The sequence below is a fragment of the Battus philenor genome, unplaced genomic scaffold (assembly GCF_028537555.1).
Source record: "Battus philenor isolate CCGP_79_NKW_IND1 unplaced genomic scaffold, ilBatPhil1.0.hap1 SCAF_11, whole genome shotgun sequence".
NCBI classification, from domain to species: Eukaryota; Metazoa; Arthropoda; class Insecta; order Lepidoptera; family Papilionidae; genus Battus; species Battus philenor.
This window is the reverse complement of record NW_027181673.1, coordinates 13,961,425-14,225,117: the sequence shown is the minus strand read 5'-3', so window position 1 is coordinate 14,225,117 and position 263,693 is coordinate 13,961,425. Positions and strand designations below refer to the sequence as shown.

Sequence of the window (263,693 nt, the reverse complement as noted above, 5' to 3'; positions counted from 1 at the left end):
CAATTAAATCAAAAACACGATCTTTCTTCTAATTAAAAATTGCAATATTTTTTGTAGTATTGTATGTTATATAAATAAGTATAAAATGTAATATCTTCCAATATAACGATTATCTTAAATATTTTTCTTTTAAAAAGAAACTTGTATAACCAATAAAAAAATTAAAAATCGAATATATAAAGCAACACTTCATGTATGTGTTTTGATACTTGTAATTGCAAATAAACTGTCAAGAGTGTCTTCTATGAACTTTTGACAGATGTATATAGAAACTTATTTTTATTTTTCTTTAGGCTTTAGCTAACCAGGTTCTTTCTACCAGGTCCTTTTATTGGCTGTTTAATTGATTTTTCTATAGAGAATTGGCACCAAAGTGTTTTGAATATTTTGTATTGTGAATATAAAGTCCACCATATCGACATCGATGACGGCGAATTCGAAAAATAAAGTGATCCCTTGAGCGTAGCAGAATATACCCATGGATTTGTTGGTGGTTTGCAGAAAGTCCTCCTCAAACATTGGACAAAGAAGATTTAGTTCCGAATTGACGATGTCGATGATACGCAGCGTGTATCCGAACAACACCTAAACTAGTAACTTTAAATGTCAAATAGTTTATGCAAGTTTAATGTATAGTAAAACAAAAATAAATATTAATATGCAGTTTTTATTAACACTATTATATTTAATTACGACTGAAAATAATTTAAATTTTTGTGCTTATAACTTTTATTTAATACAAAAACACAGACAAAAATGCTTTACAATATTTCTGTTAATAACACACTTAAATTGTATACATACGCATATAAGTACTTTTACCTAACCTACCTTTTTATATAAGTGGGATTTTTACCGCTCCGGCATTGAAAATATGTATACTAGATGGCAAAAGGTTGTTGATAACGAAGGTGATTATATTGTTTATTAGAAATAAAAACTTGTTAAAAATGTAGTGTGAGTTTAACTTAAAATAGTGATTAGTACTTTCCGTTACCCCTGATATATTCTCACATTGATAATTTCGTTTTATACAGGGTGCCTGTTTGCAATTGTAAGTTTTAAAACAAGATTATTTAAAAAAGTTATAAACGGTGCGAGTTGGAAGCTGGAGCTTTTGGAAAGCGAGGGTCCAGTCGATCTTAAAAGAATTGAACTGGCTGAAAGCAGATTACGTGTAGATCAACAACTTTAAATAGGCAACAGAAGAGCTTTACGTGAACATCCAAGAGCGATTATTCATGAAACGTCAAGAAAGGGTCTGGAGTTCAATCCTTTTAAAATTCAAATTATTCATGATCTGAAAGATAGTAAGTTTGTGTAATTAAACAATGCTGGAGAGGCATTCCTTCTTCCCAATTCCTCAAATTCACTTAAATGGCCATGTTAACAAGTAAATCTCAACATCATAAACCATTGCATTGCCGTAGCGTAACTCTTTGGTGTGATTTACCCTCGAATGGGATAATTAGACAAATTTCTTTTTCTTAAATACTCCAGGATAGGTGATGAATGTCAATAGTGATAATAATTGACCCATCATTATGGATTTCAACCAAAAAACTGATCAGTAGCTTTTGGGATATCACGTTGCTACAAGGTCATAATGGATTTTTTTATCAAAAAGTTTACAATAACAATCCCCGACCTCTTGTGAATTTAAAAGAAAATGTTCGTCGAGAAATAGGTTTAATTATATCAAGTTTTTAGCAGCGTGTGGCGCTGAAAACAAGGCTCCACATATTGCGAAGAGAAATGTCCGAGATTGTGACGGAAAAAAGAAGACTAAATAAATTTTAAATAGAATTGAAAAAAATTATTGACTTTAAAAAAAACCTGTTCCTCCCAAGATAGGGGTGAAGGAAATAAAAAAAAATAAAAATAGGAAGCAAATCTTTTATTTTAAACTAACTGTGCAATTCTACGGAACCACTTTGATGACATGATTTTTAAAAAATAAAATCTGCGTTTAGATTTAACTATACAACGATTTTGTTTAAGCTACACGTCAACTATTATATTTTTCATTTTAGGTAAAAAAATGTCTGCCAATAAACACCCTTGTACATATCAAGTTTAAGTAACTAATTAAAAGTGTGATTTCTAAGTAATGAAAGATTTTATTGTAAATTTAATTGAATATTCTTTACAACATTTGTTACCATATATATATCAACTACAAAATTATCAATTAAACATTTCAAACATTATTTGTTACTCTGCATTGTTAAGTACAATATTCAGTAAGTTTCATATCATTAAATGAATTACAATATGTTGAATGAGGTAAAAGTATAAGATATTAAAAATATATATATTAAAACACGTAATGGTGGTTTCTTTATTTCATTAAGACATCTTGAAATCAAAAGAATGATTATATTGAAAAATTATCACAAATGTTTCGTATTAAACATATCGAAGCGACTAGTTAGATTCGCGACCCTGAGTAAACTACGAAACCAATGAACACTAAACACTTGGAACCACTTTCATTATTTAGTATTTTTAGTAGATTAATACAAACGTATGGACAAAAATACATTTGTTTCTGTACCCTAATCTAATAACAGTCGTTACAAATAAATTCAGATACGATAATTTCAACAGTCATGTCTAACAAAGTTCATTTTGCTAAATTCACAGGTTATATATATATAATATATTTTCTCTAACATAGTCAGAGCCTTAATATTTATTTACAATTTCTAGACGCAGGGGGGAAATCCTCACTAGGACGCCTAGGAATGGAGGGCCCAGGCAGTGTCAGACTCTTACTGACTAAACCCCCCCCCCCCCCGTCGGAAATTCAAAGGTTGGCAAAGACCACCATAAATTTAATTAGAATATGTGAGGATGTCTTTGTATATTTTGATATAAAATCTTATTATTACTGGTAAGATATCATACAGAAAAAAAACTTTGAATAATGTATTGTAACTAATAAATTTAAAATATATAACAATTGCAGATAAAAAAGGAAGGTAAACAAGTGTTTTTAAACTATATGAAACAATCAAAAGAGAAATGTCCATTATTGCCCGTTTCAATATAATAATTTCTTTACAAAATTTGGTTTGAAATTATGTTTCGTTAATACTTCTAAATTTTTTAAAAGACGAAAGAATTTTTTTCTCAATTACAAATCAAGTCAACACTCTATTACCGAAGAGCTTATTTATTTGATTTCTTTTAGGTCCTAGCAGTGTGTGCGCGTATGTAACGTTAACAAAATAATTTTTGGTTTTATTTCAGTACGGCAACTCAAAAATACTTGCCTAAACCACAAAATAGAATTTTAGATGAAGGCATGCTTTACTTTTTAACGTAGAAGGATGACGTCTGGAGTAAGTCTTGCAACCGGATCGGAGATCTGAAGAGGCATCTGATAAGGCACGCAATCACAAGCACTCTCTACAAAAAACCCAGTGGATGAGAATGGGACCCTGTCCATCCAGTGCCAGGTCTGTCCGGAGAATTACATCAATAAAGCAGACAAGTTCAAAGAGCATTTGCGAAAACACGCGAAACTGACCCTGTACCAATGCACATATTGTAACAATTCCTTTAGCGACTACAGTAATTTTTCCGAATCTAAGGAGATCCACGGCTTCAGATGTTTCCAGTGCGACTTTTGCAAAAGTAAGTTCAACCCGAAGAAGATGATAGTGCTCCATAAGGATTATCATAACAAGAATTCCCCACCGTTTTGCTCCTGAGACAGGAAGTTTCGCTTCAAGTGGATGTTGAAAAATCACTTATAGTACATGCACGCAAATGAAGCGTCCACTCTGTGGCATTACCTGTTCTGCCACGGCTACTACAAGATGCTGAAGTAGAAGTGGTAGTACTAGTGGCTCGTGTACAACGTCAGGAAAATCGTCTGCGACTGCTGCGTGGGCGACTGCAAATTAAGGAAATACTCGGAGAAACACTGTAGCATGTTTTTTTCAAGAGATTTCTTTTATATGAAAATAAATCGACTTTCATTAGTCAGTTTTATTAAATATCTATGATGCGGACATTATTTTGCACGAAGCTATCGGTGATGATTTTCCTGACTTTGTGCACGAGCCACTTGTGGTTCCTCTTCACCTTCAGCATCTTGTAGTTGCCGTGGCAGAACCGGCAACGCACCCGATTTGACGCTTCATTTGCGTGCATGTACTGGAAGTGATTTTTCAACATCCACATGAAGCAGAACTTCCTGTCTCATGAGCAAAACGGTGGGGAATTCTTGTTATGATAATCCTTATGAAGCACGATGATCTTCTTCGGGTCGAACTTACTTTTGCAAAAGTCGTACTGGAAATTTCTGAAGCCGTGGATCTCTTTAGATTCGGAAAAATTACTAGAATCGCTAAAAGATTTGTTATAAAATGCGTATTGGTACAGGGTCAGTTTCGCGTGTTCGCGCAAATGCTCTTTCAACTTGTTTGCTTTATTGAAGTAATTCTCCCGACAGTCCTGGCACTGGATGGATAGGCTCCCACTGTCGTCTACTAGGTTTTAGTAGAGAGTGCTTTTGATTGCGTGCCTTGTCAGATGCCTCTTCAGATCTCCGATCCGGTTGCAAGACTTACTCTAGAAGTCATCCTTCTACGTTAAAAAGTAAAGCATGCCTTTATCTATAATTCTATTTTGTGGTTTAGGGAAGTATTTTTGAGTTGCCATACTGAAATAAAACCAAAAATTATTTTGTTACCATTACAGACGTGCACACACAGCTGAATCTTAAAGAAATTAAATAAAGAAGAACTCTTAATTAGCACAATGGTGACTTTAAACATTTCTAAATAAGAGAAATTTCTTTCTGAAATTGAAATCTGTAAACGTATTACCAAAACATAATTTTTCCCGAAATTTCGTAACGAATATATTATTTTGTAACATGCAATAAATACAATTTCTTTAGAAAAGCTTAAATGTTTCTAAATTCAACATTAAACTTACTAGAAAATATTTTTCTTACCATCATATTTATTAAAAGTTACTTGTGTCGTTTACAAACTATGCAAATCATATATTTGTTAAAACACTTGTTTCTAATGTACATTTCTGACCAAAACTATATCAAAATAGTCTTAGACCAAATAATTCCTGCTTTGATCACGAAGTTAATATTCAAAATGTATTCCATATCGTTTAAGTAACGATAATAAAATTTTAATACCAAAATAGACAAAGATAACAAACAACTTAAAGTCCCTAATTAAATTTCTTTTGTTTTCTAGCTACGTTTGAATTAAGCGGAAAATTTTTGTTTACCATGACGGGCGCCGTCTGTTATTTCTGATATGGTTTCCAATTCTTTATTATCACTCGCGTAGTCTTCGTGGCTGCTCTAGTGAACTTCCAACTATCCGTGATCATTGGCTGTGTATTGGCATATATCACAATTATACACCGAGGGGGTCTTGGCGGCGTGGGCGTTTAATTCTAATGATTTAGAGAATGTCTTTGTGCAATGTTCGCATTGATATTTCCTCATATATATATTGCGGTTTGTGCGTAGCGTGAATTTGGTAGCGATCACTTTGAAACACTTGTCACATTCCAATTCCGGATCTCTGTGTCCGAGGAAGTCCTCCTCGAATTTCTCCCGTGTCTTCATCTTCGTCCCACATTGTGAGCACGTGTATTGTTCATCTTCATCCAAAAGTCACAAAGGCCTTGCTCTTGTGATTTACCGATTGCTGATTGAATGTTGCTTGTTTATTTAATATCAGTGTACATTTCTCGGATTGATATTTTTGGGACATATTTTCGACGGTCTCTATAAAAAGAAATAAATTAAGTAGTATTAACAATGTACCAGTGATTTTGTTCTTTAGTTTTTAGTCAAATTTCGTCTGTAAAAACTATTGGACAGATATTAAAATATCAAACATATGACATATTGTGTATTTGTCTATATTACTAATGTACTGCATGTATCTGACCTATATTTGAAATTGTGAAAAGAATATATTAAACTTACTGAATTAAATGAAATTCTACATAATACGTATTTAACAAATGACAAATTAATTACAAAGTGCACTTCGAAAATTATTGGACATGGCAAACTTTTTATTAAATTATTATTAAAAAAAAATTGCCGTGTCGATATAAGCTAAATTTATTGTGTATTTTATCCAGATTCTATTATAATTAAATGTATAGCTTTACATAAAGAAGGACATACGTGTAGTGGGATGAGAACGCACAAAGAACAAAACAGAGACAGGTAACAAGGAAAACAAAACTACCTACCTCTACTACGATACGACAACTAACGAACGTGTTTTGCGCGTATCATTTAACATATAGTGCAAAAACTCACCAATAGATGTATCAACGTCAGTCACAACCTCCGAGTTGTACTATACCATGGGGTCGTTGATAGCAATCTTCTAAATTTCCTTTCCGACATTGTCTTCTTGGTCTACAAAGAGTATTGACTTCTGCTGTTTATTCGATAACTATATGCCAGATGACATAAGCTGCTTCATTGCGAAATCCCCAGTCTGTAACACCACAGATAGAACTCATTCCATATTCTTTGACCTTTCATTGATCTCTCCAGCCGGTTGGGACAAAACTACCTCACTTTTAAAATCATTATTTTCTTTATATATTTCTGCTGGCTTACCTCATTGCTTTACATGTACTTTTGTAGTTTAATTTCTACTTCATCAAATGTCTCTAAATATATCTTGCACATGTTCGAGGTTTATTATTTTTAGTACATTTATTCATGTTCTGATTATACGTACAGTTTCACTGTATACCATTCTGGTAGGGACATTCTTTCCGGGTCGTAAGGTATGCCGTGAAAGTTCACATTATTTTTAAATAAATCTGAAGATAAGCATTATTATGATATTTAAATTGAATTGTATAAAATAATAGAACATAGGAATACAAAAATTATTAAGTTCACTTACACAAGTAAATCAGATGAGACGATGACCTGGGAACGACGGCTCGCTGAAATGATTTCTGATTTGTGTGTTTGACAGAACTAGCTCTCATCTATTTATATTCATATTCGTACCCTCAGCAGTATTAATGTTGTAATATTTACCCACATTTATCAAACATTTTGCACGTTACCTTTGTCAAATTTGACTAGAACATTAAATAAATATAAGAAAATCAATATTTTTAAACGGTTTGGTCTTCGAATGTATAAATGGCCAGTATTAACTCTGTCAACTTTATACATAATTTATTATTATTATTATAAATAAACGTTTTATTAACTTTGTCGTAGTCTGTTTTTTATTATACATTCGTATATACATTGGTAGTTTATTTATTTTTGCGAACGAATTGAATTTACACTCTGTTTTTCATTTATCTGTCAAATACCGAAGTGTGAAAAAAATTTTGACTACTTAAGAATACTCTTAAAAATATCTAAACACGAGATTTTCACTTGACTGCAACGGAATTAGCACGGTCATTGATACAAAAGACACCACCCTCCCCTCGCACCGTCTATAACTTTATTTGTATTATTAACTTATTAAAGTATTTTAATATATATGTAATGTGTATTGAATTAAATTAACATGCAAACTAAGGCTCCTGAATTTATTTTTATCCAGTTTATATCATCATCATATCAGTCGAGGAGTTCCACTGCAAGCCGTGGACCTCATAGATCATCATCAAGAAGGTCGCCACGAGTACCGGTCTTTCTTGCATCCAGAGATTCCACGCGACTATAACTATATCATCGATGTATTTGCCACGCCAACTGATGCTATTGGAAGTATTTGGGTACTTATATCCAAGAATGGACTAAACCAACAATAGCTGCTTGAAAATCAGGTGCTGCCTTCGGAATGTTCTCCACTTAGGCCTCATTGACAGCATTCTGCTGAATGATCTACCCTGGTAATCATGGTCTAAAAAGATCTAACTGTTAATTCTATAACTGTAAGCCAGAACATAAGCTACTTTCATGCAAAATTCTAAGACTAAGTTCAAAAAAGATACCTCTCCGCATCCTTGAATGTAGTAGTAGTAGTAGGTATCAAAAATATCTCGTTATCAAAAGCATTATTTTACAATAGATTTTCTTTCACGGGAAAACAATTCTGTTATTCTTCCACATTGTTTCACTGATCTCTTGGTCGATCTTCATGTATTCAATGTGCTGTACAGAATAAGGAGTCATGTAGTAAACATAACAAAACAGCAAAACTTATACTCTCAAAAAATTAAATGTGATTGTGTTTTTATTACAATTTTAGTACAAGATCAGAGCATCTATTACTACAGTACAAAAAATATGTTTTATTTACCACCATCACAATCGTCATATTCATCATTTCAGCCGTAGGATGTTCACAGCTGGACATAGGCCTTCCCCATACATTTTTAGTAGGACCCGTTTTTTTTTTTTAATGGCCTCCGCTATTGGGGGGTCTCTCATACCCCCTATCTGTTGTGGGACAGGGTCTTTTTGTGCAAATTTATTTAATCTTTCACAGATTTTTTTTTTTATTTTCGTTCTCTTCTTTCGCACGTCACATTATCTTTGGGTCGTTTCTTTCATTCCACAATTCTACTGTCTTTCCCTTTCGCTCTGTATCGCCTTTCATTCATTCCTCATTTCTTTTAACATTTTCTTAAATTCTATTGTTATTGTATATCACATTTTTACTTAGGTACTATAATTATTCTATATCACAGTATTATTATATTATTTTGCTTTTAGTAGGACCCGTTGGAAGTGGCCTATATCGAATGCCTTTGAATGACCTTGACAAGGTCATCTGTTCGCCTTGTGGTTGAACGTCCTCCGCTTTGCTTGCGTCTTGCGCTTTGTTGCGCTTGGTCCGTGGCTTTTTCTTTTTAACAGCCCAAGGTCGCCCACAAGGCGTAGGTGTCGACCAATGTTTACCATCATGACCGGTCTTACACTGCCTGTATCCTGCAACCTTACCTTTATCGTGTGTCCACCTAATGGGGGATCTACCAAATCGTGGTCGTTCGGCCCCAACGGCTATCTCCCGCCCACCGCCACTTCTTCGAGCTACGTCGATGATCTTGGTTCTTCTGTGAATCATCCATCGTCTCTACTAATTACAAATGTAACAGATATTACAACTTTATACGAAAACCCAAGTAATAGTATCTCTCCGCGAAAAAGATATCTACCCACACATGTACAGACTCTATGCTTTAATAATTAATTTTAGTCATTATTTTAAAATTTTATTGATCCTCAAATGTTGAACTACATAGATAGTAACTAGATTGGTCTGTACGCATTAGTGCACGTGCACCTAATTATCTACCATAAGTCTATATACCAACCAAAAAAAAAAAAAAAAAATCATACGAATTCCACGTGTAATATCAGTATATCTTTAATAAAACCAAACGTGTGGCAGCAAAGCGTGCTCATGTAGTTGAAGGTTCGTGTATTTATGATTGTATTTATGAAGTTCGTGGATTTATGATTATATTTTATATTCCAAGATGGCTATACCGATGTTCCGCAGCGTGTATCCGAATTGCGCCTGAAATAATAACTTTAACTTCGATGGTTTTTAAGTTTCGAACAGAAAGTAAAAAAGAACCTCAATATAATTTGATTATTTAAATGAGTATGAAGCGGTTAATTCAGATCAACAATTTTTTTTTAAATATCTATATACATACATATATAAAACATTTTGTCACTATATATATAAATCAATAATGTAAATACTTACGAGAAATAAAGATAGAGAACAAAATAATTATAATTTTTAATTATAATAGTAATTTAATAAATCATGTACAAGATTATATTGGCTTAACACTGGCCATTTAAACATGCGAAGAATAATCAAGCTATAAAAAAATAAGTATATGTAATATGTTTATTTAAGGCTTTACATATATTTATAAAAGACCACATACAAAAGTTTTGACCAAATGGGGGTATTTATTATAATCGTTATTATATTGTTGCTGCCGAGAGTACAAGAAAAATAACCAGTAGGCGTTTGTTCTGTACAACTAAATCTGCGTTTAATTTTGCGAGCCTTCGACTAAAACATTTGATTTCGGTAAGTAAATCTAACATTCTCTATGTTATGAATATAAAACTATTTGAAAGGAATAATATAATAATCGTTTCTGTTGTAATTTTTAGATTTACTGATAAAAAAATGGAGTATCACGGTAAGCTAAACGAATCGAAAACGGTGTCTCCAGTAAATATAAGCTGCGTACCAAATCGTTGCAATAATTACGATCATGTACAATTGCAAATTAATATAAGTAAAATCGTCGACGAAGGCCACGAGACAGGACTATTCACAGGATGTTGGAAAATTGACTTCATTAATGATAACGCACAACCTCCACCTATTTCCCTGATGAACCAAGATAACATACAAGAGAGGGAGTCATTTTATAATGAAGATAATAAACAAAAAAATGTGTCAACCTGTGAGATAAGACGTAACTATTCGCCTGAAAATAATTTTTATGAGAATGAGGTATTTTTACCTCGGCTAAATGGAGAAATAAATGAAAAAGATTCCAAGGAATCGGAGGGATTTTCTTATATGGGCTTAGACACTGAAAACTCTGCATTAAAACAACTTATGTCGCCTGATGTATACTTAAATAAACAGCAAAGAACTGTACTCTTTGACCATGATAACGGTAGTAGAATGACTATTGAAAAAATTGCCGTCGATGATCCCTTGGTGGAATGCATCCCGGAGGCTGTAACTATCTTTAAAGCATCTTTTGGTGAGTTGAGCACTGTGTTAAAAATATATAAACTGCTTTCATTAGTCTTATTTTAGCAGAGATAGGAAGTTTTGTTTTTTGTTCCTACCCGACTTTCTTTTGTTCTTTACGCGATCTCTTTACACTATACTCTTACGTTTTTCACTACAATAAAAAATCAAACTACAATTTCAACTGTAAAATATATAATATATACATGTACAATATAATAATTTTAATTATAAAAATATCAGTATACATGTTGAATAAATGATGTATAGCTATAAATAGATGCTTATAGGAAAAGTTCACACACACATACAACATTTACAAGAATACTTACAAATTTAATTTATGTCTTACGTTATATATATATATATATATATATATATATATATATATATATATACCTATAATCTTTCCTATAAAAAATTACAAATAAAAGAATTGTAAATAATTTAATAAGTTTGCATTATGTATGTACTAATTTTAAAATTTATTACTTAAATATTTATGAACATTTATTGTTACTATACATTACATATATTATATCACGCAATTTGCATTTTAAAATAGTACACGATAGACAAATGAATAGAATAATTATTATTGAAACACTGAACGGCTTTGTCTTTAATTTGTACACGCATTTTCGTAATGAATATTTTGAAAAGTTATTGGAAATGTTTGCGTCATTTTTATTATGCAAGCAGTCTTAATTTATAACAAAGCCAGCTACTAGTTCTTCACGCGATCCTAAGCAAACGTTCGGTGATAATAGTAACTCAACACCTGGAACCACATTATTCAGTATTTAAATAAATGTATTTTTTTATCTCTATATTTCTAAAATCTCTCTAACTGTTGTTATAAACAAAAGTATTCATTTGACTTTTCCTTGCATGCTTACACTTTTTAACAACCTGTTTATTCTTGTTATAGAGTCCGAAAAAAATTCGACCAGAAAAAAATACCACTGCAATAAATGTGAAAGGATATTTGATCAACTATCAACTTTCAAAAAACACGTGGTGAAACACAAGAGAACGGCGAATGGAGACATCCAATACACGTGCACTCAGTGCGGTAAGAAAATAGCAAAGAGGGAGAAGTTCAAAAAGCACTGCCTCGGACACGGTGATCCGGAATTGGAATGCGACAAGTGTTACAAAGTGTTCGCTTCCAAATTCACGCTTCGCACACACCGCAAGATACATACGAGGAAATATCGATGCGGAAATTGCAAGAAGAGGTTCTCCAAATTATTAGATTTAAAAGCCCACGCCACCAATTGCCACTCGGTGACTTCGGAGGATAATGACTGGAAAGACGCAAACGTAAATGACGCAGATGAAATTATTTCCAAAGCCTTGTCAAACAAAATTTTTCTGCTAAATTCAAAAATGGCCAGGATCCAAACAACTAATAAGGTACATTATTTTGTCAATTTTTAAGTTAAATTTAGATGATCATTACTTGAAAGATAAAACAGAAAATGAATTTTGAATAAGGGCTTCGTTATTGAACGAGTATATATATGGTCGCCGACCAATTTAAAATGTAGTACCCGGCGATAAATATTGTACACCGACCTTTGGAAAGAGACAATCGGCTAATTTCGGCTTCGTAGAGCACTATCTCTGTCCTATGTGACGTTTTATCAGTCGTTGTATTTCGTGCAACAGAGATAACGCTCTACGAAGCCGAAATTAGCCGATTGTCTCTTTCCAAACTTCGATGTCCAATATTCATCTCCGGGTACTGTAATTATGATAAAACAAGCTTTCCAATCAATTAAATGATATGATTATATTTAGAGAGTATTGGTGTAGTTCGGTTCAGTTGGTAAATGCCACTGCAAGATATAGGCCTCCGCATAAGATATTTATGGGGAGATATACCATAATGCCCACGCTTGGGAGGCGAGTTGGCGGTTGTAGTGTGATATTTTAGTACGCAAAATACGCTGTTGCCCACCTTTAAAAACTTATTGGTGAGCAGTGATAATCCTATATAAATAATGCACAAAGTGTATTAAGTAAGATTGTATCCCGGAAATCTATCTATTTACAATAAAGAAACGTAAAGCATCTCTTGAAAATTCATTGAAACAACTTAAGTATTACAGAAAACCATGCAAGTTAGATGTTGTTAAATTTCTCTATATTGAAGTCGCAAGTCTCAGTTTTACCGCTGAACTACCATTGTCGAACGGCAGAAGTGAATCATTATAAAAGTAAACAAATAAGAAATAAGTTTTAATTATTTGAAACATTTCATATAAAATAAAATTTCAATATTTACGATTTGGTTGGTTACAAAATCATTTGTTAGTATTTATTATTTTAATAGGAAAACGATTTTTTAACACGTTCACTGCGGCTTGAGGTCGATTCAGCCTCATGGTAAACTTTGCACTGGTGCGGCGCGTAAAACTCGTCGTTTTTTCTCTCTAGTGCGGCTGCTGTTTACACACAACCGTATGAGGTATGACAAAGACAAATATAGCTTTTTTTATGTCTGCGAAGCATTGACTCAATATTGTAAAAAATATTGATCAACATGAGGCAGAAAAGGCCACAACCGCACTACTAGGAAGTTCAGCTTGAGGCTGATTCGACCTCAGCCGCACCAGCTGAAAGTTCTTCAAAATTGGGCCCGCAGTGAACGTGTTAAGAAACCAGATTATACAAGACTGTAACGTTAACATATTATTTTGGTATCACTTCTGTATAATAAGTTCTTCTTTTGTTTTTCTGCACAGAACTGTGACATCTGCAGCAAGACTTTCAGCCGGATCGGAGATCTGAAGAGGCATCTAGTAAAACACGTAGTAACAAGCACTCTCTCCAAAAATCCAGTCGATAAGAATGGATCCCTATCCATCCGGTGCCAGGTCTGTCTGGTAAAGGTCTTCAACGACACAGACGAGTTCAAAGAGCATTTGCGCGAGCATGCAAAACTAGCCCTGTACCGATGTACATATTGTAACAAATCATTTAGCGACTCCAGTAACTTTTCAAAGCATAAGAAGAAACACGCCTTAAAACATTTCCAGTGCGACATTTGCCAGACGAAGTTCAACTCGTGGAATATGATAATACGACATATGGATGTTCACAACAATAATTTGCCGCTAGATTGCTCCTACTGCGACAGGAATTTCTACTTCAAGTCTATGTTGAACAATCACATCAAGAACGCGCACGCGATGGAAGTGTACAATCGCTTCCGTTGCAACTTCTGCCACGGCCACTATGGTACGCAGAAGGAGAAGTCTGACCACGAGTGGCTGGTGCATAAAGTCAGGAAAACCATCGACTGCGGCATGTGCGACTCAAAGTTCAAGAAATACTCCGAACTGAAGAAACACTACAGCTTATGGCACGACATAGACATACCTACTGCTAAGAATTTTTCAACATAGATATCACGCAAGCACAAACATTATGAGTTGAAGTGAGAATAATACAATACATCTATAAATGCTGACACGATTCCCTTGTTAAATAAAGATATTAAACAACCCACAGATAAAATAAAGATATATAAAACGTATTTATGTTCACAAATTCTTCTTCACCATATTATTTAATTTATTTAATTAATAAAAAATTAATATGAACAAACATTTTCAACAATATGAAGAATACAGGGGTCAATATTACTTGTCAACTGTACTTCGAAACACAAGTGTAACAATTGATTACATTTGATAAATAAATAAATAAATACTGTAAGTGTTGTTATCTTTGCTTTTACTATAATATAAAAATTAATATTAGAACGTGATTAATTAAAATTAAATTGTTGCAGAATTATTCTTATATATTATTGTCTTATCATTTAGTAATGTTTTAATACATAGGAAAAGAATTGCTATTAAAAATTAAGTTTGTCTTTACGTTTGAGAATATTAAAGTTTGTAAATTCGCGATTTGAATCTTCTATGTGAGAACCCCGAAATATATAAAAACCTGTAAAGCGCTGGTCAAACGACTACTACAGTAGTGTTGGCAGCTATCTACTCCTCACTGTGGTGGGGAGTAGATAGTGGGGGTAATATACACTCAAATATTGTTTTTAAAGATGTAATAGTTATATAATCAAAATGAATGTAAACCGACCGCGTGACCAATAAATTCATAGAAAGAATAATTTCGTAAGTTTTATTAAACGGTTTTATTTAGTTCGACCCGTACGGAATTTATTTGAATCAAAATTAGAAATTGTAATTTAAACACCTTCCCGTTGTCAGATTGATCTAAAATTTGGTACACACGTTTAATTTAGATGACAATACAATATAATAAAATCAATAACATTATAAATCTAAGATGGCCGCCGATACAAAATGGCGGATTACGTATTTTTCCTTAACCCCCTCAACATGGGTATCAAATGAAAGGGCTACACTAGTAAAACACGATGATTATGTCAAAATTTAAAATTCAAGATGGACGCCGTTCCAATATGGCGGACTAGGTACATATTTTTTCACAACCACCACAATATGGGTATCAAAAAACCATTTAACTTAAAAGTTTTTTAAATGTATTCATTAAGGTTAAGCATAAATATACTCCCGAATTAGAAGATATAGAATATTGTATAAGATTCTTGAAAATCCTTTCTTTCATATTTCTGACCCCTGCGCTGCTGCATCATCCGTCAACAGACAGTCAAATGTATAATATAGCACACTCTCGTATTACTACACGAAAAAACATAAATAATGAGAAAATAGTACAATTATAATATGCACTGTTATATGGAGAATGTATTATGTTATATCGGCACGCTTGTTGTGACAACGTCCACGCACTGCAGTGGTCTACACCATAATGTGTCCTCCCCACCACCGGCACGCGTTATTCACAGCTCGAAACAGACTGGAACAGTCGTAATTAAATACAATAATGTTAATAAAAACTTCATATTAATATTTGTGTTTGTTTTACTATACATTAAACTTGCATAAACTTGACATTTAAAGTTACTATTTTAGGTGTCGTTCGGATACACGCTGCGTATCATCGACATCGTCAATTCGAAACTAAATCTTCTTTGTCCAATGTTTAAGGAAGACTTTCTGCAAACCACCACCAAATCCATGAGCATATTCTGCTACGCTCAAAGGATCACTTTATTTTTCGAATTCGCCGTCATCGATGTCGATAGGGTGGACTTTATATCCATTATACAAAATATTAAAGACACTTTAGACCTAATTCTCTATAGAAAAATCAATTAAACAACTAATAAAAGGATCTGGTAGGAAGAACCTGGTTAGCTAAAGCCTAAAGCTAAATAAAAATAAGTTTCTATATACATCTGTCAAAAGTTTATAGAAGACACTCTTGACAGTTTGTTTGCAATTACAAGTAAAAAAGAAATCAATAAGTGTTTTTAAATATTCGATTTTCGATATTAATTTGTTTTTATTAGATTTATATTAAGTTCATATCTACAAAAGAAAAAAACTACATTCGAAATTGTTTTAAATAAAAAAATTATAATTAATCAGAGATTACTTTGTATCATCGAAATTTTGAAACATCTTAGAATTTATGCTCACTTATCAAATATACAATACGATAACAAATATTGCAATATTAAATTAGAAGTAAAATTATATTTACGATTAAATTGCTTAACACTGGCCATTGAAACATGCGAAGTGTTATTCCATTTTAAAAATGTTTATTTCGATTGGATCATATTTATTACTTTTTGCGTTAGTTTTTAAAAAATGTAACGAATACAAAATATTAGAGTGATGTGGGTAGTCATGAGAATCATTGTGTCATTATCACAGCCGAGGGTAGAAGAAAATAAGTGGCAATAATTGCGTTTACCCCAATCGGAATTCATTTTCGCGAGCCGTCGTCCGCTGTTGATCAACTCGTCTGATTTCGTTTTGTGAGTAAATTTTATAATTTGGGTATTCCGAGGTTTTAATATCGCATACGAATAGTTTAAAAATACCTTGCTAATGTTTTTTTTTTCAAGATTTATAGATAAGAAATGAATCCCCGGGATATATTTTATCAATCGAAAATGGTTTGTCCAGTGCTGTTTATGCCAAACCGCTGTGCGACGCTTTTGACACCTTGTGATGTATCAGATGATATATTCCTTAACTTGAAAATAAGCGTAATAGACATTGACGACCACGAAGCACGATTGTTCAAAGGTCTTTGTAATGTTAAGTTCATAACTGACAACGCCCAAAATCTTCGACCTCCACCTACTTTAACCACGGACCTTGAAATCACGCAAATGGAAGCACTTACTAAAAAGCCCGATATGTCCTCACCGAAAGACCACAAGGTGCGAACAGATCCCAATCGAAATCCCGACTTAAACAGTAATTATAATACAAATGTTTCAAAAAGGAAATATTCTGTGGACAAAGAAAACAAAAGTATACCTTTTAAACAGTATAAACAAAAAAATGTGCGCAAAAATTGTTCAGAGCCGTTTGATGAAGTGAAAATGAAACTAAAAAAGTACAAGTCAGACAAGGTAAGCGATCAGAACAATTCACCCCTACAAGACAATCTAAATAAAAGCAATGCGTTAGAAAGAGAGATAATTTCGTCTCTGCCGGTCGGAGAGGTAAATGAAAGGAAATCCAATAATCCGGAGGGATTTGCTTTTAAGGAGTTGGAGACTGAAAATTCCGCACTGAAGCAGCTCATGTCGACCGACATACATTTACCTAATAAACAGCAAAAGACTATACTTTTAATAGGTCATCGCAACCAAGATGGAAAGACCATTCAGAAGATTTCTGTCAACCACCCCTTGGTGAAGTGCATCCCGGGAGCTGCAACTGACTGTGAATCAGGTGTCGGTGAGTATATGCTCCATAGAAAACTAATTACACAACAATAGCAACAGCTGGATATAAATAACTTCACAGTTTTTGTTTGCCTCTTGGCCTTTTTTGTATGATTATTTTTGTTCAAACGGGTCAAAACTGTTTTATGTTCATATTTTAGTTCTTTGGTTATGTTGTTACTGATATGGCAGTCTGAATTCACTTAAAAATGCTGTCTGACCAGAGCAAATTATTCGGATTTATAAATTACTAGACAAAAAGAAAACAAATAATGTATGTAACATAGTACGAATCAAAATTCAACCAGTTTGATTTTGAATTTGAGAATATAATGACAACAAAACCAGCCAGACACAAATCGTCCTACCAAAAAGGTTTTATTACGAATTTCCAAATATTGTTTAGAAAAGTACTTTATACCCTACTTAATTTGTTTAAATTATATACATATTTAATTATACATTAGTTATAAATATATTTACATGCACCAATAAGTATATGCCCACAATTTTTACGATTTTTTTTTTATTAATTTTCAAATTTTATAGCTATTGAAAAAATGTTATTGATTACCCCTTTTATATTAATGGCGTGAATAAAAAAGAATTAAATTACGAATACAAGTGACAAATAATTAAATTAAAATTATCAACTAAATAAACATTAATTGTAACTGTGCATTATATGTTATATACTCACGTTATAGTACATTATCAATACATTTAAAAAAAAAAAAACTACTCTAACTTAAAATTTAAATCAATTGCAGCTTATGTAGTGGATAAAATAATAAAAAATATATTATTCAGTGTTTTAAAATAGATCCAATACAAACATAATGTTAGAAATGTTGACAAGAATAATTTTAATATCTAACTTACAGTAATTATTGCAGTCAAAAATTGTTATATTACGAAAAAAGGAAATAAATAGGTACCAGCTAAATCTTTCAGTTTACATTTCTTTATACATTTATTTTTCTTTTTATAGAGACTGAAGAAAATCCTTTGAAAAAAGAATATCAATGCGATAAATGTAAACAGATATTTGATCATCTAGCGACTTTCAAGCAACACATGGTGATCCACTGGATCAAGGCGGCAGAGTGTCGCTCGGATAGAGATGGCTTATTTACGTGCTCGAAATGCGGGAAGAAGATAAAGACGCGGGAGAAATTCGAGAGGCACTGTTACGGACACGGAGATCCAGAATTGGAATGCGACAAGTGTTTTAAAGTGTTCGCTTCCAAATTCACGCTTCGCATACACCGGAAAATACATATGAGAAAATATTCATGTAAACGTTGCACAAAGACATTCTCTACATTATTAGAATTAAAGGCTCACGCTGCCAAGGTCCACTCGGAGTACATTTGTGATGCCTGCGAATACACGGCGAGTGATAACAGAGATCTGGAAGCTCACCAGAGCAGCCACGAAGCCAACGCGAGTGGAGTTAGAGAATTAGAAATCGGATCGGATATTACCATCGGAAATCGATCCCCCGAATACAGTCCTCCCCCGCCGCGTGCGAACGAGGAAATGGCTTCGGAGGATAACGACTGGGAAGATGAAAACAAAACCGATGCAGACGCGGTTATTTCCAAAGTCATCTCAAATGAAATGTTCCTGCTGAATTCGAAGGCGGCTAAAAAACAAAAGAAATATAACAAGGTACGATATGTCGTGTTATCTTTGTATATCTGGTTGTTAAATTTTGATAATCTTTACCTCAATGTTAAGACGGTAAAGAAATATTGGATAATGTGTTTATCATCACATCTATACACCGTGTGGGGCAGACATAGGTCCACTCTTTTTCCTCCCCTGTTTGTGAACTGAACTCTTGTCAGTTTTTAGCGGAAGTGCAGCGGCGTCCTCTGCACACACTTCGGTCGCCAACCCGCCTGCCAAGCGTGGCGATTATGGTTCAACTCTCCATACATACAAATCTGGTGGTGCGGCTACAGTAGTACGGTCAGGGCAACAGCAGGGTGTAACAGGTGTTTTCTCACTAGGCAGACCGACGATAAAAAGATCGCAGGAAGTCGCTGGATGCAGGCGGCGAAAGACCGGACGTCGTGGCGATCTTTTGGGGGAGGCCTGTGCCTTGCAGTGGACATCTACCGGCTGGCACGATGATGATGAATATATATATATATATATATATATATTAATATATATTTGGTCAACATCTAACATGGAATGGTTTTGGTTAAAAAACAAAATGTTCTTCAACAAAATAGTTTCAATTAATTTATGTATGTATTGTCTTACAGCACAAGTAACTTATTATAAAAGTAAAGAGGCAAAAACAATTTTTAACTTTCACAAATAATTTCAGCAAACTTGAAAATTTTCTGGAAAATATCAAAATTGTTAATAACAATATTAAACCATAGTTTCGAAACTGTGGCTAAATTAATTTTTAATGTCTAGAGATTTTGACAAGAAAAAGAAACACAATAGATGGAAATAGTTAGTCTGCGTTCTTCCAACTTAAGGATTATTTGTTTTATTTATTATATATATATAAATATATATATAACAATGTGCTGGCGTGTGACGTTAACAAAGTTAGTTTAGGTATCACTTCTGTACGTAAACACAAAAAATACTTCCCTCAGTGAAAAGATAACAATTGTAATACAAGAATGCTCGGTTTTTATTGCAGAAGTGTGAAGTCTGCAGTAAGTCTTTCGACCGGATCGGAGATCTGAAGAGACATCTAATAGAACACATAGTCACAATAACTCTCTCCAAAAACCCAGTTGATGAGAATGGATCACTATCCATCCAGTGCCAAGTCTGTCAGGCGAAGGTCTTCAACAAAACAGACAAATATAAAGAGCATTTGCGCGAGCACGCAAAGCTGACCCTGTACCAATGCACGAGCTGCAACAAATCCTTTAGCGACTCCAGTAACTTTTCCAAGCATAAGAAGATCCACGGCTCCAAATACTTCCAGTGCGACCTTTGCCAGAGGAAGTTCAACTCGAAAAAGATGATAATACTACATATGGATTATCACAACAAGAATTCCCCTGTAGTTTGTTCCTACTGCGAAAGGATGTTCTTCTTCAAGTCGATGTTGAACAAGCACATTAAGTACGCGCATGTGAAGGAAATGGCAACTCGGTTCCGTTGCCGATTCTGCCACGGCTACTACAAGACGCTGAAAGAGAAGTGGGACCACGAGTGGCAGGTTCACAGAGTGAGGAAAATCGTCGCCGACTGCAGCATGTGCGACTCAAAGTTCAGGAAATACTCCGAACTGAAGAGACACTGTAGTATATTTCACGATCTGCAAATACCGCCCGCGAAGAAATCGCTAAAAAAAATTGATTAATTAATGCTGGTTCATTAAGACTTATATTTTGATGTGTTTTTTTTTTTTTTTAAACCAACAAGTTGACCTATTTTTGATTTTAAAGTGTTATTTAAACAATATTTAACATTACCAGGTCAGTTAGTTTTTTGGTTTTTCATTTTTTTTTATGTTTACGATTTCGTTGTCAGCCATACGTGCTGCTGTTTTTTAAGTTTTATATCTTTCGATATCTCTTTACAACAATTTTATCTTGTTGTGTATAAATAAATTAAAATATATATTTATTTATATAGGCATTTACAATACCCGGCGATAAATATTGCTCATCGACCTTTCGGCTAATTTCGGCGTCGTAGAGCGTTATCTCTGTCGCACGAAATACGACTAACAAAGCGTCACATAGTTAGTGTTAGCCAGAGATAGTGTTCTATGAAGCCGAAATTAGCCGATTATCTCTTTTCAAACGTCGATGTGCAATATTTATCGCCGGGTACTGTACATGCGCTAATGAATCGTCTATTATTTTAATATTTTGTAGTAGGCTTTCGCCGGCTCGGAACGCTTGTTAAAAAGGATCGGTCGGAAATATAAAAAAAATCATATGTAGATACTATATATATATAGTATATACATATGATTTTTTTTATATTATATTTTTTTTTATATTTTATATTTATTTTATTTATAATATAACTTAGAGATGAATTTACCTGTTCATATACTACTTAGGGATAATCTAATATTTATTCAAATACGGTGTTCATATTTTTAGTTTTTAGATGTTTTGTTTTGTAAGCATTTTTAATTAAGTTTTTTTTTTGTTACTGTCTTTGTTTCTCTGTCAAATTTATATATGATTTATATCGTGTTCTGACAAACTACTAATCAGGTTTGTTATATTTTTTACTGGAAATTAATTTATTTAATTTTTATCTTTGATACACTTTGAAAGCATATTTTATGTTGCGTTAAATTAAACTATGTTAATAAAACTTTCTTGATCGTATTTTACTTTTTTATAACCTTATAAAGTTGTCGACGTATGTGTGATATAATCATTTTATAATTTGTTTAGCCTTGCCTACTTAGTGTTGGTTTACAATTTTTTTTTTCATTCAATAAAAGCTATGCTTTTTTAATAATAATGGTATACAACAGTACTCCTCAACCTTTTCTCGTCTAAGGCACACTAAACTCTTTCCAAGAATTTTGCGACACTTTGAAAGACGTGTGCACATGACGCGACACTGTGTTTCAAATACAAAACACATATAATGAAAAATAGTAGAATTTCAATTTATTAATTTTTACCGCGAAGCAATGGTATATAAGAGTAATTGCAGATTACATCATACAGCCTAAGGTATTAAAGTAAAAAAACCTGTAGCGTCCTTTGCGATCGCATCGCTAGTTTTTTTAATGGTACCCGCTATTGGTCGCATCTCGTCCCCATATCTTATTTATAGGACAGGTACGTTTTTATCTTTTAATGATTCACTTTCTTTTCTTTTCTATTTCCATGCTCTTCTGTCATACTTCGCATGATCTATCTTTTTTCCACTTACATTCTACAATTTCTATGTTTCTTTTACTTACTTTCTAACATTCATTCATCGCCTTGTTCCTTACTATCACAGTTTTTGGTTATCACATTAATTTTTACTTTATCTTATCTTTTATTTTACATTTTATAAGTTAGTTATTTTATATTTTATCACAGATTGCATAGTTTTTGTTTTGTTTACTTTATAATTATCTTTTATTTTTTTTAGCTAATACCTGTATTAGTTTTGTTTACATTTATTACATGTTTTGCAATTTTTTTGCAACGATCAAGGAACACTGGTCTGTCGGATTTGTTTTCTATTAATGAGGCGATGGTATCCTATCTTATTTTTTTACTCCTTTTCCTGCTTTCGAAATCGTACCGAAGTCCTCCGAACGCGGGACAGTGGGCTATAAGGTAGACCACGGTCTGATCTACACCCAGTTCACAGAAGCTCGCAAAGCTAGTTGACTCACTAAGTAACCTAACACATTAGACAAATGTTTATAAGAAATAGACACCGTAGAAAGGAAAACGAAACTTAAACACACACACACACAAGTTACTTAAATTAATAACATTGTATATCTTTTAGTATGCAATACTCGATTAAATTATTTAATCGATGATTTACGAACATCGGCGAGTGCCGATTTATAGTCTGTGGTCAATGGTATGTTTGTACTGCACACAGCGCCATCTGTTGTACAAGCAACTTACTGGACATGTTTTAAAATATAGCGTAATTTAAAAAAAAACTAAAATATTAAATGTAGTTAATAAATATTTTATTTACACAGGCCTAAGTTATTATTATATATAACAATTTATTTAGATCGGTAGACACAAAAATATTATACAGTACCCGGCGACATTGCATATCGACCTTTGGAAAGAGACAATCGGCTAACTTCGGATTCGTAGAGCACTATCTCTGTCCCACACTACCTATGTGACGTTCTGTCAGTCGTTGCACATCGTGCGATAGAGGTAACGCTCTACGAAGCCGAAATTAGCCGATTGTCTCTTTCCGAAGATCGAAGTGCAATATTTATCGCCGGGTACTGTAATCAAATATGACTTCTATACAATAATTTCGTCATATAAAACAATGATGACTTAAAGATATATAAATTAAAATTGATTAACTAGTTAAATGTTAGTAATTAAAAAGCTATTGCAGCTAAAAAATTTATCAATCAACATCAACGTAATATAATGAGTAAAATATAAATTCCACCTTCACGTCATGACATCGAAGATGATCAGTTTTTAACAGTTAGTTTATAACATCATCAAAAAGTCTGTTATCATGGCACGACAGCATAGTGGTCAGGTGATGAGGTGATTAATAAGTGAAATACTGTGACATTATGAAACAGCCATGTAGATAGTACCAAGAGTACTATTTATAGACGCTGTCTCTACTAAATTGGCTGAAGAAGAAAAGGCCAGAGATACTTATTTTTGATGGAGCGAATGATCCAAAATATATAAAAACAAAACATACTTAACATTCAAAGCATGATTCGGCAGGTAAATCCAGATAAGGTGAATAACGTTCAAAAATAATGAATCAATAAAATAGGTCATTAATCTATGCAAAAACCAAACAAAAACATTTTAAAGGTAATCCTGACGCGGGACAAGATAATGAATTTCCGATTATAATAGTGATAATGCAACTCATGCGATATTTATGAGGCAAAGATTTACTTTCACCTTATCTAGCTTTTCCATTTCAGCGCAGCATTCAGCCAGTACTCCAGAAAAAAATTACTTCCTCCATCATCGACTCTAACAAAAGAGTCCATTTTAATGTGTTCACGTCCCCCTGTGACTGATACATCTAACAGACGTGACCACTCCACTCTCGTTATCTCACAGAGTTATAATCTTATCAAATTATTAAAACTTTTCCCAATTTAGCTTGCGATTACATTGAAACTCAGGACGTTGAGTAGGAAATTGTAAGACAATAATGTTCAAATTTTGAATTCTTTATTAAAAATCAATAATAACAACACTTAAGCATAAAGTTAAAAATAAATAGTACTATATGTGTTTCGTAATGAAGTCCTGGTAGGCGCTGATCCTGACAAACATGTCCGGCATACCGCGCGCGCAGGGGAATCCCCACGAAACTATTCCGACCTGATGTCCAGTGTTCCGGGACACCAGAGCGCTGCCGGAGTCGCCCTGAAACGAAAAGCGGCATCTTCAATAGAATCCATGAATTAAATTTAAAACTATAACTTTATATTATCAACAAAGATCCACTCTGAGAAAAATTTCGATCAGTGAGTGGCTAGCGGTTGAGTACTGTGCCTTAATCATAGACTACTAGGCAGAAAGCGAAGAAGAATATAATAAGATCAATGATTTGAAACAGCATGGTGGCGGTGGTGGTCATATTCATGTGGGAGGACGTGTACCAGCAATGGAAACATCACAAGGCTTGTACAATGTGAAATACATATACATTTAATTTGATACCTAGATGTATTTTTCCATTCCTTTGGGGTACTTTACAAAAGTTGCGAATATTATTCGACTTCTACAAGTGTACTTAATTGCTTCCGTCTAAAATCTACTCACGTTGCACATGCCGTGTCCGTACGAGTGGAAAGTGCATATCTCCAGCGCAGGATCCATGGGCGGCGCGAAGGGCGCCACCTGCAGCTTGTCGATGCATACCTGAGGATCCACCGTGCTCACATCCAGCAACTGCAGGTTATCGGGTATTCCCCACTGAAACACGTTTAGGTTGTTTATAAAGAGACTATTTATCAAATTCGTCTTTCTAATTAAGATTGTTTCTGACTTGTCATTTATGTTAATCTGTTTCGAGCACAGGCCTCGTATTGTCAAGATATATCTTTTCATAGAATTCCCATTTTGGAGGTTGTGGAAAAAAAACTTGTGATTTTTTTATTGGAAGTCTGTTAAAGAATCCATATGCTTATTCCAGATATTACCAACATCAGTAGAGGAGGGAGGTAGAGTATCAAGTTTTTTCCAATTTATTGGACAATAAAGAGAGCTTATAGTTTGGCAGCGTCATTTTTTCCACACAACTGTATTTGAAAAGACTAACCGTAATCAACTTAAAGATATGAACTTTAGATACGAGATTAACCAATCTAGTGACACAACTGATGTATATATAATTGACAGAGGCTGACTTAAAATAACAACTTGATATAATAAGCTACTTAGTTGTACTACACAAAGTGAAGCCTGAGGGTGAGAAAAGCTATATAAAATTAATTACGTTGGTCATTCCCCATCCGGTGACGAAGCTCTCCTCGCCGCCGCCGACCCACTCGAAGCTCAGCGGCACGGCTTGCACTCTCTCCGTGAACGTCAGGTCTTCAGTGAGGAACAGGACACCGATGTCGTTCTTGATATCGATCCAGTCCCAACCGGGATGGTTGGCGTAGTGACTGAACTTGACAACAATATCATCGGAGTTCCACTGATTTGAGCCGACGACGGCTTCGAACGATCTGAAAAAATAAATAATACAGGCCTTGGCGCTGAAAGGGGCTCTGGGCCTTTGTGAACCGTTCCACGGATGGATTGTAGCATCTTGGGGGTTTTGTCTCGGGGATTTGTGTCCCGAGACTGGAACTGAAATATGGAGTATACAATGGCACTTAGAGTCACTAAAGTTATCTAGAATCGAGCAAAGTTCTTTCGACGAGAAGAGAAGATTAATTTTTCTCTAGATGCAGCTGCTTGCTCGTTCAGCGCGGCCGGATAACACATGCTGGCGAAAGCGTTCCCGTGGCCTTGACAGCGAAGCTAACTATGGTACGAAAGTGCAACATCTTCGTGATTTTAGTCGGTGCAAGTGCGGTGTGACCAAGAATCTTTTTTTCGTTATACAAAAAAATGAAGCTACCCTACAAAAACATAGATTTAAACAATAAAAGGGTCTTACGAGATCAGATCCCCCTCCCAGTCCACCATGGGTTCGATGCAGTGCGCGGCCGTGAGGATGCGGCTCGCGGTCACGATGGAGCCGCCGCACACGAGGCCTCTGAAGGCGCGCCCGACCACCAGCGCCGCCATGTGCGCCGCGTACCCGTCGCTTGCCTCCGCGCCGCCCACGATGCGCGCGGAAGGATACCCTGACACATAGAGCACACACACTCACAAACTTCGGGTAATAATTATATAATAAGAACAAGCTCATCGGAAAATACTGGATGCAGGCAGCTTACAACCGGCCTTTTTGAAAATCTATGTAGGAGGCCCATGTCCATTAGTGGACACCCTTTTGCTGAAATTATGATGGAGTTGAAACAAGTATAAAACACAAAATATCATATTATGTAAATGCAGTTCCAGCCACATTATGGAACCCTCAGACGAGGTCCTCGTAGAGAATTGTTCGTCTTTTGATTCAAGTACCACTAGGTATTGTACCAATGTAAGCTAAGCTTGTTTGGTCTATTATATTTTCACAGCATTTTTTCCTACGGGTTATTTATACGGGATAATCCTACGGAAATTGATATGGCTTTTAGGTACACATAAGTTCACGCAATCTGTATGACTTTTAGTCAAAGTATATAAGAATATATTTAAGAAGTATGTAAACAAAAACTTGTAAAACAATCGTATTATAGTGTACTGGATGTTATACGTGATAAAAGAGCTTAGGAATGAATTGCAATAACTTCAGTGTTAAGAATATTGTAAAAGTGACCACAAATAAGAAATAAGGTAAGAATAAATGAAATATGACAGTGAGTGAAGAATAAAAATGAAAAATCTTAAAAAACTTAATTGTAAACAAAGACTCTGATCCCAACTAATTAGGGGTACGAGAGGCCTCCGATAGCGGGGGTCATAAAAAAAGTGACCACAAAAAAGCCATCGGAATTTGTTATGGGCTCTTCTCAGATCAGGGTGCCTTATGGACCCTCGCAATTTTAAGACAAAGGACTCCTTAAAAGGGAGTTTAATCTGATTCTAGTATCTATCAAAATGGGCTCTTTTTGCATTGTTCCCATATGGTCAATTGAAAAGTTCGTATGTGGATAGTAATGTAAATAAGTATATACCGCTCGCAATGCCGCCCAGCGTCGCCAACACTAGCAGTGCAGAGTACATTGTGACTGTGGAACTGTTAATGAGTCCAGTCGGACGGCGCGTCTCTTTATATGAAGGCAAACACTATCGCGAGCCGTCGCACGTTCGGTTCCGCAGACGCAACGCACCCGCCGCGACTTTGGAGCGGCCGATGTCTGAGATAAGGTGCAGCCGCCCCGAGACTCCCGAGCGAGTCACTTGTTGAACTCGCACATTTCAGCAGCACCTCGACAGTTGATAGTGCTCGCAGATAACAAATAATAACAAGGGATAGTTCAATGTCCTATTTCGTGTGTAAACAGAAATAAAATTCTATTGTTCGATTCGTAATGAGCATTTAAACATGTTTTCTTTTATCGTACGCATTTGCTGCTGTTTGCTGTTTTAATCGATTTATTTATTAAATTTTATTGTCTGTAAAAATAATAGTCAAGTGCTGAATTAATGCTAATTGCAAAGCAAAATATTTTTCATTTTTTTCGGAAGAAACCTCTTAGGATTAAGTAATTAAATATCCTTTATTCTTGTATTATACACGTATTAAAATTAATAAAACAAATGAATATTTTTAATTAACGGTGTTTTATTTTTTTATTTATGACATATTTGTCGTACAAGATGTTAGGTGATACACACAGTGCAGATGTATGGATGTCTATTTTCAAAGTTACTTTTAAAATGAGACCTGTAGAAGACCGTATCACAAACAGATGTATACCAGGACTGAATGAAAGACAATGTGAAGAATACGGGAAACGAGGAAAAGGAAATTGTGAAGAAAGAAAAGAGAAAGATGTAAAAAATTCATACAAAGTTAAAAAATAATATTGAAACCCGAAAACATCCCTGCCACACACAAAGCAGAGGGAATGAGAAGCTCTCAAAACGGGGAGCATATAAAACAGATATTTACCAAGTTAAGACAGTCTCAACAACCTCTTTTAATTGTTTGTATGTTTGAACTACTAGGCTACAAAAATCGGTATTACATTTAGATGAATATGAAGAAATTATTAAGAAAGTTCAAGGTCATCCTGAAACTAAAGGAGAAGGCTATGCTCGGAGTTTCAGAAATAGGAAGGTCCGCTGAAGAATCAAGATCACCAACGTGGCTCATTGCTCGTCTGGAGCAAGTGGGCGTGGCACATAGCATGTGCAATCGATGACCGTTAAGGCCAAAGGTTCTAGAATGACGAACACCGTTAAGATAGTGGTAAGTGAATGCGGGTAGCAAGAAGAAAGTATTTATTTTGTGTATTTTTTCATGACGCGTGAAATTTTTGATTCTCGTTACAGTCAAGCGACTTTAATCTCAAGTACTAGGACATTCGGTTTTGAATTCAAACCTCAAAGGATTTCTTTTAACCTGACTTGCACTGCTTCCAGCATTGCACTGAAATTCTCTAATCTACTTTGACATATTGTATTAAAGAAAAATTACAAAGTCAAGGGTCAAAGGTTTATAAAAAATATACATGAGATAATTAAATAATTAATGTATGTTGTATATATATATATATATATATATATATATATATATATATATATATACAACATACATGTATAAAATTTATGTACCATTATACTTAATACTAGTATACATATATCAAATATTTTAATGATAATATCTTATTTTACTTACCTTCATTTATTATCTCTGTTCTTGTTCATTTGTTAACTGTTAGAAAATACCTCCAATATTAACTATTCCATTACACATAGATTATTTAAGATTTTAAATAAATTATATATTTTAAATAAATGTGTTTCCGCGAAATGTAAAGAAAACTTGAAACACGCACGCAGCTGTATTATTTACTAATTTCACATGCATTAAAACACAAAGGTAATATTACTTAAAAATATATTTAAAAAGATAAACAAAAAAAAAAAGGTTACAGTCGACATAATTTGGATGATTGTTTTTTGCAGAAGTTTTTTTTTTTTTCAAATTTGCATAAACTAATTGTCATTTTAATTTTAGACGCCGTTCGGATACACGCTGCGGAACATCGGCATTGTCGTTTGGAATTTTTTTCTGTCAAATCGGTCCAAATTTAAAAGAGACTTTTTTTAAAAAAAATAGACGCAAACCACCAAAATCATGTGAAGAATTATAAGCTACCCGGAACACTCTACAATCGTGATATTCTGTATTTATGTTTACGTTCGATCTTAGCGAAGCCATAAATATTTTTTTTTTGAAAATCCGTCATCAATATTAGTGGACATAACTTTATATTAATAAATAACATAAGAATTAGTCGAAGCTCTTGTAAAATAAACAGTTGTCTCAATTTATATTAAATATCCTTGTACTAAGCCCTTTGTAATCCGGCTTCAAATTCAAGAAAGAGATCACTCACCGAATGCATGTCAGATAGGTAGCATTCGGGAATCACCGAAATCTCGTCCAAAATACCGCAATGTATGAAGACGAAGGTCAAAGACCAATGTGTGTAGCTGGTGATGACATACGGGTTCGATACGTGGTTGCTTACGACGGGCTTTATAAAAAGTTTCAAGGTCACCCACAGAGCTATGCCCGGAGTTTCGATGCGAGATCGAAACAGAAATGAGATCCGAAGAATCAAGATCATGGACGTAGCTCGAAGAATTGCCCGTCTCAAGTGGCAGTGGGCGGAGCATATTGCTCATTCAACCGAAGGCCGTTAGGTCCGAAAGATTCTCGAGTGGCGACCACGACCAGGTACTCGTTGGATTCGAGCAGCTCAGGATCGGTCACCGTAGTGTTTTTTGAAGTAGGCCTATACGTTGTGGACGTCCATCGGCTGAAAAGAAGACGAAGAATCCAGCTTTATGTTATCACAGCACGGTCACCGATTTTAAATCGTTTAATCGAAGAATCAACGATCGTCAACCGCTATACATTCAAAACATAAGTAGGTACATTGAACTTAAACGTGACGTTTTTAATCCATGAATCAACAAAATAGGTCTTTAACCTATATTGCAAAAATAAATAATTTAAAGTTAATACTGATATGTGACATGATAATGGACTTTTAATAAGACATATAATCCATTATTTTTGAATTGCGAATTATAATTTGAAATTGCGCGGCATATGTGTGTAATCTGCTCTTTTGACTTACCCCTGCGGTTAGTGTAGCGCTAAACTTTAAATTAAGTTGTTACGTCTTCTAGACCGCCCTTGGATATCTTAGATATCACGCCACGATGAAATGTTACCAGCTTAAAAAATTATTGACATTCGTTTTTCAAATAACTTGTTTTGTATAGGGTGGGCCACAAAATTTTTGCAAATAGCAACACTAGATTTCTCCAAAACCGTGAGAGTAAGGAGCCAACGGCGAGACGGAGCACATCTCGACGATGTAATTTTTAAAAAATAAATTTTAATAAATGATAATTACGGTAAATAAATCATAAACAAAATAGCATTTGTACTTTTATTTCTACACATGTTTCAAAAGTGCAAAAATTTATTTGAGACGAGAGATGACGAGAATGTATGTAATAAAAAACAATAAAAAAATTATGTACTAGTTCCAACCATAGATTTAGATAGGGGAACGAAGAGAAAAAAAGGCTGTTATTTTTTTAAGTAATTCTTTCTCATAGAAATGTACCACATAGTACGAAGCTTCGAAATAAACCATCACTAATGATGGATGATAACCACGTCGAACTCTTTAAATGATGTTAAAAGCTTCCATAATTTTTTTTCATCTAAACAGAATGCAACGATGCCTGTTCCTGTCTAATTGTTTAAACAACTCTCTGACTCTTTTCACCATCATTGCTGGATGAGAAGGCGATTTTCTTTTTTTCTGCAAGCCCGCAGTCAACAAAGAACAGAGAAGATTCAACAACTCTAGACAACAATGATGTAAAACAATTACCGCTGTTCGTTTCTTTTCAAGTCCACTCTATAGAAAGTTAACAAAATTATCGAATTTTAGCATTTAAAAATAGAATGCATAGAAATAAATTTCAATTCATCATTAATTTTTTTTTTGTGCCAGTGATAATATTTAACGACCGACATGTATATATTCACATAGCTACCTCTATATGCATTAAATGCATGTATAGAAATATAAAGAACAGATGTGGCTCAAAGAAATGCTCTTTCGAAGTAATAGTGGGCGGGACAAATCGCTGGTGCAACCACGAGCTAGTAAAAGCATCATGAATAGGCCAACTAATTGAACTGAAGACATAGTCAAGATCACGGGAAGTAGCTGGATATCATGACGCATTTTGGGAAGGCCTATGCCTTGCAGTGGCGTCTATCGAACGCTGAGGTGATGATGTTTATGATGATAAAAATATGTCGAATTTCTATACTATATCAAAGTTCAGATACAAGTGCAGACGACGCTGTTCTAGAGTTTGAAATCGCAGGCAGCTTACATCTTGCATATAAAAAAAAAATAACAAAATTTACCGCCATTAAAAAAGAATGCCGGTTGTGTTACGCTATTGTGTTTAAAATCAGAAGCTGTGCCGGGCAAATTATTAATGTATTCGCTAAGATTTTAATTCTAATTCAAATAGCGCTTGTAGGTATTTTGACGTAACCGTCATTTAGAAAAAAAAATTCAAAATTAAAAACACCATAACCAAAGTTTTTACTACAAAATATAGCAAATAAAACCAACTTTAGGTAAAGAATATATTATCGAATACATTTGACAATCGTCTAAATGAAGCAACTGTAATAAAAAAGACACAAATATTCCTTTTTCGAATTTTCAATGTTCGATATAATTTTAAATTAATGAAAGCAAAAAAAGATACATTTACAGTAAAATTCGATTCTTAAAAAAAAACAGCAATCACTTTGGATTAGCAAAAATTTTGATCGATTTTAATAATTATATATAATCTGTATATAGAAAAAAATTTAACAAATGCATAATTTAAAAAAAATACGTGTTAACATATAAATTACGAAAAAATTCTTATATTTTTCTTTAATTATAATTTTATAATAAAAAATAATAAATATATGTTTATTAAATTTTGAGATAAATTAAAAAAAATCACAGACAATATTTTAGATCGAATGTGAATATTTAAAAATGTTACTACAGCCGAAGGTAGAAGAAAAATAAAGGTTATGCTTTTTGTACCGCCCAATCAGAAATCACTTTAACGTTGCATCTTCCATAGTTCAAATCATCTGATTTTGTGTGAGTAAATTTAATTATTTGGGTATTCCAATGTTTATTTATTTGATTTAGACAGTTTAAAAATACCTTGTTTATTTTTTTTAGATTTATTGATAAACAATGGATTCGCACGGTATAGCATTTGAAGCGAAAATAGTGTGTCCAGTGCTTTTTATGCCGAAATGCTGCACAACACTCATGACACCATGTAATATTTCCGATGATATATTCCTGGAAACTAATATAACAATAGTTGATTTCGATGGTCAGGAGGCACGGTTGTTCAAAGGCTTTTGCAATTTCAAGTTCATCGACGACGATGATCAATCTTTATCAACCATGTACACCGATCACAAACAAGCTGAAACGCTTAATCACAAGATTGATTCGTCGCCGTCCAAGGACCCGAAGGTGTGGATAGACCCCAATCGAAATCCTTACTTAAACGGTAACTATTATAAAAATGAATCACAAACCACTAATCCTGAGGAAGATCAGAAAATAAATAAACTTAACAATCAGTATATATATCAAAATGTGCCCGGCAAATCTATCGAGCCATTTGAAGAGTTGGAAAATAAACTTAAGAAATGGATGTCAAGCAATAAGGTATATCAGCAGAGCTATTCCCCGGTGCACGAAAACATAAATGAAAATAATGTTTTTGAGAGTTGTGTGTTTCTGACGCAGCCAGAGCCTGAGACCAAGGATGAGGAGGCACTTTTGGACTCTCAGGCCGAGAATTGCGCATTAAAACAACTTATGTCACCTGAAACGAATGCACTTAATAAACAGCAAAAGACTATACTATTTTTGGACCATGAGAACCATGGTGGAAAGACAATTCAAATGATTACTGTCAACAATCCCTCTGTGGAGTGCATCTCGAAGGCTGTAACTGAGGTTGAAACACCTGTTGGTGAGTTTTATTCTTATTTATTCTAATTTGTGTAGCCAGTGTTTTGTTTATAATATTTTTTCACCGTATACTAAACGCAGACATTTGAGAGACAGTTGCTGCTATTTGACACATCTAACTTCTACCAACTGCGAGTAACGACAGCGTTTTATTATTATTTACAATTTTCTTATAAGAAATACTCAAAATAAACTTAAATATGCATTAATAATGAAAGTTAAAAATAATAAGTTGGCAGCTTTTATTTGCTTGTCATTACTTTAGCAATATAATGACAATAATAAATATTGTAATATTTTAAAGTTATTATTCAATTTTGAAACCTTAAATTAATTCAAAATAATAGTATGTACACGTGGAATGCTATAATAGGTATATATAAATACTAAAATTGTATGAATATTTATGTTTTCAAAATAATACATATACAAAAGCATTTAACAATATATATATAAATATTATGTTTAAAATGTATTTACGTGTAAAATATATATATGCCAGTGATTTTTAATTATCGTTTAATCTGGTAACAAATGAAAAGTATAATATTTTTTTTATAATACTATGTTAATAAGTAGTAAACTAAAATGCGCAGTCAGGTCGCGGATTCGATTTCCGTGAGAAAATTTTATATAATTTACACTTAATATATATATTTTATAAGATTACAACTGATCATAAACAAATTTTTATGTTCATAATTTTTTTTCTTTTACAGAAACCGACCAAGATACTACGAAAAAGAAATATCAATGCGATAAATGTAAACAGATATTTGATCAACTAGCGACTTTCAAACAACACATGGTGAACCACTGGAACAAGGCGGCAGAGCGTCCCTCGGATAGAGATGACCAATACATGTGCTCGCAGTGCGGCAAGAAGCTGAAATCACGGGAGAAATTCGAGAAGCACTGCCTCGGACACGGAGATCCGGAATTGGAATGCGACAAGTGTTTCAAAGTGTTCGCTTCCAAATTCACGTTACGCACACACCGCAAGATACATATGAGGAAATATCCATGTGAGCATTGTACAAAGACATTCTCTAAATTATTAGAATTGAAGGCTCACGCTGCCAAGACCCACTCAGTGTATAATTTTGATACCAGCCAATATACGGCGAGTGATCAAAGGGAGTTGGAAATTAATCAGCTCAGCCAGGAAGAATTCGGGAGTGAGGTTAAAGAGTTGGAAATGGTATCGGGGATTAGCATGAATGATCCAGGCCCCGAGAACAGTGTCATACCTCCACATGTTAAAGAACAAATGTCCTCGGAGGATAATGACAGGGAAGACGCAAACAAAAAGGATGCAGATGCCATCATTTCTAAAGTCATGTCCAACAATATCTTTCTGCTTAATTCAAATATGGCCAGAAAACAAAAGAAATATAATAAGGTACGTGATATCATGTATGATTTCTATCTTCAATATTTAATTGTAAGATTTCAGTACCGTAAAGGATAAAATTCATTTATTCAACATCGGAACTTTTAACATAACTCTTATTGATCGACGACTTATTGTCTATTTATTGTATAATCTCTTTTATTTCTGACTCTGCTTTGCAGGGTGTTTTGGTTGTGGAGAAGAAACAGAAAGAAACTCCATAACATAACATCTTCTAATAAAGTTTAAGACAGATTTAAACACATACACTTTCACAGATATAGCGTAAATCAAATAATCAGGCGACATCATTAGGATTCTTATCATTCAAATATTCGTTCATTGAATGATAAGCTTTTTCCGACGATTTATTTTTAATATGCGCTTCGAACTTTGTCATTGGTAGTCCAATAATGTTTTGCGATATTTTATTTAAAAATCTGATCATTTTTATTACAAATAAGTTAGACTTTTTGCAGTCGAAACTTTGTAACTGTCAGTTTTTCACGGTGCCTTGTAATAACACTATGAATGTTCCCTATTTTTTCGAATAGATTATAATTATTGTAAATGTACATAAGATTATAAATATTTTGTGAAGCCACTGTAAGAATATTGACTTTACACCGATTTCTCAAAGAGAGTTTTAAGCCGTAAATGGCTCTGATGGCTCTCTTTTGCAAAACAAATATTTTTAATATCCGCACCTTTACCCCAAAGCTTCAATCTATATGGCAATATGCTGTGGAAATAACTAAAATACACTATCCCAGCAGTTGTTATTGGAGGCATAAGATGTAGAATAATTTTCAAACAATGGTTATGAAATCGAGGCATTTTTATTACTTTTAATAATTCCAAAAACAAATTTTGTCCCGTTTTTGCATGTTCGTGTTTAAGTATCTTAATCTTTTTAGTAACTTATATCGTAGACTGTTTAAAACCAAGTTGAAGTCAATTAATTATTATGATTTTTTTTTTATCAGTGCCTTGTTTGTTTTTAATGACGCTTTAAGAATTACTATATTTAGAGATTATTCATATTTACGACTATTTCAAAGTGATTATGGTCGAAAATGTAAAGTGTATTTTTGTTTACAACTTATGTTCCATAAAAGGTAAAATAATAAACAAAATTTTATTATGTTTTTAATTGAATAGTTTAAGAAAAATCTTATTAAAAATTTACAATGTTGGAAGTTATAAAATAATACATTTATTACAAAATTTAATTGAAAATTCTCTTTTCTTTTCTTAGCATACATAAAGATTTTAACACGAGAAAAAACCTTTGTTTTTCAGATTTTGAGGTTATGTTTTTAATTACTTCACAGCTTACATATTTTCGCATGTATTGTTAACATATTTATTTATTGGTTTTATTTTTATACGTCAAAACAAAAATCCTCCAGTAAATCAAAAATTTGAATTTTTTAATAAATGCACTCTTTGTTTTTTAATATAGAATTGCGTCGTCTGCAACAAATCTTTCGACCGGATCGGAGATTTAAAGAGACATCTTATAGAACATGTGGTAACAAACACCCTGTCCAAAAACCCAGTCGATGAGAATGGGACCCTATCCATCAAGTGCCAGATCTGTCAGGCGAAGGTCTTCACCAAAACAGATAAGTTCAAAGAACATTTGCGCGAGCACGCAAAACTGACCCTGTACCAATGCACGAGCTGCAACAAATCCTTTAGCGACTCCAGTAACTTTTCCAAGCATAAGAAGATCCACGGCTCCAGATATTTTCAGTGCGACCTTTGCCAGAGGAAGTTCAACTCGAAGAAGATGATAATGCTCCATATGGATTATCACAATAAGAATGCGCCGCTGGATTGTTCATATTGCGACAAGAAATTCTACTTTAAGTCAATGTTGAACAAGCACATCAAGTATACGCACGCGAAGGACACGTCAACTCGGTTCCGTTGCCAGTTCTGCCACGGCTACTACAAGACGCTGAAAGAGAAGTGGGACCACGAGTGGCAGGTGCACAAAGTGAGGAAAAACATTGCCGACTGCTACGTGTGCGATTCAAAGTTCAGGAAATATTCTGAACTGAAGAGACACTGCAGCGTATGGCACAACTTAAATATACCGTCTGCGAATAAATAATTAAAAATATTGTACAACAAAACTGATCAGGGCTGATATTTTAATTTAAGCGCCATCTATTGTTAAAAGTACAAACTAACAATATAAGCATTTTAGAAGAATTACATGCCTATATTGTATAATGTAGAATAAACTAAACATTTTTGTTGAAGTGTAATTGATTGAGAAATAATTACATTATGAGTTCAACATGTTTTGGTTTGTTTATATTTGTAAACAATTATGATAGTGCATAAATATAAAGACGGTTGATATGATTCATCTTTGAAAGTTTTTATATCAGTGATTAAATTAAGCGATAAAACTTTATACTTATCATTTGTTTATTATATTTTTATTTAAATGTTAACGTTATTAGACTTTTAAAGTACAGTTTTGGTTATATGATAGTTTATTTTATATAGATATAGGTCAAAATATAAAGTTTACCTATTAGTGTTGTTTTAGAATTATTTATTTTTGTTGTCAAAAGATATTAAAAGAGTTTTCTATTAAAAAATATCTTTGTGTTTATCTTCAAACTTCTGATAAATATGTTAATTTACATTGTAAACTTGGGATACGATATATCAATGAAGATTTCTTTATAATCTGTCAACAAAAAAAAGCAATCAAGTAAATGTCTTCACGATGTTGTAAATATTTATTGAGCATTGCCATTTTAGCGTAGAGATATTTTGAAGTTGTTATTGTATAACAAGCTATGTATAACGTGTAATTTGAAAAGACCATTTGTTATGGGGAATAGGTTATCTGTCTTATTCTCGCGCGACCTTGCTCGGGCGCGCACGCGCGTGGCGGCACCTGCTTCGGGCGAACATCGGATTTCCACTTTTTCACAGTCCGCGAGAGCGTCTCGCGTTGTTGTGTTCGTTCCTGCAAAGGGCGCGAAATCTTCGCGCGTAGTTTCCTCAACTGTCAAATTGTAATATTAACATTATTGTGAATCGTTTTATCAGTTACTTGGCGGTCGCTGGTCAGTGGTCGGCGCATTGCAGCGGCTAAGGTTAGTAAACCGTTATCTATAAGCCGTCACGTTTTGTCGTTTCGATGTGTTAATAGTTTGAATCCATACAAGATTTGTTTGTCCGGCAGTTTATTGTGGAACGGGCGTGGATCGTTCGCCTTTATAGCCGTCTGTTAATGGTATGATTTAAGTATCGTCCAACTAGACGTATTGAGTGGTATTGCACTTAAAATTCCATTCAAAAGTGAACTATTTCGCTGTTAAAATAGCTTCGTAATGTTGTTTACAATATACAGGAAGTTTTGCATCATATCGAAACGCGTAATAACTAAATCGTCTTTTGCTATAATACATTAAATATGGTCATTAACATATGAAATACTGAAATGTTACGTTCAGATATCTGTAAAAACTTACGAATAAAATAAACAAAATACCTAAACAATTTATATTATCGGTTCGTTGTTCATGATTAATAATTGCGCATGTAAACATGTTAAAATTAATTCCGCATGGACATATATTTGTATCAATATATATACGAATAACTCAGGATATAGTGACGGGCAAATGATACAATATTGAAGTGACTTTTGTAGTGTATATACAAGAATTAATATAAATATAATTAATTATATTTGTATTAATATGAATTAATATAAAAATAACACATGTCTATATTGATAATAGATCAAAGAGAAGTTGTTTTTAGTTAAAAACAACGTATATAAATATTTTCGTGTAAAATATTATCCGTCTTATTGTCCGTCGTTCTGTCTGTTCGGTGATGTTCTATCGACGAAGTTGACATTCTAAATTCAAAGATAGTTCGAGAAAGTTCGAAAAAGTTTTTGGCCTTATCAAATCAATACCTAGTAGGTGCATACAAATAAACATATAAAAACTTATTATAACTTTGTTCGTTAAAAATATGATATCAGAGTTCCCCAAACTTTTTTGTGTCGTAGACCCCTTGCCATGTTTTTCCGTGTTGGGTAGACCCCCTACTTACCAGATATTGATTTCCTGTAAATTTCTAACTGTAGTGAAGTTTAGTGTTAAAAACTTAAAGTAAAATACATGTTAATTTATACATTTATTAATTGAATTTAAATTAAAACTACTCAAAATAAAATTTTGTATGTTATGTAAAATATATGTAACATTAAACAAACATAAAATGAACTATAAATAAAATAACAAGCAATAAGTCAATGTTTTTAGTGAGAAGGATGAACCTGATGCTTTAATAATAAATTATCAACATTGGCGTCAATTTTGTAAGAGTTAATCTTAAATCTCCTCGGCTAATGATGTCCAGTCTGTTTCTTTATATTATTATTTATAAATAATGTTAATGTTTTGATATTATAAGATAGTATGATGTAAGTAAATAGGTACTATCAGTGTACGTGTTGAGATCCACTATCGTGGACCCCCATATTCATATCATGAACCCTAGTGGTCGTTATAGACCACTTTGGGAATCACTGATATACATGCATAAAAAAATATTCAAAGATATACTCTCGAAGATATGATCATCCTCCTGTATATATACAAAATTTAAAAGATATACTTTCTTAACATCATTATTTCAGCTGAATGGCGTCCACTGCTAGATTTCCAATAAGTCCGGTTGGAAGAGCTCTGTATCTTGATGACCACACAAGTAAGCGATAGGCCTCCTGATTGGCTAGTGACATTGGGCAGGCTATAAGTCTCGCTGAAGATATGCCCTGCAACCCTTGAGGTTCTGGATTGGAGACCACAGATTGACTAGCGAAGCGCATTCATTTCTGTGCTCAGTCATATAGTTTGGTTTATTTTTTTTTTCTTTATAAAATACTAGTTGCGCGATAGCAAAAATATGAAAAAAATATCCTAATTAGTTGGGTCGTATAGTTTTTTTGCTTAGCACAATTGTCGGTATTTTATATAGGTCAGTTTCCCAGACTTTTCTGATTTCCCACCGAAACAGAAAATTGTAAAATAGCAATCCATGAGGAACGGTGAATGATGAGAGGCATAGAATGAATGGTAAAGGAATGGATAGGAATGAAAGAAAATGTGACGTCATAAAAGATGAATGAATAGGATGTATACAGACAGACAGAGAGAAAATAAAACCGAATGTGAATGAATGATTTAGCAAAAATTGTCCCTGTGAACATAAGACAAGTTGTAAGAGAAGTAAAAAAAAAGAAAAACCGATAAAGATGAAGATAACAGCAGACAAAAACATTGTCCCGATCAGTGGCAGCCAACAGTCTATTGTTTATTTAACAGAAGTTGTACGTTTATGTCTAGTTTTATTTTGAGACGGATAAAAAGAATCGCAGGGACTCGTAAATGATTTTATAGCAGTCTTTCAGAATAGGCGATCACTTTATTTAAAGTGTCTATTCACAATTCAAATTCTTCAAAATATATTTACTCGAATACCATTTATTCGCACTTTTGAATCTTCAATAATTTTTACGTTGATCCGCTATAAGGAGCCGGAAGCATAGAAACTAGTGCTGTTTTTAAATTAAATTATAAAAAACATATTGATCGATGTCATTTCAAATTAAATGCGGTTACATGATACAGAAGGCCTGGTATTCCTCTAGTTCGGCTCAAAAAATTACGCGTCTATACAACAGTTACAATGTATCATTAAATTCTTTAAAAGAATCAGATATTTTTTTTAAAAAAATCACAAATTTTTAAATATTAAGTGAACTAATAAAAATGTTGAACGTACAAGGGAGAAAGATGGACAGATATTGAAGTTGTCTCACGCCTGGGCCATGTTTAATTCACCGGATATATTACACCTTGTATACCGGTCTAAATTTCGACAAATTTAACACATTTATTTAACATATTTATTTAATTATAAATAATATAATTCAAATGTTTGTTAATCTTGTTAATTTTGGAAACGACAAAAAAAAATGGCGGAAATATAATTTGATATCGAAAACGGGGTCATAAAAGATGACCTAGATAATAATAAAAAACAAAATCAAAATATGTTCACCACGGGGGACTCTCTGAGTGCTTGCATAGGCTTGAGCCTATGCAAGCACTCAGAGTCCAGGAGAGTCCCTCATCTGTGACCCGGAGGTGAACAAGACCATGGAGCACGTTATCGCCGGCTGTCTAGCATACGGAAGACCCAGGATGGGATGTGAACTGGAGATAGAAGACCAACGTTCCTTAAATCTTGCAGGGCGGTAATTGAGGAGAGCATTAAAAGAAACAAAATGTAATAGTATATAGTAACAGGTAGTTAACATTATTACAATTATACAATTTAAAACAAAACTTAATAAGATAGATAAAAATAAATAATGTGTTTCGAAATAATGTGATAAATTGTAAAAATTAAGCACTGATAAATATATCAATAAGTCCCATATCAGCCTGTGAAATTTAGGAAGCGAAGGGAAGAATGAATTAAAAATATGCATGTGAAGTGTGCTAGAAGAACGATTGAAAGATCTTGAGTAGATTTAAAGAAGAATGCAGAAATAAATATTAGAACGGGTGAACTAGGTTCCTCCAAAAGGGGGAAGGGGGTCATATAAAATCACATAACTACTAGCAGTATATATTCTGCAAGGACAGTTAACAATTATTTTAATATGTTATTATTATGTCGATTGATTTTTAGATAGGATGCACCATAAATTGAGGCAGTTGATAACATACGTTCACACCATTAAAGCCTTTTAGTCGTATGCATTCAACGTATGTAGTGTCTAGTAATTGGGACAATGTTTCACGTCGTAATGTTAAGTGAAGAAGAGGACGAAGAAACCTCCTCCTAAGTTATAGTTAGCTGGAAAGAAAGGCGCAGGTAGATGGTTCCATACCTTGGCTGTTCGAAATATAAAGGTATAAGAAAAAGGCTTAGTGTCGCGAATCCTTGCGTCTTGTACGATTGAAGGAGATGGGAGAATTTGGTCTAATTCCGTCTCACACCCTCAAAAATTTTAATAGATGGCCATTCAGACATGACTGACATAGGAACCCACCTGTAACAAATAAGATATAGGCTACATTGTTCAAGCTAATTAGTTTTAGCTTGTATAAACAGAAGCACTAACGGCACATTAGACATATCACGTGGGTCAATACTCGCTAAGTTTATTTCGATCCACCCTTTGTGAGCCACGGCACGGGTCAGAGAGCTTACGGCTTCTCCGTCGCGTGTATTATTAATTATTATATTTAATCTATTTATATTTAATGCTTAACAAATGTTCTGTGGCCTTAAGGTTTTGTAATGGAGACTATGGAACGATAATCTTAAATATATGCGTAGAGTGTGAATTACAGTACCCGACGATAAATATCGGCCTTTGGAAAGAGACAATCGGATAATTTCGGCTTAGTAGAGCACTATCTCTGTCCCACACACTACCTATGTGACGTTTTGTCAGACGTTGTATTTCGTGCATTTAAAATATTTTAGCGTTTAAACTGGATGAATGCTGTTTTCAATCGGCTTTGTTTTTTTAAAAAAGTTTACTTTGCATAACCTATGCGTATAATGTCCCCTATTGACGCGACCGCCAGATAAGCGATACTCTTTGACAAGAAGCCGTCAGGCAAAATGTTTTTGATTATAATCAACATTAACAATATTTAATGGAATCAGGCGTTACCTCGCGGAAGTCCATCCCAAGTAAGAAAAGGACCAATATTTAGCCAGAGTCTGAGAGCACTCTGTGTTTGGCACTAATCGGTGTAACATAACTCCTGAAGATGCCCCGTGGAAGGGTGAAACACGTGTTGAGTGATTTGACGGTGGCGGTTGCGTGATTCGCATTGTTTGCCGCGTGCGCGTTTATCAGCGAGCTGGCGGGCGGTGCATTTCATTGCACGACTACCACTGCATGTGCGGAAGTGGCTAAATATTGGTCCTTTTCTTAATTAACAACATTTCGTCTATAATAGGTTAGATATACCGCAATGAAGACGAAGGTCATTGACCAATGTGTGTTGCCGGTGATGATATGCGCATCCGAGATGTGTTCACTTACGAGTCACATACGAAGGCTCTTTGTCACCCAGAGAGCAATGAAGAAGGCTATGTAATTTCGTTGCGAGATCGAATCAGAAATAAAATCCGATAACTAAGATCACCGACGTTGTGAAGAATTGTTCGTCTGAAATGGCAGTTGGCTCATTGCTCGTGCAACCGAAGGCCTTTGGGACCGATAGGTTCTCGAGTGGAGAAAAAGAGCTGGTAGACGGCGTGGATTGGCCCCCCCACTGGGCAAACCCACATAGTTAAAGTCGTGGGAAGCCGCCGGATGCGAGCAGCGCAGGACCGGTCATTGTAGCGATCTATGGAGGAGGCTTATGTCTTGAACTAAGTATATATATATTTTTTTATTTGCAACCAATGGTATATATATATATATATGTATATATATATATATATTATTGGTTGCAAATCTAATGACGGATATCATATTGATTTTAGGCAATGAGTGTATAAACATGAATAACGTTGTTTTTCATCTAGTTTGGCCTTAAATAAATTATTAGGAAATGCATGGTAGTCGTATAATTAGAAAGAAAATAACATTAAGTATGTAATTGCGCTTTGGCCGCAGCGCGTTATTGTCCACGCAATATTTGCGCAAGAGTTTACATTTGCGTTTAACGTTCAAGAACACGTGGCCCTATTTACCGACCGTGTTTACTCACATGGAGTAGGGTGTCCATATTGTAGGCGCACGAAAGACAAGTCCTGTATTATAGAAAAAATAAAAAAAAATATTATTATTTAATGCGAAACTCGTAAACGGAAGGTCTGACGAGGTTTTTTTTTCATTATTTTATGTTAAGAAACGAATGCATATGGAAAAATTTTAAGCCAAATAAAACAACACTTATTTATTTAAAAATCACAGAATAAAACATCCATCGGATTTTAAAAGCGTGTAAGGATATAATGAAACAAAAAAATAGCGTATTTTATAACTTAACATTTCCCATTACATGATTCATATGTTTACACAAAAAGACGGATGTTTACGATATTTACAATCGCTGTTAATACTATGTTAACAAAACAAGATTATAGCACTCTAATTGGCTACTTATACAATACATTGAATGGATATTTAAATATACATACGTGAAGTGAACAGAAAATATATTCAACACAGAACAGTGATAGCTTAATGGTAAAAGACTGAGATTTGGGATCGTAGGTTGTCAGTGCGATGTTCGGGATAGAATCTGATATAATTCACACTTTGTGCATTAATTATACAGGATTGTTACTTCTCTCATACAAGTTTTCAAAGGCAGCTGCGTCCCCTGCGTACCGTAATACCACACTATAATCGCCAACCCGCCAGGCGTGGCGATTGTGGTATATCCTCCGTAGATATCTTTAGTAGGATCGACGATTTAGCAGTAGTAAAACAATACAACAAAAATTTCCGATATCACTAAAAAGCATAAACTCATTGGATTTGTGATTGCTTTAAATAAAAATATGTATTGATGAATGAAATATGGTTTAGCAACAACAAATTAAACAAGTGTATTTATATACCTACGACGTTTAGTAGTTACATTGAATGCAGTTTCATTAAAGGGAAGCGTGAGAATCGACTTTCGTAATCATTTGTATAAATGCTAAGAATGTTATTCTTATTACTTATACAAACAGATTTTTCTGAAAATATTAAAAAAAATAATACGAAAATATATTCATTAAACATATTTTTTATTTCGAAAATAGATTCATTGATTATTCGCTATTTGAAAATTGGCGTACATCACGTAGTGTTGCGTAGAACGTCCATTCAAAATGTGGACAGCCGACATTGTGAAGCTATGATTGAAATTTGGCATCTATTAGTAGCTATAAGAATAGGGTTAGGTTAGATTAGGTAAAGGGTTAGGTTAGGTTTCTCTAGAGGAGGCGGATCGAATTGATTTTCCATCTCGGAAAGTCTTTCATAGGAAAAGTTCGTGGAATATACTCAATGCTATGATATTAAATTACCTTACACTTGTTATTTTTGTTTTTATGCTGTCAAAATATTGTATACCTTTTCAACGGGCATATAAAAGGGAATTCAAAAGGCATCATCTTCTTTTGTACCTTTGAACATAACAGAAACAAATGACAAGCGTTACAATTGTGCGATGTATCGTAAATACTGAAATAAAACATAGTTGCAAGTGAGATAGACATAGGATCAAGTTTTCTTTTCCATTCAAAATACTTTTTACTCGATCGCTTCTCTGGGTTTTTATTCTATTTGTCGTCTGTCAAGAAAGATATACAACCGTCATATTTTTACACTCTAATATAACTATATTTTTTTTTTATCTCCAAACTTCATTCATCAATTTGAATGCTTCGTTCCTTTATTCTAATACACACACACTTACTATTCATACATATATATGACTAACCGTCTCCCCGTCTGCTTCGTGGCTCGCACTTCCTTTTCTGGTTGTAACTTTAAAAAATAAAGTGAGAAAAAATCTAAAAGAGAATAAAAGAAAGAAAAGAAAAATAATCACCAACATAAAAAACATCTTACACAATTATGTTAATGGCTGCTACTTACTACACCTATATATTAATGGCTACTACTATCTTTAATAATATGTAAATACGTTTGAATATCTACATGCACTATTTATATAAATATAATGAATAAGAAACCAATCATAGTGATGATTTCGTCAGCTTGTCAAGCGACAGCTATCGAACTTTCGCTTTGAATGCGCAACGATACCTGATTATCCTAATATCGAGGGGGGCCGTATTCCAGAGAAGAATAGATTGTATTGCGGAGGAGTGAGTAAAGTCGGTGCTATGAAAGGGACATCTAACACATCTATTTACATATATTAATACAATTTAAACAAAAACACTCAAATTTGGAACAGTCCACTAAAATATTCACATAGTCACCCTAACGAGCACGAAACGTGGGAGCAGGGATCAGCGGCTAAGCCATGTTGGTATTGTTGCAAACGTACTTATTGTTCGCAACTCCAGGATTTCGGGTTTAATTTCCATTTAATAATTTAACACAATTTGATGACGGTTTCTGAAATGAATGGGGACTCCCCGTTCTACATTCCGCTCGTGTATGATATTAATAATTCAATCTCTTCGGTCAAGACCATTGGTGTGCCTGAAATGGTTTATTTCAGGGTATAAATAAAACTATAATAATAAATAAGTTAAAAAATAGTTGAAATATAATATACGCACAGACAAATAAAATAAACTAAAATTTTAATGCAGTATTCGGGAGAAAATGCGACGAAAGAGAGGCGATGTATAATAAGTAAATAAGGTTGGAGAGGCAAGAGAACTTGACGGAGAATAAAGGTAAGAAAAAATGCATTCAGATGGATAAGAGAAGATTGTGATAATTATGTAAAAAAATATATGAATAAAAATGTTTCTGTCCTCCCATGACAGGATAGTATGAAATGCCCCAATAATGGGACCATTTAAAAAAATAACAATGTATATTTTGGTAAAGCTATCGACATAAATGAGCCTCGAAATAGAATTAAAATTCGCATTTACTAATTGTTCTTATTGGAGAACGCCAAAGGTTTTATGGTTTCTTTATTAGTTATTCATATAATTATCTACTTCACTTGTAAAATGATCGCATGTGTACATAAGATCTACTTCAAATCAAAATCCATCACCATACTATGGTTGCCTGCCTCGTGTGATAAGACCGCCCATTGTACCTTTTTATACTACGATAAAGAATAAACATAAATCACCACGAATGTACCAAACGCACCCAAATGTAATTACCTTTATTAGTAGTATTAACTTATTGCAATGCAAAAGAAAGGACTAAGAAAATATAAAATCTACAAGTACAGTCTACTAAGATAAATATAAATTTATTTATTGTTTATAACTTTAGCACATCTACAGCTAGATATAGGCTTCTACCATAAATTTCCAAGGACAGGTTTTTTTTTATTTTTTTTTCATGGCCCTCTCTATTGGGAGCCTCTCGTACCCCCTATCTGGTGGGACAGGGACTTTTTGTTTTAATTTATTTAGTTTTTCACAATCTCTTTTATTTTCTTACTCTTCATTTAAAGGACAGGTTTAAAGCGGCCTGCTTCGAGAATTTTCATTAACAAAATACTCTGTCCAATTTAATGAAGCTTCTCACAATTTCTCACAAAAGTTTCCAGAGGATGGGCAGCTGCGGCCTGTATGTACGTTTATACTACGCTGCAATCCCCAACCCGCCTGCCGAGCTTGGCGATTATAATATATTCCTCAATATATATCTTTGGAGGTAGCCAATGTCTTAAAATGAACGTGTACATGGTTATTTTAATGAAATAGAAATAAATTCAAGGTAAATTTAGAGGAGAGAGAGGCACAACCATAAAATCTCTAAAGCCTTCTGAATGATTTATGTCTGTCAAGAGAGAAAATCAGCTCTTTTCTGGAAATGGCTTCTAAGAAATCGAAGTTCATAAAATTTTGCTTGGTAATGCAACGTCAATACATTGCTAATCGGGTCGTCAGCCCCGAGTACCGTAATCGCCATCTCTCCGTACAACATGAATGTTTCGGCACTCGCACGACAAATACCCGCCAAAATGTACCACACTGTCTACATAAAATTATTTAAAAATAATAAGAACGCTTCGTATAACTGGCCGCTACCGTCCAAATTTTTTTATTTTAAATAATTCTTCCGCGTTCGAATTTAAATTCGAACGCCGATTTGAATTCGGAAGCCGTTAGTAATGTCACTGCTATCATTGCCGCGTTGATTTTTAGGTACAAATATGTTCACAAATTGTATTATATATACTGATGATTTCGCCTTTAAGACTTCCTTATTCTCTTAAGGCTTAAGGCTTTTACAGCTTCATCTGAGCTGAGTCCAGGGAGCGGAAAGGTCCGTATACTTAATGCCTTTAAGAAAGTACAAATACGTGCTCGAATGGTAATTCCCCTCCATCCTCTAGAAGCATATAGATGTATTTTATAATGTCCCTCATTTGTACCCGCAATACTGCTCTGCGTTTTATGTATTCGGTATTTTTATTTGCATTTTTGATTTGAAAAGTCTTTATTATTTTCATGTAAAAAAAATTCAACAGAGGATTTTACACGCCGGCTTATCTACTGCGAATGCAGCTAAAAATGTTTTTACATACCTCCTACAATCAAAAACCATTTTTATTTTATAGAGAATAAGGAAAGATTTCCATCGCTAACGAAGCGGCAGTTCGAAGCGTATCGGATTACAAGAAGTGGGTCAGAATTCGCTAACACCGTCCAATTTCGACTCGCTAACAAGCGCATACCTAAAATTATCCTTTGAAATATCAAATAATTTTACAACGTAACCTAAAACATCGTAATGTTGTTAACGAACTTAAAATTACCACAGCTTTGTTCTGTTAAAAGTTATTGGTCTATTACAATTAAAATAGATATAATAGAAAAATGCATATTTAGAGATGGACGTTGTGTATATTATTTTAATTTCTTTACTTACACACATACACAAGACACAGACATACACCGAAATCATTACAGTAATTATTTTTTTTGTCTAAACAAAAAAAAATATCCTTAATGAATTTAAATATAAAATAAAATATAAATGTAATAAGACTGTAATAACTTAAAAATAAACAATAGAAACTGTTTAATGACTTGTCTTATATTATAGGATTACATATAAAAATAAATTTTGTAAGTGAGGTGTTTTAAGACCCACGTATACGGCGACTTTTTAAAGCAATAGCATGGCTGCTAACGCAACATAGCGCAACAGAAGCGCGACAGTATCGCGTTAGCATAACAACAGAAGCGCGGCAGTATCGCGTTAGCATAACAACAGAAGCGCGACAGTATCGCGTTAGCTTAACAACAGATGTTTGCATCGCAATAGAAGCGCAACAGTTTCGCGTTTGAATCGCAACAGAAGCGCGACAGTATCGCGTTAGCATAACAACAGAAGCGCGGCAGTATCGCGTTAGCATAACAACAGATGTTTGCATCGCAATAGAAGCGCAACAGTTTCGCGTTTGAATCGCAACAGAAGCGCGACAGTATCGCATTAGCATAACAACAGAAGCGCGGCAGTATCGCGTTAGCATAACAACAGATGTTTGCATCGCAATAGAAGCGCAACAGTATCGGGTTTGCATTGCAACAAAAGCGCGACAGTATCGCGTTTGCATCGCAACAGAAGCGCGACAGTATCGCGTTTGCATTGCAACAATGCGCGACAGTGTCGCATTTGCATCGCAACAGAAGCGCGACAGTATCGCGTTTGCATTGCAACAATGCGCGACAGTGTCGCATTTGCATCGCAACAGAAGCGCGACAGTATCGCGTTTGCATTGCAACAATGCGCGACAGTGTCGCATTTGCATCGCAACAGAAGCGCGACAGTATCGCGTTTGCATTGCAACAATGCGCGACAGTGTCGCATTTGCATCACAACAAAAGCGCGACAGTATCGCGTTTGCATCGCAACAGAAGCGCGACAGTATCGCGTTTGCATTGCAACAATGCGCGACAGTGTCGCATTTGCATCGCAACAGAAGCGCGACAGTATCGCGTTTGCATTGCAACAATGCGCGACAGTGTCGCATTTGCATCACAACAGAAGCGCGACAGTATTGCGTTTGCATTGCGATTGAGTCGTGGACGAAAGCGCACAGCTCTAGGGGTCGCGATATCATCACTACTACATCACTAGATGTCACCGTTGGTCTTAACAGTTTGCCGTTCTCGGCTTAAGGCGAGAAGGGAGCGAAGCGGGACACCCGTCTCGTCTTGAGGCGTCGCGGTGTTGCGAGTTCTATGTTATTGTTCGCTATTGTTAATTTTGAATGTTTATTTTATAATAAATAATTTAAAATTATTAGATAACGTCATCTCGCCCCAAGGTGAGAAGGGCACCCAGATTAGAAATTCCATCCCAGACGCCTTTCCCACTATAAGGCGTGAGATTTTTTTTTAATAATTTAAAAAAAAACATACCTTTCCTGCCCTAAGGCGTAAGATTTTTTTTAAATAATTTTAATTTTTTTTTTCATATTTTGTCAAAAGCAGACAAAAATCATCTATCGGCAGCCAAACTGTTAACACTTTGTCGGTAGCACTATTCGTAAAAAAACATTCTCTTGGCGGCGATGTAGCGGCATATTCCAAGTTTTGCTCACAAGCATGCACGTATCGCACACTTTCAATAAAAATAGTGAAATCACCACTGTGGTGTCGCCGGACGGCATAGTGTTTAAACTTAACAGACGTAAGACTCAATTGTCTAAGTGACAAATGTACATGTCATTAGGGGCATAAAGAAAGCCAACCCTGTACTGTTCAATCAATCCTACTTGGCATCACATCCCGCGAGAATTATCAAAGTTAAAACGTTTCAGTGTCGTTTGTGTATATTATTAAAAATGCATCGCAATATACACTAAATACCTTAGATACGTGATTTCCAAAGTGGTCTATATCGACCCCTAGGGGTCTATGACAACTTGCAAGGGGTCTACGTCAGCGAAAAAATTTGGGGGTCCATGAAATGAAAATGGGGGTCCACGATAGTGTATCTCAACACATACACCGATAGTACCTATTTACTTACATCATACTATCTTATAATATCAAAACATTTACATTATTTATAAAAGTACCTATGAAGTAAAAAAATTATTATATATATTTATAAAATTGTGTAAGTTGTAGGATGTTGGTATTCGCTTTGTGGTCGCAATACATTTTTAACGTACACTAATCTTCACTACAGTTAGAAATTTACAGGAAATCAATATGAGGTAAGTAGGGGGCTACCCAACACGGAAAAACATGGCAAGGGGTGTACGACACAAAAAAGTTTGGGGAAATCTGCCTTAGATTATCGTCTATGTAAGTGTTTCCCAGAGTGGGTCACGCGCCCCACAGAAAGGCAATACGAAAGTGGACACGAGTTTAACCCTTCGGTTTTAATGTTAATATTGTTTATGTTATATACGAGTAGGCGTGCGTAAAAAGTTTTAGAGAGTTAAGGGTGGTGTTTAAATCCAATATTAAGGAGCATTATTACATTATTACATTATTATTGGTTTTTGTTATTTGATTCCTAATGCACTGATCTTTATTTAATAATTTATTGTTATATTTCTTGGTTTTTCTCTAATGCTTTGGTTTAGGTATTTGTCCTGATCTTTATTTTTAATAGAACATAGTAAGTGTACATTGAATGTAGTTTCTTCCTGCTTCTTCTCCAACAACCTTGGAAGCGGAGCAGAAATTAAATAGATGAGAAAAAAGCTGACAATCAATTAGAGTTTAATTCAGGCAGGGGGCATACCACAAGGTGGACAGAACAGGTAGCCGCTTGGGTCCTCAAGGGTCTGGAGTGGAGACCACGATGGATAAACGACCTGGTTAACGTCGTTGGGTGATGCTAATTGCTGGTGCCTTTCTACCAGTTACTATTGGAAGTCAATGGAGGAGGCCTTTGTCCAGCGACAGATGTCCTATAGATAATAAAGTCAAGAAACGGAGCGTTATGGAGAAAGCAAGTTGACGGAGTCAAATGAAACCAAGTTCCCCAGTAGTGAAGAAAACGATCAGAGAGATATTTGGTCATTTTGGATGACAAATTTATCAACTTTATCTTGTTTCTATAATAAATTGTTCCAATATCGACGTAAATTTTCGCTGACCCACGAATATATCTCCGTGAAGTTAATATTGTATTAGACGCCAAGATAAAATATATCAGGAACGAATAAGGATTATAGTCCTTGAAGTAGCTTGTTGACCTGGATCTGTTCTAGAACGTTCGAAGATGAATGAGCCTTCGTATACGAAGGACAGTGACTTATTGTGACATCGCGCCAGACAGAAGTTTTTATGAATGAAACGCTGGCCAGTAACAATTTATTATAAATAGATCTTTACAAAGTGAAAACATATTTATTGTAAATATAATTTCTCTGTTATAGAATAATTAATGTGCACAAAGACTCTACTAAATATAAAACTACGATCTTTGTCAGAAGTCTTACTCTTCTATGTGTCTAATCAAATGCCGGTAGTATTTAATGGAATCAGGCGTTACTTCGCGGAGGTCCATCCTAAGTAAGAAAAGGACCAATATTTAGCCACTTCCGCACATGCAGTGGTAGTCGTGCAATGAAATGCACCGCCCGCCAGCCCGATTAGTGGACTCTGTTTTTGGTACTAATCGGTGTAACATAGCTCCTGAAGATGCCCCGTGGAGGGGTGAAACACGACTACCACTGCATGTGCGGAAGTGGCTAAATATTGGTCCTTTTCTTACAAATGCCGGTAGTTAGAGTAGTTCACTACTAGTTTGTATCAAATTGGATTCTCCAATTATTCTTCTTATGATGAAAGTTTCAAGTAATCTCTTTAAGATCTTTTTATTAATTAATAAGAATAAATAACTTGTTACAGCCTTTATACTATATACGCACTGGCTGTATATTTTACCCAACAAAAAATTATAAGTTAACAAAGGCCTCCACCAAAGATGTATGAAATAAGATTAAATAAGAGAAAAAAAATTAAAAACAATGTCCCTGTCCCACAATAGGGGGTACAAGAAGTTCCCATAGCGGAGGCCATAAAAAAATTGGCGAACATCATGGGCGATTCAAGGTAGAATCCGCATGCAGCCTCAGATTACCACGTGGTCAACGCTGCCACCTTCATACGAAAGTCATCTTGCAAATAAAGTACGACTTCCTAGTAAAAAAAATTTTTCAAGTTCATGGACCCTTACGTTCTCTAAACTCATTACCAGTGATATAAAAGCCCCGGTGTTATCACCATTAACATTAAAATAACCAATAATAGATCTCTTCTTCTTCCTTCCCTTTTCCCTTTATTTGGGGTCGGGTCTCCTTATCAATTTGCCGCCAGGCCACTCTATCCTGGGTTGTCTCTGCATCACGTTGAAGGGTTTCCAGTTCCTCTCCGATATTAGACCACCAAGTAGCTTTTGGACGCCCTCTCCCTCTTGGGAATTCTGGAAGGCTAAAGGCAGTTTTTACCACGTGGTAAAATAAACAATAATAGATAATAAGTAATATTTATTTAATACTAGCCTTTACATAAATAAACAATCATCCTGTATATAAACAACTTCCCGCTGTCATTGCAATGTAAATTAAAAATAGCATCATAGTGCGAGTTTAACCAAATGTGTTTCGCGAACACCCTGTACCATTGTAAATCGTGAATCAGACGTATCTAACTTCGTCTTGGACGAAAATAACACACGCGGAGCCAAAATAATATTCACACGTTTAGGCGTTCGTTATTCGATTATCGCGATATGTTATCTGTTCTTTGTATGTCTATGTGTTTATAACTTGCCAGATATTTTGGTTTTTTTTTTTGGTTTATCTTCGAACTCGAGGCCTTTTCGAAATTCAAAATATCATTATAATAGGATTATTTAAACATTATAATTAGTAAGATACCACTGGCTCGAAACGCCGGTCTTCTGAGATTAGTCGGTCTGAAACTTTACGGTTGCTATATTAATTGAAATATTAAATTTTTTTGTAAATCTATCATAAAAGTTAACAAACCCAGTTCCATACATTTCGATGGACTAAAAACTTTTAAATAACCTAATTAGATTTATTCAATTTTAGATTTGAAACTAAGAAACGGAAGGTCTAATATATCTCCTGGAACTTAAATGCGTACATCCATACCAATTAAGAATGAAATTGAAATATACATTTAATAATATAATTAATAAATAAAATATATACAGTTTACTGTCTTGTTATATTAATAATTAAAAAAAAAACATTCTCATATACCGATTATAATAGTGGCAAACGCAGGAAGTGACGGTTTTGTGCTGACTAGGATGGTAATCCTGAATAGCGCTGATATTAGTTCTCTTAACTTTCTACGCCGTATTATGTTCCATATGGAAAAATTTTAAACAGGACCAAGGCAAGGTGGAGATGTCGGTGTGCTGAAGAGTTAATTGAGGCTCTCCCTCTTTCTCGCTGTATGTGCGTGTGCATGTACGTGCATATACGCCAATGCTGTCAAACTATATCTATGCATATCCCCTACTATATCTCTCTCTTTCTTTCACTACCTTTCTTTGTCTGCCTATGTCTATCTCTGTCTCACTCTCTTTTTTCTCCCTTTCTATCTCTCTTTGCGAGATAGATATCTATAAAAAAGTCGTAAAACCCATTTCTTCACAGTTTTTATAGTTCAAATATTGTTTTGTCATTATGTAGTGTTAGTTAACACTAAACCTACCAGCAGCGGTCAAATTGACCGTTTTCAAACTTTTTATCCCATTTACACATTTTTCAATGTTATAATATTGTTATCAAACCATATAACTATAAAATAATATAAATAATATAAACTATAAAACAACAAAAATCTGTTCAAAATGCGAAAAATATGTTTGCGGCAAGTGCACATTTCATACTAAACTAATTTGTAAGCAATGCGAGGAAGCCAAATAGCCATAACATTCTGTATAAAACTTTAAATTTATTTGTTTTTTTTTTATAAAAATTTTAAAAATTATTTAAAAAAAATTGAACGAAACTTTATGAAAATTCTTTATTTTATACACATTTAGCAACAAATCAAGCATTGAATAATGAAATAAATGAAACTTTTTAATTACCAGTCAATTTGACCGCACGCGGTAGAAATAGATATACAAGAATTGTCGGTAGGTTTAGTGTTAAATTCATTGCAAAACGCATACGTTACAGTTATTTGTTTCAGCCGCCAAATATTACTATTTCAGCGGATAGTTTATTGCTCGTGGCCTTGATGTCCACGTGTTCAATACTACCCACATGATAAAGGAATATTGCATCTCTTTCTCTACCACTTCACACCCGTATGTCCAACACGTATCTTCTGTTTCACGTTCCTGATTACTATATCATAGTAATAAACAAAACGGAAGGCCGCCGCTTGTGTAAAAATAAAGCCTTTGAATATTTACAACGACAGGCGATTTCGCGGACCGTAAGTTATTGAGGAAATTCAAAACGCATCACTTCAATAGTATTCTTAGATGCCGTAATTCCCAAATTCTAAATTCAAATTGTTTATTAAAATGAACGTACTAGATATTATTATATATTCATATTAATGTAATACCATTTCCATGTAAAATGTATATACTTATATAACAAAAAGAAATAGATTATTGAGTTTTATTTTCTTAAAGAAGCCTAAGTTACTTCTTATAACATCAGCTACCTGCCAGTATAAGTTCCGTCAAAATCACAGACAAAAAGTACAAATATAAATTTTAAAAAATGTTATTTTGATATAGGGTCCATGTAAATATTCATTTTTTAGTTTTGAAATTAAAATAGAACAATGGAACAATGTCTTTCGTGTTTGAAATACAAAATAAAGATTTTTTTTATCATAGTTCAAATTTGTAAATGCAATATGTATTTTAGCCCGCGACGTTATCCGTGTGAAATTAAAAAAAAATGTCATTTTTTTCGTCTAACAATTTTTTAAAAATAAATGTTGCCTAAGATACTTTTTATTATATCAGCTATCTGCCAGTATAAGTCACGTCAATATCCGTCCAGCCATTTCAGAGATTAGCCGGAACAAACAGACCGACATAAAATAGAAAAAATGTTATTTTTGATACATGTACTATGTATATATTCATGTGCAGTAAATAAAAAAAAGTTATTTTAATAGTACAAACAGACACTAATTTATTTTTTTATATAGATTACTATCTTATAATCGTTGTTTAACATGATGGGTTTCTATAACACATAATCTTAATCACTGATTAATGAACGATCAACAAAAAAATTCCAAAACACATTTTCTTGGCCTAATCTATCAAATGCCATTAGCTAATTAGTGAAATTGGCCGATTAATGATCGTTTTGAAAAAGTAGACTGATCATTTGTCAGCAAGCTTTTACACCTATTTCTATTCACCCTGTGTAATCTCCCTGGAATGTGTTTAATTTATTATAATGCAACAGGCTAAAAACTAGCAGTACAAAATCTGCAGGAAATTAATTTTAATATGTGTTAGTTCTTCAGTTGTTTCGCCCCTATACGCCCACTGGAAGGCACAGCCTCCGCCATAGATATATATATATATATATATATATATATATATATATATATATATGGAACTTTATTAGTCAGGAGTAGTAATCCTATATAATTAATGCATAAAATGTGAATTATATAACATTGTATCCCGGAAATCGAATCCACAACCTAAGTATTCAATTCTCACTTTTTTAATTTTTGAATTGGAAGCACCACATTATTAGTTGACAGCAAATAAGGTATAGATTCACCCATGTTTTGTGCACAATCTAATATATAAAATTCTCGTGTCACGGTGTTCGAACTTGAACTCCTCTGAAACGGCTTGACTGATTTTTACCAAATTTAATATGCGTATTCAGTAGATGTGAGAATCGGCTACTATCTATTTTCTATACCCCTAAGTGAAAAAGGTTGTTCACACTTAAAAAAAAATTTTTTTTGACGAAATTTTTTATTTTTATTTTTTTATGATACAGCATACAAGAATACATACAACCATAAATTTTCACCCCTCTACGATCAACCCTTATGTTTTATTTGTAAATTAAAATATCAATTTTTTTTGCAAAACAACGTTTGCGGGATCAGCTAGTATTTTAATAGAAATTGAAAAATGTTTTCCGCCCGGTGTGCCACAAGCTTTACGTAGAGAATGCATCTCAAAGAATGTTTACAATAGCCGCCCGGGAGCCGTGTTCCTAATGACGTATAAATCATGCGCTAACGCTGTACGCAGAAAGAACTCGCATCGCTTCCTCAATGTTTAGGCCAAGGATACAACGCGATTCATTAGTCGTGTATTTCTTTCGGCGCGAACTATTTATATGCCAGTTTATATTCGTGAGAATGATTTCAATTTTCTAACTCTGCGAACTGACGTGAAATTCGGTGACGTCATTGATCTTCACTAGCCTAATATTCGAAATAAATTACGTAGTTTTTTTATTATTTTATTTATTTTTTACACCTCATAACTCACAGTAAAAAAATAATATTCACTTAAATATTTTTACTATTTATTGTTACCAATATAAATCTTCATACGGTTGGCACTAGACAGAGATAGCTTATTATACCTTTCTCCAAATTTAAAAAAAAACTCCTGTGAGTAACTGCGTTCATTATTACAATACAACACTACAACAATGTTATTTCTCTAGATACAATAAAAATAGCGCATTATTATGGCGTCATAAAAAACAAACAAGACACCAATGTTTTACAAAATCAATATTTTAGTTAGTAAATAGTTTAACAGATTTAATTAACACTTACATGTAAAAACGTGATAAAAAATATTTCGAAAATATCAAATGTTATTGTAAAAATAAATCCATTTTGCATTTGATGTTGATAATGTTATGCTACTAAACCAATTTAGATTTTGTGCAGTTTACTAAAAGAAAAAGAAAAACAAAGGTAAGATCGCAACTTTAATATATCTGCGTTCAACTTACCGGACCTCTTCAAGAAAAAATCTACGGCACAATCTTTTGATGACTGAGAAATATTGTAAATAATGGTAAAACGATGTCGCGACTCGCAGCTGGAAGAAGAAAGATCCGTATTAAATAGTGGCAACCCTCTCCCAACTGTCTGCGTTTAGTAAAAGCGAAAAAAAAAATTGTAAAAAAAACACTAGCGATACCAATTGGAATTTTTAAAAAAATCTCTGTGGAATATAAATTCTAAAAAAAACTTTAGGCCCTATCTCGCCATATTAAAAAAAGTAAGATTTACAAATTTTATGGATCCTAAAGAAATGTAAGACAAACACGGTTTATGTCATTAATTTATTACAAATTACAATTAAACTTCTTAATTGTAAATTACAATAGGCTTTCGTTACGTTATTTGGGCGGAACACATCGCCCGTTCAACCAACGGTCTTGGAGACGAAGGCTTCTCCAGTTCACGAGCAGGTACACGACGTGGCTGCCTTTGTGGGGAGGACTATGCCGTGCAGTGATCTATCCGCTGATGATGATAGATTAATGGAATAACACATTACTATGACAAAAAAAAATGGTGAACCTCTACCATTAAACAGATTATCAATGTTATTAAAAGACTTGAAATAATTATTGTAGCGATTATTACTATGGGTTACGTAAATAATTAAAATTTGGCGTCCATTACGGAGCCAGCAGGCAAGTGTCTTGGAGCATGCGTGGAAGCAACTAGGTCAGGCGGGCAATGGACTCCGGCCTGGGCACATCGTTTTAAACCTTCATTAAAGTTAGCGATATTGACATATATTAATTGTATATTAAATCCCTTTTTAATAATCATTCAACAATTTTTAGGTTATATGTATAAAACTGTAAATATTTTAAAGGAGTCAACGTAGAAAGAGATCATCCTGTATAAATTTACAATCTGATATATGTATTTTTTATATTAAAATGCGAAAAGCCAATAACTTCTGTTCAAAATCTACAGGTATAAACAATATTTGTTTTTATTATATAGTAGTTGAATTTTAAAAACACTTGTCAATACGTTATTTATTACTTCTGAAACCATTGTATTTTAGATAGGCTATACCAGTGATTCCCAAAGTGGTCTATATCGACCCCTAGGGGTCGATGACAACCTGCAAGTGGTCTACGTCAGCGAAAAAAAATTTGGGGGTCCACGATAGTGGATCACAACACATACACTGATAGTACCTGTTTACTTACATCATACTATCTTATAATATCAAAACATTCACATTATTTATAAAAGTGCCTATGAAGTAAAAAATGTATTATATATGTTTATAAAATTATATAAGTTGTAGGATGTCGGTATTCGCTTTGTGATCGCAATACATTTTTAACATACACTAAACTTCACTACAGTTAGAAATTTACAGGAAATCAATATCAGGTAAGTAGGGGGTCTACCCAACACGGAAAAACAAGGTAAGGGGTGTACGACACAAAAAAGTTTGGGGAACTCTGGGCTATACCATATATTGAAAGCAAATGAGTAATACATTTTCAAAACTTTTACACCTATAATTAATCACCCTGTATAGAATATACTAATTATTTTCAAGAATAAATTCGTACACAAGGCATTCATATAAATATCTCAAAACAAGATGTATGAACAGTGGTAGCACGGATTTACAGTCATAGGTCAATGGTTACATTTTCTAGTTACAATCTTATACAATCCAAATTTTGCGTATTAAATATATATGATTGTCACTTCCAGAAGATGGACAGCAGCGTACAGCAGCTAATAACATACGTCGATCTCCACCCCGCCTGCCAACCGTAGCGATTATGGTATATCCCCCCATAGTATCTTTGGGGAAGGGGTATTCCCAGCAATGGGCATAAATGTGCTGAGATAACAATGTTATGTAGTCATATAACATTGATATTTCCTGGCGTAAAAATCAAGGAGGATTCAATAGCCTCCCTGATAAGCTGAAAGGATACCTGGGAAGTATTCCTCTCTTATTGCAAAAGAATCACACAATATGCAATAGAAAGAAATAAAAGTTAGGCATAGACAACAAATAAAAACTAACAAGACAAGTTAAAAAATATAACTGTGATAGAGAATAGATAAAAATGTGATACAATAAAAATAGAAATTAAGAAAATGTAAAATGAAAAGAGGATAAAAGAAAGGTGAACAGAGCAAAAGGGAAAGAAAGCAGAATTGTGGCATAAAAGAATAGAATGAAAGATTATATGAAGTATGAAAGTAGAGAATGAAAATAAAAAATAATTATGTGAATAAATAAAATTGCCCATAAAGTCCCTGTCCCACCAAAGATAGGGGTACGAGAGGCCCCCAATAGCGGGGGTTTGAGTTCTCCCATGCAAATTGATGCGACGCTATATGCTCTAATCAACAATCCATGGTGTATATCAATGGGAGCATTGGAGCAATACTTCCGTGACGAAATACATGAGCTACTTTACATACTTGCCTTTCGTGTTCACGATTGATTACCGATATAATACAATAGGGCGCGTTTCAAATTTCAATTGAACGCTACTATAGAATTTAATGGAATCAGACGTTACCTCGCGGAAGTCCATACTAAGTAAGAAAAGGACCAATATTTAGCCACCTCCGCACTGCAGTGGTAGTCGCATACGCATTTATCAGCGGGCTGGCGAGCAGTGCATTTTATTGCACGACCACCGCTGCATGTGCGGAAGTGGCTAAATATTGGTCCTTTTCTTACTACTATAGTAATCGTATTTTATTAAGTCCTATTACACATGATAATTGCTTTAAAGTGTAAATATTTATAACAGTGAATATATATCTCATTTACTATCAAATAACGATGTTTTTTTGTAATATGCAACGATTTAGGATCCTAGATATAAGTTAGACTTGTAAATATATGCAGGAAAGTAAGAATAAAAATTCGGAAAGTTTAAATGTAATTGTTAAAACAAAGGCAAAAACGCTAATGTCTGTAGAATAAAGATTATATAAAAAAAGTTTGCTTCATCTTTGACCACATCAACGAGTTAGTCAAAGTCAAAGGTAAAACAAGAGACAAGGGTACAAAGCAAAAGGTACCTTACTGAAAATCAGCGTGGTATTTAAATTGTTTATATTCAAATTTATTATTACACATGATCAAACACATGACTTAAAGGGTACGTTGTCAGATAGGGGAGGTTTCGAGCGGCCTTCCGTCACGACCAGTTTATAAGCAGCACTGGACTTCCTCCCCTGAAGTACTGGTAAAGCTGTACTGCAAAACCCAGAGGAGTAAAGGTTCGCAATGTTGGTATTCTTTTCTTTTCTGTGTTAGTTTTAAGTTAATCCAACAATAAACTTAAACTGCAAGCTTAAAGCAAGCAGAAATGGTGAAAGAAAAATGGTTATGTGTATATGTGAAAATGAACGAAAGTAGAACTAGGAAATAAAATTAGAAAGTGAATAATTTATTTGAAAAATTATCTCTGCGTATCCAAGACTGAGGATTGTACGAAAGGCCACCAATAATTTTAAAAATAAATAAAAAAAAACTTTTTCAAAAATTAAATAAACTGTGACACTTATCATCGCAATTTTTGCCATAGGACATTCAATGCTAGATGCCTTCGCCATAAATTTCCAAAAGGTCCGTTTACATTTCGTGACCCGTATCCAACATCTTCTGTCAACTTTAACACTAAACATACCATAACGGTCATTTGACCCGTTTTTAACTCAGCATCAAGAATTTTATTTCTTTACGTTTGTAATAGAACTTGTCAACATACTATTCTCTTTAACTATAATGAATTTTATTTCCCTGTCGTTCCTAATAACTATATTTCATACATTCAAGTAGGAAATGTAAAGTCGAGTCATTTTACCCGTTATGATAGAAATATGTGCCTAATAAGGGTTGGTATGATTAGTGTTAAAGTCATCTGTGTTCCCTGTAAGTGGATGTCTTTCGCCGATTCGCTGTCTTCAGAACCTCAAAGTCCCTGTGGCCATATGAAGTGCGAATTGCCATATCAAATTGCCAATTCGCTAGGCTTTATCAGTAACTTTATTTCTACGGATCTTCTCCTTTCTAATTTGATCTAATAGAGAAATATCGTGCGTAGACCTTTTCATGGCTTGTTAGAAGGTGAGGTACAAACATTTAACTGCCTTTAGTCGTATATCACACATTAGTCTTATACCTTCCTCGTAAAGACAGATAGTTACTGTACGAGTTGATATTTCACACGGCTCAATCGAGTTGGATATATATATATTGACCTATATCTTAAAACGCAATATTGTACACTAAAATTAAGTTTCATTTATCCATTTATAATACTTAGTCGATTTAATATGAGGCTAATTAGATAACAAATGGTATTCTGGTTGCAGTTTGATATATCGGTTGGGCGGTCGGAATTTCTGTTTGTTTTTAGTCTATTAACGTCTTCAAAGGGATCTCGGACGTGGATATATGGCTCTGTATATCGACCTGTTAGTTCTACATCGATAATTACGTTCTTTTGATAAACAATGATTTGTTACCTAGGTTGAATTGAAGTCAAGGACTCTTTGGCCATATTGTTTCAGTTTATTTATTTTCTTCCGCGTGTCAGTTTGGCCAAGATAATTAACGCTAGCTCTTAATTTAAGATGCATTAATCCGATTCTAGGTTACATTTAGGTTTGATCATCATCATCATATCAGCCAATAGGTGATCAAGGCAAGGCATAGATTTATTTTATAAATTTGATTTTATTAATATCATCGAGAAATAGGCAATATATACTTGCCAGTTTAGGGTGCAGCAAAGGATCGAAGACAGGAAGATCATATCACTTACGGACAACGAAGAAAATCGCGGGACCTTTAGTACTGCAAAAGTTTCACAGGAGAGGCCGTTAAAAGGACCAATTAGCCAAATAAACAAGTGTATAAGACTAGTCTAGTAGTAAAAATTAAATCTGCGATAAACATAATATTGAAATAGGAAAGTAAATATTAAATTATAAAGGAATGTAAATATAAAAAAGCTAACAAAGGAATAAAACAGTTGAACAGGACAAAATGTAAACCTGTAGTATAATGGTAAGAAAGCGACGAAAGTGAGGTGATGAATGTAAAGAATGAAAGAATTTGAGAGGAATAAGAGAGTAATGAATTGAATGCATTGAAAAGGTAAAAAGATGAGAACGCAAATAATATAATTAAAAAAAATATGTTTTGTACATATAGTCCCTGTGTACCCAAGGCAAGGGAAGTACGAGACCACAAAAGCAGGGGCTATGATAAAAAATCATACAAGACTTATTTAATTCTAAGTAAGAAAAGGACTAATATACAGCTACTTCCGCTATGTAGCAGTAGTCGTGCAATAAAGTGCCCTGCCCGTTGATAAATGCGAATGCGGCATACAATGCCAATTACACTACTACCGCCGCTAAATCACTCAACACGTGTTTCAGCCCTCCACGAGGCATCCTCAGGAGTAATGTTACACCGATTAGTACCAAACACCGAGTCGGAATGTTGTTGGTGCAGTTGCCTCTTACTTCCGCTATGCAGCAGTAGTCGTGCTATATATTAGTCTCTTTCTTAGTTAAGATAGACTTCCGCAAAGTAACGCCTCCATCTATTAGATATAAATATATATCTACATATATGTAAATATAAATACACACATATATATATATATACACATATATTTATGCTTAGATATATATATATATATACACAGAGTTCAAAATCGTGTACTATTTATATTTTAAACCCAAACAACATGTAGCGACTATATCGCTACTGGCTTCCAAATTCAAACCGGTGTTTGAATTTGAATTCGAACAGCTAATAATAGTTTAACTTTTTTTTAAATATTGTGGTCGTACTGGCCAGTATTATGGAGCGTTCTTTCTACAGAAACATTTTTGTTGTATACATATGTGAATTTTTTAAAAGTTTTAGATATCTTTTTTACTTTCAAATTATCATATAAACCGACACCGTGTATACCAAAATGGAGAAACTTACTGGTGTCTTCTTTGGGATTATATATTTATTTATTGTCATCGATGAACAGAGGTCACCGACATATATCGAAGGATTGCTCATCCGAAGTCGGCAACACGTCGCTCGAGAAACCAAAGATTCTCGAGTGATGACCACAAGTCGCTGGATACGGAAGATCTTGCAATAGGTGTTTGTCGGCTGATGATGATGACGCTCATCAGAACTAGAACTAAAGATCTTTTAAAGAAGTTCTTTTTAACTCTTCAAAGAGAAATGGTTTTTTATTCTCGTAAAGCTTTTTTAACAAAAACTTCGTAATCAAATTCCAAGAGCAAGCATGTTTATAACACGCCATGCATCGCGAAATAGTCTTATTCAACATATATTTTAGTGAAAAATATCAATATTTCTTTATTAAAACATGTGTGTATTACTTCATAATGTAACGTCAGTTGCATTATCGAGCCAGCTACCAAAATATTGTACGGAGGCGTTGGCCGCTGATAACATGCGAAGGACGAAGTGTTGGACTGCGACGTACACTGTGGGAAATTTGACTATCAGCGAAACATCTGATTATTTTTTTTTATTTAACGTAATTTTGTTTTGAAAGAGGGTATTGGTTTATTCCAAGGGTAAGCCACATTTTTAATCAATAGGCCAATTTAGAATTTAAAAATTTTTGCCGGAACGCACGTAATGTAACACTTATTAATCTTTTACAAAACTTTATATATAATAAACATTAGAATAAAAACAATATTAATATTAGTTATTATTAGGTAATAAATTTAATAATAAACATAACATATACAAACCTCAAATCTCATTATTTACATGTAAAAATAGCTTGTAAAGATAGCTTCGTATAGTGCTGTTTCGTGTTACGGTCTATTTTGATGAAACTTATCTTACGTGTTAAGCGGGGTATTATTATATTATAAATCATATTTATAACAAGTATATTATTATATAACATATAATACATAATACATAATTAAATTACAGCATTTATCTCACTTCACACATTTATACGATTACTTTATGGATATATATATTAATATATATGTGTGTGTGTGTGTGTGTGTGTGTGTGTGTGTGTGTGTATATATAAAAATATCCCAACATATTAGCATATTAAAGTGATAATGGGAGTGACCTCATAGCGCGCGAAATAAATGGCTCTTATCTGAGATCCCAGCCCAAAAACTGACCATGATGGCCTCAAAAGGCGCTAGATCTGGGCCGCTGCCTACCCCTCCTACCGGAAGTCAATGTGGAATACCTATGCTACATCCTACGGCTGAAATGGTGATGTTAAGGGTTTACATTTAAAAAAAAATAAGCAGTCATATCTGGACTTTTTTCCTCCTATTCAACCCCTGTTTTTTTTTATTTACACTTTACTTTAACAATACATAAAAACTAAAAAAAAAAGAAACAATTTAATACATGTATAACGCGGTCTTATCGCTCGAGCCCATCTCTACCAGTCAACCTTTGGATGGAGATGTCAGACATGAAAGAGAGGGAAACTTGCGGGTACAAATAAGTACATTACTGTACACACATATATGTATAACGTATTAGGGGTATAAAATATTTTTTTTTTCAGATATTTTTTTCATTTCTGTACTCATGTTTCATCTATCTAAATGTCTTTAATTATTTCCTCTAATATCCTTCATAGTATCTTTTATTCGTCTCCATACTTTCTTTCATACATCTCCTAACTTCCTGGATTTTAACATGTTGTAGAATAAATAAGAATTACGATAATATTTTAAATCTCGTTATGCACCGGCTCGAGGTTGCCATTTCGAGAATCTTTCGGCCCTAATGGACATCGGTTGCAAAAGCGGGCACACCGCTGTCATTTCAGACGAGAAGAATCATACTTCTAGAATCCAGAACACATATAAACTGGTGTTGCCTCAACGCTACACCGAACTTCACAACGCTATCATCACAAAACGGAAAAGTTCAAATGTTACGTAATGAGGTACTCGTAAAATAGTCAGATTGCACAATGCCCTAATTACCACATCGCCCGCAACGCTCGCTAAGCAAAACCAGAGCGCCACGAGCAAACTGACCCCCCGTCCCCCGCACCCGCCCCGCGTAATCCCTCCGGCCGAGCGTGTTTAATCTCACGCCGTGTGTCCATTGCTCCAGTGTGGACGTTTCAGAGAATTACTGGTTTTTCTATTTACACGCAACTATTTTTATACGTAACATATTTTACAAAATGTAATACAACATTGTTCACGTAATTTTCATTTAGAGTGGTTTTTGGTATCATTTTCCATTCAGGCTGCGTGGGGCGTATATGACCCACAATATAAAAATTAAGGAAACTCATTTAAGACGTATGCTTTACATTTTTTCAATACTGCAATATGATACTGCATACGTGATGTGAAGTTATCTATATTCGACCCTACAATTAATTTGTTTAAGAATACTTTGTTTTTCAATGAGATCTGCAAATGGCCAAAACTGAAAGTGCAGCGGGGGTCGTATACGCCCCATGTGGCATGGAGAGTGATATCCGTAGTTTCAGGAAAGACTGAGACGTGCAACGCCCCTTTCTATTTTTTTAATAATAATTATTAGTCCGATTCATCAGATTAAAAAGCCATAATATGTACAGGATGATTCGTTATAGATGTAAAAGGCTTAAAGATATTAATGCTCATTTGCTATCAATCAATATACGAAAATTCCGTAGTTCCAAAAATACAAGGTTTAACAAAGCGTTTTTAAAATTCGTATTACTACATATTAAAATTCATTATTGTTTACTATATATCCCTGCAGACTTTGTATTACCATATATGCGACAAGCCAATAAATTCAGGCATGTCGCATTTCAATATGAAATTAGTTTATTGAAAATAGGTCTAAATTTTTTTTGCTAATGAGCTAAACTCAAATCTAAATATTCTAATTCGAATAGACTATTATAAGCAATGTTGTCTCTAGGAAGCTACCACCAGTTCGGAAGGCAGTTCTGCTGAGAGCCGGCGAAAAACTCAACAGCTGCTTTTTACAAATATACTTTTATAAAGAGTACGCGACAATAATTCGCTTCCTGAGTGAGTAAACATCGACATTTAATTCCACGCATTAACATCAGTATAGCATTCTTGGATAGAATAATATACTTTTTTTCATTAATATTGTTTTTAAATCTATCTATTGTCAGATCTGAAATTAATTATGGAATATTATTGTACATACGTATACCTTGTGCAATAAATGATTTATTAAATTTTTGAAGACGTACACCGACAGCCAATCTTTGTGTAGTATTAATTTTTCTAACTATATTTTATTGTTAAGGTAATTTTCTTGAGTGATTTGCAGCAAACATGGTCACGGAAAGAACTGATTTATTGTTATTGGTCCGATCCATCGACTTGGGAACATTTAATTAATATAAATAAATCAAACAAAACACTGCTTGACATAAATACCAGAAGAGTAATTTGATTTGAATTAGAATGTAATTATCTAATGGATTCAGGCTTTATTTTGCGGAAGTCCATCCTAAGTAAGAAAAGGACCAATATATTGCTACTTCATTCCAATGCAGTAGTAGTCGTGCAATAAAGTGCACCGCCCGCCAGCCCGTTGATAAATGCGCATGCCGCAAACAATGCGAATTACACAACTACCACCGTCAATTCACTTAACAAATGTTTCACCCCTCCACGGGGCATCCTCGGGAGTAATGTTACACCGATTTGTGTCAACTTTATATATATTATTAGTGACTCTGTGTTTGGCATATATTGGTCCTTTTCTTAGAATCTAATTTTGATTTCTTATAATGCCATAATTTATGCTGGTTCGGTGAGAAAAGTCAATAACTAACATTGTGATTTTAGCGTTCCCGCTCTACATTGACCGAATAGAACGCCGATTTGAATTCGAACGTCGAATTAAACTCGAACGCCGGATTGAATTCGAACGCAAACTTGAATTCGAATGCCGATGTGAATTCGAACGCCGATTTGAATTCGAACGTCGAATTAAACTCGAACGCCGGATTGAATTCGAACGCAAACTTGAATTCGAATGCCGATGTGAATTCGAACGCCGATTTGAATTCGAACGCCGATTTGAATTCGAACGCCGATGTGAATTCAAACGCCGGCTTAAATTAGAACGCCGATTTGAATTCGAAGCCCGATTTGAATTCGGACGCCGATTTGAATTAGAACGCCGATTTGAATTCGAACGCCGATTTGAATTCGAACGCCGATTTGAATTCGAACGCCGATTTGAATTCGAACGCCGATTTGAATTCGAATGCCGATGTGAATTCGAACGCCGATTTGAATTCGAACGCCGATTTGAATTCTAACGCCGATTTGAATCTGAACGCCGATGTGAATTCAAACGCCGGCTTAAATTCGAACGCCGATTTGAATTCGGTCGCCGATGTGAATTCAAAACGCCGATTTGAATTCGTACGGCCAAGAATGATTTGACATAAAAATATTGCAGCCGTAGTGGCGAGCAATAAGGAGTATGAACCACACTACATGATTTTTTTTGTAGCTAATTTCACGGCCTTTATTATTGCTTAAAAATTATAAAGTACTAGAATTTTTTCGAGATAATGTTTTTTTTTATTAATTCTAATTTGTATCGCCGGTGTTTTTTAATATTTTTTTCCTGCTTTTACTCAACGCAGACAGTTGGGAGAGGGTTGCTGCTATTTGCTTTGGATCTTTCTTCTCCCAGCTGCGAGTCACACGCTTTAACATGTAATGTTAAAGCGTGTGACTTTAACATGTTAATGTAATTTTTGTTATGTGTAAATAAAGCTAAAATATATACAAATAAACAATACAATTTGGAAGTTTTACTCAATTATACATTAATTGGTGCATTGTATAATTGAGTAAACTTCCAAATTGTTTTTTTTAATATGTACAAATATTAGATTAGATATAGAGAGATATTGTTTATTTAAATTTATTGCGTGATAATTAAAAAAAAAAACAATACACACATGTATTGTAATATCATACATAGTTTTCCCGTGAGGTATTAACTTTATAGAACCCCGGAGAATATATTTTTCTCATTTACGAGATTATTTAATAAGCATTTATAAATACAAACCAAGGCCCACACATTGCGATCTAAAAACTCTTGAATGCTATAATAAGATTTATATAATATTATAATTTTAATTTTCGACTTAAAAATAAGAAACGGATGGTCTACGATATCTTGAACTTTATTTATACTCATAAATAAATGTAAAATCAATTCGCGCATATAGAAGTACATTAATAATTTATATTTCGAATTTCCGGTCAGATGTCCGGACCAAGACATGAACCGAAAAAAATAAGTTAAAATTTATCAAAGGAAATAAATATAATTCATATGTATTTGTATTTCGTTCGAATTTATTTAAGATAGTTACGTATCGATTGTTTTGAATATAATAAATATACAACAACCTTTGGTCACCATGGTAACTAAGTGATTTTAAATTTCGAATACGACCTTTTGTGATTTAAATACCAAATTGAAACAATGGCTTTTTGTTTTGATTTACAGAATTGTCCTCGTGTATAATATCAGAGGTGTCTAAACGTATTGTGATTTTAAATTTTATTAAGCAACTAGCTGATCCCGCAAACGTTGTTTTGCAAAAAAAATTAAAGTTTTTAATTAACAAATGTAATTAGGGTTGATCGTAGAGGAGTGAAAATTTAGGTTTGTATGTATTTTTGTATGCTGTATCGTAATAAAATAAAAACCAAAAAAATTGTCTAAAAAATTAAAAATAAAATTTAGGGGTGGACCACCCTTATCACTTAAGGGTATGGAAAATAGATAGTAGCCGATTCTCAGACATACTGAATACGCATGTAAAATTTGGTAAAAATCGGTCAAGCCGTTTCGGAGGAGTTCAAGTTCGAACACCGTGATACGAGAATTTTATATATTAGATTAATATTTACTTAAAAAATTATTCAGTGACAAAACCTTTCAAGGTGTGAAAGTATAGTCTCTCTCATTGCTCATTTCTCTCTCTCTCTCTCCCTTTTTTTCTCTCTCTTATCTCATTTGTTATCAATTAATCTAGGTACACCCTGTACAAAATTCTGGGGACAGCTGCCCGCCCCCGCCTCCGCGTACAGTGAGGACGATCCGATTCAGGACCCGTATCCTATCTTTGATCGCCGAGTATTTCTCGCTTCATTTCACATTATACATTATACATTCACACGCGTATAGTCTACCTTCTTGCGAATGTCTCCGTTCAACTGGTAAATTCACGCTAGTTTCATTTTGTTAAGTCCCTGGACCCTTCATTTCCGATGAATCTGCAAAACCATCCGGGCTAGCAACATTAACATCTATAGATGTAAGAAATGCAAAAATCAATCGTAATTATGATATAGTAAAAAAAATGTTCCCAAAATTAAGAATACTACATATTAAACTTAATTACTGTTTACCATCTGTACCTGTAGACTGTTTATAGTCAGAAATTATTGGCCTAACAGAATAGAAAAATAAATAAATATAAAATATTTCCGAGCGATAATTTTGTACAGGATGATTGGAAATATATCTGAAAGGTTAAAAGCTTTGTGCTGATATATGAGCGTTACATTCACCCTTTGAAACTTTTACATATATAATGTTCAAATCTAGTATCTAATCTAATATCATACTAAAAGAGAATCTGATATTGTTGATCTAAATACGATTTATTGTCTAAAACCATGAAAGATACCAAAGGACAAAAGGTAGGTACAGCTTTTCGTCTACTATTACTTCGTTGTGAGTGGCTCGGGGCTTGCTCACTGCAACTACAACTTCAAAAGAGGGATGGGTAGCATGTTTTTGAACTTAAGAGTCAATCGAATCACATATAAAATGAAAATCCTCTTTGATTGATTTTCAAATATTACTTTTTCATTTCAATCAATACGAAATCACTCGCATCGGAGAGTATGAAATGAGTTTGTTTTATGTAATTAAATTTAATGAGGTCATTGTGTTAGGTATTGACCTCATAACCTAGATAATAAGCGAGTCCAATTAACCAAGGTATCGGAGTGAGCAGAAACAATGATTTTATGCAAAATAACATATTACCTATAAAAGACATTTGTGGGTAGTTAACAAAAAACAACAAAATTCATGTCCATGTATAAATAATACCTGAGGATAAAAGGGTAAGACAGATGAAATGTACTTCGTACTTTCATTCCATTTTCCCTCTTTTTCGTTGCCTTTCATCCATCACCTCATTCCTCAGGTTTTATTTACATACATGTTACTATTATTTACAATGCTACCTTATATTGTCGATCTATCAACTGGAGGCCCTGCCCATAAAGCGTCTAGAGCAGTGTTTCCCAACGTAAGGCCCACGCGTCATAGAGGGGCGAATTGAGTTTTAACGGGGGGCAATTTGAAAATTAACTCGACACAAGCTTAACTCTATCGCTTTGATATTGAAATGATATATGTTACATGAGGGGCGCAAGTATTTTAGAATGGCTTAGGTGGGACATGGTACAAAAAAGGTTGGGAAACACTGGTCTAGAGGCTTTGGGTCGCAACTCGAAACCTTTAGGCTTCAACGGCCACGGGATGACCGATGGGCCCCGCACAATCACTTCCGATGAGCAATTCTAAGGTCTTCTGCGAATTTACTGTTAACTGAAAGTTTAGTTTACTGTACAATAAAAGAGAGAAAAGAAACTTATCGACTTTTCGAATATATGTCGCTGTGGAAGAACGTTAACGTGGTCACATGCCTTGTAATTATATATCTTTTCTTCCATAGCTTAAGATCAAGTAAGGCCTCGCCGAAATATTTCACTTTCGATTATAAACTATGGCCACGTTTTGTGAAAGATGGATGACTTCGTTGAGAGGCTTGTTATCTAAGGTAGCATAAACGGCTCTAGATCCAAAAGACGCTCTATAGTACTAAGTAGAGAACATACTTTAGTCTACGAGTTGCATTTTACTAGAAAGAGGCGTTGATAGAGATTCTTCTGCTACTTCCCCCAAGTAACCCACCAAGTCGAGGTCTAGCCCTCTCGAGCGCCTTTGTAACAGAATGCTAAGCTGTTATTATCAAGTGACAGCTTAAGCCGAGTTCCCTTCGTAGGACCCTTGAGTCTAGTTTCTTTATGATGTATCAGCCAAAGCGATCTTAAAGCAAGGCGGCCACCATACTCTTGGCCCTAGCCAAGATCTTAGGCTACGCGCCTTCTGCGTCCTGCCACTTTGGACTAACAGAATCTGTAAATGATATTCGCACAGCAGTAAAAGTCCAGTTCACTAAAAATTCGAGAAAAAATGCACTTGTTATGTTACTCAAACAACACCATTTGCTTCTGATCACTTAGAAATGTACAATAAGAATTTTTTTTTTTTTTAATTCCGAGTCAAAAAATCAATTTGACAAAACACCGTCTTTTATGATTACATCATGGTCACCCGAAGTTCGTCTCGCAAGATGTTCGTAATGTGGGTTAACGCGCCACTCTGCCGCACTAAAACACAAACGACATTCCCTCTTTCACTCATTGTGTTCGACGAATTATCCTTTAAGGGTGCGTACACACTACGCTTTCATAAAGTTAATATAAATTTTACGCAAAGTATGGAGTTTGTAGTATGAAGTTTCTAATTCTTGATACAAGATGGCGTTTAGAATGCTGTAACATAGAAAGACACCGACAGATGGCGCTCCGTTTAGTTCAGAGTTCCCCAAACTTTTTTGTGTCGTAGACCCCTTGCCCATGTTATTCCGTGTTGGGTAGACCCCCTACTTACCTGATATTGATTTCCTGTAAATTTATAACTGTAGTGAAGTTTAGTGTATGTTCAAAACATATTGCGACCACAAAGCGAATACCAACATCTTACAACTTACACAATTTTATAAAAATATATATATAAGTTTTTTACTTCATAGGTACTTTTATAAATAATGTAAATGTTTTGATATTATAAGACAGTATGATGTAAGTAAATAGGTACTATCAGTGTATGTGTTGAGATCCACTATCGTGGACCCCCATTTTCATTTCATGGACTCCCAAATTTTATTCGCTGACGTAGACCCCTTGCAGGTTGTCATAGACCCCTAGGGGTCGATATAGACCACTTTGGGAATCACTGGTTTAGTTCAATATTTTTTTAATATCAAAATAATGTCATAAAATATTATGAACACGTAGTAATCAATTAAGCGGAGTGGCGGAGTGAAACCACCTGCCGGCGTCATTGTTTCCATATAATTATAACTTAGGATTCTTCAAGACAATGATGAATAGGTTTCTTCTAGATAAGTATATATCATCGTAGACCTCATCACTTAAGATCAGGCGAGACAGAGGTCAAATGCTTTGCCAATACCTATAAAGCCAAACACACAGAGAGCCCACAAGAAATTTCCACTCGAAAAAAATTTCGAAGAAAAAAATATGTTAACCATAAAAAATAGAATTTGACCACTTATGATCTTTCTTAGTTATTACCCGTGTTCGTCACGAAAAATATTCCAGTGAAATCTAATTTGATAGAGACTAGAATAAAATTAAGCTTGTCTATGATGTATTCCTTCAACTTAAAGCTACTAAGTAAGAAAAGTACCAATATATAGCTACTACCATGCAGCAGTAGTCGTGCAATAAAGTGCACCGCCCGCCAGCCCGCTGATAAATGCGCGTGCGGCAAACAATGCGAATTACACAACCACCATTAAATCACTCAACACGTGTGTCACCTCTTCACGGGGCATCCTCAGGAGTAATGTTATACCGATTAGTGCCAAACACAGAGTCGGCTTGTTGTTGGTGCAGTTGCCTCTTACTTCCGCTATGCAGCAGTAGTCGTGCTATATATTAGTCTCTTTCTTACTTAGGATGGACTCCCGCAAAATAACCTTGAATCCATTAGATATTAAAGCTACTAGTAAGCCCAAATAGTAACCGATAGAAACCGTCATAACACTAAGATGAGAACATACCATCCACATAGTTTTAATTGTGATCACTTTCACAAAGACAATAATATAGTAGATATAAATTATTATATCCGCAGTGTGTCGACAGCCTTACGCCTTTAAAATCTGACCCGGTCATTAACTGAAAGTGATGTTTGAAATTCTGAAAACCGCTTCGTCCCAACTTTAATATTCGAGTTGGAGCTTAACAAGAAAGTTAATTAGGCTAAGGACTTTGTTCTGGATCAATTGTTATACGGATCGGCGCACAAATTTAAGCTATTAGACCGTTACGTTATAATCATTACAAGGACTTACATAGAATGTCCCATAAATCAACGTCAAGTTAAAAGTGCTAACTTATCTCAAAATTACGCGAAAATTTTTACTTGGATGGTTGTTTTATTTGGAGGCAGTTCTAAGTCACTTGTCACTTAATGATGCTTATGACTCCATGGAGGAGTAACTGAACAAAAGGGCCCCTTTGAGAAGATTTTGTCTTGGACTACCATTGGCTCGATACGTTTAATAAGATCAATAATAATACAGTAATCGCGGTTATGGCATGATTGATTAATTCCGCGTTATAGAAAAACGAGTTGTACGAACTCTCCCGTATAACGCGCTTGTATGGCCCCGTATTACATGTCATGTACAAATAACTTGTGTTTATTTGCCCCCGTTAAAATGAGTTTCGGAGGAAATTGAGTTAAAGAAAATAAAGTTATACGTGTGTTTTTAAGGAAGTTAGTGAAGGTGTTCAGAAGAAACTACGACAGTTTGTTGCTTTAATATACGAGGTAGAAATATTCGAATTGGTTAAGATGTTTTCTAGTTTTAAGAGAAACATTTGTCGATTAATTTATACAGATATTCCGTTTTAATTTTAAAGTTTTCTTTATTTGAAAATGAAGACGATCACCATACGCGCCATAAATCCCACTCGTGACGGTTGCTGTTGCAACACTTCGAAAATCACTTTAAATCACGTCGTTTTAGAGTTTAATTCATATTGAATTAAAACTAAGTATAAAAACATGCGATAATAGCATTATTGTGCAGAGAAAAAAGATTCATATTCGTGTGTGTTAATATGTTTCTTTTGTATATTTCGTGTACAATGTGAAGGTAATTTTTACTAGTTTATGTCAAAATTGATTCTCCGGGATTTATCCTTTTCACGTACGTAGTATTTATCAATTGATTTAACATAATTCAAGATAAAAACTAGACTTTTCTGTGAAAGAACATATTTAAGTTTGTCAAAGTGTTATTATATAATTTATTATTTATTGTATTTATCAGAAGGTGATACGCAAAACAACCAAGGTCGATAACGTATATATATATATATATATATATATATATATATATATATATATATATATATATATATATATATATATATTTGTCATTTATGATATTATCTGGTTTTACCGAAACTTTAAACTGCACCGGCCACACGGTGAACTGGTAGAAAATGCCTCCGCCATTAAGTTCGCCGTTATAAATAAACTCTGTAGTTAAATAAATAAGTTATTGGTGGACTAGCATTAGAGAGGGGATGATATATAAATATGTTTATATAGACAGCCGATATCGCGGATCGCTTGTTTTATGAACTGTGACAAATTTTTAAATAACAACTAAAAAAAAACTTGAAAATCAAACGAGTATCAAGTTATGGCAATATACCTGAATATTGAATCTTACGAAATATAGGCATAGTCCCTCGGCACAGAGCTATCTTATACGTTGTAATAATTTGGTTTATAAAAATGTTATAGTTTGAATTGCCGTAGAGACATTGATATTGAAAAGAACCCATATCGATTTTAATTCCGAAATATTTATATATTCAACGTAACAGCAATTTTGTATCCTAATCGTATGTCTCACGACAGCTGCTCATGTTTATCTTACATCTGACGTTAATTAAGTCAAATGTATTCCTCGCTTTCGATGGAATAGTGAATTTTGATACAAGGGGAGGATGTTTATATACATATATTTATATATTCAAGGAATAATACATAATTGAAGCCGATTTAGTGGTTCTCGAATTTCTTTACTTGTAAATATGTTTACGTAAGGCAATGTTATTATTTATTATATGAGTTTCGATGTTGGAACTTAGTCGATTAAAGCACTACAAAAGACTAAGGAACACGAGTATTTAAAAAGGGTAGCGACAAATGATAGAGGGCTAGATAGACCATAGTCTAGTGCAGAGTTCCCCAAACTTTTTTGTGTCGTAGACCCCTTGCCGTGTTTTTCCGTGTTGGGTAGACCCCCTACTTACCTGATATTGATTTCCTGTAAATTTCTAACTGTAGCGAAGATTAGTGTTAAAAACTTAAAGTAAAAACACATGTTTATACATTTATTAATTGAATTTAAATTAAAACTACTCAAAATAAAATTTTGTATCTGTTATGTAAAATATACGTAACATTAAATATTTTTTTTTTTACTTCATAGACACTTTTATAAATAATGTAATTGTTTTTATAATATTGTATGATGTAAGTAAATAGGTACTATCAGTGTGTGTTGAGATCTACTATCGTGGACCCACATTTTCATTTCATGGACCCCCAAATTTTTCTGACGTAGACCCCTTGCAGGTTGTCATAGACCCCTAGGGGTCGATATAGACCACTTTGGAAATCACTGGTTTAGTGTGACGTGGTAGACGTGGTTCGAAAAATTGCTTATCTGAAATGGCAGTGGGCGGAGAAGATCGCTCGTGCAAGCGACGGCTGTTGGGGCCGAGTGGTTCTCGAGTGGCGATGATGAGCCGATAGACGTAGCGTAGGTAGGTTCTATAATAGGTGGAGTGACGTCATAGTTGAGGTCACAGGAATTCACTGGATGCGGGCAGCGCAGGACTGGTCATCGTGACGATGTCTGGGTAAAGTCTATGCCTTGTAGTAGGCGTCCATCGGCTGAAAAGAGTGCTACTAGTGACTCTGTGTTTGACACTAATCGGTGTAACATAACTCCTGAAGATGCCCCGTGGAGGGGTGAAACACGTGTTGAGTGATTTAACGGTGGCGGTTGTGTGATTCGCATTGTTTGCTGCATACGCATTTATCGGCGGGCTGGCGGGCGGTGGATTTGTTGCACGACTACCACTGCATGTGAGGAAGTGGCTAAATATTGGCCCTTTTCTTACTTAGGATGGATTTTCACAAGGTAACGCCTGATTCCATTAAATAAACAAGATATATATATATATATATATATATATATAAAAGTATAAGTGTGTATATATGTACATATACAAATATTTACTTAACCGTATACAGATGCATCCAGGAGAAGGAGTAACAAACTAAACACTTGCTCTTTTTAAAAAGCCAAGAATATTTTATATTATTTTCACCATATTCTGAGAGCCGATAGTCCTAGATTTTTTGCCAAAGTAGATGTCCACCTGAGCGCTGACTCATCACGATATTTCTAAAACCATAAGGCATAGAGACTCCAAATTTTGTAATAATATTCCCTTCGACGAGTGCAGAGCAGCTAAGAGCGGATATTTGCAAGATATAATGATAACCATCACATCGCCAAACCGCCTGCTAGGCTTGGCGATTATGGTGTATCCCCCCATGGATATCTTTTTGGGAGACCTATGCCTTATAGTTCACGTTTATTGGTTGATACGTTGTAAATACACTTATAAGTATAAAACTTGAACAGATATTTTTGGCATGACAGAAATTAATAAAAATATATGTTATGATATTACGCCCACAAAAGGCAGTGCCAGCCACGCGGAGCGGGCGCCAACAGCTGGTATAATATACGAAGGACGAAACAAAGTTTTTAGAATAATAAAAACTAAATTGAATATCAAATAATAAATAATTAATATTTCAAAATGGTCTCCATGACAGTCTTTGCATCGTTGCATCCTGTAAAAAACATAATGAGAAGGATTAGGCCAATTTCTCTTTTTTTTTTAACGGTTTTATTTAGGTCAACCCGTACGGAATTTATTTGTTTATTTATTTGGGTCAAAATTAGAAATTGAAATTAAAGCACCTTCCCGTTGTCAGATTGATCTGAAATTTGGTACACACATTTAATTTAGATAACAATACAATATAATAAAATCAATAACACTATAAATCTAAGATGGCCGCCGATACAAAACGGCGGATTACATATTTTTCCTTAACCCTCTCAATATGGGTATCAAATGAAAGGGCTACACTAGTAAAATACGATGATTATGTCAAAATTTAAAATTCTAATTCCGTTCCAATATGGCGGACTAGGTACATATTTTTCCACAACCACCTCAATATGGGTATCAAAAAACCGTTTAACTTAAAAGTTTTTTAAATTTATTTATTTCACGGCGTTTCTGAACGCACTGCTTTTGTGGCATATTTTAATGATCTTCCATGAAATACTTGTTGTTGAAAGTCGACCACCATTAGGATAATCTGTATGTAATTGGAGTGTTTGTAACGTCAAAATACGGTACATATACCAAAAATATCTTTTTTTTATAAATTTTAGTCTTTCCGTCTGTCTGTTTGTTCCGGCTATTCTCTGCAATAGCTAGACCGATTTTGACAGGACTTACACTGGCAGGTAGATGATGTAATAAGACTTAGGCTACTTTTACATTTGAAAAGTTCTTAAATATAAAAAGTAAATTAAATATTTTTTTCATTATATTTCACGCGGGCATAACTAGAGACAGTTGAATTGGTTAAACCAGTTGTAAATAGAAGCACAAGGAACGAATGAAGTCTCGTTGCGTTCACTCAGACCGCATCGAAAATTATGAAAAAAAAAACATACATTAAAAACTTTTACGTTTAATCTATGACATCGAAACGTTATTTTTAAATTGCCGCCAATTTAAAAAATATTATTTTTAATGTGGCCAGTTCTAAAAAAAAACTTTTAGTGTTAACGTATGTTTTTTTTTTGTTTAGTTGTTAAAAAACAGGAATACGACGTAATGTAAGTATTTTATTACATTAACATGAAATACATGAATACAATGATATATGTATTTATGCAGTGGAAAAATCTTTAATATAAATATTATATTTATCGGTATTACTTATTTATTTTGTTGTTTTATATGTTAAAATTTACTTTTTTTTATTCATAGATGCAGTTTTAATTTTTATAAATATCTATATGTTTTAAATTTTTCCTAATATTTCTTATATGACCTTTCCCGTTTAAATACATCAGTCTGTAGACATGCATGTGATCAAATATTTTTTAAAATAATATATACTATAAATAAATCGCCAGTGACAGTACCAGGAGCGCATGAACATTACATACAGTCATAAAAACCGGTCGACATCTAACAAGACGACATTTTACGATTTTGACTGATGTTTCAGTTTATAAATCAAAGAAAGGCAAACCTGAAGAATGCTGAAATTAATTTTTATATCTACTGCATAAAGCTTTCTTTGTCGATTTCTATTTATTAAAAAAAACTAACTAGGTAATTTTTCAAGTAAGAAAAGGACCAATATATAGCTACTTACAATGCAGCAGTAGTCATGCAATAAAGTGCACCGCCCGCCAGCCCACTGATAAACGCGCATGCAGCAAATCACTCAACACGTGTTTCACCCCTCCACGGGGCATTTTCAAGAGTAATGCTACATCGATTAGTGCCAAACACAGAGTGGAAGTACACTATATATTGGTCCTTTTCTTACTTAGGATGGACTTCCGCAAAATAACGCCTGAATCCATTAGAAATGTTTTCAAGCTTCGCACACAATTTTTGTTCTAGAACATACCAGTTTACGTACAACGTTATCCTACATTTTTGTGCCTAGATACAAACCTGCTACCAACTATCGTAAGTCACTATTAAAGACCTTAAACAATTGACAACTATTGCTCCATATTTTACTTAGGATACCCTTCTTATTCATTTTCTTAGTCATGTTCTTCTGACATCAACTGAGGTGTTCCAACATCCTTCTCCACTTCGTTCGAGTCACTTCATGGCAATTCAAGGCAAACAGAAATTTCGTGAACTACTATTGGTTCCATTGTAAATGTTTTCGACCTCTGGATCTTCAGCTATTGACTCTACCCTGAACTCTCTCTGTCTCTCTTTCATTCGTATAAAGAGGATAGAGTATTTATAAATTTGAAAATAAACGACAGCCGTGAGGTGTAGCTTGATTTTGAGTTGTTTCCGCAACAATCTAAGGCAATGTTTCCAAAAGTGGTTCATATGGACCACTACGAGCATCATCATCGTTCATAATTTATGTCATCAAAAATATAGGGTGGACCATAAATTTTCGCACTTTTGAAACACGTGTAGAAATAAAAGTACAAATGCTATTTTGTTTATGATTTATTTACCGTAATTATCATTTTTTAAAAATTACATCGTCGAAATGTGCTCCGTCTCGCCGGTGGCCCCTTACTCTCACGGTTTTGGAGAAATCAAGTGTTGCTATTTGCAAACATTTTTGGCCTACCCTTTATATGTCCGTTGGATGAAATCCATTTTTTGATTCATAGACTTTGCTTTTGATTTCCAATAGTTTTTAGAAAAATATTTCTGGAAGTCTAATTTCCACAGTTAATAAATCTAATCATCACATTGTCTGAGTTTTGTGAATATGGTTGAAATTTAGATAAAGGAGGTCTATAAAGAACCTGGTAAATGTTGAAATTGCTCTATGAGAAAAACAGTACGAAAACTTCTGTTCTTAGGCATGATTCAAATTAACGTTATTAAAATTTTGTTAAACAAAGTAATTTGTATTTTCCTATATATTCATTTAAATAGCATAAAAAGGTTGAGAACACGGTTTGCGGAGCATTAGGAAGCCCCACGGGACGTATGAAGCCAAAGCCTCCACGGTCGAAGGTTGTTCAGTAATTTACTTTGAATAATTGCATTTAAAAGTTCAAGGAAACTTTAATGGTGATCCAATAAAAGAGTTTAGGGTCATTACAGTTTGTGCCGAGGACTGGAGAGGTTTTATATATCTTTTACGATATAACCTAGTTGTAATAAGTGTTTAAACTATATTATATTCGTGTCATAGAAAAAAAATGGTGAGTATGTCTTTTAATTTTTTAAAAGTTATTATTGTTTCTTCCTTCTCTGTGCAACAATCATTATTGAGGATCATAAATCCTTTTTAAAAAAATTACCGCGCAGTATGTAATGGCATCCGTGCCAGTTTTTGCCATGTTAAGAGGATATTGGACTATATAACAAAGCCCAGCTCTCTTCCTTTTTAGACAGTTTTACTTGGATAACATGCCTGGTATTTGTTAAAATGTACTTCTGAGAAATGTTTATTACAAGTATTTTGAATTGAGCATGGTATATCAATTATCCTTGATAAATATAAAATGTCTATAACACGTGCGTGATCGTATATCTCGTGTCACGTTGAAGTTGCGTAAATAAGGCCGTCGTTTGGAATATGCGTGAGTGACCCTCGTTAATACGGGACGAGTTGCTCCAAGACGTGACACGACCGTGACACGAGCGTGATGCCAATTAGCACGCCATGGGACGCCTTCGACAATACTTCATGTGTAACTTTAATAATGTACACGTAAAAAGATTTTTTCTATCCAATTAGGGTTCAACTACCTTTACTTCATACCTAATATTTAGACCTAGGAAAGGTGGAAAGATTGGCTGGAGCTATCATTCCTAATTCAATCGACTCGTATGTAACCTTATAATTAAGGATTTTGGACGGTGTGCCAATTTAAATGCCGGGTACCGTAAATGATTTATCGGTAACTATTAGTACCTTAGAGATTGAATTAAGGTCGGCGTGAATTTGTGAAAGCCTTAAACAACAAACTCCGCCCAAAGTCTGATAACATTAATGCATAAAGCCGCTAACATAGGTTTAAGAGCTAAAGGCTTTGATTACTTTAATGTCTTCTCTTAATCTAATACATATAAACAACTAAGTACCAGGTCTTCTATATCTTGTAAACGCAATTCATTATTGCCGTATAAAATTTGTTAACACTGAAAATTCAAAAAGCGTAAATGTATACAAACGTTAGTTAGTGCTATTAATAAAGATGCGTTTTTTATTTAAAAAAAATAGGGTTTTTCAAAATCGCAAAAAAAGTATTTCAATTGCTACAAAGACGAAATGTAAACACACAGACAGATGTAAGAAAATACTGACAAAAAATACAGTGTAGGTATATATATGAACTTATTATATAATTATATTTTGAATATACAAAATATATATGATTATTTTATGTATATATATATAAAACACAGTTTATTAAATGGTTATATTCTTTCATTTTTATTTAAGTTTTAGAAGTAGTATTTCTATCAAGTTTTTTTTTTTTTTTGTTACTTTACCATTCGTCTTTGTAGCGTTTGAAATTGTTTTTGTGCGGTCTGGAAATAACAATTTTATCTATTTGTGTAAAATGTATTTAAATAAAACACATCAATATAAATAACCCAAACTAATGTCTATTTACATTGACGCCTTTTTCATGTTTAGTGTAAAAAAAATTATACAACAATGATGAATTGCGTTTACACGATACAAAACGCCTGGTATTTAGATAGTTTGAGGCATCATTATATCGTTAAATTCTATGAAGGAATCGGCTATTTAAAAAAATTGCTGAACGTACACGAGGGTGAAATGCTATTTTTAAATGGTTTTATTTAGTTCGACCCGTACGTAATTTGTTTATTTGGGTCAAAATTAGAAATTGAAATTTAAGCATCTTCCCGTTGTCAGATTGATCTGAAATTTGGTACACACATTTAATTTAGATGACAATACAATATAATAAAATCAACAACATTATAAATCTAAGATAGCCGCCGATACAAAATGGCGGATTACATATTGTATCCTTAACCCCTCAATATGGGTATCAAATGAAAGGGCTACACTCGTAAATCACGATGATTATGTCAAAATTTAAAATTCAAGATGGACGCCGTTCCAATATGGCGGACTAGGTACATATTTTTCCACAACCACCACAATATGGGTATCAAAAAACCGTTTAACTTAAAAGTTTTTTAAAAGTATTTTATCTATAGGTGTTATAACAAAATGTATAGCTGTATAAATAATAATCTAACTTTAGTGTGTAATTCAATAAGCAACAAAGGAGATCAGAGTTCGAGGCGACAATCTATGCGAGCTGCACGAACGGCCTCACAGATATAATTCAAGATTCAAGGTTCGATAACATTTCGCGCTCACTGCCGAAGTCATTGAGTAACGTATGGTGACCATGCTTTATTTATATTTCAGGATATTCATCGCCTATATCTATCATATAAAGAATTCCAAAAGAAGAATGATACTAAAATCAAATTGACGTCTTCTATGTGTCATGAGGGTTCCAAACACACTTTAATTTCGGAATAATTAATTACGAAGCCAATTGAATTTTTTGGTGAAATATATAATAATTTGCATCCATGCTATATAATGAAATAAAGCTTTGTTGTCATTATGTATAAAAAAAGGAAGTTGATATTTGTTCAAATTTAAAATTACGTCCACAAGTCTTTGTAATATAATTTGAAATCGAATTAATTAAATATTTTTATAATAATAATACATAATACGGAATATATATATAAAAAATTATAATTTATTTAATAGTCAAAAGTATAAAATGCTGTCTCTTTTTTTATGGAAAATATATTCGCAGTATTTTTATCTTAAGTACATCAACAGGTATATTACTAAAATCACTAAAGTCTAACATTACTATTTGTTGACACTCTTAAGAATTTTCCTATTTTATTCCGAAATCTTTGTCACCCTAGCGTGATGAAGAGGTCGCGGCGGTCAGGGACCGCGGAGACGTGATCCTTAACCGGGAGGCATCTAATCTGCGGCTCGGTTATTTGGAACGAGATTCAGGGTTCCGTATTATGTTTTTAATGCCTACTCCAGGCTTATACTCCGATCTTGTACAATAATATTCTTTTAGCGCCGCTAAATTTGTATAATATAAATAGGTAAGTAGAAATATATAAGAAATTAGTGTAATAAATATAAAGTTAAGCAAGAAAAACTTAAATCAATTAGAAGTAAATTAATTATGTATATACAAGTGAAGCAAACTGGCTATACTATAATTCTAAATAATCATTAGAAGGTAGAGAGAGTAGAGTTAAGTAATTTGATGGGGTTGTGAGATTCTTCCAAAGACTAGTTGCATCGTAAGGACAGTTCATTCTTCTAGAACTTGAATGTACCATTTTTTTTTGAGATCTTCAGTTTCTTTCAAAATGTTCTTGAACTCGACAGGTCACCAATGTGGAATTATTCCTAGACCCGGTAGGCTTTAGAGGTAATAACAACACGAAGTCCGAAGTACAAATGTTTTTATTCTAACTACTCCCATATTTGTACCGATTTGTATATAGAATTATATTTCTGTGGAATTCCCCTTTTTTATGCGACGATGACGTAATGTAGCTCCTAGTAAGGGAAATCAAGAATGAAAATAACTGGTAAAGAGGTAGTACATTGTCTCTACCGTTTTAGATGTGTATCGCGACTATAAAAAAAAAATTCGTTTTCAGATATTAATATCTTTAACTGAATTAACTACATTTTATATTTCTAAATAAAAACATGACATTTCACATTACTTTTATTCATATTTCGCAACTGTTATATGACTAGAAATAAATATTTGATTAGATAAAATTTTTATCACAAATTGTCTATTAATTATAAAGAATTGCTACTGCCAACAAACAAGTTTCTAGATGATGAGCAGCAGTGTCCTATATGTACCGTAATACCACATGGAAATCGCCATCGCCTGTAAATGTAATGGGCGTATATAGGTTTACCCGTAACCACGTATTAGGTAGCAATGCACAGAAACTCGTGTCGGGGCGATATCTGTAGCCTTATTGGGAGATAGCACCACTCTTAGCTCGCTTTGGTGGACGGTCCACAGTGAACTAGCTTAGGGGCCCAGGGGCGGCTCTAACTCGTGTAGCGCTCGTTTGCAATGAAACCCTGGCGTCCCCTAGACCTGACCCCCCCCCCCGCGGCTATAACTATGAGCTTTGTCTTCGCTTCTAAACTTTAAATACGTGATATAAGGTTTATTTAGAGTTGTAACAAAATGTTCGAAAAAGAAGTCGCCCATAGGGCGCTCGTGTTTGATAACTGCCGTCACCGCGCCGGCTTGCCGCTTCTGTTATGTCATTGTTGTACCATGATGGTCCAAGACGATGCTCTTAGCTGCCTCAGGGGGCGCCACGGCGGCCGTGTGCATTGCACACCCTGCACTATAGGTTAAGCCGCCCCTGAAGGGTCCCCGAAATAGAGCCTACGCCTAAGCCTCCGTTTGAGTTGTCACTCGATATCAGTTTTCCGTTCCATAAAGGCACCCTAAGAAGCATCACCAACGCATTGTTCATTGTCTCTTGTGGTTCACGAGCCTAACTATCCGTCTTCTTCTCTAGCTCCTCTACAACTACTACTCTTCTACTCTAACTTCTTCTCGAATATCAACGAATTTTATGGTGACTGATTTGTTTCAGTTTGGTCATCTGATGAACGTTTATTGGCCTCAAGACGACACGACCTTTGAATGTCCGCGAAAAAATGCTTTTATAGTTAGCCGCATCTATAATTAACTAGTTAATATGGTAGTGGCAGAGCCATAGAAAAGAACTGTTGACCATTGTAAGAACTGGAGTAAATTTGGTTTCAATGTTACCGATTAAGTACAAACGGTATTGCGATGTAAAATGTAACTAGCGACATCTAGTATGTAATATAGAGACTTCATATGTGAGCCGTTCAGAAACCCATGCGGTCAAGTCCATTTTATTATATTTTCTGATTTTTAGAAATTTTGATGAAAATAATAATAATTACTCGTCTGTTACTTTTCTCTAGGTTAGGCGGCCCTTTTTAATAACTTCTGAATATATTGTATGATAATTACAGAAGCCATTGTAAATAAGTCCACCTTTATCGATATTTTTTTCACATAAATTTCTTATCTTTTCTAGGTGCCAAAAGGTACAAGTCCTAAAATGTTTAAGATACTGTCATTATTTCAATAAATATTATAATAATAATTATTAATAATAATTCCGTTTTCATTTGTTTGCAGGACCTGAAGATGGTCAGCTGGTGAAAGATAGAAGTGTCGTGAAGAAGCTAGCGACACCTACACTGCACGATGACTAAGAAATTCGAGTTCAACTGGCAGATACCTGTCCCCGAACCGCTGCTGCAGGTGAGCATCACGTTTATCCATCTTTTACTTTGGTTGGGTCCTTACAAGCGTACCAGGGAGTCGGCGGCATTACCTTCATTATAGGATTTTCCGGTAATTACCTGATATATTTAGGTGACAGTGATAGGTGTCTTGTATAGATCTGAAATGGAGGTAGTTGGGGCATATCACTAGTGCAGCCGACAGCTGTTAGGGCCGAATTTTTGGATATCGTTTCACGTAAACCCCACTCTTCAGTAGTGTTCTTATACCTGTGGAATACCTGCTTGAACACCTGGTGTTCACTCTTAGCCTTTAGCTCAACTACGGAAACTACCTTATGTCTAAGCCTAAATAAGCTGTTTAAAAGCTGGCTAAGTTGACTTTTCCTTGCTCTGAATCATGCACAGGAACATGTGTGGGAGCTACCACCTTGGGGATGGCTTAGCTGAACACCAGCTCGAAGCTCTTGATTCGGTACTGCGTATTATTCGAATTTTTTATTAATGAGTTAGTTTTTAAGAAGCATCACAGATTTGAACACCGCCGGCAATTAGCGTGTTTGGAAATTTTTTACAGGATTTATTTCGAGAAATGCGCCGAGGAACTTCACCACCATATCTCACCTTCCATTTCTCTATAAGATGAGTAGGAGGTCGGCCCACTACTATCCTTATACTATATTTGTCCTTTGAGGCAAGACAATAAGGTATTAATGCACCGAATAAACAAAGTAATTTCCTTCAAAGGTTTTGCATTTGACGAAGTCCTGGTAAATATCCTCTGGCGTAAACTTCCCTTTGACCCAGACAAAGCGTGTTTACACGGCTTCTCGTAACCTCTTGTTTTCTTTCAATTATTTATTTCGAGCGGTGAACATTTTTACCAACTACAATAAAGTAATTTTTTTAAAAGCCGTTATTGGCTTTGAAAATACGCTCTCACATTTAATACATCTTCTCATTCTTGATGAGAAAAATTTTGATTGTACAGAAGTAATAAATAATATTCGGCTATAAGTGGGCAAGATTTTGGCATAAGAAAAAGATGATTTGGCAAAAGCGAGAGAAGAAAACCCTGCGCAAGATGGGGAGACAACGTAATTAAAGTTGCCGGTGCAACTTGGTTCCAAAAAGCCAAATCTAGTGAAGATTGGGCATCCTTGGAGGCCTTCACCTTCAAAGGGCGAATATACGTGAAAATGCCTATCTGCACAGACAATTTTTCTCTTTACTTCTTTCTCCCACTTCACTAACATTAACATCTCAATTTCAGTTCGTAGCCAGTACACACAAAAAAACGCTTCGCTCCTCGAGCAATCGTCTACTTAGGTGCCCCCCCCCCCCCATTACCGACTTTACTCACTTCTTCGCAATACAATCTTTTCTTCTCTGGAACACGCTCCCCCTCGATATTAGGATGACCAGGAATCGTTGCGAATTCAAAGCCAAGGTTGGAAAGCTGTCGCTTGACAAGTTGACCGAATAATCACGATGATTTAATTTTATTATTTATTATATTTATTTAAATAGTATATGTAGATATTTGAATTTATATGTTATGGTATATTAATAGATAATTACTGTTAGTAGTAGACATTAATATATTTATTACCTCCAAGACGCTAGGAAGAATCCCACAAGGCATTTGGAAATAGGTGTAAAAGGTTTTAAGCTAATTATCTAATAGATTCAGGCGAAAGTCCATCTTAAGTAAGAAAAGGATGAATATATAGCTACTTCCGCTATGCAGCAGTAGTCGTGCAATAAAGTGCACCGCCCGTCAGCCCGCTGATAAATGCGCATTTAGCTATATATTAGTCCTTTTCTTACTTAGGTTTTAAGCTTTTACATCTATAACCCATCACAGGATATGATGATGACAAATACAAGATATGATCACGTCCAAGATTTTCGATTTGGTATATCTGGTGCCAAGAGGCATTATTCAAAAGCTGTGTTTGCAGGATTCTGTTCAAAAGCCTTTATTGCTCTTTATCACCTGTTATTCTCTGGACCTTTACGGTGTAAGCCAGGGATGTGCAACACGCGGCCCGCTTGCAGCCTTTTTAACATATCTATGCGGCTCGCATAGCTTTCCAAAAATTGTATATATATGTTGACTTTTTCCCATTAATGTATCATAAACTTAATGATAATACAATGATTGTACATACTCAATCAAAACATTTTATTTGTGACTAGTTACCTGCACGACGCCTTATTCATGCGACGGGTCTGCACGATTTTCCTGTATTTTTTTTATATAAAAACTATTTTTTATTATAAATAAAGTTTTGTAGATTATTAATACGTGTTACATTATGTGCAGCCCGCCAATTAAAATTGTAATTGGTTCGTTAATTACAAAGGTTGTTCACCCCTGGCGTAAGCAAATAAAACACAAAGGGAACTTACGTGGGCGAAGAACAAAATAACTGGTTTAAATATAAACACAGAGTTAGAGATATGATCTTTAACCAACCTCATTAAGGCTTCTGGAACGTTCCACGGTAACAATGACGGAGGCGTCGCCGGGAAAGCCTTTTGTTCTAACGAAACCTCTGGCAATTACGCATTAATGAGTAGTTCCGAAAGAGGCTATATATAGAATTCTATTTTGGGCGTTAGAAAAGGAAATTTCATTTAGCCACGTGATTTTATCATTATCTCTAATTAGTCATGTTTTTAGAAGTCCAAGTAATGGAAACCGTTGCAAGACCTCTCTTTCCCTCCATCTTCCTTTTCCCAAGGTACTACAATTGTACAGATTTCGGAGGAAAATCCGTGAGAGCTTTCACCTGATTTGACTATAGCAAAGCTTGATTCCCTCTGAATCCCATAATAACTATAAACTATGAAAATATTAAATAAAAAATGGTGGGGATACTATATTTTAAGTTAACAGCAAAAAGCAACCCCCTACCTCGTCGCACTCAATCGCTAAGAGTTACCTAATTTTAAATACCACGCATCATAATCTAATATATATATATATATATATATATATATATATATATATATATATATATATATATATATATATATAAAACAACTTTCTCAAAATACACATATTCTATACTTTCTCGTCCTGTTTTATTGACTAAATCCAAACGTCAGAGACTACAATGTTGTTCAATTAGATACAGGATGCTATTTTATGAGACGTGGTCACTTACAACATGCCTTAATGTCACACACAGAGCAATAATAGAGCTATGTTCGTAGTTTCGCTGACAGAATCAAAAATGAGGAGATACCCATAAGAACCGAGATCACCTCATTGAGCGTGTTGGTTTTATATTATAAATGGTTTTACGATAAATCACTAGATGGCGCTGAACGAGAACTGCAAATGGCCTGAACGGAAAGTGCAGCTGAGCTCGTATACGACCCGCATGGCATTGAAAGTATTAAAGATGTTAATTTTTTTTAATCATATTTCGTACGATCACCCTAATTCGATAGTCTATTTTCTATACTTTAATTATAACTATACTTTCAATTTTATCTCAACAAATTTCTAAACTCATTTTACCCTCTTATCTCAAGTCGCCGTGAATATAAAGTGCCTATTCACACCGATATCACGACCCGTACCTGCTACGTCTGTTCGCAGTAACGTAAAAGTAACATATTGTGTATTTTATACTTATTCAACGATGGTTTATATGGAGAGTTTACACTGGTATTATTGATCAAAAGTTAAATTATGGGTCAAAACTGTTTTGCGGTTCATTTTCAAAAGTCATATATATATATATATATGTGTGTGTGTGTGTGTGTGTGTGTGTGTGTGTGTGTGTGTGTGTGTGTGTAACGAAAAGTAAACAGTAAAGCAACTCTCTTGACCCGGTATATAGCTTAAATAAAACAAAAAGGAGTGTGGGATGAACTATGATAATTTTAATGGGCTGAAATAAACTGTGATATGAGTAATAAGGTAATAAAATATTATTAATATTACACTAAGGCATTAATATTTTAAAAATAAGCTAAAATCAATGAAAACTTAAATGCAGAATCCAACAGACAAAGCGATGAAAGTGAAGCGAAATACGAAAGGTACAGTAAAAATGGTATTGCAAGACATTGAGTGACAAAGAAAAATGGGGAATGAAATATATTAAGAAGAATGACGAAGGATTACAACAATAATAATATTCAGTAAAAAAATCATTAGTTGTATAAATATCTTTACCATGGTAGAGAAGATCGAGAGATCACTGAATATCGAGTGTCAACTAACGCTTTCAACAAACCTCGTAACAATGCGCCTTATTCATACTCAATATTTCAATACGTTTAAAATTATATTTGCTACTTTATTTCTAAAGGCGCTTGTTTCATTTTTGTACAGAGTGTACCGAAACCTTTGAAATATTTTTTACAGGAAACATATCTTTTGTAATATTCCTCACTTTATATTTATTATCAACATCCTATTTTTGCATAATTACATTTGCTAGATTCTCCGGGTTTCAAGACTTCTTCCTAACTAAGTTTGAGGTTTCCTAGGGAGCCTTATCTCAGACCGCTACATACTAATATTTTACTAGGTTGGGAGGCCGCTGAGCTCTTAGATTTAAGCTCAGGAAGTCCACAAAAGGACCTTAGCTTGGGCTGTCACTCGTCGATAAAACCCGCATGGCATTCCGACACAGAGAGAAAGTCGAACTTTGACTTTGCAGATTGCTATTGTCTGACTAATATCACTACTAGACTTTGAAATATGGTACAAATATAAATAAAAATGAGTCCAACGGGATCAACAGAATTTTGAATCTGGTCTTTGAGGAAAAAGTCTGGAAACCTCTGATCTAGTGAGAGAGTGAGCGCGCTCCCTGAGACGAGTTCTATGGGCACCGAAACAGAAATTCGATACATTGCGCTTCTATTTCACTGTCCATAAAAGTTAAAAAACAAAACGAAACATGAAGTATCGCGGCTCGCCGCTTAGTTTCGCAACAGAGATGTGTTACAAACATAAAAACAATGAGTGTTATTCTGCCGTCATAAGAAGGAAGGCCGTAACTAATACCATACTGTAAGCTATACCTACTTATAAAATAGCTTGTTGGAATATGAAATAACTTTCTTGTTACGGCGGCAAAGTTAATAGTTATAGCTGCTGGGGAGGGGTTCAGGCCTAGGGGGCGCCAGGGTTTCATTGCACACGGGCGCTACACGAGCTAGAGCCGCCCCTGGATTTCATTACAGACATTAAGAATGCATATTATGTTAAATAATACAAGTCTTATTTAATATTGTAATACTAAAACTTCTATTAATAAACAGTCACATTAATTGTACTTCTATAATTAATAATTATTTTGTTAATTTACGTTTTCTTATTTTAAATCTTACTGCAAAATATAACATTTCTTTTGAGACACAATATGTAAGAAACATCGCTGATGATCCGTTTTGTCGGTAGGGCGCGGTGTTCGACCGGTGGACTGAAGAGAAGGATAACACGGAGCTGGAGCAGAACTGCCTCTTCAAGGTCGATGAGTACGGCTTCTTCATCTACTGGAAGAGCGAGGGAAAGGTAGAGTATATATAACTATATTTTATTTATTTAGAAAAGCACATGTATTAAAATAAACACATACGCGATGTGTACAGTTCGCTTATACGTTTCCTGTTTTTTTAAATGCATCCAAAACACCATGAGAACACCATACAATTACCCATGTGACACTATAGAACAGGGTCCATCATTCATATCTTAGTCTAATAGGGGAAAACAGTTTTAATTGAAGCGATCACATTGATGCTGGCAGCATAAGATTGCGACAGTTGCTTCCAAAATTCTGTCAAATTAAAAAAGTGCCAAATGCACCTAAAAATATATGTGGCATTGGCAGAATGTATATTATATAAAATCACTGGGCGCACATTTAAATCACACCTTCATAGAATATTCATGTCTCAAACTATATTTCTTGAAATAATTATCCTCAAAAATATTAAAAAAAATACAATAAAAATTCCATGATTTTTTTTACATTCTGCATCATTTTACAGTTTCGGCAAAAGAGTTCACGAAATAAAATAGTACAATAATGATGAGGTATAATTAAAAAAAAATATTTGTATAAATTTACACACAAACACACACATACACACATATATATAAATATATATATATATATATATATGTGTGTGTGTGTGTATATGTATACTGTTGGGTCCGGCAAGTTCTCGAGGAACCATCACGAGCAGGGAGACGCATATAGGCGCGCCACTAGGATGAAGGCAGCGTAAAGGTTTTTGTGGCGATTATTGAGGGAAGCCTATATCTTGCAGTATGCGTCCTTGGGCTGACATGAGTCTATGAATCAATATACCTAAATATACACACATTTACATATTTTTGTATGATTTTATTATATTACTTCTTTACATCAAAAAGTTTAAATAAGATATTTTTCAATGCAAATCAGAATCATACGAGTGCTGTTACTCGTAGCAGTGGAAATAAATTATTGAAGCCGGAAGCGATTTCATACATGGCTGTCGGCGTATTTCCCAGGGCGTTGCAAAGTTATTCATGACTTACGAACACGAGGTACTTTCCATCTCTCATGACGCTATGCAAAGGGATTCATATAGCTAAGCAAATTACCAATGGAATTGTATTTTGCTGACTTTTATTACGGAAATAAAAAATAAAACCAGCCATTCCTTTTTAAAATACCTACATACAGATAATATTTCGCCAGTGCCAAAAATTGGCGAATATAAAGCTTAACGAATCCGCTGGCTTGGTCACTTGGAGTGAATGGGATCGGATCGGAGCGTAAAGGTAGCGTACCTGGAAAAACCGAGGGGTCGAAGACCAGTGGGTAGACCCAGGATTCTCCAAATACCTTCACAGGTTTATGCTCAAGAAGAATCCCACGCACATCTGAGATCCAGAAGTGGATCGGACCAGACATAGTCATCAACTGTCCCAGATTAGTCCCAGTGTCGGTTGCTGGTAAGGATATAGAGAAGTAACATCACCTCGTTAGATAGCCAAGAGGGAGGACGCCAGATATTTCTGGAGTACTGTAGAATAATTGGAACAGTAATAAAAACGAATAAGACCCAAGTCAATAGAAGACAGATAAATATTCTGAACAAACTGTGAAAAACAGAAATAACAATTATGAATATAAAAAAATAAATAATTTAAATATAAAAATTGTAAAATAAAGATGCAGAATTGTAACAGTATACCGTATATAAGGAGAAGTTAGTACGAAGGAATAATGACGATGTATGAAAGGAAACAAAGTATTGATGAAAATGATACGGACAACAGAGGAATTTATTAAAGATCTTAATGACAAAAGAAGAGTGTGAAAATGATATAAAATTTTAAAAAAAAGTTTAGTGTTAGTAATTTCTGCTTACACAGGCAGGAGAACCCAAGAGGTCCACAAAAACGGAAGCCATTAAAAAAATGTCCACTGCTTGGCAAAGGTCTCCTAGATTCTTCCAATGGAATCCCAAACAACGTTGTCTGTCCACCTTTTGAGTGTGCGCTCTATGCTGTGCTTGACTCTCCGTGACCTTCTAGCTAGGATCTTATATCCCCAGCTTAGTAACCTGATCGCTGCCACAGTTATGTTATGTAAGAGGAATAAAATATTACAAGTGATAAAATAGATAGTATGGTGCAGATAGTAATAGTATACCGTTATGTTAAAAAGAAGGTTCCGAAAAATCGAAGTAATTACTTAAACTTTTATAAATTTACAAATAACTTTGTACTTATTTCATAGAGGACATTGAACCTTAAATGTACGACTAAGTTATACTCAACTATAGTGGATGGAATTAGCCGAGCAGTCGTTTAGAGTTTTCAGTCGTTTTAATTCCAGTCACGTACCCGCCCTTTAGTCGTTAACAGACGCTCCTGAGAATTGTTTTCGGTCATTTACAGTTTACGACTTGACTACACTTAATGGCTTTTAACCCGTCATATATACCACATGATATACATTTTCAAGGTCTCGGTTATTGATATGATAGTCAAATTCAACAAAAAAAAATTATAATTATAATATACGCAAAATACTTCATGACATAGAACCAATTTCTAACGGAGGTTTATATTAATTTGTAAGTTTACGTATTCGAGTGCTTTGCAACTAATTGATAGATTTGTTGACAAAACGCCAGCGCCAGAACTGGTTGCAAAACTTCAATCCGGCAATTTCGATGTCGAAGATGCACAACGTTCTGGAAGGCCAGTTGAAGCTGATAAAGACGCAACAAAGGCATTAGTTGATGCAAACAGTGAATAACTACACGTGAGATCGGTGAGAGGTTAAATTTATCGAATTTAACTGTTTATGACCATCTTAAAGGCATGGGTTTAACCTCGAAGCTCGATATGTGGGTTCCCCATGCCCTCACGGAGAGAAATTTGTGTCATCGCGATGACGTCTGCGTTGACGTCTTCACTCCTCAAACGTTACAAAAATGATCCATTTTTAAAGCCCATCATCACTGGGAACATAAAATGTATATAACAATGTAAAACGTAAGAGATCATGAAGCAGAAAAAATGAACCGGCTCAAAGCATTTCAAAAGCTGATATCCATCAAAAAAGGTGATGCTGTCTGTTTGGTGGTATTTTAAAGGAGTCACTTTTTTGAGCTTTTACCGGATAACACAACAATTGATTCGGAAGTCTACTGTCATCAGCTGCACAAACTGAATGATACACTTCAACAAGGCCAGAATTAATCAACAGAAGAGGTGCTGTGTTCCACCAAGATAATGCGAGACCTCATACGTGTATGTACTGCCACACCCACAATATTCTCCAGACCTGGCCCCTTCGGATTATTATTTGTTCCGATCACAACAAAATTTTTTGGACAGTTAAACCTTTACCTCAAATGAGGACATCAAAACACACCTTGATCAGTTTTTTGTCAGCAAAGACCAAAAATTATATGAGCGTGGAATCATGCTACCACCAGAAATATGACAAAAGATGTTGGATCAGAGTGGCAAATGTATAATTTAATTAGTATTTATTCGTTATACGAAGATCGTCTTTAATTTTCACAAAAAACGAAATTACTTTCCGAAAAACCCAATATATATATTGATCTGGTTTGCACTGCAGCCCAAATGGTAATTCGAGGGGGCAGAGTGCAAAAAACGCCTAGACTAAGACTTTTAAAATAGTGAAACTGAAGGGTTCCAAGGGTTGCCAGTTCTCTAGCCTACTATTTCAACGGATTGGGAGACTGCCGAGCACTTAGATTATTTCGGCGGAAGCTTCATGTAACATTTTTTTTTATGGCCCCCGTTACTGGGGGCCTCTCGTACCCCTAACTGATTGGGATCAGGGATTTTATTATTAAATATTTTTTTCAGTATTTTCTTTATTAATTACTCTCTTTCACGCGTCACAATATCTTCCATTCTTTACTTTCGTCCTTCACAATATCTTCAGCTTCATATAGCATTACAAGAGCTATATTTCTTGGATAATACCCGCTTAGCATTCCCTACACATAAGCACCCTGGAAGACCAAACCTCGACGTGGTCGATTGCTATTGCCTGTTTAATATCACCACTATCACTTCGGAAAACGTTAGAGAAGTGGCGGAAGAAACTCCAGTAACGCTTCTATCTAATAAAATCAGGAGTTTGACGTTCCCTGTGATATACGGTTCGATCACCTTTCCGACGAGATTAGTTGGTTATTGAATTGCGAGCAGCTATAGTCTTATTCTATTAAGAACATAGGATATTCAGTGTGATGTAAACATTTGAGTGTAGTGTCAATAAATCTCTTACACTTTATTCATCTATTTACATTATTCCCTTTAAATCATTTACAGCGACACGTGAAAAGAATGCCAACAGAGTCCAATAAGTGTAATGTAAATAGTACTCTTAAAATAAGTAGTGTTAAATAAGTATGGCTAAGGGTAAGAATGACTCTTGAAGAACATACCAACAACTTTTTAATTGATTTACGTAACTTAGTTTACTTCAACATCCATTATACCCGTCGTTTTTATCTCCTACATATACATGATAAGCTCTAAAAAGTATGCGATAAAATAAAACACAAAAACCAGGCTTCAAATCGTCGCTGCTCACGGGACTCCCAGGGATGGAGCCCAGTGTTATTGTCTCAGAGCGATTCAATGATTTAAGTACATAATATTTAACTAAAGAAATAGTTTAAGAGACCTAGTAAACACGGACATGTAAAAATCCAAGCGAACAAATTTCGTTAAAAAATGTAATTGTATTTACATAAAGGCACGGACGCTTATTTCTGGAATATAGATTCAATAAAAAAATCGGTTGAAACATATTTAAATTTGATTGTAAATATGCCAAATCAAAAGCCGGACACTATAAGTGATACAAAGTGCAAAATAATATAAACGAATATATCAATAAAAGAACCGTTCATTGATAAAGATTTTTGAGATTGAAATTATTCCCCGTAATTTTTAATTTCTCTATGATTTCTTTTTTGTTCAATAATCAAGCACCCTTGTAGATACTTAACCAAGAGGGCGGCTTACAAAACCCGGAAATTGTCTGCGGTTCGTTACTTGGGTCGCAAGGTCGAGGGCCTGCTTTGAGACTTGAGATTGAGTCGCGGGTTCGATTTCTTCGACACAATCTTTGTAATTTACACTTTGTGTAATAATTATGTACAATTCCTACCGCTCACAAAACAAGTTTCCAGAAGATATGCAACAGCTTTTTAAACAGTTTTATTTAGTTCGACCCGTACGGAATTTATTTGGATCAAAATTAGAAATTGAAATTTAAGCACCTTCCCGTTGTCAGATTGATTTGAAATTTGGTACACACATTTAATTTAGATGACAATACAATATAATAAAATCAATAACATTATAAATCTAAGATGGCCGCCGATACAAAATGGCGGATTACGTATTTTTCCTTAACCCCCTCAATATGGGTATCAAATGAAAGGGCTACACTAATAAAACACTATGATTATGTCAAAATTTAAAATTCAAGATGGACGCCGTTCCAATATGGCGGACTAGGTACATATTTTTCCACAACCACCACAATATGGGTATCAAAAAACTGTTTAACTTAAGTTTTTTAAATGTATTTATTCTGCTTACAATAATACCACACTACGTTCGCTCACTCGCCTGCTAAATGTGACGATTACGGTATATTCCCCCTTACTTATTTTTGCGGGAGGTCTGTGCCTTCTAGTGGACGTGTATCGGCTGAAACGACAATACGGTGTAACATAGCTCCTGAAGATGCCCCGTGGAGGGGTGAAACACGTGTTGAGTGATTTGTTGGTAGCGGTTGTGTGATTCGCATTGTTTGCCGCATGCGCATTTATCAGCGGGCTGGCGGACGGTGCATTTAATTGCACGACTACCACTGCATGTGCGGAAGTGGCTAAATATTGGTCCTTTTCTTACTTAGGATGGACTTCCGCGAAGTGACGCCTGATTCCATTAAATAGACAATATGTTTTACCTACTTCTTATATTATATCAAAGCATGGAACATATCTACCGTGTTAAAATATAGTCGTATTGTATTATTGAGTCTTAAATTGAATCCGATGAAGCTTTAAAAGTCAGAGAGGCTAATAGCGACCCACACCAATTAAATATATTCTAATTACTTCCCTTTTTGCTGCAAATGAAGTTACATTATAATTGAACTTTTGCCTGAAACATGCAAATGAGTTTCAGAAAACCTTTTCACTTTTCGCTACTCTAAACCACAAAGCTGTTGGAATTAACATATTTTCAATCGTCACATGTAAATTTCGAAAAAAATTCTTTTTAAATAATTTCATAGAAAGATATCCTATCAACTAACTATTTTTTCTTAAATTTATTGTATTTGCTATATATAAGAAGTCGTGCATACGTGTCTTAGATGTTTCTGAAACCTCCTATTTCCGCGAGCTCAATTCAGATGAAGCTGCACAAATCCCAAGTCGACTAGCAGCATAACGTCAACTACAAAATGATGGAACATATAATTTCATAACGGTGAATAAAATTAATAATTCTTCATTGCCAATTTTGTACACTGCCTCAGATTTATCATGCAATAAATATAAAAGTTCATTAAACATAAGTTAAATGAGCAAAACTATTGTTTTAAGTTCACGGAACGAAAGGGTCTGAACTCAGTTCCGGTGAAGCTGTAAAAGCCCTGGGCTAACAGCATCAACGTCAACTGAAACCAAGCTAGAATTTATGTAGACATCATACGACACAAAGCGTTTCAACTGAATTTACTGCTCTCTTCACATAACAATACGAGTTTGGAAAAGTGGCTTTATTTTCAGTTAAAGAATTTCAATATAAGAAAGTTCAATTTAAGTAGTGTCCATCGAATTAATTTTCTTGTATTCTACGTTTAATATAGGTGTAGTTTTCGTACCATAGACCTTTTTAAAGTAATTAAGTTTGGGAACTCACTCGAGGTTCTAGGCACGAGCCGTTACATTGTTTCACCCAAACTAGGACACTGCCTAACTAAAGGTATGCTCTATAAATTGACCTTAGTGAACTTAGGATGTCACTCGAACAGAGCTTAGCATCATGAAGGCACCCTAGATGAAACTTCGACGTGGTCGGTTGGTATTGCCTAGGTTACATGACTACCATTTTTGAAAGTGTTAGCGCTGGAAATATGTTAGCCACGCTCTCACAAGGAGTAGAACTTTAACAAAGCCTTGGTAAATTTAGAATGAACTGCTGCAAGAGTGTAACGAAGAAGGTAACCTGCTCTACTCTAAGATAATAAGTGTTAAAGAAAACTATATGGTTTTACCTTACAGAAGTGCGGGGTAACCCTTTGTCCTTGCAACAGAAAGGTATCATATCAAGGTATCATTGCTTGCCGCATATGCATTTATCAGCGGGCTGGTGGGCGGTGCACTTTGTCCCACGACTACCACTGCATGTGCGGAAGGTGCTAAATATTGATTCTTTTCTTACTTAGGATGGACTTCCGCAAGGTAACTCCTGATTCCATTAAATAGAAAAGTATCCTATTATTTCACCCTGAAACAGAGAGAAGAAGTAAAGGAAGAAACTTCTGCGAAGTGTTTTCGATAAAGCTCTTTATTCGTAAGGTATATGTCGCATAGATATAAAGAAACCGTAAATACGGAATGGTGATTTACATGGGATTATAGAATATACATTCCTAGATGACAAAATAAAAAAACATGTGTTTAATATATCTCTTATATTGTAATTTTTTAACATTTTGATTATTTATCTCACGGCAACGAAAGAATTTTGTTATATTCTATTGTTTAGCAGTTTTTAAAAGCTCCTTCAATAAACACTGACACACAGTGATTGCTTTAGCAAGTTGCCTTTTAACAACAATTTCTTACACGGATAAATGTTCATAAAGAAATCGCAAACCACGTTTTCCGTTCGTAAACCTTCACTAAGATTTTTCAAATTAAATGTCACGTTTCCAGTGCTTGTTGAAGCCCCTTCTTTTATAGGCTGTTTTTATTAGTCCATCTGACGGCATTTACAAAGGAAATTGGGTTGGATACCTATTGGAACCTTTTTACTATTACGTATGTACTTATTAGATTCGCGAATGAAGGAAAGACTTCTACAGTATTAAATTGAGGAAAACCTAGATAATTTCTCGGAAACTGGAGATACTAGAGAACTCTAGATCTCTCTTCTTTTTATCAACTGCTAAGATAAATATCGGTAAACATGCACCCTTATACAAGATATGTGACCTCCACAATTCATATATACCTATATTTAGCCACTTTCGCACATGCAGTGGTAGTCCTGCAACAAAGTGCACCGCCCGCCAGCGCATGCGGCAAAAATGCTTTTCTTACTTAGGATGGACTTCCGCAAAATAACGCCTGATTCTATTAAATCATATATTAGTGATATTGATATATTCTCTTGCTGTCTTGTATCTTTCAAAAGACAATTTCATACGAAATAATTGGAAATACACAATACAATTTATACCTCATTGTAATGTGACTGCATGTTGTGACTCGTAATTATTACTGTCTGTTCTACAGAATGGACTGGATTATTGATCCTTGTTTAGTAATGTTTTTGTTTTATTTTATTATTGTTTGACTTAAATTCATTAAATGTTCTTAGATAGTTATAAGGTAACAATTGTAACTAATCTTACATTTCTAAGTTTGTAATTTCTTACTGCCTTTTGTTATTGTTTATCTACAATATAGCAAATAATACTCGAGTATCTAAATGTGTATATCACAAGGTTGATAATATTGTTAAACTGCAGCGACGTTCTTGTTTGAGAAATATCTAACGTTAGAAATATCTCGGTCTGGTATTGTCTGGGTCGACAGACTGAGGCGGATATATCTGAGTCAGTTTTGACGTCGCTTGAATAGAACTATATAGGTTGAATTTCAATGCCATGCATACCTTTATTCTTGTAACTTGATTCATTCAGAACATTTCTAGAATAGATACCATTCACATCACTCGACTAAATTGATTTCAAAGCTTTATTGTGTAGTGTTATAATGGTTTCAGGATGTTGGTAGTACTGCAGTAAGTCTGGCATGTTCGCCCACGTAAATATAAATCATTTAAATTTTGCCCATTGGCATTGCACAGTCTGTATTTTGGAAATTGTGCATCGGAATTACACCAAATACTAACCCATTTTCTTTCTTCCATCGGACAACTAGATGCATGAATTGACTACATCTGTACACGGTTGAAATTCCTTTTATCCGTACTAAGCGTTTTGCTAATACTTTTATAGTGCGAACAATCTATCGGCTTGACTGTTTCCAGCCTATTATAACTGTTTTTATCGTTCCCCCTGTTTGGTGTAGAACAGGGACGTTACAATTTCGAATAATGTTTTTCAGATATTTTTTGCTTATTAACTACTTACTTTATTTCATTTATTATAAACTTTTTCATTCCATAAGCTTTATTTTCGTTCAAGCATCGCCTTGCCAATAATAACTTAGGAGTCTTTAAGACAAGAGTAAAAAAGAGTCATCGCTTAACATCAAGTGAGACAGAGGTCAATTGCTCCGCCTATAAAGAATTTTAGAAAAACTAATGTGGGGCATTACACAAAAAGGTTGTAAAATACTGATTTATAACTATGAATTATAATAAGAGATATTAAAATAAATAGATGGAACACGTTAATAATTATGACTTGTATAAAACGATGTTAAGAGCTAGAGATAAGGTAATTTGATATATTTACCAGAAAATTAAAAATAGGAAATAACCCTCTAAATAAGGAGGTATCAGCCGTTTGCTTTAAGGTATATTTATGACGAATAGTAATAAAAAAAAACTATTAATAAATCTGTCATTGTATCAAGCGAAACATTTTCACAATAAACATTTCGTGTATAGTAATATATTTATTCTACACTCTATTGCATCGATTTAAAAACCGTTGCATTTCAATTCATCCACGCGCTGAAATAATCGTATCGTATTCGATTCGACTAGATACGACAGCTGCAATCGCAAGTGAATTTAAATTGTTATCTTAACAGACAATAAATGTAATGTGCACAGGAAAATTTTACTTGTGTATACTTTATTCGATATAGTATATAATAAAACATAAAATTTATTAATTCAACTTTAATACTTTTAACAGGACTCTTATTGAACCTCATTTTTTTTAAATTAATTTTATTATTGATTTTACTATGTTGACCAAGCTGTTATAATTGTGGAGAAGAAGCAGAGAGAAACACCATAACATTACATCTTGTAAAAAAGGCTCTCTGTTTTTATCTTGAAATTTGGTATAAAATATTCTTTCAACAATGAACAGCTTTTAAAAAATTTAACCCGCAAAGGAGGTGGTGAAAACATTCATTATAGCAATGCATATATATATGTATGTATATTTTATAAATATATAGCATTCAGTGTCGTTAAGCAAAAGACGGGTGTATATTGTAACATGTCCAGATGAGGCTCGAGTTAAAATGCCATTTTTTTTGAAGATGTGTTATTTATTATGTGATTATTGAATATTTGCTCACAATTCCATTACTAAACGAATACTAGACTAGCTCCGCGAACACTGCTTCGACTATCATTTTATTGCTTTGTGTCGCTAAAGAGACGTCAGACGATAAAAACCCCCAACCATCCTCAACCTCCATATATATCCACTAGCAGGCATTTTTACAGTTCGACATGAGGTCAGGAAATTAAGTAAAGAAACAATAAAGCCACCTGAAGGTCGATCTTCTATTGTCCACGTTTCATTTCATTTCACCATCTGCGAGCTGCAATGAAATATGCAATGAAGAACGCACAATAATGCTAGCATAATTTAACTTCACCACATGGGCCGTTTCGATGTCGCGCCGTCAGCCCCGATTGTCTCGTTCGCGGAATTCGTGCTTTATTTCCGGCGATCTTAAGTCAGATATTTGAGCGGTAGTCACAATATCAAAGCGCTTGGAACTCTCGTAACTTTAAAAATTTATTTAAAGGGGATTTTAATGTTATTGTAAAGTCAAATAATATTGTGAACAAAGTTAATCGCTTAGCTGTCAGTTCAAAGAATTGTCTAATTTAGTTCAAACGTTCGCTAATCTAAAGCGACTGAGACAAAGGCTTTCAGAGAACGCCACTACACTTTATTCTTTTATATTTCAAAGGCGAACGACTCTGTGTATATATATATATATATATATATATATATATATATATACGTAGTGGAGAGCGAAATAAAAATAAATAAATCTGATACAGGTCAAGTAAGTAAACACATAAGAGAAAAGAAAAATAAAACCAGAATGAAAAGAACAAGAAAGATATTAAAAAACCCAAAATAATGTTAAGTGAGTAAATTAAAAACTGGAGACTGTGATAAATCGTAATAAATAATCATATTAAATAAGAATGTAAAATAAATACAAACTAAGGTAAAAAAATGTTTTATGGATTAGGATATTTGAGGAACGCGGTGAAGGAATTGAGGCGATGAATGAACTAAAATAAGAATGAAAAATGTATGATAGAAAATTGTAGAATAAAAGAAGAGAAAATATAGATCATAAGAAGAATAATAGAAGAGCACAGAAATAAAAGGAAAAGAAAGTGCGAAAATCGTTAAAGAATATCAACATCGGGAGTACCAGAGGTCCCCATATAAAATATATTTATATATACCTAACATGAATTTAAACTATCTTTATTAACAGAATATATGCTTCCGCGTCTGTTGAATATATCATATGAAAAGCGAGCGCAATGTAGCAAGCTCTAAACGCAATTTCCTCCGAAGAACAAACGTTGGGAAGCGTTCAGGAAATGAGAACGCTTAGGCGGTTGACGGTATTGTTTGTCTTAGACGAAATCTAGGTCACAGACTTGCTGTATGGCCTGCTTATTGAATGCATACAACTGATTTCTTTACAATATTTTATCTCATTTCTTTAATATTGGGTTATACGAGTAAAAAACTATTTAATCTTCTTAATTTCGTAATAAGCTCAAGTGTTGGCCGATTCGACATCATCGGAATGCACGTATCCTTACCGTTGTCTATAGCAGGGCTTCTTAAACTTTTGTCATTCACGACCCCATTTATGATTGCGAGTTTTTTGACGACCCCATACAAATATAAAAGAAAAATATATTAATATTTTTTGATGATTTATTAATTAGGTAACAATATACATAAACATATAGTTTTAGAATTCGTTTTGAAACATACAAAAATCTAAAATTAAAAAATTGCCTAAAAAATTATAAAATTGTATTTATATTAGTTTAAAATGTTCAACAAATGCGCGTGTCTAGACGCTGCAAGTCCACTGTATTCCGCCAACTCTAGTGATTTGATTAAATGGTATATATAAATATTTGACATTAAAATCTCTCGACCCCAGAATTTTGCTACGCGACCCCATTTGGGGTCGCGACCCATAGTTTAAGAAGCCCTGGTCTATAGTATCGTGCTAAAATTTCTCTTACCTTAAATCTAGATTTCTTTTCTTACGTGATCGAAATAAGTTCCTTAGATCATCGGATACCTTGAAATTGACTATGCCTGCTCATTTTACTATATTTATGGAGAAATCTTTCACTATTGTCGCTTTCAGGTGGAATGAATTACCAGAAGCAATAAGACGCGCTTAATCGCTGTCGCGCAAGCCGATTTCAATCGGTCTTATTGAACCATTCACCCATCGTTGGTTTCTTTGCATGTTATTTACTGTATAGTCACGTACTAATATATCGTTTGTTTGCAGGACGGTGACGTCATCGAGCTGTGTCAAGTCAGTGACGTAAGATCGGGTGGTGTGCCAAAGGTAACTATTTTCTTTAGATTTTTCGATAGGAATTCCAGCATAAAGCACACATTGATTACTTATAATATTAGGGAATTCCCGCAGCCCTAAAAGGCTTCGTTTTGTCAAAAGTAATTGGCCTTTCGCAATCGAATAGAATAAATAAAATGTACTTCAGTGAGAACACTTTATTTATTGACTTTAATAAAATTGTAATAATATTTTTGTTACAATGCTTCATAGTACATGATAACATTGATTACAACTCTATGTATTTACATTTCACCTTGCTAAACTATATAAAAACGTATATTTTATAAATTATACTGTTCCTTTCAATAAAACTTGTAACAATATTTTGCACCTTATACTAGTAAGAATTTAATATATAAGAAATACATCATTTCGGGAGATCATACTATGTTATACTGTACATGATTTTGTGTGTGATTGACTATGTGTGTTAAGAGATAGGTTGCGTATATACACTAATTAGAGAAATTCAGGACTCGTTGGATGTTTTTTCGCTACTTCTCCCAGCGTTAACGTTTTCGGATGGCAATTCTGTGATATTAGCTAGGCACATTAAGTCGGAATACTAAACGGGGATCATCGAATCCATACAAAGATTCCCTCGAAAGAACCCTTAATCCTTGTTAGTCGATGGAGGTTCTGCCTAAGCGATCTAAAAACTTGGAGGCTTACCGGCCCGAGGCGAGGCTACCCAGTGAGCTAAAAAGCATCGCAGCCTGCCTTCTCAAACCTAGCCTCCTCTAACCTACATTAGGACATGGATGCATAGACCGCTCGCGGCTCGCCGGTCGAATGCTTGTGGCCCGCCGACAGCAAAAATAGTACTCTCGTACATTCAAAAAATATTGAATTCTATTCCAGAACAAAACCAAAAAAAATAATTACCTATACTTCTGGCGGCCGGCCCGCCATCAGTTCATGATTTGCCCGAGTGGCCCCTAGTCCTAATAAGTCTTAATAAGTGTGCAACCATGCATTAGGAGGATGATCAAGAACATAATCGTGAGGAATTAAACATAAAATCTAAAATTAAATTAGGGTCAAGTAACAATTTAAACAAGAATAAAAACATATAAGATCAATAAAAGTCACAAAATAAGGTAATAAAATAGAAATATTAAAATACAGCAAAACCAAATGATTGTGATATATACATCTTTAATACAAATAAATAACATAAACTCTAATAAAATAAGAATAGACTGTGATACATTGTTACGGATAGGTTTAGTCTGTGATAATTGAGGAGAAGATGAAAGGTGATGCAATGAAGGAAATTTAGAACGAAAGAGAATGTCAGATCATGTTATATGTACGAAGAGTGAATGAACGACTATGTAAAGACTGAAAGAAGAGAGCGAAAGTAAAAGACACTTAAAAATTTAATAATGTAAAAGTGCCTCACAATAAGGCTACAAGAGGCCCCCAAAAATGGGGCCATAAAATATAATATATAAAAATTAATAAAGGCTTTCGTGGATCAAAACCATGTACTATTGAATTCGAAATATGAATAATTTTTGTTAATCTAAAAATTTGCGATCGCCCGACTGCTAAGTAACAACAGTCGCTAGAACGAACAGACCTCACCTGTCACCTTTTATTCCACAAACGTCTAACCGGGCGGACATCAAAGAAATACGCGTGACGTGAAACGATCCCAAACGCAATTGTGAAAATAATGTTACACAATTTCTTAGCCGAAATAGCTTCTAGATTACCTCATTTTCCATAATTGTTTGTACCATAATTATTTATTATATACTTCGTGAATCTATAGTATACTGAAACATTATGTCTCGTCAACCTATATTAGAGTACATATTTATTTTTTAAATATTTTCTTGCAACCAAAACCACAAGAAGTCAATCCATATATCATCCCAGAAACAAAATTCCAAAAAATGGGTGCCGGCGTGCTGGGTGTGGCAATTATGGTATAATCCAGGACTTAACCTATAGTGCAGGGTGAGCGATGCACACGAGCGCCGCTACACTCCCTGAGACCGTTAAGAGCATCTTGGAATCTATCGCGGTTCGCTGCTTAGTTTCGCAACAGAAATGTGTTACAAAAATAAAAACAATAAGTGTTATTATGTCATAAGAACTAAAGTCCTAATACCATACTGTAAGCTATACCTACTTATAAATTAGCTTGTTGGAATATGAAAAAAACTTTCTTGTTACGATGGCAAAGTTAATAGTTACAGCCGCGGATGGGGGGTTCAGGCCAAGGGGCGCCTGGGTTTCATTGCTCACGAGCGCTACACGAACTAAAGCCGCCCCTGGTTATATCCCCCCATATCTTCGAGATAGACCTATGTCTCGCAGTGGGCGTCTATGGGCAAAAACAACGACGTTTTATTAATCATGTCGTTTCTTTCATACAACTAACTAATGGTAACATTAAAAAGAAGCCTCCAAAATGAAATATTTACCAGTTAGGATAATTGATGTAATTAAAATCCTACATAGCTATGGCAATTTATACTATGGTCATGATACTCGAATATATGTCTTATCGTAATAGCTTTCGTTTGAAAGAACTTAGCTATACAGTGTGAGTGGTTAAATATGTAAAAGCTTAAAAGGAGTGAATGTACAGCTTGAATTGTCTTCAAAAGCCTTTCACACGTACTTCCAATTAACCTGTACAAGGTTATCACACTAAATATGTAACATTGATTTATTTTTTTCTATGTAAATGCGCAGGCCAATAGCTTCTGTGAATGTAATCTAAACGTGATAAGTAAAATAAATAAATAAAAATCAAAATTGAAACTCTACTGTATACAAAAGTGTGTGGCGAAGGAAGACAGGCGAGGTGTGAATGTAAATAAATGGTAAGATAATGAAAGTAAGTAAAGTAAGTGAAGAATGGAAAAAGCAGAGTAATAAGAAAACACAAACAAATAAGTGCAATTTAAACTAAAAATATACCAGTCCTCAATATGATAGGGTAGGGATACGAGAGATCCCAAAACGGGTCCATTGAAAAGATAATAGCTTTTGACTGTAGTCTGCATATACAGACGATAAACAATAATTAATATAATAAGTGTATTTTTTGTAATATTCTTTATTGTACACGTTAAGATACATTTAATAAGTTAACAATAATATACAAGCAATAATAGGCAATCTCTTACAAACCAATCATAGTAAGGAAAATGCAAATTAAAAAAAAATAGTTCTTGCTATATTATTATCACGTTATTTATTATTTCTGAAACAATTTGTTTTTTGGTCTAACATACATTAACTGTTGTATCAATTTATGACCTATACATTTATTCCTTTAAAGCTTTTACACTTATAAACAATCACCTTGTATATATTCGTAAAGATTTTTATTTTGAAACTAATAAACAGATTATACCATAAGGTTCAATTCCGCAATATCACAAGGTGTTGTGATTTCTCATGACAAATCTAGTATCCGTGCTTGGACTCGCAAATGTATGTAGCAATTTACTTCAACTGCCATCAACTGCGTATGGACCTCCTAAAGATAATATCGCTATCTTGACGCAGAGCGGTACTTGAATACTATGCATGGAGATTTTATTACATTGTTTTAAAGTAGGGTTGAGCAACCTTTTTAAGACATAAAAATAAAAATAAATTAGCCATAAAAGTAAATAAGTCCTGACTTCCTGGCATTAGTATCCGCCGTATGTTGTTACGCCATAGATCACTCCTGCTGTTTTTAATGGCGTCATATAGGTGCCATATGTAGTGTGTATCTGATAAAACCACCACCTACTTTGATGGTCTTAAATATCTCTAGGATATCAGTCGTTCTCCTACCAATACTAAAGCTATATGAAAACATTTATAAGTCGATTTAATGTTTTTTAAGTTTGATGACGTCACGTATTCAAAATGGCCGCACTCTGCGGCTGCACGTGACGTTGAATAATTACGCATGTTTGCAAATGGATTGAAATAGAATCACTAACGATTTGTTTATTCGTCTACATACATCAAACGCAACATCAATTTAAATATTGAAAAGTTTTGCGTAACGATTTACAGAGATATAAACGAAGTATATGTTAATCCGGCTCTAACTTATTGCATCATATGTTATTAAATTTCGGATACGATTCTCGAGCATTAGATATATACAGGATGAATCGTTTTCGGTGTAAAAAGCTTTAAAAGCATGAACGTATGACAGCATCCACAAAGCGAATAAATTTCCCAAACGATTCAGTTCTGGTCAACATGGGCACTGGGTATTTGTTGAGTACCTCCACAGGTTTAAAGTCAAGGAGAGTCTCTCGTATTCCTTTGACCCTGCGATGGACCAGTCCATGATGCACTTGATGACTGACTGTCCCGTATTTTGAAGACTTACAAAAGGGAGAAGACGTTATACGTAGTAATAAGACTTAGTTACGTGAAGCACTGATGGGTATGACCTCAATCCTGTGATTCATAAATAAAAACTGAGATAAAATTTGTATTTGATGTACTTAGGTGTTTACTAAAAAGAACAAAATGAAGACAAGATATGGACGCAAGTAAACCAGTAACAAAATCTGTGATAGCAAAGTAATGTGATAGTTAAAACAAATCTATGTTATCTTGGAAACGCAAGAGAAGAATGTAAGAGGAAATTTGAACGAAATTCAAGGAATCTAAAGAGTGCCATACATTGAAGAATAAAAGATGATTAATACAATAAAGTATGAAGCACAAGATAAGAAAATTGAATAAATCATTTACCCTTGCAAACAAAGACCCTATCCCACGTGCAGGAGAGAACGAGATAAATAAAAAAGGCAAGAATGGATATCTAAAATCCATAGCATTTGTCAGCAAAAAGGTATCCTTAACATCAGTGTAAAGTTAATAATTTACGCGTAAAACCAAAAAATAAAACAATCATATTTCTAGCATTATTAAATTGACTGGTTTAATTTGCAGCCAGAGTCGAAGCTGAGCACCAACCTGTTTAACAAGCACGGAGAGACGCTGGAGGACAAGTCGCTGACGATATGCAGCGGTACGGATTACATCAACATAAACTACCAGCACGTCGTCTGTCCAGACGCCGCAACTGCCAAGGTTCGTCACCTTTACTTTAGCTCTGCTTATTTACTAGCTTTTTTAAGAGATATTACTCTGAAAAGGAAAGCCAATCCTTTTTTAGGATCTTAAAGTTCTATGCATATTACGTCAATTCCAAAGGAGATTTAAGGTCATCGAAAGACTATACAACTTCCAACTAGTCCTATTTGAAATATATGAAGGCTTATGTTCATCAGGACGACTACAGCTGAAGTGATGGTGTTAAAATGCTTCATTGATACGTATTCTCCTTTTTAAAGTTTGTCTCCATGGCTACGGCCAATTAAATCGTATCGACTTCTTTTGGATACTTTTTGAAGTACTTCTTGTTCCTTTAGTTTCTACTATCATGGAGATGTAGTGATCTTTCATTCAATTTCAATGATAATTGCGTGCAATTTACTGTTTGCTTTAACCTTGATTTCTTTTCTGTTATATATACTATACTATATAATTTCGCACATATTGTGAGTTTCTCCTTAAACTTTGTCTCTGTTAATATTCCATGTCTACAACAATACATAGCAAGTTCATTATTTCTACTTTTATATTCAATATTTTTACTACTATTTCCTGTTCACGCAATTCGATATTAAAGGCTTTATGATGGTAAAGTTCGATATGACTTATCATCATAATATCAGCTGATAGCCCACTGTAAGATATAGGCCTTCCTGGCTTTATGACTGATCCTGCGCTGCTTGTATCAGCGACTTGTTCTTATATTGGACCTGTGAACGATAACAATATTTGAGGTCCCCCTCAGAGATCAGCTCGAATTGTTGATTGAAAAATTACCAAGGTCTAGGGACGTGCTCCAAAGACTGGTAATGGTTCTGAAAAAGGCCTAAGGACAGACACTGGAATTGCGTGTACCATCACGAAGAAATACTGGATATGTAGACGAATGTGTGTTACCAGTGAAGTTTTCACGGCACAGAAACATGATCTGTCACTATGAACCTCATTTTCAATCTTATAGACGCTTAAAGGAGAATAGAGAAGCAATACTCGAGATATCTGTATAAGTCGAATCAGAAAAGAAAATATCTGTCGAATGAAAGTAACCAATGAGCCAAAGTGGCGGTGAGCATGTCATATAACGCAGTATAGAAAGTTGATGGCTCTAAGATTCAAGAATATTGTAGAGTACATGTTACGTCCACCTACAAGATCCCAGCAGTGGACGTCATATAGCTAAAATGATGATGATGATACCAAAGAAGATAGAATTTTCTGGGATTCTTATCCATCAAAATTAGTACGCTTATATTCTAAAAGAATATTACATCGAAGAGACTTAATAGATACGGTAAGTTATTGCTGGAGATTGCTAGAAACATTGTTTTATAAAGTGTTCTAATTTTAAAAATATAATAACTAAATTTCTATTCAGCCAGTTTTGATAAATCATGTTAATTCTTAAATAACCTTGGTATATATAGTTTTTATGTACAAAGATGTGTGTATTTGAAATGTGTTTGTTCACGTAAGGTTTGGCTAGACGGCCTGAGGAAAATCACTCACAATGTGAAAGCGAACAACGTGTGCCCAATGACGTGCCTCAAGAAACAGTAAGTGCATTCGCATGCGGCATGGCTTTCGTTAAAGTAACGCTTCTGTTTACTTCGGTGGCTGTCGCGCTGTTAATTTGTATTCCACTACCTGCTTTAATTTAAGTGGTATGATTTATGATCGGTGATCGAAATATATGGTGTGCTTTCTTACACATATAGAAAAGTTGGTAAAAATATGAATAATGAAAATAATTATCAAAAGCAAGCAAATGATACTTGTTGTAACAGCTCCTTATAGATACCGGACTGTTTGCATTTCGTGCGACAGAGATAACGCTCTACGATGCCGAAATTAGCCGATTGTTTCTTTCCAAAGTGCAATATTTATCGCCGGGTATTGTACGATTTTTTTGTGATTATTCATATTAGTAATCTTTAATCATTTCTGATTGTGTTGTGTCCATTTTAAAACAAAAAATTATTACGTTTTTCCAGTAATAGCACCATATAGTTCGATTACTGTTAATTTGTTTTTTTTTTTTGTGAACAAGTATTTGTTTGCAGATTTTATATCTACCCTAGCACTATGTTAACATTTAAACAATTGTTCTACTGCATGTTTTTTTTTTAATTTTTGACGCAAGGTGTGGAAGGAGTCACTGCGTGAGATAACACATAACAACAAAATCAACAATGTGTGCCCGAGAACTAGTCTGATGAAACAGTATGTACCCTCAACAATCGTGTGACTCCATGACTGTAGAACTACGTGCTAAATAGATTTATATAACCTTTATCTAATTTGCTTCCGCTTCTGCTTATTGGTAATGTAATAAATATTCATCTATTAAATTAATTTTCACTATCAGATAGTAGCTAGTGGTTAAGACATGGGCACACTTATTTAACATCAGCCAATTAACGCTTCTGCTTATTAAAATTGTAAGGTTGATGGGTGACGTAGTAAAGAGACACAAAATTAACAATTAAAGATATATGTACAATCAAGCGATTCCTCCTGCGCGTGACTTCAGAGCGTGGTGATTTATGCCAGGTCCCGAAAGTGAGAGTGACTTAAGCGTCCAAAAGAGAAAGACAGTAGAGAAAAAGATACAGCGTAGAAACGATAGCACGTTATACACCATTCGCGCCATCTAGTGACGTATATACGAAATTAATTAGTAATGTGTTACGTTGACATCTGTTACAATTCAATCATTAGATTCACTCATTATTATCACCGGTAGCCAAACACGATCTTTTTGGATGGACTGATTTAAATCAAACACTCCAACCACATAAAGTAATATAAAAACTGAAATATTTTTAGAAGTACCCACATAAATTTTATACATTATTTTGGCGCCCAAACTAAGCTCGTAGTGTATGTACAACCCGACTACGACAGTCGCGCACCGATCGTGGCCGCGTGCGGACGTGCTCGATGTGCCGTCTGCATTATCATTTATTACAATAGTTAAACTTTGTTTTATTATATATGTATTTTAATAAATATCTGAAAAAAAAACATGTAAAAATTATAATAATAAATTTATATTAAATCTATTACAAATTGGTATTAATTTTACTAATTTATTAAATGTTTTATCATCTACTCTGCAAATGACCTGTTCTATTAAGTTAAAACATCAAAATTGGAGTCAGATATAAAAAGTTTTTTTACCCTAAACGACATAAAAAAATTGAAGGTTGTATATAGACATCCTAAAACCTGTAGATGCAAAATGAGGCAGACATTTAATACATTAAAAACACTAACACCACATTACTGGATTATTCTGAGATGGCAACAAATTGTCTAAGAAAGTCATTTTGACTGCTTTTTTACTTTAATTATAAATTTAAAAAATATATAATTTTTTTAAAGATTTTTTTCTGACAAATGTGTTAGACTTCCAACCTATCAGCCTATAGACGACCATTGTACATATACCATAATCGCCATCCTTGGCAGACGAGTTGGCTATGACAGATGTATGTATTATGATACGCAGGGAACGATACCGCCCATCTTCTGAAAATTTCTTTGTTAGCAGTGGCAATCCTCTATAGTTAGTACACTACTTCTACCGCCGGGCTATCAACCTGTATTGATTGTTAAAAAAAGGCTTTCTTTTCTTGCATTTCGAAAGAAATAAAAACCAGACAGTTTAGTATTCAATTAAATTTGTTTCTATTAGGCGATATATAGTTCATGAAACTGTAATGTCTGAGGTCATTGTCCTCGCTAAAGGTCTGCAGACTCAGCTGTGAGGTACTAGACTGAGTAATAAATAGTGTACCTGTTTCAAACGACCCGTATATCGAATTAATCCACTTGTTATTTGACGCGCACAACGTTTATTTCAATTTGCCTCTAACTGAATTGAAAAGAATAGCTTACACAGCTAATATAATGAAAGTATATATGTTCCTACATCTATTCCCGTATTGTGTTAAAACTTCGTGACTTATAAGTCGGCTTCGTAGAGCACTATCTCTGTCCCACACTACCTGTGTGACGTTTTGTCAGACGTGCGACAGAGATAACGCGATACGAAGCCGAAATTAACCGAGTGTCTCTTTCCGAAAGACGATGTGCAATATTTATTGCCGGGTATTGAAAAATTTAATCCGTATTTGTGTAATATTTCTTTTAAATAAATTATCTTTTTTAAATAGGGTGATAGGTTGTAGGTTTGTAACTTGTTTTCTGTTAATTATTTTATGGTACCCTATAAAATCAATGGTTTCAAAAATAATGAATAACATAATAATAATATAGTAAGAAAATTACGTTTTCAAAATTCAGGTAAAAATAAAATTCATTTATTTAATAAACTTTAACGGAACTATTATTCATCGTCACTTTTTTTAATCTATTTCACTTTTGACTCTACTCTACTTCGCAAGGTGTTATAAATGTAGAGTAGAAGCTGGAAGAAACTCCACAATAACACATCTTTTAATAAATTTTAACACAGATTTATACGTATACACTTTATTAGATATAGCCTAAGTGAATTCAAAATAATTAGGCGAAACATCTTCCAAGGATTCTTGTAAACAAAAATAAAACTCTACTTTTTATTGTCAAATGTTATTGGCCAGTCTATATATAACACAGAATGTAACAAGTTTAAAGCTTTTTGCTGACAAATGAGTTATATATTCACTATTTTAAAGCTATTGCACATATATTTATTCACCCAGTATATCTTTAGTGCTAAACATGTGCAGGTATCCATATTTCTTATATTTATTACTATTTTAGCTATAAATTATGTAAATTTTTGTTGGGGACCAATGAAATACAGGATGATTTCCATGTTTTATTACATTATATCTTAGTAGGTATATTAATTTATTAATTTATTTCATATATATATATATATGAAATAAATTAATAATTTCTCACTTTTTGTAATTACTTTGGATATAATCGTTCTTGTATGTTTAAAACGATACTAAATTTAAAAAATTTTCTTACTTTAATATATTCAGCAAAGTATTTCTTAACTCCATTAATATTCTGTAAAGACTTATTAGCAACTTGATAAATTCATTCTAGAAGAAAGTTCTAGAAGATTTAAAATTATTCATACGCTACAAGTCTAAAAAAAATAACATTATTATTCAATAAGTGAGTCTTAAACATCCAAGAATTATTCATGAATCTATATTTTTCTATCCGGTTCATCTAAAATAAAAAGTACCAGATTGATTATGTTTTTTTTTTCTGTGGAAAGTCTTAACAACATGTTGACGAAAAATTATTTATTTTCATTGTTTTTGTTTACTCTACCTGTACACTAAACATTTTATTTCGTTTATCATTCGTACGGTTACGAATAAATACCTTTACACACACTATACAAATAACGCACGTACAATACCCGGCGATAAATATTGCACATCGACCTTTGGAAAGAGACAATCGGCTAATTTCGGCTTCGTATATCTCTATCGCACGAAATACAGCGACTGACAAAACGTCACATAGTGTAGGACAGAGGTAATGCGAAAAATACGAAGTAGAAATTAGCCTATTGTCTCTTTCCAAAGGTCGATGTGGAATATTCATCGCCGGGTACTGTATTATTGGTACCATGATTTGTTTTTCTAAAATGTTACTTTAATTAAAAATATTTGCTTCGTATTTTAATAATTTAAAATTATTTGCATTAAAATGTAAATGAAAAAAAAAATAACTTGATTTATCTTATCTTTTACCCTGCGAGCCTTTATATTTTCATATATGTAGGTCATTCTTTTAAGACAGTGTCTCCCAACAGGGGCAATTCTAGAAGAAACTCGACACGAGTTCAACACTTTCGCTACAGACCATTTAAAAGCACTTTCGATGATTGCGGTAAATAATTATTAGGTATAATTTCACTTGCCGAGAACCAAATTTTAACAGGGTGTATAGTATTATCAAGTAAGCTGTCGCGGGGAATCCCAGACGTTTTAAAATCTCGTTAAACTTGAACTTTAATAACCCATTGTATCTCCTCTAGTGTTTCATAGCATTCTGTTGGTTTTAATTTGAAATGTATTGATATAAAAATTATATATTATGTTATATAAGAGACGGCAGGAGAGTTCTAACAATTTCAAAAAGATTTAGGTGAGGCATGTCACCAAATCAATGAAGTTGAACGCATCTTTTCAGGATCATGATATATCTATATCTATATATCAATATCTATTTACGACCGATATTCTTAGAGTTTAAGTATTTGTATATATAAATACTCGAAGTTATGTACACTAATGGATTATTCTTATCAAAATATGCTCCGTTCAATATTGTAAATTATAACATCAAATTGACCTTAATTCTGATAAAGAACACAAGCTTATGAACAAAGCTTTTACTTTGATTAAAGACGTCCATTCAAGTCACGGCTTCAGGCTGGGTGCGGCGGGGAAATCCTTAAATTTTCATATTTCTTACGTATAAGTGAGCCGAGAATTCGGGGAGTTCCCTTTTTGTCATTCCTCCTTAATAAGTTCTGTATACCTTGTTTAATCATTTCCATCGGCTTTGTAAAAACACTTGTAATTGCAAAAACAATTCCTACTGTATTTTCGTGTACTTTTATGTAAATACGCGTTTGGAATTCCCTTATAAGTTTATTTTAAGTTGAAAGATGCCATTATATAGTCTCTCAGCTTTCAATTTGATTCTAGTTGCTATCAAATTGGACTCTTCCATTCCTCTCATAAAGTAGACAAGTAATATACTGTGCCGTACGTAGCTGTCGATGATAAGGTAAAGAAAAACAGCAACTCGGCAACAGAAAAAAAATGTATTTAAATCACAAGGGTAGTGGGCAAAAGGCCTCGGTACTCCCCTTATTCTGGTGGTAGCCAGCCGCACGATCTTCCAGGCCTGGTCAGGCGGCAGCAAGTCGAGAGCAGGGAGCGCTGGTAGTTCACAGAATGTGTTCGTTCCGGTGCAAGGTGACATAAATTCAACCTCAATGATAGTAGGTTATTTTTTTGTATAAAACTCGCACATATGAATAAATGTCACATTACTGAATGTTACTGAAAGGCATTCAATAACTTTGGCACTGAACGCGAAATGTATACGAACCTTGAATCTTCAATTATATCTGGAAGTCAACGGCACGACTTACAGAGACTTTGCGACCAGGAGCCAGTAGACGTGGCGCGGGGAAGCCCCCGCTAGGTGAACCAACGACAGAGTTATGGATGCGCCAGCGCAGGATTTTTGGAGGAGACTTATTCCTTGAAGTGAAAGGAAGTTAATATAGGAAAGCTCAATGTTTTTACTGTTCTGAAACTCCGGTTTTAATACCGTCTTTACAACTCTACGTTCGACATTTTAATGATATACTCTTTTAAAAATAAATTCCACATATATACTCCATCGTTGAATGCCTCTATTGAAACTATTCGTAAAATATTACATTATTTATTTAAAATTGTAAACATAAATCAGCCGCCGGACATCCTGTTTATATCAAATTGTACTTTTATTGTATCTATTAAGGTAAAAGTAATTAACATAAGTGAACACATATTGGGGTTATACATAAAAAATAAAATAGTATATAAATGTTAAAAATACACGCTGTGAACGGTAGAAATAAAAAGTACTCTTAGTATGGTAATAAAGTTTCTTGGTGTATATTAGTACATACACAAATTAAATTCTCATTACACACTAGAGCACAAAAGTTTTACACTGCTTGTAGAAAAACCAAGACAGCTGAGCACCTCCTTGCATTCGCACAATACACCTCTTTATTTGGTAACGAAAAGGTAAGGATGAGTTTACACGTCGGCAATATATCTTGTTCTTATGTTTTATTTATTTACCCTACTACTTAGTGTGGTTTTTAAATGATACATATTTAACCTGTGATTGTTGTAAATTATGAAGATCCCAAAACATTGAAATCTATCAGATAAGCAGGATTTTTGAATTTATTGATTTTTTTCTATTCTATTAAATACATAGTTTTATGTGATGATGTCTACCTTCAGTTGGATGCGGCTGTGTTTCCTAACGGATCCGCGCGGTAAAGTCCCGGTAAAAGTGGTGGCCCGTACTTTCGCGTCGGGGAAGACCGAGAAGCTTGTCTACCAATGCCTGTCCGAACTGGGCCTGCCTTCAGGGAAGAACGAAGCTATGGAGAAAGAGGCGTTCACCTTCGACAAGTTCTACGCCCTGTACCACAAAATCTGTCCAAGGAACGACATTGAAGAGTTGTTCAGATCCATGTAAGTATTTGCATAACTTATCTCAAGTTATTTACAAATAGGCGTGCGGATGTATCGTTTCTCGAACAAATTGTATAAAAACACTACAAAATTCAAAATGCATATTAAAAATAAATTGACGGATAAACTTTGTTATTCAATAAACTAATATTAAAATGATAAGAATCTTTGGCCGTGATGTCGCCTGATAATTTTGATTTTATTTAGACCATATCTGATACAAATAGGCATGCGGATGTATCGCATCTCTAACAAATTGTATGAAAACACTACAAAATTCAAAATGCATATTAAAAATAAATTGTCGGATAAACTTTGTTATTCGATAAACTAATATCAAAATGATAAGAATCTTTGGCAGTGATGTCGCTTGATTATTTTGATTTCACTTAGACCATATCTAATAAAGTGTCTTTGTATAAATCTGTGTTAAACTTTATTAAAAGATGTGCTGTTGTGGAGTTATCTGCTTCTTCTCTGCAACTGTAACACCTTGCGCAGTAGAGTAAAAAATAAAATAGATTAAAAATATAAATATATAATAAGTTTACGATCAATAAAGGTTCTGTTAAAAATGCCTTGCTTCTGTCAAGCGCTGGGAATACGTATCTGCAATAAATGTTATCTATTTATGAATATCCTGAAGTATTCATAAGACGAAACCTATATTTAAATCCGTTAGTAAAAAAATATACACAAAGTTATTCTAGCTACCTCGACGGAATTAGGACTGAAATAATTGGCCAATTACATGCCATTACGAAAAATAATTAATATAAAATTATTAAAAGCATATATTTTATTTATTATATCTATATATGTATATGAATGTTTGTCTATATGTCCTTTTGCAAAATAGTAGACTATGCATTTGATCCTGTGATGATCTTTAGCAAAGTTGTTGTGCGTGAGCCTGCGAAGGATTCTAAGTTGTTTGGTTTTTTATTAAACGGTTTTATTTAGTTCAACCCGTACGGAATTTCTTTATTTGGGTAAAAATTAGAAATTGAAATTTAAGTTAATTTCACCTTCCCGTTGTCAGATTGATCTGAAATTTGGTACACACATTTAATTTAGATGACAATACAATATAATAAAATCAATAACATTATAAATCTAAGATGGCCGCCGATACAAAATGGCGGATTAAATATTTTTCCTTAACCCACTCAATATGGGTATCAAATGAAAGGGCTACTAGTAAAACACGATGATTATGTCAAAATTTAAAATTCAAGATGGACGCCGTTCCAATATGGCGGACTAGGTACATATTTTTCCACAAGCGACACAATATGGATATCAAAAAACCGTTTAACTTAAAAGTTTTTTAAATGTATTTATTTACCAACAAAATTACTCAAAATTAATTTAATATTAATATTGTTTTTTATTTAAATTTATTTTAGTTAGTTATGTAGCAAAGCGCGTAGGGTATAACTAGTGAAAAATAAATTAAATTAAAAAAAACTTATTACGTTAGTCATGTCCCTATCATGGATTAAGACAGAGGAACGAGAGGGCCCCAAAAAAAGGGACCATAAATTAAAAAAAAAATGAAAACCTGATCACTGAAAAGCTTTATTTTTCCGAATACATTTCCTAAGTTCGTTTTTTGGTTTACAGCACCCAAGGAAAATCGGACCGAATCAACCTGGACCAGTTCGTGAACTTCCTCAATGAGAAGCAACGCGACCCTCGTCTCAACGAAATCCTCTACCCTCTCTACGACGACAAGCGCGCCTTGGAAATCATTACAGACTACGAGCAGAATGAAGAAGCTAAGAATGCAAGTTAGTACTCGATCTCATTCTAGAACAGAGTTCCCCAAAATTTTTTGTGTCGTAGACCCCTTGACATGTTTTTCCGTGTTGGGTAGACCCCCTACTTACCTAATATTGATTTACTGTAAATTTCTAACTGTAGTGAAGTTTAGTGTTAAAAACTTAAAGTAAAAACACATGTTATGTTATGAAAATGTATTGCGACCACAAAGCGAATACCAACATCCTACAACTTACACAATTTTATAAACATATATAATAATTTTTTTACTTCATAGATACTTTTATAAATAATGTAAATGTTTTGATATTATAAGATAGTATGATGTAGGTAAATAGGTACTATCAGTGTATGTGTTGAGATCCACTATCGTGGACCCCCATTTTCATTTCATGGACCCTTATTTTTTTTTTTCGCTAACGTAGACCTCTTGCAGGTTGTCATAGACCTCTAGGGGCCGATATAGACCACTTTGGGAATCACTTTTCTAGAAGATTCCAGAACCCAGATTATATGTTAAGCAATACTGGAACAAGAATTCAATCAAAGCGTTACAGGTCAAATCTGCTTTAATGTTACATTCATACCATCTCTTGGGTATTTTTTTTTTCATACATTTAGTTATGAGAATCCGTCCAACCGGTCCTTTTGGAAATCAATGGAGGGCTCCTATATTAAACAACGGATGCCCGTCGCTTGAATGCTTAAAATACAATTGTACATTTAATACAAATAACCAAGTAAAGTAATCAAAGAAATAATAATAAATTCGATGTATCCCAGCTCCATAAAGTGTCGCACTCATAGGACGTGGTAAATACTTGCTTACTTATTTACTCCGCTGGCTCAGTGACCCAAAGTGGGTCTTGGCCTCCGAAGCGAGAGACTTCCACTTTCCTCTATCTTGCGCCATCGTCTGCCATTGTTTGACATTCAATTCGCGCAAGTCTGCCTCAACGCGATCGATCCAGCGATACCTGGGTCTACCCACTGGTCTTCGACCCCTCGGTTTTTCCAGGTACGCTACCTTCACGCTCCGATCCGATCCCATATGTAAATACCTCTTCGTAAATCCAAGGAATTTATTTAGCACATGCTCTACCAAAATATATATTACTCTGTTTAAGAGTATGTTCACGATCATATTTGGAAATGAATAAATCTATTTAAAAAAAAAAAACACAAAGAGAGAACCAAACGTAAAAATATTTCAAACAGTTGTTAGTTTTTTTCAATAGATGGCGCGCTACGAACTAATGTAAACTTAATTTTAAATTGCAGATTATAGATTATTGTAAAGATCTCGTATGATAAAACTTTTTTCATTTTTACTTTGCTTATGTGGATCGAAATTAATTAACGTCACGCAAAAAGTAAAAATTGTTCACACAGCACCTGAGACACCTGAGACACAGCATCTGAGCGACTGTCACAGACTAAGTATAGCGCTGGCGATGATATATCAATCTTCCTGGTATACCCGACAATAGATTACGTTGTAACTTAAGGTTGTGATAAATAATGTAAGTTTTATTGTATCCGAATCCATTAAAATAAACTATCATTTCGGTCAAGATTATAAAGTAATTCGTTCTTTTGATAAAGTAAGCATGAAAATTACTTTAGTATATTGTTGCTAATATTTGTTTAATACGACAAATTTTAAAAGAATTTACTAAAAAATATTGTATTTATTACCAATGTAAACTAACGATAAGTTTCATCGCAGAGTGCCTGACGAAAGACGGACTAATCCGCTACCTGATGTCGGATGAAAACGCACCCGTGTTCCTGGACCGGCTGGACACGTACATGGACATGGAACAGCCCCTGGCACATTACTACATCAACTCCTCGCACAACACCTACCTCTCCGGCAGACAGTTCGGTGGCAAGAGTTCCGTGGAGATGTACCGTCAGGTTCTACTGGCTGGCTGCAGGTAACCTTCTCACCCTCTTCTCTCTTCTTCATTGTCGTGATGATATATATATATATATATATATATATATATATATATATATATATATATATATAATATCGTCTGTGTTTATTGTGGGCTCTACAGATCAGAGCGAGTCTGAAACTCTCAAAGCCTAAAACTTGAATAAAAACGGACTAGTATATAATTGAAGACATAAATGTATATGTATATAATCTGGCTAATAGTGATAAACGATGATAATATATAATAAATAAGCATGAAATATAAAATAGCATAAAATAAACATAAACTAAGGTAAACAAATGTGATAATAACGCGGATCTGTGATATTTGAGGAGACGAAGTAAGGGAGGCGATGAATGAACGAAAATAAGTATGAAAAGGAATGATAGAAAATTATAGAATGAAAGAAGAGGAAAGATATATCATATGAGTTATGATAGAAGAGTACGTAAATAAAATGAAAAGAAAGTAAAAATAATAATTAAAGAATGTAAAACTTTGTCCTAGAATAAGATAGGGTCTACGAGAGCTCCCCAATAACGGTGACACAAAATAAAACCCTCTAAGTTTTAAGTTGAAGGATCCCAATACAGAATAGTTCAATCGGCTTTAAGAAAACATAATTTTGTACCAAAATTACATTTACGTTTTCAAATGATCTGAATTCACGCTAGGAGAGTTCAATTTGCTTGCAAACCACTGTAGAAATTTATACATTGTTGTATAGAGGTACATGTACTATGTCGAATTAAGTGTTTTTAAAAATAACCATTTACAGGTGCGTGGAGTTGGACTGCTGGGACGGCAAGGGAGAGGATGAGGAGCCAATCATCACCCACGGCATGGCCATGTGCACGGACATTCTCTTCCGTGACGTCATCTACGCGCTTCGAGACACTGCATTCGTCACCTCCGATTGCCCCGTCATCCTCTCCTTCGAGAACCACTGCTGCAAAGCACAGCAGTACAAGCTGGCCAAGTACTGCGACGAGATCCTGGGAGACCTGCTGCTTAAAGAACCGCTACCTGAACACCCCGTGAGTAGAGTAACCTCTACTTCCCATCCATTTCTAATAAGGTTAAACAACGTTATATGAATATTGATCAGGAATAATAAAATCACAATTCATTTAAAGAAACAAAATAGGTGTTTAATAACATAAACTTTTAATTTTCCATCCCTTTTGGGTTTTTTTTGGATTCTCATTTTTGATTTACTGGAATTTTTATTCCGGGGTCTTTAAGGGTCAGACGCAATAGGCAAAACTAAACCTTATAATCATCATGTACGCCAATAGACACCCACTGCATGGCATAGGCCTCCTATAAATATCCCCCCGATAACTGGTCTTTTGCTGCCCGCGTCCAGCTACTTTTGACCTTAATTATGTTGCCGATACACTTGACTAAACTTAACCCTTTGCATTCGAATAGTAAGGAAACCTAGAATGTAGTGGTTGAGGATGGATGTATGGCTAATGGAATGAAAGAGAAAGACTGGTAAAATTGTAGAATGAAAGAAATAGTACGACAGGTAATACGATACACGAAAGAGAAGAATGATAGTAATAAAAAATATGAATAAATTACTAGAATTAAAAAGTCCCTGTCCCACACGAGATAGGGTAACGAGAGGTCCCCAACAGCGGGGACCATTAAAAAAAAATAAAAAAACCCTTTGCATTCGAGAGGTGAGTCTCACTCACCACGCGATTTTAAGCCGCAACTCAAGAGGTTACTGTCGCTCACCACTTCGTACACTGCGGTAACTTGATGGGCGGCGATAGTTGTATAAATTAGCACCTAGATCGACGAAGTTGTAAAAGTCCCACAAGGCTAACAACGAAAACAACAACCGGAATACAGAAATACAGAAGTTGTTTACATTTAGTTCCTTCGACGCGTGTTCCTACGCTCTTTATATAATCTTATGAATTGTAAAATGATATCAAATGGAGATAAAACTTTCTTATCTGAAATTAGTACGCAGCGGACTGCATTTTTGGTCTCAGTTCGAACCTAACAGCCGTGACAAAGAGTCTAGAAAAGTTAAAGTTTTTGATCCCCATCACCATGAATCGTGATAACGAAGTACACCTGGCAAAAGCAATCAAACAACGTACTATTGTGATATTTGTCCCGATAAACCGGGCATGCATCTTGACAATTGTTACATAAAATATCACACAAAACAAAATTACATAGAATAATGGTAAACAAATTATCCTTGTAAACATGTAAAGATACATTATTAAAATATAAAAGTTTTGTATGTTACTTTGTGTGTAATCATTTTATGTTAGCGCTAGTAAAGTCACGAAAAGCGCTAAAAAATGTCTCAAGCTTTTGGTAGGTCCGCGCGGAAACGGCCTCGAGTGTCAGGTAGCAACTCTAGGTCTACCTCGAGAGCCTTTGCTCGGGTAGCTTCAATTATCTATTTGGAGGTTATTGAGCTCGTATATTGCTTAGGTGGAAGATGAAATGACCTTGTGCAAAGTCCTAGAGACACATTCAATTGAGTCGTATTTGGCATTTAAATTTAAGAGCACTCTAGACAGCTGTACCTTGTCACATGTGTTGACATTTGTTGAGAGAAAGATAGAGGGAGATAGTATCGCCTACCCAATGGCCGTCAACAATCTGCGCCCAACATTCCTTTAATGTTGTAAAAAAGACTTTACCCTAGATCCTAAAGCTCGGTAAGACTCGCAGGAAATTAACAAAACCGTTGATAAAAATCATATTAAAAGCACTACTGGCAAAATAATGACAATTTGAAAATGTACGAAAAAAGATTAGTATTATAAAATAAGGCATAAACATCTGTGATCAACGAATGTAGATGACGGAAGAAATGCTTTGTGAAAGTGTGAAATGGAACATAGAAAGGATAAAAGAAAGATAAAAGATATTGTGAAAGAGAGAAAGACTATGTAAAAAAACCTAAAATTTTAACCCGAAATGTAAAGTCTCTATCCCACACGTGGAATAGGCAACAGGCGGTCTCCATTGTCAATTATAATTAAAAATTAAGAAAATACATTTAAAAGATGAAGAAAAATTATACAGAGGATAGTGTATATATTGACAGTGTGGATATTGTATGTTTCAATCAGATTCCAGTTATACATAGTATAAAGTATACAACATACAGTACCTATTATGTTCAATTTCTTTGTAAATACATTGCTTTATATCTGTCTAGGGGAAGCTCTAAGCCGGGGATTCCCGATTCACTGAAATAAAAGCTTCTTCTTGTTCTTCCTTCCCTTTTCCCTTTATTTGGGATCGGGTCTCCTTATCAATTTGCGCCAGGCCACTCTATCCTGGGTTGTCTCTGCATCAAGTTGAAGGGTTTCCAGTTCCTTTCCGATATTAGACCATCACGTAGCTTTTGGACGCCCTCTCTCTCTTCGGAATTCTGGGAGGCTTAAGGCAATTTTTACCACGTGGTCATCTTGTTTTCGTTGAATGTGGCCATACCATCGCAATCTATTTTCCTGTAATTTTTGAAATGAAAGCTAAGGTATAAAAAAATATTTTAGTTGGAACCCGGCGCCCCTCTGCCTCCGCCTTCGGCCCTCAAGCGGAAGATCATGATCAAGAACAAGCGGCTCAAGCCTGAAGTGGAGAAGCAGGAGTTGGAGCTGTTCCGGCAGGGTCAGTTCGTCATTGAGGACGAGGTGAAAGAAGATGCGTCGGCAGTCGTCGTGCCTGACAAAAAGGTAAATATAGTTATTTCATTGAAAAGTATTTACAGGATGATTGAATATAGTTGTAAGTAATTTGTCAGAAAATTTATAAAATCATACACTTATATCCAATCACCCTGTATAAAGTGCTCACCGTGAAATATCTTACGTTAATTATTATTTTTTTATTGAAATGCTATAGTTCAATAACTTCTGGAAGTACAAAGTCTAAAGGGACATGTAGTAAACAATAATAAATTATAAGAGCAGTGCTAGTCTAGTTGTAGAGCACTGAGACTTCCGATTGTAAATCGCGGATTCGAATCCCGGGATACAATCTTATTAAATTCACATATTATACTTCAATTATATAGGATTGCTCACAAAGAAGTTTTCAGAGGATGAGCAGCAGCGTTCTCTGCGTACCATAATACCACACTGCGATCATTTACCCACCTAACAAGCATGGCGATTATGGTATATCTCCCATAGATATCTTTGGGAAAGACTACACCATTCATATAGTACCCGGCGATAAATATTGCACATCGACCTTTAGAAAGAGACGATCGGCTAATTTCGGCTTTGAAGAGCACTATCTCTGTCCCACACTAACTATGTGACGTTTTCTTAGTCCGTTGTATTTCGTGCGTGTACTGTACGTTTATAAGCTGAAGTGATAACAAAAAACTAATTTTAGTATGAAGTAATCTGAATATTGAGAAAGCTTTTTTACACATTACGTTATTTATTATTTCTGAAACCATTGATTTTAGTATATAGTATATATACAAATTAGCAATAATTTCACTCCTTCAAAGCTATTACACCTATAACCATTCACCCTGTATATATACTAAATAACAATAATTGGTTTACTCTTCAATCTCTTCTCCAGCCGGAGGAGATAGTAGCAGAAGCGGCAACTGGAGGGGATGACGCTCCTCCCCCAGTGCAGTATACTGGGTCTACAACTAACGTGCACCCCTGGCTCTCTTCCATGGTGAACTACGCGCAGCCAATTAAGTTCCAGGGCTTCGAGGAGGCAGAGAGTGAGTTAACAAAGATGCTATGCTAGATTTTTTGACGAAACTAAACATAGGTTTCTCAGTAAAGCAAACACGTTCTTTCGACATCTTTACAATGTTCCCTAAATCACTTAATTTCACTATGATATATTCCAAAATGATTTTGTGGAGTATTTTGTTTTTTTAATGTTACCGCCTCATGCCACCACATTTGAAGTCATATTTTAAACCCATGCTACGCTTTAAACCCATTTTTTCCATCAAAAAACAGTGTAAGTTTAAAACAATTGTTTTATATTCATTGTTATAGAAATAAAAAAATTCATGTTACTAAATTAACTAATATCAGCTGTCTCTTTAAAGTTAGTACTGATAGAAAAAGAGGTTAATACATTAAAACTAGCGCCATCTATGCGTTAGGCCCGGTGGTTTGTAAGCAGTGTTTTTTTTTCTTACATGATTGTTTATGGGGCCTCTAGTACCCCTAATCTTATTCTATCACAGGGACTTTATCTTTCAAAATAGTTTATTCATAATTGGTTATATTAGCATTCTCTCATCCATTGTTTAATATTTTAATAAAAACTTGTTTTTATTTACAAAAAAAAAGTCTTATTGTATTATTACATTTTATTACTTGTCTGTATTTTCCCCTTTCGAATATCACAAGAAGGTGCGAGCCCCATCCCTTCCTCCTAACTGTGTCTCTTTGTCTTCCGTATACGGGACAGCAGGTCATTAGGTGCATCACGGTCTGGTCCATCGCAAAGTCAAAGATGTAGTTTAAACCTATGTAGGTAGTCCGAGATTCCTCCGTGCCATGTGAACAATTGGGATAGACACGGATCCATCTCCACTTTGAGGAGCGTGCGATTAGCTGACGCTGCGTCCGGAGAAGACTTCCGCGATGTTGACTGCCTCACCTTCCACATTCCTCCTAATTCATTCGTCACATTCTCTTACACTCTGATCACCTTTTGTTCTTTAGGGAAGCACCCAGCCCATGTATAACTTGACTAATTTTATTTTTTATCTGTGTATATCTTTTTTACTGATAAGTTCTCTTCTTTTCTACTTTCTACCGCTCCACAGAGAAGAACATCTATCACAACATGTCCTCGTTCGCGGAGACCACCGGCATGAACTACTTGAAGTCTCAAGCCATCGACTTCGTGAACTACAACAAAAGGCAGATGTCTCGGATCTACCCCAAGGGCACTCGAGCCGACTCCTCCAACTATATGCCGCAGGTGATCCACTATTACGAATCTAATTTTTATTTCACAGGTCACCATCAGACTTGGCGCAGTCTACCAGTTCCAGTACAGCACAGGATTCTACCATCTTGTTTACTTTATGTAGAGGAAATGACCTGTCATACTTGCCATTGCTATGACGGGTTATGTTGAACCTGCACTGGATGGCAGCCTACGCAACCCTGTCTTACGTGAGACAAATCCATGGAGAATGGTGTGCCTTCTCTGGTATCCTCGCTGTACTCAAACAACAAGACACTACTTTGCCTTGCATTCCTTTTCAGGTTGGCATTAAATGGACGATGAAGAACTCTAGTCATCGGCGAACCTGATTCCCCATTAGTCGTCCTTTACGACAGGCAGGGGATACGTTAGCCCTATTCTATTAAACCAGGGTTAAAGGATTGGAACGACGAAGCGTCCGGTGCCACGGCTTCGTCGCGACCGTCTATGAGCAGGATTGGCTCTTTCCGGATCCCGTCGAGTACCCAGAACCTAAACTATAACTATAACGATTTTTGACGTGAACAGGTGTTCTGGAACGCCGGCTGCCAGATGGTGTCGCTGAACTTCCAGACGTCGGACCTGCCGATGCAGCTGAACCAGGGCAAGTTCGAGTACAACGGCAACTGCGGCTATCTTCTCAAGCCGGACTTCATGCGACGTGCTGACAGGAGCTTCGATCCGTTTGCAGACGCGCCTGTAGACGGTGTCATCGCGGCTCAGTGTTCTGTGCAGGTGATGATCACCATCATTACCGCCACTATATTACATAGGTGGACCGGCGGCATAATCAAGGTCATGGGGAAATCGCTGGATACAGGCAGACTAAGACCTGTCATCGTGGTGATCTTTGGGAGAGATTTTGTCCTTGCAGTGACCTCTCTCAGTAGGGACTGATGATGAGAGATCCACATTGAGTGAGACGACTGTCTTTTCTATATGATTCGCCCATATATTTATACCGACGTAAATGAATAATTTTGTTTCTGTAGAATACCCCTTTAGATGCCACTGACGTAATATTGCCCCTAAAATTTATATATTTACACGTTCTATCAGATATAACTAACAAAACAAAATATCGAATACCATTGCCAAAATTATTTTCATTTATATATTAGTTTACTGAATAATTTTTTTTTTACTCAAAATTTATTGCATGGTTTAAATTTAATTAATGGTACATTAATAAAGTTTTGCGGAATTTAATTAAAAAAATTAAATTTTGTTAATCAAAAATTAACTGAACATTTTTTGCAGTCAAAATTTTTTGTATTGGTTTATTCACGGTGCCTTGTAAATACACTGTGGACTTCGCCTAATTTTTGTTAATTACGCAATATTAAATCGTAGTGATGGTATAGATTTGCAAGTTTTTAATATCAATTGTAATTGTATTGTTAATTTGTACTACATACAGGTAATAGCGGGACAGTTCTTATCAGACAAGAAGGTGGGGACGTACGTGGAGGTGGACATGTATGGCCTGCCGTCAGACACCATCCGTAAGGAGTTCAGGACTCGTATGGTGCCAGCGAACGGACTGAACCCTGTCTACAATGAGGAACCCTTCCTATTCCGTAAGGTCAGTAACTTTAAAGTCCATATAAGACCTTAATTTTCCATCTTAGACTTGAGAGGTGAGAGGTGATGTAGAAATCTGTTTATTGTTAATAACATACTTATATATAATAAATACATTTAAAAAACTTTTAAGTTAAACAGTTTTTTGATACCCATATTGTGGTGGTTGTGGAAAAATATGTACCTAGTCCGCCATATTGGAACGGCGTCCATCTTGAATTTTAAATTTTGACATAATCGTCGTGTTTTACTAGTGTAGCCCTTTCATTTGATACCCATATTGAGGGGGTTAAGGAAAAATATGTAATCCGCCATTTTGTATCGGCGGCCATCTTAGATTTATAATGTTATTGATTTTATTAAATTGTATTGTCATCTAAATTAAATGTGTGTACCAAATTTAAGATCAATCTGACAACGGGAAGGTGCTTAAATTTCAATTTCTAATTTTGACCCAAATAAATTCCATACGAGTCGAACTAAATAAAACCGTTTAAAAACAATACTTCTACTGGTCATTGTGAACACAGCCTTCTAATTTTACCGAATAGATAAATTTAAGAACATAGTGAAATGAGTTGACTACGCATGTTTATCAGGCTCCATGTTCCAGGTGGTGTTACCTGATTTGGCGGTGCTGCGTTTCGGTGTCTATGATGAGAACGGCAAACTGCTGGGGCAGCGTATTTTGCCCCTGGACGGTCTGCAAGCCGGCTACCGTCATATCTCCCTTCGCACGGAGGCGAACTTCCCCATGTCTCTGCCCATGCTTTTCTGTAACATCGAGCTCAAGATCTACGTGCCCGATGGATTTGAAGGTTTCTTACTTTTTATATACACTAATACCTCGCTTTGCGACGTTACGTTTTGCGTTCTTTTCAAAGTTGCTGCTTAATTAGCACTAATTTTCACTGTGCGTCTTTACATTTTCGAGGTTGCGTTGTTTTGGGTTCGAGTTCCAAAAGATGGCAACACTTGTTTCTAAATGCGCCATGCCATCAAAACTCGGATATTCCCTCTCTAACTAAAAATCAATGCAATTTGAATACAGTTTTATTTTCACTTTGTTTTGGTAATTTTAGAGTTCTGTTTCAATCACGTAGTGTGTTGTGATTTTTTTTAAAGAGAATAATAAATTTATATAAATTTTTACGTGTTGTTTCTGGTTACAAAAAAGGTAAATATAATTCCAATTTATTTATTGGCAGAGTTATATTATTTTGGTTTTTTAAATGTTTACTTTGTTCAATTTTCTTTATAAAAAGTAGTATTTTCGTAACCCTGGAGCCTATCTTCGATCTTTACATGGTTTGCTATAGAAAATCTTAATTCACTTTGCGTCGTTTCGTTGTCACTTGTTGTCGTCGTGTTTTTTTGGAACGTAACCGCGTCGCAAAGTGAGGTATTGGTGTACTTCCTTTTTGCTTTCTATCATCATCATCACCATAGGAGGTCCATAGCTGGATATAGCCCCGTCTCATCGTAGATTTCAAATAGAACCAGTTAGAGGCCTGTATCTAGTCTGCTGGCAGTTCTACGGTACGCTTGCTGATCCATGGTCTTCACTACAGAACCCTAAGGCTTCAGTGGTAATCTTCTGAGCGCTATGTGGCCTGTCCATTCAACTTGCCAATCCGGTGAAGGTTGCTGGATGCTAGCAGCAGATCTTTAAGGAAGGCCTGTGCCTTACAGGAGGCTTCTATCGGTTGAAATGAATTACAAACACCCACCATTTCATATATAAATTAAAAAAGCGCCAATGAATAAACATAATTACACATACATAGTACCCTTATACTAAGTTTAAGTTAAGTTACGTGAAAGAAAATTAATCTATTTATTGTAAAAATATCTAGACTTTGGAAGGTTATCTTATTAGTCAAAACTTCAAAGAATGTATTTGACTTAATACTGTTTTACAGACTTCATGGCAGCGCTGTCTGATCCCCGAGCCTTCATGGGTGCGGCCAAGGAACGCACGGATAACATGAAGGCCATGGGTATTGAAGAGAGCGCGCCGGAGAAGAAGGTCACCATCGAGGAGAAGAAAGAAGGTGAGTTCTTCTCTATCAATTTTTCTCAGAACTTTGGCTTTCCAACGGAAAATTTGTACCTCCCTACTCACTAGAACCCTGTCTGATATCTCTAAGATAAACAACCTGATTAAAATAAAAAAAATAGTCCACTTCAATGAGCAATGTTAGGCCAGAGGTAAAGGACAGAGATTTACGATAGTAGGCCGCGAGTTCAATTTCCGAGAAGCTATTTATATATATATATACACATATATCGGCTCGACCGATTTTCGTGAATCTTAGCGTGCGTATCATATCGGCCAGGGCGGAGAATCGGACAACATATATTCTATTCAAAATTAATTCATGTTATAAACTGTAATTCCGCATTTACACCGAATTACATCAAATGTTATACAGTGTAAATACGGAAGATTGTTTAAATGTTCATTTATATCCATCCGTACCGCCACCACTCTGGCGCCTAAACACGGTCGGATATTTTGGGCGGTTATTGGCCTGTGGTCCAAATTACGAGCGTAAAGCAATTTTTTTTTTTATTTTAAAGGAATTGTCTCCTTTGTCTTATTCAAGAATAAACCTGCTTATGCCTAATTTCAATTCTTAAAACCTAACAATAAACTTTATCGGGTAAAATTGGAGCTCAACAATCCGAAAAGCAAAAATAATTGTCGAAAAATAGTCCATTTTTAGTCCGTAAATGAACATTTTTGGTGACATTTTTATTCATATCGTTAATTCTTTGTTAGCGTTGATATTTCTAGCTAATTATAACTTGGGAGTCGTAGACCTCGTTCGCTTAATATCAGACGAGGCAGAAGTCCAATGCTTAGCATATAGTCGTTAAAAAAAATTCTGTCGCATCCGAATTGACAATAGCTATTATGTATATATATACTGTATGATCTGATATTGTTTTTTTTATATATTTTTGAGAAACCTGTAGTTCATTTTAGAAAATAAAACATTTTTTAAATTAAATGTTTGACAATAAGAAGCTTCCATATGTATATGTGTATATATATATATATATATATATATATAATAAATAAATGAAATAAATAAATGATTAAAGTCCCAATAATAACAGTATTAAATTGAATTAGTTATGTTTACATTCAATTTTGATAATAAATACATACACGTGTACACTCGGATTTGTTACTCTTTGATGTTTGATTTCAATCAATTAATCCATACAAATAAAAAAATTGAGATGGCTTACAACGCTTCTAGTATTTATAAATTTACAAGATGGTTGGTTATAGATGAATAAACTAAAGAGATGAGTGTATAGCGCATTCGCTTCAACTTATATATGCTACATCCTATCCAATTATCTATGGTTTCAGATATAATAATTAGCGTGATAATAATATAGTAGATATATCATTTTTTAAATTCGGATCGCTACATATTAGAATAAATTAGTGTTTACTATGTGTTATATATGTATCTGCCTGTCGCATTACCATAACATATAGATTACTATTATAAATAGGTGTAAAAGCTTAATGTTTTTATATTTAACAGGTGGCGCAAAAATAATGTCCTAATGTGGGCATGCCTTAATTTTTACAAATGGCGCCTAATGGCACTGTACTTTGACGTTTATGATGTTAGATATATAAAAAATTTGCTGTCATTAAGCCATGAAGCAATATACCTTTAGAAAGTGGAATTATTGTTACTACTTATTTGACAAATTTTAAGTCAGTTGTTTTAACGCAGCATGATGTTTGTCGTCGTATTACTCGTTGTCATGCATCATGTGCTCAAACAATTCAGCATTCGGCCGAGTGCCTCGTGCAAAGCCTTGCAAGCCTTGAAAGTTAACATCGAAGAAGATTTTGCCAATTTAGAGTCTTAATGTTTCAAAATGCGATAAAATGAGCGCAATTATTCCTCAAATTGAGAAGTGGACACTTTAGAAATATTTTATTTTCAATTACTCATAAATCTTACACTTTGAAATAAGCTTTTTTTAGGAACTAAACTGTTTTTTTTTAATTTAGATGAAAATGTCTTTCGGATCAAATTATGACATTACTTTTGCTCCACCTTTTATAACCAAACTCAGACTCTGTGTATATATATATATACATATATATATATATATATATATACATATATATATATATATATATATATACATATATATATATATATATATATATTATTTGTCATCGCTTTAGTACATCGCACGTCGCACACGAGAAATACCTAATGATTTCAATTTGATGGAAATTAGAATCAAATTGTGTTACTCTAATATATTTCAACATAATAAAAGTATAATGAATATAAAAGGGTTCTAAACGCATCCCGACCTGTGAAGAATCTTTGTTATTACGATCCAGAATCTCATACCATAGATCTTGTAAAAGTAAACATGTACAACGGTTAATATATACTCTCTAATTTAGATATATCTCGTTTATTTCGGGAGTCTTTTCCAGTAATTATGTAGGCGTTTGACGTCAGAGTGCATTAGTTTACCGGATGCTGATTGGCGGACATGCGTGTGCGCATGTGATCTATTTTCTAACACAAGATAAACGACCTTTCACTGAGACTTTTGTTGTTTTTAAAAGAATTCTTTGCGAATTTTTAACATCACAAAAAACCGTTTATTGTGTCAAATAGATAGAACATATGTACAAACAAATAAAATTAGATTGTCTGTTTGTAATATTAAAATAACTGCTTTTTGCTGCATGCATATATATACGGTGCATATACCAAATTTAGTTTTTTTTTTTTTATTTCTGTCTATCTTTGTTCCGGCTAAAAGGTTTAATAGTTTTAACTAATCACCTTGTATATATATTATTAACCTACATTTAGAGAAGAATTTATAATAAGCTCAAATTAAGCCCCCCCCCCCCTCCCTATAAAGGCATTCTTCAAGTTAAATTAAAATTAGATTTTCCACAGCAAATTCAGTTACGCATTTTTTACAATGCTCTTATCTAAATTCAAATTTCAGTTCGGTATTATGGTAGGCAATGGAAGCTGCTGCCCATCCTCTGGAAACTTATTTCTGAACAGTGGCAATCATGTATAATTAATACATAAAGTATAAAACATTGTATCCCCGGAATGTAACCCGCGACCCATGATCCATGAAGTCTCAGTCCTCTACCGCTGAGCTACCGCTGCTAGATATACGAATTAGAACAAAGATGATAGTCACGTCTTCGTTTTTATCTGGTTAAAAATTCTGGTATTACAGAATCATTTTAATACAGCGTATTTATTGAATTTATTGCCCCGTCATTCTATTGCGTTGATCTTAACCTCACACTGTAATAAGAGTCCCAAAAATAATAAGATCCCACTACTTATTATTTTTGGGACCTTACTGAACCACATATTGGTTGGTCATAGTTTTAGGTTATTTCTCGTCGCCTGAGACGACGTTGGTCTTTCACAGTCTGGTCTCTGCAACTGGCATATCGGCGAAGTTCCTACCATACATTACGCTAAAATTCTTTTCAAAATATCTTGGCTAATTTTATTACGCACGTATATACTATAATTGGTGTTAAGAGCATGTATTAGAACACATAAAAATCATAGGAGTTCAATACCACGTGTTTAGATAGAAAATAGTGCGGATTTTTATTTGATAGCAGAGGAGATATATTAGACCAGTGATAAAAGTGATAAAACGGTTCACGCTGCCTTCGGTGCTATTCCACTTCAAAAATTCAACGCGTCGGAGCGCCGAAACAACAAACAAACAATCAATATTATATTATGACAAAAATAACAGGCAAGGAAGTAATTATATTAGAAAAAAATTCTCCACTAAAAATCATTCTTATAACGCCATGTATGAAAATGTTTGTCTTACATTTTATTTATTTTCTCAAACCCGCTTTATTCTTATACCTTGGGACACACAACAACATTCCGAGTTTCTCATGTTAGTTCGACAGTCTTCCGCGGCAGTCCATTCGAGCATGCCATAGTGTTCTTCGACCTTTCATTTGGACGCGAAAACATAAATATCTAATTGATTTTGTTTCGACAATGGAAGTGAACAAATTTCTCTTCAGTTACATGTTTGTACCGAGGCTTCTAGAAATAAACAGGAGAACCATTAAAGGTTATTTTTATTTTATATTTAACACGGCTTAGCACGGGAATTATGTTTTACTAACCTTTTACAACCATATTTTTCTGCCGAATTTGTTTAAATTATTTATACAAGTTTCCAGAGGATGAACGGCAGCGTCCTCTGCATACCATAATACTACACTGCGATCACCAACCTTGCCAAGGGTGGTGATTATGCTATATCCTCTCATAAATATCTTTCGGAGAGACCTAAATATTGCAATGGTGGTTTATGATTTGAAAATTGTTTTCATTATCCGCTGAGGCAACAATATAAATCCTTTGTAATTCTTTTATGTAATTGCAGCCAATTTCTAGATACATTACTATAACGAATATTTGTGTGACGTAAACAAATCTTTCATTTTGAAATTCGAGCATGCAGATTTAATTACGTCACATTATTTTTTTTTCTAAATTCTGACAGTACAAAGTATGCAAAGACAGATTAACAATATTTAATTTTAATATATAGTTATTCTAATTTTGAAAATGCTTTATTTACTATATTATCATTACGTTATATTATTTTTTTTTAAATCATGTAGTAGACAGGGTGATCATTAATTGAACTATACATTCACCCCATTAAAGCCTTCACGCCTGTAACTAATCACCATGTATATCTTCTTATGGTGATAGAGTTTTATTGGGAGGTATTAATGATGGTGGGTTCTCTTGTCTTTCCGGATCAGACTTTTTGAGTGGATTTAATTCTTATTGTCATTGAATACAGCTTCATTTGCGCTGGATGGCCATGAAGTCTGATAATTTCCATCTATGTCTTTGCGTTCACGTTTTGCAGTTACCATTTGTGAAACGAGAAAAATAGATGAGTCCAATTTCAGAATTTCAGTCCATTAATAGAAAATAGAATAGGATTAAATTTTCCTATAAAGGAATCCTTCAACATAAAATGAGGATTGCAAATGCTCTCAAATCTCAGAAGAGCCCATAGCAAACTTAGATGGATTTTCTCTTTGGTCACTCATACAATAAATCAGAGGTGGCCAAGCTCTTTGCCAGTGCGAGCCATTACTCGAAATTTAAAATATTTTGCCAACCCCAATTGAATACGCGTTTAAAACACGCAAAAGAACGTTTTTTTTTTAATCATATTCATTGAAAATATTTAAACAAAAGTTAAAATTATGTGTATTGAAGTTAGATATAATGGAACACGTATATGACAGCACTTCTAATAATACTTAAAATGCCGGTTAGATATATATGATTAGTGTTTGGATTTCGCTAATTTTATGGTAGAAAAATGTAAATAATAATGACACAGGTGATATAAATGTAAATATTAAAATAAATCTACAATCAATCGGAGCCAAAAATAATCGTTCAAAAAGCTACATTTGGCTCGCGAGCCGCAGTTTGGTCACCCCTGCAATATAACATAATAGAAGAGCAAATAATTCCCAAATTTAATTATCACTTAAAAATGAAAAATATTCCACCTTTTTATTTAAAAAAACTTACATTACTTATGACACCGTACACAATCGCCTACACGAATTATAAATTTTATGAAGCCTAAGTTAATAATTTAATATAATATGAAATATCCCTCCCAACCCTCCAAAAAACAATAGCATTGTTAATAATTGAAACGTAACAAGGTATGGAAGAGTATGTAAGAGAATTGTAGGACAAGAGAGGAATGAATAAGAGTACTTAACAAGGACAAGAATGTGGAAACAAGAAATTTTAGTCAAAAATTTCTTGTAAATAATGTATGGCAAGAGAGCAAGAGAGGTGATCAAAAATGGGGTCGGGGCCATAACCCTTCCTTCTTCTTGACTTGGCAGATCGGCAAAGTCAAAAATATATGGACATTTTTATTTATAAACACAGTGAATATATATGTTATGTATGTGTAATAAACTTATTAGATATTACTTTGTATGTCGGATTGAAAGAAATACGTAATAGTACTACCAGATATTTTTAATATTAATAATTACAGAATAATTCTAAATATTCTGAAGTAGAGAAATTTAAATAAATTGTGCATCATTTAAAATTAATTTTAACGCCATCTATTTCATAAAATTGGCAATAAGTAAGAAATATTTCACAGGCGAAATTATTATGAATTTATTAAATATTAATAAACTCATAAAACAAAAAAAAAATAGTCGGCTTAAAATTTTAAAAATGAAAAAAAATATAACTGTTTCCGCCCGGGATCGAACCGGGGACCTTGTGCGTGTGAAGCACACGTGATAACCGCTACACTACGGAAACTTATTTTAATCGCTCTAAATATTAAGTCGGATTATTTGGAATATCTCAATGAAATGATAACAGATTTTTTTCAATAATAATTTTAATGATTTAATCAGTAATATAAATACAATAACGTTACGTAAGACATGAAGTATCAATCTACACGAAAATCCATTTTTAAAGGATCATATAAAAGATTCATGTGTAAGACCAAGGAAGCACCGAAATGCCTCGCTTGTCTTCAAGAACACCGCTATACTATCGCAATCTTTTATTTATTTCTGTGGGTGTATAAATAGGCTATCAATTTGCTAAACAACTATTGCGTTTACTTCACACATTCATAATTTCGATTGGGGTTGATGCTGTTTACATTTACAACTTTATCAGAACTGATGCATGATGATGTTCGCACGTATTAAACCGCTCTACTCAAGTAGAGCTGTGTAGTGTTTGTTTCAATTAAGATAGAGACGCACTCTACACCTAAATCATAAGGAAGTCTAACTCCTGAGTACTAAAATATTCTATACAAATTGACACCAACAGAGCCGCCCCTTGTGTTCGAGCCTATCACAGTGGAGTCACTCCGGCAGGAGAAAGGTTTCCTAAAAACCGGCCGCAAACAGCAGAAGGAGCTGGAGACCATGCGTAAGCGTCACGCTAAAGAGAAGATGACACTACAGAAGCAACAGTGCGCCGCGCTAGAGAAGATGATTAAAGGAAAGAAGTAAGTACAATTTCCCGCACATATCTGCCATTAAATAACCTAATACTGTGATCAAAAAGTAAAGTGAATTTGTTCACAAATTGTAATTATTCTTCCAAATCAATTTCATTCTCATCCGATAAAATGCAATTTTGCCAACGCTTTTTCTAGTCCTTTAAACAGTTGTAATAGTCTTTTTCTGCTATAGCCGTCAAGACCTTTGACATTCGGTGTTTTATCTCAATCGTATCAAAATGGCGTCCCCGCATTTGCCTTTTGAGTTTGCTGAATATCCTGATGTCGCACGGAGCCAAATCAGGCGAATACGATGGTTGCGGAACAAAATAGGTCGAGGTTTTGGCAAAAAAGTTGCGAAATACCTGTGTAGTATAACATCGACCAATCTTGACGTGTTTGAGACACAAAACATTCTTTAATATGGTTTGAGCTGAGCCAAATGACATTCCAACTATTGACGAACATACGCTTGGCAGATATTCTAGATCATGGTTGCACAGACTTATTAAGACCAGGGGCCACTCGGGCAAATCATGAACTGATGGCGTACCGGCCGCCAGAAGTATAGGTAATTAAATATTTTTTGGTTTAATTCTGGAAAAGAATTCAATATTTTTCGAATGTACGAGAGTATTATTTTTGCTGTCGGCGGGCCACCAGTATTCGACCGGTGGGCCGCGGTCTGTGCATCCATGTTCTATATAGTCCTAGCAACCTAAGAAAAAAAAACACCTACCTTCCTAATGTTATATTGTATTTTTAGGACTCAAATAGATAAAAAGATATCTGGAATATAAATGATATTTTTGGACATCAACATGTCAGCTGATTGAAGCCTATTGCAAAGACTACATCTGTTCCAAAGATCGCCACGACGACCTGTCTTACTCTGCTCGTATCCGGTGATTTCCCGTGACCCTGACTATGCCGTCGGTACACTTAGTGGGTTGTTTACCTTCGCCGCGTTGCGTTAAAGCCACCCGAGAACTTTTCCGCCCCAACGACCATCGGTCGCTTGACACACTGACGTTTTTAATAATCAACAATCCAAGGGTGCATGCCTACTTGAATAAATACATTTTGAATTTGAAGCAAGGAGCAGCTTAGCAACGATGCAGCGTTCCGCAAGCTGGTTGGTGAGCAATCATCAGCTTGGAGCGAGCTAGTGGCCAAGCACCGCGTGGAGGAGTGGTCCAGCGCACGCACGCGCCTCAACGAGCAACGTGACCTCCTCAAGAAGATGATGGAGCAGACTCAGCTCGCTCAGATGAAACAGCTTGAAGCCAAGCAGGATAGGTGACGAGATTTTTATTCCTTCTACATCTGTGACCAAATGATCCAATTCCAATTCTTGTTAACACCACACCTCGTGCACACCTCGCCTTTCTTCCAACGCCACACCCTTTTAGACTATCACAGTACAGTTTTAACTTTGATCTTTATTTATTATATCTTTTATTGTCACATTTTGAATAGTTATAATTACATTTAATTTCAGGATTCTTACACTTTTGTTACATTATTTCTATATTTTCTTTATTCTAATTAACAATTTGTATTGTCCTTACTCTTTGCCGACCTACGTTGCATTTTTACTTATTACCTTCTTTACAATTTTGCGGCAATACCTCAAAAAGATGTGGCGATACCATTTATCTCCAATAAGGGAGGCAATGGTGCCACTCTCCATCCTTCTTCCTCTAACTCTAGCTCAAAGTCTGCTCTGACACTTGCACCAAGGTGTCTCTACCAAAGTTTCAATAACTATAAAAATTCTGATACAGCCACTAAAGAGGTCCAAGTGGAACACTTTAGTGGCTATTAATGGCAGTCCCACGGGAGACTCAACAGTGTCTACGTTGGCATCACATAATATGATTACTAGCTGATTAACCCTTAATTTGGCAAAGTATAAAATGCTATAAAACCTGAATTTTGTCATCAGAAATGTTATTTATACACATAAAACGACTATAGAAAATTACTGATACCAGATGCCTGTTTTATATTTTCTATTAAAAGTTGCAAGGTGATAAAATATAATTTTACGTTATTTATATATTTTCTAATACAAAATATTTTTTAAAGTTGATGTATGTTGGGGCATACATTGTCAAATTAAGGGTTAAGTAAGACCTACAAACGCAGGTCTACGAAGGTTAAGATAAAAAATGGATTCTTTAATGGTACATAGATAATTTAATATTTGTTCCATTACTAGGACATGTCCACCCGCTAAAAATATAAATAGAGCTAACAGAAAGTATGTTATTTTGATAAAACAAATTAACCTCTTCAGAGAGTTGAAGGACATGAATGCCCGCCAAGCGAAAATCAGCATGGAGACCAGCAAGGAAGTCGCCAACGACAAGACGCTGAAAACCAAACAGGAGAAAGACCGGAGACTTCGTGAGAAGAAACAGAACAATACAAAGAAGTTCATGGACGAGAGAAAGGTAAGCTTCTTCTTCTATTGAAATTGTTTAAAAAATTATTTCTTTTAAAATTCTTTTTGCAAAGAGTAAACTAAAAAATGATTAATGTATTGCCATTAATTATCTATGTGATATGTATATCTTAATGCAAAACACAAATTGACCATATAAAACGATTATAAATCAGATTAATTAATTATCTTATGCGTAAAAATTAAAACATTCATATAAGTAATTGACATTGTGGGAGTCTTTTTAGGGTCGGTAGTAATGACAACACAAAGTCCAAAGTAGAAGTGTATAAAATACCCGGCGATAAATATTGCATATCGACCTTTGGACAGAGACAATCGGCTAATTTCGGCTTCATAGAGCGTTATCTCTGTCGCACGAAATACAAACAGTCCGGTATCTATTAGGAGCTGTTACAACAAGTATCATTTGCTTCTTTTGATAATTATTTTTATCCATTGTATAAAATACACCAATTACTTCTTGTATATTAAATCTATTGTACTGTACTGTTTCGATGATGTTTTTACTGTTAGCCCTAAGGCTTTTACAGCTTCATCTGATATGTGTTCACGGAGCGGAGGAGTCCGTGAACTGTACTAAAAATTTAAGTATTCGTGTTTTTGAGTATATATTCATTCAAGCATAGTTCATATTTATACCGATTTTTAAAACTATGAAAACAATATTCAACTAATAAAAACAGTCAGCGAGAAGTATGGTAGAGTTAACTCTTTCGCCCGACTTAAATATATAGCGCTCTGATGTGGGATTCCCCTATTCTAAGCGCCGCAAACGATGGCGTATTGCAGCTCCTACAAACCCATAAATCATACATATCTAACCAGACAGCTCAAAATAAACATGTGACACTGAGAGAAACTTAATAGTTTGTCTGCCAAATGAACTTATTTTTTTGTCTCCAATAATAATAAGTTCAGGAACTCTAAGAAATATTAATATATACCTAAAAACAGTACAACTCTGAATAACGGTCAATAAGTACATGATCTATTGTCGATAGTCAAGTGTATATGGATCCTATTCGATTTTTTTTGCTAAAAAATATTATGAAATGTTCTTTAATTATGCCTTCAAGGATTTTAAAATATAAATTCTACAATCTAGAATAAATAAATTATTCTAAAGATAAATATTGTTACGTACTGTGGGTTCTGACTCGAAATGAAACACCACTGATTCACAAGGAGTCCTTTATTCACAAATCAGATGATCAACCCTACTTTAACACAAACTATACTTTCGCTTAATCCAAACTTCGCTTCCAAATCGCTCAAGAAATCACTGCCCAAATAACTTGCCAAATAGTCACTTTGTATCACTGATCGTAGATATTAATCTTATAACTCAAACAAACTACACTAATTTGTCGATATGGGGAGTACACCTATTTATACTACGGAGAAAGTTCTAGTAAATTTGCGATAGTTCTCGGTTAGAATTTCCGAGAACCGTACACAAAAATCTATAAAAAAAACTTCAAGGTCATGCGTGTTTACGGCACTTTTTGATCTTAGGGTTCCGTGTTTATTGTTTAGAGGGTTCTATAACTCGCGCTTGGTGACAATATTGTGGGCGTCTTAAATTCACTTAATTTTTAAATGCCACGCACACTTGTTTAGTTTTCAACATTACTTTTTTTACAAACCATTGTAAACTTCGGTTTCCAAATTCAAAAGTTGTTTTTTTGTGGCCAGTGTAACGAATATTTGCTTCCAGACCCAGATCATCAAACACACAAGGGAGAAGGAGAAGCTCAAAGGCACGCACGACAAGCAACTTGAAGAACTGTCCAAGGATGTAGACAATGTGAGCACAACCACCAGATGATTTTTTTTTTATATCTCTTACACTCAGCTTCGGCAGACTTCACACTCTTAATATTTAATGGCCTGTTCCATTCCAATTAAAAAATATATAAACAATACGTATTTTAGAGTGATCACTTTATTTATCGATTTAATGCACTTATAAACAATGAGTACTTATAAAAGTAGCAGTGGCGGCTAACCTAATAATTTCATTTATTTATTTAACAATATGGATGACATTTATATATTTTTGTCATAACTCAATGCACTATAATACTATTATATGTCCATTACTGACTATTATAATAAGTGATTTGATAATGTTAACAAAATATTTGTTGAAAGTAACCAGTTATAAAAACCTTCTTTTAATCATTAGACTTTTTATTAAGAAACGCCATTCTTCCATAACTAAAATTATTTTATTTATTCTATAAGATAAAAAAAATTAATGGTATCAGGCGTTACCTTGCGGTAGTCTATCCTAAGTAAGAAAAGGGTCAATATTTAGCCACCTCCGCAAAGAAAAAAAATTGACGGATTGTTCATTAATTTTGAAATTTTAAAATTATGTAAATATCAAATTAATACCATTATTTCCTTTTCCAGTTGATTGAGATGTACAAGATGGAGGAAGCAGAGTTTGACATGGCCAGTAAAACCGAGTTCTTCGCATGAAAGTACCCTGATATAGCTCCGCTGTTGGAACAATTGACTTAGTGAAGTGTGGGTGTGGTGAAATAATTTAGTGGTGGGACAGTGCATTAGTGAAATGTTGGTAGTGGTTAATTAGTGGTGGGCCATCATTAGTGGGTTGGTTGCAGTGGTGGTGTGATGGGGTGATGCTCTAGTGTTTTGGTGCAGTGATCTCTATGTTATGTCACACTTGTATCAAAAATCCTATCAACGCCTGAAAACATCAAATATCATGTAGTTAATTGCGAGGAATATGAAGATGTAAAAATAGAGTCAATATTTCTGAACCAAAATTTTTCAAAATTATTTTTATGAAGAATTTCGATCATTGAAATAAGGTGGTAAGACATTCATTAATCATGTTTTGTTTATATTCCAGCATGGTCTGAAATTAAATCTATTAAGTGAGATAGGGCTATATTCAATCTCTAATAAAGCCCTCTAGTAAACCAGTGATAAAAATTGGTTAGATACAAACATTAACATATATATATATATATATATATATATAAACATTGTAAGACAAATCTTCCTTCATACTAAATTGATCAGCTGATGTCATTTCATATGAAGAGTAAATTAATACAATTTCTATATATCAATATTATATTAATTAGACATTGTAACATGGGAACGGTTCTTCTTATTAAGATACTTACTAAACAACAGTGAAAGGGGTTCCGGGTGCAAATGGTGCAATTGGTGCAATTGTAAATATCCAGGAACAATATACACCCACAATATCTGGCGATAAATAATGCACATCAAACTTTGGAAAGAGACAATCGGCTATTTACGGCTTCGTAGAGCGTTATCTCTGTCGCACGACTGATAAAACGTCATATAGGTAGTGTGGGCCAGAGATAATGGTCTACAAAGCCGAAATTAGCCGATTGTCTCATTCCAGTTCGATGTGCAATATTTATCGCCGGGTACTGTACCTCGTGACAATGTTCTTAAGTATATCAAATTTCTTTATACTAATTCCAACCTTATGTCAAAAGTATAGAGTTCAATATCAATTGCTATACATTTAAAGGTTGAAGAACCTTGATATTAGGTAAACGTACAAGGGTAATGCATTTTGATGTCATAATAATGTATATTCAATAAGAGTTTACAACTGTTCTCGGCTGGATGCTTACAAACACTTATGGCCCTGTAACACATCCTTAGAACATAAAGATGCCTCTACATGGATATTGTGCAACAGCAATATATCCTTATCTCGCTTAGTTACTATTATCTTGAATTTTTAACTAAATTCAAAAGCCAAATCCTCTTATAGATGACTACTATGTGACTCGAAGAGTTCTTCCAACATTATACAAATAACTTGTCACATTCATATTTGAAAAAAAAAAAGGAATTCATTCTCTAAAATTTTAAATCATACGTCAGTAATATTAGACATAGTAGATATCTTATTCATATAGAAATTATCCATAGAAAATCCTATCCATAGTGAGATACATAGACATTTAGTAATATTGTATTATTACTTCTTTAAAACAGGCTACGCAGGTATGGACATAAATGACTAAATAATTTATTTACCCTGATTAAATAATATTGAAATATTTACTATATCACATATGCATGTGTCTATGAGTGGATATATATGTATGACAGCATATTGTGTGTTTATATGTCTGTGTGATTAAGTGCATATATAGTAGTACGAATAATGTCTAACACATTCTAATGTTCTTCGATTTTATTTGACTATATCGCTAAATGATACCAACATATATTATCATATATATTTACAAATAATTACTATATAAAAAAATAAAATCTTTGACTACATAAATGAAACATTTCCATAACAATACATATTAACTTTACACATATAACATGTATGTCCTCAACAACCTAGATGTATGCAGGGGCTACACACAGATATCATAGTTTTCTAGCCAAGTGCCAAATGATCAAATTATATTTAAAAAAAATGTATTCATTATATTATATGTCAAATACTACATTGGCCTTTCAAAGATTGATATAAAATTAAATAATACAACAATGGAATCTAGCATGACTCTTAATTAAAAATTTATTTTTTTACTCTGCTTCGAAAGGTGTTATAATTATGAATAAGCAGGAAAAAGCTTCACAACAACACATCTTTTAATAAGTTTAACAATAATATTAATAAACCAAGAGTCAATTATATGTTTAATATCATATATTTATTTATCAACATATATCTTTTATACTAATACTATAAAATCTGTGTGTAGCCCCTTATTAGAAGTAAGATATAATTATTGTTTTTTTATATAACTTTTAATATAAACCTACTATAGAGTATATCATATATGTGTGCACTTTGTGTTTGTGTTGGTGGGGTTTATGTACAGACACCGGATTGTATATCGAACTATCAAATCCCTCTAATCTCTAGATTACAATTCATATATAATTTTTTACATATATTTATCACAGTTTATTATATATAGCATTATATTATGCAAGTAATGTGTTAAGTGTTTCCGAATATCTAGCCCATACTATACTCCTGGTTTTATAGTCTTTCTCTTTCTCTCTTTGGTCATTTCTGTCACTTACTAAAGTTGTTGCTATTTCTGACTTAAGATCCTACAACATTGAGTTTAACCATTGTTTAAAATAGCGGAATTTTTGTCACCTTCCATTGACTTTCATCATCTCTGTCAGGCATTCCAAGTTATTGTTTATGATGCCAGCATATTGTACACAGATTTTTTTTAAGTATGCTCTCTATTATTAAGTAAATTTTGTAGTATTTTCAACATATCATACCATCAACATAATACAAAGTCATATATTTTCGAACACTCACCTTGATTATCTACTCCATACTATACTTTATAATGTAATTAATCTTAATTACAAATACAATATGAAAATAAGATATTTTAGCAGTACCGAGTGATTCTAAAATTAAGAAATATATACTGAAATCTATTCCAATATACTGAGATAATAATAAATATATTCTAATTACTGTTCTGTTAACTATGCTTCAAATAAACTATAATATAACACATAAATATAAATAATTTTATTATCAGATATCTTTTTTTTCCTTTAAACAAAAAATAAGTGTTTGCTGTGTTTATCTATGATATAGAGTTGTAATATCTATTCAATTTTTACTCTGTGCATTTACAATAATAAATATTTTAGAGCCTATTTTAATTATTCAATAATTTATTAATATAAGGCAGTTTATTTTAAATATATATTTACATAATAGGAACATCAGGTCATTCATAGCATGTCAATAATATATTAGATGGACCGAAAAGTAATGTCGCTTTCTTAAGTTAAATTCACACAACTGCATTTTCAACAAGTTTTTATTAATAATCAACAATATATTCACCTTCGTTATCAACAACCTTTTGCCATCTAATATACAAACCAATGCTAGAGCAGAAAAAAATTTATCAGTTTTTCAAAAAAATATGTAGACAGAAATGACATTACTTTCCAGTCCCTCTAATACATTAATTTATATTTGTAACATCTATACATACATAACATAATATTTTAAATTAATTAAAGTAAATCATGTGTGAAATTTGTTTCATGTGTATTATACATAATCATAAACAAATAGTTATTCTATATCAATTATAAATGAAGCATTAATATTATGTTAATTAAGTATATAATATTGTTTATAACTCAATAATTATTGATAAATTATAATGTTTACACTATCATGAAAACTGCATGGTTATAACCCACATTTAGATACATCCACATTTTAAAACATTTATTATGACTACATTAGTTTTCGTTGTATAGTGTTGGTTTAGTGTGTTAATTCCTTCTTGCAACATTTAAGTACAAAACATTACATTACGAATCTATCAAAAAACATTTTCTCTTTGACAATACCTACATACTTACGGTTATTCAACATAATCTAACATACAGTACCCGGCAATATTTATTGCACATCGATCTTTGGAAAGAGACAATCAAAGCCAAAATTGGCCGATTGTCTCTTTTAAGGTCCATGTGCAATATTTATCGCCGGATACTATATATTAAGATTTAAGTATATCTAGTTAAGGAGAACCATAGTGATCAAAATAATATTTGCAACATTTGAAAAGAATTTTTTTTATTCTTTTACATTTAATACTGTGGCAGGTTGATATATAAGGGAATGTACTATGATTACAAATACATAAATTTATGATGTTTTCTATTTTCGTACATTAAATGTGTAAAGTGCACATTGGCTAAACCACATGTATCACTATGGTTCTTCCTTACACATTTATTATTACTATTATAGATAAGATTTTCTATAGTTATATATAAATATACAGTATAATATTTAGTTTAAGAATCACTGTTCTAACATACTGTACGAGACAAATTTTCTCATCTTCCATTCCAAAGAACAAACCAAAAAAATAAATACCAATTTTAGCCCAGTTCAGCTGACCTGGCCTGCCATATGAACAAATATTGCCAACTAAATTAGCCTTATATACCAGTATTTATTATACGTGAATATTACTATAATGTTAAGTGTTTTATAAATTGAATATATTGGATTATATAATAACAATACATTAAGAATTTTAATCTTTTCTAAAGAATACACTGTGTTGCATTTTGATTTTTCTGCAAAGAAACCAAAAACAAATTATAATAAAAAAATATGAGTTATATTATTTATATAATTAATGCAAATATTATTTCAGAATATAATATTCAAATTATATTTTAATGCAGTTTTGTGATCATTAGAATGTTGTAGGCAACTTTAGATAAATTATCATTTATATTAATTCTATAATTAGCTTTAGATATTAAGTGATATATAATATAGTTGATTCTTGAGTTGAGTTATAACTGAAGTAAATTCATACTTACCTATATAATTAACTTCAAGAGTTCACTTTTAGTTTTCCTGCTTTTACACTTAGTGTATTAGGTAGGTTATATTGAATACAATACTTTAAAATCAGAGTTTATCATTATTTACAGTGTAATATAATTGTTAGAATATTCTGGAAATAAATATATAAATCATTCCATTATACTTACCACACTATCTTGTAAAAGGACCAAATGTCAAGAATTCAATTTACTAAAAATTATTTCTATCTCTTGTATTAATAATCAAATATAATTAAATGAATAAGTTTAAGAAATTCTATCTTTGTTGTATAATTAAATAATGTTTAATTATAAACGATTTATATGTTACATCTCAATGTCAATCCTTAAATATATTTCTTTAATATATAAGTACATATAATTAGTTATGTAATTTTAACTAAAGTAATTTCTATTTTAAACATTTAAGTACATAACTAAACTCTAGTCAATTCTATAAGTTTTTAACATGAACATTTATAAGTTATCTGTATTAGTGTTGCCACCGTATTCTCTTTTCGAAATATCCTTTCAAAATGTTACCAGATCCTCTCTGTATATTATAAGAAATTAAAGATTATATGTTTAATATTGTATTTGTTACTTGTATTAGATGTTTTAATATTAGAATATGAAATAATAGTGAGAATATATTGATAAGTATTTCATTAATAATTATATAATATACAAATAATTCTATTCACATTGTGTTAATCTATTGTGCACATTTGCCGGCTTTTAAATTTTAATTATCATTTTAAATTATTATAATTATATTAAATAATTAATAATATTATTGAATAATCTTGTTGTTTTATCTAAAATAATTATGTTAATATTTTGTGAGCACTTGGTAAAAAAATTCAAGCACTTTAGATTATAATTCAATATTATTTTGCCTGGCAAAAGGCGAAGTAAAGCATATATTCTAAATTTAATATATACTATTATAACAGATTGAGAAATGTACTTAATATATTGGCTAGCAATTCAAAGATATTGTATGCATTCTGTTTATTGTTTTGAAATACGATAAATAAATAAATAAATTTTAATTATTTAATAGTTTATTTTTTTCTACATTACTTACTATATTTTCATTTAGTTTTATAAATTCTATAAATCTATTTTAGGCTTCTGATCTTCTTTCGTTCCTTGTATAAACTCTCATGTTGTACTGAAACAAGATGATAAAATAAGTTATATAGATCAAGTAAAGCGCCAAGTACCTTGGTTGCCAGAAAATATTTTAAAGCTTGTTATGTGATATAATGCAATTGTTTAGACAACTTCAAAAACTTAACCTTAAAGTTTGATAACTTAAATTATTCTAGTCCGATGAAGCAGTTAAAAATTGTTTAGACGTAATAAACATAGGTAATATAGATTTTTAATTTAATCCTATTGTTTTATGGCAATTGACACAAATGCATTGCTCACTAGATATGTAGTTCAACAAGAGAAGCAATGTTAAAGGACTGTATCTGATTACCATAAATCACAGCGTTCAAATCCTGGCTTAGGACCATTCAAATATACTACGGCCACTGCTGAGAAACATGAAAGAAAAAATTGCGACAATCTGGCATATCCTAAGATCAATAAATAGTATATGATTACCAACACCAACCAGGCTATCAGGGTCCATATATAGATTTATAACCTGTGTACTTTCTCTTAGGGGCATTGTCAAAACATTGACAAAAGGACCATCACAAGCAATTGCAACCTACTAGATCCTTTTTTGTTTTTTTTAGGGTTATTTATTTCATAATAATTACTGGCTATGCCTATGAATTCAACATGGAATTTAAGAAAAACAATGTTTATTTAGTTTTATTTTTCATTCGACAATTATTCTAAAGTAAGAGTAGCCAAGTTATTCCATATTACATCATCTACATGCCAGTATAAGCCCTGTCAAATATCAATCCAACCATTCCTAAGATTAGTCGGAATGACACATAGATAAAAATGAAATTTTGTTATATGTTCATTATATATATCCATATGCATATAGCAAAAAGCAGTTATATTAATATATCAATCAGATACTACAATTTTATTTATTGGTATAGATAACAATCTTTATTTCTACATTAAAATATCTCTTACTTTGTTGTGTCTCAGCGCTACAATTATTTTAAGTTTGATAATACCACACAAGAGTAATTGAAGACTATATATTAGAAGGCAGAGGTTTACTGCACAACAGTGAAATACCATTACTTATAAATCATGGTTCAGTGAATCATTCCCAAACTTATTAAGTCTTTATTGATATTATCATTTAGTGGATAGATAGACGCCCACTGCAACACAAAAGCCTCCCTCAAATGTTGCCATGATTGGTCTTGCACTGCCTGCATCTAGCGACATCCTCAACCTTAACATATATAAAATTTTAAAATTAAGATCAACATTAGTACATAAATTAACACTTACTGTATGGATCGAAGCGTATTAACTCAAGTTTGTCAGCTAACCTCTCTCTTATTGCATTAAACTTGTGTCCAGATACAGCGCTTTCCATAACAACCATTATGAATCTGAAAACCATATATATTTTTGTTCAATACAAGTCACTTATGTAATACTAAACATTTTGTTCGTGGTTTTATTGTCATAAATTATTATTTTGTTTTATTATCAAAAAATGCCCTACACATGCTCCCTCGGTGGTGTCAAAGGAATTACAACAGTGAGCTGAAATAACTAGAGATTAGTGACTATTAGGGAACAAATAACCACAACCGCAACAGCAATCTGGGGATCTGGAGTCTTGGCTGAATTGTCTGGGCTGAGAGGAAAGTAGCTTTATAGAATATTCGCCCCAATTCCATGAAGGGATATGTGTCAATGTACTGCATGGCTGATGGGAGATCAGTTACTAGCACCATCCTCAATGGACCTGGCAAACGTTCCTGTAGTTGTGCCCTCCTGGAGGAATGGGAGTTACCCTTTAAGTGACCTTTTCTTATCGACCCATCTCTTGGTAACAGAATGAATGTTACAAACAACGAAAAACAAAAAAAAACGACAATAACCCCCAATACGACACAGCAAATTTTCCATAAAGGGATGTTTATACGAAATAGGAGCAACTCACTGAGGCATTGGCGTTAAAAACAAATATTAAAAGCAATTTCGATGTAGAAATCAACATATTTAGCATAAATGAAGATAATAATGAAGAACTCTGGCAAAATGATCAGATCCCTGCAAAAGGGAAAGCAGTATCAAGTTCTGAAATGTTAAAAAAATAGCAAGCTGACTTAGACAACATATACAAAACCGAATTCAAATCTTAGAAACTGTAAACAATGAAGCACCAGATGAACAAAAAGAACCTAAACCAAGAAAACTTAAACCCATATTTGTTACAGGAGTTATCAACATAAAAAAATTAAGACAACCCCTCTCTACGAACACAAAAGTTGAAAAATTACAACCCTGAGGTCAGGTTGTTAAAATAATGTCTGCTGATGAGGATATGTATAAGACCAAAAAAAAATGTTAGCCACTATACATACAAACTAAAAAGGGAATAAGCATATCAAGTAGTTCTATGCAGGATACATTCCTCCGATGACCCAGCAACAAACAAATAAATTATATAAATAAAAAATCTCCACTTCTGATATTTTATGTGGATCACGAACCTAGGTAGAACAAGGAAGTATTTATGATAAAGCATATCAATTCAATATCTCATTTGAAGCACCATATACAAAAAGCAATATATACTACAATGTAAAAGATGTCAGATATTCTGACACACCAAAACCAAATTTAATAGGCCATTTAGGTAGGTGAAATGTGGACAAATTCACCCAACAAGAAGCTACCAAAAAAGACCTGATATTGCGGTACTGATATTGTGCCAACTGTAATGAAAAACACCCAGCAAGTTTAAAGGTTGTGCTAAATACAAACAGTTTAAAGAACTGCTCATGAAATTCAAAATAAAATCTAGCAATGACATTACAAATAAAGTGTTGCCAAACCATAATGCTAACCATCTAATACAACCTGCACAAAGGAACAATTAATATGCCAACACCAAAATTACCAACTACATTCATACAAAAACCAATGAAACCTATATACAAGCTGCAAAACAAAAAAATGCTCACTAATATAAAACCAACATCGAAGATCCAAAAAATTTCACCAAAGTATTAGATGTCTTGTTGAACAAAATTCCAAACATAATTAATATTATGTTAGACAATATGATGGAAGGTATGATCTAGCTAGTCACAATCCTTAACAAACCATCCTAATCTTAAGAATATTTACATGGAATGTCAACTGAAAGTAGAAACAATTGATATTTTGAAAGTCAAACTATAGCTTTCATAATTAAATAGTGTATACTATAAACTACTTTTATGGTAATTCACATGGAGGAACTTCTTTCATAATTTATTATTAGATTCTCTTTTACGAGAACATTAAACACTTCCTTATTGAAAAATTCAAAACTGTAAAATACCATAGCCATCTCAACCAGAATTCAGAGTACAGAAACAACCATGTCAGCTATCTACTGCCCACCGAGGCACGCTATTACATGTGATGACTTTAGGGCATATATTGGAGTACTAGGAAGTAGATTCATATGCAAAGTGCTACACACGATAATGTACCCACTTAGCGGCAAGAAAATAACAAGTCCCTCGCCCTTAAATGTAATCCTCTCAAGAGTGCAACAGGGCATTATATTGGGTTCTATACTGTACCTGATCTTTACTACAGATCTGCAAACACATCCTGACACATTGATGGTCACATAAGCATATGACACTGTCCTTCAGTCAACACATAATAATCCACATATCGCATCAGTAAAACTACAAGACCATGCATATGAAGTGGAAAAATGGCTCGTTAAATAGCAAATCAAAGCCAATCAGAGTAAACACATTCAAATAACACACGCTTTTATAAAACTGCACAATGAAGATATACTCCAAGCTGAGGATGCAAATACCTGGGAATGTATTTAGTTAGAAGACTGATGCGGAAAAAGCACATTTGGACCAAAAGAAAACAGCTGGGCACAAATCTCAGATCCATGTACTGGCTCTTGGGATTGCAAGTCAAAACTATCACCCGAAAGCAAGTTATTGGTTTTCAGCAGGGTACAGCATGCAATAACAGTTATGAAATACAGGAGAGATTTCAGACTAAAACACTTAGAGTCACACTGGATACAACCAGCTATGTGAGCAAACATTTATAAATGAAGACTTAAAAATCCCTACCATAAAACAGGAGATCACTGCACTTAGCAGAAATTACCAGACGAGAATGCTAACATATGTCAACAAACTGGCATCAAAGCTAGAAGTGTCACACATTCTCGAGTTAAACAGCATAGTGTGCCTACAGTCACTGTACATATATATATATATATATATATATATATATATATATAATTAAAAATTGACACTATCCGAGCCGAATGGCTTATGGTGTATCACAGATCACCATGTCAAAGAAACAAGAACAAAAATATATTATATAGAATAATAATATAAAGAAATTTTAGGATTGCACCTTTTTGATTTATACTTTCTAGTATTAAGCATAGGCATTCATAGAAATAATGATAAATAGCTATATAGCTTCAAAACAACAATATAACAAATAGAACATATATTAGGGGACTGGAAAGTAATGTCGTTTCTTCACATGTCGATATTTGATTGTCATTTGGTAGCTCATTATGTACTTGGAAGATGTTGTACACTAGACGGCAAAAGGTTGATGAAAAAAAAAATTGTTAAAAATGTAGTTGTGTGAATTTAAGTTAAGAAAGTGACATTACTTTCTGGTTCATTTTATATATATATAATATACATATATGTATATATAAATATACATATATGTGTATAATATACATATGTTTTTTTATTTATATTCAGATAAATAGTAAAATACTACGTAAATTTTTAGTTTTATCTGCATATATAAAATAAAGGTTATGTTTTATTAAAATTACTTTATTGGCACTTACTTGCTCTTTGTTTTCTTTAAAAGCACGTTAGTCAGAAACATTTTATTAAAAAAATATCGTTAACGATCCTTTTATCAAATGGTGTATTTTAATAACTCTCTGATAGTGCTTTAAATAACAAATGTCACTAATGTTTTTCTATAATATGTATCAGTATTGCCATAACTTGATGTTCCACAATCAAAAAAAAAGTGCATAGCCACAATGCACAATAACTTTTGGTTAAAGTTTACTCGCCGTTGGAAAAATTCCATTTGCTTTATTTGACTTTAAGGTATACAAATTACCTGTAATATAGAAAAATAAATATTTAACGATAACTGTCAGCTTTGTATTGTAGTGAAAATTAATTGAAACTATTTTGTTAAAAACTGCTAGTTAACTATTAATTTAAATTAAAACGAAGATGAAAGTAAGAAATTATTTTATTTCATATTTGTTATGACATAATTGACCAAATTATTATGCAAAAATGATTACAATTAAAAAAGCTGGAAAATAATGTCAATTTCTTGTTAATTAAACAATATTGTATAATAATAAATTTTATGTAGTTAATATTAGGTAATGGATTAATAAATATATATAACAAGTCATAAATAATACTATATAAGCCATAGACATCGATAATTCTAATTTTGAGGATATCGAATAATGACGTGCCACGTTTTGGGAAAATAATTATTATTTTAATTTGACAATATTCGTAAACGGAGCACGTGTTTTTACAATTTTAGAAATATTATAAATTATTACAAGTGGTTTATGTGTCGATGTGAGCGGTGTCGCTTATGGCTTTGATAGTCTTTGTCTAACAACAATAGAATATTCTGGTAATGGTAACATTTGGAAAACAAACTTGTTCGTGTCGTGTGATGATGGGCCTGTGAGCCGGCGTTGCTGTTGGCGTTTTCGTGCATTTAGATTTTTTTGTGTTAGTTCTTTGTTCATTTTCCATGTCGGAAAATAAAAATCTTCCGCGTGTGTGAGTTTTACTAGTATTTTGTTTTACGTAGTGTAGTTAGAACGACAAAGGAACAATGTTAACAAACAACATGAATGTGGAGAATGGCGGCGGCGACGCCAATTCCAATGTGTCACCTACCAAACTCATGGTCAATTATATACCGGAGCTGATGACTCGAGACATGATGTACGCTTTATTTTCCGCAATGGGCAAAATCGAGAGCTGCAAATTGATAGCAAACAGAGGCTACGGCTTCGTCGAATACGAGAAACACGAGGACGCAGAGAAGGCGCGCGCGGCTTTCAACGGACTACTCATGCAAGGGAAGACTTTAAAAGTTTCATTCGCACTATTGAACCCCGAGAACAAGGTCAGCCACAAACCCGATACAGAATCGAATCTCTATATAAGTAATCTGCCGCCCGATATGACGCTGGAGCGTCTCAACGGGCTGTTCGGACAGTTCGGTAACATCACCAACAGCCGGGTGTCACAGGGTATCGGGTTCGTTTGTTACGAGAGTCGGCAGCAAGCGGAGGATGCCATCCAGCACATGAATGGGCAGACGCCGATTGCGGGCGCAGGGCCCATCGCGGTGAAGTTTGCGAACAAGCCGAACGGCGGCAAGAGCGTACCGCGGGCCGCCGCGCGTGGTCCTACGGGCGGGGCGGGCGGTGCGGGGAGCGGCGGCGGGGCAGCTGCGGGTGCGTTCAACGGGGCAGGTGCCGCATTCAACGGGGGTGCGCTGGGCGCTGCTTTCGGCGCGCGCGCCGGCGCCTACGCGGGTTTCCCGCAGGCTTCGCCGCCACTGCTGCCATCGCCGGGTAAGGCGCTGCCGTTCATCACGAAGGGACAACAGCGCTTCAACCCGATGGCAGCGGGTAACCACGCGCCTCTGCCGTTGCTGGGCGCGCCTGCGCCGGTGCCGCTCCTGGGCGCGCCCGCCGCCCACCAGACGACCGTGTACGTATACAACGTGGGCGAGGACACGGAGGAGCTGGCGCTGTGGCAGCTGTTCGGGCCGTACGGCGCCATCGACTCCATCAAGGTGATCAAGGACCCCGAGACCAAGAAAAACAAAGGTTTCGCTTTCGTTAACATGCGCGAGTGCGACGAGGCGGCCATGGCCATCCAGGCGCTGAACGGCTACACGCTCAACGGGCAGGTGCTGTCCGTAAGCTTTAAGACGCAGAAGCGCACCAACTAGCGGCCGCCTCGCCGCCGCCTGGCCGCCGCCTCGCATTCCAGGCTCCCGGAGCGCGTGCGCCCGCGGGAGCTCCTCCAAGTGCATTTCAGAGTAGCCTAAGTATTTTTGTAAGAGTAAGCTAGCCCGCGGCCGCCTGCCGCCGCTCGCCGCCGCCCGCCGCGTCTGCGTGCAGTATGTCGTACCGTATGCTATTATATCCCCGGACGCGCCCGGCCGTCGCCCTCCAGGTATTCTATTTTGTGTAAGACGAACCATTGTATGTTTTTTTATCTTTAATAAACTACATGTTTAAATAGTGTTTATTGTATATTTCTCTATTTTTTTTTCTATATACTCATCCCCTCTCCTGTCCCTATATACGTATGGTATATGCAGTAATCGATAACCCATAATATAATTATTTGTGGCAGTAGCTTGATGTGTACATACCGGCGACCGCTTGTGCATGTTGTGTAGTTGACTGCGAGAATAGTTTTTATTTGTTTGCGTTAGCTGGACTCGACGGCCGTCGTCATGTCCTCCCTCGTTAATTAATTTTTGTGTTATTTTTGGCGCAGCGGACGGGCGGCGGGGCCCTCGGAGCCGCGGCTTGAAATCGAGACGGCTCGATAGGGCTTCGGTCCCGACCGGGGGTGGACGCGCGCGGGTTTTCTCTAATTACCGAATCGTCAGGGAATGCGCCGGACATCGACCTGCGACTAAGGCTTTCGCGCTAGCTTATCACCACGTAAACGTTAATTTTTATTGCGCTGTTTCCTCGCGATAAGCCGGCCGCCGTCCGAAGGCACCTGCCGCACTGATAACGCTCCGCTGATAACGCGTGGGCACCCGCCGCGGTCGATACGAGCAGACGCTCCTAAATAAAACGTAAAGTTCGCAACTCCGTCTGTCCTTCTCAAGGGCGAGCTCTATAAATACATCTCGTTTCGTTCCGTCTCATCGCGTGCGACTTCGCTCCATATTTCGTTAATGAATTATAGACGCCCGAACAAACCCATTCGTCTCGCATATGTCATATTTTTAATATAGAACCCTAGTTCGAACCAGTGGTTTCCAAAGTTGCAATATAAAAAAAATATTAATTCGAGTATCCTAAGCGGAGTAAACGTAAAATAATAAAATTTTTATGACATTTTCCATAATAAATAAGTTATTAAGTCCATTAAAATATACATTTAATACCGAATGACTGACTTAAATTGATGTATTGTTTATTATAAAAACTTTTACAATTTACCTACATGTTCGTAGACAAGCTTAGACTATAAATTAAAAAAAAGTTTGAGAACCACTGGTTTTTTATCTAATGCTGTAGGTATAAAATAGTAGCACTGCCTTAATCCTTTTAAAAAGGGCGTATAACTATGTCTAATATATATCTACTAATATATATAAATTGATCAGATACTATAGATGTTATATAAAATTAATTATTAGGCTATAGCGATGATACAGAAGTACAACAAGAGGCAATGCACTCGTATGTCCGTTGAACTGAACGCGTGTGAACTCGGTTTTAACTGGCGCATGTCATCCAATGTGGAAAAATAACTAGTTTACATCTTTTACAGATTTATATGTAGTAATAAAATTATTTTTTCGACTTTTTTAACATATTTTCATGTCCAATATTGGCTTGGCAACGATGTAATTGGATAGTAAATGATCGAGGCTTGCGTACTTGAGCGTGTTGACCGGTGAAGGGCATTCACCGTCTTATCAAGCGTGCCAGCGTGTGTGATAACGGCCAGTGACGCGATCCCGGTCTAATCTGGTCTCCGCAGACCGGAGACCCGCGACCGTGACCTTAGAATCCTTTCGATCTATCTACGATACCACGATAGGCTATCTATCAAAAACGCATTGGACTATGACACTAAATTGAAGTATATATACAATGAAATGTTATTTAATGCGCAGTATTGTTATTTTCTACGATAAAATCGCGTAACACGGTACTTCGTGTTTAGATGCCCACGCAGTTTTCAACAATAACACGCGGTTATACCGCATCGGTTCAAACGGATCGATACGTTTTCGTTTATGAACGCGTCAACTAGGAAAATTTTCACCGAATGTTATTTTGCAAAAATCCGCTTCCAAGCGATATTCGTTTTCATAAACGCGTGCGTAACGATTTTGTTAATACGTAAATGCCAAGGTTGGTAGAATTCGGCGTTTGAAACTGGTATTTGATAGAAAAAAAAAAACTTCGGAAATATGATACGGAATTTTTATTTCTGCGTAATTATACCTGATTTTGTACCAGGAAATATTCTAAATTATAATATACGGTATTGATTGTTTTCCTAATCGCAACAATTTCGTGTATATAGGTTTATTTATTTAAATTACCTTATGTATGCCGCTTGGTTTTTGTTGTTACGTACTATACGTATTATTATAAATATACATAACCATTCTCTAATATGTATTATATTACATTATACGTATTCATTATTTCAGTTATCTTTTTAGTAATTAAAATATAATTATTTCAACTCAAACATGACAATTTAATAGACTGAAATTGAATGATTGTATTAAGGTTTAATGATGTTATGGAAACTGGTTGGCATACGGGGTGAACTATTTTGTGATATATGCGTAGAGTTGTCCGAAATGTGTTTGGAATGTTTCTGCTTTTGGATTTGTGATTCATAACTTACTGAAGTACTTAAGTAAGTGACCGGGGCTCTGATTTTTTTTTCATTCCATTTTGATATTTGACTTGTATAGACGGCGGAAGGAAATATAACTTTGTCAATGTAATTGTAACTCTGTTCTTTAGGAGTTTGAGTCTAAATCTGAGTTTATAGATCCAAATGAATCCGTTGCAAAGGCGTTTGCACTAGTCAGTAAACGTTAGTTAGTGATAAGCCTTACGATGTGGACGAAATGATATTGTGATACGTCTGGTGATCCAGTGCATAGATTGTAAGTTGGTTATGAACCAAAAAATGTTTTGTCACCCGCCGCACCCCGAGGACAGAGTCAACTTGTCCTCTCATCACGGTGTGCTGAATTAAACATAAAATGGATTACTAAATCTAGACTTTTCAGAAGATATATGGCTATGTGATAAACACGTATAATTTTCTACTATGGATTTTTTAGCATTGAAAATAAAATATAATTGTAAATAAGTGTCGAGTACACGTTATGTAAGAATATTTTTACACCGCACTAGACTTAGTGTATTAGATTATATCGTGTATGAAAATAAATTGTTCTTTATAAAAATAATGTCGTGATTTTTTAATTCGCCATGCGTCTGTGTAACCGTATGCTGTATGAAATAACCCTTTGTCGGTTTTCCCCCGCGCTCGCGTGCGCCGGCGCACCGCGGCTGAGTCTGGGGTGAGTACTGACTGTGACGGACTGATGGCAAGTCCGTTGTACCGCACACACACTTCATTACCTCATTGTTTACCTCATTCACGAAATCTAAATATACGTTCGCGAAACGAAGGCGAATCGAAGACTTGCCAGAACGGAAGTGGGGCACAGGAGGAAGCAGATGACGTAAGACAATATAAAGTTTGGTTATATATATGTAAAAGTTTCAAAAGGGTGAATGTATTTCCTGTCAATTAATGTATAGTATGCCCTGTGCAAAAATCTAGTTTTAAAAATAATAAATAACATAATGAAAATATATTAAGAGAAAGTGTTGTCTACAGTTTAATTTAATATTTTTAATATCTAATTCCATAGACTTTATGCTACCAAAAGTTACTGGTCTGACATTTGCTTAAAAAAATAATGAAAATTATTTCAGTGTTCACTTAGTTATAAAAAAGTTGTAAAAACTTTAAACATTATGAAACAAATAATTTTTCTGTGATATAAGGAAAGTATATATATTTATAAGTCAATTGCTATAGCTACAGTATTGAGGGCATTATATACATGTATTTTATTACAAAAGTCAAAATATTAGATCAGGGTGCATTTCAAAGCCTGGTCTTTCAAGTTAAAGAAATGTAATATATGGGGCAGCTTTCTTTGGTTCTAGTTTTATCAAATTATTTTCGTGATATATATGTGATCACATGTCACAACAAAGTGTTTTTTTAACAAAAAGGTGTAACAATTTTGGTTTGGTTATGACCATATATGGTCAATATTTTCATAAGGGAGATCATAGTTATCTAAGTGAGATTTGTATTTTCAAAAATTTGCTAATACATTTAAGTTTTATTATACTATGGGTTTACATATATCCTCCCAAAGGGCATATTGAAAATCTATTAAAAGGATTATAATATATTTAACTTTGGTTAATGGGGCCTGAAAGATATTTCTTTTCTGTTGCAACAAATACATTTTAAACAAAATGTCATATCCAATTGTTGTCCAATTATAAATTATTTACTAAGTAATACATGTCTAATGCTAGAATTGAATTTACTTGTAATATCACAAGTGTTTCAAAAAATCAATTTGTTAGATAACCCTACATTTTCAGGCGTCAAATTGCACAATGTTTTCTCTGGCTCTAAAATACAAACTAACGTATCAGTACCATTGTCGCCGGCGCGAGGATAAAAATCTTAACTTCGCATGTTGCTATACAAAAGTTCAATGACCTTTGACCTACACCTTGACCTCTCCCAACGTTGTGTCGGCTGCGCTCGTCGCAAATTAAATTTCTTTAAATTACAACTAACAGGCTTAGTGAAGCGCGAATGCTTGAAATACAGTCGTAGGATTTCTTAGAGGTCTAGACTAGCACCTATTTCTGATGGCAAATTTAGTAATGCAATGTTTTTATTAAAATTATGGAGCTGTCATATGAGTCACTAAAATGGATTGGTGTCCATCAAAATATATTTTTTTAATTCTACTTATGTTCCGCTTGGAATATACAGAGAAACAAAAATATTTCTCAAAGCAATCAAAATGCAAGGTATGTATAACTTCATCATTTTAGCAAGGACTGGATACAAAATATCATTACATACTGATTTTATCTTTTCGAGGCATTATATTAAGCCTAATTGTTTTATAATATCATCTCATGTTTTCATTTGTATATAACAAATCATGTTATGCTTTATGGCAGGTTTAAAAATGTGTGTTTAGTACCCAGCTTTTGATTTGGCACATCGGGTATAGTGACTCGAGGTAAAAATCAGAGTCCAAAATGTTCCAGTTTTTAGAAGTGTCTTTATCACTGTGGTCTGACAGCTTGTTATTTCAGACGTGGCAATTCATTCGCCGAATGCATTTTATTCTCTTCCATAGTTTCACATAAATTCGTTATTGATCCATTTGTCAATCAATGAGTAAGATAAACAGGGGAATGGGTAAGGTAAAATGAAAATACTTTATAAAAAGCTTATTCTAGTTTTATTTGTCGGTTTAACGTACAGACGTAAGGCATCCTCCCATCTCATATATTGGCACACATAACCGTCGCTACTGTACACTCTACCTGAGCATAATATCACTTCGGACCACAAACAATATGGAATGCAACGCTCACAAAGGACAAGGGAATGCCCCGAACATAATTACAGGCGCCCGGGGACTCCCGCCGGGCGCTAAATAAACAAGACTAGAGTTCTTAAGTAAACACGCCGTGAATCCGCCACAACACGATACAAAGCGGCAGAAAGTACATTTGTGACAACTGCATTCAACGGGAGATTCTTATTATAATTTGGTTGGGTTTTGGTTTCTGCTAAAACATGAAATAAACCAAATTGTCATCACCATGTCAGCCGATAGACGCAGCAGCAACTCATAAACCTACCCCCACTGCAATGATGATCAGTCTTTCGCTGCATTCAGCGACCAAGACTAGTGGTAGGTCTACCTACGCCGCGGGTACTAGCGGCTAGTGGGCATCGGTTGCACAATACCCCGCCCACATTCGTATGACAAGACAATACAAATTGGTCACAAATAAATATATTCAAAAGTGAATTAATCTCAAATACTGAACGAAATACTGATTCACGACGATATCAACATAAATTAAAATTGTATATAATAAAAATGGACGCAAATCATTTTACAATTATTGCACAAAACAAAACGTAAAGACGGAGAAAGAAAATAAAAACACATCGCGACACACAGTCGACGCGCTACTGGCCTCGACAACACCTCAACACCCGCCCCAGTCGACGTTTAGGCACTGGTTTCAGCTAATAATATCAAAGCTAATTTCAATATTCAAACTCCACGATATACTTATGCTTATATACTCGTTTGGTACGCCCGGGCGAAGGCCCGGCCGACGTCACATCGCTCACGCTCCGACTAGCTAGTAATTCATCTAAGTTACATTTCACCGCGGGATAATACAAAAGCTTACTTCTACTTCGTCTACTTCACCCGATGCTCTCTGTAAAAAATATCCAACGTTCTCGATCTTTGTACAAAAGCGTTATATATATATATAGATGTGTGTACAATATATTATACGATTGGAACGCGTCGCTGCATGAGAGCCTTAAAAATACATTTGTACTATTTATAATAAAATAAATGCTCGTTAAATAATGGGTAAGCTTTTACATTGGGCTATTTACATTTGTACAGTTGTTTGTGCCGGGTCGCTCCCAACTCCGTCGCATCCTTCGTACTAAAATCCATATGTTTTGAGTTTTACATTTACAAATACAATTTCTTATCACCTCACAATTACAATTTGTGTCAACAGGACTATAAGACATTCGCGTTAATAATGTAGAGAATCATTGTCCGTTGACTTAGCCATCAAATCATTTCTAATTTACGTCAAATGACATATTGACAAGTTGTAGTCACATTTTCACAGTTGTTCGGTTATAAAAGACTAGATCTGCAGACAATTATTATTCAGTGCATTCTTAACGCGAACGAACTGCCACAACGATATACCCTCAAACATATTTTTGTAGTTGATATGGATCACATAGAGGAAAATGTATTAAAAATATTAAAAAAATCGAAAGTCGACTGCGACTTTGTATAACAGTTTCACAACACAAAACTAAATAGTCTATCTCATTAACAAAAAACCAACTTATTAACCTAACAGGACACATCATTCAATGAAATATGTGCATATTAAACATTGAAAAAAAAAAAACAATTTCCAATCTTAGATTAAAAACTTCACACATCAGATAAAACAGGTTTGACGGTACATCACAGGTATTTATGACAATTTTTTCCACAAAAATATACACATTTTAATATATCCATGATATTTTTACACAAAAAATTTCTCCCCTTTCAGCACTTTCTCTAACGTACAAGTAAATTCTACACAACGTCATCTAAATCAAATACATGTGCCAATTCCACACAGCCTATATTATGGCAACAGTAAATAATTGTGTTAAGTATGCTTACATATGCATACATGCGACTATATTGAAGTCAACAATACAATACAATACAAATGAACTTAGTTTGCATGTAAACCTACTCTATATATTACATTTGTTCAGTACTATTTTGGACTCTTATCTAAGGAACTTTTGAATAATGTATGGTGGTTATTAGTCTGTCAGAAGCACCTTTATGCATTAACATTAAACAATTATATTTGGGTCAAAGAAATTGCTGTAAATAACCAATATATATACCCCATGAAAGCCAACGAATAATCGATATTGTCGAAAAAACTAAAAAAAATAAGTAAACTGGATATAGTACTATGTTGTACTTTATAATGAACACAATTTTATAAATAGCTCATTTCTACTTCTACCCTCTCTATGAATTTAATTAACGTAAAAGAAGGTGTAAACTGATACAGTTGCAACCAAAGGTAGAGTAAAAATATGGTATTTTTAAATATGTGTAAGAGAAGCAATAACTTGAGATTATGTGTAAACTATAGATTTGAAATACATATGCAATACTTCTCTAATATACTATCCGGCATTTGATATGACGAATTTAATATTAATTGAAAAATATATTAGAGCTGTGTGCTGTGGTCACGCAAAATTACAACAACACTTAGAAGTATTATTATCGTAATAATAATGATTGTTTTTTGCATTTGATGTTAGTGATACTAATAAAAATTAACAATAAACATATTTAATTCCATCACATATAAGGTAAATATTCAAATTAAATATGTTTATAAAACATTAATCTCATGTCATAGTGTGCCACATCAAATGCCGGGTCAAAATCAAGATGTTTCTGCAGCTTCCTCGGGATATAAACTTTATATTTGCATTGCTATAAATGAACCAATTTTACTTTAACAGTAATATTAACTCCGTTGACAGAATAGATGTGTGTTAAGAATAATGAAAGATAACTTATTTTAAAAAGAAAGGTAATCAGAAATAGTTGAAAGAAAGAGATAACTTTAGAAAATGAGTTGAGATGGATAGACAAAATACCTCCTTTTGACAATGGCAGTGAAATATTAAATGCAACTAAATAGATTATAAGTTTAAACATGGAATGTTATGTAACTAATATTAAATCTGTATTTATTTCATCTGAATTCTGAGTTTTTAGTGTTTTATTTATAGTTTTTTTGATTTGGAAGATTCAACATTTTTGCTACACAAAATATTTTTATATGTCAACCATGATGCCTAATATGAGTGATGGAATAAAACATGAATATTCCACTTTTTGAAATAACATTTGACGGAATACCATAAAATTATTTCTCATGTTAGGCTGGTGTGTTTTAAATCACGCTTATTCCTGTAATAACCTTTAAAGTTAAAAGTTTGACGAAATTATGATATTTAGATATAAACTAAATCTGTACAAAATTTGACATATTTCATACATTTCCCATATGCAGTAGGATATTTCAAATCATGTGATTTTCTTATTTTTTACATAACAATATCATTTGTTATAAAAAAAACAATAAAAAATTTTGACCTTTTTTTAAAATGTTAGACATTTCATAAATTCAAAGCAGATTATGGGATTATCATGTTTTATTCTACCACTCCCTATATAAACGCTTTATATATTATTGAACCACGGTGACTTGGGAGATGCTTGTTTGAAACGGAATATATAATCACATATATACCTATTGATTTAATCTCAGAGACACACGCTTACCTGTAGAACCGACTTCACAGATCCACATTATTTACATTAACGTAAGTTAGTGTATAAACTAGATTTGAACACGAGTTTTATAACTACACAAAATGACTTCACACAAATAATGTCACACGGTTTTAATGGAATGTAAACTCCCACGCGGTTAATTAAAAATTACTTAGATTCAGTCACAAAGGTTTTTAAAGTTGATCTTAAATTAATTTCATATAATTTTCCCAACAAATAGTACAAATATAGTTGTAACTATCATTTCTTTCCTATGCAATTCTGTTGGCAGTTATAATTTATAATGCTGAATATTTTAACATTCGAAATGCAAGAACACAGGCTGGAAAGCCCTGGACAGAACTCATACAAGTAAATGAACACCAACAAAAAAATTCAGGATTTGTCAGGACAATTGCACAACAGCCACAGTCTACACAGTAACTATTAAATTCGTTAACACTTCACAGTCCATCTCCTGATCCGTTATCAGGATGTGAGTGACTTGATGACTCCCAGCCTCACGGTTCCACGCACTACCGCCAGTCCATCATACGAGGTAGTCGTCGAACTTCTTAAGCCTTCGCTACGAGTGTCGCGAGGGTCTGCGTTCCATGGTCCCCTCCATCGTCTCCGGACTGAACCTCACCCTGGACTGCGAGCCGCTGGATGCGTCTCTCGCGGACACGTATGAGCTGTCTGTCTCGCTGGTTAAGCTGTCGGGTGGAGTGGGATTAGTCGGTGTTCCCCCACCAGAACTGCCCCCGGATGCGCTGGATTTCTTATATTTCTTCAAACTGGATCTTAGCTTGGTAGGTGCTAGCTCTAGACCCAGGTTCGCGGGTCTTTCCGGTTCGTTTCTATCTTGTGAGTCCTGTCTGTAGTAATCTCTTGGTAAGGAATAATCATTTGATTTCCTTGGGTATTCAGTTTTCGGAGATCGATACTCCTCTCGCCTTTCTTTCGGGTATTTCTCCATGCGGAGCTGTCGTGAGGGGGAGAACTCCTCCGCGTGTGAATTAGTAGCGGAGGAGTTCGAGGGTGTCCTCCTGTGAGATAGATACGGCGCCGAAGGTCGGTAGTCCGGGGTGGGTTCCCTGTACTCGAAGGAGCATTCATCGTAGCCGTAGTAAGGATGTTTGACGACGTAGTCTGCAGTCCGCTCGTAGGAGTAGGGCTCCGTTCTGTAGTAATAGTCTTGTATTCGATCTTGAGATTGAGGTGAAGGCTGGAAGTTCTCTCTGTAGTTGTGGTAGAGATCCGCGAGGTGGTCTGAAGTAGATGATGAGGTTCTTCTTGGCGAGGGGGTGGGAGGTTGAGTTCCGGTGTAGGCGGTGCCCAGACCGGATGTTGCGGTGTAAGCGGTGCCGAGGCCGGATGTTCCGGTGTAGGCAGTGCCGAGTCCGGATGTCCCGGACAGCGGCGGCGCCGAGAGACCGCAGCCGGACGATGAGGATGCGTGCGCGTAGTGCGTGGGGGAGTCCGTGAAGCGGATCGGCTTCTGTTCCTCTGCTTGTAGACTAGATAACTGAAATATTCCGCAAAATAGATGCTATAATCCAAGTCATACGAACCATATATACTGTAGGTGTCAAACTCAAAAGCTAACTTAGGCCAAATGAACAATGATTGACTTTAGGTGGACCGTAAAAAAAACTAAATACAGAAACTAATATTTTTACTAGTATTTTGTAAGACATAAATAAAGTAAAATTATTGTTTACATGCCGATACCTGACATCATTTGTCTGATTTCCTATTGCAAAAGAAATTTCATTGTCAGAATTAAAAATGATCCTTGCAGGCCGCGAGTTTGATACACCTGCTATACACCTACACGAGTCTCTCTACACGGGAAAGTCAAGAAGGAAGAGCTTCTCTAAATTTTCCGCATCTTCACATTCTGCTATTGTTGATTTAGTATTTGCAGTTGTACATTGAGTGCTTTCAACCGGTTTCCTAGGAAATCTATGGAGAACTGTCTCAGCAGTGGACATTCTACGACTGAAATATTACTACTGAAATCAATTATACATGTCAATATAATAGTTATATTAGAATTATATGGGTCTACCTTGGCACAGCTTCGGGCATGGTCGACCAAACAAACATAAATAATTTCTTTATAATTTTGCACAAAAATACTGACCATTACAGAATCTACTTCTGAATGTAATACTACGTATGATTCTCTTCTTTTATAATTTGCAGAGGTGTATGTCTACCTTACAATTAATACTAAAATAAGTAAAACAGTTGTTTTTAAATTAAATCAAACACAAACCTTTTACTAATAAGTCTTTATGTAAACAATGTTCTTAACTGATATTATATTGACTAAGTTTGAAATAAATTGATTATTATTACATGTCCAGCTGTGGACATCTTATGGCTAGACTCTGTGTTTGGCACTAATCGGTGTAACATAACTCCTGAAGATGCCCCGTGGAGGGGTGAAACACGAGTTGAGTGATTTAACGGTGGCAGTTGTGTATTTCAAATTGTTTGCCGCATGCGCATTTATCAGCGGGCTGGCGTGCAGTGCACTTTGTTGCACGACTACCACTGCATGTGCGGAGTGGCTAAATATTGGTCCTTTTCTTACTTAGGATGGAATTCCGCAAGGTAACGCCTGATTCCATTAAATCTTATGGCTGACATGATAGATACTAGTTTCAGCATTGAGGAATGTATCACCATTCTGCATCTGGTGGTGAAGTGAACTAGATAACCATGATCTGTGTGAAACTCACAGGTGAGCCCGTGATGGCGTTGAGGGGCGCGCGTAGGTGTCTGGTGGGACCGTGGTAAGTGTTGTGAGCGAACCCGTAGCCCTCGTATAGAGACGACGCAAGCGGCTCAGGTTCGATCTCCGGCCTGGAAATTTCAAATTTAAATTGTTAGGTGAGATGGATATATATTAGATAAATTATCGATTTGGTACTAAAGAAAATTGAATTTTGTACATAAATAAAATTCAGTTCATAAATAAAAAAACACAACAATTCTAATTGAAATTAGTAACAGAAATAGATATTGCAAATATTAATCTCTACTTGACAACAAGCGTGCACGTTTATCACAAGTATTAGGGGTACCAGAATGTAATGTTTCAGTCGACATATTTTACAGAAAAACTGATTGATTTTTACCGCTCCAGCATTGATTTGTATAATAGATTGCAAAAGGTTGTTGATAACGAATATGAATATATTATTGATTAGAAATAAAAACTGGTTAAAGATGTAGTCGTGTGAATTTAGCTTAAGAAAGCGACATTACTTTCTGGTCCCCTAATATATATGTATCTATGGGCATAAACTGATCGATAGTTTGTTTACGTTGTCACGTTTAGTACAATTCACTGTAATATAGTTGTTCTTATTGGTGCACCGCATTATTTCAAGTCGTGTAAAAAGGTAGTAAATTGTATGTAAAAATAATTAAATGATAAAATTATGTGACCTATTCTAATAATCCAAACCCCAAAGAGTGTGATGCCATTATGCCAAGAAGGAACAGAGTAAACTTGAGTTTCTGGTCAGCTCTTCTCAGCAGATCAGCATACCGAGCCAGTTACTACTGGCTGAATGAAATGAAGTTGAATGAATGAATGAAGTTACAACTTACTTATATTAAAATACCAATCGATTCGTGTAAATGTCTACTTGGATAAAGATATTTTGAATTTTAGCTGTGTTTCGCATAAGGTTTACCTGTGCGGCTGCAGCGTGGGATGCAGGGGACTGACGTTGGACATGCGCACGTCGTAGCCCGCCGCCACGCCTCCCAGCAGCGCCGCCATGTTGTACAGCACCAGCTCTATGATGCTCGGCTTCTTGAATTTGTAACCTGGAATCATAGCCAAAATCATTTGAACCTCTTCCATCCAGACCTGTTGTAATTCTTTTGGAGAGCTCTATGTCCTACAGTATTTGTTCAGCGACCTTTAATAATCTAACTTTATAAAACACAAAACATTATTAATAGGGCCATGCCTGACAGATTGTTGGATTTAAAAATAGAACTCCAGATATTTAAAATAAAAAAATCACTGCCATCTATTTTTTTGATAGTAAAATGAACTAAATATTTTAAAATTTTAGTATCATCCTAAAATAGATATGAAACTATAGGACTCTATATATTCCAAACATTAATCAAAGCAAATATGGAAATATACAATGCAATATAGTGCTACCGAAACAGCTGTACCGCTCTATAGGTATGTTCGCGGTGAGACGGGAGGGAATATAGGCCTTTCCGTATAGTTCACTGAATTTTCGCGGCGACAGCGCTTACGCAATTTCTTCCTCAGCCCCTGCCTCCCCGCGTTTTCCTTAGGCGCGGTACGGCTATTTCGGTAGCACTATATTTAACAAATTTGAAGTTGGAACTGTGTAATGTGTTAAAATTAAATTTTATTTCTAGAGTTAATATTGGTAAAATGTCTCACCTTCAGTGCTATATAGCGTGGGCATTGGTACTGTATATCTGGAAGACGTGCTTAAAGGAAACTCTGGGCCCCAGTCATCTGGACTGAAGTCTGTATAAGGAAGAAAACAACCTTGAATAGAAAACATATGGAGTGTTAGTCGCTTCAACTGCGTCTCATGTGAGAGTGAGACAGTATTACATGTTTACATAGATTAGAACAGGACGAGATGAACCTGATAAAATTAAAAGGAAATAAATTAAAAAAAAAACAGCTAAAAAGCGTGATTACAACATTGATTAGACATATTAATTTTGTTTACACATTTATGTAAATATTAAACGACGATAAGATGAAAAAATTAATAATTTATTATTTTAAAAAATACAGATTCGTATGGAATGTTTTAGAAACATCAATAAATATTACATTGATTTGTTACATAAATTTTTTTGGACAATTTTGTACAATAACACGTATTGGATAAGGTCGAAAATGACAAGAGATCACTGATTATTTTTTTAAAATGTCGCTATTCTAAATTTAGTAGGTTCTATATCAGGGGTGTCAAACTCAAAGATTAACTCGGGCCGCAAAAAAATAATGTTTATGTTTTGACTGTTTACGTCATAATTCTTGACATCTCTTTTGTGTTATCTTTCCTGGGATAATTATTGTGTAAAATTTATTTAACCCTTAAATGCATGACTTTTATTTATATTTTAAATATGCATATATCTTATAATGATAAGTACACTACAATGCAGGGAAAAATAGAAAAAAATACATACATATAATATTCTTATACTTATTAAAAAAACCTTATGTTGCAGATATACAACACTATGCATTTATTGTTACTTATGACGTTTAGGTACTATGTTGCAGTTTTTCATCATTATGCATTTAAGGATTAACACTAATTATACCAACAATTACTAGATACCTATTTCTACCATAGCGTGTCAAATGACCCGACTTTATGTTTACTGTTTGAATGTATAAAGTATAGTTAATAAGAAAGAAATGAAAATTGAATTTATTATAATTAAACAAAATATTATATTGACCATTTCGTTTACAAACGCAAAACATAAGAAATTTTGATCCATGAGTCATTTGACCCCCTGTGGTATGTTTAGTGTTAAAGTTGATTTATCGGATAAATAGACAGGGCCGCGAGTTTGACGCCCCTGTTCTACACAAATGCATGCAACACATCTGTGTGGCCAATTCTACACATGCCAAACAGTTCATTCGAAGTAAGCAACGTATGAAGCGGTAGTGAATGTATGTTGACTAGTATACTTACGTGTGCAAACTCATGTCGCGTCAGACTCTGATAACGTTGTTAATATATACCGGAGGCCGGCTTGTATCTCCTCCATGTTAGAGTAGCCCCGGGTGAGGTAAGCGCAAGCGGATGCTTTTATTCACATCACTTTAATTCGTTTCACCCGTCACCATGTCTTTTTTAATCTGTATAATTTTTTATAGTCTATCTGTGAACTAAATCACACTGGCTCAACAGTTTAATATATATATCTCTCTGAAATGTTACGGGGGGTTTGTTAGTTTACTGATTAGTACTCCCATGTTAAAAAAAAATACACCGGCATTGATTTTATGGAAAAGGTTTATTTGATATATATAAAAGTTACTAATTATATAATTATAGAGAACCAGATCACCGAAGAGTTTTCGATTATTATTTTTTATTCCGTTATAATTATGAAGGGAAGACGAATTTCGAGCGCGCCGCGACGCCGGTTTTCGACACAAAGAGCCTCTCGCGTATCGCAAGTCCACCACCACAGGAACATTGTTACGGCCATATGTTACAGCGGAAATTCCTTTGTACTAATTAACACTCTCAACTACTGTCTAGTTTTGGAAGCCAGCGTGATCTACTCAAACTTACCAACGATATGTTTTTAAATTAAAAATAAATATGTATATACAAGTGTCCCATAAATCAACGTCAACTCAAAATTGGGGGAGGGGGAACTCATACGCCCCCAAACAAGGTTTAAGCCTCTCCCAAAGATTACCACAATGACCAGGTTTGTAGTAGTGACGACCCCAGAAAATTATTTAATATAAAAATAAATAAAATGAATTAAATCCAACGTTACACGAATTGTAAATAGAATTAATAAATGTCTCTATTATTACTTTTATAACTTTTTAATTTTATTTTACCACAAGTAAATATTCTCAAAATTAAAAACAAAACGTCATACTGCAAGGGCGCGATTTTAAAATAATATAGCAAACTATTACATATCTGCCGCCATCTTTAAAAACAACTAAAATATGTAAAGCAGACTTATTATTATAATTTTCTCATTGACGTTGAATTATGGGACACACTGTTATACGTGTAAAATGCAAAATTAGTTAGTTGCATCACGTGGACTTCCAAATACACGTTATTAGAGTCATTGTAAACATTTGAAAGCGTGCCATATGACATGGTGATAAAGAAACGAAGCGCATCATACAAACTAACCATAAAGTAAGTACGGACAAATACATATATAATAATAATTTCTTATGTTGTACCGTAAATAGCGTAACTATGAACTGCTAAGCATGCATAGCACTTAATTGTAACGTAAAAAAAGTAATAGGCTAAAAGCAAACAAATGCTTACAATTTACAACAAAATTAAAAAAAAAAAACACCTGTCAAATGGATACTTAAAAAATAGGAATATGTTACAATCGACATTTAAAAAAAAAACAATATAAAGCACACACACAAAGTTCTCGGCGCCAACACACGATTACCGATTTAAAATTACCAGTAATAACTAATTACGAAATATTCGACTACTTACAAATATACTATTCCCTAATGCCTGCCACAACTCCTAGGCAAATGAACACGTTTTGCGAACAATTTGTGACGCGAACAATGAGAAATAACGATCTAAACAGATAAAATATCATAATTAAATGTATAGAAAAATAATACTCACAAGGATAAGGAAGATTGTCTTGAGAGGTCCCTTTAGAGCAGCAATCAACAGAACAAAATGGCGGACATTAGAAAAATAGAACTTAATATTCTCGCGCCGAACCGCTCGCGAACAAACCGTTTTTATTTTTTTATATATTTTTTTTATTTTTTCCGAGTTCCCCGTCCAGCGACGGTTCGATCGCAAGTCGTTCGTACAAAATTTGGCAAGATCCTAATTCTCATCAGTCAGTCGATAAAAAAAAAAAACATTATATTTTACGTAAGTCTTTTAAGAAATTCCCGTCTAATGATTCTTATACATCTAAATACGACAACACTACCGCTATAGTCCTAAAACTGGCCACACCGATTACAAAATTACATATAAATTTTTAACAATTAATAATACAAATACGATACAAGTTAATATATTTTTAATTAATATTGGCAGTTTCATTCTGTACTTATGTGTTTTATGACAAACAAACAAAACTATTTTTTGTACTAAATTGACAGCAATCTAAACGGTAAGTTGGTTGTGGCCAGAATTTCGTTAAAACTATAACTATCGACTAAACTAAAAATAAGTCTTTTTGTTTTTTTTTTTTCCATTGAATTGCCTTAGATTCTAACTTTTTAACATCTAGTACCCAATCCAAGGTAATTGGGACACGAAAGCGTATTTACATTACAAAGTAATTGTATTCGCTGATGAATTATACTTTTGACTGCAGTCAAAAAGGGTCCGTTGAAGGTAGATAGACTATCATTGAGAAGTATTTATTGTGAGTTAGATAAAAATGCACAAACGAGGAATGTGTTAGTTGTAATGATATGTTTTCAATATGGCAACACATTTGTACATAAGTAGGTTTGAACTTCTCTGTTTTGTATTTATTTTCTATTTGAACTCCGCTGAGTCTTTTTGAGTCAAGAAGATCATGGAGATCAAAGGTAATATGAAGGCAGGGTTACTCGTCTCTGAGCAATTCGGTGGTCTCTGAGCTGATGCTAGTGGCTACTGCCAGTAGGCCTGCGAGGCTGTTAGAGCGAATGCTTTTAAGGAAGTTTCGTTTGACTTCTCCGTGGCTGCCTTTCCTGCGACCCTTTTCGACTGCGTCAATGTCGAAGACAGTGTCGTAATGGTTCGGGAGGTCCGGGGAGGTGAACATGGGGCAGAGGAGGAATCTGTTCCTCCTCGGCTCCGTGTTCTCGTAGAGCAGGTCGTCGTGGCTGCCGCTGCGTTTCTTCCCCAGCTCGGACTTGGGCGCGCGCACCTGCGACTTGGACTTGCGCGCCTTGCGCTTGCCTTCGTCCGTCGCCCCTACGGACACAGATCCTGCGGCCCGTTTCGCCTTTTATTTACTTTTATACATATTTCTAATAGTCCTCCCGACTTGTTTATATCTTGGCAATTATACTTTGTGCTACTCGGAACCAGAATCGAAATTGGTAATCTATTCATAATATTTTTCGCCATTTTATGGACATACTGTAGAATATAGCAAGTTATTTATATCCCAATTACTCATGTTGACAAGCCTCATTGCTGACTATAAACGTTTTTTTTTACCATCATCATTTTTCTATTTCCGCATATCATTTATAATTTAACTTTATAATGATCACAAGTGTACGTCAAGAGAAGAAAACCATTCGACTTAAAACCAGGGTTTCACTTGCATCTTGATTAAAGACATTACAACTCAATCTTACTATATTTTGTAATCACAAATGTTATTTAACAGTAGCTTTCAGCAATTGTCCTTTGCTAGTTATGGATGATTTTTATTAATTTATTCATATTAATTGTTAGATTACCAAAGAATTTTACTGTAAAAGCATGTAGTATAAACCCTAGAGAAAGGTTTATACTTTTTTCTAGGCTTCAACAGTATGTAAATACTGACTAAACCTACACATTAAACAATTCACAAGTAAAAATTAATTGTCTGTAAGAAATAACTCAAAATTTCTAATTTAAGATTGTATCCAAATCAATAAGTGTTGTTTGAAATGTCTTTCCAAATAAATTTACTTGTTATTAATATTAATAAATCACATAATTTACTTATTAGATATGAGTCAGTGTGCCGTTATTTGCTTTGGAGTGTACATTGTTCGACCGAAGGTACAGTCAGGTGCACATTTAATTTATAGCTACTGTTTGTTCTCAGTTAATGTTTAGTTTGTTTTTATTTGACATTCATGACTAAAATGCCGAAAAAAAGAAGTTCAAATAATTACAAAATTTAAAAATTACATTTTTGTTTCAACCTATTTAAATAATTTGCCTTTACAACAAACTATGAACAAAACAAATTGCGATTTATTGAATTTGTCTTAAAAAATGATTAGTTCTAAACACTATCTCCCCGATTGTACTTCTGCTCTGTTGGTTCAAAGTGGACTGGAAGTTCAGTTCGATGAGTAAAACGTATAGAATGCGTCACTTTTTAAATATTGTGTAGGCACCCTTAAAATTTTATAAGATTAAGAAAATTTTTGTTTTTACAATTTTGCTTATACATTGGTATGATCTAAACGTTGCCTGTCTCTCTGATTGTACTCCTGCTCTACTTGAAAGTGGACTGGTAGTAGTACTTTGAATAACTCCTATATTCTTTGTAAATATATACATAGATACCACACAAGTAAGAATTTTATGAAAAAGCAAAGATTTTTCCGAATTAGACTAGACGTCCAGACATTGTCTTTCTGAATGTACTCTTACTGGAAGGTACTGTAATGTTGTACGCTCCTAATGTTAGTTTGTAAACATGGTTATAGTGTAAGCAGTGGTCGGTGCGGTTCGCTCGGGTGGTGGTGTACCTGGGTGCGTGCGGCGGGCGGGGTGCACGGGGGCGGGCGGCAGGTGCGCGGGGGGCTGCAGGTGCGCGGGGTGCGGCGGCAGGTGCGGCGCGGAGCAGCTGGGCCGCTGCGCGCGCGGCCGCAGTGCAGGCAGCGGCAGGTGGGCGCGCGCCCGCTGGTGCCCCGTCGACGGGCCCCACGTCTTGCCCTTCACTCCGTCCGCGGGCACTGCAGTATTACATCATATATATAAGTAACTGATCTCAATTACACTCCACCTGTTTTTGGATATTTTTAATAAAAATACTAGTTTTTGATTATTCGGAATAAAAATACTGTAAACTGTTTGACTAGAATGTGTTGCCGAGACATCTTATGGATTCAAAACGTGGTCATCTACGATGGAGTTTATAAGGCTCAAAGTCAATTAGAAAACAATGTTATTATACTCGGAACTTCATTGTGAGATAGAAAAAAAATGAAAAGATTTGCAGAAGAACCAAGGACACCGATGTAGCTCAAAAATTTGACTGTCTATAGTGGCAGTGAGCGGAGCGCATCGTGAAACAGACACAGTCCGTTATCAAGTGGCGACCACGAGCCTTCCACCAGGTTCACTGGCAGCAGTCATCGTGGCCATCTTTGGGGGAAGCCTATACCTTGCAGTGGGCATGTACCCCTGAGTTTGACCACTGAGGTCATGATTATGATGATAGATGTACTGACGAGCGATGGCGCGCATGATGGCGGGCGAGCCGGGCGGCGTGTCCTTGGCGACGGCCACCAGCTGCTTCACGCTGGACTCGTCCTCTGACGGCCGCACGGTCAGCGTGTGCCGGAAGTCTAATGGTGACGAGATCGTGTCCTTTTTCAGCAGCTTTATTTTGCTGAATTTGCCTGAAATTTACACACAAATACAATTTTAGTTGGAATAATAATTTATGTAGTAATTTAATACATATAAAAATAATATAAATTCATTAACAAATACTAACAGAATGATTTCAGGTTTAGGGTGGTGAACAATGACTATTCCTAAACAAACTGTGGTATATATAAGGACAATATACAACCAAGTGTTCTATATTTAGATAAAAAAATCTATTTCCATTGTTCACGCCATAAATCGAAGACGGCTCCACCGATTTCAAAAGCGCAATTTATTTACAAAGCCTTATTATTACTAAAATTTCTCACACTGTTATAGGATTTATAACAAATTTTTGTGTTCTCTTTCTCAACTATTTCCGAAAATTATTACAAGATAATTTTGAAGACATTACGTGTGAGTGTGGAGGTTTACAGGTACAATATTCCAGGCTTATACCCATCTGTATTTCTAGCGCTGAGTAGATAGATACATACTTAAATAATATATTAACAATAATTTATACTCACATTTTCTGAAATGGTATTTGAAAATATGGACTAAAAAGACTATTATTACATGGGGATGTATTATAATACAAAGTTGACCAAATCCTATTGGACGTCTTACGACAGAAATTATGTTTGGAATTGGACAGGCTTATATCTTCAGACTTCTGGGAAAGAATATTGTAAGTGTGAGTAGAATATAGAAGATTGTCACCCTTGCGCTTGTTGGGCTGCGGCGGCTGCGTGTGGGACATGTTGCTGGCGAAGATTAGTATATGCAGCTCGCGCTCTGCCAGGTCCTTCTCGCGCATCTGCAGCTCGCGCTCCTTCTGCGCCAGGTTCTGCTCCACCAGCCGCTGCTGCAGCTGCGCGCGCGACAATTCCTCCTCTCGGCACCGAAGCTCCTGTTACACAATCCCACATTAATACAAAACATTCTCTGTGACAAACTGAATACTCCTATAAATAACTTTGACTCTTTTTTACCATTGACAGTTTAACCAGAATAGAGATGGTAGAACGCTGAAGGCGCAAGAAAATAAAGACTATAGAGTTGGCTGGGAGATGATAATATATCCATATAGCCTCGGCCTTGCACCTTCATATTTCTACCCGTTTCAGTCTCGTCAGAATTCCTTGAACGGTGTCAAAGTAATCATGAGAGGACTGCCAAAACTACTTTTCGCGTTAAAAGTCCAAAAGTTTCTACAGCAACAGTGTCATATCACTACACACTAAATGGCAAAAGTTAAAAAGTCATCAAACAAAATGACACCAACATACTTTACTTAAATAAAAAAAAAAATATGTCTCGAATTTTCTTGTAAAAAGCGAAAGAGCTTTCCCCCCTACGTATTAATCGATTAAATACTTGTCTAAATAACTTTCTTTCTTTTGTGCCATTGACAGCTTCACCGGATTTGAGTGAGCAGGGTTTTAAGCCCGAGACATCTATATGGGAACTAAGGAACCTCGTAGGTGGACGCCCTGTGGTGTGACTGGGCACAATAGGGAGAAGATCACAGCTTGAGTTGTCACTCTAGTTGTAAATGCTCAAGATGACTAAACCTTAGCTCGGTCCAGTACATCTTATAATCGTAAAACAACTGCAGATCAGGCTGTTACATCTTGTTAACGAGGTAGCTATAGCTTTTAAAGACCTTAACTTATGTTTCTCTACAATAACAAGGTCCAACAGTTCTTATTGGAACCTCAACTTGAGATGTTGGGTAAACTCTTTCATAGTATTCGAAATTAATTTACAATAAACTTTCAAATAATGAACAAACATGGTCTACTATATTATGGAAACAGATTCAATAAATAAATAATGACATAGACTACAGCGATACCAAAACCGCAGTACCGCCCTTTAGAAAAGCGCGGCGAGGTGGTCGAAGAAGAGTATGAGCGCCGCAGCGAACGTTGACGGCGGACTAACGGAACAGAGCGGTCGATACTCCCCTCGTCTCACCGAGTACATACCATACTTAAGGCGTGGTACAGCGGTTTCGTTTGCACTTCAATAATAATTACGTAAATAATTTAGTGATTCTTGTAAATACATTGAGCTAGTAGACATTGCAAACACAATTTTATTTCTATTAATAAATTCTAAATTGAGTAATTATATTTAACAAGCTAAAATAAATATTTCTCAATTACATTTCGTCTAAATATTTACAGTATAGTATTTAATTAAACAGATGTGGGAACACTAGATGTGTCACTACCAAATGTAATTGAGTTTAATAGAAAGCAATATAAAAGAAAACTAATTGAAACATATTACAACTAAAATATTATACACAATTATTGTATGACCCCACTAACCTCTTCGATAGTTTTGCATTCCTAAGTGCAAGCGTTGCATATGAAAAAGCATTAAAAGTTAGTTCAGATGTAACAAATTTGGTTGTTCTGGCAATGATTTCCACTAGCATTTATTAGTTCACAGTTATTTGAATAAATATGTGCAATAGAGAGTGTCATGTTACATATGTCAATGAATATTTTTGTCATAAATTCTTAACATAGTGTTTTGTACAATGACATTGTGAAGATTTTTTAAACCTTTTATTATTTCGTGATAGGTGTTCTGTTCTTTAGGTTTTTTTACATCATAAGCAAAATTAAGACTTGTTTTAATTCTGGACTTGGCTTTTATTAAATAAATTAATTCGCACCACATTTACTGAGTGTACATATTTTAGATTTGTTAAACACTATTTTTTATGACTAAGCACACACACACTCAAATTTCAATGAGCAATAAACTTTTAAACACACACACACTCAAATCTACAGGAAACTGAACTAAATTTGGAAATTGAAATCTATAAACATTAATGAAAAATGTGACTTTACTATTGTATGTTTTATAAAGAAAGCAGACAGGTTATATACCTTTTCTTTTCTTCTAAGATCCCTTAAGACCTCCTCGATTTCCAGTCTCCATCCATCTTGCATGGTGTGGAAGGACTCATGTGGTGCTCTTGTGAACTCTGACTGCTGAATGTGCTCCAACTGCTCCAGGATCTCGGGGAACAGCGGCCTCTCTCTTGGGTTAGAGTGCCAGCATGCTGGAAAGCATAATTGAATTTGTATGTACTTCACATTGACATTTACAAGTATAATAATTTTATGTAGGTCTAGCGAAATGTTTTGGAATTGCCCATAAAGTAAAACATGCTAAAGATACTCTCAACACAATGAATAAAATATATAAAGACAATTTATTGACTAAATTAGAAACATTATAATTATTGACATTTTAACCATAAAGTATCCTTTGATGCACATAAGCATACTCCATTGATTTTGAATAGGGTAAATGGGAAGCGCTCTGCAGCCAGCGCTTTTGGACAACCATAACAAGGTCCTCTGTCTTAATTTCTGATGGACCTCCTATGTTGCGCTTGCCAACTCGTAGTCTCTACTCCAGCTGCCATTTAATCTACACGTTATCTTAATTGTCCACTATCTATTCAAGTTGCCAATCAGCTTAGTTAAATTGTTTACTTTCATTTATCTACCTCCTCATTTCTGATTCTATTTCATAAAGAAATATTATAGTCCTCTTCATGTCTCCTTCCACTATGAGCTTACCACTGATGAAAGAGCGAGACAACTGGTACTAACATAATTAACTCAGTCCTGTCTTCTCTCATTGTTCCATTTTTATATATATAAGTAACTCAATCTAGTCTTAATATTTCACTCAACATAAAATAAATCTAATGCCTCTTAGCAAATTATTCAGAGTATATTATGCATAAAATTATATGGTAGATATATATGTAGATAGACAATGAAGCTTATAAGAAATAAAGCCGTTGTGAATATAATATATTTAAAGGTCATATAAAACAGATGTCAGTAAAAATGATTGATGGAAGCTTTTTTGGCAGTTCATTAGTGTTTTTCTAGATGCTTCCCTGCATTAATTAAGGACAGAGGTAGTTTTCGAAACCATAGATAATCAATAGTCCAGAAATAAATTATAGACTACTATGAAATTATGAATGATGTGAATGTTTTTTTTTTAATACTTTTGAGGTCATTTAATATCATTTAATATAGGATTCAACTAATTTTCAGAAGGCTTTTACAGCCAAAATAAAAAAAATTGTCAATATTTTAGTGGTAAATGTTACTGAACTATAATTCACTTTATAGAAAATATCCATTTTATTCATTTCAATGTTTATATAAGTAATTTTACATTATTTAATTATCTAAGAGTAGAGGTATCGCAGTGGTAGAAGCCTGAGACTTGCAACTGTAGATCAAGGGTTCGATTCCAGGATACTACCTTATTTAACACATTATACATTCATTATATAGGATTGCTATTGTACTAAAAAGGAATGTTGGTGATATCATGGATTCGACAACAAATTTTCAGGTGTTTTTTTTAACGTGCAACCTCTTTTATCTTGGAATTTAAATTTTTTTTTATAATGTACTCGGTTAATTAATGTTATGTCACTTCTAAAAGAACACATAACTCATATTGTAATATAAACTTATGTCTTTCTAGTGAATCTGTATAAATAAACAAAACTATTGTTTTTTTTGTTGTCCAGGTTAGAGTACAAGTTCCAGAGATTGTTCAGCTTTGCAATGAACAAGTTAGCTCAAGTTAAAGTTTTAGGGAGAGTCGTCTGAGTTATTAAAACAATCTTCAATATGATGTATTATAAAACTATTGTAGTGTTTAAAAATGGTTATTAAAGTAAACATAGGCCACTCCCAGAGATTTTCTAAAGACCGGTTGGAGTCAACCTTTACAAGATCTTATGAGCTGACACTGCGCTTGCAGATCCGTGATCTTCCCTCTAATACCTTAATCCTTTCCACTCCCAGGCTGTTATGTAGCATCGATAAATTTTTAATGAATTATAGTATCTTGCGTTTCTAGAATATGTTTCATTCATTCGTGATTCAAACATTTTAGTAACAAAAATCTTTTCTGTTTTAAAATTTTCCGCAAAAAGAAGTATTACACCATGTCGAATATCACTCGACTGTGGAACTTGTGGAACAAAATCAGTGTCGAGTGTCACTCGACATTGGAGTGGAAAGGGTTAAGACCCATCTGTAAATGAAATACCTAGGTCTTAATAATGAACGTCGATTCTAGAAGACATTTACAAGTAATTCCTACGAGTAAATAGGCACATTGTGGCGATCTCTGAGGGAGGCATATGCCTTGCAGTGGGTGATGAAAGACACGCACCTTCCATGAGCACCCTCCATGGCTCGGGGCACGTGCTGGGTATGGGCAGCGTGAGCTTGTTGACCGCGACTCCGTAGGCGACCGCCAGCGCGTCGATGCCCTTATACGGCGTCTCCCCTGTGAGAAGCTCCCACAGCAGCACGCCGTACGACCACACGTCCGATGCGTGCGAGAATGTCGAGTTTTTTATCACCTGGAAGTAAAGTTTATATTTTCTTTACTCACTTTTCGTTATTCCTGCCATAATTTGAAAATATTTAACCCTTCTTTGCATGATTTTTACTATTTTTTTTTAAATTAATCAGGGTGATGTAATTAATGCTCTAGGTTAAAGGAAAAATATTTAAAAAAATCCTAGTGTAAATAAAAATATGTATTATGTTAAAAACAATATGATGGAAATTTCCATCATCATGCAAAGAAGCATACAATATAATTTAAAAATGTTCAACCTTGTTGATAGGATAATTAGAAGTTAACAATACTTGTATTTTTATTTTATTTTATTACCATGTACTTTTAATGAAATAATAAAATGTATATTTAACTTACCTATACTAAGACTATGCCTAATCTAATTGCAAAATAAAACCATATTCGAGAGTTCGCTAATAAAATGCGACATTACTGGGTTAATTAAACAAATCCAATTCCGTTTAATTACCAGCTAAATACACATTTTGATATTTCATTTAGATCTGTCAGAGAACAAGGTATATATTTATTATCTTCGATCTCGCATAGCTCGGCGTACAGTGGCGTGCATAAACGTCGCGGTATCGAACGACCTTTCATCGTTTGCGTGGTGTATTTAATTAAATCTACAGGGTGATCATGGTCTCCCCTACATTGGAACTGCAGGAATTTGACATTGCTAGGACGTTTAAAAAACAAGACCACTTAAAAGATATAAAAAGAGTTATGTTTAGTTTAAATTAAGATTTATGCTACGCAATTTATTCATTAAAATTTAATCATCTATTGAACAGATTAAAAAAGAACTTGGTTAACACAATATCACTAACACAAGTATTCATATAATTTATTATGTATTAACAAAAAAAAGAAGAGAAATATATATTGTGATTGTAACAAAGGCGATGAAAAATTACACGGTTATTGGTTATAGGTGTAAAAGTTTTAAAAGGGTGGATGTGTCAGCAAAATGCTACAGTGTTTTTACTATATATATATATATATATATATATATATACATACTATATACTATAATATACACGGTGATATATCTATTTATATCACCGTGTATATTATTATGAAACTCTATTGAAATGCAACAGACAAATAACTTTTCACAGTACAAAGTTTGCAGGGACAGATAATGAACAAAAATAATTTTGATACGTAACAATCCGAACTTTTAAACCTTTGTTATTTACTATTTTCGACACCATTAATTTTTGGATAGATACCATATAGTAATTGACGGTAAATAAGCTGTACATTCACCCTTTGATGCTTTTATACACATAACCAATCACCCTGTACGTAGAGTGCGAATATAGTAAAAACCTGCTTACTGTGCGCTCCAACTTACGCCGGCAACCGTGGGAAACCGATAGAAACGAATCTAATACAAGTTTGATTAATTGGATTATAAACTTGTTCGCACAGTGCCGCAGAGTTGTCGTCGCGTTTATTATTGGAGATTAGGCACGGCCGTGTTTAATCTATTTTTTTACTTCGACATAATATCATCGTTTATATAACTTACAAAATATAAAATAATCACATAAAACAGTCTTATCCACAGGGGGCAATTCGAAAATGGTCTCGACACGTGTTCAACTCTATCGCTTTAATATAAAAAATATATACCCGGCGATAAATATTGAACATCGACCTACACTACCTATGTGACATTTTGTCAGTCGTATTTCGTGCGACAGAGATAACGCTCTACTAAGACGAAATTAGCCGACTGTCTCTTTTCAAAGATCGATGTGCAATATTTATTGCCGGGTACTGTATGTTACATAGGGAGGGCGTAAGAATTTTAAAAAGGTTAAGATGAAGCATGACAGTTAAAAGGTGTAAAAATACTGGCCTAGTGTAAGAAAAGGACCAATATTTAGCCACCTCCGCACATGCAGTGGTAGTCATGCAATAAAATGCACCGCCCGCCAGCCCGCTGATAAATGCGTATGCGGCAAACAATGCGAATCACAACCGCCACCGCCAAATCACTCAACACATGTTTTACCCCTCCACGGGGCATGTTCAGGAGATATGTCACACCGATTAGTGCTAAACCCAGAGTGGCCTGACTACCACTGCATGTGCGGAGTAGCTAAATATTGGTCCTTTTCTTACTTAGGATGGACTTCCGCGAGGTAACGCCTGATTCCATTAAATACTGGCCTAGTGTGTGTTTTAAACTCAAAAGTCGAAAACAAATCTGGGCTAATTTAAATTGTATTTTTATTAATATACGAAAAAGATTCCGATTGAATTGTATACCGCATTGAATTTCTATTTTTCTATATAATCTTATATTAGGGGTACCGGAAAGTAATGTCGTTTCTGTCGACATATTTTATAGAAAAACCGATTGACTTTTACTGCTCCGGCATTGATTTGTATACTAGATGACAAAAGGTTGTTGATAACGAAGGTGAATATATTGTTGATTACAAATAAAAACTTGTTGAAAATGTAGTTATGTTAATTTAACTTAAGAAAGCGACATTACTTTGCGGTTTTACCAATATATAGTTCAGCAATGGACAGCTGGTACTACATATTATTGGTTTACGTTAGTGTTTTTTTTATGACCCCCGCTATTGGGGGCCTCTCGTACCCCTATTTGTGGTGGGATGGGGACTTTATTAGCATTTAATTTTTTTACATTATCTTTTATTTTCTCTCTTTTTTCATTCTTCACATTCTCTTTCGGTCCGTTTTCTATCTTTCATGCTACATTTCTACTTTCTTAACCTTTTGCTCTGTTCGTCTATCATTCTTCCCTTTTTCTTTTTACATTTTTCGATTTGTATTTTTATTTTACATTGTTACTTATTCTATAATTATTTTCTATCACAGTTTTGTTTCTGATTACATTTTTAATCTATTTATCTTTCATACTCTGTTTGCTTTATTTCTTTCTATCGCCCTTTTGGCGATCTCTTTACAAAGGGATATGAATGCCTGTTTGTCATCTCCGCCTATCAGGGAGGGTATTGTCTTCTCCCTGATTTCAATACGTTAGTGTTTGTAAGATAACGTTGCTTTACATTAAAACTATCTATAAATAAAGTGGACATTCTAAAATACTCTGTGATCAAAAAGTAAGATGAAAATTGTCATTTAAAACTCCCGGCCATTAGGAGGACAAGTAATTTTTTTTCCTATGTTGGTAGAACTGACTATAATATTTAAGCCCAATCCATAATAAATAATATTTTGTGTCTCAAACAAGTGCACGTCAAGTCTCGATTGGTCGATGTCATACTGCATTGGTTCTTCGCGACTTTTTTTACCAAAAACTACAAATATCGTTCCACAACCACCGTATTCGTCTTGTTTGGCTCCGTGCGACATCTGGCTATTAGTAAACTCTAAAGGCCAATTCGGGGACACTGTTTTGACACGATTGATGGTATACAGGAAAAGATTATTTCAAAGTGTTTTATAACTGGAAAATGCGTTGGCAAAAGTGCGTTTTATCGAACGGGGACTATTTCCAACTGGATGAATTTGATTTGGAAAAATTAATAAAGATATTACATTTTGCAAACAAATTCACGCCATTTTTGATCACACTATTTATTATATTTAACATATATTTTTTTCTATAGCACTGATAGTCCGCTATTAAGTATTTTGGTGTAACACATTATTCGTTGAAGACGCATTAATAAAGTCAAAACAAATATCCTTGAGAAGTAATCGGCGAACGGTCTCTTTCGCAAAAGATAATCAATGATCGACGACCCGAGCTTACTTTGTTCCGTTTTAAAGAACAACTGTATTAGCTTAATTATAAATACTTTACTAGTCACCTTGAAATGCGGAGAATGTCGACCGTTGTTCGATAAATTTTATATCATAAACTGTATAAAACATATTCCTATAGACATATGTACATAACATGATAAAGAAATCTAAAGTAGAATTATAGACAGACTTGAGATTCATCAACGTCATACGTATATCGATAAATTTTCATGTAGACCAGAGTTCCCCAAACTTTTTTGTGTCGTAGATCCCTTGCCATGTTTTTCCGTGTCGGGTAGACCCCCTACTTACCTGATATTGATTTCCTGTAAATTTCTAACTGTAGTGAAGTTTAGTGTTAAAAACTTAAAGTAAAAACACATTTTAATTTATACGTTTATTAATTGAATTTAAATTAAAACTACTCAAAATACTACTTCTAGGTACTTTTATAAATAACGTAAATGTTTTGATATTATAAGATAGTATGATGTAAGTAAATAGGTACTGTCAGTGTATATGTTGAGATCCACTATCCTGGAGCCCATTTTCATTTCATGGACCCCCAAATTTTATTTCGCTGACGTAGACCCCTTGCAGGTTGTCATAGACCCCTAGGGGTCGATATAGACCACTTTGAGAATCACTGATGTAGACAATGAGGGTTATACGCGTCATTTTATAATAACATCTGTTTTTGATCTTAGATCGTTGTCTTCTATGTTATATATAACTCGAGAAAAAAGTCCACAGAGCAATTTGATTGAAATGATTCTAGCCGAGTTTTTTCAGCCGAAAGATACACCTTTTAGTGCTCATCAAAATGTTATAGCGGTAAATGTCTTACATGAAATAATTCTGGTATACAGCGTGATTGGTTATACGTGTAAAATCATATAAGTACCTATTTCCAATAATCTGTATTTGTAATTATTTTTTTTATCGTAATGCAACAGGCCAATAAATTCTGGCGGTACAATGTCTATAGGGACAGATAGCAATCATTATATTATTTTAATATATAGTAATTGTAATATGTCTGCCATTGTAATATTATTTATTATTTTTGAAACTATTGAATTTTTGATAAGGCATGTTAATTGGCTGAAAATGTATACATAAATCCCTATAAAGCCTTGCAAGGTTCATCGGCATGTTTTTATTTCACATTAGGGGCATATATTTACCTCGGGTGGCATCCAGGCGTAGGTCCCCGCTGCCGACATCCTCGTGGTCTTGTAGACCTCGCGCGCGAGCCCAAAGTCCGTGATCTTCAAGGTTTTGTCCTCCAGCGTGTCATCAGGTAATATCGCCTCGCTCAGCAACACTGGAACCATATATTTAATATTAACATTACTTCATCTTTCTCCGCTTAGCTGTTCTACGACTTATTCGTGTCTTTGAGGAGGACTTTCATCTTCTACCATCTACCCAGATAAGTAAAACATAACGAGTTAAAATAACAGTATATATATATATATATATATATATATATATATGTATATATAAAAGGAAATATTTTTTTTTAAATTGAATCGACAACATGATACGACATGTAAACTCAGAAGTAAGCAAGTTAAACACAAGGTACAAAGTTGATATATAGTGAATAGAAATCAAAGAGGACACTGAGTCTATATACCAGCGGGAATTAAATTAAAAAAATATATGAACACTGAAATCTACAATGTGTGGCTTGCACTGACGCGCCTTATAAAAATGCACATGGAGGCTTCGATCTAGAAGGGAAATCCTTTTCGAATCGAAACGAGTAGAATTATATTACTTAATTATTTACATTTTTATGTGTATGCGTCTAAGTATATATTATATATGTATATATATAATACACCAACTGATATACAAACATATGTTATATATATGAGACGTTACACACTTATGACAATTCTTCCGCCAACAAGACTCGAACCTTTTTAAACATGCACCGGTTTGCTGACTCTCTAATTCCGAGGAAGATTATTGCAAAGCAAAACATTTTTGACAAGAAAAGAAGAATGAAAGAAGTTACATTTGTGCGAAAGACAATTTAATAAAAGAAGTGATTTTTACTATCTATCCATTTTGAGTTTGAGAAGATGCATCATTACTTTTACATATAGAAATAGATGAACAAATAATACGAATGGAACGGACGATAGACCGTATACAGTGCAGCAAGTTCGATAATTAATAAGCCTTCGGATGTAGGCTGGGTCGTTACGTCAATCATAAAAAAGTGGCATTGGCACACGAAAGTACGCGTGGGCGGGCACGTGGGCGGGCGCGGCGTGTGACCCGGCGAGGGTGTCGGCCGAGGACGTTGGCTATACTTAATTACAGTAATGTATGTGCCATTCAAGTTTACAATTATGTGAATTTAAAAGGTTTCTCAGATGATACGTTCATTAATAACCTGTGTCTTGGGTATGTATTCGGTAGATAATTGTATTTTAATGTCTACCTTTAGCTGTTACATTCATTTTATTTCAAAATTTGCCCCGTCAGACTATTTTGATCGTACCGTTAAAAGTTAACATTGTATTCTTATAAAATAAGTAAATAAGACATTCTCAATGATCTTTTTACTTAAACACTTATTACACAATGGTGAACTTAATGCTGAAGACATTTTAATTTATTAAACATTTAACGTCTTAATAATAACGAACTCTTCCTACAATAAGTTTTTTTTAAATTTACACCGCAAAATTTTAATAGTGATTATATTATCATTTTAATAATTCATGATACACAATATATTTTATTTGTGAAATATCTGAGAGCAAGGAATCAGCTTTACCTTTTAGGCTTTTATCATTATCTTTCCTCATAAAAATTACCCGTGACTTTTCTACGAAATTGTGAAAAAGAAATTAGTCGCACTGAAGGAGCGGTTCCCGAGTATTAAGTTTAGCAATACATTTGGCGTTTCGTTCTCTGTACATACGAGATGTTCACCTATATACTGACTCATCACTATATGTCTGGAACCATAATACTTCGAGACATTGAAATTTGGAAGGAATATTCCTTTCGCTGATTAGAGGTCAGCTAATTTATTTTTTAATTAAACTCCACTCTACAGGTAGTTCAGCTGGCTTTCATTGAGCTCGCGGAGGGGGGTGGGGGACAGCTATTTATTTAAATATTATTTTATTCGTTTATTTTTTAATGTTTAGACGTCATTATGTACAGTACTATTGTATGGTAATCTATATAAATTTAATTTAGATATTTCCTTGCTAAATAATGTTGTATATACGAGCTACTTATATATGAACAACTATGGAAGTCTAGTGGAAAATATCCGCCCAACCCTTTTCCGAGTATTGAAGAAAATCGATTGTTATTGAGGTCGATTCGGACATTGCGGTGGCCAACTCTAAAACTAAAACGTGATTTACGGAATAAAAACAAAGAAATTGTTATAGTTAAGGTATGAGAAGAAAGAATGGTATCGAATAAAAGGAAAAATTGATATGAAAGGGAAAGAAAGAAGAATTACATGAAAAAATGATTAAATAAAAACAATGTCCTTGTCCCACAATAGGTAGGAGAATGTGGACCTCCATAGCGAGAGCCATTAAAAAAAAAAGTGATGCACAAACGTCTAAACTTTGTAAATTCTAAATAAAGCTTTAAGTATTATGTTCATATACGTAATATTAGGTCGTATTGAATAATAAGGAACTTTAGAGTTGGTATGTGACGTTTTAGAATATACAGAAACAATATACTAAAAAATTACAAAAGATTACATGTTGCTCCAAATATTAACAGATTAATATTTGAGCAAGAATTAATTAATTTTCTTGTAGGGATCGCACATACGCTAGATCAGTGATTCCCAAAGTGGTCTATATCGACCCCTAGGGGTCTATGACAACCTGCAAGGGGTCTACGTCAGCGAAAAAAAATTTGGGGGTCCATGAAATGAAAATCCATGATATCGTGTCGACGAGATCCACTATCTCGTCGACACGATATCTACGATATCTACGATACTATCTTATTATATCAAAATATTTACATTTATAAAAGTACCTATGAAGTAAAAAAAATATTATGTATGTTTATAAAATTGTGTAAGTTGCAGGATGTTGGTATTCGCTTTGTTGTCGCAATACATTACATTATTTATAAAAGTACCTATGAAATAAAAAAAAATTGTTTATTTAATGTTACGTATATTTAACATAACAGATACAAAATTTTATTTTGAGTAGTTTTAATTTAAATTAAATTAATAATTGTATAAATTAACATGTGTTTTTACTTTAATTTTTTAACACTAAACTTCACTACAGTTAGAAATTTATAGGAAATCAATATCAGGTAAGTAGGGGGTCTACCCAACACGGAAAAACATAGCAAGGGGTCTACGACACGAAAAAGTTTGGGGACCTCTGCGCTAGATGTACTCCGCTTCAAACCTGTTCTATTGGAAATCTATGGTGGAATCCTATATCCAAGAATGACCTTCCTATGGCTAAATGATGAGATATACATCAGCGTGATCACATTGTAAGGTCAGTACATTCTTAAAACTTATTAATCGATTGTATACAAATATTTATGTCTTGTTACAAGGAATAACGAAAACTAACAAAACAGAACGAAGAGTCAAAAGTGTAGATACACAAGATTGCACGTAAATATTTTCTATCGGAGGTAAAACTAATACTAAAATCGTATTAGTGACGTCAGAGCTACTGCCTCTCTAGTAGCGATCAGAGTGCCTTCGCTTCTTTTCTATAATCTTTCCATTTTATTAGCAAAGCCTTAGAGATTTATATCCGTACGTTTAGTACTTTTTTGTGAATTGTTATTGTGATAATTTTACTTGTCACTTTACACACACTGCATTCATTTTGTGAAAATGAAATAGATTCATATAGAACAGGACGAAATTAGTGCCTTATTGGCTATAGAAAGGAGTAATTGTACTAAAATTAATTACTAATACCAGATTTACCATTAACCGCGTATTCACAATAGGAAGAAGATAAACATGAGAAGAATTCGAATTAAAGTAATATAAAAATTATTTGCTTGAAAACGTGTGTAACCGAAAATCAAAAAACCAGTGAAGAATAGAATATTCAGTCTTAAAGCCATAGGTCCTTGCGCTGAGAAAAAGCTAGTCCTTAAAAAACTAACCAGTATTTAAAAACAAAAACCTACTTATTACGCGGTCTGTACGTAAAACGAGGACGCATCAACCAACGGGTAATTCTAAAAACAGAAAAAAAGTCGGACCCGGCGCGACCTTCGAAAAGCACCGGCGCGTATTTCCCGTAACGTAACGCAAACGTGACCTGTGAACGTAAACGCAAACGGTCCGTGCGCCGGCGCAGCGTAGCTACGTAAAATCAAAACGACGACGTTTAGATGTTTTTTTGTGGTTGACGATTCTTGGAAAATAAACTGTCTTCGTTTACGACAACAATATAACGTGTTGACTATTTTACTTTGATTGAATGTTTTCTTCGCGAGGCATTTTTTACCAATCTAGTCTAGAGTGTTGATAATTATATATTATATAATACACAATTCATCTAAGTTGTGCTTTCATCGCATTTTCATAGATAACTAAAGATGTCTACCTCCTAATAATTATCGCAAAATAAATCAAAATTCATTATTTTCTTAAATCTTTATTTATTAATTAAGTGTTTTATGCATAGATATGCCATAATTTACGTCTTAAGTCACCAAAAAAAAAGATTCGTAGAACAAATTTGCTTCTTCCTTACATGGTTGCTTGAGTATACAAGTACCAATGTCATGTTGGTCTAAAGACAGTTTTTTTCTTAAGTCCAGTCTGAGCACCTTCCATTAAAAAATAAAATTTATTTATTCAACATTGGAACTTTAAACAGAAATCTTACGAATCGTCATTTTATTATTAATTTATTTTTTTATCTATTTTATTTTTTATTCTGCTCTGCTTCGCAAGGTATTATAGTTTTGGTTTAAAAACAGAAGGAAAACTCCACTCCATTTTGATATGATAGGTATCTTCCACTACAATGCAATTTACACTATAAGGGAAGGTTTCTTTTTTTTAAACGGTTTTATTTACTTCGACCCGTACGGAATTTATTTGGGTCAAAATTAAAAATTGAAATTTAAGCACCTTCCCGTTGTCAGATTGATCTGAAATTTGGTACACACATTTAATTTAGATGACAATACAATATAATAAAATCAATAACATTATAAATCTAAGATGGCCGCCGATACAAAATGGCGGATTGCATATTTTTCCTTAACCCCCTCAATATGGGTATCAAATGAAAAGGCTACACTAGTTAAACACGATGAATATGTCAAAATTTAAAATTCAAGATGGACTCCGTTCCAATATGGCGGACTAGGTACATATTTTTCCACAACCACCACAATATGGGTATCAAAAAACCGTTTAACTTAAAAGTTTTTTAAATGTATTTATTTCCTTGTAGTTTCATTTTTTTTTCACACGTTCCTCTTTCATCTCTCACAATCTTTCATTCCTTTTCATTCCATTACCATTCATATATCACTTCTTTTCCTTCATCATTTTCTCCTGGACTGTTTTTTCATTTTAATTCTTTTATGTTATTATATCACAACTTTTATTGCTTATTTCTTTATCACAGATGTAGTTAGAAGGTTCTATATATACGTATGTCTCTGAACAACATTTACAGCTCAATCTCCAACCGGGGCAGTTGCGGCGCACGGGCCGGTCCATACAGACGTCAATCACGTCAATAAGGAGACGCGCGCTTGCGACGCCCGGCCCTAATGAGTCCAGAGAACACGTTAAGCTAACTGTAGACGGAACAAATGGCGCCTCTATTATATTTATCGACGTTCGTTACAACTATTTATTTAATCTATGTAACGTACCTTCTCAACTTCATTCGATTCGTTTCGTTTTCCTTTTATAATATTTATAATTACGCGCCTCTGTGAATTTATCGACGTTCAATATAACTATTTATTCAATCTATGTAACGTACCTTCTCAACTTCATTTGATTCGTTTCGTTTTCCTTTTATAATATTTATAATTACGCGCCTCTGTGAATTTATCGACGTTCAATATAACTATTTATTCAATCTATGTAACGTACCTTCTCAACTTCATTTGATTCGTTTCGTTTTCCTTTTATAATATTTATAATTACGCGCCTCTGTGAATTTATCGACGTTCAATATAACTATTTATTCAATCTATGTAACGTACCTTCTCAACTTCATTTGATTCGTTTCGTTTTCCTTTTATAATATTTATAATTACGCGCCTCTGTGAATTTATCGACGTTCAATATAACTATTTATTTAATCTATGTAACGTACCTTCTCAACTTCATTTGATTCGTTTCGTTTTCCTTTTATAATATTTATAATTACGCGCCTCTGTGAATTTATCGACGTTCAATATAACTATTTATTCAATCTATGTAACGTACCTTCTCAACTTCATTTGATTCGTTTCGTTTTCCTTTTATAATATTTATAATTACGCGCCTCTGTGAATTTATCGACGTTCGTTACAACTATTTATTCAATCTATGAAACGTACCTTCTCAACTTCATTTGATTTGTTTCGTTTTCCTTTTATAATATTTGTCATCATTTATCGAGTTTATCTTCTTAGCAACAATAGAATATAAGCTGTCTCTATCCTTGCTCTTTCACTAGTCAGGTTGTGGCTGTGAATTCAAATCTCTTTCTTTTCATTATTTTACTAACATGTTTACAATCACCTATTAGTTTTTATATTACGATTATATTATATCCTAATGGTTGCTTCTCAGAGTATGTGAGATCACGTGAAGTAAGTTAAAAGACCGAATGAATGAGTCAAAGATGGCTGAAAGAATAAATAAATAAAAAGAAGGATGTGAAAAAAATAATAATTGTAAATTGTAAGTTCCCTGACCCTAAACGAGATAGGGGAGAACGAGAGGGGCCCAATATGAAATATCCCTGTGTAATCCATTTTAATTAATATAAACAAACTGTTTCAACAATAATGTATAAGTCATGTCGTTGTCGAGCCTTCTTTGTTAATGTCATTCTTATCGCGCGGTGCCCCTTTTAAACGTTTGTGTTGGGAAGCTACTAGCGCCATCTGTTGACGCCGGTCGAAACTATAAAGTTCCGACACAAGTATATGTGATTAAATGTCCACTGTATTTGAAAATAATAAAGTAGCTGCCGTCGACAGAGATACAAATAAATAATTTTGTAGTATTTGTCAATATCTATTCGTTTCCAACAAGGAAATCACAAGCCCCAAAGGCAATGGAAAGTAATGTTTTCTAACGCAAACTCAAGTTTTCATACAGCTCTATAAATAATGTTCGCGTGCTGTTTGTCCATAACGAACTGATTGTAGTTAAAAAGGAAATATTAGTTATTAAAGTCATGACCAAAAACGGACAGTTGTATATTAAAACGTTCGATAAGTCCGCGGCAAGCGTTCTGGCGCTCCTGTTGTTTCGTAAGTGATATTCTTGCTTATAAATTCCATTTAAATAGGAGTCTGATGTTTTTCTGTCCGTAGATTATATTGGCAAAATAATTTTACTATATATACTATAACATTCTAAGATTATTTAGTAATCCTGTTTTATATTCACAGCGTTCGCCAACACAAAATGTTATAAAGTTAATTTTAACTGTTTTGCTAAGAACCGCTTTTAAATTATCGAAACTTATTTAAAACTTTATTGTACACACTAGAATATATAGACATAATTGCATAATAGTGAAGACAACGTACAGAGGGTGGTCTTATCATACGATGCAATTTCTTCCAGACAAACATAGTATGGAAACTTTAGAAGAATATATAACGGGTAGTTAAGGTGTATATATATGTCATACATTGTCGCTTGAACGCGGGCGAAACTGTCTGTTGGTGACCGACTGGGGCATATAGAAAACCTCCATGTATCTTTAGTTGTTTTTTTATATTGATTTTGTATCGCTTGGCAGTTTTTCGATGATCGTTTTTGTTCTGTCAGTCTTAAGTATTATTTTACTTTTACCTAATTTTGAAAAAATATAATTATGCTACCACTAACAGTTTCGTTCATTTAATCCGTTTATACAGTCCACACGCTCGCCAACATCGACATTATTAATATTCTTTCGTTAATTATAATCAACATTCAATACAAAAAAAATTCCAGTAGAATCTCATATTGGGATTACAGCGTACCAATGTGTTGAGAGCACGCTCCGATGGTGTAAGCGACAACTGTCTGTGCCGTCGGCGCCACAAGCAACACTTTTTCAACATAATTTTTTTAATAATAAGGTGATAAAAAATATGTTTGTATTCTTCTCGTTATGACAAATACACGAAATTAGTAAGAAAATAAAATTAATAACACTATGTAAAAATACATATCACATCAATGCCTTGACGTATTTACTCGAAGGTACTGTACTTAGCGAAGCCTATTCGAAAGGATCAACATTTGTTTATTTACCGCGCAATAAATAATTCTTAACAATATCCACACCGACATGAATATAGTCATAATTTTTATTAACCAAATAGATAACTCAGTTGTATAAGAAAAACTCCAATTATACACAGTAAATACTTTTATTCCACTTTTAATACTCTTATAGGCCAACTAGCATAGTTTCCACTAGACAACTTATCAACTTCGTTAGTTATCGAACGAGTGACCGAGCTCCCGACTCAATAATCAAAACGCTGTTTCAACCCCGCCGCTCTCAATCCTTTGACTGGAAGTTGTCACAGAAGAGTGACGGGGTCGAGTAGTGTTGCCAATTCCCGTGTGGAGTTGCCAGACTATCCATCGGGCGCGTACCCCGGGTGGCGGATAGGGAAACGCCACCCAGATATGGGTGGTATCGGACATGTTCCGGCGTGGACCAAAACGGGCAGGGTTAGGGGCGTACCATCGGTTCTTTCCAGAACCGAGAAACGGCCAAGGACTGCACAGTCCCAGAGACGAGCCGCTCAGGCTTGAGGTAGCATCCCGTACCCTTCTTTAAGAGATGGGACAGAGGATGTAACCAGTGCGGTGATGTGCCAGGTGCACTCGGCTTCTGCCGACACCGGACAACCCGTAATCCCAGTAGGGACCGGGGGCTCCGTACCTGTACGGAGCTGCGAGGAAGAAAACCTCTTCAAAAATAACTGGAAGGGAAATGGCTGGAAGGAAGTTCAGTCACAAGCGCAAAAGAACCTCACCCTTAAAAGGAAAAAAATGGACGCAGTTAAAAAAACAATTTCCCCAGGGTGGTACTAGCGATGCTGGAGAATCCACCCCTGGGCTTTGCCCAGGCAGCCCCGCCGTATCTGGGGGGGGGGGGCAAAAACTTGCGTCGCGGCAACGCTTCAGCGTCTGCCGCTGGGCCGTTAACATCCGGGGCCCAAAATCAGGCCCGGTACGTGATAAGCGAGGGCAATCTATGCGCTCCGCCCGTTTGGCGATTAGTACGGTTGGAGAAAGCGAGGGCGGATCAGACGCCTCTCGCGCATCGGTCGGAATACTGGAAGATTTCCCCCACCGAAACAAAAAAAAAGTGTTGCCATTTAAGAATAATAAAACTACCTTTTATTAAATAATTACAGTTGAAACCAATAAATGCTTATTAAATTAGTTATTGGACATAAAGACGAGGCGCGTCGCACACTCAGTTCCCGACCGGGGCACGTCTGCCCGACTCATGAATAATTCAATGCAGCGCGCGGGAAATACACGCCGACAGGATATAGATCCGGTACCTCCGCGATAGACCGGCTCCGGCGCTGTCTTAACACACTCCTACAAATCTCTCATCGAGATACATTTACTCTATTCACCATCACAAATAAATAAATAAAAAAAAACTGTCCTTCGACACAACCAGCCGCGGAAAAGGTTCACAAAGTAAATTTAATATTTTCCTAAAATAATTCCGTCGTAGGTAACCTTGTATTACATATTGGAATCATAGGGTAGTTATATGTCAACCATCATCAAACAATCATTCGTAAAACTTATTAGGAAGTAAACTGACCACTAAAGTGATAGCCGACACAATTCGTGGCAGTAGATTAGAACAAAGGAGAATACAGCAAAGAAATATCTCTCAAACGCATAATGATGAAAAACTGCAACATACCACTTAAACGTAAAATGTACTACACTTAAAAAAGTAAATGTATATTAGTACATATCTGCAACGTAAGGTTTTCATTTATTAAATCAGTGTAAAAATTTTTATATATATACATACACTTATTTGTATTGTTCTCTGCATTATAGTGTATGTATCTGCAAGACATATGTTTTTTTAAACTAAAAAAAAGGGTTAAGAATAATGTTTGGTAGTACGTAAAAATTAGGTAGGTTCTTTTACAGCAATCAATTTTGATAATAAGTTTAATAGGCAGTAATAACTATGCTTTAATAAAAGATATCTTATGATACAGTTAGGGAATTAATTGTTTTAATTTCTGACATAAGAACATAAGTTCTTTATGCACTATTCATATCAGTGGCGCGTTTAAACTCACTTGATTTTAAATTGTCGATGTTATTATAGAGAATCACAATTTCTCTAATTATACTGTATTATAATAAATTTATATTTGGTGTACGTATTCTTCATTTTTAAATTTTTTAATCATAATGATAATTTTTTATCGAAAATGCGTGTTAGTAATAAATAAGCACAAATAATATTTCTTTATTCATTTTGGGAACAGTAATAGTTAGGTTAGGTTAGGTTAGGAACCAATAATTTTCTTCTAATTTACAAAGAGAATATAAATTTATTTAGTGAAGATTTTTTTACGTATACTGTTAAAGATGATATGATAAATTTTCTTGTAAGCCAATTCATTGCACTACCAAGTACCAATACAAATGAATCCATTGCGCCACCACGTACGTGTGCGTTCTATGAGCGGCCCTCGTAAAAACGGACCAACCGTCCGTTTGTAGCCGAGTGGTGTAAAACGATCGCTTGGTTCGAGGAACACCGCGCGTGTGCGGTGGGCAGCTGCTCAGGTATTCAGCCGCGGTCGGCGTCGGTGTCTTACAGGGCGAGCCCGGCTGGATAGCTCACCATAGTCCGCACACTTTTTTTTATTTAACCCTTAGTAGCCTGATTTACGAAAGTGACTTTTTTTTAATATTCATACTACTCATAGATAAAATAAAACAATAATGACATTAGATTTTTTTTTAATGTCGTTGGAAAGAATATTATACAACAGTAAAATACGTACAGCCAACCTATAAAAGAAACTAATAGTAATGTGAATATTCGGTTTAAAAGATTGGTATCTAAATAGAAACTCTAGGTTATTAAGGGTTAATTATACGTTACACAAAATAGCATATACTCAAAGTGCAGTTCAATTTTTTTTTAAATAAATTATGAGTTCTGGTTGTTTTGTTCAGAAAGCTTTCATTGCGAGATTAAAAAATAATGTTTACACTTATGATTTTATAGATGTTCAATAAAGACTTTCGTTTCGACCTCATCATTTCTGATTGGATTTCGCAGCGAAACTTCACATATAGCTCTCTCTTCTGCTCTCTAGCTGACTTTAAGCCTTCTTGTAAGGTCCGTCGTATGTAACTATATCTCAGATCTGTATGTCATCACCGGCATCACACATTGGTCAAAGACCTCTTCTGTCTTCAAACATTGAGGTGTTTCGGAGTTACCTAAATATCCAGTATATGCAATCAATTCATTACTCCCATAGCTAGTAATTGCAAGTCGTTACATCAGTGAATTGGTATATAAGGTGTCTGTAGGTTGTGACGATAAGGCAATTTCGATGCCATCTGCGGGCAATTAGGCGCCGGGCGCTTGCAAACGGCCGGAACGGGCCGGGCTCGCGCCGCTAATGGACCCGCTGGGGGTTGCACGGGCTGCCGGCTTATTGGCAACACGACCCCCGCGCCAATACCAACATACATTTATCTAACGCATTAGACAACGAACTGTCTGCATTATTATATTGGGAAGAAAATAGCTAGTATTGAATTTATTTCAATCGATAATAGGTTTAGGTTGTCTATCGTTCTTATGTCTATTCTAGAAAAAAATTTTGTTTTATTAATTTAATTAGAAAAGTGTATAAAGTCTTGTTTCGAGGCGTAAACTCTGCAAAAAACAAGATACGTACAGGATGTCTAAATACAAAAAACGTAAGTATTTATTAAAGTAATGACTGCATCTTAAAAATTTTAGGACTTGTACCTTTTGGCAACTGAAAGAGATTTTTTTTTAAAAATGTGGACTTATTTACAGTGGCTTCTGAAATTATTATACAATACATTCAGAAACTATTAAAAAAGGGCTGCCTAGCCTAGAGAAGAGTATCCGACGAGTAAATAATATAATAACTAAGAAGATTGTTATTTATACCATCAAAGTTTATAAAAAACAGAAAATATAAAAAATTGACTTAACCACACTGGCTTCTGGGCGGCTCAAATAATCCGTTATTTATTTTTGTCACTAGATTTTTGAATAAGTTATACCATATTCTAAGTAAGAAAAGGACCAATATTTAGCACGCACATGCAGTGGTAGTCGTGCAACAAAGTGCACCGCCCACCAGCCCTCTGATACATGCGTATGCGGCAAACAATGCGAATTACGCAACTGCCACCGTCAAATCACTCAACACGTATTTCACCCCTCCACGGGGCTTCTTCAGGAATTATGTTACACCGATTAGTGCTAAACAAAGAGTGCACACCATACCATATTCTATTATACCCTACCATACCATACTCTATTATATATCACGTTTGCTATGATAATGAACTGAAATGAAATTTGAAGCTTTATAAATGTATATGTTAAAAAATAGGATACGGTTCGTGAGAAATCAACATATATGATGTCATATAACAGTTGCGGAGTGGAATAATTTTAAATTATATCACGAATGTAATTTAAAAAAATTAAGAAGGAAATGTTATAATTAATTCCAATAAACCAGTCTAATTACCGCGACTTATAAATGTCACATTATAAAGGTCGATCGCGAACGACTCGACACACACCGGCATCGTGTCGTCGGGTATGCATAAGATGCAAATACATTTTTTAAATAAAATACATTTAAAAAACTTTTAAGTTAAACGGTTTTTTGATACCCATATTGTGGTGGTTGTGGAAAAATATGCACCTAGTCCGCCTTATTGAAACGGCCTCCATCTTGAATTTTAAATTTTGACATAATCATCGTGTTTTACTAGTGTAGCCTTTTCATTTGATACCCATATTGAGGGGGTTAAGGAAAAATATGTAATACGCCATTTTGTATCGGCGGCCATCTTAGATTTATAATGTTATTGATTTTATTATATTGTATTGTCATCTTAATAAAATGTGTGTACCAAATTTCAGATCAATCTGACAACGGGAAGGTGCTTAAATTTCAATTTCTAATTTTGACCCAAATAAATAAACAAATAAATTCCGTACGGGTCGAACTAAATAAAACCGTTTAAAAATACTTTACCGCTCAAACTATTTGATTTTTCACATGTGTTATATATCATTGCATACCATTACAACATAGTAAATATATATGTAAAAACTTTAAAGTGGTAAATGTGAAGATTGTTTGAGGTGATTTAATATATGATTTCATATATAACAAATAAAGTAATGATAGTGTTATATATAATAATAATTGTTTGCTGTTTCTGCAGACTTTATTGTAAGAATTGACCCCACGCATTCCAATAAAGTTTCGCATTGTTAACTTTATATAGGGTGCTTGGAAATTAGTGTAAAATCATTATAACTTTTTTTACTGATTTTAAAGCATTTACATCTAAAACTAATCATCATGTAGGTCTTACTTGCAATTGGTCTAAACACACCTTTTTATATAAAGCGGCACCGTGTAATTAATTTTTCTTAACCATTGAAGTGTTTTTAGAATGTCTCAAATCTATATATATATAATGAATGTATATCTGTCTGTGCTCGATATATTTAAAAACCATACATCCAATAGCTGTGAAAATTTGGTAAATTGTTAGGTTTAGCTCTAGTTTTTTTTTAAATATCGGTTTCGGTATCAAAACTTATTTTAGCGACAATATTTAATAAGATACATAACATAGCAACACGTAAACGAGTACACATAGCATTACGTAACATGATATAAATTCTCTGTTCCAGTAGACTTAGTATCAAATAAATTAAAAAATATATTGCATAAATAAATTTTCCATTTTGTTCAAGAGTGTAATGACCATCATTTGATGTTATTATATTTTAATAACAAATACAATAAAATTTAATCTAATATAAATCAAATTGACTTAAAGATATAAATAGTAAAAATAAATTGCGACAATAAACAAGAATACGCTTTCCATTCAGACATGTTTATGTATTATACTATATCATAATAAATCGCCGTTGGCAGCGATCGCACGGATTAATTCAGTCCGCCCCGACGACGCAGTTCATTCGAGGGGAGGGTCCCGTCTTGCCGGGAGGTGTCTGTGTAACAACTTCACTTGAGGGAGGACCGTCTGGACTTATACACTGGGTTGTTGAATTTAATGTATTCCGACATAAAATTATATATTAAAATAGACTTTTTTTTATGTGAACAAGAAGTTTTATATTTTTCAAATTATATATTGATCGATACTTATTGTAAGGTTTTGAAACGGAGACCAGGAACTGGCGGTGATGACCTTGTTAAGATCATCAGAAGCAGCTGATTCCTACAGATCTTATTGGAAATCAATGTGTGGAAGGGGGGGGGGGGTTAGTTTTCACAATTACGTCCATCAGTGGATATCTTTCGCCTGCAAACGTGTCCGGATTTAAAAAGAGCCCACAGCAAAAATTGTCGTGTTTTGCAAGTGATCCCTGTAAACCAGAGCTTCCCAACGTGGTGCAAAATTAATCCGTAATTTCAAGCAGGTATATATATATATATATATATATATATATATATATATATATATATATATATATGTATGTGTTTGTGTCTCCAAATATTTACTCTTTCTTCTTTCTTCACCTCCGCGTATACGAATGCGTCGAGAAGAGGTGGGGAACAATATAAAAACTTCTTTTGAAAAAGCTAAGAATATTTCATTATTTCTACCATATTCTGAGAGCCGATAGTCTAAAGAATTTTTGTCACTAAGAATAAATATTCTTTCAAAAACTATCTCAAGTTATCAAGCAATTTAAGTTGTTGGACAGAGAGATAATAAAATACCATCGCAATCTGCAAAAGTAGTTGTAAAATAGAAACAAGATTAACTCCGTCAAGTAAAGAGAATGCAACAACAGAAGTATACAACATCGAATAAAGCTGCGACTAAAATCCGCACTTTGAACAAGTGGCACTCGACAAACGACCTCTTACAGTTGAAAAATTCGGTCAAGCATCTAATGACCGTTTAGAAAACTAATAACGTGGTTTGAAACGCTCAGCTAAAAATTTCTAGTTCAATCTTTGTGCAGCGTTTCATTTGATATCAGCTAACATATTTAGTTCAAGTGTTCTGAACGTGGAACACTCGCTTCACCGCTGAATATCGTGTCCGTCTCACAAGCTATCCTTTGCTCTCCACAGAGCAGTAGTAATGGAGGGTCCAGTTACTGATATAACTTGATCAGTACCGTTTACTTTTCTTAATAGTTTGTCGAAGTCTTGTACTATGACATTGATAAGTGATAAACAAAGCACGGTGAAAAAATATTCAATTTTTAAACGGTGTTATTTAGTTCGACCCGTACGGAATTTGTTTATTTGGGTCAAAATTAGAAATTGAAATTTAAGCACCTTCCCGTTGTCAGATTGATCTGAAATTTGGTACACACATTTAATTTAGAAGACAATACAATATAATATAATCAATAACATTATAAATCTAAGATGGCCGCCGATACAAAATGGCGGATTACATATTTCTCTTTAACCCTCTCAATATGGGGTATCAAATGAAAGGGCTACATTAGTAAAACACGATGATTATGTCAAAATTTAAAATTCTAGATGGACGCCGTTCCAATATGGCGGACTAGATACATATTTTTTCACAACCACCACAATATGGGTATCAAAAAACCGTTTAATTTAAAAGTTTTTAAAATGTATTTATTTTCAAAAGCAAAACATTTTAAATGCTCGAGTAAAATTTCCACCAATGACAGTGTGATTTTCTCTAATAGTATTGATTTATACGATCACATGTATAACTTGGTTTTGATGTCATTTTTGGGTCTGAAATAATTTTTTAAATTAAAAAAATACGATCTGTACTCCACCACAAGTAAATGTTTTATATTTTTTGGTCTCAAGTGATGTAGATTTTATTATGGTATCATATTATCATTTTTAATAACTAATTCCAATTTGTATCGTTAGAGTATTTGGTTAAAATGTGTTTTTTCGCGTTAAGTAAGCGCAGACAGTTGAGAGAAGGGTTGCCACTATTTGATACATATTTTTCTTATCCTATGTCACTATTGTCATTTATTATATACAGTTTTTCTGGGTAAATGTAGCTAAACTTTCCACACAACCACACACACACACACTCACACATATATATATATATATATATATATATATATATATATACACAAAACAATTTAAATTTACTAAATCTTGCCTTCACTTTTACATGTTTTTTAGAAGTCAGTACGCAACTCTTTAAAGGAAATCCTTTTTAAAAAACCAATTAAGTAATTTAAAAAATAAAATAAAATGTTATGTGTCACGAAAAAGGTTTTAATTGAAAAAGAATTATAAAGTAGAAACACGAGCATTTGGTACGGATGATGGCAGGAAACTGATTGGGCGGAGTGGTTGCATCATTCAAGAGAAGGTAGGAAATCAAATCCGCGGCCATATAAGCTAGTGTTTTAACCACCAAGTCACCAGTGTTCGAAAAACAAAACTGTAAATATCACATATTCTCTTAACAGTAAAATTTTCGTAGCAGCACTGTTTACGAGGAAATAAATTTTAAATATAAGTCACGTAGAAAAGAGAACTTCCATTTCTCCGGCGCAGCAATAAAACATACAACTTCGAACCGTACAGAGTAATGTCGGAATAAATAAGGAATGACCCCCCCCCCCCCACGCCAAACATTTCACATGCGACGAGTTTATATGTTTATTTGTAACCGGTACTTCGATAGAATAAAATATAAAGGTATGTATAGGATGAGCACAGTTTTACGCTTGATTAAGAATCAATATTGCAGGGGGTGAGTGCGCATTTTACGATAGGTGGATGCCGCAAAAATTTACATTCACATATCTCGTTTTATTGCAGCAAAATGTTGGACTACCCTGCGTCTCTATATGTTTTATTCAAGACGAATACTGTAACATTTTTATTGATTACAGGGTGCTTGGGTAAACATGATATCTATGATTCAGTTTGTACATTTACAGGGTGTTTTGTTATATATATAATCGCTCTGAAAATATCCGATACCCCACTTTGGTATAATGTACTACCATGAATTGTATTTCACTTTTACTACTGCCCTCTCTTTACCGCCGCACTGCTCTATATCCCGCTGGAGACATTGAAAAAAGTGATCACCAAGAAACCCAGTGAGTTTTTTCTGGACTCCTTACAAATTATCGCGATCTATGAACTTTCGTTAATTAGTTCAAGAAAATCATTATGAGGGAAGTGATCGAATTGATTCTGGTTTCTTTAAAATTGGTCTCTTCTGGTATTGATGATGAAGGATAATGAAAACTTACATAATCATGTGACTCCTGAATTAGTTAAGTTACTTAAGTTATTCCTCTACTACTTCTGACCCTGATTTTAACTACCTGGTGATGAAAAAATTCACCACGGTGATTACTGTAAAATGGCCATTTGCTTTTTACCTACAATGTATTAAAAGGTTTTCCTGTATAACATTTGTGAAGAATCTATACTTAAATATTATCCCAATAATAACTAATATTTCAGATGTAAAATCAAATAGCATAAAACCTTTTTGTGTGCCAAAAGTATTTGAAAATTAAATAAAAAAAACCTTTAATTTATCGTCGAGCGGGGTTGCTTGAGAGGCAGCCAACTTAATTCTGATTGTAGACGGAGGCCATTGGAACGATTTACATAGTAAGTGGTATACGTAGACACGCATACCAGACGAGAGGTTACTAATCTTAATTTAAAATACAATTTAATATAAAAGAAAATTAAATATGTATTTATACATTAAATTAGCAAGGCTCAAGAAATAGTGGAGATAAAATAAATGGATTCGGTTTGTATAAATATTGATAATAATCCGTAGGAACAAAATTGTATGGTCAAATTTACAAATCAATCTACACAAAATTTTGCCATCCTGTATATTTTACAACACGTTTGGCGCATAGGGTAAGGAGTTTTATTTCAATCCACGTTCAAACTTAATACTTCTGTAATAACAAAATTTAAATGTAAATGCATATACATAATGCATGTAATTTTAGGAGAACTCAATGTAATCCTAATTTATAAATTGGACTCTTCTGGATTTTTTTCGTGATCAAGTGATAATTCAAATTAGAGAATAATATGTATAAGATATAAAATTGATATTTACATTTTAAGATATAATACACATACAACATAATTTCATCTCATGTGTAGTTGAACCAATCCGTACTAACACTAACTTCGTAAATGAACATTTAATAGTATATGTCAGAGTTCTCCAAATTTTTTGTGTCGTAGACCCCTTGCCATGTTTTTCTGTGTTGGGTAGACCCCCTACTTACCTGATATTGTTAAGTTTAGTGTTAAAAACTTAAAGTAAAAACACATGTTAATATATACATTTATTAATTGAATTTAAATTAAAACTACTCAAAATACTACTTCTAGGTACTTTTATAAATAATGTAAATGTTTTTATATTATAAGATAGTATGATGTAAGTAAATAGGTACTAACAGTGTATGTGTTGAGATCCACTATCGTGGGCCCCCATTTTCATTTCATGGACCCCCGAATTTTTTTTCGCTGACGTAGACCCCTTGCAGGTTGTCATAGATCCCTAGGGGTCGTTATAGACCACTTTGGGAATCACTGGTATATGTAATGTAATCTTTATACGAAAGCGAAATGAATGCAGTAGTTGCGTAAGAGAAATGAAATTCACGAGCATACAATTCATTAAACAACAAGTACACTGTGCAGGTCCTAGAAAAGTGCAAGGCTTGCATTGTGTAAGTAGGTACGCGAATGCATTGTGCGGCCGGCGGGGTCAATTGCAAGCTGGGACAGAGGAATGTGCTCGTGCTCGTCCTATTTATTAATCCAACGACTAAGTCACGTAGCAAATAAGAAAACCAGGCATTTCTTTTTCAAAAGTATAAGGCAAGATATCTCGTTGACGCTCTACAACGAGATGGACAGACGTCAACAATATATTAACTAATAATATAGTAAATGAATGAGCGAGCTACACGGCGACGATATAGTCAGAGCCGCATGTACACCAGAACCAACCGGAGCACGAATGACAGGATGTTAGCATTTCTTTTAAAGGTCTATTTGAAATTAAGACGACACATTCGATTTAGATTTCAACTTGACATGTTCATCCGTTCATTATTACCGTTCATATATATCGATCGCTTATACGTCAAGAGAAAGACCGAAGAGTCCAATTTAACGCAAGCTAGAATCAAATAACTTACCCAATGATTCGATGAAATGTAATATATAGAAACAAACTATAAAAACATGCGCGGCATGCTTTAGTTTACAGTGTGTTCATTCGCGCGGTTTATAGCATAATTAATACAACGTAACATTGTATTATGTCTCATTTTAAGTAACTATGTATATGATTTATGAAAATAAATTTATTAAATCCAAATTGAGTTCCCCTACAGTGGCATTTTAACACCAAAATACCCTGAGAGCTTTCAATAAACCCTGTCGTGTTTTTTAAAACCAGTATTATATCTTACAGCTAATAATTTCCAAGCTTTATTATCAATTTAAATCTTTTACTACACAACATGTGAATTATTATTAAATTTATTACATAAAGGTGAATAATGATATTTCTTACACACACACTGAAGGCGCTTAACCTAAAATAACCTTTCTTAAACCCCAGCTCGACTCATTTCATATGATTTTTCAGGGCAATAAAGAATAGACCAATATAATGCAAGTTGTAGACATTTGCATGACCTATTTCTGTACAAACTGTGTGAAGATTTCTCGATGTATGCAAAAAATTCAGCAAGAAACTATTTAAATACACGGATTCCGTTACTTCAACATATCACAAGCCGCTATTCTCTCTGCATGGCATATGTGTGCCCCAAAGATCGTCCCTATAAACGATCTTGGGCTACCCGCATCAAGCGCCTTCCTAATATCTAAAAAAATCATGATCAACTACTCATAGTAAGAAACTAAATTGCACGAAAGGTGGAATATAGTCCAATAATGTAAACAAAGACATATTTAATTCAAATAACAAAACTAGAAACTATATACATGTTTAATGATTAAGTAAACCAATTAAATAATAAGAGTTAAACTTGATATAAGTGAAGTAATTTTAATAGTAGCATTAGCAATGCCTGTGCGGATTCAAAGTGCGATTTAGTTTCCTCGCAAAGTGCATTTCCCGTTTACACTAGCAATTTCCACTTCCCGGGGGATTGCTGCCGGGTGGAGGAAAGGAAATTTATCACCCGGGGGAAGCGGCTCGGGTGTGTCAAGGAGCGGCCGGTACTGTGCGCTTCTCGCTAAGTGATAGCTTATCGTCTGGAGGTGTGGCTTAAGTTTACGCAGATATATCAAGTAACCCTTTTTCTACGGATGCCAACAACACAGAGTGATTGGTTTTAGATGTAAATAAAGTAAACAACGTGTTATCGGATTACTACATATTTAAACTTATTCTTTATTAATTATCCTTGCAGACTTGGTGCTGCCGGAAGGTTTTGGCCGCATTACAATAGAAAGAAAATAATTTAATACATGTCAGATGTTTAATGTTAAAACACTCGAAATTACTTATAAAACTTTAATTAATACAACTACTTAAAAGTACTTTTCCTCACCACTCAACAACTGTCATCTGTCAATGTCAATCTTATCATTTTACTATCCTAATGTTGCCATTTTCTTCCACATATATATTTCAGAGTAACCGTTTTATACGAGGATGTGGATTAAATAAGTTAGAGAGAAACATAGAAGCTTCATTGTCATTCTAAACAAGTATAGATAAGTAAAGAAGCGATCAGCATAATAACAAAGTTAAAATAAAATTATTGCTAGAGTTCGGTGCGCTTTACGGGTAGCCCCATTATAGCGTTATAAGCAAGAGGTCGCCGGCGTGGCGCACCCATAGATGCATATTATTAGACCCACGGCTCAAAATCACAAGTCGGAACAAGCGTACTTGATACTTTTTTCAGTAATGGCCTTGTGTTGTTTTCACAATAAAACAAAAACGTAAATATATAAAATTTTTAATGGAATCAGGCGTTACCTCGCGGAAGTCCATCCTAAGTAAGAAAGGGACCAATATTCAGCCACTTTCAGAGTCTCTGTGTTTTCCTCTGTGTTTGGCACTAATCGGTGTAACATAACTCCTGAAGATGCCCCGTGAAGGGGTGAAACACGTGTTGAGTAATTTGGTGGTGGCGGTTGTGTGATTCGCATTGTTTGCCGCATACGCATTTATCAGCGGGCTGGCGGGCGGTGCACTTTGTTGCACGACTACCACTGCATGTGCAGAAGTGGCTAAATATTGGTCCCTTTCTTACTTATATAAAATTTAGAAGCATAAATAAAATCATAAATAGGAATATGAGATACACAGTGTACCACCGTGCCACCTATTTGTTGTTAATAGAAGGTATACACACAATGTACACATATAATAAAATAAGCAGATAGATTAAGACAAATATAGGATAGGAAATATATATTCTAATAAGGCAGTAAATAAAATCAAAATATAAATCAATTAACATTTAGTGATAAGCAATCTAGGTAAACAACAAGGAGGTAATAATTAGGTATAGTATACACAAAAAAATTAATTAGGATTTACATATTTATTTTATTTGTTCAAATACTTTTAATACATTTTATGTATAACGGCGAACTTAATGCCGAAGGCATTCTCTCCCGGTTAACCGTAGGCGGTGCAGAGACAAATTAATAAAGGAAGTGAAACAAGATAATATCATAAAAGACGAAAAATAAAATAAAAAAGAAAAATCAAATTGAAAAGGAAAATTACATAAAAACATCTTTAAATAGATATAAATGTAATAAATATTTAAATCCAATTGTCGTGATGATTCCGTCAGCCTGTCAAGTAACAGCTTCTGAACCTTCGCTTTGCATGCGCAACGATTCCTGACCATCCCTTATATCGAGAATTAGCGGCAAGGGAAAACGTAAAAAGCAGCAATGATACGAAATGTAACCAAAGTACGACAGCCGAAGATCGTGTGTCGATTGCGTTTTATTTTACCAATTTTTCTTCGACATTTTGACTTGTTTTTTTTTATATTATTCTCTATTTAAATTTATCAAAAAGGTTTTAATGCCAACCGTGTTGACTGTATCTCTACATCCTATTTAGATTTTATTAAATTAATTTGTTTCTTTTAGATAACAAGGTTGCGGATCTCTGAACTAAACATATCATCTTGTAACAAACTTTGACACGTGCTGTAATCTGTACAGAACTTTATATTTTAATTACTGGATATATTGCTTTAGATATATGTTACAAGTACTTGCTTATAATTTTAAATAAACCCTTCCGAATACTGCGTTTAGCGGACTAATCCTAGACGTTCTACTAGTATGGACTTGCCATGACGCCGTAGGTGTGTGATCTAGCGATTTCTCAAACCTGAAATAAAGTCTATTCAAGTACCGTTCCTTGCGATTGTTATCCGTGTGGCGAATGTCGTAATTCTCCAACATTCGCGACATAAACTTGGCGAAAAGCTAGACGATTAATTGAAAATGGGACCTCCTGTGCCGGGTACGAGCCGGGCCATTTTTATCATTGAAGTTAAAAATGAAACTTAAATCTTACGAACAATACACATATATATATATATATATATATGTTGTATGTTGTATATACTGTATTATATATAATTATGGTAAGACTCGAATCAAAACACCCAGGCAGTCCTTGGGCTTTTCTACCTTAAAAGAGGTTTTAGACTAACATCCTTCTGCGCACAACTTCCTTGCACCAGCTGAATCTGCAAATGAAATTTGGACAGCAGTGTAAGCAACACCATAAAATATTTATTTACGCTCAATATATTTAATCTTGTTTATATTTCAATAAATCAATTATTTACTCAGCACTTTTAAAACGTGAAAACATTGATATAATGTTATAGTATTATTGTTTCAATTTCTTTATACACCACTACCAGCGATATTCGCGATCTTTGGACGCCTATGCCTTACAGTGGATGTCTATTGGGTGACAAGATGACTACCTTCCAGGTTTGTAATGTTTATTCTTCCGAGAAGAATTTAAATAACACATTGAAGTACATGTTAAGTTAAAATTATGTTTCTAGATATAATTATATTCGTGATATCTAGAACTAGTGTTATAAAAGAATAGTTGACTGTATCAAATCTCTTAGTATTTATAAAATAAGAAAGGAATTGTTCTTTAAAAAACAAACCACACGATGTTACTTCGACACATGTTACAAGACCATTAAAACCGTGTAAAGTAATGGTTGTTAAAATTTATTAACCGCACATAAATACATCTTCGCGCTGACACTTGAATGTTAAGTTTCTTAAGTGATAGAACAACGGACCACCAGTCGACGTTGACGCAACAAACGCACAAACCTTCAAAACTAAAAACATTAAACCGTCTTACCCGATCGAAACTCGAAAAGAAATGAAAATATACCCAATAACTAACTGTCATGTCTACGGTGAAACTAAATATAGATGTATATAAGGCTAATTAATACACACAAATCAAGCAAATAAGTTTTAATATAGAAAAACATCTAAAATTATGAGAATATAGCAAAAACAACACTATCACAAATATTCAATACATACAAGAAGAATAAAAATATCTTTCTTTTTTAGAATCTGACTGTCACTGTTGCCCAAATGACATTTGCAGATTTCGCGGGTTTCAAGTGGCAGGAGGGTGCCGAACCTTCTTTTAAATTAGCGAAGCTCGAAGGCTTCCGAGGGAGTCTCGACTCGTGCCGAGCTCTTAGATCACTTCGGTGAACGCTCCAAAGAGTGATTAGGCTCAAACAGAGCCTTCACGAGTCACCACCTTCACTCGTTTTTCTATCAAACTTGGGCAAGTCTAGAAAGGTGATGATGATGACAGTTGATAACTTTTACGTAAATTTTGGTTAGAAGATTTTTTTGTTTAAGACTTGTTGATATAGAGGCAGTGATTAGAGCCGTCTGGCCCGCCCACGTTGCCCTGTGACCGGCTGCGGTCGATGCTGTTCTGCGTCGCGTCCGTGAACGTGTCTACCCGGCGCCGCGCTGGCGCCAGCAACTTACCTACACCCAGGCATAGATCCTCAACCTTTTACGACCCATATTATTTCATTATCACTTGCAGATTCATTCCTAACTTACTTATTACGAAAAGATTTGTTTGGAAAAAAAAATCATCAGAATTTCACTGTTGCCCAATTGGTAGCGCATAGAAGGCGCCTAACTTAGCACAATTTAGCAAACTTAGCTTAATTTTAGGGCAGCGAAGCTCGAGTACACCCCGTAGAGTATCACACGGGAGCCGCTACAATTTCACCGAATTTCCAGGCCGTCGAGTCCTTAGATCACACATCACACGAAGTAACTAGGCTACAAAGCTACCTGGGAACCTTGGCTTGTCGATAATACCCGTCTATTTTGATCTTTAACATCTTTCCTCTCACACTTTAGATAAACCATTATTCGTACGGCAATTTAACCTTTTTGTACACATCGAAATCACTCCAACACACAAGATTATCATGTCCTATTGAGCAAACTTTACTACTTTATTTTTATCACATGATAATTCATAAATATTATTCTGGTATAATGTAATACTGTACACAACTGCCTAGAGTTTCTGAAGCCTAGAAACATATAGATAATACTGTGGGTATACGTAGATAAAATTGTTAACTATGTTTGTTGGCGTGCGGACTGTATTAACAGATTAAATAAATGACAATGTTGCTGGTAATTTAACTATAATTTTAAAAACTAGCAACACTCAAATAATACGTAACAATAGACTGACAGGACAAAAAAAACATACACAAACTGCGTAATTACACAAACTGTCAAAATATAATAGTATAAAAAACAAATAAAAATGTAAAGAAGTTTAAAATGACCAAGACAATGGCCAACAGTGTTACTATTAAAAAGTTCTATTAACTAATATTGTTCATAATTTTTTTGACATCACTTCCTTTCTTTTTGACCACTTTCAAAGCTTAGCTGGTTCTTTGAACCTCCTGTAGCTCCAAAGATGAAGAGCGCAGAGTCAGTGACCTGTTCATTCTGACCCTGAAGAGACCCGGGTTATATTTGTCAGGAAATAAGGAAACCATCATCTGCTATACTCGGGTTGTGCGGATCAGAAACGTAGATCAGGAGTAAATACGTTTTAAAATATCTGCCTATATAGTTGAAGTCAAGCCAACATTTTATTTACTCACTATCGAAAGCAGATATTTTTGTCGCCATTTGTCAAATTGTGAATCATTTTTTTTCTCATGCCGACGTAGAACCCCGTCGACTCTCGAGTGGAGGTCTGTGTAGTCCACCTGAATCACTATGGGAAAAATTGATCCACGGTGTAACGTTGCAAGTTAACGTCCCATAAATCTCCAAAAAACCTTGCACCGGAACCAACGCACCCTGTGAACTAGAGCGCTCCCTGCTCTCGACTTGCTGCCGCCTGACCAGTGCTGGGAGATCGTGCGGCTGGCTACCACCACCATCAGGGGAGTACCGAGCTGCGGTGTAAAATTAGACCAGCCCTTCTGCCCACTACCCATTTTTATTAAATATATATATTCTTCTTTATAACGGCACAACGGATACCATGCAATGCGTACCGTACCGCCTTACAATGTTATGTCACGTTTTGTTTTTAATGTTAGAAAGCTAGTAGCGATATTATTTGTTGAATTATGTAATCCACTGGTGGCCGTAAGCACAAAGCGGTTTATTGGATAAGAGTAATGGACATGCCGGGTGCGCTTGCTCGCTTGCATCCAGCGGCCGCGCGGCGCTGCCTTGTTTATGGAACGCCGACGGCCGAGTATCTCAGCTCGTAAACCCGTTGCCGCACTCCCCCGCACTGTTTACATTGCGGATGAGTGATTGCATCGCCTACTTACGCCATTAACGGACCGACGGCACGCTGTGTTCGAACAGTAAGCTATATTCTACGCAATGTACTAGGATACTGCAATTGTATCGTTACTTTATTTTATTTTTAAGTACTCCAAAAATGATTACACAGTTATAATGACAAGATGACATTGTAAATACGGTACAAAACAATTTGTATCTTAAGTCTAAGGAGAGACAGCGTGCATTACAAAAACAAAAAATAGTAAATGTACAAAGATATTTAAAAAAATATACTAAAAACGTAAATATTGACCATAACTGCTACATTTACATCCCGATATTTTTCAGATAAATTTTAATAAAGAATTGCTGAAAATATTAATTTCTAATGAGGCGGCTGAGTTCATTGTACTCGTATTTCAACGTCATATGGTGGTGTGTTCTTGTATGAACCCGTTGTGTCTAGAAGGGCGTCGAATCAAAAAAAATATTGGATTTATGTGTTGTATGGACTTTTTCAGAGACACAGATCAGGCTTAAAATAATGGCAGCTTTAAAACAGTCGTATAAATTTCATAATATATTGATATATGGAATAAACAATTAAAATAATAATACTAATAAACTAAACTTCAACAACACAAATAATTAAAAACAAAACAACGACACCATGCGTGTCTTCCTAATTCAACTACTTGTTCAAAATACAGAAAAATAAAAAAAAATTCTTTCAACTAAAACTTTAATAACGATTTTTATTACAATTAATAATCCTAACACCCACCACCAATTTTGTTACATAGACGAGACGCGACTAAATAAACACACAAAACATTTGTTTATATGATTCTTTTTTATGATTTTCTTATATATAACATATATAAGAAGTATCGATAAATAGAAAAACAAAAACAATTGTCTGTTACACATATGACGTAGACCAAAATCAAAAACAGGCGCCGTCACCACCCACTGGAACCACTTTGGCAACTTGTTCGTGAGCAGTGGCAATCCTATATAATTAACGAACACAATATGAATGTCATAAGATTTTATTTTGAAAATCGAACCCGCGCCCTATGATCGCAAGTCCGAGTCCTCTACCGCTACACAAAGAACACCACTACACTGTTAGAAACAAGCGTACCAAAATGTAATCAAACAAAAATATATCCTGTATCATTTTATATGTCACACGAATTGTGAACATGTCGACTATCGAACATACTAATATTGTAAGCAGTAATCACTAGACAATTAGTGCTCTTTTTATGAATATACACACAAAATTATATATTTAATAAAAGCATTGTAGAATTTATTTTCGTATTATGTCACAATTATACAAAGTTCAGTATTAAAATAAATAAACTTGGTATATGTATATATATATATATGTATATATATACCATAGAGCCAGTTATGAAGCTAGACCTACTTGAAATAAAGGAATAATTTTTTTTTTTAATTTTATGTGCCATGCCTCACCTTAGCCTTTCTAAAACTTACGCAATGATATGACATAGGAATATATATTTTTCATATTAAAGCGAAAGGGTTAAACTCGTGTCGAGTACATTTTCGAATTGCCCCCCTGTGGGCACCACGTTGGGAAGCTCTGGTTTAAAGGGATCACTTGAAAAACACAACAATTTTTGCTGTGGGCTCTTCTCAATTCCGGACACGTTTGAACGAAGGCTATACCAATCCAAAGTAGAAAATAATCATCATCAAACCAGCTACAGGTTATCCACTGTTGGACGTAACCCCCTCCCCTTCACCATCCACACATTGATTTCCAATGAGATCGGTAGGAAGCGAGACCATTATCCAGCTGCTTCTGATAACATTAACAAGGGGATCATCACTGCCAGTTCCTGGTCTCCACTTCAAAACCTTAAAAAAAGACCATTTGAATATATAATTTTATGTTACGAACTACATAACTGTCTGCTTCTGTATAGATGACATGAAAAGATTTACAAGGTCGGTTCTGCGATAAAAAATCGATACATGACTGCGACCCAGTGGGAGGGCGTTTATTCAACTTGTGTTTCCGTTGCGTGCTAAACGATTCATTTAACGCCTGAAAAGTTTCGCTCGTACAAACGACCTATAAACCGGATCGCACGTTCGAATCTGATTTATGTTGCACTTTAGTTGATTAGACAGTTACGGATTTCAAACGTTTATTGTTTCGACTGGCTGATTTATAAAGTGATCTATACGATAGGTCATCAGGCTTTGGGTACAAGAGAGACGTGCGATGCTAGATCGTGATCTCCTGAAAAGTTAAAAAGTCCAGTGCATTCTTACAATATGTTCGTTCTTTCTTTATTTATTTATTCAATATTTATACAACTTGTGTAATGAAGCATTCAATATTTCATAGACATTCTCTTCTATGAATGTTATAAAATATTTTTTTATTTAGTATTATATACTATATAATACTATAAACAAAAAATAAGGTCAATTTGTTTATAAAACGTAAATTATTTATTTGTTCTTCGAAATCAGTACTATACCCTTCAATGTCATCCCCATCCGATAAAACGCTCTTTTGCCAAAACTTTTTCCCATTCGTCGATACTGTCGAAAAAGTCTTTTTCCGGCACAGTCTTTAAGATCTTTGATTAGGTTTTTGTCTCCTCGGTCGTGTCAAAACAGCGTCGCCGCCGCATTGGTCTTTTGAGTTTGCTGAATATCTAGAAGTCGCATGGAGCCAAATAAGGCGTATACGATGGTTGCTGAACGATATCAGTTGAGTTTTTCTCGCTTTTAAAAAAAATTACGTGCCTTCGTTATGCCCCGGGAGTTTTATATTATATTTTCACTTTAATTCTTATTATACCTTGATATAAGTAAGAAAAGGACACACACAAGAAAAGCATACAAGGACAACAATACACTCAGTGTTTGGCACTAATCGATGTAACATAACTCCTGAAAATGCCCCGTGGAGAGGTGAAACATGTGTTGAGTAATTTGACGGTGGTAGTTGCGTAATTCGCATTGTTTGCGGCATGCGCATTTGTCAGCGGGCTGGCGGGCGGTGCACTTTGTTGCACGACTACCACTGCATGTGCGGAAGTGGCTAAATATTGGTTCTTTTTCTTACTTAGGATGGACTTCCGCGAAGTAACGCCTGATTCCATTAAATAACAAAAAAAAGGTGAACTTGTTTATAAAACGTATATAAACGTAAATTATTTATTTCTTCTTCGAAATGAATACTATACCCTTCAATGTAATCCCCATCCGATAAAACGCTCTTTTGCCAACGCTTTTTCCCAGTCATCGAAACAGTAGGAAAAGTCTTTTTCCGGCATAGCCTTCAAAACAGCGTCGCCGCATTGGTCTTTTGAGTTTGCTGAATATCTAGAAGTCTCACGGAGCCAAATAAGGCGTATACGATGGTTGCTGAACGATATCAGTTGAGTTTTTCACGCTTTTTTTTTCAAAAATTTTAACGATTTTGGCACCAATAGAGACTTGACGACGTATTTAAGACACAAAACCCTTTTCAAAACGATTTGGGCCGAGGCAAATGATATTCCAACAAACGGACGCCTGGCAAATATTATAGAAAGTCTTAAAAAGTTAGAAAAAAATTACCCGCCTTCCTAATTCATATTATATATATAGACCTCTACAATTCATATGTTAGTGATATTGATATATTCTCGTGCTCCCTCGTATCTTTTAAAAAACAATTTCGTTGGAAATTATTGAGTACATACAATGCAATTTAAACCATAATATAAATATAATATAAATATATAAACAAACATAATATAAATATAAAAACTTGATACCAGTTTAGTAATGTTTTTATTCTTATTTGTTTTTTCATTGTTCGACTATAAATCATTATATGTTCTCCAATATCTATCTATCTCCAATAAAGTAAATAAATAAATGCCCCCGGTGTTTTATATTATATTTTCACTTTACTTTTTATTATACCTTGATATAACTTTTGATCATCTATTTAGATAATATTAGGGGACCGGAAAGTTATGTCGCTGTCTCAAGTAAAATTCACACGACTAAATCTTTGACAAGTTTTTATTTCTAATCAACAATATATTCACCTTCGTTATCAACAACCTTTTGCCATCCATTATACAAAATCAATGCCGGATCGGTAACAAATTAATCGGTTTTCTGTAAAAAAATGTCGACAGAAACGACATTACTTTCCGGCCTCCCTCATAGATAGCACGCACATATAAGAATAACACATTTAAGAATGATAACATTGTAAATACTAAATAGGACAATAAAAACTAGAGGCCTTTGGAAATGGTCGGATAGATATAGAAAAAATACATTTAAAAAACTTTTAAGTTAAACGGTTTTTTGATACCCATATTGTGGTGGTTGTGGAAAAATACGTACTTAGTCCGCTATATTGGAACGGCGTCCATCTTGAATTTTAAATTTTGACATAATCATCATGTTTTACTAGTGTAGCCCTTTCATTTGATACCCATATTGAGGGGGTTAAGGAAAAATATGTAATCCGCCATTTTGTATCGGCGGCCATCTTAGATTTATAATGTTATTGATTTTATTATATTGTATTGTCATCTAAATTAAATGTGTGTACCAAATTTCGGATCAATTTGACAACGGGAAGGTGCTTCTATTTCCAATTTTGACCCAAATAAACAAATTCCGTACGCGTCGAACTAAATAAAATCGTTTAATAAGATGTGGGTACAGGATAGACGTTTTACAGGTGGTCATTAGAAAGAAACATCTACGCATAAAGCAAGGGACATTGTGTACATTCAAATGTTGTCAGCCGAGGACATTCGCCAACTTGCAAATAGCAGCGCCGCCGTGGGAACGGCCGGCGCCTCGAAAAGGTATCCATTAATAATTGCCACTTTGACTAATCCTGTATAAGGAGCGCTGTCAGCTTTGCATTATTTAATAAAATTGAATTAATTCACTTCTCGTTTCGCTAAGTTTCATTCAGTTTCCGTAAGGCTGCGTTCCGACAAATAATGATATATTACACACAAAGACTCTTTTCATAGAAACTTTTTGTTGTTTTAAAAATAAAGACAATATTTACAGTGCATTACATAGACAATGAAGAATCTGAAGACAAAGGAGCAGAGTTCAATTGAAAATTGCATTTTATATTTAGCAAATTTCAACATATACAGGATGATTGGTTATAGATGTAAAAGTATTTTACACCTATCCAATCATACTGTATAATGTTTTTTTACTTTATTAGAATATGACAGGCCAATAATTTCTAGCTGTACAAAGTCTGTAGGGACATATAGTAAACAATCTTTCTTACTATACCGTCATTGAATTATTTCTGAAACTGTTGATTTTTGGATAGGGTATACCATACATTAATACGTTAACTAACCGTTATTTGAGCCGTTCAAAAGCCAATGCACTTAAATCAAAAACAGAAAAATTTAAAAAAAATTTATGGTACATTAATTTTTATAATTCTCGATTTACCAATTTAATTAGAAAAAGTCTATAGTCATTTTTTATGCAAACTTTGCAAAGACAAGATATGTAGACAAGAGAATGTAAGTATTTATTGAAATAATGACAGCATTTTAAATTTAAACATTTTAGGACATATACCCTTGGCAGCAGAAAAAGATAATAAATTTATGTAACGGTTACAACAGTTTATTTGTTTTTCAGTGTTACCAACATTTATCGAAAGAAGAATTACTCAATTTTTATTTCAAAGTTTATGTATATATTGATAAAAGGTGGACTTATTCAAAATCGCTGCTAAAATTATTACACAATATATTCAGAAGCTATTAAAGAAAGGCTGTCTAACCTAGAGAAAAGTAACCGACAAGTAAATCCTTTAATAACTAAGAAGATTATTATTTATTTCATCAAAATTTCCAAAATCAGTAAATAAAAAATAGACTTACCTACATTGACTTCAGAGCGGCTCAATAAAAAGCGTAAACTAAACGTAAGAAACTAATGGATAAGACGTCCATACTTTCGTAGCTCCGCGAGAGGCCGCACACATACCTTATGGGGCACTCAAATGTCTTATCAGGTTTCACCAAGACAACGTAAACAGTGTTACTCCGCAATCCAATCTCAACCTTAACAGTGCGTAATAAAGACTGTTTCATCTTAAACGCGTTGCGCCGGTGTCGAAACACGCATTAAATCGTGACGTATTGTGGTAGAGAACTGCTTACTAATTAAGCTATGAAGTATAAGGAGCGCTGCTATAGAAATCTGCGACTAGAAAATCTAACGACAGTGCTTTCGACTGGCCATCGTTATCTTGGCTTTCTTTAATAATTTCTATCTCTCTTTGTACTATGCTTAGTAAAATACGAGGCATTAGACAGTGTCTGTACAAGTAAATTAAATAAATGTGGAAGTAAATTTTTCGTTGGACTTTACAAAGTTTCTGAAGTATCTGTACTATAGTTATTGTGCTCATGTTTCAAGCTTAATATTACAAAGAACGCAATTACATGTACCGTACTACATATTTAAATATACAAAAAAAGTCTTTCTACGTTTATTTATTTATTTATCATATAAAAGAAATACTTAAAACTGATGTTACTCCAATAATCAAATGATAATATCTTAAAACAATAATTCATATAAAATATTTAAAACACATACACATACATACACTAATTTGTCAAGAAAGCTTTATAACAGTTAATTATATCTATTTTTAATCACCCTGTATAAAGTAATAACTCTGTCTACTCTATTGAAAAGCAACGGTCCAATAACTTTTAGCAATAGTCTTTTGGGACAATAAACAATAATTCATTTTAATACGTATCAATCTGAATTTGAAAACCGTTTTTCTTAACATGTTTATTATTTCTGAATTCATTAATTTTTGGACAGTATGTATCATATATATTACTTGCCAGCAAATAACCAATATTAATACATTTACTCCGTTAAAGATTTTAAACATGACCAATTACAATGTATATGAATAAGCTAGCTGATCCCGCAAACGTTGTTTTGCAAAAAAAATATTTTTAATTTTCAATTTAAAAATAAGGGTTGATCGTAGAGGGGTGAAAAATAGATAGTGCCGATTCTAAGACCTACTAAATACGCATATAAAATTTGGTAAAAATCGGTCAAGCCGTTTCAGAGGAGTTCAAGTTCGAACACCGCGACACGAGAATTTTATGTATTAGAAGATATTGAAACATCGCATTAAAACGTGATTCAAAATCCTAACACTGTACCGTTACGGGGAAACCGTTTATTCGTTTATCATCTAAGAAGTATTTATTAAAATAGGCACATTGTTATTGGTAAGATAAGACAATAGGATCGACATAAACATCGACCCAACATGAGCAGCATGTACGATATATGTGTGTGTCGATGTAAGTGCTTACAAGGTAATTTGTTACATTTGAGCCCCACGAGCGGTGTCGCAATGCGGTACCACCCCATCCCCCCCAGGGTTCTTGTCTGCCACTCCTGATCAATGTGTTCTTGACGGTGAAGTTTACACGAGTGTTACATTTAAATCATAATTGATCACTATCGGTGCAGGATGTTTTCAATGTATAATTGTAAACAAATTATATAAACAGGATGTACAGCTTTTGCGGTATATATTCAAGTGTCAAGTGTTCATGTTATCTATGTCTATATATATACTAGCTGATCCCGCAAACGTTGTTTTGCAAAAAAAATATTTTTAATTTTCAATTTAAAAATAAGGGTTGATCGTAGAGGGGTGAAAATTTAGGGTTGTATGTATTTTTGTATGTTGTATCATAAAAAAATAAAAACAAAAAATTTCGTCAAAAAAATAAAAAATAAATTTTAAGGGTGAACAACCCTTATCACTTAGGGGTATGAAAAATAGATAGTAGCCGATTCTCAGACCTACTAAATACGCATATAAAATTTGGTAAAAATTGTTTCAGAGGAGTTCAAGTTCGAACACCGTGACACGAGAATTTTATATATTAGATGTGTGTCTATAGAAGCGGAAGGACAAGTTGAAATAACTACTTATTCTAGGTTTAAGTTTTTGCTGCTAGCCTTTTACAGCTTCATCGCAGCTGAGTTCACAGAGTGGAAGGGTTTGTGAACTTAAAAATAAACAAAGATGATCGGGCGTGTACCAGTTGCATGAAGACGTTAGCACGTAGTAAAGCGCTCTACCTGAGTAGAGCTGTGTAGTGTTGGTGTTGTGTAAGTGGCTTGGGGCGGCAGCGTGGACCACAGGCGAGCCAAGGAGGGATCCAGATCCTACCTCGGTTCGCCCACGCTGTTCACGGTTAGGGAGCAGGCGGCCGCTCCCTAAAAACCTTATTTTTTGAGCTTAAATTTGTTTGACGATAGTTATGTAAATACGGAAATATTTTGTAGCTACCTCAACATACAAGATATTAATACTTAATCCTTCTGATATATTATCAGACAGGATTTAATAAATACCTTTGATAAAATGCAGATATCGCAATTAATGGCATGCTCGGAATGCGACTGACATTTATTCAATTCTGAGAAATTTGCACAGGACTGAGCGGCATCGACTTAAAACATATCACCGCACGCTACACATAACAAGTTACCCCTTAACATAATACTTACGTATTTAAAGGAATCAGACGTTATTTTGCAAAAGTCCATTCTAAGTAAGAAAAGGACCAATATGTAGCCACTTCCGCACATGCAGTCGTAGTCGTGCAACAAAGTGCAACACCAAACTGCAAACGAGTAGTGATTTAACGGTGGTAGTTGTGTAATTCGCATTGTTTGCCGCATGCGCATTTATCAGCAGGCTTGCGGGCGGTGCATTTCATTGCACGACTACCACTGCATGTGCGGAAGTGGGTAAATATTGGTCCTTTTCTTACTTAGGATTGACTTCCGCGAGGTAACGCCTGATTCCATTAAATATTTAAGATAACTTTGCTCTTACTTCCATCATCCAAATACCAGTGAATCTTAGACCGTATGTGTCAGTATTCTTACTCGTTAAACTTAAACATAATGCTTCATTCTTACTCCTAGTCTTAAATAACTTTTGTTGGGTTTTTTTTGCAAAAAAAAACAACTGTCAGTGCAACGTGGGCCTCTGTTTGCGCAGGCGCCACCGTGCAAGTGTTGATTCAGACGCTCGACCAAACGGCCGGCGTGTTTGCACAAATATCCCAAGCGCCGCCTAATGATGCAAATACATTTTGTGCGGCGACATGGTGAAGCTTTATTAGGTGGCGCTAAGTTACAACTTAACATATACAGCGTGCTTGGAAACAGATGCAAGTTTTTTCACTTGTATCACCCTGTATAATAAAACTATTTGCGCCTTTTGGGTCTTTTGTTTGGGCCTATTAGACATAAAGTTCGTCATTGATTTATAGTAACACACTTGTGACCTCTTCTCAAACTAAAGTGCGTTTGGAACCCTCGTAGAAGGATTTAATAATAGTTTGTATGAAAATTATATTTTTTATTACAGGCATTATTTTTTTTTATTTTAAATATGTGTTATTACTCTAAAATGAGATTATCTATAAATAATTGTATTAATATTTTATTAATAGTGAGAACAGAAAGTAATGTCGTTTTTTTTTCGACATATTTTACAGAAAAACCGGTTGAATTTTACAGCTCCGGCATTGATTTTGTATTCTAGATGTGCAAAAGGTTGTTTATAACGAAGGTAAATATATTGTTGAATAGAAAAAAAAATTTTTAACAATGTAGTCGTGTGAATTTAACTTGAGAAAGCGATGTTACTTCCCGGTTACCCTGATATATACAATAATTATATCTGTATATGTTACCGTGGGTAGTTTAGTCTTGGCCAGAATTTATTGCTCGTGTACAAAGCAAATCAACTCGTTTCATACGGTACCGTGCAAGTTGGTTCAGCCGAACAACCGCGCAGTGTGCGAGCCGCCTAATTGCTTCGGTCAATATTTGCCACCATAAAGATCGGTTTTTTTCGGCCGCCGGGTCGTTGACCACAAACGGTGTCACTAAACTAGGAGTCACGATGACATGGTGTTTCTGTGCTTCTGTTACGTTACCAAACAATGTGCAGCCTTTACTTTGTCGTTTAAGAGTTTATAATTATTTTTAGAAGCTGGTCAAAATGAAGTGATCACGTGTCTATATTTTTCCCAGGATGATCTTTGCTTACTGTATACACAGGTGCATTCTGTAGATTTTGGTGCACCTTTAAAACATGAAGAAAACCATGTAGTGTGTTTTAATGGGGAGAAATGCCACAACCTCATCCCCCAAGTGTGACGTATTACCCGTAGACTCAAGATCTTCCTGTAACTTTATTACTCATGAAACTATCTATTTATCCTTTATAGACGATGCATTTGATCTCTGTCTCGTCTGATCTTAAAAGTGACGACTCCAGATCTTACTGAAGCACTAAAGGAGGATAAAAGAAACAGTAATTCAAAGAAATAAGAGGTATGTCAATAGAAGAGAACATATAAATATTGTGAACAAAATATTAAAAACCGAAATCAAAATTGTGCGAGAAACGTATATTAGTAATATAAACGATAATAAAATAATGGATACAAAATATATTTAAAAATTGTAATACAAAGATCAAACATAGAAAATTTGTAATGTTACAGTATTTTTTTGCAGGTAAGGTGAAGTAAGTAAAGGCGATGTATAGTAGGTAACAACGCGTGTAAATCAGTGAAAAAGAAGGAGAAGTACAACTACGGAATGAATGGAACATCTAAAGAAGGACAAAAGAGAAGCGTGGAAATAACAAAAGAAAATTGTTAAAAAATTGTAAATATTGTAAACCATGACATACGAGAGGTCCCTAAAAACGGGTGCCATAATAAAATAAAAACAGACCCATTGGAAATCTAGGAGGAAAGCCTCTCAGTGGACCTCTTATGGATTAAATGATGACAACGAAAATGATAAAGTGGTAAACAGGATACAGTCCACGTACAGACAATTTAAAATCACGAGTTTGTTTACTCTGCACTTAAAATAACTTCGTAGTAATAAAATATTATGACCTCTAATTGCGCCAATTTTATATACGGTAATTAAATCTGTTTGTTATTATTACTTTTACGAATATAATAGTTAATAAGGTATAAATTATTTCAGATTTAATCTGGTTTAATTGAACATAGATAAAAGAGAATAACGAAAACATTTAACTTTTTATGCTTCTAAATTCAGACAGAATCTTTAACTATTTCGCTTCTCTATTTTGACATATTTCAATTAAAAATAACGCTGCGAGGGTTCCAAACACAAACTGAGAAAGAATCTTGACCAACAAATCTTTTTGTGGTCACTCGCAAATGATCTATAACACACAGGCAATACATTCTACTACTATATCATTTAGCTGAATGTATATATTAATGCTCAGAGAGTAAATAAAACTTCGTAAATTTAGATAAAAAAAAATTAAATGAAATAATATCGCTTACAATATGTTTCCACTGTACTAGATGAAGATATAAGTTAAACTTAACCCTTAAATGCATAATGATGCAAATCTGCAACATATCACTTAAACGGTATAAGTAACAGGAAATGCATAGTGTTGTATATCTGCAACATAAAGTTTTGAAAAAAATTAAATAAGTATAATAATATTATACATATATAAAAATATTTTCCTCTGCATTGTAGTGTACCTATCTGCAAGATATATATATTTTTAAAAGTATAAATAAAAGTCGTGCATTTAAGGGTTAACACATTCCATGCCATATGGGGCCTATACGACCCCCGTTGCACTTTCCGTTCAGGCCATTTGTAGTTCTCCTTGAAAAACAAAAGATTAAACAAATGAATTGTAGGGTCGAATATAGATAACTTTACATCACGCATGCGCGTACGTAATGCATTATAAATTTATTACTTTATCCTTTTTAGCTTTGCAGTATTGAAAAAGTGTAAAGCATACATCTTAAACGACTTTTTTAATTTTTACAGTGTGTCGTATACGCCCCTCGCGGCCTAAATGGAATATCTTCGAAAATTGCCGTGACACGGAACGTGTTAATAAATTTCAGTAAAATTTAAATTCTTTAACATTGCATTTATCGATTAACATTCAGACATTCTATCTTACGCCGCTATCAATATTATGGCTGTCATTTTAAAATGTGTCTAGTAGCGAAACCAGAAATTGCAAAGTTTTTTGCGAATGAATCATTTCCCGTATGGCAATTAGCTCGTGAACATCAAAATATCGGATAACACTTATATTAAAGTGCCTTATTCAGTTAAAAAAACTAATTTTGTTTTCTAATTCAAGGCGAAGTATTATACTTTGCATATTGAATCTGAAAAACTGATGAAACTTTTTGACTTCGTTTTACGAGTGACGCACATATAAGACACGATTTAATTAATAAATATTAATTAAATCGTTTCTTTTATAATTAAAATGGAATTCCCCAAGTACAAATTGACCATACGTAATTATGAATTGTATTCGATAGGACTTACTTTTTTTTTATGTTTCAAAAAAAATATTGAATTTTCAAAATAATTTTCTCAGTTAATTTAGGTTACAATTTAATAATCATTGGCAGTGATGTCGCTTGAATATTAACGTTTCATTTAGGCTACATCTTATAAAGTGTATATATAATAGACATATGAGAAATTAAGAATAAGTATAAGTACTAAGCTATTGTATAAGGACATACAGATAGGAATTAGTATTAAACGTACAACTCACATATAAGTATATTTAATGTAAATAGCTTAGGAAAATAATAAGTGTAATATAAATAAGAGTTAATACTATAGAAATATTAGAAAATAAGCAAAATAACTAGAAACTTAATTGTAAGAGAGCCGACGGTGGGGGGTTTTAGTCCGTAAAAGTCTGACACTGCCTGGGCCCTCCATTCCCAGGCGTCCATTTGAAGATGCCCCCCCCCCCCCCCCGTCAAGAAATTGTAATTTAGTAAATATAGACTGACTATGTTAGAGGAAAACTTTGTAATATTAAATTTAAAAAAAAAGTGTATATATATAAATCTGTATTGTTAAACTTTATTAAAACATATCTTAGGTTGCTTTGTAGTTTCTTTCTGCTTCTTCTCCACAACTAGAACATCTTGCAGTAAAAAGTCGACGATCAATGAGAGACCTGTTAATCCAGCGACTACCTGTGACCTCAACTGTGACGTCGCTCCACCGGCTCATCGACGCCACTCTGCCCCAACGGCCATAGGTTACACTTGCGAAGTGCCACGCCCACTGCCACTTGAGACGAGTAGTTCCAATGTTGAATTAATTGTTTTTATCTTTTAATACAATGCCTTGTTAAAGCCGTTAGCAGATGCTAGATGCCATGGCCAGTTCATATCGGTTCTATTAGAAATATTTTTGAGAATACACTTTACTGAACGTGTTAAGACGAAAATAATGATTTTTTAATTAGTTTATATACTACTACTCCTTAGTCTAGTTATAACGTATCCACAATATTATTCTAAAATAAAGTATACCGTCTCTTAAAACATAAAGGTAAATGATATTCAAAAAAAAAAAACTCGATTTTTTATCTCCATACAGCTCATCAAAGCGTCGATTATTAAAAATTTATGCAAATCACTTGTTTGTTCGATCCTGACATATGCTATTTAATAAGACATTTATATGCGCTTTCGAACAGACGAATGATAATCTTTTTATAAGGAATTTAGAGCTTCTTAGAACAATCTACGAATTTAATATATTATTTCATTTTTTTTTTCACCAATGTAACTCTTTTATGCTAAAATATATATAGCAGGACTTCACCCCAACGGTATACGATTATAAACAATTTATTAAAATAGACAAAAGTATTCAAGACAAATATAAGGTCGATATAGAACAAACGTTATGATGTCGAACACACGTACATGAATATGTCATAGTTACTAAGAGATGACGACCCCAGATACATCTGCAAGATGAACATCACCACGCGGGCAAAATTTCAAACAGAGTGGATGCCAAGAGATACAAAACGAAGAAGAGGTCGACCAATTAAAAGGAGGAACGCTTGAGCCAGAGACGGATACTTATGGATGCGTGAGGCACGGGAACATGATGGAGGGTTTAGGAGAGAACTACGCCAAATATGCGACTATTTTTATTGTAATGAACATAGAGGTCCAAATGTCTCAAATTAAATCAGTCCAGTCGAGTTAATCAACAAGGGAATCTAATTAAGTTACACCATCCTTAAAACACCATTAAGTTGTTGTTAAATAACTTAGGTTAGGTGAGTCCAGTCTGTATAAACCTGAATACTGCGCTAAGTCTGATTGCGTCATCTGAACTCAAAATTAAAAAAGTAATACAAAATTGTATCAAAACGAAACTACACAGCTATGTATTGATTTTCAACAAAGATCCCAGAGACATGACACTGAGCGTGACATAAGTTATATATACCACTTATATATATATATATTATATATATATATATATATATATATATAAGTATATATATATATATATAACATAGTAAATGCTTCTCCTTATCAGCCGATAGACGCCTACCGAAAGACAAGCCTTTCCCAAACATCGCCTCGATGACAATACACTACCCGTATCGATCTCTTATTTATTTACTTTATTGGAGACAAACAGTAACAAAAGGCAGTAAGAGAGTTCAAACTTAGAAATATATAATTAGTTACAATTGTTACCTTATAACTATCTTACTAAGAACATTTAATGACTTATAGTACAACAATAACAAAACAAATAAGACATTACTAAACAAGATTCAAAGATTATGGTTTATATATTTATATTATGGTTTAAATTGTATTGTGCGTACTCAACAATTTCGTATGAAATTGTCTTTTATGAGAGACGAGAGAGCACGAGAATATATCAATATCACTAATATATGACGATCATAACTATGTCGTCGGTCACACAGGTGATCTGTCTATCCACGCCGCATTTACCGAATCGTGGTCATCATTCGAGAGCTATTCCTCAACGCCCACTTTCACTTTGATCCACATCGATGATCTGCGGGTCTTTTTCCTAAACTCCGATCATAGCACTTTCCATTGCTCCTCGTTAGCGACCACGTATATCTCACCATGAATAAATGCTTTAAATACAAAACAAAGTAACTTCTACATGTAATTCTATAAACCCGGTGCAATTAACCCTTAATTGCATGACTTTTATTTATATTTAAAAAAAATTATCTTGCAGATAAGTACACTAAAATGCAGGGCAAAAAAAAATATATATAATATTTTTAAAACTTACTTTTTTTAAAAAAAAAAACTTTATGTTGCATATATACAACACTATGCGTTTACTCTCTCATCTTACGTTTAAGTGGCATGTTGCAGTTTTACATCATTATGCATTTTAGGGTTAAGGTATCACGATCGCTATTCTCGTTTCAGTTTCTCGCATCGATCGACTTTTATATCGGTATAAACTGTGCCGGGGGAGCACTCTTAATATAAATCGGTGGCTAAAGTTTATAAACGGCTGCCGAGCGTAATTTATGCGTCAACCTACTTTATATGTTTAGTTAAAACTACTTATTTTTTAGCTTCGCTTGTCGAAATTCCCGCATCGTGATTATTGGAACCGGTGCAATTAGCATACGTGTAAGATAATTTCTTTTGAAGGTCACGCAATGGAAATAAACAGTCGCTAAATTTTCAGCGAACAAAGATCTTATACATTTAACGTTTCATCATCATTGGCGTTTCAGCGTAAAGGATTTTGGTGCGGCCTGCATTCAGCGATGACTTTAACCCTTAAATGCATTATGATGAAAAACTGCAACGAACCACTTAAAGAGCATAAGTAACAGTAAATGCGTAGTGTAGTATATTTACAACATAAGGTTTTCTTTGAAATAAATGAGTATAAAAAATAAAACATGTTTATTTTTTCTATTTTAAGTGCATTGTAGTGTACTTATTTGCAAGATATATATATATATTTTTAAAGTATAAATAAATGTCATGCATTTATGGGTTAACGAAGTCTGTCTAACTTGGACGTTTTATATTTGTCTATAGCTTCCAGTCCACCTTAACACGTTCACTGCGGCTTGAGGTCGATTCAGCCTCATGGTAAACTTTGCACTGGTGCGGCGTGTAAAACTCGTGTTTTCTCTCTAGTGCGGCGGCTGTTTACACTCAACTGTATGAGGTATGACAAAGACAAATATAGCTTTCTTTATGTCTGCGAAGCATTGACTCAATATTGTAAAAAAATATTGATGAACATGAGGCAGCAAAAGCCTCAACCGCACTACTAGGAAGTTCAGCTTGAGGCTGATTCGACCTCAGCCGCACCAGCTGAAAGTTCTTCAAAATTGGGTCCGCAATGAACGTGTTAAGCTTGTCCACTGTCACTTCTTTCGATCATCTATAGATCTCATTCCCCATTCGATTTCGTAGAGAAAATCCGAGCATAGCTCTCTCGCTTACTCGTTGAGGACCTGTGAGCTTGCCTATTACGTTCAAATTAAAACTAAAAAAAGTTTAAAAAAGACAATTGCGTATAAATTTTATATTAATATAAAACTTCTATTTCCGTACCGGTCCGAAAAGTTGAAGGACATTTTTCGTCCTTTGAATCGGACTCGACGTTGCCCCGATAGGAAAAGTTTCTCTTCAAATTAAGCCTTTGAAGTTTCCGATAGACGAAAACTTTACGAGAGTTGGGCGAGTGGTTTATTAATGCGCGGGCATAAACTGTATATGCATATCGAAGATATACCCTCGGTATTGTTATTTTAAATTAGTATATAATCTTTGCAGACAACACTAGTACAATTTTAGTCATTAGAATACAGTATCGGAGAATATTCTTATATTAGACTAACAGTGCATTTGATGTGATTGACGTTATGCTGCTAGCTGGATTAAGCTTTGTGCAGCTTCGTTGACCTTGAGCTAGCGGAAACAGGGGGTCGGGGGAGGGGGGGGGGGAGTCGCACTCCTGTTACAACGATGACGTTTGCACGAAGAGGGACTTTACCCGTGTACGTCTAAGTGTTGTGAAGCCAGGACTACGCAGGAATGATGCACGCCGACCCAGACCATCCTCGCTCACACGCGGGCATCTATGTGGTGGGTATTTGTGTGATTCGTGTTCGGTGCATCGCACACGACCGGGACTTGATCTACGATGATTGTCTTATCTTTAGGATGGTGAAGAAGAAGTGTTTTGCAATCAACAGAAAGCATTCCAATGGATTTGCTGAATATGGCGGCCAGAACAGATACCTCGTCGAGGCATATTCGCCCACTTACAGTTACTTAGACATCCGAAAGCTGGGGCGGATAAAGTTATCATTTCTTTGTGCAGTCAGTACGTCGTCCTTTAATACATTACATGCCATGCGGGTCGTATACGACCTCCGCTGCACTTTCCGTTCAGGCCGATTGCAGTTCTAATTGAAAAACAAAGGATTCTTAAACAAATTAATTGTAAGGTCGAATATAGATAACTTTATATCACGTATGCGTGTACGTAATGCATATTAAAATTTATAACTTTATCCCTTTTAGATTTGCAGTATTGAAAAAGTATAAAGCATACGTCTTAAATGACTTTTTTAATTTTTGAAGTGTGTATGTACCCCCACTAATGAAACATACAAAATATTCACTAGTAAATCGATGTGTAGAGCATAAAAATATAATCATTGAATTCCACACGCCTACGTTAAGTGCAACCGTACGCAGTAGTTAACCGGCGCGTTGTTTTCGAGTGGCCAATGCGATAGAGGAATCCACCTGACTCTCGAGCACTGACTCACAGACCACTAGACTTACATTTCAGTGATTCAAAATTAATGTTCCACCCATATTTCACTGTGATACATGATTTGCCCGTTTCCGTGTGTTCGAGTTTTAAAGTTTTTAAATCGATTATCTGTCTAATAACGGAGTTAGATTTTTATTATTCTGTATTTAACAAACATTGGAATCCGTGCCTTTGTTTATACATTTAATATTTTCTCAATTTTTTTTCTCACATTTTTCCATGTTGCTGATTATAAATTTTTATATTAACCCTTAAATGCATAATGATCAAAAATTGCAAAATTCCACTTTGAATACAATAGTGTGCAGTAAATGCATTGTGTTGTATTTCTACAACATAAAAGGTTTTTTTTTTAAAATAAATGCTTATTTATTAAAGTAGTTTTTTAATAAATATGTAGGAAAAATATCAAATACAAATATCGTTTCTATTTTTCCCTGCATTGTAAGGTACGTAACTGCATATAAATGTGCTTAAATGCATATATATATATATATATATATATATATATATATATATATGCATTTAAGAGTAAAACGAAAGTGTTCGAAAGTGACGAGTTTTGAGTCCGCTTTGGAATTAGCCCTCTGTGGGGCGTGGGCCCCACGTTGGTAAACACTGCGTCTGACAGAAAGGTGTATTTTTTATAAAGAGTGTTATTTTTGAGTATTAAAATGTATTTATTATAAACATTACAATGAACGATTCTAATTTTATAAGAAACAATTTCACAATTAATTAAAAAAGTTTCTATCAATATATTGATCGAAAAAATCGGCAATGAAAATCGATGTATGCTCTACGTCACTCGTCTACAGCGGCGACTTTATCCAAACGCATATTTACACCCATACGACCCAAAAACACCCCTTTTTTGGTCTTGTATGAAATCTTAAGTTTTTCATGTCAATCAAAGAGTACGTTTGTACTGGGAGCGCGTACGGACTGTGAGTAATGCAACATATCATTATATCAAAACTGATCGATGAGACTTCCGGCCAGTCATCATTGACTAAGCCCCCGGCAGCTGCGTTTCAGGCGCCTGCAGCTGACTCTTCAGGTCATTCTTATTAACCATTACCGATGACCGACATCTCATCTGCGTTTGCACTTGAAACTAGATACGTTTAGATTATATAAGGCTGAAATGTGAATTCATTTTATTTTACATAAAGGCTTCGTCGATTGTAAACAACCAATCTTTCCTAGCGGCATAAGCTGCAGTCGATGTGAGACATGCCATTCGCGTCACTGCAGCCGCGATGTTTTGAAATTACGCGATAGTACGAGCAGCTTCCCATGCGCACACCGCTGGGACAATGCCGCGGGTTTTCCCCGCAATCGCGCCACCAGCCGTCTCCTTGATAAACGCCACCATGTTTATAAATTATCGATGTTGACATATATATCAACTACGTACTCAGGACTTCAATGATTTTCATGACTCTTTGTTAAGGTTTGTTGTGTACTATGTTATACCTTCTTTGTCCGTCTTCGGCTGTATGCATTGCTTTCGCTACTGCGGTATCCAGTGTGTTTTGGGACAAGATATGAACAGTCTTCATGGTCGTCTTCTAGTTATATGTTATTTACAATAATCAAGAGTTTTTGGTTATTAATTACGGTTTTTTCTGACTATGTGATAGAAAAACTCAAAAATGTGCTATGTGCATATAGTGGAACTCCGTTTGCTAGTTCGAACAGGGAATCGGTGTAAAAATTTTATCCCTATTCCCAATCATCCTGTACAAAGTGAACACTCTGAAAAATGTTACATTGATTTATTTTTTCTACGAGAATGCGACAGGCCATTAATTTCTAGCAAGTAAATGGAAAAGCAATGAAAAAGAGAAGAATTAAAAAAGAATGGAAAAGCTCAGAAAAATCTTTATAATGTTTACACCAATTTCCAAATATGTAATCAATTTGAAATATGTTAAATAATTTATACACGAGATGTCAACAGCTTCTGACAGTACAAAATCTGCAGGGAAAGATAGTAAACAATAATGAATTTTAATATATAGTAATCAGTATAGTAGTCAGAATTATAAAAACGTTTTTCTTCACTATATTATCATTATGTTATATATTATTTTTGAAACCATTCATTTTTGTATAGTGTACCATGTACATATGCAAATGAGCTATACATAATTTTTACACCTATAACAAGTTATTTAATAAAAACATACATTTACATTTTAAAATGCATTACACAAACTCCGTTTGACTCGCTCGAGACAATGTGACGATCGCTATTTTTAAAAATCATACTCGCAGGAAGTAAGTTTTTTAAGCTGATATTTGCGTATATTTTATAGCTCTAACGCATATAACCAATCATCCTGTATACCAGTGATTCCCAAAGTGGTCTATATACGACCTCTAGGGGTCTATGACAACCTGCAAGGGGTCTACGTCAGCGAAAAAAAATTTGGGGGTCCGTGAAATGAAAATGGGGGTCCACAGACTGGACGTATTTAGCCGAGGAGATTTAAGATTAACCCTTATAAAAGTGACGCCAAATGTTGACTTATTGCTTATGTTATTTTATTTATAGTTTATTTAATATTACGTATATTTTACATAACAGATACAAAATTTTATGTTGAGTAGTTTTAATTTAAATTCAATTATTAATGTAAAAATTAACATATGTTTTTACTTTAAGTTTTTAACACTAAACTTCTCTACAGTTAGAAATTTACAGGAAATCAATATCAGGTAAGAAAGGGTTTACCCAACACGGAAAAACATGGCAAGGGGTCTACGACACAAAAAAATTTGGGGAACTCTGCTGTATACGAACGTACCATTTGTGAAATAATTTTAGTTATTTGCATATGAGAGTTTCAATTGAAATGCAACATAGACAAGAGCATTAATAAATGCGTGTAAACAAAGGTAGGTATGTAATAAATAAACAGTAATATTTAATTGATGGTGTTGCTGACCACGTCGGCGCGGGGGCAGTGTGAATGCTGATCTATTCTTAGTAAAACGGCGATTTTCCTAGAACGGCCGCGTCACTGCGATTGTACTCTACAGCACGGACATGGTAAAGGCAATTAAATCGTAATGGTATTTAAATAAACTCAACGTTAATACGCTATTTGTTATTCAATTGTTGAACTAGCACTAGTTGCCGAATGGTGAGACAACATCCAAAAATTTTAAACTGTATACACCAATACCTCGTTTTGCGTCGTTTCAGTTTGAGTATTTTTCCAAGTTGCGTCGCTGCTTAATTAGTACTAATTTTCACTGTGCGTCGTTAGATTTTCGAGGTTGCGTTGTTTTGGGTTCGAGTTTTTAATTTTTTTTAATTTTTTTTTTTCTAAAAGATGGCAACACTTTTGTTTCTAATTGCGCCATGTCATCAAAACTCGGGGATACCCTTTCTTACTAAACATCAACGCGATTTTATTTTCACTTTGTTTTGTTAATTTTAGAGTTCACTTTCAATTCGAAGTGTGTTGTGCTTTTTTCAAAAGAGAATAATAATTTATAAATTTTTACATGTTGTTTCTGGTTATAAAAGAGGTAAATATTATTCAAATTTATTTATTGGCAGAGTTATATTAATTTTATTTTTTAAATGTTTATTTTCTTTTTGTAAAAATAGTATTTTCGTGACCCTGGAACCTATCTTCGATCTTTACATGGTCTGTTATAGAAAATCTTAATCCACTTTGCGGCGTTTCAATTTACGTCGTGTTTTTTTGGAACGTAACCACGACGCAAAGTGAGGTATTGGTGTACTTAAATTGTAATAGTCATCTATACAGGTGTTCCTTATCTAAAGCTATACGAATTTATCGAATAATGCAAATTTTTCACAAAGCAATACGTCGCGTTATAGTGTATCGATGTAACATCGACCTTTGTCTAAGCGCAGACGGTGTCGTGTAGGCAGGCAATAGGCAGACTGTAAGACGACACCGGCAGCGTACGTGCCGCCACACACGGCAGCTCGGTCTCGATACGCAAATGTATCGTAAAAAATAATTAATACGATATCTGTTGACGTGTAATGCATGTAATGCGTCTGAATTATTATGCAATAACTTTAAATGTTTTTTTTTTACAAAATAACATCATCACCATATCAGCCGATAGACGCCTGCTACAAGACGTAGACCTTACTCGAAGACCGCCACGAGGATCGATCCCGCGACATCTGACGACCCTATTTCATCGATCCACATAGTATAGACCTACCTGCGCCACGTCTACCGTCTCATATCTAATAGATTCAGGCGTTACCTCTCGGAAGTACATCCTAAGTAAGAAAGGGACTAATATATAGCTATTTCCTTCTCTGACAGTCACCGAGACTCGGTGTTTGGCACTGGTCGGTGTAACATTACTCCTGAGGATGCCCCGTGGAGGGGTGAAACACGTGTAGAGTAGATTAACGGTGGTAGTTGTGTTTCGCATTGTTTGCCGCACGCGCATTTATCAGCGGGCTGGCGGGCGGTACACTACATTGCACGACTACTGCTACATAGCGGAAGTATCTATATATCAGTCCCTTCCTACTACCGGTTCTTAGTCATCACTCGTAAAGCTTTCGACTCCAACGGCTATCCGTTGCACAAGAAATGTGCGCCATCTACTGCTACTTTAGAACAGCAATTCTTTGAGCCACGTCGGTTGAGCTCTTGGTTCTTTTCCAGATCTCCTCACATTCGATCTTGATGATCTTGAACCTTTTGATAAGTCTCGGACCCATATGTCAATACATAACTTAGTTTAGGTAAATATATAGCAATTTATCTAACTTAAATACGAATCACGTTAAGCATTCATTAATTAATATTGTAAAGATATGTACGCTCAGTAATAGGCGGTCATGACGAAGGAAAATTATTTCGTCCTTTACGTTCGGCATTGCGTTATCACGCCGTGAGATTACATCAGCGAATGAACGACACAATTACTTCGAAATAGCGCCTCAAACTGTGTGGAACTACGTATACTGCATTCAAGAAGACATTTACATGCACTTTTAAATCGTCAATTAATTTTAAACTTACAAATAGTAAGCTACCACCGGTACGGAATGCTGATCTGCTGAGAAGAGCCGACCAGACGCTCAACAGTTTTTTTTTTTAATATTTGACGCGTGCATTATAATACCAACCATGTAAATACGTTGGGTTCCACCATATTTGATTAAATAACATACATTTAATTTTTGATTAAAAAGGTTCAAGATATGTAGTTTAACTTTATTATATATATGTATACTCAGACGTATGAGAGATTTGTAAAGTTACGAAACTGTAACACAGTACACAAGGAATATACTACACTTTGAGTTCTCACTTATTACCCGCATATGCCCATTTATAGAGATAACTAATGAAAGAAGTCATGAGAAGAATTCCAGAACAGCCCAATTTGATAGAAAATAGAATGTAGTTATACTTATTAGTATCCTTCAAAACCTGGGGGCCCATAAGAAACTAATATTTTTTGTATGTACACAAATATATGTATGTATATAAATATCATTAATACAGTATAGATGAGGTATGGTGCTATCTGAATTCCAACTCTACTCGGCGCCTCGGCCGTGGTTGGATGGAACATGGAACAAATGTTCTACAGCGGTGTGCTGATGTCTGATGATGCTGTAAGAGCCAGAAAGACTAACAGCTCATGAACACCAAACGAGAGCAATCATTACCAAATTTAATTATCATTCATCGATACTAGGATTTCCTTTACATTTAACGCATAATAATATAGACATTACACGGGTGTACTTCTTCGTACAGTTTCCCACAAGAGGTTTTTTTTGGCCCCGGCTATTGGGAGCCTCTCGTACCCCCTATCTTGTGTGGGACAGGGACTATTCAACATTAATTTTTTCACATATTTTTTTTTTATTTTCATTATCGTCTTTCATACATCGTATGATCTTTCGTTCTTTTCATTCTTGCCACAATTTATCTGTCTTTCCTTTTCGCTTTGTAACGCCTTTCATATATCCCTCATTACTCTTTTACATTTTTATTATTTTATTTCTATATTTTTTTTGGATTTTTGTTGTTTACATTTTTATTAGCTTTTATTTCTATCTATTACTATACTTCTTATTATTCTACAGAGTAGGAGGAACTCTTCTTTGGTTTTTTCTTCTCTTATCAGGGAGGCTATTGATTCCTCCCTGATTTTCACGTCCCACAAGTGTTACTTTTGGAGCACAGTGTAAAGTATAATATGATTATTTCCTCCGAAAAGAGTAGGTTTACAATTCTAGCCTAAGTGAGAATTATTATTATATTTAGAGTACCTTTAAGTTTACAGGTTAATGTGACCACTCAGTTCAAAACTACAATATTTAAACCGTAACACTACGCCAAGATAATTTCAATTCCAGGTATCGTTATCTGCGGTACAGCAATTCCGGTCGGACTCTTTATCGCGATTGCAAAATAACAATAACAAATGAAATTACATTTCTTTATATATAATAGGACACATGTTGACAATTACAAATCGTAACGATTTTAAGACAGAAACACTTTTTTTACTAAAAAAACAAGAGATTTAATGTTTAAAATTACTATAGAAACCTATAGTGTCTTAAAACCACGGACCGACAAGCGAAGCGTAGGAATTTCTCCCACGAGCTGGACATATGACTTTAGTTATGTCGATGGAAGAAAGGATTTCACTTCCAACCGGTCCAGAGGGAGTATGTGTTCTTAATGATGATAAAAATCAAGTCTATATTTGTTTACCAAGTATATAAATGTTGCTATCAGTTTTCTGTAAACACAACATCACTTCCGCGTATCAAAACACGACACGGAGACTATTCACAAGGTTAATTATCTTTATCGGTCAACGTTCTCTTATCTTCATCTCGATCATACTGCATGGATACATCTTCCTTGCACTGTGTCATATATTTTATCAATATTTATAACAAAACAGCTCGCAGATAACCTGACTTCATCCGAAGATGGCGAATTTGAATCGGAGAAATCGATACACCGTATTCGATTGTCGGATTATTAATTTGATTCTTTACAGGACTTACTTAATCTAAAAAGTTCCTAGACTTTTTCTTACAGAGCACTTTGAAAATTTAGCTGGTTCAGATACAATTTTATCATATTCCCAAGAAAACAAATTGTGATAGTACGTGATGTAGAATATAACATAGCAAAAAAAATGTAAAAATAAAAATTTTAATATAAAATACTTTAATAAACAAAAGTAAACGAATGAAAATGATAAATGTAAGAGTGGAGAGAAAAAAAAGATAATTTTGCCTATCTTCACCATTTTTATTAGGAACTTATGGATATAATCGAAAAAAAAAATCGCTTATTTGGGACACGTTCTTCGACACCAACGATACAGTCTCCTTCAACTTATCATGATGGGAAAGGTCGCTGGTAAAAGGAAGGTTGGTAGGAGAAAGAAGTCGTGGCTTCGTAACATTAGAGAGTGGACCGGAATCGCCAGCGCTGCTGAGCTATTACGCAGAACCAAAAATAAGGAAGAGAGCAGGAAGCTGATAGCCAACCTCCACTAGTTGGAGAGGCACTTCAAGAAGAAGAAGATGGATATAATTGACAAGGTGTATTGGATCTCTTAGATATAATATTTAAGAACCCGATAAAACTGCGACTGCCTTGATATATGAACTAATTAAAGTTTAAAAGTACACTTATCGCATTAGCGTGTGGCACGTGCGTGTCTCGCGTGCACGCCGTGCTCGTCGGGTCTGATCTTTTTAAATAATTAAACGCTCAACGGCTCGCAAATCACGTTAAAGGGTGGCTTTATGGGTAATTTTATGCTCCATGGAAAGTTTATTTGGGTCAGTTGGACGAACGTGAAATGGATGGTACGATAAATCGCCATTACCGCCCGTTACCATGGTTATTTGCCGCGGTACCTCAGCGTGAAATATATAAAAGTTAAACGACATAAGCCACTAAAGAATCGTTTATTACAAAATTACTTTCACTATACATTATTAATTTAAAATTACGTAAATGTCATGGTTATAAGACATAAATAGTAATCTAGTCATCCGATAGACGTCCACTTACGCCTTTTTTCCTAAGGATTTTTTAAGGGCCCAGTTTTTGAGGGCTGTAGTGAATCGTGACTTCTCGACTTTTATACGAGAACGAATCAACAATGCGGAGATCCTTAGACGAAGAAAAGTAACCGTACGTAGTAATGTACCTTAGTTACGACGAAGACGTCTACACGCGGAAAACTACAACCGTATAGTGTAATGAGTGGGGTGTTGAGTATGTAGCACGAAGCGAGGACTACTCGGCGGTCGGGAGAGACACGGGCCTCTCCGGACCGCCCTCGCTTGAACGCGGGTTAGGCGGACGCGGCCGCCGTGTCATGTGTAGGAACCGCCAGTAACATTTTTTTTTACTTAAATAGCCCTTGTTTTGGAAGACATTTCGTACCTCCCATGTCTTGGGCACACGGGGACTATTTCACAAAGTATTTCACAACAGATTTTATTTTCCACATTTTCGTCTTTTTTCCATTAATTCGTCATAAATCCTCCCTAAGATTTGCCACGACAGCCGATGTTGCGCTTCACTCATCTAGGGACTTCTAGTGAAATTGGCCCACGCCGCGTTTACAAATTCGTACTGGCCAGTTTAAAATTAGATAATTAAAAATAACAACTTTGACATTAAAACTCTGAGACATCTGCTCGTGTCATAGTATCAATAGCGTTATAAGAATGATGAATTTTTAATTATCAATCTGGATCTACCTACAGTCAGATTTTACGTAACTTAGGACGGTATTTTCAACACCACTTGAATGGTCGCCTCAGGTCGGTTATGCAGGCTTCTTTCAACATTTCTAAAAGTGATTAGATCACCGATATAAATCCCACAAGTCTAGAACTCAATAAAGTCTAGCTAAAACTGGGAAAATTGTAGAATGAAAGAAACAGTACGACAGATAAGATGATATATGAAAGAGAAGAATGATAATAATAAAAAAATATGAATAAATTACTAGAATTAAAAAGTCTTTGTCTCACACGAGATAGGGGAACGAGAGGTCCCCAACAGCGGGGACCATAAAAAAGTCTAGCTTAAAAGAGACTTACTTTTGCTAAACTATGGATTAAAACTATGCATGTTGACCGAAAGGCAAGCGGTGACAAATCAAGTGTTCATTATCGATTCCTTAGAATACGTGAATGTTTTGTCTGTGCAACGCGTAGTGTTTATAAAACTGTATATCGATTTTGCGTGAACTGATTGCATTCGTCAGGTCAACGGGAGCTTCGGATTTCGCACGCATGTCTACTGCGTGCAGCCCGTATTAACTAGACATGTGCTTGTTTCGCGAGATATTGGAATTGGACTCTGGATCTGTATCCTCGTAAATATAATTTACAGTCGAAGGGTCAGCAAGCAGATTTACATAAAGAATAAAAATAAAATATAATTGTAATTATCAAGATAAGATAATAATAAATACATTAAAAAAAAACTTTTAAGTTAAACGGTTTTTTGATACCCATATTATGGTGGTTGTGGAAAAATATGTACCTAGTCCGCCATATTGGAACGGCGTCCATCTTGAATTTTAAATTTTGACATAATCATCGTATTTTACTAGTGTAGCCCTTTCATTTGATACCCATATTGAGGGGGTTAAGGAAAAATACGTAATCCGCCATTTTGTATCGGCGGCCATCTTAGATTTATAATGTTATTGATTTTATTATATCGTATTGTCATGTAAATTAAATGTGTGTACCGAATTTCAGATCAATCTGACAACGGGAAGGTGCTTAAATTTCAATTTCTAATTTTGATTCAAATAAATTCCATACTGGTCTAACTAAATAAAACCGTTTAAAAAGCTAAAGAAGACAATGTATTATGATAAACATAACACCTGTGATAGAAATAAAAATTAAATAGAATAATAAATATTGTGATAAACTGTGATAAAAACTCTGTACTGTGATAATTGAGGAGAAGATGAGAGGCGATGTAACGAAGGAAATTAAGAGTACACCAATACCTCACTTTGCGTCGTGGTTACGTTCCAAAAAAACACGACGCAAATTGAAACGCCGCAAAGTGAATTAAGATTTTCTATAGCAAACCATGTAAAGATCGAAGATAGATTCCGGGGTCACGAAAATACTACTTTTTAAAAAGAAAATTGAACAAAGTAAACATTTAAAAAACAAAAATGATATAACTGTGCCAATAAATAAATTGGAAAAATATTTACCTTTTTTGTAACCAGAAACTACACGTTAAAATTTATATAAATTTATTATTCTCTTTAAAAAAACAACCACAACACACTACGTAATTAAAATTGAGTTCTAAAATTAGCAAAACAAATTGAAAATTAAACTGTATTAAAATTGCGTTGATATTTAGTTAGAAAGGGAATCCCCGAGTTTTGATGGCATGGCGCTATTAGGAACAAAAGTGTTGCCATCTTTTAGAAAAATTAGACTCAAACCCAAAACAACGCAACCTCGAAAATCTAACGACGCACAGTGAAAATTAGTACTAATTAAGCAGCGACGCAGCTTCTAAAAAAACACAAAACGAAACGACGCAAAGCGAGGTATTCATTTTACTTTGTATTCTGTTATAATTACATTACTAACATTATATCAATTCATGTTCTATTACGCAATCTTAATGATTTCTCGAACAGGTCAACAAACGAAATTAACTTTACGGTTTTATTATTCAAAACCGTTTTCTTCACTACGTATGTAAAATTCTAAAAATTTCGTAAACCTCTCATCCTTAGTTATTTTACATTGACATTTTATCATTGTTTATTTTTTGTATTGTATACTTTTTACTTTAATACATTTAATGGTATTCAAGTAAATATTATGCATACTTAAACGAAATGTCCTCGAGAAGTACAAAAATATACTATTGTTTAAAATTAAAATCACAGATGACGTATGTGACTGTCGTACAGACGGGAGACGACAATCACAACTTGTACCTGCTTTCTTAGATTTTGTTTGTTAAGTACATTCAAAACCTATACACAACGATAGTATTCAATGTTATTGTTTGTTCCCTTTGTATGTATAAGTAAAAAAATTAACAGAGAATTAAGAATAATAATAAACATAAAGTTGTAGAACTCCTGAGGTAAAGCAAAGAAAGTGAGGTGGTGTATGAAAGAAAAATATGTAAAGTAAATATGTATCAATTAAAATTATGTGAAAAATTACAACGTAAAATAAAGAGCCTGGTAACCCATGATAAGGGTTGCAAGAGAAGTCACAAGAATGGAGATAAAAGAAACATCAATACGTAATATAAAGTTTACTAATATTATTTGCATTTGTTAAGTCACGTTATTAAATTTATAATATCTTTACTCAAGTAGACATTTACAGGCATTTTTAAATCGTCGATTTTTTTAATATTTTAAGTGATAAGGCTATGACCGCAATTCTGATCTGCTGTGATAAGCCAGTCTTCTGACTCAACAGTTGCTCTTTTTAAAAGAAATTTCAACAATGTTTGACGTACATTAATTTATATAACTGTATCATATTACATGTACTTATGCATATAGTATATATTACTTACTTATGTATGCTTGTTATAATTATATATTAATTAAATAAACCTTGTAACCATTGGTCAACTTACCTTTCGATGAATCAAAATTTACTATTAATTATAAATTTAACATTAAGAGAAAGAAGATCTCGGATATCTTGTAAAAAACTTATATATGCGGACAACTGAGGACCTGTTAATAATAAGAATCCTTGGCAGTGACATTAGCCGATTATTTTGATTTAGGCTATATCTGATAAAGAGTATATGTATAAATCTGTATTAAACTTTACTAAAAGAAATGTTCTTGTGGAGTTACTTCCTGCTTCTTACACAACCATAACAACACCTTGCGAAGTAGAGCCAAAAATAAAATAGATTATAAATACTTTAACGATAAGTTGAAGATCAATAAGAATTCTGTTGAAAGTTCGAATATTGAATAAACGTATTTTATCTTTATCTTAACTTTTTATAGACGGAATGTAGCCGTTACAAATTTATCCTTCTTTCTTATATTAATCACGTGTCTGTCTATTTTGATATAATTAAATCTTTGGCGCATAAATGTGATACTAATTTCTTTGAAACATCTTGAGCTGCCAAAAGAAAAATTGAATGTTGTGATGTTAATCACTTACATAAAATAAAACTAGTGTTCATTAAAAATCATTATGTATTGTACTTATAAGACTTACTTGTAAGTACTTACACGTACTTGCAATTACTTACTACAATACTTATACGACTGCACATATATATGTTACAAGGGATACCGACATAAACGCCTGGGGCAAACAAATATCAGTGTCGATCTGAGTAGAAGCGTGTCGGCCGGTCGCCGCTCGGGTCCGGCTGCGTGCGAACGAGAGAAAGTGAACACATGGGCTGCACAAGGACACGAAAGCAACGCACATTCGCCATAGAAATTTGCATCGCGGACACTAACTGCTTTAGGGTTATATATTATGATATGATTTGTTATTGGTGTAAAAGGAGTTATTTTTTATGACCCCCGCTATTGGGGGCCTCTAGTACCCCTATTTATGGTGGGATAGGGACTTTATTAGCATTTAATTTATTCGCTTAATTATTTTATTTTCATTCTCTTCTCTTTCATTCTTCACATAACCTTTCATTCTGTTCTCTTATACCACAATTCTGCTTTCTTTCCCTTATGCTCTGTTTTACCATTCTTTCATCCTCTTTTCATTTTACATTTTCTTAATTTCTAGTTTTGTTGTATCACATTTTTATCTTTATCTTTATCACAGTTTAATATTATTTATTTTTACATATCTTTTTTGTTTTTGTTTGTTGATGCCTAACTTTTTTTTTCTATTGCATATTGTATAATTCTTTTGCAATAACTGAGGAATTCTTTCATGGTTTCTTTTCCGCCTATCAGGGAGGGTACGTGTAAAAGGAGTGAATGCATAGCTCATCTAAGTAAGAAACGGACCAATATTTAGCAACTTACCTATAGCTCCTGAGGATGCTCCGTGGAGGGGTGAAACACGTGTTGAGTGATTTGACGGTGGCGGTTGTGTAATTCGCATTGTTTGCCACACACGCATTTATCAGCGGGCTGGCGGGCGGTGTTTTGTTGCACGACTACTACTGCACTTGCGAAAGTGGCTAAATATTGGTCCTTTTCTTACTTAGGATGGACTTCGCAAGGTAACGCCTGATTCCATTAAATAGCTAATCTGCTGTCAAAAAATGTATGGTACACCCTATCACACAATAAAAGCCTTCCAAATTCGAATTACTACATATTAAAATAAAAAAAAAATTATACTTATAGAAATGAACGGTGTTTTGCGGTGGAGAACTAAAAATTGCGATCGTAGCTCGCGGAATCGATTCCCGATTTACAATGTAATATAATTCACACTTTGTGCATTAATTATATAGGATTGCTTGTTTGTAAGCAGTTTCCAAAGGATGGGTATTATAATGCCACACTGCAATCGCCCACCCGCCAGCCTGTACAGCATAGCGATTGCGGTATATTCCCTCATATATATCTATGATGCCTTTGCCTCGCAGTGGGCGTCTATGGGCTGAAATTATAAATTAAATATTTAATGGAATCAGGCGTTAACTCGCGGAAGTCCTTCCTAAGTAAGAAAAGGACCAATATTGAGCCACTTCTGCACATGCTGTGGTAGTCGTGCAATGAAATGCACCGCCCGCCAGCCCGCTGATAAATGCGTATGCGGCAAACAATGCGAATCACACAACCGCCACCGCCAAATTACTCAACACGTGTTCCACCCCTCCACGGGGCATCTTCAGGAGTTATGTCACACCGATTAGTGCCAAACACAGAGTCAATCTCTGTGTTTGGCACTAATCTGGCTAAATATTGGTCCTTTTTTTACTTATAAATTAAAGGATTATTAAGGTTTACTATAAGTCTCTATAGACTTTGTACTGCGAGAAGTTACTTGCCTGTCGCATTCCAATAGAAGAAAGTTAATATAACATATTTCAGGGCGATCACTTTATAGAGGTTGATTACAAAAAGGTGAACAATATTTAAAGCCAACAAACAACAAATTTAATAAAGGCGGCCTTTAGGCATTGTCTGCCAGATTATGTGTTTATTTCAAGCTTTTACATATAAAATCAATCACCTGTACATAAGTCAGATGTTTTATGTTGTTGTAGAAAGTTACGAAACAAGTAGAATTACGTGATCGACTTGCCAAGAAACATTTTTTTAATTTTAATTTAATTAACCTCAACATGGAGTATTTATACAGATTATTAATAAGTAAATACCTTCAATCTTTCTACGAAAACCAGATGACCACGTGGTAAAAACTGCCTTAAGCCTCCCAGAATTCCCAAGAGGGAGAAAGCGTCCAAAAGCTACGTGGTCTAATATCGGAAAAGAACTGAAAACCCTTCAACTTGATGCAGAGACAAACCAGGATAGAGTGGCCTGGCGCAAATTGATAAGGAGACCCGACCCCAAATAAAGGGAAAAGGGAAGGAAGAAGAAGATTAATAAGTAACCTTTGGGGGGGTGGAGGGAATCTGGATGTTCAAAATACTCCGCGAGGGAGGAGGACAGGGTTATATGTGGTTTTTACCCATTTAGACATCTTCTACTCTGGAGCAATAAATATGACTATCATAATTTGTCAAAATATTGTTTAAATGTATCTTCACGTCCCCACAAGTGGCCATACTCACTAACAACTATCAAAGCTGTCTGTTTACAAATATCTCGTGTGCGTCTTGTCAATTGCAACATTCGTCTCACAGAATATTAATTTATTTCAAAATAAAAGTTAAAAATAAATTTACTTTACTTTACGGTCACTCGTTATCTTTAGTTGTATTACAACGCGTTAACATTTTTAATTACCAAAATAAAAAAAAACCGCAAGGAATTTCCTACACAACGTCTGACATTTTAGATCATATAATTCAGTCTATTATATTGTGTTTTTTTCTTTATGCAAATCCGAGCATATATATTACCTTTATAAATCTCTAACAGGTATAATATTTTTAATTTTATGTATGTTTCTAGGAAATAGTAGCGTCATACAAGTGGAAAGAGAAACCTCTTCAACTCAAAATGTTAAATCTCTATACATATATATATATACAAGTTGGTTCAGCCCATAGACTCCACTACAAGGCATTGGCCTCTAAAAAAGATATCTATGGTAGGATATACCATAATGGCTATGCTCGGCAGGTATGTTGGCGATTGCAATCTATCATTATGGTACGCAGAGTATTATGGTGCATGCTCTTAAACTTGTTTACAAGCAATAATCATATGTATATTAATGTACAAAAGTTGAATTACGTAACATCGTATCCCGGGAATCGAACTCGCGACCTAAGAACGCAAGTCTCAGTCCACAAGTGGGCTACCACTGTTCAATATATATTTTATTATATAAATATTATTATGATTTACAGTGACCGTTAGGTCAGACCAATTTAACATCTTTAAGCTCAGAGGGTTTGATATGGGCCTTGATTTCAGATCATATTTTTTGTAGTTACCTTTACAATATCATACATAGCGACATATTTCCAAACTTGTGGTGTTTAATGCACAGGGTCGTGTCACATTAAATAATTATAGCACATAGTAATAACAATACATATATATATATATATATATATATATATATATATATATATATATATATATATATTATATATATACCATGATCATATGAAAGAACTTGGGGTATATATATATACCCCAAGTTCTTTCAGCAAGCCTTTCGTTTTATTCCGGTTGTTGTGCTTTTATTAATATTTTTCAAGCCTTAATATTATAGGTTGTACGAAAAGCTCTGTAACGATATATACGCTTTGTAATTCAGATTTTCGCCTGACGAGGAAAAGTTTTTCGGAGCCTCCGCCTGTGCAGGGGCCGCCTGCGTAACCCCTGACATTCAAGAGATATTCATCTCGATTCGCCACCAGCGAGGGTGCAATGACCCTCACCCCACGCCACGACAGCGCTTTCATCGCGTGGCCGCAGCCGGATGTCTAACGCACCTGGTGCGCCGCGTGTTGTTCGCGAGGCATTTACATTATCATCTATATTTTAAATTCAATGTCGCGATTTACATTCGCGATAAATTCCTGAACCATACCACTGATCTTAATGTTGTATTTTTTTAAACGCGCAACTAGTTTCAAATAAAAAAATAACGAATATTTAATGGTAATTTACCGATTTTTCATAGTCTGAGAAACTGCCAAATGAAAGTCTAAAAGACACTCAAATTATTCATATTGACATATATAGATATATATATTTATAAGCTTATTGGCTTCCTCTCCAATCACCCATATCTAATATTTTATCTATCAAAGATTGTACCCGATCCTTTGGAAAATTCACCACCTGAAGAAAGATGCGTACTCCACTTTGTCTTTTAATTTTCGCTATGTTCTGTCGAGCGCTGTTGATTTAATCTTAACCTATTCATAACATCCGATGAGATCACATCAGAGGGGTTGGCATTCCGGTATAACATTATGTATTTGACTGGATTAAGGCAGAGGATCGGCAAGCGGGGCGTAATACGTCCACCTACAAGATGGACAGACAACCTTTATCGTTATCGACAGCCACTGGGTACAAACCGCTTCCAACTACTCCTATTGCAAATCTAGGGAAGGTTGTCTATGTCCAGCGATGGACGTCATATGACTGAAATTATAATGATAAAGAGGTCACCAAATTCGACGACCTTTCGCTGGAATACAACCAGAGTAGAGTAGAGTCAAAAATTAAATAAATTAAAAAATAAACAATCAATAAGTTAACGACCAATATCTGCTCTGTTTTGTTAATATTTTCAATGCTGAATTATTAATTTTATCTTTTTAGCCACTCCTTTAAACTCTGATAGGGAGTACGGGACGAAGTAGGAGATCCTAGATTTTAAATTACATTTTTTGGCACATCAACACAAAAGTGCATGCGAAGGCATAGCTCTTTAAATGGCATTCGTTCGATGCTCTCGGATCGGTTTGAAGTAGTTCCGTTACGTCCTGAAATCACGTCAAAATGTGTTAACGAAACCAATATACTACTACTCACATATTCCGCTACAAGGTAATGAATCCTGTCTGATCCTTTTGCCTTTGCATGCTACCGGTTCTGTTTCTTTCTTAATTAATTCGCCGGCCAGTAATTACTTTGTTTTTTAAAGAAAAAAATTATTGAGGTCCTTCGACGATATTTCTCGTAAAAATTATTTACGCATGATAAAAAAATTAAATTCACAATTTGGTATAAAACTTGATATTTTTTTACTTATGATAATTTTATTTCGTATAAAATGAAACATCCAAGGTACGGAACTTTGATACCAGATTGAATCACCACCGACGTAGCACGAAGTGGCAATGGGCGAGACGAATCGCTCGTGCAACTGATTAAGGCTTCGCGGGTAGGTTCCTCACTAGCCATAGTCCATTTCTCTGTGCTTTTTTTGCTAAATCGTTTAGATACCCCAGGGTATCCGAAACTTGTTACTCTATTACGATGGTCCATAAATCGATACATCAACCTCTTTATTCGCTGAAGCTAGAGTAAGTTCAGGATTCCAGCTGTGAAACCACCTGCAATTACCAGAACCCCTGTTGTCCCAGAACACGATTCTCCAAAAGGCGCGCCTGTCATGTACGACAAGACGCTAAGTGTTTCAAGATATTAAATAATTACACGTCGAGTCTTCAAGTAAGTCGACAGTGTTATACCTGTTAAATATTCACAAGTTGAGAAAAGGCACATTAACCTCGAGCACAAAAAGGTGAGGAAAAATGCTCCGTAACATAAGTTCGACATGCATTAGGATTCTTTAAACAAAAACTTCTCATAATTACATAAAAATAACACCAAAATAAAAAACAGTAATTTATAAAATGTTCGTCGATATAAAAATTCAGATGCATATAACGTTTAGTCCTCTGTCTGCAATGGGTTTCGTTTGTGATTTAACGAAAAAGCCTTAGTTCCCATACGTACACCTATTCCCCAATTTACACGGTACTTGTTTTACACATTTTCGCTTTTATACGGTTTTCCAAATAAGTTTTTTTTTTGTTTTAATAACCGATTTTATTACTATCTCTCATAATGTAAATATTTCTGCTTCAAACATCGAATCGGCACAAATAGCTTCGAGTGATGAAAGTGAATTCGAACCTTCGATTTCGAAAAAAAGAATGAGAGTATGACAGTGATAAAGGATAATAAAACACCTTTGGTTTAATTTTTGTTCTTCTGTTTAATGTAGCGTAATTAAATAAAAGAACAGTGTTTCCGTAATATATTAAATATTTTAACTTGTCAATGCATTTTATTTTCATTTTTGTGTACACCTAAAAATATTGAAAAAAATCACAACTGTTAAATAGCAAAATTATGCATTTTCTGCAGGTTTTTCGATTTACACGGTTTTGACTTGAATTTTTTTGATTTTCGATTTACACGTTTTTCACAGGAACGTATCTACCGTGTAAATCGGGGGATAGGTGTATTTATCTAAAAAAACCCCTCTATTTATAGATTTCACAGCACCATATCCAACGGGTTACTGTTATGTAATAAAACTGCGTGTTTTGCGTGAGACAACCACTGCAAGGCATAGGTTAAAGATATCTATGGGGGATATGCAATAATCGCTTAATTGGTAGGCGGGTATGCGATCGTAGTGTTATATTATAGTATGCAGAGGACTCTGCTGCCCATCCTCTGAAAACTTCTTTTTGAGCACTGACAATCCTATATAATTAGTGTACAAAGTGTGAATTACATAAGATTGTATTATTCAATATATATTTAAATGATGAGAATCCTTGGTAATAATATGGCTTAATTATTATGATTTAATTACAATCCCTTTTTGTCATGTGGATGCACAGAACGCGGCCCCCCGACAGCAAACATAATACTTTTGTACATTCGAAAAATATTGAATTCTATTCCAGAACAAAACCGAAAAAATTTAATTACCTATACTTCTTGCGGCCGGCCCGCCATCAGATCATGATTTGCCCGAGTGGCCCCTAATCTTAATAAGTCTGTGCAACCATGCCTTATGTAAATATATCACATTGCATCCCGGATATCGAACTCTCGACCTACAATCGCAAGCTTCAGTCATTACCACTACGCTACCACTGCTCACAACAATACTGTAATGTTACTGATATCGATATAATTTTAGTATTGCTGAATGAAGGTAGTTTTGGATGGAAGGCAGAAGATTTGACAATACATTAGAAAGTGAAGGATCTATAAGACCATCGGTTTAATGTCAAATTTACGAACATTGAATGTAATTGACAAGTGTAATGAACGAGACGAAGTTAACGACGCCCGCGACGCCCCGGACCCTTGCCGGGCTATTAACGTGGATATCGGTTAATAGCTTTATAATTGAGAGACTGTGGGGTAGCGCGCGCTAGCCGTAAAGTCGTACGACAGTTACAATATATATATATATATATATATATATATATTCATTAATAATTTCCAAGCGTTTCGAGGTAAAAATTAAATAATACTTATTTTTAGTGTAAACAAAAATATGTTTAATACAGCAACATGAAAATATTTTTATATTAAACAGACACTCGTAAGAAAAAACAGTACCTAAGTACATATAGAAAATATGTCCAGTATTTTTTAAGTATTTAAAATATTAGAAAATAATACTATAAATTTTAAATTGATTTCATACATTAATCGGGAGTAGTTAATATTTCTTTATGGTTTACACATCGAAGTGTGAATTTTTAAAATGTTTTATATTATTGAATATATACACATATATATATTTAATGACCTACTATGAACATGACATGTAACAATGACATATATAATATCGTTTCAGCACATATACTTTTAAACGGTCCTTTTGGAGAACTATATACTTTTTGATCTCAACGGCTGTCGATTGCACGAGCCATATGCATCGCCCACTGTAGATCATACCATATGTAATATAAATAAACAGTTTACGTCTGTGTCTTCTGGACAGGGTATGCTTTAAATGTCTCCGGAGGAATTGCTACATAGGTGGCTAACATACAAGTACAGTATCCGGCGATAAATATTGCACATCGACTTTTGGAAAGAGACATTCGGCTTATTTCGGCTTCGTAGAGCGTTATCTCTGTCGCACGACTGACAAAACGTCATATAGGTAGTAGATGTGATTTATCGCAGAGTATTGAAACAGATAATGTCGAGAAACGTAAGTGAGGGTAGAGAGAAATCAGCTCCAAGTGTACGCGGCATAATCCCGTGTCCGCCAAAAAAGGAGTCGCCGAATTAACGCTAATTGAACACGAGAGCGGTGCGTATGTACACCCTGAACTTTGCTCCCGCACACTTGCGCGCGCCGCGAGGAAAATATCTCGCATACACAGAATGGCACATTGGTTATATGTGTAGAGGATTTGAAATGGGTGAACGTATATCTCATTTGCTCTAAGTAATATATAATTCAGAAATAATATCGTAACGATAATAAAGTTAGACCAAAAGCGTTTTATAAATTCATATTGCTATATAACTTCGTGTATAGAAATTTTTGAAAAAAAATCAATAAACGCAACATTTTTCAGAGTAATCATACAGGTTGATTGAAAATAGGTGTAAAATCTTTATAGTTCTATTAAGTTTTTACACGTATAAACGATCACTCTATATACACATCAATTTCATACCGGTAAGTACTACATGAGAAAAGTGTAATTTTTAGAAAATTGATAAGGGCTGCACGCTGTATTAAAATACTAAATAATATTTACTGTCATTCTTTCTCTTTTTAGCATAGTTCTCTTTGTTTCTTTTTTTTTGAAAATGGAATATACACACACACATATATAAATATCATGTTAGTACATCAATTACTATTGCAAAATCAGTGATTTGTGTGATTTTTTCAACAGCAAATTTTTTAAAAAGTATAAAAGGTAATAGATACGAAATCTAATTTTGAGGCGCAGTTTATTTCAAAGTACGGTTTACGCACTTTATCTACAAACATCTACCTTACGTAACAATTTAAAAAAAAAAGTTCCAATACACATCTTTGTTACATTAATAATAAATATTACAAAATAATGTCTAGTAAGCCAGTTTTTCCCACATTAAACGTACAATTTTATCAAATGACTATAACGAGACGATAATGCCGGGTGAGTAATGATTTCACTGCGCTCCAGGGAAATGCTGTGATCACTCTGAGATGACAGGAAGCTTTCAGCTGATTGGATAAGAGCTGAAAGGGTTGGCACCCTCCGAATACCACTGCAGGGGTGCCCTATTACGACCTAAGACGTAGATGTGCTGTATATAAACACAAGACGCATATATTAATGGAATAACATGTTTTGGTAGGTTGTATATTTATATTTTTTTATTTCTATAAAGCAATTGTCACTGAAATTGAATCACAAGTTACATATTAGCTAAGAAGAATAAGTTTTTTTTCAACACAGTGTTAAAGTGTGTTGTAAAAAAGTAATAATAATAAATTGTTTTTTAAAAAAAAGTAAAAATATTGTTGTAAAAAAATTTTCAAAATCAAACTATTGCAGTATAAATTTTCCAATAGATAGAATACACACGTTAAGATAAAAATAAATAAATGATCCAAAAGTTATGATAGATAATGATATGTGTATAAAATATGTAATATAATTTTTGCTTTACGTTAATTTATTGGACAGCCTGTACACTAGGTATATATATGTATAATAAAATTCCACAAGTCTTAGTTCAGATCTGCCACTGGAGAGATTTAATATATATAAGATAAAAAAAAATACTATTAGAAAAAAATATATTATTCTATCCGAGAATACTATACTGGTGTTAATGCATGGAATTAATTGTCGATGCTCACTCAGGAAGCTAATTATTGTCAAACACTATTAAAAACTTATTTATACAGAGCAACTGTTGAGTTTCTCTTCTGAACGGAACTACCTTCCAAGCCATTGGTAGCTTCTTGTATGGACAACAATGCCAACATTTTATGTTCATTGACAGTTCAAAAGTACTTGTAACAAACTATTCAAATAAAGAATACATATTTTGATTCCCATACACAGACGAAATGATTATTTTAAAGTGAAAATGCAGATACCAGCAAGGAATCATTTGGTATTCATCACCATATATATCATTATTATTCTTCGCTATCAAAGTTTTTCTTTAAATTATAACACAGTAACACTGACACTATAGCTTCTCGAAACTGTCATAATGGCATAATTCCAAAACAAGTAACATATTTTATTATTAATAGCAAATAAGGATTTGAACCTGATATCATGAATTAACCTCAAGTACACAATTACATGACATAAGAATGCTTAGCGGGTACATTTTCCTTGTAGGGTACATAATACAGGCATAATTATGTTTTAATTAAGTACCTAATGTCAATATAGAGGCATTAGTACATGTTATGGTATAAGAGGCTTGTAGAATAAAAGCTAAAAGGTTTATTTCCCAAAATTACTTTAAAAAATATGTAATATTGTGAATATCATATTGCCTATAATGTTCAATATAAAACTATTACTATTCATGGTAATATTTTATAATTACATTGGTCATGGGCTGTGACCTGGTGAAATATTAAGGACTGTCACAGGCTTTTTAAGCAATATTGGCAAGATTTTTTAAAATTAGGTTAAGTAGAAGGGCATCTGGTTAGAAATAGTGAATTCTAATGTGTTGCAAGGCAGCGACTCCAAGTTTAATATAATGGCCATTACCCAGTACCTTACCCAGCCCCTCTTATATCTATGAACCTATCAATGGCATCCACCAGTCCAAACAGGAAAAATTAGAAAAAAAGCTTGTTATTATATTGAAGTACAATAAGTCATGCAATATGGCAGGAGCATTTTTCGAAAAACTATAAAACACTTTAATAATTTTTAAAAACATAAACAATTCTTTTATATTTTAATAAGTAAATTAGCCATTAAATTGAAATATACTTTCCACAGAAAGCTTACACTATAAATTAAGATAAATACAATATAACAGTTGTCCCAAAGGATAACAATTCTTTATGTGTAAATAATTGTCAGCAATAAGTTTATATTGATGATCTTAAACTCAATTACAAGTACTAAATAATTACACAACAACCATTTAAAACATAATGGCAGTAATTTTAATGAGATTTAGATTACAAGCAACAATGCAATCAGTGCCAATATTTTGTTATAAGTTCAAATGGTATTGTGTGTGGGTGTAGAGCATTTTAAAAGCTCATGCAATGTGGGCGGAACAATGTGAAGTACTGTTACATAACTGCCCTTATGGAGATTGTTGATATGGACAAAGGTTATGAGTATTTATTAATATAATCTAAACAATAAAATGAAACATAAGTTAAAATACTCAGAGACTTATTGTTTATCTGTTGTTCACACATTATTTTCAGGATATATCACAATAAACAATTGTTTTTGTTTATTGTGGACACCTAATACACCAGACTCTCGCTTAAAAGGCAAATGTGTTAAAAAATACAAGTTATTTAAGGTAAACCTGGGGATGTGTTCACCAACTTAATTGATATCAGAAAGGTATTTATAAAATTAGAAAAATATATTTGTAACAAGTATGTATTAGTGCACACTGAAAATTTAATCCAGTAGTACAACACATAAAAATTAATTTTGCAACTATTCAGATACTTGAAAAAAGTGGTCCAAAATCAGGTGTTAGGGTTTTCCTGCAATTTTGTTTTGCTGCTGTATAGAATATGTTTCTGTAAGCACTGCAAAGCAAAAAATTCGTTTTTGTTTTGTGATTTCCTAAGAGTAAAAAATGGCAATTCATTTTCTTATATCTATTAAGGGCATATTTCAAAACTGTGTAAAGAAAGATTTGGATTTATATTCTTAAATATTAAATAATTTAGGAGTGGATCAAACATCAAGAGGTAACAACCTTAAAGTGCTTTGCTAGTTTGTGAACTACTGTATCAAATAACCTAGATATAACAGCCTTAAAATACTAATCCCACTATCTGGATTTACTGCTGTGATCCAAATTTTAAAATTCAATTCATTTAAAACACCAGGACCATTAGGAAGGCAGGTAAATTTTTTTTCTAGGTTGGTAAGACTGTCCACAAGATTTGTCAAGCGTCTGTTTGTCAAAAACCTTATCACAGATGTTGTCCAATGTTTGAATTTTGTTAAAGACATCTACTCTGGATTGGTGCCAAAATTGCTCAATTTTTGAAAAAAAAAAGCGTCATAAACTCAGTTTGTTTTGCAACCACCGGATTCGTGTGATTTGGCCCCATGTGACTACCAGCTATTCAGCAAAGTCAAAAGGCTAATGTAGGGACGCCGTTTCCGCATGTTTTCCTCAGATAAGAACCGAATCGAAGATCTTGAAGGTTATACTGGTAAAAGACTATTCTGACCATTTCAAAGGATTAGCTTTAATCGTAGTATGATGTATAAAGTTAGCTGAATTCAATGTCAAGCTATATTTCTAGAGATCATCACCTCAAGGAATAAAGCCTTCTTTTGGAGATACCAAAGTTTATAGTAGTAATTGCAGTAGCTTGTAGAACAATACTGCAAAGTGGTGCAATGTTACTAGAAACACGGTAAATATTTAATGTTATAAATACTCCTTTATCAAAGTCTAACCCAGAAAATGGGTATTGAAATTTTCATTATAAATAAATGAGAGAAAGTAATGAACTAGTTTGTGGATACATTATCAGTTGGTGTAAACAGATAAAGTAAATTTAAGCAGGACATGAAACTTGAAGTGGTATAACAGGTTCTTACAGAGCTCAATTGTATTGTAACTCACCTAAAATGAAGAAATATTAATCATTTGACTTTTTCAATGTTTCAAATGATTTTATCTACTCTGTTACCATATATGATTAGTTACATATTTTTCTGATTATTTAGTATTAAATTCTTGCAAGACAGTATTTTCAATATATAGCTTTCCTTTACTTCAATTTTATAATTTAGGTAAAAACATGAAAGTAATAGTAGTTTAGTATCATTACTGCAGAATTCAGACTAAATAAATATGTATAAACATGAACAGATGCAGCATGACATTTCAGTATGCGCACAGCACGAAACTGGTCATTGAAGCAACCTTTGGAGGAGGCCTATGTGGGTGTGTATTAGCTGACATGTAGATGAAACATATAGTAGCATTTATATATACTTGTGAGATGTAGTCTTCTAACATAGTAATAAGCTCTCATATAGTAAACACTTAAAGGCTTTAAGTAATAGAAGATTTTATGGTCTTATTAGTAAATTAATTCCTATTAACAGTAGTTTTAATATTTGATTTCATTAAAAACTGTTGAAAATAATATTAAACCTAATTCTTGGCCACAAAACCTGTAACCTTGTACATATATCTAATGCATTAATTCAACTAATTTGTGGCTTTATATCAAGGTTATATATAAACAGTGTTTGCAGATGTTTGTGGATCAATTAAATTGAGGAAGTGGTCAAATGTTATTAAATCATAAATAAATAGATGGCAGGAGTGTTATATTTCATTTTATTTTAAAGTACATAGTATAAATATATGATAACAAAATAAGGATTGTATGAGATGTATATCTAATTGTACTCCCATAAAGGAACTTCTATACAGAATTTAGAATATCAAGTAAAATTGATATTATAACATATAATTTGTTTATATATATGTAAGTTTAGAACACATTAACTACCCATTATTTATACTTTTTCTGTTTTACAGCATGTGTCTGTCAGGAAGAATTTGCCCCATGTGAAAAGAAATCCCAAAGGTACTTTTTTCTTTACTATTAAGAAACACAATATATATATATATATATATATTTTTAGTGTGTACAATAAAATATTTTTTAAAGGATGTATAAAAACCATTTTAAGAAATGAGTTTCATTTGTTACATCACCTGTAGAATATTAGTAAAATTGGTTGACATATGCCAGAATTAAAAGAGCTGAACTCAATTTTAAATGGTATTATAAATTTTCTTGTTACAACTGTGTGGAACAGTAACTAGCAGATAAAGTGGTGCCATACACTTCAGACACACTGATCAAGCGGGTTCCAATTATCTATCCATCCATGGTGACATTGAAAACCATTATCAGTGCTTCAGCAGTTATCATGTTGGAATGCAACAAAGAATTTCCTGTTATTGATAATCTGAAGTGAGGTACAGACACTTATCTTGATTGTTTCAAGGATATCTGTACAATGAAAAGTATATATAATGTTTTCGGGTCAATGACTTTTGCTGTTTTTGATAACATTATAATATCTGTCTGAAAGAATTCATTGACATGTGCTATTTCCATTTAAACCTAAAGAAAACAGCTGGATATAAAACTCAGATGCATGTACTGGCTAGTGGGATTCAAGTCAAAACTACCTGAAAGCAAGTTGGCCATCTATAAAACCATCCTAAAACCAATCTCAACCTATGGAGTACAGATTGCAATAGCAATATTGAAATGCTGGAGATATTTCAGACGAAAACTGACAGTCATGTTGAATATACCCAGCAATGTGAGCACCAAATTTATATATGAGGACATAAAGATACATACCATGAAACAGGAGATCACAAGACATAACAGAAATCACCAGATGAGAATGCTAACACATGTGAACAAAATGGCATCAAAGCTGGATGGCACAGGAAGTGTCACAATTTCTCTGACTAAATGTCATAGTTTACCTACACAGGCAATGAGATTTAACAGAAAATGACAGGAATACACATCTAATACTCTAAACTCAAAATTGATATATTACCGATCACCAGGTCGTAGAAAGTAAAAAAAAAAAACCTTATTATTTACTGGGATATTTTAACAAATTGTAGGTACCTCACATTTTAAGTCATTATTAGTTGATTAGTAGGAAACTAATGTAAACATAAGGGGGAGTACTACTTGTTCCAAAATGGAGGAAATCTTGATTCTTGGGTGACATCCAAGACTTGTGAATTATTAATAATAAAATCTCCAATATTTTCTTCAAAAACTATAGCAGTAGTGGAAGTAAAAGCTGCTTATTTTATTTTTCTTTACATTCACAGAATAAATTTCTTCTTAAAAGATTTTTACTGAATCTATTCTAACATGAGTTTTCCATCCACTAACAGGTTAAATAAAGAATGATCTTTCATTTCTTAAAAAGCCTTCAGATTTGAACTGAATAAGTCTTCGCAGCTCAATTTTTTTAACTAAGTGAAAAATTTTATTATTCTCTGTAGAAGAATCTTTATTTTAAACCACAGACATGCACTACAAGGCCCAGGCATTTCCTAATTGTAATTATGGTGAAGTATACCATAATTGCCACACTTGGCAGCCTGGTTGTCATTCAGAGTGTAGAGGAATGTTATGGTGTAATTAGAAGTTGAAGAAAGTTGCCATAAAACACTATGTAGCAAACTAAATTACTACTGATAAGTATGCCTAATGAATTAGGTGATTATGTGGACATGTTTTTCATGATATCAATATCAGTCTCAAAAAAGGCAATCCAAGTCTATTATAAACAAAGATATATTATTTTCACAAAGTTATGCAAGGAGAAAGCAGTATATTATATTAGAAATATTATGATTTTTTGGCCAAAAAATAAATTGGGGATGATTAATTTTTCACTATATTGTAATTTTTTAACAGTTTAATGGTTTAATAAGCTACAGAGTAAGTCAATGTACATAACCTTCAAGTTCCAAGAGTGTATAATTTAGATATAGTTCATTTTTTAAAATCTCATTTGATATATGGCATAACCTATATAATGGTGATCTTAAAGACACCTTTATTATTCTTCACTCAGAGGGTTTTTAGTTCATTTCTTTAGTTCCAGGTACACAGGTACAATCTTTGTTTTTGTTTGTAGCCTGTAGAACATTTTAATGTAGTTTTTAAATAAATGGGCCACAATTCAAAGCCACTTGATTATTATTCTTAAGTTCAGAGTATCACTAAGAATATGCAGTACTCACCGTTTGAACTCTTGAGGTCCCGATGTATGAGCGATATGGGCGCGTTGACGTGGAGGTAGGCCATGCCACGAGCCACCTGTATCGCCCAGTCGACCAGGATGCCCGGTCGGATCTTGCGCCCCGACAGCACTCTGTTGAGCGGGCCGCCGCGTGCATATTCCATCACCAAACACAGATTAGGCTCCTCCAAACAGACACCTTTCAACGACACTATGTTATCATGCTGCAGCATCCAAAACAGTTTCGCCTCCTGCAGCACACTCTCCTTGATCACTTCGATATCCTCGTTCGCGTCCTGGCGCGCCGCCTTCACCGCCACCACCTCATCGTTCCAGTAGCCGCGGTACACTTTGCCGAAGCCGCCCACGCCGATCACCTCCTCCAACTTAAGCTCCGTGAACGACACTCGCGGCGGGTCTACGTCCCCGATCACCGACGACACTGCCAGGGGGTCTTCCTCCGTGACATAGACCGCGGGGAAAATACCGACTCGATCGCCGATCTTGCCCGTCCACCAGCCCTCGTCGCCGGAGATGTTCGCGTCCTTGGACAAGACCTCGACGATCTCCCCGCGGCGCAGCGACAGCTCGTCTTCGCCCTGCGCGACGTAGTCGTAGACGGCGGTGAACAGAGCCAGCGGCGGGCGTCGCTCGTCCGCCGCCATGGCGCGCGGCGGCATCACCCCGGGCGCGCCGCCATCGCGCCCCGCGCTCAGCGACAGCGCTGCGCCCTCTGCCGCCGCCCACCTTCGCACATAACTACTGGACGCCTGCGGTTACGATCACCGTGTTATTCCGCCATCTTTGTTTCTCACATCGATCATGGCGGTGTTGTGGCGAGTGGAAAGCGGCGGCGATTCGCCCGGTCGACGACGTACAGCCTTAAGTCGTTTTCGTTCAACTAAAACACGCGTCTACTTCGCTGCGGTGATCTTAATTATTCTCCATTCATCTATCACGTTAACCGATAGACGGACGAAATGACAACCATACCACAGCGAAGTCAGTGACAAACTGTCATACGATGCAACTTCATAATTTCATTTTTTTTAAATGTCTTATCCATTTAGACTGTTGTTTTTGAATACATTCTTAGCCTTATCCATAGTCAAGCAAGGTTTAATGATAAATTTAATCAGACAATCACACAGAATCTCAAATTATTTCTACGATATTATATTTAATTTTTAAAGATCTTCGAATCTGGTAACATTTTTGCTACTAAGACAAAAAAATTGCTGTAGATGGCGCTTTTGTGGTAAACAATGTTCTGAAATGTTTTTCATGACATCTAGTGATATATCACATGTAACAATTTTGATTATAACACATTAACTTAACAATCAAAAAGTATTTTGTTTTATTTTAAATTAAAATCACATAAATTTATTGTAATATAAGTTTTTGACTTTTTCGAGTTTTTGAAGCAGAAACAATAAAATATTTGTCTACTAAAAATGTTTGTTTTTAAGAGTTCAAACTTATTTTTGTTTTGAAAAAAATGTAGATGGTATTAGTGGTTAAATTAAAAAAATTGAATAGTAATATCCATTATAAAAACCAAGCCATCAACTATATTTTTTGGAAAATATGTTAGCAAAATAAATGTAACATTTCTAAAATTATATATGCACAACTTACAGATAAATATTTGATATATACGACATAAAAGAAATTTATGAAATATACTAAGACGATGGTATATTAATTTCATTTTAGAATATGCGAAAAACTTATTAAATATTTGATATATAGCTGTATTTACTGTAAATTAAGCTTTAATTGGTGTCACTATAAAAACAGCTTACAAATATGGTGTAAGTATATTCTTATATATGTATACATATGTATACATTGCTAGATATACGCTTTAAATAGAAATTTAAGCGGATGAAGATTTTTGTAATAATTATTGGAATACATATTCCTTTATATAATATGTAGTTATAGTCAACATATGAGTTCGTATATTCTTATCAGATTCTTTGTTATTTATTCAGATGTAAATTATATACTTTAATGTTTTTTTCAGTGTAATTTAGACGTATTCTTTAATCAATAAATTGTATATTATTTTAAAACTTATTTAATGTATTCTAACGTGTATAATAAAGAATATAAAATAAAATAAATAAATAAAGTTATTTAAAATATAAGTTATCATTACATTTTATAATAAAATTATATGTTAAGGTAATTTATTTTTAATACTTTAATTTCAATTTTGTAATGGCCGGTCCCATGGTGTAATGGTTAGCACTCTGGACTTTGAATCCAGCGATCCGAGTTCAAATCTCGGTGGGACCTGAATTCGACTTTTTTTTCGTAATTTGTTACTTTTTTTTTTTAAATAAACCTTAAAACATTTATGGATTATCAGTTTTATATATTTTTAACAATTTTACGAGGTTTATAGTACTGCGGAGCGTTTTAACTTCGGATCTCGTAGGGATGCTGGGTAGGGAGCATTATTGATCGCGTTAAAGTGGGATGGCTGTATTCATTCGCGGCGAACACCCGGTCCGCGGACGTGAGGCCGCCTCGCAACACTCGAAAACACTCACGAGAGCGTTCGTAGCTCGCTGACATCACACACATTTGCCAAAATAATGGCAATACCGTAATTGTAATGAGTAAACAGTGGCCGAAGCCCTGTAACACGGCCGGGCACCGGCGGCCAGTGTTCGCGACGTAAAAATGTGACATTCCGTAGTGTAACAGATCCCATTAACACTGTTCTTTCACGTTAAACAATAACTTCACTATTGTGTCAGTGGTAATCGATGCTCGACGTGACTGTATCTCGTTGAAGCACCAGCGAACTTTTCACGGGATGGATCCACAGCCAGTGTTTCCGCCAAAATGTACAAATCAGCAGTTACCAGGAGATTTATAAGTGGTCTTGGCGGAAGCGCTGGTTGTAACACTCTATTGAACGCTAAAAAGGTGCGGTGGTGTTAAAAATGAATTCTTTCAACCCTCCAACCACTCAAATAAACTCTATAGACAAAATGACAACTGTGAAGTGTAAGTCCGTGGATTTAGAGGGATACGTTATTATTGTGGTTCAAACTAAGGATAATAAAATCAAATTATACGGTGAGTCCTTTATCTAGGATATACCATTAAGATAATATTCGTGGAAACATCTGGAAAATATTTAACACAAGTTTTCATTCATATTTGGAGGTTATTTTTCTGAATGTTTTCACGACATGTTACAGAACCGTATTCTTCTTAATTATTTTAACGATATTAATTCGTATAAAACTTCTTACATAAATAATAAATGTTTATTATTATAATCTATTTTTAATAGTATAAACTTCGAGATAAATTATAGAAATACATTCTACACCATATTCTTCCCCCAAAATAAAGTCAAATATTGAATTAGCGTAATTGTCTGTCAAATTATATCATAAATACTTCAATTATTGTTACACCTGAAATTGTCAAAAATTAAAATTATCGAAGTGACAATATAATAATTGGTTTTAATAATAAAACACCTCTAACCAAATATCTAGACATATACAGAATAATTGTAATATAGGCGAATGTTTAGCTAATTAGTCATATTATTTAATAACTAAGGTATTTGATATATGTCATGGAAGTCATTGATATATCTGGTTATTACGTCTAAGCACATTCTAGAAGGGAGGCTCAATTTGTCACACCTCAAGAATATCAGACATATTCTACATGGCCGTCGTTGCTTCCATATGTTATAGTCCATCATCGCATGGATCGAAAGTTTGCTATCATAAGGGTGTATAAAATCTTGACGATATACAGGATGATTGGTTCTAAGGAAGACCTTTAAAGGTGTGAATGTTAAGCTCATTTGCTATTACGGTGTAATACTCCTTCAAAAATATCAATGATTTTAGAAATAAAGAACGTAATGATAATATAGTAAAAGAGTTTTCAAAATTCGAGTTATTATCTAATATATAAAATTCTCGTGTCACGGTGTTCGAACTTGAACTCCTCCGAAACGGCTTGACCGATTTTTACCAAATTTTACATGCGTATTCAGTATGTCTGAGAATCGGCTACTGTCTATTTTCCATACCCCTAAGTGATAAGGGTGGTCCACCCCTAAATTTTATTTTTAATTATTTTGACAATTTTTTTGATTTTTATTTTATTATGATACAGCATACAAAAATACATACAAACCTAAATTTTCACCCCTCTACGATCAACCCTTATCTTACATTTGTTAATTGAAACTTTAATTTTTTTTGCAAAACAACGTTTGCGGGATCAGCTAGTTACATATAAAAATTAATTATTGTTAACTAACTGTCAATGCAGTCTTTGTACTACCAGGAGTTCATGGCTTTACGTATATGTAAAAAATAAATTAACGTAAAATATTTCTTTTATCTTATTATCTTATTCTTTCTATATGTTTTCATAAAACACACACACATAACTTACTTTTCATTGTAATTTGAATTTTGTAAGATTTTCTAGTGATTTACAAAAAGCAACACACAATACAAATATGTATTTATTCTTTTTTTATCCCCTATGTGCAAAGCTTTTGACTTCTGTCACGCCTGATCTTAGGGGATGAGATGATCGTAGACCTTCTACGATGTTCCATGCTTGCCTAGAAGAAACCTATTCACTCTTGTCTTAAAGACACCTAAGTTATAATTGTCTGGGAAAAATCAAATCACTTCTTGGCTGTTCGCACTTTACAAGTATAAGCAAAACACTTGCAGGTGGAAGGAATTTCAACCGTGTACGAATGTCGTGTA

At 34.4% G+C, this 263,693-nt stretch overlaps 6 protein-coding genes and 2 non-coding genes across 8 annotated transcripts; 5 read left to right on the top strand and 3 right to left on the bottom strand.

The window, feature by feature from the left end:
- Window positions 1–10,158: 10,158 nt before the first annotated feature.
- Window positions 10,159–14,300, top strand: LOC137930586 (zinc finger protein 431-like). The gene is made up of 3 exons (XM_068773884.1): window positions 10,159–10,749; window positions 11,671–12,158; window positions 13,493–14,300. The coding sequence occupies exons 1-3, from the start codon at window positions 10,368–10,370 to the stop codon at window positions 14,153–14,155; spliced, it is 1,533 nt and encodes a 510-aa protein (XP_068629985.1). The 5' UTR covers window positions 10,159–10,367; the 3' UTR covers window positions 14,156–14,300.
- A 2,446-nt stretch (window positions 14,301–16,746) lies between these two features.
- Window positions 16,747–37,185, top strand: LOC137932442 (zinc finger protein 729-like). Its single transcript, XM_068776062.1, is given in 9 exon segments — window positions 16,747–17,587; window positions 18,566–19,248; window positions 20,249–20,910; window positions 26,406–26,537; window positions 27,507–27,747; window positions 28,550–28,687; window positions 32,837–33,635; window positions 34,354–35,036; window positions 36,493–37,185. Coding segments are annotated over 9 exon segments (4,863 nt in total). The 5' UTR covers window positions 16,747–16,755.
- A 48,721-nt stretch (window positions 37,186–85,906) lies between these two features.
- norpA (no receptor potential A) lies at window positions 85,907–144,629 on the top strand. The gene is made up of 21 exons (XM_068771920.1): window positions 85,907–86,020; window positions 91,436–91,549; window positions 104,296–104,355; window positions 109,303–109,443; window positions 110,941–111,020; window positions 117,486–117,722; window positions 119,349–119,515; window positions 121,237–121,447; window positions 122,232–122,490; window positions 124,999–125,178; window positions 126,044–126,197; window positions 127,266–127,423; window positions 127,961–128,167; window positions 128,853–129,017; window positions 129,630–129,834; window positions 130,939–131,070; window positions 137,965–138,145; window positions 139,235–139,438; window positions 140,442–140,598; window positions 142,330–142,419; window positions 143,031–144,629. Exons 1-21 carry the CDS (start codon window positions 85,964–85,966, stop codon window positions 143,097–143,099), a joined length of 3,228 nt encoding a protein of 1,075 aa, XP_068628021.1. The 5' UTR covers window positions 85,907–85,963; the 3' UTR covers window positions 143,100–144,629.
- TRNAV-CAC (transfer RNA valine (anticodon CAC)) lies at window positions 137,361–137,433 on the bottom strand. Its single transcript has one exon. It is a non-coding gene; the product is annotated as a tRNA-Val (tRNA).
- Window positions 144,630–148,982: 4,353 nt separating the features above from the next.
- mRpL33 (mitochondrial ribosomal protein L33) lies at window positions 148,983–154,178 on the bottom strand. Its single transcript, XM_068771910.1, has 3 exons — window positions 154,036–154,178; window positions 150,456–150,559; window positions 148,983–149,187 (listed from the first exon to the last, which is right to left on the bottom strand). Exons 1-3 carry the CDS (start codon window positions 154,074–154,076, stop codon window positions 149,135–149,137), a joined length of 198 nt encoding a protein of 65 aa, XP_068628011.1. The 5' UTR covers window positions 154,077–154,178; the 3' UTR covers window positions 148,983–149,134.
- Window positions 154,179–154,689: 511 nt separating this feature from the next.
- On the top strand, window positions 154,690–156,507 carry fne (found in neurons). The gene has a single exon (XM_068772125.1). The coding sequence runs from the start codon at window positions 155,076–155,078 to the stop codon at window positions 156,207–156,209; it is 1,134 nt and encodes a 377-aa protein (XP_068628226.1). The 5' UTR covers window positions 154,690–155,075; the 3' UTR covers window positions 156,210–156,507.
- Window positions 156,508–165,072: 8,565 nt separating this feature from the next.
- slpr (slipper) lies at window positions 165,073–259,912 on the bottom strand. Its single transcript, XM_068772495.1, has 11 exons — window positions 258,917–259,912; window positions 186,727–186,866; window positions 181,586–181,778; window positions 179,251–179,426; window positions 177,059–177,248; window positions 176,194–176,364; window positions 175,489–175,695; window positions 169,714–169,803; window positions 168,974–169,109; window positions 168,011–168,134; window positions 165,073–166,785 (listed from the first exon to the last, which is right to left on the bottom strand). Exons 1-11 carry the CDS (start codon window positions 259,593–259,595, stop codon window positions 165,844–165,846), a joined length of 3,048 nt encoding a protein of 1,015 aa, XP_068628596.1. The 5' UTR covers window positions 259,596–259,912; the 3' UTR covers window positions 165,073–165,843.
- A 1,238-nt stretch (window positions 259,913–261,150) lies between these two features.
- Window positions 261,151–261,222, top strand: TRNAQ-UUG (transfer RNA glutamine (anticodon UUG)). The gene has a single exon. It is a non-coding gene; the product is annotated as a tRNA-Gln (tRNA).
- The last annotated feature ends 2,471 nt before the right edge of the window (window positions 261,223–263,693 follow it).

What these genes read in the sequence shown, in the direction of transcription:
- slpr (XM_068772495.1), bottom strand. Translation starts at nt 259,595, where the DNA reads ATGCCGCCGCGCGCCATGGCGGCGGACGAGCGACGCCCGCCGCTGGCT. An exon ending in ATGGAGGGTGCTCATGGAAG is followed by an intron (nt 179,427 to 181,585) that starts GTGCGTGTCTTT and finishes TATGCTTTCCAG; the next exon opens with CATGCTGGCACTCTAACCCA. An exon ending in CCCACGCTGCAGCCGCACAG is followed by an intron (nt 168,135 to 168,973) that starts GTAAACCTTATG and finishes TGAAATTTCCAG; the next exon opens with GCCGGAGATCGAACCTGAGC.
- norpA (XM_068771920.1), top strand. Translation starts at nt 85,964, where the DNA reads ATGACTAAGAAATTCGAGTTCAACTGGCAGATACCTGTCCCCGAACCG. An exon ending in TCCCCGAACCGCTGCTGCAG is followed by an intron (nt 86,021 to 91,435) that starts GTGAGCATCACG and finishes TTTTGTCGGTAG; the next exon opens with GGCGCGGTGTTCGACCGGTG. An exon ending in GAAGAGTTGTTCAGATCCAT is followed by an intron (nt 117,723 to 119,348) that starts GTAAGTATTTGC and finishes TTTGGTTTACAG; the next exon opens with CACCCAAGGAAAATCGGACC.
- mRpL33 (XM_068771910.1), bottom strand. Translation starts at nt 154,076, where the DNA reads ATGTTTCTGACTAACGTGCTTTTAAAGAAAACAAAGAGCAA. An exon ending in TTAAAGAAAACAAAGAGCAA is followed by an intron (nt 150,560 to 154,035) that starts GTAAGTGCCAAT and finishes TATGGTTTTCAG; the next exon opens with ATTCATAATGGTTGTTATGG. An exon ending in AATACGCTTCGATCCATACA is followed by an intron (nt 149,188 to 150,455) that starts GTAAGTGTTAAT and finishes ATCTTGTTTCAG; the next exon opens with TACAACATGAGAGTTTATAC.
- LOC137930586 (XM_068773884.1), top strand. Translation starts at nt 10,368, where the DNA reads ATGAACCAAGATAACATACAAGAGAGGGAGTCATTTTATAATGAAGAT. An exon ending in TATCTTTAAAGCATCTTTTG is followed by an intron (nt 10,750 to 11,670) that starts GTGAGTTGAGCA and finishes TTCTTGTTATAG; the next exon opens with AGTCCGAAAAAAATTCGACC. An exon ending in GGATCCAAACAACTAATAAG is followed by an intron (nt 12,159 to 13,492) that starts GTACATTATTTT and finishes TTTTCTGCACAG; the next exon opens with AACTGTGACATCTGCAGCAA.
- fne (XM_068772125.1), top strand. Translation starts at nt 155,076, where the DNA reads ATGTTAACAAACAACATGAATGTGGAGAATGGCGGCGGCGACGCCAAT.